The sequence below is a fragment of the Caretta caretta genome, chromosome 2 (genome assembly GCF_965140235.1).
Source record: "Caretta caretta isolate rCarCar2 chromosome 2, rCarCar1.hap1, whole genome shotgun sequence".
Classification (NCBI taxonomy): domain Eukaryota; kingdom Metazoa; phylum Chordata; order Testudines; family Cheloniidae; genus Caretta; species Caretta caretta.
Genome location: NC_134207.1, coordinates 208866223 through 209117793, shown reverse-complemented (window position 1 = coordinate 209117793; position 251571 = coordinate 208866223). Strand labels below are relative to the sequence as shown.

General features: G+C 42.6%; 2 protein-coding genes across 13 annotated transcripts; both read right to left on the bottom strand.

Moving 5' to 3' along the window:
- Nucleotides 1–18119: 18119 nt before the first annotated feature.
- Nucleotides 18120–49608, bottom strand: GSDME (gasdermin E). 4 transcript variants are annotated; one of them, XM_048838419.2, is made up of 10 exons: nt 49418–49608; nt 44012–44242; nt 42209–42488; nt 30945–31116; nt 29590–29710; nt 25470–25658; nt 23449–23576; nt 23066–23258; nt 20433–20506; nt 18120–18943 (listed from the first exon to the last, which is right to left on the bottom strand). In XM_048838419.2, the coding sequence occupies exons 2-10, from the start codon at nt 44220–44222 to the stop codon at nt 18713–18715; spliced, it is 1599 nt and encodes a 532-aa protein (XP_048694376.1). In that variant the 5' UTR covers nt 44223–44242; nt 49418–49608; the 3' UTR covers nt 18120–18712. The 4 variants fall into 4 exon arrangements, with proteins under 4 accessions (XP_048694376.1, XP_048694375.1, XP_048694377.1 ...); XM_048838418.2 differs by lacking the exon at nt 49418–49608 and adding an exon at nt 49195–49388; XM_048838420.2 differs by lacking the exon at nt 49418–49608 and adding an exon at nt 49195–49387 and having other exon boundaries at nt 42209–42401.
- Nucleotides 49609–72953: 23345 nt separating this feature from the next.
- Nucleotides 72954–209840, bottom strand: OSBPL3 (oxysterol binding protein like 3). Of its 9 annotated transcripts, none has more exons than XM_048838396.2 (24): nt 209709–209840; nt 159234–159372; nt 141831–141947; nt 141612–141665; nt 141296–141409; nt 140007–140177; nt 131294–131420; nt 129545–129648; nt 129335–129427; nt 128593–128746; nt 123065–123163; nt 122146–122276; nt 115650–115757; nt 108128–108262; nt 107262–107355; nt 101289–101539; nt 96276–96413; nt 93419–93482; nt 90699–90777; nt 82065–82209; nt 80067–80211; nt 79280–79406; nt 76561–76683; nt 72954–74688 (listed from the first exon to the last, which is right to left on the bottom strand). In XM_048838396.2, exons 2-24 carry the CDS (start codon nt 159324–159326, stop codon nt 74592–74594), a joined length of 2763 nt encoding a protein of 920 aa, XP_048694353.1. In that variant the 5' UTR covers nt 159327–159372; nt 209709–209840; the 3' UTR covers nt 72954–74591. The 9 variants fall into 9 exon arrangements, with proteins under 9 accessions (XP_048694353.1, XP_048694354.1, XP_048694356.1 ...); XM_048838397.2 differs by lacking the exon at nt 209709–209840 and adding an exon at nt 208438–208651; XM_048838399.2 differs by lacking the exon at nt 115650–115757.
- Between the last annotated feature and the right edge of the window lie 41731 nt (nt 209841–251571).

Sequence of the window (251571 nt, the reverse complement as noted above, 5' to 3'; positions counted from 1 at the left end):
AGTTGAGAGAAAATTTCCTCAGCCATTTCTTCAGTTCTACGACAGTGTCATGTGATAAGGGTACTTTCTTGAGAGTATCAACTGCTTTTTTTATCAGATCTTTTGAAATAGTGTACGGCTCCTTTGATCTTTGCTATAAGAAAGAGAGACAGCATATAAAGCTTCATGTGCTTTTGTAGAAATAGTTGACGCTTTTTTCATTTTAAGCTGGCAAGTCTGGAACTCAGAAACCTTTCTTTGAAAAAATTCTTCCAGTTTACCCACATGCACAGGGTGTTTCGTCTTCAAATGTTGTTGCAAATATGCCAGCTTCATGCTGTTATTTAATAGACTTCTCCGCAAAGGAACCACAAAGTTTGAGGTGGATCACTATTTGTAGTTGTGAATCCAAAAGCAATATATTCCTCACAAAACTGATCGAGTGTTTTCAGTCCTTTTCAATTTCTTACAAATTTCACTGTCGCCACTACCATCGCTTCTAGCACCTTGTTTTAAAAAACTGTCAATTTTTACATTTCAGAGGAACAGCCGTGTTAGTCTGTATTCGCAAAAAGAAAAGGAGTACTTGTGGCACCTTAGAGACTAACCAATTTATTTGAGCATGAGCTTTCGTGAGCTACAGCTCACTTCATCAGATGTATACCGTGGAAACTGCAGCAGACTTTATATACACACAGAGAATATGAAACAATACCTCCTCCCACTCCACTGTCCTGCTGGTAATAGCTTATCTAAAGTGATCAACAGGTGGGCCATTTCCAGCACAAATCCAGGTTTTCTCACCCTCCACCTCCCCACACAAATTCACTCTCCTGCTGGTGCTAGCCCATCCAAAGTGACAACTCTTTACATAATCAAGTCGGGCTATTTCCTGCATAGATCCAGGTTTTCTCACATTGAGGGGGATGTGATCACTTTAGATAAGCTATTACCAGCAGGACAGTGGGGTGGGAGGAGGTATTGTTTCATATTCTCTGTGTGTATATAAAGTCTGCTGCAGTTTCCACGGTATACATCTGATGAAGTGAGCTGTAGCTCACGAAAGCTCATGCTCAAATAAATTGGTTAGTCTCTAAGGTGCCACAAGTACTCCTTTTCTTTTTGCAAATTTTTACATTGGAACTGCATACACACTGACAACTTCAACCTCATTAACGTGCTTGCATGCATCAGTATATGACATAAAACGCATGTTTAATTCAGTGTGTATATGCACGTTGTTACTGTATAATATAGTATATAGAGCAGAATAAACAAGTCGTATGAAATTTTAGTTTGTACAGACTTCGCTAGTGCTTTTTATGTAGCCTGTTGTAAAACTGGCAGATATCTAGATGAGCTGACATACCCCCTGAAAGACCTCTGCATACCCCTGATTGAGAACCACTGGGCTAGAAGATCCACAAGTTAGACTGAACTGCATAATATACAAGTAATGAAGAGATGCTATGAATGCATTAAGCTTGAACAAATAAAAATATTTCTCATAGCATGTACTATATTGTTGTTAATAGTATTTTGGGGGTTTAAAGTTATAACATTTCCTATTGTCCAGAAATCACTTTTGTGTTTGGTTCATCTTCTGAGTATTAAGCACTTGCTCACTTTTTCCTGGACACTGAAAAGTAAAGTAGCTAAACTTTATGCTGACTAACCATAGGGATATATGTTAGAGATGCTGCTAAATTTGTAAGGTACATGAATATATTAGTTTACTTTTATCTTCATAATGGTCAAATAGCTGGGAAGTGAATGTGTGCATGCGTGGATAGTAAAACAAAAAATGTTCATGTACCAAGACTTAATCCAAAGGAAATATTCCTGCATATGAGAGAGATTGAAAACTGGCACATATATCTCTACCTGGATGGTGGTGATTATTAATATACGTTTGCTCACTCTAAACATTTATTCTGTATCTGTAACTTCTATCTATATTAAGCAGTTCATGAGGTACCATAAAATGTTGTGTGTGTATCTATAGAGTTACAGAGGAAATATTGGGTTCATCCTGTGAACGCTAGCTTTTTGCTAGAATGCAATCAGAATGTCATGAACCACAAATTATTCCATGGCAGGATGGAAAAAAATTGATGCTTTCTTTTAAAAGATTAAAAAGAAAAAATTGGATTTTTTAATTTAAATTAAATGCAGGTTTATTTTTAAAATATCTATTTAAATTTGAAATAGACCTTAGCATAGGTTGTCAAACTTATCTATTAAAATAATTTAAATTAAATACAAAAATAATAAACGATCAATTTTTGCTGCCAACTTTTAAAGAAAATCAAACTACTGAGCTGGTAGTAATCACTGGTGAAGCACCTGGAATCAAAGTCTGTTTAAGGGCTAACACAGCAGTTTTGACAGCAGTAGCCTCTTCTGCAGGTGCAGAAGCAATATTTTATTTTATTTCAGTTTATTCAACTAGTTCAATTCAGTTACTAGTTCATTCATAATTAAGAAACCAGGTGGAAAGGTTGTTTTCCTCTTCCAACCTAGGAATAAAGACTCGGTGTCAGGATGAGATCTACTAGTTCTAAAATCTTGAACAAAGTGACCAGAAACTATCAGTTCAATTTTAATTTTAAATGCAAAACATATTTTGATCAACTTTTTTCTTAGGCGTGTAGCACATTTAAGGTAGTTTAATATTTTTAAAAAGCTGGTTTTGTGCATCTTTAATTGAATTAGAATATCCATCCAAATACATCTTGAAACAAATCATAAGTAAAATAATCATCTAGTAAATAAGAAATGCATCATTCACCGTTTTCTAACATAATAAAAGATTTTAAAATTAAGTATCTGAATAAATGTATGTTAAGCTACATAATTGCTTAAATAAATATGTATAGATATAATGTATCCTCCTGATTAGCAAAACAAACACACCAGTTTAGTGTAAAGGCTATATTTAGTTGCAAATCAACATGTTTTCATGGTTACCAACGAATAAGAATCAACCTTTCTTTAGAGAAAATAACTAAAAAGTACACATGCAAAACACAATTAAAATTGATTTTTTAAATAAAGGGTTCCTGATTGCTGATTTAAATCACTTCGATATAAATCAATCCTCCCTGTTTCGTAAACTAATTTAAGTAAACACCAAACTAAACTTTAATGCAAATTCTTTGGGTGCATAACTGATTAGTTCATAATAGCTCTATTCTTTAAAAGTTACGTTATTGATTCAACTTAAGTTTCTAAATATTGTGACAAGCCCACAATAGTCTGTTTAAGGTTCAGTGTGGTAAACCATAATAGAACCTGTCAACTTATATATATTTTATGAAGGGCTTTTAAAATGTTTAGTAAATATAAAATAAAAAATGTGAAATTAGAGCAGTATCATAAATTGACACCGGCAAGGAAACTCAGCCTTGTGGGCAATACAGTATTATTTTTTGCCTTGTGCAGTGTTCTCAGATCAGAATTTCTGTGTGTATTGAGGTGCAAGAATTGAGAGGAACAGGATGGCAAGTCAACCTTAACTTTGAATGTCTGTGCTTAAAAAGACTGTCAAGGATTGTGAAGGCTCAAAATTTGACCTACTTTACCGGCTCCTTACATGCTATCCTAATTATGTCTTTTAAAATCAAACTTCAGTGCTTTCATTTTACAAAATGCCTGATGCTCAGCACTCAAGAGCTGTCCTAGGTTTCCAGATGATGCAAATATGAAATAGAAAAATGTTTTATGAAATATGAAAAATGCCTGGCTGGGTGTCCTTTTTAAAGTTTGTGTGTCCATACCCTTCCTTATTTTAGCTACAGCAAAGACAATGTGGATCTGGTGGGTTGGGCACTAGATTGGCAATCAGGAGACCTGGGTTCTTTTTCCAGCTCTGCCCTTGATCTGATGTATAACCTTGCCTATGTCAGATCCACTCTCTGTGCCTCTGTTTCCCCTCCACACTTTGTCTTGCTTATTTAGGCTGTAAGCTTTTAGAAACAAGACTGTTTCTCACTGTGTCTACATAATGCCTACTGCAATACAGTCCCCAGCTCAGGTGGTGCCTCTAGGCACTACTGTGATACAGATATGAGGCTAGATTCTAAACTTAGTGTGGTCCATAGGGGTTTTTGCCTCAAAATGCACCAGTTGAGAAACCCAGTGGGGAACATACATGCATGTGTTCAAAGGCAGGTTCATGCTTCTGCAATTAGAACTCTGCCCCATTCATTAAATCCTGGAGAGATTAAGTATAATTTATATCTCCAAATTCAGTGTAGAAAAAGTCAGGTCCTACTTGTTTTTAAAAGGGATATTTTGGTACATTAGTTCATAACAGGAGTAGTGGTTAACATGTCCATCACCATTTTTCAGCATAGAGAATTCCCAAGTAAGTCAGTGGGTGTTGTCTGTAAGAAATTATTTGCAATATGTTGTCTTTTATGTCGTTCGTAGTATGTTGTATTTCTATTCAAGTTCTAGTTTAACTGTATAAAATATGAAAAGCATCTTGACTAAAGGCATTCTGTGGAGTAAGTAGTTCCATTTCTGTTAAGTAAACCCACCTATAAACAGTTAATTACTTTTATAGTTGGCAGTATTTCTATTCTATGGGGTAAATTCTACTCTGAAATAAATGTGAAATCATACATGTACATTAGAAGGAAAGACTTTTGGTACTCATAATTTTCAACTTTCATGCTCATGGGCGTGGATTCCCCTTCCTTTGCTGCTAAGATAAGATTGGGTCCTCAAGCATGAAAGAGTTACATTGGCTATGGGGACACTTTCGCCTGTACTCCTTTCTTTTTAATGAGACTCTGCAGCTGTTATCCAAACTCAAGGACAAGATAGTTGGGCACCTGTAAGGCTGACCTAAATATTGCTCCATAAGATACCCTTCTCTAGAACATGAAGAATAATAAAGCTTTCTCCAGAACCCAAGTGGCTTTTCTGTACTATCTGACCTCTCAAATAAGGGGTCACAAGATTCCTCTTAACACTGGGTTTCGTTGGATGGCAGTATATTGGCCGGTACAGTGCAGTTTTGAACAGGTTTCAAAACACAGTCCAGGACATCACACTGTGTTCATGATGTACAAAATATTACTTCCATAGACTTTTTCTTGACTTTTAAAAATGCATGTTGAGTATGCCCTTCTCCCACAAATCTTACACTTCCTATGTATAATGTTTCTATATATTGTGGTACAGTAAGGGTACCCACTATTACTGAAGGAGTCTAAACTCTGGAGTTTTTGTCAGGGATTGTGCTAAGAAATTCAAGATTTTGGTCAAATTAAACTCTGATTTACATTTATATTAAATATGTCTCTGTTCCCTTGAATTAAGATTTGACTTACCTTGCGTGTTTTCACAAGTGGCTTTTTCTTTTGGATGTTAACATGCATGCTTTTTGTGTAGCTTATTAAATTTTAAAACTAGACTTGGTACTTGTGAGTTTTAAAAATTGTTCTCTTCTGATGTATACAGGTCTCAGCAGTGCAAAAAACAAAACTAAGAAAACCTTGTCGTTACCACATTAACTGTTGAGTGATATTTTCTAAAGTAAGACTGTGAAAATAACTTAGCAACTAAACTTTTGCCTAAGAAACACGATATATGGAACAGGTCCAACAAATGGGACCTGTTAGTATTATATCTTTACATGGATAAAATCAGCTGACATGTCGGACTACGTTTTTAATCATTTTGTATTCTAAGATCTCCTCTCATTATCATGTTGTCTTTTACACAGTCATCTTTTTCATGTCATGCATAGTCCAGCATAAAAATAATGTACAAATATGTGAAATTCTGTTAATTCGCAACAAAATATTTTTGTATATAATAAAATAAAGATTTAATATTGGGGAAAATGTAGTCTTTTTTTTCATGTTTGCTATACTGTGACTCTTAACCAAATAGTAAAGTTGACAAGATTAGACCACACTACACATTAGATCAGGAGTGGGCAAACTTTTTGGCCCGAGGGCCACAACAGGGTGCGAAATGGAGGGCTGGATAGGGAAGGCTGTGCCTCCCCAAATGGCCTGGCTCCCGCCCCCTATCCAACTGCTCCCACTTCCAACCCCCTTAGTAGTATTATTACTCCGGATCCCCTGCTCCCTGTCCCCTGACTGCCCCCTGGGATCCCCTGCCCCTTATCCAACCCCCCATCCCTGGCCCCATTACCATGCTGCTCTGAGCAGCATGTCTGGCAGCTGTGCCACCTGGCTGGAGCCAGACATGCTGTCGCGCTGCCCTGCATGAGCACGCTGCCCAGAGTGCTGCCCGCATGGCTGCTGGGGAGGGGCTGGGGGCTAGCCTCCCAGGCCAGGAGCTATGGGGCTGGGTAGGACAGTCCCGCGGCCCGGATGTGGCCCACGGGCCATAGTTTGCCAATCTCTGTATTAGATCCTACCTCAATAAATCCCTAACTAGAGCCATCTTATTCTCTTAAGTGCAAAAATTCCTCTGGTATTGCAAGTGGACTGTCTGTCAACCAAGGCACTTAATCAGTATACCTAGAAATTCCGCTACAGTCTTCTGGCAGACATCATACAAAACCAAGGCTCTGTGATCTGATCAGCACCAGTTAATCTTTCTGCCAGGGCTGAATCCCATTAAAGTCAAAGGGGTTACACATGGACTCAGGTCTATCCTCAAGGATCAGATTGCCAGTTTGAGCCCGAAGCACATAAATGTACTAAAAATCATGTATTTTTAGTTACTAAAAATCAGTTTTAACATTCACTCCATGTGAAGTATGGTACTGTTCTCAGAAGTGGACAAGGAAAAAGGCCAGATGTAAAAACGAAATGAAAGTCTTATGTTCTACAGAAATGGCTTGAACCTCTTTCATCAAACAGATATTTTAAAGTTTCTCTGTTTGTGTCTAAAATAGTAGCAGTGGTCCTAAAGTTTGCCTCTTAACACTTCCACTGAAAATTTATATGAGAAACTAGTTTAGACATGGCCTATCCAAAACTCTCTCTGGGAGGCCAACAGGCAACTTTCCAATAAGGTAATTAACTTGAAAGAGTCATAAAGTGGAGACTATATTGGTGGGATGTATGCTTTAAGTTTAAAAATATCTAGGGGGGAAATACCCTGGATCTTTGGATATCCAGAAGCACTTTGGTGCTTGTGTAACACCACAATCTATTCTAAATTTTTTGGGAAAACCATTCTATTCCTTCCATATATGCCAATGGAAACATTTTTTTTCCGCTCTAGAGATTGTGTTTTGGCAGGTCTTCTGGCTGTTGTGCTCTTACAGCACAAAAACACCCTATCACCTGCGGGTGAACACTTTTTTCACAAAATGATCACTATATCTGACTTCTCAGTCCTCGTGCTCAAAGGAAACCTACACACTTAAATTCTTGTGCTCTTTACAGCACAAAGAAAGGTAGAACTTTGCAAGTGACCCTCATCCTTTCCCTGCTACTAGTGGTTGCGTGCACCACTCAGGGCTCTAACCACTGTTCTTAGGCAACAAAACTATTGGAAGTTTCTTCCTTAGTGAAGGAACTCGTCTCATCTTCCACCAGGAGCAGTCTCTGGTCAAGATTTTTTAGGCACTTTTCTCAGTTTGCCTTGGCCTGGCCTTGCCAGCGCCTGGATTTGCAGTACTCTGTTGTTCCATCTCCTGTCAGGGTTTTGGTGAGTTGTCACCTTGCCTTGGTGCTTCAGTGTCTGTGTTTTGGGAACACTGGTGCCTTAGTGCCTGTAGTTGGGCTCCTCCATGAAACATTTAATAAAGCCTCAGTTTTCTCTGTGGCTCCAGAGTTTTGGGCTTCAAAACTGCCTGCCTCAAGTATAGTTTATTTTTTAGGATTATACAGAGACAAGGTGGGTGAGATAATTTCTTTTATTGGATCAACTTCTGTTGGTGAGAGAGACTAGCTTTCCAGCTACTCAGAGCTCTTCCTCAGGACTGGGAAAGGTACTCGGAGTGCCACTACTAAATACCGGGTCAAACAGATAGTTTAGTACAAGTACTTAGCACATACTCTAAGGAACCATTCAAGGTGAAGTGGCCTGTTAACACTCCTGTAGTGATAGGACAAAAATGGGGAACGGGGGCAATAGTAGGTTACAGATTGTTGTATTAAGCCATAAATCTAGTTCTTTAAGAGTATGATTTTCAGTGTCTAGCAAAGTTATGAATTTAAGTTCCCAGGCTCGTCTTTTGAAAGCATTGAGTAGGTTTCCTTTGGGAATGAGGACCAATATAGAGTGATCACTTTGTGAAAAGTGTTCACCCACAGGTGATAGGGTGGTTTTGTCTCTTATCATTTTTCTTCATCCCTTCTAAGCCTGGAACTTCTTGCTGTTTATTGAGGTATTGAGGCATCCGATGAAGTGGGCTGTAGCCCACGAAAGCTGATGCTCTAATAAATTGGTTAGTCTCTAAGGTGCCACAAGTCTTCCTGATCTTTTTGTATAAGCCTTGACTCTTGAAATTGATGGTACTAAGCTCTGCCTTATCCAATGAGGTATTTTGTCCTTAGAAGAAATGATGGGTAATGGTGCATGGAGGAGACTAAACTGGGAATATTCAGTAGCAGTGCAAGTTCAGGGACCTGGCCAAGTCAGACCTGGTCATCCCTGAAGCTGGCTGAAAGGTTCCAGTGCTGCCCTGGAGCTTTCCCCTAGCCCTATGACGTAAGTTGCCAGATCTCTGGGTGCCACTGGACTTTCTTTCGTGTGTGCCCACATCAGTGGCCAAGCCCTTGAAGTTTGCTCTCTTGATGTGCAGAAATTGGCCCCAACACCAGTATTCCCAGCACCAAGGGTCTTTGACAAAGGAGTAGTCAGTACTGACTGTGCTTATCAAGGATACAGCCTTATGGATCACCTTTTCAGATCCACTCACTTGTGTGCTCAAAATAAATTAACCAGAATGATACTTTTGATGCCATTGTAAAGGCAACTTTTCTGGAGTTTGTCAGCCAGATTTTTGAGTCCACACCAGTCCAGGAATTTACAAGAGCCGTAGATAAAATACCTGGGCCAGGAAACACCTTCCAGTAGGGTGGCTGTACCCTTGCATCCTACTTTGGACTAGCTGCTGAAGGCATTGTGGCAGACAGCTTTATTCTACAGCCCTGTCTCAAAGGCAAGAAGGTGTATTCTTCCTAGAAAAATGCTACCACCGCTATCTAAAGGGGAAAGGATGGTCTAGTGCATTGGCTCTCAACCAGGGGTGCAGTGAGCAGGTTTCAGGGGGTCTGCCACAATAAACCAGAGAGCAGAGCTAGTGTTAGACTCACTGGGGCCCAGGGTAGAAAGCCAAAGCCTGAGCAACTCAGCGTTGCAGGGCCCTGGGCAATTGCTCTGCTTGCTACCCCTCTAATGCTGGCCCTGGCATTTAATCTACTGAAAAACAGTTGTGGCGCAGCTGGGCCCTGGAATTTGTATAGCATGTGTGGGGCGAGGCCTCAGGAAAAGATTGAGAACCCCTGGTTCTAGTGATTAGGGTACTAGCCTACAACTCAGGAGACCCATGTTTAATTCCTGACACTGCCACAGACTGACGTGGGGCATTAGTCTCTTTGCCTCACTTCTCTATCTGTAAAATGGGGTAATAGCATCCCTTCACAGGGATATTGTGAGGATAAATGTATTCAAAGACTGAGGCACATTGACAGCATAGTGATGGGAGCATAGAAGTACCGTAGATATTTCCCACACCCTCCTCTGCTATCAGAGCTTGGTGCCTAACTCACTGTGATTAGAGGGGGGAAATAAGCCAAACCCATTAAATTGTGTCCCAAATTCCTGAACTTTGGTAGTCGGAGTCATTTGAAGGGTTTACCCATCTATGGTTTAAATCCTCTAAGCTGTGAATACTAACACCTTCTAGTTCCTTACTCAGAACTAACACAAGGTGTCAGATTTTAAATTTACATAGGCAGTTAAAGATGCAAATAGGGGGATTTTCAAAAGGCCCTAGGTGCATAAAAAGCATTGGGAGTTCGGCACCTACTCAGCTTTTCAAAATGCCCTATCTGAATCTTTAGGTTCCTAAATACCACTAGAAATCTGGCCGTAGGAGCTTACCAATTTGCTACACAAGGCCACAAATCTGGCTCAGCATCAGTTCTGGGTTAGCTATTAGTACAGGAAAGTGTGTGTGGGGGGGGGGGGGGGGGACCAGGGGCAGGAAGCTGCTGCCTCAGCCGTTGGTATAACCAAAGAAAACTTGGGAAGAACATGCCCTCAACCTCTAGTTATACCTGTAGCCTCAGCCCTGGAGGCCTGCAGGCCACCAGTAGCTTCAGAAACCGCTTTAGTAGCCATGATCTATGAAAGAGTCCTATACCTAATCTCTAAAAAGGGTCTATCTGCAGAACAGAAAAGATGAAAGCTGGCTTGCATTCTCTTAGGTCTGTGTCTTGAAGAGTTGGAGGAGGCAGGAAGACGGTGACAGCAGCAGCTGTATGTTCTCCAGTGACTACAGCTGTTGGGAGGTTCGTCTGAGCTGTTAGCTATTCTTGTGAGACTTCTTCAATGCCAGATCCCACCCTCTCTTCTTGTACCTTCCATCTCCCTTGTTAGGGTGAAAGGGAAAGGAAGAGAGCTACTAACTACAGCTCTGTTAAGAGTGCAAGATAGGCTCAATTACAATGGCCTCCATTAACACCTAGAAATGAATCCTACATGTGTCCAGAGTAAACCTTATCCTTGTGTGAACTGAAGTCCCTGCAAGGTTCTACTGACCTTAGTCAGCTTTGTTCAGGACTTAAGGAGTGTTTCAGAAAGATCCAAAGTGACCCAAACATGATGTGAAAGGGTGGCAGATACATTGGCCTACTTCAGGTCATTCATCCGTAGGCAGGAAGGCTTTGGAACAGTGGGGCTGCATCTCTTGGTGTGGCCAGAGCAAGAGGTGGCACAAAGGATAGAGAAAGTGGTTTGCTAAGTCTGTGTTCTGTAATCCTTGAAGAAAAGATGTGGAACGCTTTGCTTCTGCTGTGGAGGGCAAGCACCCAGTGCAATGAAATGCTGCTCCCACTGAAACCCGGGGCTGCCATGAAAGCCAGCTTTCCAAATGGAACCCCACCCAAAGGACAGCACAGGGGGAGAGTAGCAGCTGGAGCACAGCAAACTCCTCCTGGAATGCTCCCCTCCCTCCTCCTCTGCAGCAACTCATAAGCCAGTCTTTTGATTGGTTGCCAGGTGATGACTGCCCTGTCTGTTCCTTCACCTTCCCGTGCTTCCTGCAGCATCCCTCACACAACCTCCCCAGCTACTCCCTTCATATGCAACGGGAGGAGCTGTTATCTATGCTTTTCCTGGGTCACAGAGCTCCCAGCCTGCTGCAAGCAGAGTGGGTCAAAGCTGCACTCAGTTAACAGCTTTCTCCCCAACTTCTCCAAACCTAACCGAGAACATTGAAGGGCCCTGAGAGCGGTTGTTGGCTAAGGGAGATCCTCTCAGTCCTGCTCTGCCTACCGCTCCTTCAGCTGGGGAGTGGGAAGAAACCTCGGCAGAGGAACACCGCTCCTTTCTACCCGCCCCCCCAAACAGAGCAGGGGACCTGGAGGAGGAGGAGGAAGAGAGACAGAACTGCAGGCTTCTTAGGACAACTCCCAGTCCAACCACTCTTTCAGCAACCCCTCCCTCTCAGCTACTCCCTTCCTTCTGATTCCCCACACGGGTGCAGGAAGGAGCAGTTTACAGGTGGGCATTGGACTTCTGCCTCCAATCCAATCCAAGGGGCTGCAGCCTTGTCTAGACTAGAATTTAAGGTGTGATATTTGCACCTGTTCACTAATGTGCTGATGTGTTTTGAAAGCATAGTCTAGACAAGCACATTGCCTGTAGCATGCTAAATTGCTTGAGTTACAGCCAAGGTGAGTGCCAAATCTATTTTAGCTACCACAAACACATTATACCTTACCTACTAATCTAGACAAATCCTAAAACTTTGGCTCGGGAGCCAGCCCTGCTGTTTGGGAGCTGCTACAGAACACCCCAGCTTCATTCTGCTGCTCCTGTCTCCGTCCGTCCAACCTTCCTTCAACCCTCTTTACTAGCACTTGTAAAAGGAAACAGCTGGCAGCAGAAGGGACTTCAAAATCCCACTGCTGCTGCTTCTCCTGGAGCTGCTTCCCTCAGAATGATCCCTGACAAGGGAAGGGGCTCTAGGCTCCCCATCACTCAAGTGGGTGGCTGTGCCTGCTGAAGAGGGGGAGTCAATAGGGGGGCGGGCACATTTCCACCTTTCCTTGAGGCATATCCTAGCAGAGCTACAGGGAAGATCCCGACCTTTTCCCCTTGGAGCTCTTCTTTGCAACTGATGGAGGGCTTCACAGAAGAAGCCAAGTTCAGTGCATGAGTTTTGTTCCTCGGTTTTGCACAGGACTAAATGAGCGCCAGCCACTGGCACCTGTTACCCATTTACCTATAGGCACATGTCATGTGTATTAAGGCAGGGAGCAGTCGCCCCTTTGTCACTAGTTGTCAAGAGACAGTTGGAAAAGCAGGAGCAGTTATGGTAGCCATGAGCTGCACAGCTCTTCTCCTGCTTCCTTAGCTTTCACCTCGGGGGTCCTAGTCATCCCATGGCTGCTGCTTCCCCTCCCTTCCACTGCTCTAGCAGCTCTTGTCTCCTCTTGGCGGTAGGATAGTTACAAGGGGAGGGGCCCTGCTGCAGTGACACAGCAGTATTTCCAACCTTAGGGGAGGGGGGGGAATTAGATCTCTCCCTCTGAAGCGTTATGAAATTAGCCTCAAAATCTTTTTTTTTTTTTTTTAAAAGATGCTAGACCGAAACACACTATCCTCTTGAGCTCCTAGTGCCCATCCCCAGTGTGGGTGGGACAATTACAGTGCTACTACATCTCTCAAATTCACAGTGAAAAATGTGTTTTGCCCCCAGTGCAGGAGCTCTTATGGCGGGGTGGGCAAACTATGGCCCAGGGGGCACATCCTGCCCTTCAGATGTTTTAAACCAGCCCTTGAGCTCCTGCTTGGGAGTGGGGTCGGGGGCTTGCTGTGTGCAGCTCCCAGAAGCAGTGGCACATCCTCCCTCTAGCTCCTACATGTAGGGGCTGCTAAGGGGCTCCATATGCTGCCCCTGCCTGCGGATGGGGCAGCACACAGAGCCACCTGGCCGCGCTTCTGCGTAAGAGCTGGAGGGGGGACATGCTGCTACTTCCCGGAGATGCTTGAGGTAAGTGCCACCCAAAGCCTGCACTCTCTGACCCCCTCCTGTGCCCCAACTCCTTGCCCCAGCCCTGATCCCCCTCCCACCCTTCTTAACCCCAGAGCCCACACCCCTGCTGGAGCCTTTGTCCCCCCAACCCCTTGCCCCAGCCCTGATCCTCCTCCTGCACCCTGAATTCATTCCTGGCCCTACCCCAGAGCCCACAACCCTAGCTGGAGCCCTCACCCCCTCAACCCCCAATTTCATGAGCATTCATGGCCAACCATACAATTTGCATATCCAGATGTGGCCCTTGGGCCAAAAGGTTTGCCTACCCCTGTCTTACGGGAAGACCCAGCTGAGGTCAAATGACACAAATTTGTAGATGGTGTCCCCAAAATTCCCATGAAGGCCATGGCCCTCCTCCCCCACTGCCACTGCATCTGCCCATTTCCTTGCCTAGCAATTAATTACAAAGCCCCATGTAAATCTGTGCCCCTCATGAATGGTGTCCAAGCCCTTACATGTGCCCCAGTCTTCAGCCCATCAACTTTGCCTCCTCATGACTGCACCAGTTCTAACCACCACACCACACCCCGCCCACACTCTCAAATAACCCATGTGTGCCCCCAGCAGCCCCACCTCTACTCCTCCTGCACTTGTGGAGCCTCTTCACACAAATCTTCCCAGCTGGAGCCCTCACCCCCCCCCTCGCATCCCAACCCCCTACTCCAGTCTTGAGTCAGGGTGGGGGAGAGTGAGTGATTGGGGGGGGGGGGGCTTCAGGGAAGTGGCGGTGGTGCGGCAAGGGCTTCTGACTGTGACCAGTGTTTCACCCATGTCCATCTTTGACATTCAGGGGGCTGCTGGCTTGGGGACCTGTGCAGGAAAATAGGCCTGGCAGTGGCAACACTGTGGGCACCACCATCCCCGAACCGGCACCCTCAGAGCCAGCTCCTTGGCATTTCCCCCCTCACCCATGGCACTGCCCACCCAGCACCTCCCTGCCCCATGGCACACCCCCCCCCCACTCAAAGCCAGCACCTCCTACCTCCTACCTCCATGGCACTGCCCACACTCAGAGCCAATGCCCCCCCCACCCCCCGAGCACCTCCCTCTCAACATCCCTCCCAGTGCCATCAGGGGGTGCCACTGAGCGGGGTGGGGAGGTGCTGGCTCTGGAGAAGGGTACCATAGGGGATGGTGGTGCCTGGGCAGTGTTGCCACTGCCAGGCCTTCTTTCCTGCACAGCCCCCCCCCCACCCTGAGCCAGCAGAGCACGCCCTGCCCCCCCTCTCCCCCCATGGCACCCTTCAACTGAGCCAGCACTGCCTTCCCCCGCCTCATGGCGCCCCTAGGAGGCAAGGCCACTATTGTTCCTTCTGCCAGAGGAAGCCTGGCACCATCCTTCCAGCTCAAGCTGGGCCTGTGGAAATCTCACACCCCAGCAGCAGGCCCCCTGGGTGGGAGCCTCAACATGCATGTGTAGCAAGCTGGCCTACCACTGGGATGCCTGCATCTAGGTAGCAGGGTGTCTAGCGCCATCTTGTTATAGGGGAGATGGTATCGTAGTTTGGGAAGGTGGGCCATTGGCCCTCCTGGGTGGTGTCCTGAAGAACAAGCAGGGGAAGGACATTGGCCATGTCAAGTTTGGGGGTGGGGTGGGGGGATGTGCCTGATGTTCCCAACCCTAGGGGAGCGGAGCAGGCCCCATGGAAGGAGGAAGGTACACATGAGGGTTGGGTGGCACAGGGGCAGGATGGTGGCTCGGGGTGGGGGTGGGGAGAGCAGAGCAGGGTGGGGGAAGAGGTGGTGCGTGGGGTAGTTGGCAGGTGTCACACACAGCTGGAGAGTGGTGCCCCCTCCCCCAACTCACTCAGTAAAAGTTGATCCCCCAGCTGCTCGTGCTGCTGCCACCTCAGAGGCTGTACGGCGCCTAGCTGGTGGGGCTCCTCCTAGACCCCATAGCACATGACAGAGGAGCTTGGGCAGCTGCTGGCTGGCAGGGGTGGGGCTGCCCACATGCTGCTTGTTAGGGCAGGAGGTGCCCATGGGCGGCATGTATCGTAGGCTGGAAGAGGCTGTGCCTTCCCAAACAGCCCAGTGTGACCCTGCCCATGCTCTGCCCGGAAGCCGCCCTTCCCCCTTGGCCCCAGCCCAGGCAGGCTGGTTGCTTGTCTTCATGGAAGCGTGATGGGGCTGGGACTAGGGTGGCAGGGGCCACGCCCAGCCCCTTGGGGGGGCTGCCAGTGCTGAGGCTGCCCACCCTATGCTTGGGGGGGGGGAAGGAGGGCCAGGGCTGACAGCCCTAGGGCTGTGTGTGGCTCTGGACTCTGGGAGGGGAAGGAGGGGCAGGGCTGGACCAGGGCTAGCCTCCCTGAGCCAGCAGCTCACCTGCCGCCCATGGATGTGCTGGGTAGCTGCCTCGGGGGGGGGGGGCAATGGAGGAGGGGGTGCTGGCTGTGGGTGGAGAAGACAGGTGCTGCATCTGGGGAGGGTGCCATGGGGCAAGGAGGAGCTGTCACTGTGGGGGAGGGACACTACTGAGGAGCTGGTGCCCTGGGAATAGTGTTTTCTCTACCAGGCTTTTTCCCTGTGCAGGCCCCACCCAGGAGCCCAAACTGCACCACTCTCTCCCAGTAGTGCCCAAGGCAGAGTAAAGCCAGGATGGCTTGATCCCAAGCATTGAGCCATAGCAAAGGGCCCAGTCCACCCTGCTAGTGAGGAGGGAGCAAGGTGGTGCACAGAAGCAGGTCATGGTTTTGTTGCAGGATCACAACTTGTAAGGCCTCCCACACCCAGACTCCAGCCCACCACTTGATTTGTCACAACATCCTAGGTTATAGGGGCCCTAGCTCATGGAGCTGATCCAACTGTTCCAGGAGCAAGGAACTGCATGGTGTGGCCTTCACCCCTGCTTGAGGCCTCAAGTGGCACTACTGGTAGTTGAGGGGTAAATAGGGGGAAATATCAAAAGACCACTGCTGGGGGGTTTGGGAGGAGGGAGTCAAAGCAGTGCAGAGGGGCTGTTGGAAGGGAGGGCAATTGGAGGTAGGTAGGGTTGCAGGCATCTGGTTTTTGTCCAGAAAGGGACCCTGGGGGGTCTGGACAGCACAGCTGACTGGGCCATTAAAAGTCTGATCAGCAGCATAGTGGGGCTAAGGGAGGCTCCCTGCCTGCCCTTGCTTTGTGCAGCTCCCAGAAGCAGCTGTCCAAAGTCCTGAGATGAATGTGGGCATGCCTGCCTCCAGCCCTTTGGGAATTTGTGCTTGGTCCTGTCAGAAGATGGCACCCGCTACCCTAGCTATATTGACTTGAGCTTTATTTATGGGCTGTATGGGAGGAGCCTCACACAAGTTCATTCAACTGTGCTGTTGTCCCGTTTCATCTTCCTTTGAAGAGTCTTCCCAAAGAAGGCACACGCCGGCAGTGGCAGGTAATCAGTACCATACAGGACCCTTAAAACAGAAATAGTCCTTGCTCCAAGGTAAAAGCCCTTTCCTACTCTCCTTTCTGTTCCATTAGCCCAGCAATTCTGAGTTTGTGTACTAGTATGGTGGCTCCTGACACATCAATGGAAGAATTCTGGGTAGAAAGTTTATGCAAGTCTCTAACCATATTTCCCTCTGTTCACCAACAGACAGGGGTAGAAAGCTCCTTCCGCTCTGGAGCAGATCTGTGGCCATTCTACTCTGGGTATGCCTACACAGCATTTTGGACCCAGCCGGGTCAACAAGCCTTGCACTAAAAGTAGCTGTGTCGACAGGGCATTGAATCCACTGCTCAGAGTGCAGCTCAGCCTCTGAAGCCTAGGGAAGGGGGATTCAGCCCTCATAAAAATCCATTAGTCTAACCCTGTCACCGAAGTCCTTGAGCAAAATACTGTATGCAGGCTTATCCCAAAATTATTTCAGTCAAATGTGCCATGGACTCTAATTTGCTCATGTGTGGGGTGATGTATTATGCCTAAGAGACTGACTATGTCCATAATGTATAAACACAATGGAACAAAATGAGAAGTAAGTTACGGTTCTGTTTTCAGATCAAATGTTAAATTCAAACAGTTGATAATTTACACTGTTACAATGAAAATGCTTTCAAAGAGTTAGTGGTTGGCAGTTAAACAGCAAAGTAGGTTAATTATTATTAGACAAAGGGACTCCACTTTCCCCACTTACAAATTAACAAATGACGACAGTAAACGATAGACAGTGTCAGGTTTCAGAGTAGCAGCTGTGTTAGTCTGTATTTGGAAAAAGAAAAAGGAGTACTTGGGGCACCTTAGAGACTAACAAATTTGAGCATAAGCTTAAGTGAGCTGACTTCATCGGACAGACAGTGAGTGTCTAGTAAAGGAATTATGTGGCCTTTGCCACCATAGAAGTTGAGCACCTCACAATCTTTATGTATGTATCCTCCCTGCATCCTGTGAGGTAAGGCAGTGCTATTATCTCCTGTTTTACAGATGGGGAATGGAGGCTTAGAGCCCGGGGACCAGATTTTAAAGGTATTTAGGTGCCCAAAGATGCAGATAGGCACCTAATGGGATTTCCAAAAGCTCCAAAGCAGTTTAGGCACCCTAACGGCCATTGCAATCTTAGCTTGTAAATCCCTTGGTGTCAATCTGTACTTTTAGTCACCTAAATATCTTTGATAATCTGGCCCTAAATGACATGTTTAAAATCACAGAGGAAGGGAGCAGGGAATTGAACCCCAATCTCCTTAATCCCAGGTTAGCACCCTAGATACTGAACCATTCTTCCCGCCTAGGCACACTTCCACAATGCTGCCTTTGTTCACTTTACGATCCACTACATGCAGTATAAGAACATGACCCTCAGTCTTTTAACTGAAATCTTCCCAAACCAACATTTACAATTATTTGCACTGTATTTTTAGAGCAGTGATATTTTATTTTTAGAGCAGTGATATTTTATCACCATTCATACGAGGAAGAAAACACCCCAATTAGGATTAAAGAGGACAGATAGCAAAGTAATGCACTGAGAACAAATACTTTACTTTTATTAAAAAATCACCACACTGAAGAGGTCAGAAGGGTAGAACAAGTGTTTGTCTGGACTGAACCAGAGTGAAGTACATACATACACCTCCAAAGGAATCATTACATTTTTAAGCGACAGTTTAGGGTGTAACAAACATCGCATGCTGCTGAAACTTGCACAAAAAAGTGATCGGTAAAGATGCTGTAGTGAGGTCTAATCACTAATTTGATTAGTTTTAGGAAAGTAAATGAGAGACATGAAGTATTTGCTATACTGTGGAGTATTGCCATAAATCAATCTAAACTACTACTGACAAAATAAACGCCTGATTTTGCAAGGTGCCGAGTTGAGTAGCACTTGAGGGCACTCTGCAGGCCCAGGCCCTAAATGAACAATGACCATGCTGGGATGCAGTGCCCTTGTATTTTTCATGTTCATTTACTCACCCACTTGGTTACAAAATTCAGTGATTTGCAGTTGTCTCCCAGGCACATGAGTGCAAAATTTGCAGGGTTCTATAGCACGGCAGATCTGGCATTTATTAGTGCAGTATGTTCAGCTATTATTCTAGGTTTTTCTTTTTTCCTCAGATGGTCCCACCTAAGGCATAAAATCCATACAAGGCAATATAAAGAATGAATGGGAAAAAGCTAGGTTCTTTCATGGTTACAGCTTTCATTGAAGACTCCATCATTTCAAGGTTGATGTTTGACAGGGCAAACAGCCTTTGCACTATGTGAAATCTTCCTGTGTCAGTCAGGGGGGCCAGGGCAGGATCTCTCAGTGTCAAAGTGCCATCAGCTGAAGCGACATTAGGCTGTGTTTATATAGACAGAAAGAGGTTAAAGCTATTTTCATAGAGTACAGTTTCTGACATCATAGATCTTTGCTCTCTGCAGTAAAACTCAGGGGACTCAGGTTCTGGAAAAACGAGAAAATATATTGTCTTGCTGCCAAAAGATACATTTAGGTAGAGTAAAGATTAACAAGTGTGATTCCATTCAGACTGAATCGAGACTTAAGCTCACACAGACATTCTCAAAAGCGTCCACTAATTTTAGATGCCTCCGTTTTTGGTGTCCCATTTGAGACAACATGAGCCTGGCTTTCAAAGGAGCTGACACCCTGCTGCTCCTGGTGACTTCCTTGGGAGTTTGGGGTGCTTGGCAAATCTAAAAAAATCAGGCCCAAGATATCTCAGACTGGCACCGACAATGGAGGCGCTCGTTTTGCCCCAACACTCACTTAAAGTAGGGGCTTGGTGTCAAAGGAAAGTGATGCTTTAACTGCAATCCTTTTCCTCAAAGCAGCTGAGTGAAGCCTCTTGCTCAGGTCCTCACTGTGGGGGCTACTATTTCCATATGTAATCCTTAGCCCCCAGTGCCCTATAGAGACTGCCATTGCTCCGATAGATAGAAAGGATGAGACCCACATCTTTTCTGGCCACTATCAACGTAAGCCCCTGGACCAGCAATCGAGGGGGCGTTGTGACAGTTTCAGCTAGCCAGAGGACTTCCAAAGAAGTTCAAAGCTCAGGGTTCCTACATGCATGGTTGTGTAGTGGGACAGAGTGGTCCATGGCCAAGAGCACTCCAGCCTATCCTACAACCTCAGCTACCTATCCTTCCTCTGCAGGCCTCTGATCCCTCCCCGACACCAGTCATTCTGCTTCCAGATGGCAAGTTCAGCTCCTCTTCCCTTAGCTGACTTTCCACTCTGATCCTTGTTCTTCACAAGCCTGCCTATAGCTCCCTACCAAAGTTTGGTCACTGAACCCAACAGAACCTAGAGCAACTGAGAACTCCCACCCCTCTCCTCACAACCTCTAACAAAGTATTGTAACAGGCAGGCTCAGAGTTTCTGCACTTCAAACCTATCACTGCCTACATATTACTGTTTTCACAATGCAATTCCTACCTCACCTGCCTCTGATGCCCACTGCAGGTTTTTGGTTTATGAAGTGGTCTAATTAGATGTTTAGTAAAATAAAATTGTGACCTTTGACACTTGAACCAAAGTTCCTATTTTCTCTTGCTTCACATTTCATTTAGTTTTCTACATGCCACAACATGTCAGAAGGAAGAAATCCAGTTTTGGTTTAAACTAGCTGCACTGTTTGTCATTTTAAAACACTGGACCAGATGGTGACTAGGCTTAATCAATGCCTACTGATGTAACTTGAAGCATATTCTGACCTCTCCTTTATTTAATGACAGATACAATCAGCCAGAGCCTACAGACTCCTTACAGTCACTAGGACTGACCTCTGAACACTAAGGCAGTCCACTCCCTTTTGGATTACTTACCAAACAACACAGGATAGGGACTATTTGTATATCACAGCAAGCACGCAGCAGAGCCAGTGTGTAGTCAGACAATTCTGTGGAAGGAGATAGAAGAAGAAGAGTTAAGTTTCCATGATCTCTGAAGCAGGCTGGTTGCTAAAAAATAGCCTGTAGGGATGTATATGAACAAGCTAAGCCTACACACACACACAGTTATGAAATTCCATTGCTGGGCAGTGACAGCCCCACTGCTTCTCTTCAGTGCTGTCCTGATTAGTATAAAGTGCTCTGGAGACCAACACAAACCCACCACTGAAGACTATTGTGTGTTTTATTGAGCACTGTCAGTGTGCTTTGTGCTGCACATCCATAAGAGCCAAATCTAGCCCCTTCCTTGTGTGTGTACAAGCTCTCCAGGCAGCAGAAGCCGCCTTCCAAGCGGAGCAATGGGGGCAAAAAACCTAACTGGCTTCAAGACTGAGCTTGATAAGTTTACGAAGGGGTTGTTATGATGGGACTGCCTACAGTGGCATGTAGCTGATCTGCGACTGCTAGCAGCAAATATCTCCAATGGCCAGTGATGGGACACTAGATGGGGAGGGCTTGGACTTACTACATAAAATTCTTGCTAACATACGCAGGGTCTAACTGATCGCCATATTTGGGGTCAGGAAGGAATTTTTCCCCAGGTCCAATTGGCAGAGACCCTGGGTTTTTTGCCCCCCCCCCCCACCTTCCTCTGCAGCATGGGTCACAGGTCACTTGCAGGTCTCAACTAGTGCAAATGGTGGATTCTCTGTAACTTGAAGTCTTGAAATCATAATTTGAGGATTTCAGTAACTCAGAGGTTATGATTCTATTATAGGAGCGGGTGGGCAGGCGAGGTTCTAGTCTGACCCCCTGCACGTTCCAGGCCATAGATCAGAGGTGGGCAAACTATGGCCTGCGGGATCCTCCAGCCCAGCCCCTGAGCTCCTGGCCTGGGAGGCTAGCCCCCAGCCCTTCCCCCACTGTTCCCCCTCCCCTGCAGCCCCAGCTCACTGCACCGCCAGCACAGTGCTCTGGGCAGTGGGGGGGGCTATGAGCTCCTGGGGCAGTGCAGCTGCAGAGCCCGGCCTGACCCGGTGCTCTGTGGTGCATGGGAGTGCAGCTGTAGCATTCCCAGCCACCAGTGCTCCAGGCAGCATGGTTGGGGGGGGGGGGGGAGGGAGGGGTTTGGATAAAGGTCAGGGGAGTTGTGGGGGGGGCAGGGCGTGTGCTGTTTGGGGACACGCCGCCTCCCCTAAAACAGCCCTCCGTACAATTTTGGAAACCCGATGCGGCCCTCAGGCCAAAAAGTTTGCCAGCCCCTGGACTAGATGATCGTGATGGCCCCTTCTGGCCTTACAGCCTTTAAGTCTACGTGGGGGAGGAAACGGATGCTAGGAGCTGCACTAAGCGTGTATACTCTCCGTGTGTTGCGGAGTCCTGCTCTGCGTGAACCTAGCAGCAGCATATCGGGCGGTGCAAGTAGGTTGGCAGGGGGTGGAGCTAGGAGGGCCATGTAAGCCTTTGGGTGGTAAAGGCAGCTTTCCAGCATGGGTGGGAGAATTTCTCTCTCCTTGTCTCCTGCCTATCCTAGTGCCAGGCATGGTATTAGGTCCGGGTGCTGGACAGAGGATTTGGGCTTAAAGGAAGACAGGGTCTTTGCCCCAACATTAATATGAGAGACACGCTGTATAATCCATATCGTTATAATTCCCAGTGGAAAACAGCTACAAAGCAGCTTTCTGGTTACGGATACTGCTTCAGGTATACATGAATGTCAGATCTAGATATTATGTCCAGAGCCAGGTTACATCCGATGAACTGTACATTACTTGTCAGACTATAAAAAGTATCAGTACATCAACAGGTCTGTTTTGTTCAATTGCTTTTGAATCTCTGCACTGGGTCATGCTTTCAAAAGGTCTCTTATCTTTCATAAACTGGTGCTATGTATTTGCATATAAACTGACCTTCCACTGTACAGTGCTACATGGTTACCCAATATCACAATTCACTTCCTCTCAACACCTGACTTAATGGAACGAAGATTTTTATGAGAAAGAAAGTTGGATTTGCAGGTGGCTTTTAATTAACACTGTAGTGCCAATTTCATTGTGAGGGTGGCATTCATTTACATTTATGTTTAATTTCCTTTTTCTGTGGCAGCATAAAAACCCTCTAATTACAGATCTACATATTAAAGTATTTTTGCTAAATATGGTTTGTACTTCAACATAAGCCACATATTCAGCAAATACAAGGAAGCCAGCACCTATAGTGCAACCCTGAGACACTAGATATGAAGGATTCGGATGCACAAGAACAGTAAATCATTTACAAAACTGAGTGAAAAGGTCTGGCTTCAATGGAAGCTCAAATCAAATGATTTCCAGGGAACGTTAAATTTTACTTGTAAAATATGTAGTGAAAAGGGTTTGAATTTAATTCTTAGCCTGAACCACAAAGTGCTTTCTTCTCTATCCACCCTAGCCCCATAAAACTGAAACAGAAATCACTACATGTACTGAAGCTACCCAGCTGTTGCAATTTACCTACAAAATAAAAATTCATGCTGTACACAAAAGAGGAGTTTTTCAGTGGGAAAGCTGCAGTTATCTCCATTGTACCTGCCACTGCACTGATCAGGATGTGAGCAGCTGAGAAGAGGCCCTTATAATGAAACTGGTCTTTCTGCAACAGCTCATTCTGTAAACTGTACCCGACCAGCTGCAAGAAGTCGGTTATGTTTTGCTGCTGTGGAGGTTTCAACTCCTTCAGATCTGTAAAATCCGGCTCTTCTCCTGTGAAAATACTATCTAACTGGAAAGAGGAAAAAAAAAGATACATTATTAGGTTCTCACATTTTAAACTAGACAGAGAAACAAACCCTGATCTTCCTCCCACTGAAGTCAACAAAACTTGTTAAAGAATACTTATAAAAGTAGTGTTTGAATAGAGGGACGTGTTAGCTCTATTATTTTTAGAAAAAAAAAAAGTTCCATCATCTTACCACCTCCTCCAGTGCAATCACAATTTCTTCATGATGCAAGAGCTCATAAAATATTTTATTTAAAGCTCCTTGCTTGTCTTCTGGAAGCTTCACAAAGGGTTGGAACTGCATCTTTAACAGCAACAGATCTTTCCAAGAAAGAAATACAATGTTAAACTCATGACTCTTACAAATGCCAGTATATGCAACTAAAATTCTGTAATCACTAATCTCTAGAATTCACAATGAAATGTAGAACACATTTGGTTACAGGTGTGTTTTACTAGTGACCTTTGCAAATTAATGAAGTGTCAGTGCAAACTGAGAGAAAATAAATACTGTTATAGGCATCAATATTCAGTTTTAAGATTTCAATATATTAATACTGTTTTTCACATGAAAGCTGTTCATGATTCCCAGTAGGATGTTCATTTTTAGAACCAGGTAGTCTTACTTCTCAACCAGAATATTTTATTCCTGAACTGCTTCATATTATGGTAAAACATCATGAATAACTAAGGCTGATGATATTGTTCATACTTCAAATTAAAAACTCAGACAGTAACACTATTTTACTGTCCTCATATATTTCATCATCACCAGCTTTACACCTCTCTCCTTTGACCAAAAAAAACATATGTTTTATGTTTTACATAATATTTAACCTATTACAGTATGTAGTTTAAAAACTCAACTACAGTTTATTAGATTCCTTTTCCTGCAGTGCAAACGTGGTATTAAGCCAAGATGTTTTATGAGTAGGAAATCAATATTCCAGCAGTGAGTTCCAGTCAACAACAGAAATATAGGGTTTGGGGTTTTTTTTTTATTTAATCCCTGAAGATGCCGGATGTTACTTTTAAAGCCTACTGTAACACTTGTCAAACAAACACATGATCTTTAAAGATGCCTGTTTCACATCAATAATTATAAGACATTGAAAAACAATAATTTTACTCTAGGTAGTGTCTCTCCATATGGGTCAACCAAATAATTATACCAATACTAGAACATCATGATGGGAGAAAAAGGGGGAAGGAGGTCAAACACCTTCCCCAAATTATTCCAATATAAAAGCATTTCAATAAATAGGGTAGGTTAATCAAAGAAACAGAATGACAATTCTTTAAGTAAGACAGGCACAGAGGGTATTAAGAAATAACAGTGCAACACAGAGTCCTTCCCACACAAAAAAACAAACCTGTTATCCCTACAAAGAGAAGTTCTCTTAAGCAAGTCTACACTAGAGAAGAATAGGATTTATTCTAGTGCAATAAAATGGCTATTTTGGTCATAAATTATCGACTAAACTGAACTCAGGGCCAAATTCAGAGGTGACATAACTGGTAAATTACACCTTGGTATGTGGAAGTGGGTGTAAAGGCAGGACTACTGGAGGCAATATAAAAGAGGGATGGGGCCTCCTTTATTTTAGACCTTCTTACTCCTTCCTGTTTGTTGTTTTGGTACAACTGTACCATTCCACTCCCTAGCCACTTAATTTACCAACATGTAATTTGCACTGCCATTTAGCTCACATCTGAGTTTAGTCCTAGTGTTCAACTCTGATTTTTTCAAGGTTTCTCATAACTCAGAGAGGTTCATGAAGAAAAAACTGCTTTGTATTTCTGGAGATGTCAAATAACCTTCCCCGAGAAGCTTTACTAAGAGAATGTTTTCACATCATGTGTCAAATATTCTCAATGAACATTTTTCAGTGCCAACATAAATTATTAATCTTGTGCAGTTTAGCAGGGATATAATAAAATGGATGTAAAACCAAAACTGTACAAGGTTATATTTATGACAAAGGGTAACAATATGTTCCTAGGAGAGAAACAACTTACTCCCATTCCCTTCATACATTCATTCCAGAAGTACAATATCTTCCAATTTTTTCTAAGTGATCACCAAGGAGTTATTGCTAGAGGCTATTAAAACAGGACAGCATAATTTCTGTGTACTATTCTGCAAGAATACCTCCTTCTGTTATCTTGCTTAAGACTCTGTAGTGTAATCAAATAAAGCGTTTCTGGTAATACCTTGTTTCAGTACACTTAAGGACGCATCGCTGGGAATGATGTTTCTATCTCCAGAGTGCCTGTCACTATCCACAGCGTCTGGCTGATATAGAAAGGAAGAGTCTCTAAATGGTAAAGAATATGGATAAGATGAGCCTTCTGTGTTTTCTCTTTCAAAACCTCCTTCTTGCTCATTTAGCAGACAGAATTCTGTAATTAGAAACACAAGTGAATAAATAAATAAAACCACATGAGTGGACAGAAGCAAATATTAATGCTAGAACTTTCAATGTAGACATTAGAAACATGCACTCAGGAAGGCTATGTAACTGATTTCTTGTAGATGGAAAAAAATGGCTAACTACTGTACATTATATGTTGTTGCTTATTTAGAACAGTACTGTGCACAGATCTGCCTTGATGTAAATGGAAACAGGTACTAACTACAGAACGCGAGACAAGATTTTGTGGATGCATTTAATAATCCGTTCAGCAAATACCAAGAAAAGAAGCAATCTGCTAAATTAGAACAATGCTCCTCGTGGACAATTAAAACCTGCATATTATATATGAGGGAAGGATCTATATATTTCTCACATTATCTATAAACTACTAGATGTTCTATACAGTGGGCCAGATCACCCCTTCCTGCAGGAAACCCCTGGGAAAGAGCTACAAGTCAGAAAACTCCATGAGCATCCCTCAGAGCTTTGCCCTGGTTCTTCTATGGGGCTGCCTGGCTTTTGGAAGGCTGAAGGTCCATCCCTAAGCCCCATAGATCAGTGAGAGGCCAGGTCCATGCTAGCTCAGTAGCAGCCTGGCTCCCACAGAGTCGCATCACTAGGGTCTTCCTCTGGCCATGGATGCCTCCAGGACTACCCTTCAAGGGAGACACCCACTGTGGAGGAGACTCCATGGGAAAGGAAATACAGCTTCGAGCTGCATTACATTTCCAGTCTAGTCTCGGTCAGTTCACGATGGGCTAATGTACATCCTCTACCCCAGCCAATGTGGGGCTGCCACTTCCTTGCCCCCAGCCAGATTTCTATGTGGGCTACTGGAAAGGAGGTGGGAGCAATGCCACAGAAGGCACTGATCCACCCTTCTGTGAAAGAGAGGGGACATTTGTGTGTGGAGGATCCCTTCTCTACTCAATTCAGAGGGCACAATCTGGCTCATCATATGGAAGACTATCACTAGTAACAGAGTACTGTCTACCCAACAATGTCCAGCTTTACAGTTCTTCACAAACAGTAACTACCCTGAGAGTTAGGCAAGTTTAATTTTACAGATGGGGAAACCAAGGCAGAAATTAAGGACACAAAGGGAGCCACTGTCAGAGCCAGGATTAGAATGTACAAGTTTGTAACTTCCAGACCTATGCTCAGACCACTAGGCCATGCCCAAAAGAATAATATATGTGAAATAATCCAAGACCCTGTATGTTATTACAAAATTTAATGGCCCAAAAAGATATTGAACCATATACCATCCATGGCATTTTGTAGCAAAACAAATGGGTAGACTAAAAAAAGTAAGTCAGTTTTAAAGTAGTATGTGACAAAGAAGAAAGTCCAAAAGTAAACAGGTATTTCAAAGGGTGAGGGGGAAAAAAATCTCTGCTACAGAAGGAAGGGGAAAAAAAGCAATCTTTCAGAAAGCTGCTGTCACCTGTAAAACAACTTAAAGAGGAACAGAAAGAGATTAAAACAAATAAAAGCCTTTCCCAGCAAGGGCAGCAGCCAAGGCATTACTGACTAAGGAGTATAGTCTTGTCTCAGTATGCTTGTGTTACTCCCATTACTGTTAGAGTGATTTACATACGCACACCTGAAGGGAGAAGCTATCACTAAAAAAAGAAAAACAAAAACCCAACAAAAAACCCAACTGCCCTTTATGGGAGAATGAGGCCAGTGACTGAAATACATACACAGCATCATGTGAAAATAAATGAGGCAGTTACAACTGTCAAATCCCATAACAGATCTGGATTCAAAAGCAAACAAGTTATGAAAGTTTGTATTGTTACTATCGTTCATTATTTTTATAGCACATTAAGTTTGTATGACTCTTTATAGAGGTGGGGGTGAGGGCAGAGAGGATTGGAAAGTCAAAATATCGTAATGCCACTATATAAAATCATTGGTGCACCCTCTCCTAGAACACAGTCATCAGTTTCTGCCAGCATGTTTGAGATAAGGTGACAAGAACTGAAGAGATCCAGAGATGGGCAATGAAAATGATGAGACGCAGAGACACTAAGATGATTAAGGGGAGACACGTCAAAGGTATATAAAACAATGAATGGTACAAAGCAAAATCAGCCAGGTGCTACTATTTATCCGCTGTCGTAACACAAAACGAAGGGGACAAAATGAAATCAAAAGGGAAAAAAATTCAACCCTTTAAAAGGGAGTGTTTTTATATTCAGTGCATAATTAACCTGTAGAACACAGACACACAAAAATCACTGTGCTAAAGGGTTCAGCAGGATTCAAAAAAGGATTAGACATTTTTATAGCTAAGACCCTCCCTAGCCATGTTAGAGAGTGTATATACAGAGAGGAGGAGAGATAGAGAGAGACTAAACTCTCATGCCTTAGGGCATAAGCCAACCACTGACAGAAATGAGAACAAACAAGACTCATGTGAAGGTTATTCGATAATTATCCATTATGGAGATTCTTCCATCTTCCTCCGAAGCAGCTGGAGCTGGCCACTATCAGAGGCAGGACACTGGACTAGATGGACCTCTGATCTTATCCAGTATGGCAATTCTTATATTCTTAAGCAGATATTAATTCCACTCTTACTCTTGCTGAAGAGTACCTTACTCTGCAGTTAGTCCCACTGGTTTCCCTGCCCACTGAAAGGAAGGGAAGGGATGGATGATTGTTGCAACAAACTAAAATTAAAAAAAAAAAAAAAGACACTAGACATATGTTGTTTATGAAGTCCAACAAATAAAGTCAACATGAGACATATGTTGTTTATGAAGAGGGAAAGACTAGATAATTAAAATGAAAATAGGGTCAGGCAGCAGTGAAGAAACACATGAGAATACGGATCAATGAATGCATTCACACACTAACTAGCTGACAGAACACAGGATATTCCCAGGGAGAGATTCCCAGCCACAAACTTTTACTAAATAATATTTCAATACACATCGTTGGCCTGATGTCTTATTAAGACCTGATTCAGCGTAGTGTAGTTAACTGGGAAATGCAGTTCAGTTCTGAAAAGCGACTATAAAATGCACGGCCTTATGGAATTTTCCTGTTCATCGTGTCTCGATGACTTTAGGTCAAATACATTTTGTTTAGAATTTTTTTTTTATTATTATTATTCCTGCCAGTCCTACAAACTCATCATCAGGAGATTAAAAAGTCAGTCCAGATTCCAGCTGGCCATCATCTCCTGTAACAGACCCAAATGAGATGCATTGTAGGTTTACATCTCAATTGCACGTTAAGGACACCTACAGTTCATCTCGGATGCGTTAACTTTTCTAACTGCCTGCACTGCACACTCAACCTGGGTTCTTTCCTTCTTGCACATTATCCTCTGTAACCTCACATGGGTCTGGGATTTGTAGTTATGATACACAAGGAAGAGCCCAGATGGACTGTCCAGAGCAGGGAGTTACAAAACAAACCAAAAAACTCAGCAAAACAAACCAAAATCTCCAACCCCAATGTATTTTTACTTGTAATCTGAGTGAATCTGATCTGAAGTAACCAAGAGACAAAGACTGAACATGGCAAGGAAATTTTTACAGTCTTTTTCTGAGCTAATCTATATTCATTTGAATGTAAAATCAGTAAAGCTCATGAACTACCAGCCTCACACTTTATTTCTTCATTTTTTCTAATAAAATGTTGTACAGACAGGCAATACTGTGACTGTTGCCCTGCATCTTATGCAGTTATTTATACTAATGAAAAGTGAGCATGAAGAGTGTATAAAATGCTACTAAATAAAAATGGTAGCAACATTTTATGCCCATTTCGCACTGGTGTAAACGACTATGCAAGAACCAGGTGCTGTAAGCCTGCAGGTGAATGAAAGGCTTTACTTGAGGAGGTAGCTCTTTTCCATAGCAGAGCTACATGCAAAAGAAAACGGGCATTGTACTTACCGAACTGACCATCACGCTTTATATACAGTTCAGTTATGCCATAGGCAATAGTGGTGGGAGCAGGAATCTCTAAGACCACATTGGAATCCTTTCTCACATTCCCATTTTCGCTCACTGAAACCTGGGGGACAGATTCATCCACTGTTTATTTGATTCAACTACAGAGCAGCTTGCACACAAAATGAACTTCAGGGTAACAAAAATTAGATTAGGAAAAGCATTAGCTCAATTCTCCACTGTGCCCAAATCAAGATCACATGTGATATTAGAGGTCTGAACATTTATCTTAACAAAGCTCTCTGGGCCTGAGCTCAGCCCAGTGGTAAGAGACAAGAGCAGCACCTCAACCCTCAGCTTCCAGCCCCAGTGTGTGCAGGGGGTAGCTTTCACTTATGCTCCTGGTGTAAAGTCCCATGAAGTCAGGGGAAAAAACTGGTCCTCGCTTTGTCATACTGCTGCTCTGCCCTCCCATCCTGACACCCCTCCTGCTCATCCCCGACCTCTTTACAACCAGGTGCACAAGAACTGGTAAAGCAGGTACCTTTGCCAGCTTTACGTCAGTGGAAGTGCCCCTACAGTGGGGATTTGTTGGTAGTTCTGATGATTTTGCCTCAGTTTGTTACAGTTATTTCAGAAGCACCTTGAACGCACCTGAAGAAAACGGTCAAACAATGAGGATCCTCGTACTCTGTGGAGCTGGGCGACAGGGCAAAATCTGGTTTCTAAATAGTCACTTGAATTTTTACATGAATTGGCTTCAGCTGTGCTCTTGCCCCTTTAAAGTGTCGTTTCTTTAACATTTGTGTTATCATATGTCATGGGCATGAATGTTCACAAAAACTGAATCACATGCCAAGAGTATTCATGGAAACCAGGTTCTAGATTCACCCCAAAAGAGCTTGCACACTCATCCAACTAGGGAACTCTACCAATCAGTGACAACTAAACAATGTATCGAATACTTGTGGAGAACCATTTGCAACGGATACAGTTTAAAATAGACAAAAATTGCCAAATACTTAAAAATAATGAATACATATGAAGAAAGTGATCTGTTCTCAGAAAATTCATATGGAGGAGAAAGGGCTAAATTAATTAGATAACATGCTCATTGCCAGTTATGTGCTTAGCTCTAGCAGTAAGAGAAGAAACAGATCTATTCAATCAATTAATAAATCAAGGGCAGGATATGGTCAGTTATAATATGGTTTGTCCAAAATCAGGAGGAAAAAAAAGTGGAAATTTTCTCAGTTATTGTTTTTTTAATACCATAACTGAGGTTTTTAAGGCATCTAATGACGTTGAAGAAATATTTGTGCGCGCTGCATGGTTGGTGGGTTGTTTTGTTACGTTACCTTTACAATTTTTGTACGGAGTCCCACCACGCCACCATATTTTTCTTCCGTCTGAATATGTTCAGACACCAAACACTTTTGAGTTGTTACGATCTTTTCTGTCAAGATACATAGTACCTCATGTTTTCTTCCTAGCACTTGTTGCAGTAAATTATTGTTTAGATTTATTGTTCTGAAATTTTAAAAAAAAGGGTATTAACAGCATAAACACTGCAGCTGATAAAACATTCTTCTTAATTGTATGCCCAGCAATCTTTGTAAGAAGCTTTTATTGTAAAGTATAAATGGTTTCAGTATGAGTATCCTCCTCAAATTATTATGTTCTCTTTTGTTATCTGGTAGCAGCAAGACTCTAATGATCTGTTTGGAACAATTTAAATCCCACCATATTTAGTGAATTCTTGGTTCATTTCCAGCAAAAAGGCTATTTAGTTATTTTTATTTGTTTAAATAAAAGCCAAATAACTTCAGACAAATTTAAGACTCCTTTGTGATTTCAAAATAAATAAACCGATCTTGCAAACATAAGGGCATATCCTCAGCTGGTGGGTCAGTTGTCATGGACTTCAACAGAGCTATGACAATTTACACCAGATGAGACTCTGCCCCACTAGCTTCAGTCTATTGCTGACTAACAAGCATAGCCCCATTGAAGTCACTGAGCCACATAATAGCCAATTCCCAAATAAGGACTGCAGTAAGTACCAATATATATATATATATATATATATATATATATATATATATATATATATATATTTGTGGTCCATCCAGTGGCATACCTAAGGATGCCTATCTCACACCCTTGTCTACTAGCCAATGTTTTTTGGGTGTAATTTGAAATTATTAGAAGAAAATTAAGGCTGCAAAGTCAAGCACTCAAATGCTAGAAAATACCAGAATTAATTTGCCTCCCAGTCCCAGCTCCCAGTTCCAAAAATCTCCTTGTCCCAATCTACTCCTTTTCCTTCCTCCCTGCTCTGTTTTTTGTCCCCTCTGCATTTGATCAGACGGCTTTCTCTGTCTGGGTGCCAGCAGGGGTGAGGTATCATTGAGAGCATAGGAGAGACTGGCTCCACTGTGGCACGGAGCAGCCATGATAGGGGAAGTCCAGCTTTGGCCTCTGTAGCCCTGGGCTGGACCATGTTCTGTCATTCTATGGGGACAGTACATGTACAGTCTGGTCAACACCAGTAGCTGCAAGAGGTTCAAGCATGCTCAGTGAGGACAGAATCTTCCACGATTTTAGCTGGAATGCTCTAGCAAGTCTTGACTGACCATGTGTGAACTGCAATTTTTCAAAAGCTTGTAACTTGGGTAGTTTTATCAGGGGATAGCAAAAGGCACATCCCTGACACAAAGATCACCCTCCTGCAAATTTCAAGTCCCTGCTCCAAAGCATGGGGCCAACTACAGTTTTCAAAGAAAAGGACACCAGAATTTTTTTAAAATGGGCAAAACAAGATTTTTTTTCCTAGCGTTGTTCTCAGAAACAATGCAACTGTTTTGGCTAAAAAATGTTAAAAAAAATTCTGCTTGAGACAGATCTTCAAAGTGGAAAATTTCAGACGAATCAGCTAAAGTTTGGCAATGTTATAAACAACTGAAAACAGGTCTTATAATAGGACATATCAGGCAACCTTAATAAGACGACATTTTCCCAACCCCACCTATAATAATTACCTCCGTTTTCTAATCTTGCTATTAATAAATCCATTTTAGTGTCTAGTCAGACTCATGGCTGGTAAACTGGGGTCACAACTAACCAAGTACTTTACATGGTAGAAGTAGATAGCATTTAATAGATTTTAAGGACAGAAGAGACTGTTAAAATCATCCAGTCTGACCTCCTGCATAACACAAGTCATAGACCTTCACCCAATAAACTATTTAGTCCATACATTTATTTCAGTGATAGCATCCATCTTTTAGAAAGAAATCCAGTCTTGACTTAAAGAAGTTCAAGAAATGGAGAATCCCCCCTATCCCTAGGAAGTTGTTTCAATCGTTAATTACCCCTCATGGTTAAAAATGCAGACTTTATTTCTAGCATGAATTTGTTTAGCTTAAAGCCCTTGCATGGACTAAAACGTTACCTCAGTGTTATTCCCTGTGTCAGTTCCAATGCACCTGCAAAGGTCAAGGATACATTTAAAAAAAAAAAAAAAATCAGTTACCAGAACTGTCACATTCAAAAGATGGCGGGGTGGGGAAATGAAGAGGGGGGAGCGATTCTGCCCCCTTTACTTATGTTGAGTAGCACCTTATTATGTCCCCAATTTAGCAAATCATCCCAACTCAACAAAGCACTTAAGCATGTCCTTAAGTCCCACTGAAGTCACTCCTGAAGTAAGATGCTATTCAACATGAGAAAGGGTACCAGAATCATGCCCTAAAAATGTCAAGAAACCACAAAATTTTTCTAAGAAATGGATTACATACTTCATTACCACATCTTCTGGGGTCTATGATTGACAGGATTCAATCCTGTCAGTGAAGTTAAAGGAACTTTTAACTGTATTCCATCAACTAAAATGTGTTAATTATACCAACCTTTTTCAAAATACTCATCTGAGGTTCCTAAAAGAGGGGTCATACCTTCTATTAACAGACAGTTCTAGCTAGCAAGATAGCTAGAAGATTAAAAGATTGCCATCCTTGGCAGGAGTTATTTAATCTTTTCTTCTCCATTCTACTGTAAATGGGGTATTCAGACGGGTTAAACTATCATTCCCAGAAAATAGAATACAAGAGACACGTTCTGCATCAGATTCATTTAAATCCATACATCTCTAGCTCTTTTTTTTTAGGAATTAAAAAAGTTTAGACACCCCAGTTTCTGGAGCTTCAGACGTTACACAGACAGCACAACATCAGATTTAAGTCAGGTTGGTTCTTTAAAAACAAAAAACTAACCCACCCCCACCCTCAAAAAAAAACGAAACACACCATACTGTCAGACAATTTTTGATCAGTGTGGAATTTAGAAACCTCTGTTTCTGTGAAAGCTCAGTCATTCAGAAAGAATGGTCTAAAAACCCTAAAAATTGTGCAGATGAGGAACAAAATATATCAAAGCAATGTAATAATCGTTATAACAATATACCCAAACATTCCTGAGATTTTTTTTTTGTAAAGCTTAGTTTTATATCTGAAAGGTCAGGCTCTTTGAAATCCAAGAATTTTCAAATGGTCACAAACAACAGTGTTCTTGGAAACTCCCACCGACATGCAAAACTGGGGCTACTGAGCAGCATAGTAACTAACAGAGATTACACTTTCCATATTATTACTATAATTAAGCTTTATGCAGTATTCAGAAGTGTGCTAGGCATCTTGAAGATATACAGCAAGATGGGTCCATGCTTCAAAGAACTTGCAATAGGCAACATACGGACCAACAGGGATGCAACACCAGAACCTTTCCCCCATGCTCTCTTGTTTTCATTCCACCTATTTTGTGCCTATTTTAGGTGGTTACAAAGTTATAGGACATCCTCCATTCTATCCAGTTATAGGAAAAGAAATGAGAATGTAGAAAAATACAACCAGATTAATTTGGTACCAGAAATAGTACTAACTCAAGAAGTACTTCAAAACCTGCTTAAATTTTGTTAAAAGTAAATGGCCCTTCAGAGTTCAGTTTCATCTATTGCAATGGAGTTAATCTGGCCTAAACCCTCTTATACCTTTTGACTCTGGAGTACAGCTAATCATCTAAGAGTCCTGTGTCAAAACTGAAGCCTCCTATTCTCAAGTCTCAATTCCATTGACTCCAACAGGACATACACTAAATGCCTTCCTGAATATGGTCCCTGTACACTAGCGGCCTCCCTCCTGTCCTCACTGACTTTAATGTGAACATATATATAATGGCAATAATCAATCCTGAAATGAGTCTTTTAAGGACAACACAGTGACTGAAGAGGGGAAGTGTGTGTGGGGGGCAGGGGGGCGGAGAGAGAGAGAGAGAGAAAAAAAAAAAGAGAGCCAAGGCTCTCTGTTCCACACAGCTCCCCGCTAGGAGCCTCTTGCCTTAGACTGTGAGATCTGCACCTGGAGTCCCAGGACCCTGGGGGGCAGCAGGGCTCCTGGTGTGGAGCCTGAGTGGCAGCCCAAGCCTTGGAGTGGAGACCTGACAGCAGCTAGCTTTCTTGTCAATTTCAGGGCTGGGGAGCCATGAAATTGACAAGATAGCCACCAGCTGATGTAAGAAACACAGGTTCATATCACCCTAACTACACAGAGGTAAGCCCTACACCTCTCATGGAGGTGGAGTTATGTCAGTGTAGCACAGCACTTACATCGGTGGGAGCAAGGCTGAAGGCTGTAGTGTAGACACTGACACAGGTCAACATAAGCTGCCTATGTCAACCTAACTCTGTAGTATAGGCCAAGCCTAAGACACCTCATTCACTCAGTTTTCCTTAGCCTTGTACTATGAGCATAGTTACCACGAGATGCAGGAAGGGCTACATTAAAATGACTGAGGATGCACACAAATGGAGCTGCAGTTTTTATTTCAACAGGTTTCAGAGTAGCAGCTGTGTTAGTCTGTATCTGCAAAAAGAAAAGGAGGACTTGTGGCACCTTAGAGACTAACCAATTTATTTGAGCATAAACTTTCGTGACCTACAGCTCACTTCATCCGATGAAGTGAGCTGTAGCTCATGAAAGCTTATGCTCAAATAAATTTGTTAGTCTCTATTTCAAAAGTCATATTTTAAATGCTCTTATTTATGGTAAGCAACATATCACTCTAATCTTTCACATTCTATTTTACAGCATCATCATCGATCTGGGTTAACTTCCTATCTCTCCACTGCATTCCTTTCAAACTCTTTAAAGGTGAGCCTGTTTCCTCTTGTTTTTTTCTACTCCCCCCCCCCAGATGTTCTGGTTTAACTTGGATTTAAACTTGGAGAGTGGTCAGTTTAGATGAGCTATTACCAGCAGGAGAGTGAGTTTGTGTGTGTATGGGGGTGGGGGGGATGTGAGAAAACCTGGATCTATGCAGGAAATAGCCCGACTTGATTATGTAAAGAGTTGTCACTTTGGATGGGCTAGCACCAGCAGGAGAGTGAATTTGTGTGGGGGGGTGGAGGGTGAGAAAACCTGGATTTGTGCTGGAAATGGCCCACCTGTTGATCACTTTAGATAAGCTATTACCAGCAGGACAGTGGGGTGGGAGGAGGTATTGTTTCATATTCTCTGTGTGTATATAAAGTCTGCTGCAGTTTCCATGGTATGCATCTGATGAAGTGAGCTGTAGCTCACGAAAGCTCATGCTCAAATAAATTGGTTAGTCTCTAAGGTGCCACAAGTACTCCTTTTCTTAAAGGTGAGCTGAAATGCTTTACAAAGGAAACATTATAAAACATTTGAAATGCTGGATACCTCAAATCACAGATATATTTACTTTTAATTCTGTATGTGTTTTTGTAAGTTACAAGATGAAATGAAAGCTTTTATGATTTAGTTATACATTGTGTAATAAAAGCTTCCTTTTATCAATTTTAAACTCACTTGGGCTGATCCTGCCCCCAATGAAGTCAACAGCAAAACTCCGATTGACTTACCATGGGAGCAGGATTATGCCCACTGTCTTTCAATTTTATTGGAAGTTCTCTTCTTGTATTATAAGAAAGGGTAAATAGGTGCACTGAGTACTCTCTCTCTCTGCTGCAGAACAGAGGCAGCAAAGAGAAAAAGAGAGGAGCCAATAAAAGGAAGGAGCACGACAGGCGGATACAAACAGCCCAGCATCTGGCACTACTGCATTCTAATAGGTAAAGGATCACAAATCTAGAGAAACAAACCTTGAGCCACCAGCTGAGTGGCCTCCTCAGGTCCCCAGCAGCCAGAGTTTCCTCAGGCGGGCTAGGACCACTCTTCCATCCAATCCTACCTAGATTTTCCAGGGGAAAAAGATGAAAGGCCTTAACCTGCAAACCTTTATGCTAAGTACTCAGCTATTTGCTGGGCGTTCTAAACAAAGAGAGGGCGTGCAATGTTGGGCCCTTAGGACGTTGCCCATCGGTGAGTGTGCCTATCTCCTAGCACCACATATTTCTGCTCACCATTTTAAAAATCAACTACGCTGCTGAAGAACCATTTCCACATGTGAACTGGTTTCTAGCTGCACCAATCAAATGTATGTGACATTCCCCCTGAAAAGAAATGCACCTACTTCTTCACATTGTAAAATGCATTTCTCGGACCTACTCAACAGAAACGTGCTAGTCGGTTCAATCTTCTCTACCTCACTTATAAAACACAACAGCCTATTTCTTCTATTCAGATACTACCTCCTACTTTACAAGGTCAACTCTTGTAAAGCTTATTCCTTCTCAGAACAAAAGTCTGTAGCCGGGTCTCAGACAGCAGAGAACACCAGTCTAATCCACTGTCACATTCCACTAAACAGTTCCATATTATTTCCTTTATTAAGCCATTTAAAATATCAGTTTTCTGACTGATTACTTACCATCACACCATAACACAATACTTACTATAATATCCTTCAATTTATTTGAGCATAAGTTTCTGTGAGCTACAGCTCACTTTGCGATGAAGTGAGCTGTAGCTGATGGAAGCTTATGCTCAAATAAATTGGTTAGTCTCTAAGGTGCCACAAGTCCGCCTTTTCTTTTTGCGAATACAGACTAACACTGCTGCTACTCTGAAACCTGTCCTTAAATACAGTATTTCACAGTTCCCTTACAGAGACACCAGACAATTACTCTATGCCACATCTTCCCTGAGAGTACTAAAAGACTTATGACTGAGTTCAAAAGGGGGACACTGCTCCAGAATTTTCTTTCCAACTTCCTGTACTCTATTCCCCCTCACCTGATTGTATGCAATTCTGAGTGGTGACGTTTTATGAGTTCACTTAAGCCATATAATACTACTGATTGAAATCTACATTGAACAGATAACCGGTGGAGGTATCTTACCAGTCTAAGTATTTCCAACAGTGCTCAAAAACCCCTTAGGTGCTTTAAAGAACAAATACAAACACATGGTCCCTGCCTTGATGAGATTACAATTTAATTTCATGCATTACTTGACAAATGAGGGGAACAAATAATAGGGAGGGGAAAGAAGGACAAGATTAACAGCAATAAAACTCCCACCATTACTCAGTTTAGGCATATATAAATAAATCTGGCTAATTAACTCACTGCATAAGCAATAATAACGTGAATTTTAAGTTGGAATATACCAGAACATATTTCAATTTGGGCCCGGTTCTGTTCAATATCTTCATAAATGATTTAGAGCAGGGATCAGAAACCTTTGGCATGTGGCCTGTCAGGGAAATCTGCTGACGGGCCGGGCCAGTGTGTTTACCTGCAGCGTCTGCAGGTTCGGCCAATCACAGCTCCCACTGGCTCCATTTTAAAGAACTTTGCTGTGCCAGGCCAAAAGGGGCTGTGGGAAGTGGCGCAGGCCGAGGGAAGTGCTGGCTGCCACTTCCCACAGCCCCTATTGGCCTGGCATGGCAAACTGCCGCCAGTGGGAGCTGCGATCGGCTGAACCGTTGGACGCTGCAGATAAACAAACCATCTTGGCCCACCAGCGGATTTCCCTGAAGAGCTGCATGCCAAAGGTTACTGGTCCCTGATTTAGATAATGACATGGAGAGAACATATATAAAGTTTGCGGACAATACCACACTAGGAGTGGTTGTGAGTGCTTTGAAGGATAGGGTTAAAATTCAAAATCAGACCATTTCTCCAGTTTGTCCAAAAGTAAATAGGATGAAATGCAAAGTACTCCACTTAGGAAGGAATTGCATATATACAAAATGGGAAATGATTGCATAGAGAGGAGTACTGCAGAAAGGGATCTGCAGGTTATAGTGGGTCACAAGCTAAATATGAGTCAACAGTGTAACACTATTGGAAAAAAAAAAAGCAGACATCATTCTGGGATGTATTAGGAGAAGAGCTGGAAGCAAGTAATTCTTCCACTCTACTCCACACCGATTAGGCCTCAGCTGGAGTATTGTGTCCAGTTCTGGGTGCCACATTTCAGGAAAGATGTGGACAAATTGGAGAAAGTCCAGAGAAAAGCAACAAAAATGATTAAAAGTCTAGAAAACATGACCTATGAGGAAAGATGGGGGCAGGGAGGGAGGTTTGTTTAGCCTGGAGAAGAGAAGACAGAGGGCACATGATAACAGTTTTCAAGTACATAAAAGGTTGTTACAAAGAGGAGGGTGAAAAATTGTTCTTGTTAGTCTCTGAGGATCGGACAAGAAGCAGTGGGCTTGAATTGCAGAGGGGGGGGTTAGGTTGGACATTAGGAAAAACTTCCTGTCAGGGCAATTAATCACTGGGGCAATCTCCCTCATTGTCTAATCTGTTCTTAAAAACCTCCAAACACCTGTCAGAGACTGTCTAGCACTATTTAGTCCTGTCTTGAGTGCAGGAGATTGGACTAGATGACCTACTGAGGTCCCTTCCACTCCTACACTTCTATGATGGTATAAAACAAAACAATTATTCTTGAGCTTATTTTCTAACAAATTGATTAGTAGTAGAGCCTCATTTATTCACTCTAAGCAGCTGCAAGACAGTGAATTACTGCATTTTGTGAAATAGCAACTTAGTTCAGCAAACACAGCAAAAAAGAGCAAGGATAATGTATCACAAAATGCACTTTGTTCATGTATTTGACAAGAGTGTTTTAATTTTAATTATTTTTGATACTTCATATTAGGTTAACAGATGTTGTAGGGCATATTTTGTAAAAAAGTAATGAAATTTTATTTATGCAGGACCTTACATCACACCATTCAGTTGTTAAATCCTTGCTAAAAAAGGGGATACACCATAGGTTTTTTGTAATTTAATTCTGAGCTTTACTATGGTTCTCCTTTAGAAGGTACGTATAAGTGGAGGGAAGCTGATTTTACACCACGCAGGACAGTATCATGTATTATGTACATGGAGGACAAATTCTTTTTTAAACTTTATTTAAACTTCTGAATTATATCACAATTCAAGTAATGCAAAATAAGCACTGCATTTTTGCAAAGGAACAGTTAGGACACACATTAAAAATGAACAGAATAATTATAGATCCAACAAACCCTGGATAAGTCATTTCATTAGGTGAAATCAAGTAATTACGCTCCCTTGATAATATATTGCTTAAAATCAAACCCTCAGTTTCAAGCTCACCAGTGTTTAATATTATCACATAATGTTCTATGAGTAAGATAATAGGTAGATGCTGGAGAAAAATTTGTGGCACATCATGAAACAACTAAGATACAAATACAGGAAATTTCAATTTTAAAGAACTGCCTCAGCATGGTAAATTCTAAGGGCCATACTGCTTATGACCAGGGACACAGAAAAACTGCAAATTAATCTTGTTCTGTAATCTCCCAACTCCCAGTGAAACTAGGACTGGCTGGAATATTGGCAATATATTTTGTATCATAAGCATTAAGTTATGAAGTGTCATTTCTAGAGAAAATGAGCCAGATGCTTGGGTGCAATGCAGGCATATTGTGCTGGCATACTTCCAGTGCAAAATCTGCATAAACAATCCAGTGAGACTCATATACAGTGCATATTACCTTCAGAAAATTAAGGGCCTCAATAATTGGTTTGAGTCTAACAAACCAAGGATTCTGCAGTCCCATGTGCGTTCCCACACTTCAGAAGCCAAATATATTTTTGCTAGATTAGGGCTTGTATGAATTTAATACACTACAGTTACAAACATGATACAAATCATTGGGATCTTAATTTTCATTTTAGGTATTCATAGATTGGTGTATACCTTATGACCATCCCGAGTGGAATACAGATAATGTTTGTAAATGCGGTTTAATTACTGTGAAGATTGTGAGCCCACAGACATTGGATTAACTTCAGTACATTTCCATTTGCTATGGCAGACTTGCCTATTCTAATGGAGCAGCTAACTAGCTTTTTCAAAACTCATCTTTTCCAGGGGATACTAGGCATGACTTAGTGTGTCGCTGTCATGACAACTACTCTAGATCTTGAGATTTTTTCCCCCCTTTATACTACATATAAATTCATTTTTGACTCATGGCACACACATTTGCTAGGATATTTATGTTTTTAATCAGGAAATTTACTAAGAAAGTAACAAGGTGCCTTTCAATGGCTGTTTGTAAAGGCTTTGACAAGCAGAACAGCAGGCAATCCTTACTGTGAGAAATTGATTACTTTTAGAGGATCTGTTTAAAGGAAATTTACACTGCTTTGGACAACTATCATGCAGCTAGCGAAAAAACTAATTCCTCCATCTCATTTCTACACCTGCCACCTCTCATCATCAAAGCATTAGCAACGGTTGTTAAAGTATGTTGCATTGAATCCAAACAGATTAAGGGCTTGATTCTACCAAATGCTGAGTACCTTTGACTCCCATATGATTCATGCCCCAATCCTATAAGGCAAAAGTGCACAAAATTCCCACTGAAGTAAGTTGGGTTCCACAAAGGGGGTCTGTCCATGGGCAACTCATTGTAGTATGATGCCCTTATATGGGATTTAGGGGCACGCAGAGATTGTCAGGAGGTGCTCCGTATCTTATGGAACTAAGCCCCTGACTTCAGAAGTCTATTTTTCCTCAGGTTATAAGTGATAGTTTGTATTAGTGATAGGAAAGTGCTGTAAAATGTTTTCTTTGATTATTCATTTAATATTTAAATGAATTTTCACTGACATATTGCTCCCCTTTTGTATTTCACTCCTATTAAATTTGAGCAATCAAGTTTTACTAGCTTGAACACTCAGAGAGCAGATTTTAAAGCTTGCTTACTAGAATACTGGGTATTTGAAGTTTGGTTTCCATGAGTATTTGCCCTAGACGTCTGATGAAGAAAATCCTCAAAACGTTCTAGCTTGTAAACAACCAATATACATTAAAAGTATTCTTACTGGATCCATCAAGACCTACACAATCCTTACACAAGACTTAAAATCCAAGAAACTGCCTGATTCTAGTCCATATCTTTGGCATTCCCTTTTCCTCTCCCGTGGTTTGTTACTCCCACTGGTTACAACCTGTCTAAACTCAGGCTCCAGTCCTGCACTAACCACCAAAACAAACAGATCCCTGCACCCACACAGAGCCCCACAGAGGGAGGATTTGGCTCCAAGTTCAACGTGTAAATTCAGCATAAAAATAAGCCACTTGAAGATATATTTCACATGTTCATTATTCCTTTTTAAGCTTTACATGGATGGCAAAATTAAAACTCATACCTTCCCTTGAGGTCTTTCATAAGCTGCTGCAAATCAGCCTCCTGCTTTTTTAGGTTTCCAAACGAAGACTGGCTTTCTACAAAGCCTTTTCCTCCAGCACCCAGGTTGATCTTTCCAAATGAAGTTTCAATACTTCCTCTGACAAAGTCTTCAAACTTCCCCTCATATTTCACAAAGTCAGACTCAACAACAACTTGGAAAAGAAAAAAAAAACAAAAACAAGCCCACAATAAAAAATGACTAATGCAGACTTGAAAACAATAGATCCTGAAACAGAAGCCTGTGGAAAATATGAACAGATAAATAAAGTCACACAGAAGAGTTAACTGGCCTACAATCCTTATTTTTGTTTGTTTCCATCTTTTCTCCCCCAATTTACACTATTTTTCATTTTGGCATTTTAAGGAAATGTATGATGTTTACAGTACTGAGTTCAAATCCTATGAGAGTTTTATAAAGTACCCTAGAGATTTTTTCCTGCCATACACAGAATACATACACAACTCAACTACCTATATTTTCAGCTTTTTATTTTCCATTATCTTGGTTTGTCTCATCATGGGCCTGAGTCAAGGTCCACTGAAGCCAATGGAAAGACTCCCATTGATCTAATGGGCTTTGGATCATGGCCTTTAATGCCAAAAATATAACACACTTTAGGCACAGAACTCAAAATTGGGAACTGTAATGTGCAAGTTATAAACATAGATCACTTCAGATTACTTGTTTATGTTGGATAGTCATGTCTGCCGAGAGATACTGATCTTGGCCATGCTATTACCTTTCGAATGTTGGCCTAGCAGTGGTTCCCACCATTGAGTAACACAACTTGAGGAAACACAAGTACAGACACTCCACACAGGAGACGACAACATGGGGATAAAAATGCCTGAGCCCTGTCTACACAAATGCTTCCACTGTTGCTACCACCAGTAGATTTTCATTGGTACACATTAGTATAAACCAGTATAACCAGTATCAGAATCAGGCCCAGACTCCTTCACTTGCTGGTCACTCAATCAAATCTAGGTTTAGTCACCTGTGACCAAATGTCTTCAATTTTGGCAGAGATGACAAGGAATAAACAGGCAGGAAGACTGAGCTCTCCTCTGTATGCAACTGGAGCTGGACTTTCCAAGTCAGGGTTGATAAATATTGGTGGGGACCTGTGGGAAAGCTTGCATTCCTGCTACCTGCGCTGTTTCTGTTTTGGGGATCAATATAAAACCTTTTTTCCACATCAGCTGATTAAGCATCGGAAACAAACAGTTTTTAAATATGTATTATAAAAGGTCAGACAGCCGTCAAGACTGATTTGCCCCAGATTCATCATTTGCCCCAGGGCTTGAGGATTATGAGATGCAGCTCACCTCACCTGTGGAATGGCAAGGGGTAACTGCTGAGCATATCACAGTGCGCTCTCATCTAGAGTGCGCTATGACAGCACAGTATTACCACACACTGGAGCCTGACACTGACTCTGAAAGAGCTCTTCAGAATGTCAAGCCATAAAACAACAACATTTTACAACACTGTCATTTGGAGTCTCCAGCATTCAATCACACTACTCCCACTGGGCAAGACATTTCACTTTTTAACTAACATTTTATTAGTATTGTTATTAGCTAAATGACAAGTCAAGCATAGAAAAGATCAAACCATCTCATATTTAAAAGTGCTGAATATTTCAGAGCCAAAAGAAACCCTACAGCAACATGCTATAAGAACTTTATTTAATAATGGTTAGAACAGATTGTACTTTGCATTCTTATCTACTGTAATGTCATACAAGTATAGTTTTACCTGGTTTTATAGGTTTGTCTTCAGTAAGCACATCATTCAGCGTGACTGTCAAGAAATGGTACTTTGGTTTCTGCCAGCACCACAATTTCTTCTTCTTTGTTACTAAGTTGAGAAGCTGTAATTTATCTGAGTCATTCAAGCGGGATACAGGAATCAAGTCACCGCCACAGTCAGTCTCTCTCACAAAATTTTTTGTTGCTTTCGCAAACATCTTGTGGAATCGTTTAATATCTGAAAGAACAAATCCGCTTTAAAAGTACAATTGGAAAGTATCAGTGCTTAGTTGTCCCCTTTAAAGAAGCTTAGAGTTTTAGAGAGTTAACATGAGAATGTCCGTATTAGTATCACTTTTTGTTTAATGGCCTTCCTCTACCTAAGTCAGTGTATTTCACAAAGATTCTTCTAAAAGAGGAACGATATAGAGGAAACAGTGAAAATGACTACATAAAGTTCATAAACTGAGGAAAATATTTTTCTCCCATCTCTGATTTTATATGCCTACGTGTTACTTGTACCAACAATTAAGAGAAATATTTTCAGAATGAAATATTTTTAACTTGACAGTGTTCTTTTAAATCTGACTGCGAAGACTGAAGAGTTCAAGTTGAAATATAAAATGTCTTATCTGTCCATTTCTTTTCTTTGAAGCTGTATATTCATACATTCTTCGTTAATTATCTGTTCTGTTCCACACAGATATTAGATCTGTCAATTAGAGGTGCAAACCACGATAGGGGAGGACAGACTTCAAAGCAAGGACAGACACTCAGTGAACATTGGTGCATATTGACAGAAGAGACAGAAAAAAAAAATACTGAGGGGAGCTTGGCCATAGAGCTGGTTTCATTATTAAATAGAGGGAAAGAAGAAAATATCTTTAAAGACAGAAACTTGCCGTTCCGTTAACTCCCAAAATTCCATTTCGGATAATACTTCACACAATGTTAACCAATTGACGTTCAGGTATTTTCTCATGAGACCCCTGTTGCCTACTCTTAGTTCTGTATTTAAGCAAGTTTAGTAAAAGGTACTTCCTGACTACACAAAAAATGGAAGGAATTTTACAATGTTTTACAGTCAAACAACATTGTACCTAAAGGTCTCTCAGCACTTTCATTATAATCTGCTATTGCAATGTACTTGGGGCACAGTCCAGTGTCCAATGGGAATACTTCCACTAACTTCAGTGGCTGGTGGATCAATTCCTTAGCTCTAAATTTGTTCAGATTCTTGCATTTTCAAACTCCCACTCGCATCATTTAGGCTCAATGACATGCATATGTACAAGTATGGAACGCATTTCCAGAACATTGTAAAATACAATCGTTCAACTCCATTTATATTTGGAAGGGAAGAACCTCAACCACCAACAGGCAGGGTTTCCCCCACAGAATTCTACTACGGTGAAGTTGACTTCTGGAACTAACCTGACAAATTATTTGCAGTGGAGGAGGAATACCAGAGAAATTCTCACTCCCTGCTAAAGTATCTGTTACCGGTTTCTAAATATCCAATGGCTTCTTATCCCCAAGGAACATATTCTTCTTCTCCTCCCCCCTCTCAGTACACGCATACACCTGTGGTTTGCATATCCTTTGACTCCATTTCAGAATAACGAGTAATCAGGTCTGCATGGGCAGACCCTTCTACATAGGAAGAGGGCCACTGACTTCAAAGAGGTTAATGCAGAAAGGAGGTTCACCACTCACACATATACAATTGCAGAAATGGAGCCTAAAAATGACACATCATTTACCTCAGTCTACTCTACAGCAGCCTCATCTTCTAGGAATGTCAGAAGTCTCTAGAAAGAAAAGGAGTACTTGTGGCACCTTAGAGACTAACCAATTTATTTGAGCATGAGCTTTCGTGAGCTACAGCTCACTTCATCGGATGAAGTGAGCTGTAGCTCACGAAAGCTCATGCTCAAATAAATTGGTTAGTCTCTAAGGTGCCACAAGTACTCCTTTTCTTTTTGCGAATACAGACTAACACGGCTGTTACTCTGAAAGAAGTCTCTAGATTAACCTGAATCTCAAAGGAAGAATCTAGAACAGCTTTCGGTTAAGATTAGTTTCTGCTACATGAAGGAGTTACCTTGTTTTTTCAATTCAAATTTTAAACCTATTGCTCATAGAAATATTATTGTCTCCTTGAACTTGATGCCAACTAATCCTATATACCTTTTCACAGACTTCCATTCAGATAGAATTGTTTCAAAGGGACACTTCTAGTCTCAATGGTAAAACAATGTTGGACCGGGTTTCCTAAAAAACTTCAGGTGTGCTGGCGGATGGGCAGGGCGCTAAGTGTTGTTGAGAGGACATTACCTTTGAATTTTCTTGCTTTGGAGGTTTATGTTAGACCAGGGCTTGGATTGACAGAACTAGAGGGAAAGCTATTCCCCCCATGCCTAAATGAAACAAATTATTGCAAACTGATGAAAGAAACCAGCAGAGAAGAGGAGGGGTGTTTTGTTTGCTTGACTGGAGACTTGAGCTAAGCCTTTAAAATGAGTTTGCATGTGGGACGGGGAGGGGACAGTGTTTAATAAGAACATCACTAAAAAGATGCAGAGGAAAAACATGTCAGCTAAACTCACTCCCACCCCCACCCCCCCATGATGGACACCTCATTATTCTTTGGAGTAGAGATTGTCTTTTTTTCCCCCTGTATTTGTGCAGTGCCTATCATAGTGGGGTTCTGGTCCATATCTAGGGCTTGTAGGTGCCATAATAGTACAAATAAATAAAAAACAAACAAACGATCTAGTTCAGTGTTCTCAAACTTTTGTACTGTGACCCCTTTCACATAGCAAGCCTCTGAGTGCGACACCCCTCACCCCAAATATATCAAAAAGTGTTTCTAATGTAACACCATTATAACTGCTGGATGCAAAGCAGGGTTTGGGCTGCAGGCTGACAGCTTGCGACCCCGCATATAATAATCTCCCAACCCCCTGAAGGGTCCCAACTCCCAGCTTGAGAGCCCCTGATCTAGTTAAATAAACATCTCCCTGTGCTTCATAATATTTGCATACATTTATTGCAATTCCATAGCTATATGTTTAGGAACATTACTCCAGTAATCTGTATTTAGGAATATTAATTCTACAGGAACATTTTTACAAGGGGAAAAGAGGATTGTGAAAGTGAGTACATTTTACTCTGGACAGCAAAACAGGAAGTTTCATGAAAGTTAGTCAGTATTTCCCATTTGTCAGTATATTAAAATGTAATTTAAAAAAAAATCAGTTTTGACTAAAGAACAAAATTGCTCAAAGCCTTAGGCAATATGAGGAGGAAGGCAGATGTGGAGGATGAGAGCAATACTACAGAATGTTAGAACATTGATTACAAATTCAAGTTGTACATAAATACTTCATAGGAGGGTCCTTGTGTACCAAACAAGTCTGAACAAGTAGCTTGACAGTCCAAAGAGCTATTAGACTTTATATTTAGTGAAGAACTGCACCAGAGGAGATATCCTTTGAATTCTAATGAGGCCTGAGTCTATACTGAGAGACATGTTGCCGCCTACTCTCTTTACAAGTAGCATGTAAATTTTATTACCCTGTTTAGCAAAATTTGGAACTTATTTTCATTGCCTTATTTTTCTGGACAACTTAAATGTTTAAAAACCATAAAAGCAAACGCCAAAAGGTTAGTGTGGGAATTATTTTAGGGAAGTTCTAGGGCAGGGGTGGGCAAATTACAGCCCGCGGGCCACATGCGGCCCACAGGACTGTCCTGCCTGGCTCCTGAGCTCCCAGCCAGGGAAGCTCACCCCTGGCCCCTCCCCCGCTGTCTCCCCTCTGCTACAGCAATGCCGCCATGCGGGTAGCACGGCTTGCGCCCGCCCACCTCCCAGGCTTTCAAATAAGCCTGTCCTGCCACTCTGAGTGGCATGGTAAGGGTAAGGGGGCTTGGATAAGGGGCAGGAGGCCCCAGGGGACAGTTGGATAGGGCAGAGGTTCGGGGGGGGGGGCAGCAGTCAGGAGATGGGGGGGTTGTATAGGGGGTGGGGTTCCAGGGCAGGCAGTTAAGTACAGCATTCCCGGGGGACAGGGAGCAGGGGGGGAGGTTGGATAGGCATGGGAGCGGGGAGAGGGTTGGATAGGCCTGTCAGGGGTGTGGACAGGGGTCGGGACAGTCAGGGGAGAGGGAGGGTTGGATAGGGGTTGCCTGGGGGGGCAGTTAGGGGCAGGGGGTCCCCGGAAGGGGGTAGTCAGGGGACAAGGAGCAGGGGGGGTTGGAGGCTATGGGGGGGCAGTCAGGGGGCAGGGGCCAGGCTGTTTGCAGAGGCACAGCCTTCCCTACCTAGTCCTCCATACTGTTTCGCAACCCTGATGTGTCCCTCGGGCCAAAAAGTTTGCCCACCCCTGTTCTAGAGCCTGTGTTACACAGGTCAGACTGGGTCATCACAATAGTCCATCCAGGTTTCGGAAAAAGTTCATGCAGTTATTCAGTCCTCAAACGAGTTAATTTCAGGCCCTCCTCCCTGCAATCACATGCACATTATTTAGCAGCACTGAAAAGATGATTGTTTCCAATTCTGATGAACTACAGCCTTTGCCTCTAAGGGCTAGTCTACAGAGTTGTACTGCATTCCTACAGCAATATAATTAAAGCAGTAAAAAAGAAATCCTAGCAGGGACCCAGTTTGCACTGGATTAAATTGCTTATGCTAGTACAGTTCATCCCTGTAGGGGCAGAGGAATCTGTGGTGTAAGGTCTCTTTATAACTATTTCAGTTAAAAAAAAAACAACACAAAACACACACCCCTAAGCCCCCCCCAAGCCATACTTAGGCCTTAGGGTGTGTCTACACAGCAGCTTGCAGTTGTAACCCTGGGGCGTGGATACACACACCCGTGGTTAGCCAGACTGACCCAAGCCCGCCTGCAATCACCCTCAGGGCATCCAGGCACGACATGGCACCGATGTCACTAAAGCCCCGCTAAAAGCAGCCAGCGCTTGGCGCGCACGGGGACGCCGACGGGGACCGGGGCGAGGAGAACAAAGGGAGAGAGCGGGAGGGCGAGTGCCCCTGGGGCGGGCGCCCGCAGCGGGAGGAGGAAGGGAGGACGCGGGGCAGCGGCTCCCCTCCCCAGAGCTGGCGTCTCCCCTTCGCCTTCCCGGCGTGCCGGGGCCGCCGCCGCGGCGCGCTCGGCTCGTACTCACCAGCACGCCCGTGGCTCACCCCGCCGCAGCCTGCCCCGCGGGGGACGGATGCTCGCCGCGCTCTCTAGCCCATTGACTGGCGCCCGCAGCCGCACACCGCCCAGCACCGCCTCACTCCTGAGCTGAGTTTGCCGGGCCTCGGCAGCGCGGCTGGAAAGTAGTAACTAGGCTGGCCGCGGAGGGGGGGGGGGGAGGGTATTATCAGCTGCGAGCACGCACACACCTGGGACGGGGGTGGCTCCCTGGCTGCGGGGGGGTGTGCGAAGAGACCCGCGGCAGGCAGCACGCTCTGTGGGAGAGGAAGGGCGGGCACACAAGGACGCTTCTCGCCGGGGTCAGTGGCAAAGCGAGCAGCTGAAGCTGGAGGGGAAACACCAGCTGCAGAAGAGGCTGAAACTGCCCTTCCCATCATGGTTTCTTTCCGCGCAGCTGGGAAGCCCTTGGGAGTCTAGAGTCTGAGTGCCCAGAACATGCAAAACCAGCGACTTTGGCTGCCACGCTGGGGTGGAGGTTTCCTATGACACGTGCCTCAGCGGCCCACAATTCCACAGCTGTGGTGACAGTCTGCAGAGGCACTGAGAAGAAGGCACCCTGTGAACTAGTGTTGCCAAGCCAGCTCCAGGATTGAAAGATTAATCTTTAATGAAAGATTATGTCATGTGATGAATCCTCCAGGAATACCTCCAACCAGAATTGACAGCCCTAGTGTGAACACCCAGGCAATGGAGCGAAGGTAGCAGTTCCACCAGATCAGTAAGGCCCCAGTCCTGCAAACATGCTCATGTGAAACTTTATTATTGGCGTAACCCCTAGAGTTAAGCGCAGGAGGAAGTGTTTGCAGGTTCGGGCTTAAGGCCTGGTCTAAAAATTACATTAACCTACCTGAAACCTGTCATTAACCTACCTACAATTCTCAAGGCTCTGAAAGATTTCAGGCCTTGTTTGACAAAGTTAGATTGACCTAACCACCCACTGTAGATGCAGTTAGGGACTTGTCTTCACTGTGGGGAGATCCATGCAGCAGCAATCGATGCAGTGGGTGTTGATTTAGCGGGTCTAGTGAAGACCCAGAGGGCAATGAAAATTATGAGGGGGCTGGGGCACATGATTTCTTAGGAGAGGCTGAGGGAACTGGGCTTATTTAGTCTGCTGAAGAGAAGAGTGAGGGGGGATTTGATAGCCTTCAACTACTTGAAGGGGGGTTCCAAAGAGGATAGAGCTCGGCTGTTTGTCAGATGACAGACCAAGGAGCAATGGTCTCAAGTTGCAGTGGGGGAGGATATTAGGAAAAACGGTTTCACTGGGAGGCTGGTGAAGCACTGGAATTGGTTCCCTAGGGGGGTGGTGGAATCTCCATCCTTAGAGGTTTTTAAGGCCTGGCTTGACAAAGCCCTGGCTGGGATGATTTAGTTGGGGTTGGTCCTGCTTTGAGCAGGGGGTTGGAAAAGATGATTTCCTGAGGTCTCTTCCAACCTTAATCTTCTATGATTCTATCATGCTATGAAATGAATGGTATTCTATTATTGTTTAACAGTGCGATTAATCACAATTAATTTTTTAATTGCTCGACAGCCCTATTATTTTCATTCCTTGCCATTCAGGAAACAATATAACTGTGTTTGTAACTTAAATTAACATGAAAGGTGCTTCCACCAAATTAAAAAAGTGCCATGTTAACATGAGGCTTTACACACGTACACAGAATGTAATGTTTTGCACTTTAGTGCTTTTTGTCTATAACTCTTAGTGTTCTTTAATAAGGATGGTAAACATAATTATTCACATAGTATAGATAATTGTATTGGATAATTCTGGGGACTAGAATTGCCTCTAAGGCTTTATCTTCACTGACACAAAGGTGGTGTTTTTACAGCAAGTTAATTAGTATCTCGCTGTAAAATCCAAAGTGGATACAAGGCACTTGTAGGTGTGTTTTTGTTTAGGGATAATAACTAATGTGTATGAGCTATCCCACTGTGAAACCACAGCGGAGACAAGGCACTTTAATGTTATTATTAAGTAGATGAAGCAAGGTCTGCCAAAGGCAGGGTGCATAATACTGACGTCACCTAGCTACCTCCTGATAAACACTATAAGTCCTTGTCTCCACTGAAGATTTTACAGTGAGATAACTATTATGTGTTAGCAAAAAGAAAAGGAGTACTTGTGGCACCTTAGAGACTAACGAATTTATTTGAGCATGAGCTTTCGTGAGCTACAGCTCACTTCATCAGATGTTGATGAATTAACAACTATTAATTATAAATAATTATAAATAATTAACAACTATTATGTGTTAGTTACCTTGCCGTAAAAATAAACAGACAAACAAAAAACACACCACCTTTGTGTCATCAGTGAGGACAAAGCCTAAGTCACCTATTCAAATCTGGCTCATGTCACTAGTGACCAAAAATCTGCTGGAGGTTCAGTTGCCCATATAAAATGAATTTGTTGGCATCTACCCCAGTTCTCCAGGTTGTCTACAACTCAAAAGATGTTATCACAAATACAATTGGCATTTTTGTCAGACTTAGCAGAGTCCAAGGACTGAATGACTCATGGGGACTGAATTACCCTCCTATTCTGAGATGTAGTCCTTCCATAACATGCTGGAGGCACGTTTTGTCAGGATGGCTTGGGGAAGCCTGTTCTGCTACTTACTTTCCTGGTTCAGTCTCCAGTGCAATCCAACTGATACCTTTCATAAGAATTAAGAGAAACATTAATTTCCTAACATAAATGTAGGTCCAATCCCCAATCTAGTCCCATATCTGAAGCCACATGGTATAAAACAAGATGCAAGTGAATAAAAAAACATATAAAATGGAGCGGGGGGATTTATGAAATACACTGTGAAACTATTTGTATGACACCATACACATATACTTATCCACATATACATATACTTATAAGATCTTTAAATGATCTTTAAATGTAGCTCTGTTCCTAACTTTGCTCTTAAAGACATCAAAGGTCTGATTCAAAAGAAATATATTTGGCTTTTACACCGGGCTGCAGAAACAGAAGGAAGTCATTTTTTCAAGGAATGTGCACCTTTGCATAGAAATCAGAGCTGCCTTTTTCACATGAATCACACCACACAACAGGTAGCTTCCTTGAGAGTCTGGGGGCAGGAGTTCTAGGCTGCAGTGAAATGGGCCCAGATCCAGGTATTTAGGCTCCCATTGAAATCAATAGGAGTTAGGTACCTAATTCCTAATACCTAATTCCTTTGAGGATCTCGGCCATAATGACAAAAATGTCAAATCACTAGGTGTTAATAGGCCCAAGATTGGGCTTTGGAACAAAAAGAAGCTCAAAGTCAGATGACCTTAAATTAACTAACAGACCCTGGTAACAGTTCCTTTTTTTTTTTTTTTTAAAGCAGGCCTATTACCAGTTTTTCATTCCATCCTACCAAATGTCTCAGCTTCTCCTATGCATTTTAGTGAGGTTTAGATCTGACATTCCATCCCTTAATAGCCCTCATTAATACCCTTAATGACTCAATAATACTTACTTTTTAGTTAGTTACAGTTAAAAAAAAAACAGTGTGAAAAGTTACAAAACAAAAACTAATGACAAACTTTTATAAAGGCAACACGGCCTAATAATATAAAAACAAAGACAGAAAAAACAAAAATCCCTACCATAACCTACCCCTTAAAATAGAGCCTAATCCTCAGCACCCACAGCTCTCTCTTACTTCAGTGCAAGTGCTCAAAGTCTTTCAGGATCAGGCCACAGCTGCAGAGTCACCAAGTCTTGCAGATGACAGTAAGAATCTCCCCCACTAGCCACCCACAGGTGTCATCCGTTCTCATAGTTTGGACTCTTTGCAGTTACAACCTCTGAGTCATTGTACATGGAAGTGCCTAGTGAAGCTCATTTGAGAAATCCAGCCAAGATGTCAGTGAAATGGATCACTGTGGAAACGTCAATAGGGAAAAAAAAAGTATCCACAAATTGTGACTCTTGTCAGCCAGCTTGGGGTGTCTCTTATTGATAGTCAGGCGCTCTACTGAACAAGTGAAATTCTCCTCACTCCCCCAGTGATATTTCCATCTTACCAATGTTTAAGTTTAGCCAGCTGTCATTTATCCAATTTGCAGCATGGCAGGAATCCTGACAGTTTTGAGATACACTCACTGGTTGGAAGAGACAGTTATTTAGGTCGAGGTATCAGAATGATGATACCTCAAAACCATACAATTCTATTAGTTTTCACACATTATACACTGGTGGCAAACCTGACCCCTGGAACACTGAATATGGAAGGATGCCTGTGGCAGATGAGTAATCACTCGTACTTCAGTCAGAATATAAATAGGTGATGTTCAGACATGTAGGGCAGTTGAAACTGATAGAAGGAAGAGAGAGATCTTGGAATCATTGTGGATAGTTCTCTGAACACATCTGCTTGATATGCAGCAGCAGACAAAAAGCTAACCGTGTTAGGAACCATTACCAGAGGGAAATATAAGAAGACAGAAAATATGATGACACTACAGAAATCCATGCTATACCCACACCTTGAATACTGCATGCAATTTGGTCACCCCATCTCAAAAAACAATATATTAGAATTGGAAAAAGTATGGAGAAGGATAACAAAAATGATTGGGGCATGGAACAGCTTCCATACAAAGAGGGATTAAAAATACTGGGACTGTTCATCTCAGACAAGAGAGGACTAAACAGAGATGTGATAGAGCTCTACACAATCATGACTGGTATGTAGGAAGTAAATAAGGAAGTGTTATTTTACCCCTTTCCATAACACAAGAACCACAGGTCACCTAATGAAATTAATAGGCAGCAGGGTTAAAACAAACATAAGGAAGTATTTCTTCACACAATGCACAGTCAACCTGTGGAACTCCTTGCCAGCGGATGTTGTGAAGGCCAAAAGTATGAATGGGTTAAAAAAAAATTAGACAAGTTCATGGGGAGTAAGTCTATCAATGGCTATTACCCAAGATGGTCAGGGATGCAACCAGGGATGCTTTGGGTGTTACTAAGCCTCTGAGTGCCAGAAGCTGGGGCTGAACGACAGGGGATGGATAATTCAATAAATGCCTTGTTCTTTTCATGCCTTCTGAAGCACCTGGCACAGGCCACTGTCGGAAAACAAGATACTGTGCTAGATGGATCATTAGTCTGACCCAGTGTGGTCATTCTTATGAAATTACTTCACTGGTGAACAAGAAGCCAACACAGTGGCCAAGGCGCTGAGGAAATACAGACTATCAGAGTAGCCTGTGTAAGAATCTCCTTGCCACATTCTGAACTTCTTGAAGGTGCTGGACACCAACAGCAGACGCTTGAAGTCCATTGTATAGAGCTGCATGAAAGAAAGGCACTACTAGCTGAACCAGAACAAAACTGTAAACGTGTGGTCAGTGTGGCACAGGATAGAACAACATTCAGCAAAGGACAGGGATGTAACCCAATCGGTTACATCACCCAAATGAAAAACAAAAATCAAACAAACAAAAAAAGGAGACAAAATGAAGCAAGCTGATCAAGAACTGAAAAAGTTACATCACAAAATTTCACCAATGGAAAGTACACTTCACCTGTAAATAGTGACCCATACAATATGCAGGCAGAGAAGTCTGAAGTGAAAAATTCAAAAATGTTAAGATGTTCCTCAAATGCCTTGGTGTGAGAATCCTCTCACATTGTGTCTGAACTATGGTAAGAGAGTAAATAAGATTTAAAAGCCACCAGGTGTCAGTATTGTAGAAAGATTATTTCCTTGAACTGATTAATGCTACAGCTTATATTTTTATTTTATATAATAGTATCACACTGATTTATTTTTCAATCACTGATGTAAGGACAAAATTTTCTGCAAAGGGAAATTGCTTAGACAGAAAATAGTCAGTACTGTAGATCTATGGCCTGACTTGTACTTCTCTTCAATCCTTTAATTATGTTCATGTATTAATATGTACTGAATAAAAGTCCTATTAATGGTCATTCAGAGGTATTTCCATCTGCATCTGTGCCTATTAGAGAATAATTAATATATATATGCTGCATGATTTCTTTCTAATAAGAGTTTAAAAAATCTTGCAAAGCTCTTTGTGGTTCCATTTCAGGCCTCTTCAGCCATCAAAGTGGCTGGAGAAGGCTCCACTGGTCTAGATTCCTTCTGGGAAGTGGGATGAAGTAGAAAGACGGGGGACCTTTTGGGTTTTTATTTAGAATTTAAGGCTGTTTTGTGGAGCAAATTTCCTGTTTAAAGATAACCAACAAAGAAATGAGCAATTGGGTGCCCCTCCCTCCCCCGATTTGGCTTTTTCATTTCATATGAAAAATATCAGAATAGTTTTTCATTAAAAAACAAAGAACCCCCAAACCTTGCTTGTTTTGTTTACTAGGAAGAATCTAAGATTTTTTTGAAAAAATTTCCCACCATTGCTGTTAGTTGTAGTGTATGTCTCACAGACACAGTGGTTAAAAAGCCAATGAAGGAGGTTAGAGGCAGAAGACATTTAGGAGCTATTTTGACAAATTTGCTTATGTGCTTATTGGTTCCCTTACAGGAGGAGGAGAAGGGAAAGAGAATTGTTTACAAATCTTTTCAAGCGGAAGGCACTTGGATACTATGGTGATGATGGACATAAAGGAGCCTAGATAGACAGATGAATGTACTTCAGTATAGTTTTGTTAGTTGATTTCAATGTAATGCAGAAGTCACCGCTTGTGTCTGAGGTGTTGAACTTGGCTTTGAGAAAGAAGTTACAATATTTAGTTATAGCTGAGAAGTACATTATATTGTTGGACTCCCACATATCATTGCTAAAACTTTTTTTCCTCTTCCTCAAGGAAAGGTTGGAGAGGATTAGAGATGGGATTTTGAGATTGCCAGACCTTTTTAAAGATCTACTCTTGAAGACCCAAAAATATGATGGTTCTTAGATCAGATGATTGAAGGAGATTGATCAAATGTGGCAGAAAGAAGATGGTTCCTTCCTAGTAAGTGGCATAGTGTTTTGCTTGCGGGTTGCTTTAGGAACCATCCAGCTGTGCCTCTCATATAATATAATGGAAAGCATATGTGATAATAGGTCTGGTAAACTCAATCCTTCAGTAGCTAAGTGATACTAAAACCATAAAACATGGACTAAATATAAAACATAGAAATGTCCTCTTTATTTCCTGTGTAACAGTGGTAAATTAAGGGTTAGGTATGGATAATGTTTCTTGCCTACTTCCAAGGTTGCTTAAATAATACCTTATTAAGAACCATCTGGTCTTTTTAATGTTTATTAAGGACCACCTGAAAGCTGCATTGTCCAAGATATAGGATTTTAACATAAATAAAGCAAAAGGAATAGCTATGAAGACAATAGAAAAGAGCACAAAACATTTTTATGTAGGTCCTACATAAATGTAAAAAAAAATCCAAAGTATTTAAATATTCCACACCAGAAGATAAGAATTTTTGCAAATATACTAGATTAAAATTTGGAACCAAACTTCTTGACAGTATCTCTAAAGATTATAAGCAATTACTTTTTCCTTTCTTCTTCTGTCTTATATATTTAGGAGATTGCCTTCACATAGTTTATGAAGTAAATGACAGACTATACTAGAATAAGAAATATTAGGGTTTGATTTCCAAAAGTGCTGAGAATCCAAGCTGTTAACTCCAACTGGAGTTGTGGGTGCTCAGCATGTATGAAAATCAGGCCATTCATATTTATATTTCACCACCAATATATCTTTGGGACTCTGTGTTCTTTGGTGCAATGACTGTTACAATTATGTATTTGTATAATATCTAGCACAATGGGGCGGAACCTGGTTGTGGCCTTTAGGTGCTCCTGCACTATAATTGTTTAATAATATGATTATAACAACACAGAGTAGGTTATTACATAATTATTTTGTTATAACATTTATGTTACTCGATTCTTTTCTCTCCCTTTCCCTTCCCCATTTTCATTCTTTGTGTCATGTTTTCTCCTTCTCCCATTTTCTTCAATAAAATCCTTTCTTTCGCTCTCTCTCATCTTCCTCAGTCTCTTTTCTACACAGACCACAACCAATTCTTCCTTGTCACTGCAGAATTGGCATGTGCTCTGATGACACCTAGTGTCTAAAGTGTAAAAGTTCATAAGCTGATAATGTTTGCAGCACAGAGATATGGGACACAGACTTACCAACCTCAAATGTTTGAAAATCAAGCATCATCCTAAAAAAATCATGGGATTTGAAATAAATGTCATCTGGTTCTGAGGCTTTAGGGGGCACTTGGATCAAGTTTAAGCTTTTCTTCTCAACAATAACTCACTTATTGTTTCCTTTTATATCAAAGTTGAGATTCTTGCATAATTACAAAAAGAAAAGGAGTACTTGTGGCACCTTAGAGACTAACCAATTTATTTGAGCATGAGCTTTCGTGAGCTACAGCTCACTTCATCAGATGCATACCGTGGAAACTGCAGCAGACTTTATATACACACAGAGAATATGAAACAATACCTCCTCCCACCCCACTGTCCTGCTGGTAATAGCTTATCTAAAGTGATCAACAGGTGGGCCATTTTGACCTGTTGATCACTTTAGATAAGCTATTACCAGCAGGACAGTGGGGTGGGAGGAGGTATTGTTTCATATTCTCTGTGTGTATATAAAGTCTGCTGCAGTTTCCACGGTATGCATCTGATGAAGTGAGCTGTAGCTCACGAAAGCTCATGCTCAAATAAATTGGTTAGTCTCTAAGGTGCCACAAGTACTCCTTTTCTTTTTGCGAATACAGACTAACACGGCTGTTCCTCTGAAACTTGCATAATTACATGATTCCAAGAGCTGGGGCTTCACACACCAAATATTGTGAGACTTGCTATAAAGTAAGAAGAGCTGGCAACACTGGGGGCATATTGCTGAAAATTACAGGGGTTGCCAATTGTGTGGGAAATTAGATACCAGGTATGATGAACAAATACACAGGGCCTAAATTGGAAACCAAAGAGGCTACCTGTGAGGAAGCAGATGGGGGGAGATTTAACAACCACCTCAGTATGCCAGTGGAATAGTGGAAATGGCCAAAACTGCCCCATTCCAGATAATTATTACTATTTATATTAGGTTTGAACAGATAACATTTTTATTGGTAAATGTCAGTAATCTCAATTTTACCCTACACAGAAGCCAGGAAAAAATACTGCCATTGCTAATCGAAATGTATAGATAAGCAAAGTAAGAAAAATGCTTCCTGAGCACTTATTAGAGTTTGATGCAAATCTATTTACTTTGTGTATTTTCACGTGATGTTGACAGTTTGTTTAATGGTTATACAGCTTTAACTTTACTGTCATTAAACAATTGTCTTACTCCCCTCATAGTCGGATAAACCCACCCCCCACATAATTTCCTCAAACAGTGAAAATTTAAATAAATAAAAATAAAAAATCCTTAAAACCCAGCATTTTGCACGACTGTGAAAATTTAAATTGATAAGAATGTGCTTAAAAACAGTCAATTATAAAAAAAAATCTAATTCTGCCTAGCCTATTTCTATTGCAGTAGTACCTAGACACTATACAAGCCTAGAGCAAAGAGAGAGTCCCTCCTCAAAGAGTTTACAGTGTAAGCTGGGCGTTCAGTCACAGGATTCAAACAAATGCTCCCCAGCTCCTCTCTCCTTTTGAGCTTTCTGCAGAGCTGAATGGAGGGGTAGGTTGGAAGGTAAGCAGATGAATGGCTGCTGAAGAAGGTGATGAAAGTAGCCTCCATCAATGGCTTTCTTATGGGTGGCTGTGGCCTTTTCACTTTGCAGTGGTTGGAGACATACTACCTTCCATGGAACAGGTCTAAGCCTGGACTGATGAGGCAGAGCCACGGCCCTCCAGGAATTACTGGATGTGCATCAGGAGAGGAGTGACGCAGCCTTTGACTGAGGGGGAAGACAAGTTGTGTCCTGCTAGCCAGTGTTAAGCTAACAGGAACAAATGGTTAACTAGTACAGGCAAAGTGAGTGCTCCCTTGTTCTCTTTACCAGCACTTCCTGCCCACATACTTAATTTCCATGAATTTTATATGTCCTTTTTTTTCTTGTCATTTCAAAGTCGTGGGTAAACACTGTCATTTGTGTGCACCCTCGTCAGCCCAGTATTAATGAAAAAGTAATAACATAGCATTTCTGGAGTACTTTACATATTCAAAGAGCTGTGCAAAACTGATTAATTACTATCAGGGCCTCTTTTACCAGCTGCAAATTTGGTTGGAAGGAGGTGTAACAGAGCTCTCCTGGCTCCTGCCTCTGCTAGGCTCAGATAAAGTCACTTAGAGACCCTTGGATTCTGAAACCACTGGTGCTTCTATTTACAAGTTTATGCTCCCACCACCTTCATCACCATACAGCGTTCATAGCTCTGGGTTCCTGGTGTCTGAACCTGGGCGGGCACGCCCACCAGCCAGCTAGACAAGCATCCTTCTTCCCAGCCTCTTATATAGCCCTGGGCTAATTGGGCTGGCAGCTGGCTCTCATTCCCCAATTAGGGCAATGTTCCTTCCAGCCAGCTCCACTTTATTCACCTAAATGGGGCTGGCGTGGCAGGGGGCTGATTCTGCAGTCTTTCTGCTCAGCACCCTGTCACGGAAGGTTTAAATTATTTTCTGAATAAAGATAGTTGAACTCCTTTCAAGTATCCCTGAACAAAAGACCCTCACTGTACAATAGGACAAACAGAATGAGTTTGTTTGAGGCAGAGTTTCTATCGCTTAAACACACTGAAGCAGTCAACTTTTTTTGGACAAGCACTGCAGTGGCTAACTAGGAAATGAGCATCCATCTTCTGCTAGCCTCCTTTTGTCCTCCCTGCCCCAACATTTAATCTGGCAGGCACAAAAGTCTGGATTTTGTTTATTTTCTGAAAGAAGGCTAGGTAGCAGTTTAGGACAGAGAAGGGAGTGGGTTTGCCATGTTTTGATATATACAGAACTAAATCAGATCACTATATAATTTTATTTTCCTTTAAAAATAAATTACACTTGTTGTTATTGGCCTCCTCAGATAGTCCTTACTTGGCCAAAGCCTCCGTTGGAATCTGTGGGGGCTTTGCCTGAGGAAGGATTGCAGGATTAAGATCAGAATTTTAAAACCTTTAAGAAAATGCTGTCTTTTTCAAAGCTATTTAGCAATTCTGTCTTTAGCTGCTTCCAGAAGATTTATTTGTTTGACTAATGGGTAAGTAGCATACATTGAATACAAGAAGGATGATCTCTTGACTTCACTCCATCTTCAGGTTGACCACCACTGTTTACTTTTGTGTCTGGCACCATTTCACAATGGTAAATCACTTCTCTCTGTTAGCTGTTAGACAGAATCCTGTCTAGTGATAAATCTATGTAATCCTTCCAAAATTCCAGACATTGCAGTGATGTTCTGACAAGAAACAAAGAGAAAAATAAGTTTCAAGCCACCTATTGGTAATACTTCTTTTTAAACTAGTTTCTAGTGCAGTCTTTTGCTCAAGATCAAATCTTTTCATGCCATTTTTAAATATTCCAGTAATGATATGTTTGGTGATACCTCTAACTCAATTTTTGGTAAAAGAAAAGTATTGTTAATTATGCAAATATAATTCTTTTCTGAGGACTCTCGTTGGCCTTGGGGCAACAGAAGTTAAGATGGAATTACAGGAAGCATTTCAAATAAGGCTTAATAAGAGAAAGTAATGTCTCAACAAGTTACAAGAAGTTGAATCACTGTTGAAGTCTGTGGAGGTACAGACCAGAACTTCATCTGGTGTAAATTACTCTATGTACAAGTTCTTCTATTCTAGGTATTAACTGTTTTGTTTTTCCAAAAATTGTAAAAATTACATTGACAAATTCAAGGGGCCAAATCCTCAGGTGTAAATCAGCACAGTTCCATTGAGTTCAATGCAGCTATGCTGTTTTATATAATTTGAGAATCTGACCCACAATATTGGGAACTAGTTCTTCTCAGTAACAAATAAAGAGTCGTGTTGCAGATACCTGGGAAAAAGTCAGAAGCATACACCAAATAGTGATATATTACAGCATCCAGGCTTTCTACTTGACCTGATTTACAGACAGGCCCTGGTCCTAACAATTCTTGTGCACATGCATAACCCAATGGAACTAAGTCATGTGTTTTAAATTAAGCATGGACATAAGCATTTGCAAGATGGGAAACTTAAAATTATTTTATTAAAAACTTAACATTTGCAAAGAGCTCCTATACAGAGCTAGGTTTCAGAGTAACAGCCGTGTTAGTCTGTATTTGCAAAAAGAAAAGGAGTACTTGTGGCACCTTAGAGACTAACCAATTTATTTGAGCATAAGCTTTCGTGAGCTACAGCTCACTTCATCGTGTAGCTCACGAAAGCTTATGCTCAAATAAATTGGTTAGTCTCTAAGGTGCCACAAGTACTCCTTTTCTTTATACAGAGCTAGAGTATCTCGAATGTCAAAATGTATCCTTCTATTTAGCAGCAGTAATAGGAGCATCTCAAGTCATCGTGTAGCAAAAGCTGACTTTTAAAATGGAGACTACTGTAGGACACTTGGAGAATATAGCGTAAGTACAGCAAATGTGGCTCATGAAAGTGTTGTGTCCAGTTTAGACTGGAAGCTCCTAAGAAGTAGGAACTGTGTATTGTGTTGTTTATGTACACTGCTGATGCTTGGTCTATTATGATGGCCATTGGCAATCTGTAGAAACTATACCACAAGCTGCAGAATTTAATCCTATAGGCTATGTGGAAATGTTTTGTGAAGTCTGACATTTTTAATGCCCATTAACTCAACACACATACAACACATTAATACATTGTCTAGTCTAGTAAGTTATCTGCATGTTTGTCTTTTGTATTCTTAAAAAAAAACCCCACTTTCATCTTCCTCCTCAAATTGTCACATTTCTCTACTCCCTCCCCTCATCTCTTCTCCCACATCTTCCTTTCCCCTTAGGTCTTCAGTCTCTGCTCCCTATTCCTCTTTAGCTTTGAAGATCCTGCTGCTCTCACCCCCCAATCAAATATTTTATAAAAAAACATTTGCTTCTGTGAAATGTTCTTTACAATTCCTCCAGCCACACTGGCTCAAGTACATTAGCTGATGTTTCTATCAACATAATCAGCAATGAAATAGCTACCATTTAAATGATCATGAAGATGTTAACACCTCACTGATATGAACCAGGGGTAGTTCACTGACATAAGGCCAAATCCTCAATCCAGCATGTGGCCAAAGTGGCTGGATTTCCCTAAGGGAACTAGCAGGAAAGAATTCTCACTCACTGTAGCCATACTTACCTTGGGCTCCTATGCTTGTTCTGCAGAGTGAAATCACTGTAATGTTATGGTAGTGAATTCAGTGATCACACTCTCCCAGCTCTACCATGGCATGCCCCCAAAGCCCTCTCTACAAGCAGGTGTAGGAAATGGAGCAGAGCTGTGCTCCGGGCTGATCAGAGTATATTCCATCTGTATGGGCTCACCACATCCCATTCCACCCATCCCCTGTGCAACCAAACTACATCTCAGGACCCCTGCACCCATAAAAGGAAGGGCAAGATTTCCACCATAGTGCTATTGATTCAGTATCTGTGTGTGGACTCAAGAAGAAAGCACTGGACTGGTTCACATTCATGTTCTCTCTGCAGCCATAAGTACTAGTTTTATGTTTAAAGGTTTTGTTGCCGATAGAATGTGAAGACTGTGGTCTCTCTAGCTGTGTTATAGCATATTTCTGGGCTGTGCATTTTTCTATTGATCATTCTCATTAAGATTAAGTTTCTCTTTGGTGTAAATGTATGTATTCTGCGATTTTTCTTCCATCCCCTCCTCAGCATAATATCCATGATGTCGTGTTTTATAATGTATGCAGATAAGGGTAAACAGTCAACGTAGATCTTGCTGGGGAATGGCAAAGTTAAGTCCTAGGGGGATTGTGGAAGGGATGCATCAGCTCCACCAGACGAGAGTACTTCCAGCCTGTCGATTTTGGAAAGTATAAAATCATAAGGCATTACAGCAGATAGAATTGTTGGCGTCTGTATAAATGACAGCTGAAATAAATCTGAACAAAAATGAGGATGTTCTGTGACCTTTCATATGTAATATTTATTAACATCTAGCTAATCTGGTTAGAGAGAGAAAACAAGCCATAAATTACACAGTAGGATGATCCAGTATTTTTACAGCAAATGAAGAGGACAGAAATGATTCTGACTATGGAAGTAGTGTCTTCAAAATAGACAGTCGTGATAACTGTAATGAATAAAATACCTTCCTTGAATAGTGTCCAGTCTCTAGTGCCCCACTGAAAATCAAATACATCTTTTAATTTTTTTAACAGTATAATATTTGTAATAGCTCAGACATACACAATACACTTTTCGAAACATAGGAACTAGCAAAAAAAACCAAGGAAGGACATGATCCTGAGAGATTCCGAGTATGCTCAACTTCCACTGAACTCAGCAGAACTGAGAAAGCTCCCCCTCTCTTGTAGATCAACTCCCAAAAGTTCTCATGTAAAACAAAATTGTACAAAGCTCAAAACAGTAACAAGTATGGAAAGAATTTGTATAAAAATAACCATTTGAAATAAGCTTTAATACATGACAACTGTTTACATCTGGGTTCAACGAAACTTGTTTTATTGTTCTCAAAATTAGAAGCTGCAGGAATTGTTTATAACAGCTGCAACATACAATAATGCAATTGGTGATACGTTTAGGCATTTATTAAGTTTTAACAGGAAAGCTAGTTAACATTTTGGCTCAGATCCGCAAAGGTTTCAATGGAAGAGGGAGCCTACTTACTTTTGATGATCTGGGACTTTGTAACCGCTTGTTAGCTTAAGACCTTACTCAGTGGAGGATTGCCCTCAGTAGCAGCCTGGACGGTACTGAGAATAGCAGAGTTATTGATGGCTGAGAAATCTATTTACATTCCATTTTAACTTCACTCATCTTTCCAATAGTACCACTAGCCCCTAGTGATTGCAATAGGAGCCAAATTCTGTCGAGGAGCTGGCTTTCATCAGTTTGTATTATGGGCCAAATTCTGCTTTCATTTATATGGTTGTGAATCCCAGATAACTTCAGTTGACTTCAGTAAGGTTAATCTGGAGATACTGGATGTACTTCTCAAAGCGGGATTTGGCACTGTGTATTGATTATTTGTTAAGCATGAGCAACATAGCCCAAGCTGTACAAAACTAGGGCCATGTCTACACTTACCAGGGATTGAGGCTGCTGCGATTGATAAAGCAGGTCTAGTGAAGACCCGCTAAATCAATGGCAGAGCACTCTAAATGTGATTTCGATTTTAAATTTAGATTCGGTCAACTCCGGTACTCCACCAGAGCAAGAGGAGTAAGGTAAGTCAATGGGAGCGCGTCTCCCATCGACGCAGCACAGTGAAGACACTGCAGTAAGTCGACCTAAGCTATGTTGACTCCAGCTAAGTTATTCACGTAGCTGGAGTAGCATAATTTAGGTCCACTTATACCGGTAGTACAGACAAGGCCTAAGGTGTAGAGAGAATTTTTAAAAATCATCATTTTGTTTACATTGTGGTTTGTCCACCATCTTGGTACCACTTCTTGTTGGGCCAGTTGGTGCCCTTTTCAGTTAAGGTGGGAAAGATGGTGCCATGTGACCTAGGTAATCTGCCCAGTAACAAGAGGGCTTAAAAAATTTGTGCATCCAGTGCCAGAGACTGTCAGTCCTGTTGGCAGTCCAGTGTTTAGGGTGTCCTAGCCAAGACTACTTGTCAACAAAAGAAGATCTGCCTGCCATTCCTGTTTCTGATCCTGAGTGTGTCCGCTCCTGAATCCTGTGTCATGTGGTCTTTGGTTCCTGATGTTGTTGGTGACCTGCTGTGGCCCTGGATCTGTGTGTGTGTTCCCTGTCCATGATAGCCTGTGATCCAGTGATGTACTGACTTACCTGAATTAGTTGTATACCTACCTTATGTTTGTTTGGGGACCTTGGTTTAAGGCCAATCTGTTGAATTAACAACCGAGTGCTTTGTGTTACCCGTCAATGTGAACTGTTATTTAGTTGGGAGTCCTGTTTAATAAATTTTTCCTTGTTTGTATTTTATATCCTGTTTGCTTTGTGTTATTCCCATGAATATCACCCCCAGTGACAGATGCAGGAGAAGTATGAGTCTGTAGGATGGGGGCTGGTAGCTAAATTCGGTAGCTCCCTGTTGAATACCCTTTCTGGGTTAACAAAAGAAGGTAGAGTCCCTGCCCTGAGGAGCTTATCCCCTGAACAGATAACACAAGAATGCAGATCAGAGGATGGTGCTAATTTAGGATCGATTTCTGCCACCCTTACTCACCCTGAACAATACCTTACTCATTTCTGGATAGTACATTGATTTTGCAACTACTCTAGAAGTAAGGAAATACTCAAAGTAAGGGAGAGGGTCAGAAGCAGGCCTTTAAACATAGCTTACTTGGTTTAAAATAGTACAGTGGGCTTAGCATTTACTAACGTGACAGCATTTGTGGGCCTTTGAGCAGTGAGTTTTGGGGAGGATTTTGAATGGAGAGAGCGAGAGAGAGAGTTTTCCACTGGTACACTGGGAGAGGCATGGGTGTCCAGGCAGAAGAGGCGGCAGAGAGAAACTAAATTGTGTAACAGACAATTGTATTTTTTGTCTCTTTGGCCATGTCTACACTACCAACTAAATTGACGCAAGGGCCATCCTTACCCATATACAAACTACGCAGCTGCATTGGGCACCAGGAAATTTGGGGCACCAAATTGCTCCAAATTTCCTGGTGCCCTATGCAGCTGCGTGCTGCTCCAGTGGCCAGCCCGATCCCCCAGCCAACTGAGCTAGCCAGGAAAGCTAGCCAGGAAAGCTACCCCTGCCCCGCCTCTTCCCACCCCTGCAAACGTGGTGCCCAGAACTGGACACAATACTCCAGTTGAGGCCTAATCAGCATGGAGTAGAGCAGAAGAATGACTTCTCGGGCCTTGCTTACAACACTCCTGCTAATACATCCCAGAATGATGTTTGCTTTTTTTCGCAACCGTGTTACACTGTTGACTCATTTAGCTTGTGGTCCACTATGACTCCCAGATCCCTTTCCGCAGTACTCCTTCCTAGGCAGTCATTTCCCATTTTGTATGTGTGCAACTGATTGTTCCTTCCTAAGTAGAGTACTTTGCATTTGTCCTTATTGAATTTCATCCTGTTTACTTAAGACTTTCTCTAGTTTGTCCAAATCATTTTTAATTTTAATCCTACCCTCCAAAGCACTTGCAACCCCTCGCAGCTTGGTATTGTCCACAAACTTTATAAGTGTACTCTCTATGCCATTATCTAAATCATTGATGAAAATATTGAACAGAACCAGACCCAGAACCGATCCCTAGGGGACCCCACTCGTTATACCCTTCGAGCATGACTGAACAACTGATAACTACTCTCTGGGAACTGTTTTCCAACCAGTTTTGCATCCACCTTATAGTAGCTCCATCGAGGTTGCATTTTCCTAGTTTGTTCACAAGAAGGTCATACGAGACAGTTTCAAAAGCTTTACTGAAGTCAAGATAGACCACATCTACCGCTTCCCCCCATCCACAAGTCGATGACGGGCGAGCACTCTCCCGTTGACGTCTGCAGTCCACCTCCTCGAAGGGCGGAAGCTGTGTCGATGAGAGAGCGCTCTCCTGTCGACATAGGTTGACTTACAGCAGTGTCTACACTGCCCTAAGTAATGTCGACTTCGGTTACATAATGTACATAACTGAACTAGCATAACTTAGATAGACTTACAGTGTTAGTATAGACCAGCCCTTTCTTAGATCACAATACGAGTGAGACATAAGTACGAGCCCATCAACATTATAATACAGCATATAAAGCAGGGTGGTGCTACTTAGTCTTTATGGAAGATATGGAGAAACCCAAACAGGCTGGATGTATTGTGACATGCTGAAGTTGCACATCTTGTGACGTGCCTATAGAGAAACCGAGCTGGCAGAGTCTTAGTTCACAAACTTGTTAGAATAACCCTAAACAAAATGGTTGGTTTACATGTGCCATTTGTTTGCCAAGTTTTTCACTCCCCTCAAAACCAGACTGATTTATAAGAGTACCTGTAAATAAATATAAACCTATACTACATCGATGCTGCTGTTATGCTGCTGATTTACAGGTTTTGTTTAAAAAATAAAAATTTAACTCAGAAAACCAGCAAAAATGACATTGATTGTTTGCTTCCAGGAAGATTGTTTTTCCAGTTCAGTTCTTGTTGCTCTATTGTCCAACCTGAAGGTATTTGCTGGGTAACAATCAAGGAACAACATGCTACGTGACAAAGGCTATTCCGATGAAAAATAAGCTGTTGAAATTCTAGGGTGCCACATACAAGTGTGAATGAAGTCCAGCTGATAGCTTATCAAGAGCCATAAACAAATTAAAGGTGTCTATTTTGTTGGGGGATGTTGAAAGCACTGCCTGAACATTTTTTATGTAGTTAACACTGTTAAATCAATACAGGGCTATGCACCTGCCTCCAGTGGATCATTCTTTAATCTTACTCCCGTCCAGCACTACATCTCAGCTTAAATAGTCATCCTTAAAAAGTCAGCATTTGCTTGCACAGTAGTATTTGAGATACTGAGACTAGAAACCTATGGCCACAGTTGGCAAGTGTCTTTTTATAATGGCAATCACGCTATACCCACTATATATACACATAAAGTGTGTGTTAATGTATATGGCTGTAAATTGTGAAATTAACATTCAATAATTTAGGACTATACCAGTGTTTATCTGGTCTTTATTTGCACTCATTAAAATAAAAACATGAATCACAATTTAAACATTAAAAGGGGACAGAAGGGTGGACTGGGGTGTAGCATTGTTGAAAAATCCTGCTGCACGTTGGAACAACTCCAGGAGCAGAAAAACTGGCCGGGGGTGCAATGAGAAGGCTTCTCAAACACTGTAGCAATACTCTATTAGGTAAAAACTAGAGAAGAGCTTTAGGACTTGTGAAACCCTGCAGCCACTCCCTCGCCTCTGTCCCAATATGGGAAACAAAATAGTTTCTAACTCTAGTTTCAAAATAGTTTCAGCAAAAAGTTTAACAGATGCTTTTGCAGTCTGGTCTGAAGTTGGAAGTTTTCCAACTGGCGGTAAGACAGCCATGCTAAATTCCAGTAGAAGAGACACAACATCTTTCAGGAGCTGAGGAACCTAGCAGTCCTCTGGTCCCGAATTCATTTGGATGATTGCCTCTGGCAACCTTTTTTTGTTTTGTTTTTTTTTTTAAAGTGTTGGCAGCTCTAGCTCCAGCTGCACTAGGCATTAGGGATGTGACTACCCTGCGTGTGTACCTATGCTTGCACAGTGCTCATCGAGATGGCACCAGGGTACACAGTTGCGTGGCCACGGTAGCACAGACAGCAGCAGCGGAGGCTTAGCCATACCGAGTACAAACCTGCCTCAAACTGGTAGCTCGGTACTTGCTCCCCTGCCGCCACCTGTGCTGCCGTGGCTACACTGCTGTGTACACACATGCTAGTTCGGTAAGAGCTAGTGCAAGTATGTGTACACAAGCCGGGGAATCACACCCCCCGTGTGTAGTGCAGTGCCCATAAACAGAGGTCCAACACGAGCAGCCGGGAGCCACTTCCGCAGCAGAAAGCCACGTTTAGAGGAACGGAAAGTGTTCCTCCCCACTACCAACCCTTTTAATGTAAGTTAGTCCATTAAGTCCGGTATATATCTCCCAAAGAACCATCTTAGCAACCTTCTCCCACATCTTCAGGTCAGTTCAGATGGGAGTTGGTTACATCTTGAGAAGCAACCAGGTGTTTCACAGGCCCACCCAAAAAAATGCTAAGATCTGCTCTGGTCAAAATTTCAACAGATTTTAATGAGATTCTGCTTACCAAGAATAGTAGGGTGGATTGATTTAGATTGAAGTAATCGAAATCGCCAATTTTAAATCACACTTTCAAATAAATTTTTATTATTTAAATAGATAATCCATTTTAATCTTGTTTGCATTTGTACTTTTTATTTTCCTAAAGAAAGGTGGATTCTCATGGTTTAATAACCATTAAAATGTGTTCATCTGCAACTAAATATAGACTCACATTAAATCTAGAGCTCTACTATAGTTATGCTATATCTATACACATTTAAGCAATTACATAGCTTAACTCACATTTATTCCAATTCTTAACTTGTACATTTTTGTATTATGCATATTTTACTTACTAGATTTTTTTACTTGTGATTTGTGCCAAGGTCTATTTGCATACAAATTAAAATTCAATTTAAAATGCACCAAAAGAGCATTTTTAAATTTTTTTTTTTTACACAAAATAGTTAAACAACACTCTTATCTGCTAGATACAAACTTTCTTATCAAGAAGGTTATCAAATCATCTTTTGCATTTTAAACCAACTGAATTATTAAACAGAAGTAGCAGTAGCTAATGAATTGAATGGATTGTTTCAGTTCACGAGGCCCTTCAAGATTTTAGAACTAATAGTTCTCATCCTCTCACACCCAGTCTTTTATTCAGAGCTTGGAAGAGGAACACAAGCTTTCTGCTTTTTCAACTCCCTCTTGGTTTCGTAACTGTGAATGACCTAGTCATTGAACTGAACTAGTTGAATAAACTGAAATGAAGAAATATTCTCTCTGCAGAAGAGGCTATAGATGTCAAAACTGGTTTACCCTTCAACAAACTCTGATTGCAAATGCTTGGACATGTCAGTGATTTGACTTTCTGTAAAGATTGGCAGCGTATGTGAATTGCTTCTTAAAAAAATAATTCAAATTTTACACTTCCAAAAAGGTTGTCCTATATAGGCTATACTACTGTTTAATTCCCCTAAAATAATTACATACCGAAAGGTGTGCGTGTGAAGAAAAACTATTTAAAGTCTAATAAACCAACAACAGCAAAATGGACAGAGTTAAAACCTCACTCCTGAAATTCTGCAAGTATTATAATTAGAGATTTTGGCTTTACGTTTACCACGTTTCTGAAATTCAGTGTTTGTTTTGCACAAATTGACTCATTTCAAAATGTCTGTTACTACAATTTTTTAGAAAATCCAAAGGCATGCTTCCCTATGTTCACTCAAATTTTCCTCCCAGTTACAGTGTTTTAGTTCAGGAGTCTACTCTTATCTATTAACACTGAAAAGTCGGTAAAATTGAAGTCATGACAGCTCCTAATTTCTCATGAACAAATTAGGCGACTGAATCAGTTCTTTTCAGCATTCATGTTTAAAATAACACCACCAGAAGAGGTAGCTTCAGATAGTTGCATGAGTTAAAACAGAAAGCCAGAATCCCTGGCTATAGCTCATAAGATGCGCAAGACCAGCTAATGCCCCAGAATAGAGGATGGTAGCAATGATACTTGCTCTTCATTTATTTTAAAGATGCATGTCTATTTTAACAGCTTCCTTGGTTTTGTGGGCGGATGTCAGGGCCTTTTTATTTCAATGCAGTTTTTTTGAAAAATGGACAATATGAAAGGAAAACACAATATTTTGTTCTCAGTATGCAGGGAGGAAGTGTGACTACACAGAAATCTAAATTAAACAAAATGTTATTTATTTAGTCATTAAAAAGAAAAGCTACACTATACTTCAGCAGGCTGGTGTGAACTGCATGTTCATCTTGCCATGAGTAATTGCTTACACATATGGGCTATGAATGGGTTTGTGTGCACACACACAGAATGTTTTCAAGGCATTTTTCTTCCACATCTGAACCTATTTGTAATTAACTAAAGGATCAACAACTAGAGTCAGCTAGCAGTGGAAATGTGGTGTAAGAGAAACACCACAGCTCTAACTTTCTCAGTAGCTTTACCTTTCCCAATAGTTAATATTCATGCTGCAAACCTGGGAAGCATACAATGAGAAGGGACTGCCAGGTGCAATTGTTTTACTTCGATATACAAGAAATATTCTGGATTCCTTTGGTACCACAGTATAAGAACTGGAGTAGTACAAAATTAACCCATCTTCCTGATCTAGGAGTTTTGCCTGAAAGAGGAGTGAAGGATTAGGCCTGTGTACCGAGTCATTGGTAAAAATGCATTTTTGCATTAGCTTAGGTCCTAAATTATCCAGGGGGTCCCAAACTGTAGTAGGCTTACCCCTGGGGTACATGAAACATCTCTGGGGGGTGGTACATGGGAGAAATTGGTGGATTTTCTTATTTTATTGCATTTTCATAACAGGCTAGTCAGACAAAGCTTTAAAACTCTGTGGGAATTTGTTATATATAATACGGTAGTTAATTTACTTCAAGATGTACCAGTGAGAACAGAGATACACAGAACCCTCACCTCTAATCACTGTACAGCATGGGTTCAGTTGTCTAGCAACTGTCCAGTCTAACTGAGCTCAGAATTTAGGGTTCCCCTCACCCCCCCTTGGTTGTATACGTTGCACTATATCTGTACGCAACAGTGAAATAGGGACAAATGGCTAAAGACAGGTTGTTTTAAGAAGAACACACAAAGTATCAGTGATGAGAAGGGTAGGGGTATGCAGGCAGCTGGTATATCTGGAAGGGGGTATGTAATAAGAAAAGTTTTAAAGATTTTAAATGGTCACAAATATCCCAAAACAGTATTGCCAACTCACAGTGCTCAAAAATAATGAGTCAAACTCCCCCTCCCCCAATCATGAGATTATCTTAGAAAATCATGAGATACACATTTGGGTTTAATTTGCCTTCTGGAGTCTGAGTTTTTAGGAGCTCGTGTTTGCAAGCTTTTCTCACAATCATGAGAGCTAGAAATATTCCTAAACCGACTCATGATAAAATTGTGAGAGTTGGCAACAGCCTGCTGCTTTGGACTCCATTAACTTACAGTTCTTGAGCCAGCTTCTGATTATTAATGAATTAAGCATATTACACAGATTTGGAGAAAAAAAAAAAAAGCCAGACAGCATGCAGAAGGTATAATAATGGTCACATCTGACAGCAATGGTGACACTTGCTAATTGTGACACAAACACTTAAATACCACCTTAGTCCCTTCCTCAAATTTTCCTTGAGAATTTTCTTTTTTAAAGTTAATTTTGTGGGAAAATAATAGTGATGGAAAGATTCTATTTAGAATGCCTGGTAACTACTGACGGCAGGGACAACTAGAACATAGAGATGACCTGGGCCTGCTGAGAGTGGGGGAAGGGGGGCAAAGTGAGGGCCGCAGACTTCAGCAGTGTTACTGAGCATGCTCATTCCATGTGAGCAAGCTCAGTACAAGCCAAGTAACCAATCTGGGGGGCACGTGACCCCCCTCCCACATCCCCCCTCTGATCTTGAAGTAGCAATTAATTCTTCAGACAGCTTTTGATTGTTAATGAGAAAATAAACTAAGATGGAGATGCAACAACGGATCGGACTGTGCAATTCCCACAACTCTCTCTCAAAACACTCCAACTATGCCCAGTGGATCAGTTTTCCTGTTGAGTCAGAAAGTCCAGATTTCACCTGTCTCACGCTGAGCATGTATTATTTAAAATTGCTGACTTTAAACAATTAGTGTGTCCTGCATCTTTAAAGGCCAGATTAAATAAAAGAGAACAATGCTTAAGTAACATTGTGCAAATGAGAGAAAGGCTGATTTGCAAAGTGAGTTAAACTCCTAAGGTAGCAGCTGTGGCTACGAAATCAGTGAAGTGGAATTGTAAAGGTGCTACCGGGCAAAATTAAATAATAAATTTAACTGACATCACAGAACAGTTTTAAAATGCAACTTTTATAGCACTTGTTTAATGTTATACATGATACAATAAACTTGCAGTAAAGAGATCTAATATTTAAAGGGTTTTCTTTAAGACCGCATCAGCACACAGTAAATTGGAAGTTTTTCAAAGCTTTTGATCTCTCTTAAGTCTTCATCTCCCCTAGCTGCAACTTGCACCAATAATAAACTGGTTAAACATAGCAACAACTTTTGACTCACTTGTGTTTTAATTTGTACAATCTCAAAACCTCCACTAATAATTTACTTTTTCTTTTTTTTCTTTTTTTGCACAGTGGAAACCTTTCAGTGTTGTTACCACAGAGAGTCTCACAAAAGGTTTGCATGCAACAGACCTAGAAAATGTGGATCAGGCTTGGGTTCTAGTATGGCCAGGAATGTAAATTGCTTTGAGAGTACAATTTGTTTTGCTACATGTGCTACTGTATTACTTTGATTTTGAGGGAAGAGGGAACACCCCACCACCTCCACTCAAATGTGCAATTTTACATCTATTTTCTGCTGTGGTTTGATGGACATACTTTTGATCTGCATGAAAATACTACCTATATGTACAAAGAGTACAGAAAAGAGATAAAACCAATTTAGTGCAAGACACTTAAATATTTATCTGAACACAACAAGCAGTTAAAGGAAGATCAAAGATTCCATACATATAATTATAAGGCAGATGGTCTTTTTTTTTTTAATACAAGATCTTAAATACGCTGCTTATAATAAGAGGTAGAATATATCAAAAATGTATTTAAGAAAACGTCTGTTACTTTAACACAATAATTTACTTTACTAAGTTTTTAAAAAGTATCCCTGTTTGATTTTTTCAGGTAAATAAAAGAAGTCCAGCTACGGAAGCAGAAAATTTTGTGCTCTATGTCTATTTTACTTACTGGAAAAGAGAGAAAAATCTTCTTTCATCCCGTCAGTGCTCAAGCATTAACCAAACCCTTTTTGGGGCTGTAAATTTGAAGATTCTGGGTGAGAAGATTTGGTGGCGATTCCTGATCTTCTAGTGTTACATGTAGCAGGGTACAATTGTCTAAGTAAGGCAGTAGAACCACAAATACAAGCTCACTATTACCTTTTTAAATAGGCTAGTGACAAGCAAATAAAAACAGGAATTTATTTAATCTCTACAGAAAAAAATAAAAAGGTTACTCAGACTCCAGCACCAGCAGACTCGCTTTGTTTCAGTAATTAAAAGCTGTCTTTCCAACCTTGGTAGCCCACTTAAAGTTCATGTAACCATGGCTTCCATTCATGTTTCTTAGCACAGCCAGGAGAGGCTGATATTTTCTCCTTTGTAATTCAATAAGGCATACATTAAATCTGAATTTGCATTATTAACTTTTGGAAAAGTAGTGTTAAAGCTTCTTTTTCTCCCCTCCCCAGCCATTAACATTCAATAATGTTTATTTTATTAAATAGTTTATAAAACCAGTTTTTTTATACATTCAGACAATCATGGTAACAATCAAATAGTAAAGAAATCAAATGAAGAAAATATATATGTCAAATTCTAAATGAAGCACAATTCTAGAAGGTACACTTAATGTATGAAGCTGTACACACACATAAATCAGAGAAACACAGATGAGCATCTTCTAAGGTCCTCTCACCAGAGAACAGGATTGTCCAGTTTGGAAAAACCAGGGTCTTTTCTAAGATCCATGTATGTTCCATTGCTCACCCAGGAGTCATCTGTGGATTTCCTGTCAAAAGATTAAATGATTTCCTGAATATATAGCTGAACTTTGTACTTTTGCTGCCCTTTGGTTTCTTGGTCCTGCCACCCCCGTTTAGGTCTTGAGTTGTCCGATTTTCAGAGGTGGTAAGCACCCACAGTTTGCTTTGACTTCTGCTGGAATGGTGAGTGCTCAGTACTTTTTAAAATCAGGCTCTAGGCTTCTCCCTTGCCTCAAGGTTCACAGCCAACTTCCTGGAAACCCTTGTGAGAATGGTTTTCCTAAATGATCCACGATATTACTTTTGTCCACACTATGACTGTCTGAATCTGGACCTGTCTAACTTCACTCCAGGAATGGCTTATGGCAGTTATTTTTACGGTGGCAGTGCATAGAGGCCTCAATCAAGGGTCAGGGCCCATGGAGTTAGGCACTGTACGTATAGACAGGTCCTGCTTTGAGAAGATTACAATCGAACTTTAATCTAATGTAGAGCATTTATGCAATGGCAACAGCCATTTACTCTAAAATTATTTTAAATAAAGCCAGGTTTACTCATTTTAGAAGAGAGAAAATCCAAGTAATCAAAGGTAAACCCTGTATAATCCATATCTGAACTAAGGTTTGGGTAACAGCCTTGCTAGAGATTTTACCCTATTAATTTAAACCAAAGCACATGCCCCACATACTCTTAGAGTAACTCTACCTTCATGTTGACCTGCCCTGGCTCTCTGTTAGAGCTCACTACCCTCATAATTACACTTCTACCAATATACATTTTACATATGTTCCATCTTACCCAATATTTAACCAAATTTTGTTTCTCCAAATCAAGGGGCATTCCCTCCTGCAATCTGCCTTTGGGGAATATTGAATAGATCAACAATTTCTTCATAATAAAGGATCTGGGGGAATGCACAATTAAACAGTACTTGGGTCTCTTACCTGCTACACTGACTGGTTAGCCCGCTGGAGGCAAAGCTTGCTTCCCTTTCGTCAAAATCATCAAGTTACCATCCGAGTTTACCCAATATCAGTTATAACTACTAATCAGGGGTTAACTCATCCCCACTCCTCATACACACAAGGAATGTATTTTAGTCACCTCTTTATACGTACATTGGAAATGTTCCTACATTTCTCTCACAAATTCTCCCTCTAAAAGTAAGACACCTACCTCCACTGCAAAGAATTAATTCCTCATGAATCCCCAGGCCTTTTGTCTCAATAGATATCTGTTCTACTCTGAATCTGGCCCCAACCTTCTTACTAGATCCTGAACCAAGGACATGGCAGGTAAGTGCAATGTTCTCTCCAACATTCACTTTTAAACTTGTAGTCGCCAAAGCCTGTGTTAGCCATTTTATGTTATGAATGCAAGGTTTCTCTCTCCCCCCTTATATAGACAAAACACATTCAAATGATGGAAGTGACTTCATTGCTTGCGTAAAGTGTCAGATTGCTAGCCCAGGAAACAAACCTGCTGCACATGGAATTCCTGTCGACTTCATTGGGAGGGCTATGCAGACCAGGTGCCAAGCTTAATCCTTCCACTTCAACTGTGTGTCTTAACTCTTACTCGAAGGGATGAAAAGACAAGTTCATTCCCCAGGCAAATTCAATCTGCAGCCTTGGTATGGAGGCTGCCAACTGAGATTTGTTTTCCGGGATTACAAATACAAACAAAAAAAGTTTAGGGATGTCATGGGGAAGGGTATGTTTGTTCCTTGGCTACTAATCTAAGTCTGAAGCAAGTTTATATGGCCAGGTTCCAAAAAAACATGGTTGTAAAAGTTGACTTATGGAAATACTCACCCTCTGCCCCATGGTGGTACAAAGCCAGTGCTGTGACGCAAAAACTTCACTAAATTACAGTATTTGCCATTGTTTACATAGTACCTGAAAAATCTAGGTTGATGCTCCAGGTTGTTTTCTTCTAGAATCTTTCGCCGTTCTCTCTGCAACTGTTCAATCCTTTGCTTTTGCATTTCAGCTCCTTCAATATTCCCTTCCTCTAGAAACCTATAGTACAGCAATGGTATAAGAGCCAAAGATTATTGGTGCTTCCGCTCTTTGTTTTTGCAATGCCCTCTCATTGACTCAAAGTTTCAGAATCTGAACTCTAAGATCCTGCAGTTTGTAGTTCAGCTATTGTGAACAATTAAAATCAGCAGAGCAAGATTTTTCATTCACATAAAAAGAAAGTGATGCATCAAACCGGGAGAGGTTGCAAGCACTTTGGAGGACAGGATTAGAATTTAGATTACATTCAATAAAGACAAGTGCAAAGGACCATAGTTAGGGACGAAAAATCCAATGCATAAATAAAAAAAAATGAAATAAATGGGTAGACAGCAGTATTGCGGAAAAGGATCAGGGGGTTATAGGGATCACAAATTGAATATGGATTTCCACCACATCTTCAACAATCACCGCCCGTCCATCAAACACTCTCTAGAACATTCCCACACCAGCATCATCTTCAACAACAGAATCCTAAGAACAACTACATACAAGAAACCCACTGATCACCACACTTACCTCCACAGATCCAGCAACACCAAGAAATTGGTTTCTACAGCCAGGCTCAAAGATACCACAGAATATGCTCCAGAGAGAAAGTCCAGGATACACACCTAAACACACTTAAAACTGCTTTCACCAAACAAGGACACTCTGCCAGAGAAGTAAATCGCATCATGGAATGGGCCACCCAAATACACTAGGAGCATCTGCTTCAATACAGAAAAAAACACCTCACTGAGAACACAGCCCTAGCTGTCACCTACCCCATAGGGGTTCCATTGTGGGGTGGTGTCAAAGAATTACAATCCATACTTGATGGGGACCACATACTGAAAGAAATCTTTCCTGATCCCCATATTCCATCCTTCAAACCACCACCTAATCTTGCCAAGATCATCATCAGAAGCAAGCTCCCCACAGGCCAGGACACATTAACTGGAAGTGGCACCAGATCCTGCCAGAACAATAGATGCAAAACCTGCAAACATATCTCCACTGCTACGATGATTAAGGCTGCGAGCCTTTCATGGAAGTCTCGGAATGCACTTGGGGTAGCCCTGGGGCCAGCCGTATCGGCCACTGCTCTGGCAGCCCCAGGCAACTGGTCCCAGGCACTGTCCCGGGGCATCAGTCCAGGAGCCCCCTCCCATAGCACCTAAGGTTTAGTTAGGGGTATTTTTAGTAAAAGTCATAGACAAGTCACTGGCTGTGACATTTTGGTTATTGTTCATGACTTTTACTGAAAATACACATGACTAAATCGTAGCCTTAATGATGATCAGTATCCCCCTCCCCAACACTCTGTTCAATAACCATGGGTCCTACACATGCTTATCACAACACGTGGTGTAACTCATCCAGTGCATCAAATGCCCCAACAACTGTGTGGGTGAAACCAGACACTCATACAGAAACGTGATAAAAGACAAAACACCATAACACCCGGGGGTGAATACTTTTCACAAAGTGATCACTCCATATCTGATCTGTCAATTCTCATCCTAGAGAACACCTTCAAAAGACAAGCCTGGGAGTTTAAATTCCTAACTCCACTAGACTCTAAAAATCATGGACTTAGAGATACTGTCTCCTTACAACAAATGTATAACACCCTGACTGCTAACCCTTAATTGCCTACTTCATTTTAAGTGGTCTCCCACAGCATGTGTGAACCCCTTACACTTAACAATCTGTCAACTTGTTATATTTAGCTCAGGCACTCTGGTTACCTTCCCCAGACCTGAAGGAAAACTCTGAGAAGCTCAAAAGTTTGTCCCTTCCACCAACAGAAGTTGGTCCAATAAGAGATTACCTCACCTATCTTGTCTCTCTCAAACTGAATATGAGTGAACAATGTGATACTGTTGTGAAAAGGCAAATGTCATTCTGGATTTATTACTGGGAGTGTCATATCTAAGATGCGGGAGGTAATTTCCCCTCCCCACCCCACTCTCCTCAATGGTGAGGCCTTTGCTGAGGTACTGTGTCCAGTTTTAGCACCATACTTTAAGGAGGATGTGAATAAACTGGAGAGAGTCCAGAGGAGAGTAACAAAAATGATAAAAGGTTTAGAAATCACAGTTGTCTGAGGAAAGGTTGAAAAAATTGGGCATGTTTAGTCTAGATAAGAGAAGACTGAAGAGGAACATGATAATTCAAATATGTAAAAGGTTGTTCTAAAACAGATAGTGATCAACTGTTCTCCATGGCCACAGAATAGCTGTAGTAATCAGCTTAGTTTGCAGCTAGAGCAATTTAAGTTAGGTATTAGGAAAAACTTTCGAACTATAAGGGTAGTTAAGCTCTGGAATAGGTTACCTAAGGAGGTTGTGGGATCCCCAACACTGGAGGTTTTTAAAAATAGGTTAGGAAAACACCTGTGAAAGATGGTGTAGGTATACTTAATCCTGCCTGAGCTCTGGAGGATGAACTAGACCAGTGGCTCTCAACCTTTCCAAACTACTGTACCCCTTTCAGGAGTCTGATTTGTCTTGCGTACCCCCAAGTTTCACCTCACTTAAAAACTACTTACTTACAAAATCAGACATAAAAATACATAAAGAATAAGGAATATATATGCAGAACATGTTACCTTTGGTCTGGCCTAAATCGTGTGTCAGTAGGTGGTAGGAATGGCCTAGTCTGTGGGTCCAGTTCATTTAACTCTAATGCAAACTGTGTAAATCCATAACACTGTTCATAATCTTTAGGCATGGGATCTAAAAAGAAACACGTATAAAGAGTGCAAATTAGGCTTTTATCTTTTTTTTTTTATGAAGTTCTGCTATTTTAATATGTTAAGGCTTTAAAGCTCATACCACCCCAAATAGCTTCTTGGAATCTCAGTCAAAATAAATAAAAAATGAATACATTACATATTGCAGAAGGGCATGACTTCACAGCTTGATACCATTTTGGAGAGAGATGGGTGCAAACCACCTAACTTTGTGGGAGTTCATATTTGAATCAGATTGCAGTACTGAACTTTTTGGGCCCATCTTTAATTTCTAAGAACAGGCATCCACTAAACATCTTCAGAAACTTAAAAACATCCCTTTTATTTTTTAGAAATAAACCCCTAACACCTACACTTGCCCAAATGTGGAATTGAGACCCAAAATAAGGGGAATATAGTGCAGAAAGAAAAAAAAAATCCATGATTAGTTTCTTTACCAGAAGTAATATTTGAGAAATCTAATTATACAATTTAGCTTTTCAGATTTAAGTTTTACACATTACAAGCAGAAGAGCAAATCTGTGTACAATAATAATAAACCTGGACCTAACATGTAGCGTGAGATGAGGTATGAACATAGGGGTAAATTCATTCTCAAGCAAACTTAAATTCTGCACAAGTGTTGATTATACTGGTTACTAACTTGCTCGCCATATGCAGGTTGGTGAAGACGGGGTTCCACAATATATACTCTCGTGCCATTTCCCAAAAAGCCGATGCACTACTTTCCCATCTCTGTCCATGACACTGCCTTCAATCTCATGCATATTAGGATTCCAATATTTTGCCTATAGTTAAAATGAACAGAAACAACATTGCTGCAAATTTGGAAGTATGAACTATTTTGCCATTTAGATATGTTATTGTTGTAGGACTCATCTGAGGGTGCTTTTTCTTAAAGAATAGCTATATGTAAGATCTGGGACACACATCCATTCATTTTCATCTACACTACACAGTGTTACAGACATCAAGCAACCCCCAGTAATTTTAACTAGTTGACTTGCAAAACCCCTTTAAATGTTTATAAAAATCTCTGAAAGTTCCATTTTTTTAAAGGGCAAAGTTAAGCAGAGAAAGGTAAAGCAGGGACTGGACTTTGATTTTACAAATCCCAAGGCAGAACCAGAGATGGGTCAGATCCATGGCCTGTTTATCTAAACTCCTTCACTTCTGCAAATTTGAGAGATTGATGCTCAGAGAAACAGTTCCACTTTTAGCCAGTTTACAATGCAGAATACTTAAGATTTGCAATACATCTCAAACTTTAAAATCTCAGTTCCAAACACGGACTGTATACAATGTCTTTGTAATTTTGAAGTTAAAAATAAGCATTTGAAAATCATTTCAGTGTTACCTAGAAAGTGACATAATAATCATGAAAAAAGAAAAGGAGTACTAGTGGCACCTTAGAGACTAAGGCATCCGATGAAGTGAGCTGTAGCTCATGAAAGCTTATGCTCAAATAAATTGGTTAGTCTCTAAAAAGAAAAGGGGGACTTGTGGCACCTTAGAGACTAACCAATTTATTTGAGCATAAGCTTTCGTGAGCTACAGCTCACTTCATCGGATGCATACTGAGAATACTTTCCACAGTATGCATCCAATGAAGTGAGCTGTAGCTCACGAAAGCTTATGCTCAAATAAATTGGTTAGTCTCTAAGGTGCCACAAGTCCTCCTTTTCTTTTTGCGAACACAGACTAACACGGCTGCTACTCTGAAACCTGTCATAATACTCATGGGAACAAATGAACACAAAAATGAAATTTCAAAGGATGTTTTACAGTAGTTTATTTTCTCCTGTTGCAGATGCATGGTGCATGCAACAGCACTTACCATGTGGATGGAAGGGATGAAACAAATACTTGCGCCAAGAAACTTAGATAAGGAGAACCAGGATTTAGGCAAGTATCTCAATATGATATGCAAAAGTCTCAGTCAGGTAGCAACCAGCCTAGTCAACAGATGCCTTGCTGGGTTTCTAGTTGCCATGTGCTTCCAAGAAGCCATTTTAACCCACTGCTGATATAACTTTAAATTGCATGGTCAGGAGTACTTCATGCCTCCTACTGAAGCACACGCCTTACACAACAGCCCAGCTAAGCTAGTGCTTTGGGTACACAAAAGGGAGAAGCAGAGTGCTGGCTGCTCAGCTGGAGTCTTGTTAGGCACTTGGCCTGTAAGTGCCAGATCTACAGCTGCTGGTAAAAGACAACTTGAAAGCAAACAGAACAGACTGCCCCACAGGGGCTTAGTGAGAGGCATGTGGGGAGTCACCACTAGTGGATACCTAGTGCCTGTCTTTAGTCAGAGGCAGCTGGAAAGTGCCCACTCTTCCCCGACCCTGGTGGTTTCTTTCCATACATCAGGAGTCTCCTCACACCAAGCAGCAACTTTTACTTTCTGCCTGGCCCTCCCGAATGAAATGCAATTCTTTTAGAGTTCGGTTCTCCCCCTGATGGACAAAAATCTCCAACGCACCTGTGTCAATTACAATTAGATCAAAGGGAAAATGTGATTCATAAGCAGCCCAAGGAACAAGAGTACCCTGCTGGGCATGGCTCTACTATATAGCATCCTCCTTACAGCAGTGCTCATCAGAAAAAGTATTAACACCACTGCGGTGAGTGAAAGTCACACCTTTATGAAAGTCAGTTTGCAGAGACAAGTGTCGTCATTCAGGTTTTTGATGATGATCTCGCCGTAGTGTTCAATCCATCTTTGCCCACTTAAGATGTTATGGATACAAGAAGTCACCTTATTCCACTCAAAATGGTCTCTGAAACTTGAACCAAGATAAAGAGGTGAATGATGCCATCCCTAAAATAACCAATGAACTCATAACAATGACTAATGGAGGAATTTTCTTATTCAAAAATGTTAAATGAGTCTTCTCTCCCTTTCCCCTTTCCCTCCCTGCGGGGCAAGCACAATGACCCAGCAAGAAAATCAATTTCCCTGAAAAACCTTTGCACTTCTGGTGTAAACCATAGCACTGAATTCAGTTAGTTCTCTTAGCTCATCCAAAGTTAAAAAAACAGTGCTCGTATTGCATATAACAATTGATTAAGGGAAGAAGCATTAACGGCACAGAAGCTAGCAAACAGAGCTGTAAACAGGGGAGTTTCAGTGGGAGTTTGTATTGTGGTGCTTGTTTGGGGTTTGTTTTTGCTGCGGGTGGTGGTGTTTTGGTGTGGTTTGTGTTTCCCAGATTAACAGGATTTAGGTGGGAAGGCTATGACAGATACAGAGGCAGCAGTGGGAGTGACTCATGTAGAGGAAGACACAATGAAGATGACTGGATGTGGAAGCTGCGGTATGTACTTGATCCTGGAGGGGGTACGTTGTAAGAGTTTTGTCTGCATGAAATGCTGTCTGATAGAGCTGATGGAGGAAAAGATCCGAGGTCTGGAGATGCAGGTGGAAAGTTTGGTTGAGTTTAGAAAGGGGTTCGAGCAGATTATGGAGCAAAGACATGAGGTACCTGAAGGGAAAAGCTCAGACTTGCAGATGGAAGCAGGACTAAGGAATTCTGAGGGGAGACTGGGTGAGGAAAGTGGTCAGTGGAAGCATGTGACTAAAAGAACCAGGCAGAGGAAAAGACAGGCTAGTGAAGGAGAAATAGAGCTCAAGAACAGGTTTGCACAGTTGGAAAACGAAGAAGGGACTCAGCAGGTAGTCACTGAAGGTGGAAGGGCAAGGAAGAAGAGAAGAGCGGCTAGTCCTATCAGAAAAGGGGACGAGTCAATGGAGATTACACCAAATATGAGCCCCAGGAGGATACAGGATGGGTTGAAGAGGATTACAAGGGAGAATAGGAATGGAAAGAACTTGCAGCCAGAGGGAACAGGGGATAGACTGGAGAATAGCACCGTCACCAGGAAAAGGCAGGTCTATGTGAATGGGGACTCCTTATTGAGAAGAATAGACAGGCCTGTAACCAGAGCTGATCCAGAGAATAGAAGGGTGTGCTGTCTTCCAGGTGCTAAAATACGGCATGTAGACCTGAAGTTGAAAAGGATCCTAAAGGGAGCAGGAAAGAATCCCCTAATTATCCTTCATGTGTGAACAAATGATACAGCTAGATTCTCGCTGGAAAGTATTAAGGGAGACTATGCTAGGCTGGGGAAGACGCTTAAGGAAATTGAGGCTCAGGTAATCTTTAGTGGGATTCTGCCTGTTCCTAGAGAGAAGGGCAACAAAGGTGTGACAAGATTATGACTATCAACAGATGGCTTAGGCAGTGGTGCTATAAGGAGGGCTTTGGGATGTATGGCCACTGGGAGGCATTCATGGACAGAGGACAGTTCTCTCGGAATGGACTTCATCTGAGTAGGGAAGGAAATAGACTTCTAGGATGGAGGATGTCACAACTGATTAAGAGAGCTTTAAAACTAGGAATTTGGGGGAGATGGTTGGGAGATGTCCAGGTAATTGCCACACTGGATTTTAGCATTGAGAGGGAAGAAAATAAAGTAAGAAAGGATACAGCCGTGGGTAGGAGAATGTATATAAGGAGGAAGGGCAGTGTGGATACCAGTCTAATAGGTCATACTGGGTGTAGAATGTCCATGCCTAATCAGGTACAGAATGTGAGCGAGGCCAAACAGCAAAAATGAAGATGTTTGTACACCAATGCGAGGAGCCTAGGTAACAGAATGGAGGAACTAGAGCTACTGGTGCAGGAAGTGAAACCAGATATTATAGGGATAACAGAAACATGGTGGAATAGTAGTCATGACTGGACTACAGGTATTGAAGGGTATGTGCTGCTTAGAAAAGACAGAAATAAAGGTAAAGGTGGTGGAGTTGGATTGTATATCAATGATGAGGTAGAATGTAAAGAAATAAGAAGCGATGGAATGGATAAGACAGAGTCCGTCTGGGCAAAAATCACATTGGGGAAGAAAACTATTAGAGGCTCCCCTAGGATAGTGCTTGGGGTGTGCTATAGACCGCCGGGATCTAATTTGGATATGGATAGAGCCCTCTTCAATGTTTTTAATGAAGTAAATACTAATGGAAACTGTGTGATCATGGGAGACTAACTTCCCAGGTATAGACTGGAGGACGAGTGCTAGTAATAATAATAGGGCTCAGATCTTCCTAGATGCGATAGCTGATGGATTCCTTCATCAAGTAGTTGCTGAACCGACAAGAGGGGATGCCATTTTAGATTTGGTTTTGGTGAGTAGTGAGGACCTCATAGAAGAAATGGTTGTAGGGGACAATCTTGGTTCAAGTGATCATGAGCTAATTCAGTTCAAATTAAATGGAAGGATTAACAAAAATAAATCTGTAACTAGGGTTTTTGATTTCAAAAGGGCTGACTTTCAAAAATTAAGGAAATTAGTTAGGGAAGTGGATTGGACTGAAGAATTTATGGATCTAAAGACAGAGGAGGCCTGGGATTACTTTAAATCAAAACTGCAGATGCTATCGGAAGCCTGCATCCCAAGAAAGGGGAAAAAATTCATAGGTAGGAGTTGTAGACCAAGCTGGATGAGCAAGCATCTCAGAGAGGTGATTAAGAAAAAGCAGAAAGCATACAGGGAGTGGAAGATGGGAGGGATCTGCAAGGAAAGCTACCTTATTGAGGTCAGAACACGTAGGGATAAAGTGAGACAGGCTAAAAGTCAAGTAGAGTTGGACCTTGCAAAGGGAATTAAAACCAATAGTAAAAGGTTCTATAGCCGTATAAATAAGAAGAAAACAAAGAAAGAAGATGTGGGACCACTAACCACTGAGGATGGAGTGGAGGGCAAGAATAATCTAGGCATGGCCCAATATCTAAACAAATACTTTGCCTCAGTCTTTAATAAAGCTAAAGAGGATCTTAAGGAAAATGGTAGCATGACAAATAGGAATGAGGATATGGAGGTAGATATTACCATATCTGAGGTACAAGTGAAACTCGAACAGCTTAATGGGACTGAATTGGAGGGCCCAGATAATCTTCATCCAAGAATATTAAAGGAATTGGCACATGAAATTGCAAGGCCATTAGCAAGAATTTTTAATGAATCTGTAAACTCAGGGGTCGTACCATATGACTGGAGAATTGCTAACATAGTTCCTATTTTTAAGAAAGGGAAAAAAAGTGATCCGGGTAACTACATGCCTGTTAGCTTGACATCTGTAGTATGCAAGGTCTTGGAAAAATTTTTGAAGGAGAAAGTAGTTAAGGACATTGAGGTCAATGGTAAATGGGACAAAATACAACATGGTTTTACAAAAGGTAGACCGTGCCAAACCAACCTGATCTCCTCCTTTGAGAAAGTAACAGATTTTTTTAGACAAAGGAAACGCAGTGGATCTAATTTACCTAGATTTCAGTAAGGTGTTTGATACCGTGCCACATGTGGAATTACTAGTTAAATTGGAAAGATGGGGATCAATATGAAAATTGAAAGGTGGATAAGGAATTGGTTAACGGGGAGACTACAGCGGGTCCTACTGAAAGGTGAACTGTCAGGCTGGAGGGAGGGAGGTTACCAGTGGAGTTCCTCAGGGATCAGTTTTGGGACCAATCTTATTTAGTCTTTTTATTACTGACCTCGGCACAAAAGGTAGGAGTGTGCTAATAAAGTTTGCAGATGATACAAAGCTGGGAGGTATTGCGAATTTAGAGAAGGACCAGGAAATCATACAGGAAGATTTGGATGACCTTGTAAACTGGAGTAATAGTAATAGAATGAAATTTAATAGTGAGAAGTGTAAGCTCATGCATTTAGGGATTAACAACAAGAATTTTAGTTATAAGCTGGGGACGCATCAATTACAAGTAACGGAGGAGGAGAAGGACCTTGGAGTATTAGTTGATCATAGGATGACTATGAGTCACCAATGTGATTTGGCCGTGAAAAAAGCTAATGCGGTCTTGGGATGCATCAGACGAGGTATTTCCAGTAGAGATAAGGAGGTTTTAGTACCGTTATACAAGGCACCGGTGAGACCTCACCTGGAATAGTGTGTGCAGTTCTGGTCTCCCATGTTTAAGAACTGGACATTTAAACATTCAAACTGGAACAGGTACAGAGAAGGGCTACTAGGATGATCCGAGAAATAGAAAACCTGTCTTATGAAAGGAGACTCAAGGAGCTTGGCTTGTGTAGCCTAACTAAAAGAAGGCTAAAGGGAGATATGATTGCTCTCTATAAATATATCAGAGAGATAAATACCAGGGAGGGAGAAGAATTATTTAAGCTCAGTACCAATGTGGACACAAGAACAAATGGATATACACTGGTCATTGGGAAGTTTAGACTTGAAATTAGATGAAGGTTTCTAACCATCAGAGGAGTGAAGTTTTGGAATAGCCTTCCAAGAGAAGCAGTGGGGGCAAAAGACCTACCTGGCTTTAAGATTAAACTCGATAAGTTTATGGAGGAGATGGTATGATGGGATAACATGATTTTGGTAGTTAATTGATCTTTAAATATTCATGGTAAATAGGCCCAATAGCCTGTGATGGGATGTTAGATGGGGTGGGATCCGAGTTACTACTTTCTTTCCTGGGTATCTGGCTGGTGAATCTTGCCCATATGCTCAGGGTTTAGCTGATCACCATATTTGGGGTCAGGAAGGAATTTTCCTCCAGGGCAGATTGGAAGAGGCCCTGGAGGTTTTTCGCCTTCTTCTGTAGCATGGGACACGGGTCACGTGCTGGAGGATTCTCTGCTCCTTGAAGTCTTTAAACCACGATTTGAGGACTTCAATAGCTCAGACATAGGTGAGAGGTTTTTCGCAGGAGTGGGTGGGTGAGATTCTGTGGCCTGCGTTGTGCAGGAGGTCGGACTAGATGATCATAATGGTCCCTTCTGACCTTAGTATCTATGAATCTATGCCCATTTTGTTAAGTGTCCACTGTTCACAGTCCCTCACGAACATCTAGGGCCTGACTGAAAGTCCGCTGAAGTCAAGGGGAGTCTATTGACTTCAATGCACTTCACTGCACAAGTGAGTTTGTGCTCTAGGTAAGAGCATAACAACACAGACTTAATTAGTTCCTGAAGAGGCAGTTGCATACTAGAGCAAGAGCAAAAGGAAAAAATATTAATAAAATAAACTAACAAGGTAATTATATAACATTAACATCTATATTCCAAGCAAATTGTCCATTTTTAAAAACAATGAACATTTAACAATGTCTGAAAATGAACAATTAAAGGAAGGTTGATAAGTGTTCAAATATCCTCTCAGTTCTTATGGTCTCCAATATATATGCATATTAAAAATACCACATTGCACATTCCAAAACCAACTTTAATTCTGCCAATCTTCTACCTATAGAAACCTTCCTGCACCCAACACTACATTGAACACTGTTTTCATAGGGATCATTGCCTGCAAACTGCACAGGGCCCGCAGACCATCTTCCAGTTCACCAGCCCCAAACCACTGATATCTTGCCTCTTACCCTCCATCTACAGATTTCTCCCTCCCCAATTCAGACTTTCTACAAGAGACCACAATATATCATCCCCTATTTTTCATGTACAGTCCAGAAACACCAGCATTTCCAAATCCACGATTCCACTATGAGGCAGAAAGTCTAATTTATTTCACAAAAAGAAAAGGAGTACTTGTGGCACCTTACAGACTAACAAATTTATTTGAGCTGTAGCTCACAAAAGGTTATGCTCAAATAAATTTGTTAGTCTCTAAGGTGCCACAAGTACTCCTTTTCTTTTTGCAGATACAGACTAACACGGCTGCTACTCTGAAACCTAATTTATTTCACTTATCCTCCCTCTGTGGAATGGAACACCATGTACGCTCTCTATTTACCCTCAAAAATGTGAGGAGAATCCCAGCCTTCTACTATTACAGAGTGACATATCTTTACCCAATCCAGTGTACACAAACCTTCATGTACTCCATTCATTACAGCAAGCTAGTACACTGATAATCAAGGAGCGGAGAAAGGAGTTGACACACCTGTATCCGTAGAACAGATTTTCAGTTTTAGTCAATGACTGCAAAGAATTTGGAAGTTCCAATTAAGATGTAAACTTACTCCAGATCTGCAAACACAACCTGAGATCTGAAAGTCAAGCTGAATTATCTTGTTCTTTCATGTACCAGTATCATCACTGGTAATAAAAGTATCTGAGGGCCATATCATGATCTCAATAGCATCAATGAAGACTTAACCGCAACTGGGCTCTCAGATACCAGGCTGAGTTTACAGCTGGTAAAAATGTTTTAAAAATTCTGCACTGAGTAAATTTGAGACAGAACCATTGAGACTCAAACCTAGAACTCCAGAGTACCATTTTATGCAATCGCTTTTCAGACTAGAAATGCATTTTAAGTGACGTGCCTCAAATCATTCAAAGTGGATAGAAGAACTAGGATTACTACCCAGTTATCTTGATTTCCAATCCTGTGCTTTAACCATTACACTATGCTTCTTTATCTAATATTTGCCCAAACTCCTTCCCTTTCCTCCAAATCTCTCTATAAACCCACCTATTCCATTAATCATTTCAGTGAGTGTGATGCATGGTCGTGAGTTTGCTTTACATGACATTATACAGGATTGTCTTTAGAACCGAAGTTTTTGGGACAGGGACCCATGCGGCACAGTGTACCTGCATCATGAACATTTACTGATATAGATATAGATAAAATTGTGTTCACAGATTTTACAAGTTGTGTTGCAAAGAAAATCTAGGACATCAAAAGACAAAGAAGACATGAAGAAGAGGAAAGAAAGTACACAGAGACAGGGTGTAGAGAGGCAGAGTGGAGAGAGGAAGTTGGTAGGAGTACACTTGTGAATATTTCTCAAGGAATAGTGTTGGGGCAAGTGTGAGGAACCCCACCTTTAAGTCTTACAGTAGATATCCAGATAGAAAAAAGGCTATTGCTGCTTCTATAGAAACCAGAGAAAGTGGGAATGGTGCTTGGCGGATCAATTCCTTCCTTTTTGCCCCAGTCTTTTCAACTCCTCCTCTGTTCTCTCTCACCTTGAAAATCTTAGTCTGAAGAAGTATTTTATTTCTAAAGGTCTTAGAGTCCAGTTCTCTACTGAGTCAATAATTCTAGGACTCAGAAAAGAGTCACTGCTTCCAAAAGGTGCCAATTCAGCAAAACAGGGGACAAGCAGACTAGCCGGGACAGCAAAGTTAAAGGACCTTCAGTATCAAGGATACCTTTTAAATTACAACAAGAACAAAGGAGGAGGCAGCCACTCAAATGACCCTTCACTGGGGCTGTTTTGCACCAACAAAGCAAAATATATGGAACGAGGGTAGGGAGCAACATAATTTTGCTCATGAATTCAGGTAATGAAGAACAATTAGTGAGAATGATTTTAGCCTTTAACTTTTGTGGGTTGTATTTCACAGATCTATGTATGTTCTTCTTGGTGTACCACACAGTGCAGAGTCAACTTTAACAGGAATAAACTAATAAATGTGGACTCAATCATCTCTTCATGATAAAGCTCCTCTTCTTACTTCACCACCCCCTGAGCCCAGAAAGGAACCTGATGTAGTGTTAGCATTGCCAGCTAATGAATACATGTTTTGTTTAATCTGTAGATGCATACAAGTTTTGTCTGTCTAGCCAGAGCTTTTAAATGGCAGGTTAATTCAATTTTATTGTTTAGGAAATAGCAGATTTAAATGGAACGCTGCTCAAACTTTAGACCTGTGTTTTGCAACAAAAGATTGAAATAGGCCAGATTCTACCATGGAGTTTTAATCTTTCGATCTAGTAATGAATACTCCGTGCCACAGCAGCACAGGAACACCTTGTTTATTTCTTTTCTTTTTAATCAAAGGATATTTATTAAGCACTGAAGTTGTGTAATTCATCACGTTAGCTGTTGATTTCACACAAAAGAATATGCTGCTTTTGCTATTTATTATTAATAGTAATTACTTATATTGCAGTAGGGCCCAGTAAGGACCAGGATCATTGTGTTAGGCACTGTAGAAAACACAGAACAGAGTCCCTGACCCAAGGAGCGCTCTCATTATTAAGGGCAGTTAATGTAGCCAAAGAAAGAAAAGAGTCCATGACCCCCATATACCACAAGTATGAAGCCTGCAGCCTTCTCTTAAAAAAAGGATAAATTAATTTTCTAAGTATTTGTAAAACAATTCTAACTGTGTATGGACAGAAGAACTGCTAAAGGATTTTAGACTTTAAACCAATAGCAAAGGCTCTGAGAGGTATACTACCATACTGTAGTTGTGGTTCTATTTTGTAAATGCAGCCCTGCTTTGTCTGTGGATAGTAATATGTTGATGCAGCACTCACGCTGGCAGAGTTACATGTGTTGTACCAATTGGAACGATTTCCATGGACTTTCCCCAGAATTTGTTTTTCCATCTCACATCTGAAACAGAAAAACATGGACACATTTAGTAGTAAACACAGGTCAATAAAACAATTTCTGAGAGGAATTATTTTGAAAAAGCCTTATGTAATAAAGTGTTTGAGATCCTAAGCAAAGTTTCAGCTATTGACCTGCAAAGCTCCATATAGTTTCTCATTTTTCCAAGGGATGCATGTCTAACATGTCAACCAGAAAGTCAAAGCCAGAAGCAGAAGAAAATGATAATATTCTTTATCCGATTTTGTTCAAATGAATGGAATTGGAATGAACAATTCCTAGATAACATATACTTCATTCACACTCAATATTTTATTAGAACGAGGCCATCTCCAAAAGCAAAGCTCATATTTCAAGGAAATTGAAATTGGGGACTCCAGTCAAAAACTAGGCACCTGGCAACCCTAGCGATACCTCAGGTTGGTGGGACAGAGGGCTCAGCAGTCCACAGTCTAGATTGCACCCCGGGAACCCTGTCACAACTTCATATCACATAATAAGTAGAAGATCAACGTTACCTGAAGTGCTGCCATATAACAGACATGTCAATGGTACACAGACCTCTCACAAAGTTTAAGTGTTAAGGTACTGTACAGATAGTTATGAGATGCTTTATGGTCTCTTATGTAGTTAGGCTGTCATATTTAAAGATCAGTATATTGGAAACATCTCAAGAAAAATGTAGCATGAAAATCCAGAAAGTTTGGATAACATTTGTACCAAATGAGGAATTAACTGGAAGTCAAAGCACAGATGCTGCGATGGTAGGTGCTTTAGAAGAATAGAGAGACCAGTGTTTATCAAAGTCTCCTTAACATGTGACAGTGGAATAGGCAACCAAAAGTTTCAGTTTCACAATGTGGAAAAAAATGGTTACCAGAATAAACAGCACCGTCAGAACCCACTCTCCTGCCTCACAGAGTTTTAATGACCTCATGAATGAGAAAGACGCATCAGAGCCAGCTTAGAGGACAGAGTCACAATAGAAAAGGCAAGGTAGGGTTGGTTGGGGACGGAGGAGCAGAAAGAGGAATATTCTTCAGAAGACCCCCACAAAAACTGTCACTCAGCATCCAGTTCCTCCAAAACACACGAATGATCGAATTCCAGGAACCACAGCTCTCTCAAGAGGAAAGGAGCCTCTTAAATTTAGAGAGCCTAAAATACTCCATCCTGACAGCCTTGCCAGGCTCAGCAAACCCTGGACTAGACCAAAGTTCCCACCTTTTAACAAAGGAGGATGTAGGATTGGGAAACATTCACATCATACGAAGAACTTTCCTCACACACTAGCTGCTTTAGGATTAAATTTCTTGATGCTTAGAGTTGCACAAATGATGGGGACTGTCCTGTGGGAAGAGGTGGCAGCCTTAGCCCCAGCATTCTCCTAGCAAAAATCAAAGCGTTGTCAGAGTTCTCTAACAGCTCATCCGACCACTTTTTAATGAACTACGTGTGCCCTGATTCTGTCTCCTCAGGCACCCAAAAGGAAACTTTAGATTCTCACTTACAAGGCCAGATTCTTTCTGGAGGAGCATTTTGTTCTCACAATGCACAAGATGTTATCATAGCCAGAGATGGTATTTTAAAAAAACAAACACAAAACCAGCCATGTGTATCAGTGTCTTCAATTTTATTAGACAGTTTCTTCCTTGCCATGATGATACTATCCAGTCTTCCCTGTACATTGACTGGCTCTTTTGCCTGAACTTTTAACCATTAGCTATTTCAGGTCAAGAATAAAGGACTCTTGTCTTGTATTTATTTGCAAGGAAGAGGAATACATTGGAAAGAGGAAAGAAGAAAACACAGACTAGTAAGAGCCCCAATTATTTTAAATATGGCCACAGGTGTAATAACTATACTGAAGTCAGACAATACAATTAAAAGACAGACTTAAAGTAGCCCAGATATGTCATGCATTGTCAAACCTCTCAAGTTCAAAGGGTTTAACTCAGTTATGGGGACATGGTTAGGTTCCATCTACTCTATTTCTTAGACTAAGTATATTGGTCAAGGGAAAACCCTGTTGTAACTAGGTCCCATGACTTTGCCATAGCTGTGAAGCAGGCAAGGTCTTTGCACCCATGTTTTTTTGGAAAAATTGGGAATCCCAAGACAGGGGCTAAAGAGTCAAACCACACAAATGCCTGTCATGTTGTAATGATTTCCTTTTCTCCTTATGGTTTCAGTTTTAAAAAATGGTACATAGGTTTCTCCATTGTCTTGTCCAAATCTCTTGGGTGGGGGTCGAGGTGGGAGTGGAATTAAAATGTGGTAAATCCTGCAAATGAATCAGACCAGGCCCTAGTTTTCTAGTTCTAATCACGTTTTTAATTTTTTTCTAAACTTGAGATGCAACTTTTCCAGTGCTTTATTTAAGCTACAGAACAACATTTCCAGGTTGTTTTAGAAATGCAGACGTTTGTACTGGTGAAATACCATTCATTATTATTCAGGAATGATTTCACAAACGTTATAACAGGCATGCCATAGTCTAGGGGCTGAGATTGCCTAGAGCAGTTCTAATATTACTGAACAGCTGGGGAGGCCTGCCTTTATTGTTCGTCTGGATGTTTAATGTTAGACATAAAATGAAGCTACTATGAAAATGACAGCAGTTAATGATAAACTAAAGAATTACCTTGCCAAAAAGCAAAATTCACAGATTCAGCATGACATGCAGATATTGGTGGGTGATGACTGACCTAGTTGGAAGAAGGGAAAAAATGCATTAACATTAACAAGTTCATTAGAATCTGCTTACATTTTTTCATGTTTGAATTTTACAGTTTAAATGCCTCATTTTCCTTTCATAATTTTGTCCTCAAGGGGAGCTAGTAGAATAAACCGATAACCACTGATGATTAAAAAGGGTTGTGGAAAGTGGGATTTCAAGCAAATATTACAAAGAAAAGACCTGTGACTTTTGTGGGTTGGGTGAACGATTAACTGCATATGTTGCACAGTGTCACTCATGTGGTAATTACATATGGCCTGAGGACCCATGAATGTATTAACAGTAGCCACAAACAGATGTGCAAAAACAAAGGATCAAGTTCACCTCTGGTGTAAGCAGAGTAAAGGGAAAGTTGGCCTCATTTTTAAAGCTGCGGATACCCAAAAATCCCATTAACTTCATTGGAAACTGGTGCTGCTCAGCACCTCTGGGAAAAATCAGACCACATAACCCCATCTTCTGACAATAGCTGCTACAATATGCGGTCTTCTGCACTTGTTCTTCCCAGCAGAAAACCTCAACCACAGCATTTCCTCATAATTGGGCTTGTGTAGTTGCGTAGATCTGAATTAGGGCAACCGCCAAATAAAGCCAGGGTTGTAAAATAAATAAATAAATAAATAAATTTGACGTTGCAGAGAAAGAAAGAAGAGGAGTGTGGTAAAGCAACCACACAGGGTAGAAGCAGCAGCAATCACATTCACATTCATTTCTTGATAGCTGTGAGCAGGAACTGTGTTAAATGACAGACATTCAATGCCAGGCAAGTAACAGGAATGAGACAAAGAAATTTATTTTCTGTCAAGAGTAAATGCATGCTACTTGGAGTCACATTTCTGTTTTAGCTGGACATGTAAATAATGCAATTTATTTTCTCCTCCGTTATAATTTCTCTTATTCCTTATTAAATCCTTCTGTTTTTTCTGTAAAGGCATTCATGTCCTTATTGAATATCCTTTAATGTATTGTGGTGAGTCTAATATACAGCTAACCTTTAGCACTGTCCTAACCCACATTGGGGTGATAGTCTCCTTCTCAGATGGCACTGCATTCACCCTAGTTTCTAAAATATACTCTATGGGCTAAATATTTACACTGGTAACAGAGCAGAATTATTCTAATTTATTATCTGTATTATAGTAACACTTAGAGGCCACAATTAGGTGCTGGCAGATGCTTGGTAAACGACAATCCCTGCCCCAAAGAACTTTCAATCTAAATAGATCTGACAAGAAGTTGGCTGCCCTGCTTGCTGCATGTTGTGTTCTTTCTGTATTTCTCTGTACCTGCCAACAGCTCCCTCACCCTCTTGCCAGTAAATTCACTGTATTACCTTTCATTTTTATTGAACATATGCACATAGTGGAGTGTGTCTGTAGGATAATAGAAGCCTCCATGATGGTTCTTAGATTCCTAACAAGTTAGAACAAACAAGTTAGTGTTTTTATTATTTGCTTTATTAGGGTTGCCAGTTTTGGTTGGATGTATTCTGGAGGTTTCATCACATGACAATCTTTAATTCCTGCGGACTCCAGGACAATCCTGGAGAGTTGGCAACCATATGCTTTATACAGGGTAGCAGGGCAAATCTTTCCACATTAACTGAAATTATTGTGATACTGCAACAGCGGGCCTGATTCACCACTTCCTTACTCTAGGTCGGTTTTATGCCAGTGCAATTTTCACGAATCAATGGTTTTCATCACCATAAAACTGGAGAACCAGGAACACTAATGGAATTTTAAACCTGATACTTGCCCTACCCATTCCCATATTTCCATCTCAGTAATGCCTGTGACTCATTTCCTGGGGCTAGGTTAAGATTACATAGCACTTTTTTGGGTCACCTGCTTAAGATCTATTGTTCCAGGTTCTGCCTTTACAGTTTAAGAAAAAACTTGTTTCTTAATGGATTCTAATTTAGGGTTACCTGTGACCAAAGTCCTACAATAGGCACAGTTTTTCCCCCATGCCTTTTTATCATGTCTAGATGAGCTGAAACAGTTTTTAACCTGTTACTTCAGTGAATACCATAGTAACCAAAATTCCCCCCCCCCTTTTAATTTAGTGCTTCAATAACCCCACCTGCTTTTGGTAGAGCCCTGTTTTTAACCTGGTATTATATTTCCTATACTTTAGTCATCTTCCTGTCTGGAGATTATTTGCAGAAATACTCAGACTCTTTGCCTAGCTGTATATGGCCTACAACTACATGAGGGGAGATCCCTGATCTTATAGAGTAAGGACCCAGCCAGTATCTGAAGACAACCCAGGGTGCTACAGAAAGTTGCTGGTTGGACAGTTGGTTTATTGCAGTATGCGGGGGCACCATGCTGAAATGCAATAACAAGGTCTGGACTATTACTGATTGTTAAAGATCACATGAAACTTTTCACAGGAATATGAATACGTGCCCTAGTCCAGGCCAGTTTTCAATATAGGCAATTGGCTTTTGCCCAGGGAAGTTCTTCTGTTACTTCAAGTAGATAAGCTGTTATTCTTTGCTTTGTGGCCGTAAACTGGTGTGTAATGTTAGCACTTCTATAATGGCTGCTACCATGTTCCACCCCAGAGGTAGCTACATTTTAGCAGATAGTGCAGTGATCTCTATAGCTTATAATTCTGCAATGTCTTCTGAAGATGCTATATATGACTTATGCCCACATTCTGTGGGGAGCCCCAGAGGACTGCTGCCATGTATACAGAATTAAACAGTCTATTAAGTGACTAGTGGGACAGTTAAAGGCACAATATACAGTACCTGTTCTGAAAAAAATTGGAAGCCCTTATCTTCCCGGACACATTCATAGGTTTCTCCAAGCACCGGATTAAATGGCTTACTCCCAGCCCTGTAGTAACTGGATGCATATGCCGATACTGCAAAAGCAGCCACGTACACCTGAGAATAAACAGGATTTTGCTTAATTGGTCATTAACTGTTTTCATTATATAGACAAAAGAGAGGCCTCATACAGATGCCAGATACTACATTCTTCTGCAGTTTGCAAATGTGTGGCTTATTGCAAGCCAACCTTTAACATGAGCATTGAGGTGTGACTCAGTTTGCAGAGTCATTTCAAGGCCTTTATTAAAAATAGGAAGGATCCAAATTCATAAAAGATTAAAACGTACTTCAATTTCTCCTTTCACAACTATGCAGGAAAAAATGAAATCAGAGGCACACCCCAAAAATGGACAGAGAGAGAGAGAGACACACACACACACAGTCTGTGAACTCCAAATGCTGGATCAAAGAATACTTGAGCTGTTAGTCTGCAGTGTTGCAGCCCTGTTGGTCCCAGACTATGAGACACACAAAGGCTATGTCTATACCAGCACTTTTGTCAGCAAAACTTTGGTTGGTCAGGGGTGTGAAAAAATACCCCAACTGACAAAAGCGCCGCTGTAGACTGAGCTATGTCAGTGAAAGAGTATCCCACCGCTGACATATATACCACCACTCGTTGGAGGTGGTTTAATTATGCCGGTGTGAGAGATTTCTCCCACTGGCATAGAGCAGCTACACAGGAGACCTTACAGCGACGCAACTGCAAGAACATGTGTAAGAACATAAGAACGGCCGTACGGGGTCAGACCAAAACTCCATCTAGCCCAGTATCCTGTCTTCTGACAGTGGCCAATACCAGGTGGCCTTGAGGGAATGAACAGAACAGGTCATCATCAAGTGATCCATTCCCTGTCTTCTATTCCCAGCTTCTGGCAAACAGAGGTTAGGGACACCATCCCTGCCCATCCTGGCTAATAGTCATTGATGGATCCATGAATTTATCTAGTTCTTTTTTGAACCTTGTCATAGTCTTGGCCTTCACAACATCCTCTGATTATGTCTACACAGACCATGTTACCAAAGTGGGTAAGGTAATATCTTTTACTGGACCAACTTCTGTCGGTGGAAGGGACAAGATTTCGAGGATTGAGAGGTCAGATATGGAGTGATCGCTTTGTGAAAAGTATTAGTCTATGGGTGATAGGGTGTTTTTGTCTTATTTTGCTGTACACGTTCTTTTGAAAGCATAGTGATTATCTGGTTTCACCCATATAGTAGTTGGGGCATTTGATGCACTGGTTGTGGTACACCGTATATCTGACCTCTCAATTCTCATCTTCAAAAGGAAACCTAAATGACATCTTCAAAAGACAAGCCTGGGAAATTAATTTAATAACTATGCTAGACATTAAAAATCATGGGCTTAACAGAGACACTGCTTTTATGGCTCATTTTATGGCCTAGGACTGCAGATGTGCTACATACCCACTTCATTTTAAGGAGTCTTCTACAACATGTGGACCCTTAATTCTTAACAATCTGTCTCACCTTGTCATCTTCTCCAGAGCAGAGAAAGAGCTCTGAAGTTCAAAAGCTTGTCCCCTCCACCAACAGAAGTTGGTCCAGTAAAAAAAAAGCTGTTAAAGCAACTCAGAATTTGACACCAATTTAAAATGTACATAAAAACGGTACTTCTAAAAAAATTACTTTAAACAAAATGCCATTCCAAAGAACAGAAACCAGTAAACGAGAAACTGCTTAAAAAGCAATTTCAAATTTTATATTAGAAAATGTCTCAAAACATTAACTGTACACCTGTGGTCCCTAGACTTATGAAACCATATCCTTTGTCCCCCACCCCTAAAACATGGGGAAGGGGCTCATATCTCTAAGGCAACAGTTTACTGGTCTACTTAGGTTTCTGTGTGGGGTCATTAAGGCTATGTCTATACTAGAGAGCTGACAGTAGCAAAGCTTGTGTAGTCACTCTATGCCAATGGGAGAGAGGTCTCCAGTAAACATAATTAAACCACTCCCAACGAGCAGCAATAGCTATGTTGGCGGGAGAAGTGCACATTACCACTTACGCCGCTCGGGTGTGTGTGTGTGTGGAATATTCACACCCCATAGCAACATACATTTTGCCGACATAAGTGACGCAGCCAGTTTGCCCTGCCATTTGTCTATTGTGTGCTAATCTTTATCTTGCCAGTTTCCTTTACAATAGGTGGCAGATACAAATTCCCCCCCCCCCCCCCCCGATAGTTATTAGCACCTCTGCAGAACTGAAAAGTCCGAGGAATGAAAATTTGGAAGTTATTCTGTGGACCTTGATTCATCTCTCCTTTCCTTCACTGCCTTCTTCCAAGGAAACTCCCTCCCCTTTTCCTTTCCTTGGGAAAGCCCTAGACTGTGGCTCACGAAAGCTCATGCTCAAATAAATTGGTTAGTCTCTAAGGTGCCACAAGTACTCCTTTTCTTTTTGCGAATACAGACTAACACGGCTGTTCCTCTGAAACCTCTCAAATCTCAGTACCTTAATCCGTAAATGAAACACTCAGAAGTAGACTACAAGGTAGTGGGATTTCAGGACATTCATTAACATTAACCCTGGTTTGGGGGTTCTCATGCTGGAGAATTCCCTATTTCTGTTCCCGAATGTAATTTCCCTGACAACTAAGGATCAAAAAAAAATTGTCTTGTTTTTATTTCCTTCTAAAAAGGCAATTACTTATTTCCTTTTTTAATACACATTCTCGAGCAAAAAGAAGAGAGAAAATAATGTCTATTGATAATTGACCTTAAGACATTACTTACTTTGACCCAGACTCAAGTATACCTCTAGCAGAATCAGCAGAAATGAGGTAGGATCTTAAAAGTGGGATTAAGTTTTTGTTATACAGAATTTAAAACTTTCTGTTCAGGATTGTTTGAATACAGAAGAGAACAGTGACACTTCATCATGAAAGCCATTGAGCTGAAGTGTTTATTCACTTCAAGGGAAACTGCAAAGCATTAGTTCCAAAACATTAAAAATGCTAATAAGGGATTTTAAACCAATTAGAATATAATTATAGACTTAAAATATTAATATGAGATTACACTTAGAAACAAGGTATGATTGAAATCCATTTCTCCCTCCCTTACCTGCCAAGTTCTGAATTCAAAGTTCTGTCTTTCCGATAGCAAATGCACACCCTAGCCAGCCCGCCCAGCAGTGCTGAGTTAGGTGGTTAGCCCAGGAAATGAAGAAACGTGAAGTCCCGTCTTGGCGATAAGTAAAGGAGAAATGGCTCTTCAAAAATTTCACTTCAAAAGGGCATTTGTGTTTTGACCAAATACACATCTCTTGCCCAGTTTGAGATTGCAAATATTTGATGGTGACTCAAAAAGCTTTACACAAAAAATCTGATTTAAAAAAAGGTAGCTCATTCTGTTAATACTGTTGTAGTTAACATTTTGTTGGAAGACCCAGGACGTGTTCTCCCCCCCCTCCAGGGGACGCATGTGTGTGTGGGCGGGAATATGCGGGATCACAGGCCCGCCTCCTGATTTGCAGCTGGACTTGTACTGCTGAAGCTGGCTGCCCTTACTCTGCCCCTCTCCCCCACTAATTGGCAGGCACAGGTCATCTCTGTGTCCCCCCCATGCACTTACAAAATGTTGTGAAAGCAGAATAGATATTGTACCATTTGTGTTAATCAGTGAAGCATGTTAGGATATAGATATTCAGGCCTGTCTGTAAAGGCTCTAAGAATTTAGGTGTATTCTTATCACTTGGCTAGTTAGAGGTATAAAAGAAAGAATCAAAATCACTGTCTGCCAGTGTAAGGTCCTTCTCTTACTGTGACAGTCTGAGGCCCTGTTCTTAGGCGAAGGCCTTTGGCTAAGCAACAGAGGCAGCCATAAGCCGGGAAGCGAACGGTCACCTCCTCACATTCCAAACTAGTCACATTGAAAGAAGGTGCTATTGGGCTGTTAGGAATACAATCCTGTCCTGATAGTGCCTATCGCCTCCAGAGAAAGGGAAGTGCGTAGAAAATGTAAAAGGAAACTTAGTTTGATAGCATCCTGTCTGGCAAGAACTCACTTATCCATAGCTGGGATATAAAACCCTCACTTCTGTATTGTTTTGTCATTATAGTTCCCACTTTGCTATTGTTTGTCTGTATAATCTCTGTCTGGTTCTGTGATTGTTCCTGTCTGCTGTATAATTAATTTTGCTGGGTGTAAACTAATTAAGGTGGTGGGATATAATTGGTTATATAATCATGTTACAATATGTTAGGATTGGTTAGTTAAATTTCAGTAAAATGATTGGTTAAGGTATAGCTAAGCAGAACTCAAGTTTTACTATATAGTCTACAGTCAATCAGGAAGTGGGTGGGAATTGGGAACAGGCAATAGGGGTGGGGAAATTGAAATCATGTTTAGCTAAAGGTGGAAATGGGAACAGGGACACACATAAGGTTCTGTAGTGTCAGAGCTGGGAAGGGGGACACTAAGGAAGGAAACTGGAATCATGCTTGCTGGAAGTTCACCCCAATAAACATCGAATTGTTTGCACCTTTGGACTTTGGGTATTGTTGCTCTCTGTTCATGTGAGAAGACCAGGGAAGTAAGTGGGTGAAGGAATAAGCCCCCTAACAAGACATATTAGTTCCACAACAAAACAAAAAAAATCACATTTTAAACCTTTGAGAGAGAAGACAGGCAATACAGACCAGAACTAAGCTTCTCCCTTAACTAAATCTGCAGGAGAATCAGATACCTAAGAATGGCTACTCTGTTAGGACAATGGAAATTATGTCAAACACAGATCACAGGAGCTAGTTATGTTTTCTTTTAAAAACCTGCCCCTCTGTGCTGTAAGCACAAGAAATGAAAAAGTACTTTCTGCTCTCTTAGGCTTAAGAAAATCCATTGTGTTCTGTTTCGGTTACATCTCATGTTGCTCAGTATTGGAAAGGTATGTTTTTTTTTTACCATCCTTTCAAATGAATTCGGGGTACGTGCTGCTTTATCCAGTAGTTCGCTGTATTCCAGTTCTTCACAAAGTCGCTGAAGAGTGTTAAGTGGCTCATTTAACTCAACAGGCATGGCCACCTTGGAGAGATCCTTCCCTATATTGTTTCTCAGGATATTCCACAGGCTGATGTTACTGGTATTAGGACACGGAGCCGGCAAACACGTTCTCCGCTTGGAATGGCTTTCCATCCCACTTTCAGCAATGCAATCTGGAAGGAAATGCCAGAAGCACATTAAGCAATTCATTGTTTTCTTACAGTATCATCTCTTTTGAAAACATTATGGATGTATTAAAGCACCAGCAATTTCCTTATCCTTCAGACAAAGCTTCGCTCCCCATGTGACTCAAATATTGACTTGTGGTTTGAAGATATCTGCTGTACACTGATCATTTAAAACAAGATTTTAAACCAAGCAAGTTTTATGGAGATATATATGAAGCATAAATGCTTGAAAAGAATCCCTTGAAATGCTCTGTAAAAGCCTAAAAGAGTAGGTCTACACTGCAATAAAACACTTGCAGCTGGCCCATGTCAGCTGACTTGGGTCATGGGGCTCGGCCTGCAGGGCTATAAAATTACAATGTAGACATTTGGGCTCAGGCTGGATCCCAGACTATGGGACCCCAGGAGAAGGGAGAATCCCTGAGTCTGAATGTCTATACTGCAATTTTATAGCCCCGCAACTCAAGCCCTGCAAGTCCGAGTCACTTGGTATAGCCCAGACACGGGTGTTTTAGTGCAGTGCAGACATATCCACAGGCTCTTAGAAGTTACACCTCTAAAGAGCACATATGATATCTATCTTGTTTTACAAGAGACTGATTCATGTACATTTAAGTAACAAAAAAACGCCTTCCTGACAGATCTTCAATTAAGCGGACATTCTTTTTAGAAGACAAAAATGTGCTTTCCAGAACCCAAGTGTGAAAACACCTCCTCCTTCATCTCTTTATACTGAATTAATAGACTCCTCATATCAGGAAAAATCTGTTGCTGGAGGCAAACACCAGATATTTGTTGGCAGGCTTTTCCATGATGCTCATCCAAGTACCCAAATACCTCACAAACATTACTGAATTTAGCTTCACGACACACCTATGTGCTGGAGAAGGCCACAGGAGGACTATGAGTTTACTTGACATTCAAAAGGATAACTCACACATCCAAGAGAACGGCTGAGCTCTGTGTTGGGGTGTCAGAGCAATCTGGGCACGATAAATAGTTCCAAGTTTTATAGTAAATGACTTGAGATAGATTTTAAATAAAAACCACACCACAGGGATAAGCCTTAGCCCAGAGAGTGTGTCACAACATGAACTGGCCTGAGTAGAATACTTGGATTAGCTATATCCTCACCCTATTTGTCTAAACCATCATCAGGTATATTCTCCTCTCACCCCTCCCACTATCTCACCAGCTTATTTTCAATCAATCACCCTGAACAGCGTCTATTTGTTTCTACAGCGCCCATCTCTGATCCTGGTACATTTGGGTGCTGCCTCAGTACATCATTTCCTCCTTTTCCATGTTGTCTTTCCCACATGAGTCTTCAAGGCCACGTCTCACTCAGAGGGATGGATACGACTGCCTCCATAGTCTGTCTACACTTTCCTGCAAAGCATTGCCCATGAAGATAGAGTTTGTCCATTTTTAAAAAAGTTCCCCACTTTGTACTAACACCAGTAAAACTCCACTGGTGCCTGCAATGGTGAGAGGGTGGTAAAAATATAGTGGCCATCTACATTACATTGTCTAACTCTGCTTAGACCATGCCAAAATGACACTGTAGAAAAGTGGCACCTGGCTGGGCTACGCTATTGCTGCCAACTTTGCCAGCACTGTTTTAAGGGCACCAGTGAACTTCCAGAAAGTTGCCAATGCACACAGTCACAGCGCTGCCCAGAGCGCTCTGCCTCTGCGGTTCTCCCAGACACTGATTACCCAAGAATGAAGGACTAAGAGTTTGAACTCTCATCCCTGCATGGTAGCTATGACAAACAACACAGAATAGGTGAATTATAATTTATTGCACATTATTTTCCTGCCTACATGCAATCTGTCATAATGCTAGTTTGCGTAAAAGACTGCAAGCATCCTGAACTTGAGAGCCCACCTGGGGTAAGAAAACAATTAACATACTTGAATGACTTCCCTTTCAGAAAGAGGTTGACTCAGACCTTCCCATGGGGGAGGAAGACAATTAACATCCAAAAAAAAAAAAAGAAAGAAAGAAAGAAAGAAAAAGACTCAGCCCAAAAGGAAGCTGTTTTCCTAGACCCCAGCAGGGAGGAGATCTCCTTTGAAAAGGCAACAAAAGTGATAAAAATGTATTCTGGTTCAAAACAGCTCTTTGAAATGGGGTGCAGTCACACCCTTTGAAACCCTCAGATTGCATAGCAAGGACTAAGCAACTGAACTAAATAGTTTGGGCTACATCCTCAGCTGGTGTAAGCTGTTGTAGCTCCATGGAAGTCACCAAAGATGTGGCCTATTAAAAGCAATATCAACAGCTGTAAATACATCAGGGCATACATAATCCGAGATAAACAGCAGATGTCTAGTCTAACCATGCTAATGGAGGCTTGACACCAAGGCTAGCTTTTTCAGTTAGGCACTTACATCCATACTTTGGGTGCCTACATACAATGTTCTATTTCCAGAAGTGCAGATTTCTCAGTGGCCGCTGGTTTCATTTAGAGTTGTGGGTGTTGAGCACCTGTAATAATCAGGAAGCTTCTTTCAGTGTCTAACTTTAGGAGTGTACATTTGAAAAATTTGGTGATGGTTTCCTAGAGCTGTAACAGATGGTCTTGCTACACAGTGCGGAAGATCACGGACATGCTGAGCTGTCTTGAGAGCTAGATTTTAAGAGCAGATGGGACAATTATGATCAGCTAGTCTGAGCTCCTGCAGAACATAGGCCACTGAATTTCACCAAATGATTCTTGTATCAATCCTATAACTTCTGGTTCAGCTAAAAGCGTATCTTCTAGAAAGACATCCAATCTTGATTTAAGCTGAAGTGGCAGAGGGAGAACAGGGAACCAGGAACTCGGCATGCACAGAACTTCTAATACGAAAGTTATAGTTCCAGCCTCTAACCCTTGTAACCAAATAACTCCTTAGTGCAGCTTTCCATAGTCCAGGAAAAGAGAAAAGCATATTTATATGATGTTGGTTTTATGTATTTCTTCCCATTCTCTTTTTTAAAAAGAATCATTATTTTGAATGAAAAATGCAAGGTCCCCATGCAATCAGCAAGATATTTAAATGAACACAATTAGGGCTGTCAAGTGATTAAAAAAATTAAATCACAATTAATCGCACTGTTAATCACAATTAATTTCACGATTAATCACACTGTTAAACAATAGAATACCATTTATTTCAATATTTTTGGATGTTTTCTGTTTTCAAATGTAATTGAAATCAATATAACAGAATACAAAGTGTACAGTGCTCACTTTATATTTATTTTTGATTACAAGTATTTGCACTGTAAAAAACAAATAGTATTTTTCAATTCACCTAATATGAGTACTGAAGTGCTATCTCTTTATCATGAAAGTTGAGCTTACAAATGTAGAATTATGTATAAAAAACACTCAGAATCCAAAAATAAAACAATGCAAAATTTTAGAGCTTGCAAATCCACTCAGTCCTACTTCTTGTTCAGCCAATCGCTCAGACAAACAAGCTTGTTTACATTTGCAGGAGATAATGATACCCGCCTTTTGTTTACAATGTTACCTGAAAATGACAACAGGCATTCTCATGGTACTGTTGCAGCCGTCGTCGCAAGATATTTACGTGCCAGATGCGCTAAAGATTCCTATGTCCTTTCATGCTTCAACCACCATTCCAGTGGACATGCGTCCATGCTGATGACGGATTCTGCTCGATAACCATCCAAAGCAGTGCAGACTGATGCATGCTCATTTTCATTATCTCAGTCAGATGCCACCAGCAAAAGGTTGATTTTCTTTTTTGGTGGTTCAGATTCTGTAGTTTTCACATTGGAGTGTTGTTCTTTTAAGACTTCTGAAAGCATGCTTCACACCTCATCCCTCTCCGATTTTTGATGGCACTTCAGATTTTTAAGTCTTGAGTCGAGTGCTGTAGCTATCTTTAGAAATCTCACATTGATACCTTCTTTGCGTTTTGTGAAATCTGTAGTGAAAGTGTCCTTAAAATGAACAGCATGTGCTGGGTCATCATCTGAGACTGCTAGAACACGAAATATATGGCTGAATGTGGGTAAAACAGAGCAAGGGACATACAATTCTCTCCCAAGGAATTCAGTCACAAATTTAATTAACACATTTTTTTTAATGAGCCTCATCAGCATGGAAGCATATCCTCTGGAATGGAGGTCGAAACATGAAGGGGCATACAAATGTTTAGCATATCTGGTACATAAGTACCTTGCAATGCCGGCTACAAAAGTGCCATGCAAATGGCATTTCTCACTTTCTGGTGACATTGTAAATAAGAAGAGGACAGCATTATCTCCTACAAATGCAAACAAACTTGTTTCTCTTAGTAACTGCCTGAACAAGAAGTAGGACTGAGCGGACTTGTAGGCTCTGAAGTTTTACATTGTTTTGTTTTGAGTGCAGTTATGTAACCAAAAAACAAAACAAAACAAATCTATATTTGTAAATTGCACTTTCACAACAAAGATTGCACTACAGTACTTGTATGAGGTGAATTGAAAAATACCATTTCTTTTGTTTATCATTTTTACAGTGCAAATATTTGTAATAAAAAATATACAATTTGATTACTACACAGAATAAAATATATGTGAAAATGTAGAAAAACATCAAGATATTTAATAAATTTCAATTGTATTCTATTGTTTAACAAAAAGAAAAGGAGTACTTGTGGCACCTTAGAGACTAACCAATTTATTTGAGCATGAGCTTTCGTGAGCTACAGCTCACTTCATCAGATGAAGTGAGCTGTAGCTCACGAAAGCTCATGCTCAAATAAATTGGTTAGTCTCTAAGGTGCCACAAGTACTCCTTTTCTTTTTGCGAATACAGACTAACACGGCTGTTCCTCTGAAACCTATTGTTTAACAGTGCGATTAAAACTGCGATTAATCACAATTAAATTTTTTTTTAGTTAATAGTGTGGGTTAACTGCGATTAATCGACAGCCCTAAACACAAAGACTACATCTGCACTACAGACCTTAGAGCGGCACATCTGTACCGCTGCAGCTGCGTTGGTGTAAGGTCTGTGTAGCCACTCTATGCCGGGAGTAGAAAGCTCTCCTGCTGGCCTAATTAAACCACCCCCAAAGAGGGGCGGTAGCTACGTTGGCAGGAGATGCTCATGTCAGTCAGGGTTGTGTTTTTTCACACCACTTTCTGACAAAGGTTTTGCTGACAAGTGCTAGTGTAGACAAAACCAAGAAGAGGAAAGTACTATGGTCATACACCAGGCCTATCAGTGTAGAGTTATTCTTACATTTCTTTAAATAAGCTGCATTTTGTTAACCGTAACTATTCTGTGGATTTGAATGGTATCTAAGGGTACAAGTTTGTATTGAAGATCCAGAGTGATGAGAAAATATCTACCTTTTAGTGAAGAGATAGGACCTGGGGTTAGCTACTCCATAGGGTCCCAAGGTCATGGAAAGAAGCTTAGGAGCAGCTGCAGGTCTCTGCAGAGAGGTGACAGACAGCAGACAAGTGTCTATGCTGATACACAGCAACTCTCCCACCTTAAAATGATCAGAGCACAATTGACTGCACTAAGAGTATCCAAACAACAAAAACACCACTCCAAAAACAGTTCAAATCTTAAAAGGAAAGCAAAAACTAGCCAATGTCTACGTCTTGAAATCTGTGATACCAGAGAGATTTCTGGTAAGAAAATGCCTCTTCTCAGAATAGGATACAACAAAACACCAATCTTACCCAAAGTTTGCCTTCCATTCTCAATGTCGTTACTTAGGTTATCCTCTGAGATGTTATCACTTATATCACTGGCATATGAGTCATCATCGGATACCTGGTGGGCAGGGGAAGGAAATAATATAAATAAGTTTGCATTATGCTACTCCTGACAACTGTTATGATGCTTTGTGAAATTAACAGAAAAAAGATCCGTCATTTAAAGAGATCTGTATTGTTTTCTCTGTGTTTCTGTGCTGCATAGAAGCAACAGGTAAGCCTAACAATACAAATAGGTGTACAGATCACAGATCCATCACTAAAAGGATTTCATAAATCATTACTAAATTATTATTTTATTGAATATAAAACTTGTTTTCTTTGATCCTGAAAAATTAGAGAGAGGCCTTTCATGAAATTCCAAAAAGCTTATAAAACTTAAAGACTTATAAGACTTTCTTATATTTCAAGAAATAGAAAACAAAGTTTAAAATTGCATGCTGCAGTAGCATCTGCCATAGGTCAACCTACAGGTGCCACAAGAAAAAAAACGTACAAATACACAATAGTTTGATAAAATTTCTTGCAGCTCCTGTAGGATGACTCAGGACAGATGCTGCAAAAATACATTCCTTATATTTATTTTAAAATCAGGTGTGCAAGCTACGTTGCCTGTTCTCCCTCTTCAGCCACCTCCCGTACATACTTTTTAACTGTTTTATTTTTTTAAGAGAGTAGCAAACAATTAAGTGTATGTGACGTTGAAATCCTCCAAAATATTTCATTTGTAGTAGATCAGCAAGTTTGCAATTACCACGCAAAAAAGATAAAAGGTTAAATATGTTGAAATACGGTACATCAGAGAGATATTCTGATATTTGTGCTCAGACCTCGTTTTCTGAAGAACTTGCAGACAGCAGGACTTCTTGAGCATCAAAAAACTCTGAGAGAGAGTCCGTGACAGACAGCCTACTTTCACTGGAGAGCTGGTGAACCAGGTTTCTGCTTCTTTCTCTTGAATTTTCCTGTTTAAAATAAATAAAAGGCTTTTAGGGAAAAGTATGGTAAGAGCAAAGTGCACATGTACGTACAAACCAACAGATATACGACTCAGAGAGAGGGCTTAAACGTTGCCACAGATGAACGCATGCGCCCTGCACAGTTTACTGTAGCAAGCATGCATTTCAAAGAGGGGACAAGCAGCAAAGTGCAGAAGAATCAGACACACAAATGACAAAGTGAAGCTCAGTAATGTGTATTTTGCAGAATTAGTTACTGCTCTTGCATATGCATCTTTTTTTCAAGAACAGCTCTTAAAATGTTGTAACAGTCAAGTGATCCGTTGAGCTAAATGCATGCGTGTACATAGTTTCCCCATGAAAGGAAAGCAACTACAAAAACTCCGTTTATTGATGTGGACACAACAGCAAAATGGGAACAGACATATGCATGGAATTAAGCGGCAGGCCACAACTTTTATTAAACTTTAACACAGGGGAGGGGCATCAGCCACACATCACACAGACTCTTCTATAGCAGGCACTTAATTGGTTCCAGTGCAGGGTTACAGGGCTCCTTACCATATAACCCACAACATGGGGCAGCTCTCTCCTCAGCCTCCCCTCTCCTCCCTCCCACCAAGGAGGCGGCTCTCTTAGAGTCCTAGCAGCCTCCCCACCACAAGGGGGAGGGACTTTGCAGCAAGGTGGGGACCTCAGCCCACAAGGTCTCACCCTATTACATGAGCCCAAGGTCTATCACCAAAATCCCAAGACTTTTACTTCTGGGAACGCCTCATTTGATTCTCTTAACTGCACTAGAAAAGCCACAGGGGGTGCCAGCAACTAGCCCCACCCAGTCATGCAGGTCAGTATCACAACCCCTGCCCAATCCACGCCTGAATGTATTGTAGCCATATGTCAGCATCTCCATCTGTAGGATGTAGGCCATCATTCCCCAAAACTCCTGGCTGATTGTAATGGATATGGCACTAAATGTAAGACTCTCCCCTAGCCTCTGCAAATTTGTCATTTATTTCCTCCCAAGCCTTGTTTAAAACACAAGATGTTCAGTGAATTGGCATACAAAGATTTACGGGAGCCAAAGAGTATTCTAAATGAAGGTCTTTCTTTCCTAGCTATCTTCCTGCTGCTAGGCCACTTATGCAGCAGTAGTACTGCACCCAGTCCTCATGTGCAGCACCCCCTGTTAATGTAGAATATCATATTACCAAGGTTACTTAAAGGAAATAGCCTTTGCTGTGGGATTCATAGCAGAGTTTATACATTATAATGGGGATTTAAGACCACAACAAGTCTTAAACAGTCTTTGTGTACTTGGCACAGTGACGCTGTTGGCAGGCTAGTGATGGCAGGAGAAGCACCAAGAGATTCATTATTTTGGACTATCTACTGGGTATAGAGAGGGAAAAGAAGTGGATAGGAACAAGCGTCCTTGTTCTTTAACACCTCCACAGCTCCTGGGGAGAAGGACAAGGTGGCTTGCTGAGCACGTTACTGCCCTCCAGTTTCATTCTGCATATGCCTATGTTAACTGTAAGATCCAATATAGTAGAACCTACTTAACTAACTGGTAGCCTAATAAATGGCTGCCCCTGCTTAGGTAACTGTCAGGGAACACACTCAGTGCAATGAGTTTTAGTGACTGAGCACACAGTAAATAGCTCACATCTTCCCCTTATTCCATCATCCGGGGCAGCGTTGTGTTGCAAGCATCTACCACCTTCGTCTGACCAAGGCAACACCAATGTCCACTTGCTTACCACCTTCTTTGATGCAATTCAACCATTGCTTCCTCAGGGTCTCTTTTCCTACTTCCCTCTCCTGCTATGTTATCTTCCCCAGGCCCTCTTCATTCACCATCTATATGTATCCAAACCAGCAAAGTTGTGCTTCCTGGATTTTGCCAGCCACATCACAGACTTTGCAAAATGAAAGCATTAGAATGGAAGTCAATCTCCTCTTTGTGTGACTCTTTATTGCGTACTTGTGACACCTTAGAGACTAACCAATTTATTTGAGCATAAGCTTTCGTGAGCTACAGCTCACTTCATTGGATGCATATTGTGGAAAGTATAGAAGATTTTTTTATACACACAAAGCATGAAAAAATGGGTGTTTTACCACTACAAAAGGTTTTCTCTCCCCCCACCCCACTCTCCTGCTGGTAATAGCTTATCTAAAGTGATCACTCTCCTTACAATGTGTATGATAATCAAGGTGGGCCATTTCCAGCACAAATCCAGGGTTTAACAAGAACGTCTGGGGGGGTGGGGGGTGGGAGAGGGTAGGAAAAAACAAGGGGAAATAGGTTACCTTGCATAATGACTTAGCCACTCCCAGTCTCTATTCAAGCCTAAGTTAATTGTATCCAATTTGCAAATGAATTCCAATTCAACAGTCTCTCGCTGGAGTCTGGTTTTGAAGTTTTTGTGGTAATATCGCAACTTTCATGTCTGTAATCACGTGACCAGAGAGATTGAAGTGTTCTCCGACTGGTTTATGAATCTTATAATTCTTGACATCTGATTTGTGTCCATTTATTCTTTTATATAGAGACCATCCAGTTTGACAAATGTACATGGTAGAGGGGCATTGCTGGCACATGATGGCATATATCACATTGGTGGACGTGTGGCTGATGTTATTAGGCCCTGTGATGGTGTCCCCTGAATAGATATGTGGGCACAGTTGGCAACGGGCTTTGTTGCAAGGATAGGTTCCTGGGTTAGTGGTTTTGTTGTGTGGTATGTGGGTGCTGGTGAGTATTTGCTTCAGGTTGGGGGGCTGTCTGTAAGTAAGGACTGGCCTGTCTCCCAAGATTTGTGAGAGTGTTGGGCCATCCTTCAGGATAGGTTGTAGATCCTTAATAATGTGTTGGAGGGGTTTTAGTTGGGGGCTGAAGGTGACGGCTAGTGGCGTTCTGTTATTTTCTTTGTTAGGCCTGTCCTGTAGTAGGTGATGAAGTGAGCTGTAGCTCACGAAAGCTTATGCTCAAATAAATTGGTTAGTCTCTATAGTGCCACAAGTACTCCTTTTCTTTTTGCGAATACAGACTAACACGGCTGTTATTCTGAAACCTGTCTTTATTGCGTGAAAACATCTCATTTCAAACACCTGTAGATATTGGCCCTGAACCCATGCTTCTGAATCACGTAGCACTGCACGGCACACCATAGTTTTATACAATTAGGCTTTTAGTCTCAGTGGCATGTGCTTGTCATTCACGACCCCTGAGATGTTATTTCACATACTCCCAGCACTCTCCAGTCTGGATTGTATCTCACGTTCAGGCTTGCCATCTCCTTAACACAGCCGCCAAGCTACTTGAATTGGCCAGACTGGTTTAATGGTACTCCATTAAACTTTATATCCAGTTTCCCTGTGGCACTTTACTGACCCAAGTGACTTCAGTCTTAGGCATGGGATGGAAACTAGTATGACCGCTTAGCTGGTCATACCATGCATAAAGTAGCTTCTCACTTTTTCCCACTGGGATGTTTTTGCTGATGTCGTCCATCAATATGGTAAACAGGAGAGGACTGAGGGTCAACCCCCGATGCAGTCCAACTTTCACTTCAAAAGGAGCTCGCTCCAAAACATGTTTGGATCATGTTGGGTAATCTACACAGTGCACGCACCATAGATATTAAATTATGAGAAACTCCATATTTCCTCAGCACTGGTATGAGTATCCTTCTGTCCACTTTATAAGGTGCCTTTTCTAGGTCTATAGAAGCCCAGGAGCGATCCTGTTGGTACTCTAGCCCCTTCTCTATCAATTGCGGAATGACAAACATCTGTGGTATCTGTGGTTACTCATCCTTTCCTGAAGCTGAACTGTTCTTATATGGGGATGGCTTCCACCATCTTCTAATCCTAGCATCTAAGATATGTTTCAGTACCATCATCCCAGGCAACAGTAACTTTAATTCTTAATAGTTTCCACATTCACAGATGCTTCCCTTCTTATATACTGGGATCAAGATAGACTTGCACCAATCTTGGGGGAATCTCTTGTCTTACCAGTCCGTTTTAGTCACTCTGCTCATCTATTTTATGCCTCTCTCTAACCCAAGACTTTCACCAGGTCCACGGTCACCTCATCACGTCCCACTGCTTTACCATTCTTCATTTTCCAGACTGCATTTCTCACCTCTCCCTCCGTTATGTCAGGCTCAAGCACCACATTAGGCTCAGATGCGGGCAACTCCACCTGAAAGGGGTTCGCCTCATTTCAGAAAGACTCAGAGTATTGTTTCCACCTCTCCTTTGCTTGTTCGGGTGTTACTAGCAGTCTCCTCTAGTCATCATTTACAAATGGTGTTGCAGCACCATCTTCCTTCCCTCTGAGTCTCATTTTTGTAATGCTATAGTAGTCTTTTTGCCAGCCAACTGTGGGTCGTTTACAAGCTCATTTTACAGGGAGCAACAGACGGAGGGAGGCATAGCTCAATGGTTTGCTCATTGGCCTGCTAAACCCAGGGTTGTGAGTTCAATCCTTGAGGGGGCCCATTTAGGGATCTGGGGCAAAAATTGGGGATTGGTCCTGCTTTGAGCAGGGGGTTGGACTAGATGACCTCCTGCTGTCCCTTCCAACCCTGATATTCTATGTTTTGTTTCTCTTTCTTTATGCACCACTTCCTTATTTTGGATTGCCACCTGCACTTCAGGGGTCCACCACCACTTCTCTTTCTCCCTTCTTCCCTTCCTGCACCCCATCTTCCTTGTCCACAAACCTCTTCCACCCCCACAATCCATGATCTTTTGAGGTGGTTCCACTCCTCTTCATATGATGCCAAATCTGTTTCCAGCTACAAACCCTGTCCTGCTTACCCAAACTTCCCTGCCATAGTTCATTAATCCCCATTCTTCGTTTGTTTCTTTTGAGCTGATCCTCCTTTTGAGGATAAAAAGCACTAGCTAGCCCAGTGTTATCTGCAGACATATTTGCAATAGTTTCTAGGTGTTTAACAGCATAACGTTTTCATTCTGCAGCTTCCCTATTTTGTTCTAATAATCAAATCTCTTACATTTAATAGACTGTTTTAGTGCTTTATATTTTAAAGCAATGCTTTAAGGAAGTGAAGTGCACTAGTGCCACATATCCGTGATGCTCTGATGAATTTGGAGGATTGCTTAATTGAGGTGCATTTCCAAGGGAGCTTATGCCAGTCAATAAGATTCTCCTGTGCTATGAAATTCTGTACAAGATCAGTGAACTAACATACCAAAAACAGCACTGATTTTTCTTATACAAATTGTGATAAAACAGAAGAAGAAGAAGAAAAAAAAAGGTATGACTTCACAATATTTAAAGCTTCATAATCTTCTTCTTTGTCAGGAGGAGGAAGGTATCTAATAATCTAAATCTTACAGGAGAACTCTTGTTCCTGGGATTGCGTATATGACGGACAACAATATTAAAAAGCAACAAGATGAACTAATTAGTCCCATCTGAGAATCTGGTAGTTTCTTACAATTTACTATGTGGGAGTTTTATTTTCTCTTCTTTACTTCATAAGACTCCAAGATGAGCAATAAAGTAAAGTCATGAGCTGCTATACGGACAAACTAAACTTTTACCCTAAATCTTGAACTAGGTTTGCCCCTTCCCACACACTGGTTTGATGTCTACAGGATCTATCATCATAATTTGTTACCAAAGTGCCATGATTACACCGGAGAGTGTAGAGAGCAGAGAGAAGCTGTCGCTGAGTCAAAGCCCTGTGACATCATACAGTCAAAGTAAAAATAAGTAGTATATTTGTGGAGTATAACCATGGCCAGAGTGCAACCGGAGCTTAAGAAAGACATCCTGCCAATTTCTGGCATCAAGAGAGTTAGGATGAATAAAGTTGCCCATCCTGTGAAAATTCAATACTTTTCAACATGATAAAATCAATTAGCACCCTCCAAATAAATTAGATTTACCCTGAAAAATGACACAGGAAGCTTGGAATGGCAAAGTAATAGTATCCTTGAGTGCACTTAAATCAAATTTTGTATAGTGGCCCTTTCTCTTTCTCACCACTCCCACTGCTCTAGAGTACACTGCTCTAACAGTCTTCCAGAACACATTTAACTAGAATGAAACAGGTCCAGTGTAAGTGCCTTGGTCCTTGAGCTAACGAAGATAAATCCTGAGCCAAGTTATGGACAGTTTGTGAATGAAACATTAAAGGTTTTTTTCTTTATGAATTTAGGCATGTACTGCATGGTATATACATTGCTTCAGCACTGACCCATTGTCATGGCAAGGCCTTTTATGTATTAATAAGAAAATCTTTTCAAGACTAGGAGTTGGTCTGAGATAAGCTAACATCCAGAAGATCTGTTATACATTTTTGAAACACTGTTCAAATTCTCAAGGGGATAAAAAGCAAAGACCACTAGCACAATCAATTACACTTTAAAATCTACAAGTGTGACCAAAATCTAGCTCAAATGGTACACAAGACAGTTGAATTAACTGAATAAATGAATAATTTATTTTTTTTAAATAAAGGAAATTAACTAATACTTTACAGAGGACATGAAACAAAATGAAATCTCCCATTCAACTTCTAATGAAACGTTTACTATACAATTGCTACAGAAGTTTCTTTGATTTAACGTTTAGGAAATCCACCAGAAACAGAATATGAACACACACGCACACTCTCTCTCTCTCTTTCCTTCAAGGGGTAACTTTTTTATTTATAAGTGACATTTGAGACATGTAGGGGACATCCTAGCTACATACAAGGAAAACTGAATTGCTAAAACTGCTCATATATCTCATTTTTCCATTGCTTTTTTTTTTTTAAACTAGAAGAATGACCTATTTTTGCAAGTTATTAGCACTTATCTAAAAATATAACTAGCCCTGAGTGAAACACTCTGGCAGCTGATGTTCTGTACTAACAAGGAGTCAAACCAAATTCAATAGAACAAAATACACCCAAAGTACAATACTTAATGTATTTTACAGTAAAGTTACCCTTCCCCTTCTGCAATTACTTGGGTTCTGTGTTAAAGCTGCTATACGGGTGACAGTAGCAACTAGGGAACACAAGAATGATCAAGGAGAACAGACAGCGTTGAGAGAAAATAATGCCAGATAGAATGATGGGGTGACTTTGCTCATGCCTAAGGCAAGGGGCAAGTAACAGAAGGAGAACAAAGGACCTGCCAGCAAAAAGCAATGGAAGTGTTTAGAAAAACTGTTCTAAATTAATACTGCACAATGCAACATCATGTGAGCCACACACATGAGGGAAGAGGAGCTCCTTTTGCTAATACAACTCACTGCATGGGGAACAGAGGAACAAGACAGTACGCAGCTATGCAACAGTCAAAGTGTAAGGGTTTGTAGCAACAGACACCACTGAAACAGGAAATCCATACCCACCTTCACCAAACTGGGACTTGATTTTGCATTAGTTGCTGAATCAAGGAGCATAGACTCGGCATGTATTCTGCGTAACCGGTCTTTAAGATCTGTGTTTTGTGCTATGGCCTGGAACATTTAACAAAAAGTATTGTGGCTATAAAGTTTTCTTAGCTAATGTAGACAGTGGCTTCATTGTGCAAAAGGAGCAGAAGAAAACTTTGAATGAAGCAGAAAAAAGAAAAAAAGGTCACTAGATACATGACCTGTTATTGGTCCTGCATTTAGTATATCACAAATGCTTCAGACATTGCTCCTCTCTCAAACATGAGTATTTGGGGGCGGGGGGCAGGGAAGAGGGAAGGGAGACTTCAAATAAACACAATGGGGAGATGGGAGGGATAGCTCAGTGGTTTGAGCATTGGCCTGCTAAACCCAGGGCTGTGAGTTCAATCCTTGAGTGGGCCATTTAGGAATCTGGGGCAAAAATTAGGGATTGGTCCTGCTTTGAGCAGAGGGTTGGACTAGATGACCTCCTGAGGTCCCTTCCAACCCTGATATTCTATGATTCTATGGGAAATCTTAGGCCACCAGAGGCTATACGCTGGTTTTTTAAAGTTTATGGGTCTTTTCCTCTATCCCCTTCTACAACTTATCCTGTCTAATCATGCCTGTTAATTCAAACTATTTCCCCCAGAACTATAAAGCTGTGCAATTAGAAACATGCATTTTCCTTTCAGCCCGACATAAAACACTTCCCTTCGCTTGCCACTGCATCACTGACAGCACATCCAGACTACTGGCACTTTCCCTAAAAGTAATCCCCAGAGCAGCCATACGATTGGCTTTGCTACTCTAAAACTGCCCCAAATCCACTTCTTTCTGCTGCATCAGAACCTGTGGGTTATAAACACTATGCTACTTGGGCAAGGATGGAGCAAGCAGTGTTAGAGAGCACAGGACAGCCCTTATGCACCAGAGGCCAAGCGTGTTTCTCCAAGAACTCTAGTGATGGCAGAGGGACAGTTCCATTGGCAGAGTGGCTGGAACACTGGGGAACAGAAGTGAAAGTGAGGAAAGGCACTTTTCATATTTTAACACCTAAATTCAACAACATTAGGTTTTGTTCATGTAGTTTGCACAAGATCAAACAGGATTATGAAGTTAATGGGACTAGCTCTGTCTCCCTCAAACTGAGAAAGATATTGTGAGACTTTGTTTAGTGCAAATATTTTATTACTAAACATTTTGAAATTATATATATTTTTAATTTTTGAAATTAGTTTTCACTAACAGTTAAAACACAAATTTCTCCATACCAGTGATAATGGAATGCCCCATTCTATACTCCATTTCAGAAGCAGATATCTCTTCAAATAATAATAATAAAAAAAAATAATACAAAGGTGATCTATTATGAAAAGAAACCACTTATATATAGCATAATGACACTGTACCAAATGGGAATGTTTTCTTTACATTTAAACATGAGTGGGTAGTTTTTAAATACTGAAGTAAGACAGACGGGGAGGTGAGTTCACTTGTTTCAGTCAGGATGAAACAAAAAACAAACAAACAAACCCCTTATATCAGGTGCCTAAGACCCTGACAAATATTCCCTCATCATTTCATAAACAAGATGAGTTGTTAATTTTAGGAAGGAAACATTAAACATTAGAAGATTTGCAGAGGCACTATGAAACGTTTCCTTCCCGATATTTACCCTTCTGGTAATAGAGCCTTCATTAAGTCCTGACTTTTGAGTGTGTGCTTTCACTGCAGAAACTGCATGCCATTGAAACTCAATACCCGGAAGCCACAACTTTTTGGCCAAGGCCCTGTTTAGTTCCCAAATAAGTGCTTCTGAAGCTGAATTTACAACACAAAAATCTTTAAACAACTTCACTAATAAACTTGATAACTTGGAAATAAACTTTCCCTTAAACTGCATATAGAACATATTTAAATAACTATATAAAATTAGTTTTGAGAGGTTACAAAGGCAGCATTGATGCTGGATAAAATGTGAAGTCTACAGTGTAATCTAAGTGGGCGTGACGGACTAGTGGACACACCATTCCCCACAAAGGAAGTTTTCAGCTAAGAATGTTCAATTCTAGCTCTTAGCATTTCCACTAGCCCTGAAATGTCTAGGGAATAACAAACTATAAGTAATAAGATAGGGCAGGCTCAAATAAAAGCATATAGTCTAAATAATAGTGCAACCCAAAAACTAAAGTCATTTTAAGGAGCGTATGTATGGACTGCCTCTTGGACACTCTTGCTTTCATATGTGGAAGACTGTACATCAGCTGCATAATGTATGGTGAATGTAGACATGGATAGCTAGGTGGCCTCTGCATATATGTGCCGTTGCCTGAGACCTCTCAACCCTGGTGGCTGATACTCACCTGGTTGAACAGGCTGTGATCCATCTGAGAACCGGATGCACAGAGATGATTGCAATGGTGTATAAAAGAAGCTTGCGTCATCACAGATCCCAAAATTTTGAGACATGTCTGAATGTCCGAGAACTGGTCTTTTGGGGAATCTGCATGATCTATTCTGGAGTCTGATTATCCCTTGCTCTCTTGGTTTGTAAGTATTATGAAGCCTCCTGTGGTGTCTATTTCCATTCTGAGGCTGGACAGTCTCTTTTAGTGTCCCTTCTTCAGGTTTGGGTGGATACAGTACTCCTAGAGAACAATTAAGGCTTTGGCTGTTGGTTCCCTGGATTCTTGAAGAGATTTGGTTCATCCTGGAATTGATAGAGCAGGGGGCCTGACAACCTAGCTTAATAATGACTGCCACTAGTGCTTAATTTGTAATGGAAGAGGTGCTGGGGCTCAAACAATTTTTTTATATTCATAACTGATGCAGCAAACAGAGGTACAGGAGCTCTGCTCTGGCAAAAATTCATTACTGTCTGCCCCTCAGTAGCTTCATGAAGCCTTTCGGGGTTTGTCCAGGTATAGGTCTAATCTGTATGAGAAACACAATCTCATAATGACCGCCCCTGAGAACCGGAAATGCTTCTGCCAGTTATAGTCTCTGGAGATTTTGCAGTTACTGCTGATCTTGCAGTTTCCTATTTTGAATGTGGATTTCTTTATCCATTTAATAAGGTACTGGGGGTTTAGTATAACCATCACTCTCCTGGGTCTCTTCCCATATGAAGAAGGTGGAGCAGTGCCAGGAGATTCTTCTAGTCAGATAGGTTCTATGGCCCTGAGTGAAGTATAGGCCATCTATCTTTTGGAAGGTCTGATGCTTGTCAGGGCTAAGTGAAGTCTGGAGAGGGAGCTAGGAGGAGGACTATCACATATCCTTGCCACAAAATTTCTCAGACCCAGGTGTTTATTGTTGAAGCTGACCAGCTGGATCACAAAGAAGAGAAATACCCTCAATTCTGTGTTCAGCCTCAGTCATCTTCTCCGGTTACTGTGCAGGATTTTTTAGTCAGGAGGAGGAGGAGGGGGAAAGACAGGGTCAGCCTCCGGTGTTCTTGTTCCAGAATTTTCATTATTGGATACCATATATCTTCTGGGGGAAATCTCTGCTAGGAATACAGCCAAAGGACTGCTTACTGTAACTGGGTTTGAAATATTTCCTCTGGCTCTTAGAATAATTTGACAAAAGGTCATTTGCATGTTTCTATATTCCCTGCCAACACTTTCTCCAGTGTTTCCTGGAGATATACTGAAAAGAGCCAGCTCTCAGCCAGGAAGAGGTGCAGATGGATTCCTGACAACCCTATTATGGAAATGCCCACCAGACAAACCACCTTTCATCTGCAAGCTTACAGGAATAATTATTGGCTTTTTGAGTGAGTCCCTCCGATTTCCATGGTCTCAGCCACGGTAGCCTCCCCTAACCACTGTTTTGCAGACCACAGCCCTGGGGGTGAAAAACATTGCATATATATTTAGTGTCTTATGAAAAATGTGGACACTGACACTATCCATAAAAGGACAAAAAAATCCTCTGGGTTGATGAGAGGTCTGTATTTTTTAAATGATTGCACCAGTACAACACCACTCTCATGAAGCAAGTAGGTGTCAATATTTGATGATGAAGGCCTCAGAGTCCTTAAACATATTTTCAGTTTTTCTTTGAGTGTGTTTACTAGAAAGAAAAATCACCTTCTGATGGGAGCACCATGGTCCCAGCTACAGAAGCCATCACTGAGTCTTCTTTCAGGACCTGAACCAGATTTTTTTTTCTTGATCTTGTTTACTCATCTCCCCCCTCTCCCAAAGAAATGCCTCCTCTGATCTATTCATGATTATATTGGGGCGGGGGGGGGGGGGAGAGGAAATGATGGAGGAGGGAAAAACAACACACACACCACCAAGAATCAATGAGTTTGAATTCAGAAGGTAGGTATTTATCTTTCCCCTTCAACTAGCTAGATGAACAGCACTAGTTATTACTAATCTACAGTGCCACATAAGCAATGGACAGGAAGAAAAAACCGACACCTTTCCTATGTATCCTGTTCCTGATTTTTATGGTCTGCTGCAGAATGTTCTCTTTCCTGTAGCGTTCAGCCTAAGGAGAGGGATTTTTCTTTGATTATTTGCTGCTCTTGGTTTGTTTGTGAAGGACAGGATTATTGCCTTCTCAGCAAGAGAGAGTACCTTTTGTTTGTGAGCGGAGTGCCTTTTACAGGATAAGATAGGAATGAGTTTGTCTTTCAGCCTCCCTCTCTCCAGAGCCAGGAAGAAAGTAGTAGAATGATTTCTCTGTCTTTAAAATCTTCCTGATCACCTTCACAGCCTGCTACTCTGAGCACTTAACTCAGGCTGCCCAGAAATCCTTTAAACATCTTGGTAAGGACTGTGGGGATTTTGACTGGAGCTCTATTTAAAAAGAAGCAGATCTTAGCCAGGAAGAGTTTTGGTACTTGGATCATAACTGCTCCACTCTTGATGTACATCCACCCTTCCAAATGCCAGCAAAGAAAGCTCCTGGCTTCTTCCTGAACATTCCCTGCTGCATGGGATGATCAGGTTACTGCTTCACTATCACTTTCTCTAGCTTTACAGGCTGAGAACAGGTCTCACAGTGGATTCTGAGCTGAGGAGTGTAAAGCTTCACAGACGGAGCACTCTTTTCAGTGTGGCGTTCCCTTTTTTTAGTCCTATTATGCAACAGATGGGGATGGGAGCTGGCAGAGAGTTTTTCACGGGGAATCCAAGAGGAAGCATCTGAAGATCAATATTTAGCCATTTGGGAAAAGGTTACACACTCAACTAACTGACTGTCCACTCTGTGCAGAGAGCCTAAACTAAGCATTTTTTTCCCCTTACTGATTTAAAAGTAGTAAGAAAATAACTTTGGAAAATGACAGCTTGTACAGCTGTGACCTATCTAGTTCTCAGAAGCAGGCCTCATGGAAAGCAAACAGAAAGGTGTGGTCAAATGAACACAGCTGGCATGCAAGAAGCTTCAGCTGCCTCTGATTTCTGTGGAGAGAGGAGGCAGCTAGAAGTTGGACTAGTAGAGATGCTATGAGCTAGAAACTCTTTACCATTCGCTTTCCAGAATCTCTGCTTATGGAGTTACCACCTATGCTAACTCTAGCTGTGCACCAAGTTATATCAGTTCACCCACAGCAGAGTCCCCACCGCCTCCAACCAGAAGATTGCAAGATAAGTTACAATCTAAGAGAGAGGCAATGACAACTCTCCCCTCTCTGAAGATCAACCAATGTGAATCTTGGGAGTTTGATCACCAACAGTCTTGGGAGTGGGAATCTCAAAATCAATCTCAAATTGACTGCTGAGACTAAGCTGGTGCCAGACCAGGGATTGTATTTTATAGCAGTCTTTTCTTCACCAGAATCCAGTGAAAAAAGTTGATCAATGCAAAACTATGAACAAGCATTAGCGAAAGCAGAACTACTGTTTTTAGTTGCATTTCGATTCGTTTAGCAGGGGCAGCCAAAGGTTTCAGCCGCCCAAGAAATGACTTTAGGCCAAAGCATGTTGTGCAATGCCTGACTGCTGTAATACAAACCTCCCCACACCTTGGTGGTAAAAATAAAATAGAAATTTTAAAATTAGAATCTGCTCTCTGACTGTTCTGTTTATAATGCCACACGGCTTCATAATTTCACAGCTAGGATTATGAATAATTTCACAGCTATGATCCATCGGGTTATGCAGTTTCCAACAGCCATTTGTACTGTTAGTATAGTACGAAGCACCAAATTAGAGAAAATAGTAACTCTGGATCACTGTCAAACAGCAGCTCTGATTCAACAGAGTATTTCCAATACTTAATAAAATACATGATTGATAGATTAACTCTGCACAGTAATGTCCTGTTAATTTGAGGGGCACATCCACACCTCCAAGGTTTGGAATAAGCAGATTATATGAAACACCATATACATAGTCTGTTTGCTTTAGTATTAATAAGATATATAACCCAAGATACTGAAGAATGAGAGATCTTATGAACTGTTATAACCAATCCCTCTGAATTTCACTGAACTCGACATATTACTTACGGATGATAAGGCATTCTTCAACCCAGCTATTTGTGCAGATGGAGATGAGGCTGCATCATGTTCCAGCAGCTGCTTCAGTTTCTCTCTTTCAACGGAGATTGTACTAAAAGCCGACTTTAAGGTGACGTAAGCTAAAATAATTTTTTTTAAAAGTAGACAGTTAGAAAAATGCCACCAGTTGTATAGCCAGTTGTGAAACAACATTTCAATGCAGCTTAATATACAGTGACAGAAATAAGACTTGTGGGGACAGAGCACTAAAGATAGGCAAGGTTAACCAATGGTTAAGACCTGGATTTTTACTAGGAAAAAATGCTCCTTATAAAGGCCCTACTTGGATCGCGGATGATTGTCAAATAATTGCTGCTGAGTTACGGACAAGACATAGAAAAAGTAAAGTAATAATGGATCTTTATTAATTGTGGTAATTTGGAAAAGCCAGAGAAGACACTTTTTTTTTTAAAAGACAAATTTGCTGGAACAATATAAACCCTCAAGTGTTATGTTATGTCTGCTAAATTTTTTGATAACCAGACATTTTGCTGAAACTATATTACAGTCACTGTATGGGGTTGACAATGGGAGCCCTGGCCGCCAGCTGTCTGGGATGTCCAGGGTTCCCGCCATCAGCCAGAGGGCTGGCAAAATTGCCTGGGTAGAAGCCGAATATTGAGGGATCTGCAATTTCCACAATATTGCAAATTAAGTATTTATTATATGACAAATGCTCTGTGCTCCTGTATTTTCAGAGTCAAAGTATTTTGATTCTTTATTATAAATGGTAGCATTATAACTGCACGTGCTACATTAACTTGCTTCCCTTCCTCAGTATGGTTTTAGCCTCCAAACACTTGAGGATCTATCCTGCATTCCTTGAATAAGTAACATTTCCAGTGAAAAATCAAGGAGACATGCTAACCTGTGCTAACTGATTCACAGGGGAAGCAATCCAACTGTGCACAGGCTAATAGGTTGCTCATGAACAGGGCTCTGTGGTTTTGGGCCATGCTGTTTCTATCTGTGTGGGGATATTTACATTTAAGTTACAAGAACTAAATGGAACAAACAACAAGATATTGAATTTGTTTAGTAGGTAACTTGCATACTATGCAAACTTCACACTTCTATTTCCATTCCTACCTCTGTGTTGCTAACCTCAAGTGTTCACAAATCATGAGTCAGGCCCCAAAAATTTCATGAGATCAGCTTAAAAAGCATAAGACTTCAAGTAGTAATACATTCTGGAATCCTTTCATTTTCTTTCTGGTTTTTGAGATTTTGGGGGTACATGGGTTCATTTTTTTTCAAGCTTTTCTTCAACCATGTTGGCTAGAAACTTTGCTGAAATTCTCATACAGTACTTTTTTATTCACTTGATTCCAGGAGCTGCAGATTTAGGGGTAGGACCAAATATCATGAGACTTGCACATAACTGAGAGTTGGCAACACTACATTCACATGCTCACAGAGTAGATGAGGGCTTAAGATCTGTGAGAAGTGAGGATGACAGAGCCAAATGAAAAGGTAAATGGAGAGGAAAGCAACTAGTTCTATCAAGAGTATGTCTTCACTGCAGAGTTATCTTGGGCAGTCGGCACCCGGGTCAGCCTAGCTCAGGTGTGAGTGATCGTATTGCAAAGTTACTGAGTCAAGACTGGTGCTGCACTCACCTGTATGTATCACTGGGACTTCTGGGCACACATCCCATGGTTCTGAGCGCTGCAGTAAGTTGAACTGCTCAGTGAATCGCGGGAAAATTTGTCTGTCCTTCTGGGTATATGGGGGAAATTGTGGGAGGCACTGGAGAAAAATCAGTCCCTGACTGGCTTAGCCTGTGTCCTCACTGAAAAGTGGACAGGTTACCATCCCAAGTGAAAGCTTAACCCAGGCTTTAGCCTATACCACTGGATGGACCAGTTAGCCGGGGTGTAAAACACCAACTCAGATTAGAGGTTTGTATGTGTGGATGGGAGAGATGTTGGGGCAACACACGAGTAAGAGCCCAGGTTTACTCTGCAGTGAAGAAAAGCCCTAAAGGGGCTTGATCATAAAAGGGAATGAACATTCACAATTCCCAGTAACCATCAAAAGGGAATGCTGTACGCTCAGCCCCTACTGGGAGGAAACCTATAGTGCTGTACAGCCAGCTCTGTCTATGCTGTCAGTGAGTCTTCTGAGTTAAAACCAAGGGATCAGACTCAGGTACTGGGTCCCAGAGACTTGCACTCAAGATTTACAAAAGAAACCAGTGATTTTAGGTGCCCAACTTGAAAATCTTTGTCTATAGTTACGATGTAGAGAAGATACTCTAGTCATACTCCTAATTACTTTTTGTGCCATATGCAGTGCAAAGCTTACGGAAGCCATTTATGAAATCCCACTCACAATTTTACAGTGGTTACTAAGAGCAGAGGAATAATTTATCACATGTCTAAAAGAAATGGACTGTAGTGTTCTAACAGCACTGTGCAAAATCTGATTTCCAACCCTCATGAGATTACCAGAGCAATCTTCTTAGCGTATGCGCAGTGTGCCTCAGATGGTGCATCGGATTTTAACATCAAACAGCAAGTTGTAGTCAACCTAATAGGATACAACAACTACAAGACTCATGGGTGATGAGCCTTCTTCAATACTGCATTAAGTTGTACGTAGCCATTCTGCATTTCCTAATGGAAGTATTACAATGTGTGCCGCACAGCCTCCATGTGGGCAGTCGTTGCCTGGCTGTCAAGAAAAGGGGTGCTGGCCCTTTTAAGACCCCCGCCCTACAATGGGGTGATTTATACCCCATGCAGCCTCAGAAAAGCCCTTTTACCAGGATCAAGCTGGAAGCAACAGCACCAATTCCAGACGCAGCAGCATGGCGAGATTGGGCGGGTGGGGAATCCTCCCCACCCAGCACATGGGGGACCTCAGATTGGCCTGGGAGGGGGGAGGATCCCTAAACATATGAGACAGGATGCAGAGCTAGGGTACCCCAGGCAGTGGAGGGTGCAGAGGCACAGGAGGAAGGGGACCTCCCCCTCCTAGTCAGTAAGGAGGACACCACAAGGCTCTCAATCACCCATCAGTAGCAGCTGCAACAAGGAGGCGGCAGAGGAGCCTGCCAGGGCCCCACCATGTGGCGTTGGGGGTCCAGAGGAGCCTCAGGGTGACCAGCAGGGTCCCAGTGGAGGACTGGCTGAAGTCACCTCAGGATCACACCACAGTCGGACAGGGCAGTAGCAGCAGTGACAGGCAGCTGCAGGACCCAGAGAAGGGCAGCTGTTTTCCTTTGGCGGAGGGTTTTCCTCATCCATACATGAGAGCGTGTGCAGCGGGGGAGGGCAGGCTGAGCGAGAGTAGGAAAGGTGAGTGGCCTCTTGCAGTGGTGGGTACTGACCAAGGTCCCCATACCACAGAGTGGGCAATGGGTGTGCCACTGAGTGGCTCCCCATACCGCAGAGGGGACCGGTTGGGTGGCTGCCTGGGCTCTCCCCCCACTGCAGAGTTAATGCCTGGAGGGTGGGGTGGTCTCCCCAGCAGGCAGAATACTACAGATCAAAAACACTTTTGATCCAACTCAGAGAAGGAGCTTAGGGACAGGGCCAAAGGACACAGTGCTTCCCCTGCAAGGAGGGGGCATGCAGTATGGTGAGCATCTCTGCCAGTGACAAAAACTGGGGAAACTGAGGTACAGCTCAGTGTGGCAGTGGCCAAAGACTCCACCCATAACTGACACCACTCTTGGGGAAATGGAGGCACATCTCAGGGCGGCTGTGGCTTAGATTACAGCCATAACTGAGGACCACCTTTGGAGGGAACTGAGGGACAGGTCAAAGTTGGCTGCATCCAAGGCACCACCTGAAGTTGAAGCCCAAGTTTAGGAAAACTGAGGCTTAGCTCAGGGTGGCTGTGACCAAGACTACAGATGAAATGGACGGATCAAACCTGGGGAAACTGAGGCACAGTTCAGGGTGGCTGCCAGTAGACATTTGGAACCAGATATGTGAAAGCAAGACAGGCAGGGCAGACCGAGAAGTGTACTAGCTCTTTGGCCACATTCCAGACCTTGACTGGTAAGCTGAGATTACCTCTGGCAGATGGAAAAATAGATGGGCCCTCTACCGACCCACCTGGGGATTGAGTTAAATATGTGAGCTGGTGTATCTAAACTCCCCGAGGAGTAGGAACTATTCTTGAGCTCTTATGCTAAAATGCCGCATTGTAAGTCATCATCATGCTCTGGTTCTCAGCTTTTATTCATTATACCATTCTCAAATGTTTTAGAGAAATGCACCAGAAAGACAAGTATATCAGCTGTAGCTAGTTTTACAAGTGCAGTTCCCACAGGAACTCTTCTCTCCTCAAATATTATTTGAGAATATACTCAGAGTCAGAGGGGCAGAACCATTTTAGATAACATTCTAGAATGTGTATTCGTGTAATCTCTCAAAAAATATTACTTCAGATGTGAAACTAAAGGCTGATTTTACTCTCACTGCCCAAATTCTTAATTTTGAAATGACGACATGTCTGATCTCCAACTACATAATATATGCCTTAAAAAAAAAGTCTCTCTCTACTCTCCAGGAGATGTATCAGCACATATTTAGACTTATTAAAGAGACTATGCCTTTTAAATGCTACATTTTGTTTAATTCACAAAAGATAAAACAAACCTCTCCTCCATTCAAAATATTATTTTCCTATTTCAGAAGTATAGATGAGGCAGCGCGAAATAAAGCAGCATTAAGAAATTATTATATACCCTTCACAAAAGGGCATTAAATGACACTGAGCCAACAATCACCCCAGCAAAAAATAGGTATTGCACTTGGGTTTCGAGCATAAAGCCTATAGCCATGATGTATATTTTCATTTCTAAGAGAGCAATATTTCTGCCACGATTATCTCAAGGAAGAAGATTCTTAAAACATCTTATTTGGTGCTACTGCATTTAAAAAAAAAAAAACATATCTAATTTTGACCACATGTGATTTTGCAAAGCTCAATGGTAAGAGAGTTCACTTATGTAAGTACAGTATCTAAAACATACCTCCACCACAGGGGAAAAACAAATGAGGAATGTTTATGATAACATTGCTGCATAGCCAGCGAAAATGGGTTTTCTGTGAGATGTCCTTATTAATCACAGAATCATAGAATATCAGGGTTGGAAGGGACCTCAGGAGGTCATCTAGTCCAACCCCCTGCTCAAAGCAGGACCAATCCCCAATTTTTCACCCAAATGGCCACCTCAAGGATTGAACTCACAACCCTGGCTTTAGCAAGCCAATGTTCAAACCACTGAGAATGGTGGAATGCTTCAAAAAAAAGTCATTTAATTTCCTGTTCATAACAGCCTTATTTACTAGGACTCTCCTTACTCCCCCCACCGTCCAAATAAAAAGATACTGCTAGGGTGTGACAGTAGATGGTGGGGTGGGGATGTGGGGGGAGAAAAGAGAGAGAGAGAAAGACTGGCTGGCTATTTCATGTTAGCAAAGCATAGCTATGGAAAAAAGAGCTTTTGCAGAGACGGCTGTTCAGTGGCAGCTTGAACTAGTGGTTGCTTACCATGAGATTTTACTCTTTGGTATTCACTAAAAATAGGTTACTACCATAGCAACCCTTGCATCACAAACAAATGTTAGCTCTGAAATACTGAAACCATCCTGAATGCCTACTGTGTGTGCACACGCAAGCGAGAGAAAACACGCACATGAGCGAGAGAGTTAGTACTCTCTCGCTCACACACACAGGAGCAATATACTGCTGCATTTATAGAAACTGATTTTAGAACAACTGCTTCTTCCCAGGATAACAGAGTCTTGAGTGATTACACACAAAACTGGGTGGAAAGGCAGGCCGCCATCATTCAACGGGGAGTGGAAATTCCAACAATTCCATTCAAACTGGCTTATTACTCTGAGGTCTCTGGGTTTGATGGGGTTCTGCCCTTGAAAAGAGACCACTGGAGTGTACTATGAACTGAGAAGCAGCTAAAGGAAAACTGAAGTCTATTTTAAAAGAATCAACTTTTAAAAAAAGTATACACAAAATGAGTTTCAATTTATGTATTACATGTAGAGCCCTGCAAATCTGCAGATATTCACTTTATAGCCACGGATTGCAGATCAGATGTGGGATCCACATTTTGCATTGCACAGGGCTCTAACTGTGAAACCACAACATTTTCTGGACTTGGACAGGGCTCAGACTGTACTCTGGCTCCAAATCTAAAATTCTGAAGAAAAGAAAATAATTCAACAGTTAAGCTACTATTTTGATGACCTGAGCCCAGCGCATTTCAGTGCCTGTCACATCCTGGGAAGCAGGGGGATGGGAAGTGACGTTATCCAGGACTTTCAAATTTTCACATAAGCCACGCTCAGGTATCACATTATTATTTTAGCTGACACTTCACATAGCCATACAAGAAACACACAGAATCTCACTCACCTTTATGTGCAACGTGACACAAGTCTTCTTGCATTTTAGAAAATTCTGATGTTTCAGAGCCATCAGAGTAATTTTTCTCTTCCCCAAAATCTATTGTAGATAAATTAGGATTGGAAGCATGCAGTCGCATGGGGGCAGAAAATACTGTAGGTACCTAAATGGAGGACATTTACAATTGGTAAAATATGACAAGACAAAGTTTTACATTTACATTGCAGACAATGTACAATCAGGCCTTAGACAACAGCATGGGAAGAACTGCTGTTGATCAGCAATAGTTTTTTGCATGGATAGTACATTTGGCAAACCAAAGAATAGGAAAGAACATGCTCAAAGGTTTCAAACTTGGAGATTTGGCAAAAATTTAGTGGAAACATTATTTTTGGTCTGGGGAGTGCTGGAGAGAATATTGTTGTACCATGGTTTAAACTTATTACTCCCCAACAACATGATTTCTGGAAGCAATTAGGTAAACAGATAGTTAAACAGCACTGTAAGATTTGCAATGGCTTCTGGGCCCAGAAACAGAGGGTCAGTTGAGACCGTGTGTGAAATCTTGGCCACTTTTAAATCAATGGGATTTTTGCTATGGATGTCAGTCACTGTGAAATCCAATCTTACATATTACTTGATTTAGAAGGATTCAAATGTCCTTAAAAGCGATAGAGCAAGAAAGGATCAATAAGCAGGTTAGTATTTTGAGAAAGTTGGGTTAGGGCAGGAAAGAGGCTGTTCCAGTTACCTGCAACATTCCTTTAGCATCTTTCCCAATAACTCTAGGCCGCCACCTCCTGTGAATTCTTTTTTCCTTTTTTGGACTTTCAAAAGGTCCCCCCTTTTAACAACACAGGGAACAAGAATAATGGTAGGTGTCATAAAACAATACTGCTAAGAAGAAACAACACCTTGACACCCCTCCCACTTCACTGACGTAATAATTTTCACAACTGACCTGCATGGCATTTATAGCAGGTGCTGAACATGTCCTGTGGAGAACTTCCATGCTCTGTAACAGCTGGCTCATTTCCATTAAATATGTGTGACAATACGAGAGATCTGTTTTGAAAGAGAAAATACTTCCAGTTTCTCCCAAGAAATGGAGACATGGGATGTAATTTTTTACATGCAGTTAAAGTAGGGGTGGGCAAACTTTTTGGCCCCAGGGCCACATTGGGGTTCCAAAACTGTATGGCGGGCCGGGTAGGGAAGGCTGTGCCTCCCCAAACAGCCTGGCCCCCACCCCCATCTGCCCCCCTCAGAACCTCCAACCCATCCAACCCTCCCTGACTGCCCCCTCCTGGGACCCCCCAGCCCTATCCAACCCCTCCTGCTCCCTGACTGCCTCGACCCCATCCACACCCCTGTCCCCTGACTGCCCCCCGGGAACCCCTGCCCCTCATCCAACCACCCCCTGCTCCCTGTCCCCTGACTGCCCCCCGGGAATCCCTGCCCCTCATCCAACCCCCCCACACGCCCCACCCCCTTACCATGCCACTCAGAATGGGGATTTGATAGCTGCTTTCAACTACCTGAGAGGGGGTTCCAAAGAGGATGGATCTAGACTGTTCTCAGTGGTAGCAGATGACAGAACAAGGAGTAATGGTCTCAAGTTGCAGTGAGGGAGATTTAGGTTGGATATTAGGAAAAACTTTTTCACTAGGAGGGTGGTGAAACACTGGAATGCGTTACCTAGGGAGGTGGTAGAATCTCCTTCCTTAGAAGTTTTTAAGGTCAGGCTTGACAAAGCCCTGGCTGGGATGATTTAGTTGGGGACTGGTCCTGCTTTGAGCAGGGGGTTGGACTAGATGACCTCCTGAGGTCCCTTCCAACCCCAATATTCTATGATTCTATGAGGACTGGCAGCCGCACTGCCTGGCAGGAGCTTGCAGCCCAGAGCGCTGGTGACACGGTGAGCTGAGGCTGCGGGGGAAGGGGGACAGCAGGGGAGGGACTGGGGGCTAGCCTCCCCGGCTGGGAGCTCAAGGGCCGGGCAGGACGGTCCTGTGGGCCAGATGTGGCCTGTGGGCCGTTGTTTGCCCACCTCAGAGTTAAAGTCTTACTTTGATTCACCTTGTCTTTGCAGTCTAGTTTGTAACAGATTGGTGTCAGCAGCACAAAGATTGTTACCACAGTTTGGCATTAGTCAGCCCCGTTAGTGGAGAGGGCAATGATGCCACAGGCTTAGAGACTGTACTATCTTCTCACCCCTAGATGTGGGTCCTTCTAGGTCAGGATAGAGGCATATTGATTGGGCAAGCTTAAACTGCTCCTGATGTATTTTTGTTCTACAGGGAAATAACTTCAAAAGAACCTCAAGCTCTTGGACTGTAAATATGGCTGGCACTTGTGACGTCCACGAAGGCCCAGATTTTCAAAAATGGCTAGTAATTTTGGATGCTTCAATTTCTGGATGCCTCGTTTGAGACACCTCAAAGCCTGATCATCAGAAGATTGATGCCCAAAACTTTCTGAAAAAGTCAGGCCTCTTTAAGAGGTCTCATGTTGGCTGCCCAGAAATGGAAGTACTCGAAAATGACTATTCCTATAAAATGTGGACATCATTCACTTAAAAAAAAGCTACCACCATCATTTTCAGACGTAAACACTACACGAGGACAGCCCTTACAGAGTCAGTCAATTCCAGGTACAGTCAGGAAATCTGAAATAACCTAATAGTTTGAAGTTCCTTAAATAACATTACCTTTTGAGCATTTTTCCATATCCTCAGAAGACTGCAGCCAAGGTGGAATCTTGGACTCACTACTTGGACAGGAAAACTGTAAGCTACTTCCAATTCGCAATGAGTTCTGGTTTGTCATGCTGTCTGCCTGTTCCAAAGAAACAGAAATGAATGATTAATACAAAGACAATCTATTATTGTGGTGAAGATACATTATGGCATCCAGATGCAAAGGACCAGGTTCAGAAGCTGGTGAAGATTATATGCACCAAAGGTGTCACAAATATATGAGTCAACAAAGATATGCACATTTTTTTATTTAATACCACCCCTTATAGATATGTGAAAATCTGAATAAGGGAGTGAGCTGACTAGCAGCTACTAGCAACAGAAAGCCAAATACAGGAAAAAAAACCCAACAAGAACTGGGTTTGCTAAAAAGTAGATTTAAAAAGGTTTAAAACACTTGAAACCAGTTATGTCAGAGTAGTAAATTGAATAGCACATCATCTGCCTTTAATGTTCTCCCCATTTCCGACTCAGCAAAACAAGGAACAAACCACAAATAGTTTAAATGTTAGGAAGATTTTAAAGAAAGGGGCAAGTTTCACCAGATGTTATCTGAAGAACTGACTAATGTTCATATTCCTATGATTAAAGGTATTGAACAACTTCCATATGTGGAGAGATTATAAAGACTTGGACTTTTCAGCTTGGAAAAGAGATGACTAAGTGTGGATGTCATAAAGGTCTATAAAATTGTAACTGGCGTGGAGAAATTGAATAAGGAAAGAACCAGGGGTCACCCAATGAAATTGATAAGCAGCAGGTTTAAAAACCGAAGTAGTACTTCTTCACACCACACAGTCAACCTGTGGAATTTATTGCCAGGGGATGCTGAGAAGGCCAAAAACTATAATGTGGTTCAAAAAAGAATTCGATAAGTTCATGGAAGATAGGTCCATCGATAGCTATTAGCCAAGACGGTCAGGGATGCAGCCCCATGCTCTGGGCGTCTCTAACCTCTGAACAGGGAGGATTACTCAATGATTGCCTGTTCTGTTCATTACCTTTGAAGCACCTGGCATTGGCCACTGTCAGAAGACAGGATACTGGCCTAGATGGACCATTGGTCTGACTCAATTATGAGGATCTTGAATGATAGTCCTTAGTATCCTTTTGACTATATGCCTCTGCTGCATAAGAATTACCATGCTATATCCACCAATAGCTGATGTAGTCTGCTATTCTATTACTGGTCTCCAACGGCAACCAGTATCACATGCCTCAGAACATGTAAATCCCCCATAAAGGCCAATTATGCAGTAACACGCTTATGGGGGAAGTTTCTTCCTAACACTAAAATGAGTTGGTGGTTGGTTGATAATACTCTTATCCTATCTAGAATAACTACAGAGGAACTTCTTATTTATACAAGTGCCTAAGCCTTTTTTGGGTCCCAGTAAGCTTTTTACCCTCAGTAGACTCTTGCAGGAGCAAGTTCCCCAGGCTAATTTAGAAGTTTCATAAAACATTTCTTTTAAAATCCATTTTAAATTGCTTCCTTTGCAATTTCATTGTGTGTCCCCTTTATTCTAGTATTATGAGAAAGGTTAATTGGAAGGGCCTAGATAATCTCTATCACCTATTTTATACTCTTCTTTCATGTTTCCTCTTGCTCAGCTCCTCTCTAAACTAAGCAATACAAGCCTTAAATCCATCTTCATATGAAAGTCTCTTCTATCCCTCTATAGTAATAAGCTTGTTGCCTTTCTTTAGTCCTTTTTACTTATGGGGTGGGAAGAAAACTGAATACACTATATCTATTGATACTATTGGTTTTATATAGTGACATTAGAATAACTGTATTAAATACAGCTTGTTTAGTCAGAACCAAGACAGTAAATATCAATTAGTAACTTTATCATTAATTAATGTATGGTTGCTCAGCCATACAGCTGCTCTAGTTCGTTAAAATCACTGCAGAAAGTTGTAACCATCCATATGTATTAAACATGTTACCCACCTTCTGGAATGTACAGATGGAGTTTATAAAGATGTACAATTTAGAACAACTTCGTACACACATTCCACATTTACTTCTCCAAAATTCATAATGTGAAACTTACTTTTGCCCTACAATTCATATACAAATTGGGGGAGTGAGGGGGGGGGGAGAAGTTGCCAAAAAAGAGGCAGGAAAGGAAGCAAACGCCTTTATAGCTCCATCTAGCTGGACACACTGACTCGCAAAGAGAACGTTAACTCTTAGAATGCAAACATTCTACAAGTTGTTACAATGTGTAGCATAGAACATTGCCCATGGGCCAAATCTTCAGCTGGTGTAAACTGGCATGCCTCCACTGACTTCAAAGCTGGGTTAATAAATTGGCAGTACACTAAAGTATTTCATATTAAAAATAAAGTTACATTACTGTACCTCTGGTTCTTCAAGTAGCGTTATTCACACAGGTTCCACTCTTGCTATGCATGTGATCAGATTCTTTCAGGCAGCAGTGTCCGTTGGGGGAGCCTCCATGCCTTAGATATCCTTGCATTTTCCCCACCCGTGGGCATAAAGGGTGGAGTGGATCCAACCATCCTTCAGTTTCTTTGCCAATACAGAATCCCAGAGGAGTAGGTTTCTGTAGCAGTGTGGAAGGAGGGCAGTTCGTGGAATCCATACAGACAACACATCTCAAAGGCCCACAGGTACTCTAAGGTAAGTAACCATTCTTTTGAGTGATTGTCCATAGGAAGCAGTTGTCTCTGCTCAGAGGTGGGTAGTAGGAGTGCTACCTAAACAAGTGAGTGCAAGATATCCCTACCAAAGCAGGAATTCCATCTGGACACAGCTACAAAAGAATAGCGTCTTTTAAAGATGTGGACTGCATTCCCTGTAGCTGCCTTATAGATTTCAGAAATAGGGATATTCTTCAAGCAGGCAGCAGAGTCTGCACGAGCTCTAGTGAAATGACCTCTAATGTGCTTAGGGGGCTGGCTCTAGCCTGGCTAACTCATAACACGGCCTTATGCAGTTGGAGACCCACTTACCTAGCCTGAAAGGACCCTCTCCACAAAGGCTACAAACAGTCTAGGTATGTTTCTGTATGGCTTTGTCCCATCATTGTAAAGAAACAGTGCCCTTCACTCCATCAAGTGGGTGAAGTTTTGCTTCCCTGGAGGTGGAGCGAGGCCTGGGGAAGAATACTGGGAGATGAGTGAATAGGTTCACCCAGAATTCTGAAATAGCTTTGGCTCAAGGGGGAAGGGGAGGGGAGAATCCAACAAGCCTGCTAATAGTATATTGAGGACCCAAGGGGGAGGGAGCTCCTGAACTGGGAGAAATACATGAATGAGGGTTCTTAAGGAACCCTACCACTGTAGGGTGGGAATATACACTCCTATTCAGGGTCATATTGTAAGTGCAGCTATTGCTGCTGCATGGAGCTGATAGAAAGTCAAACTTGTTTCAAGGCTAATAGATGGTCCATAATTGCTGAAATGGGTGTTGTCAGGGGAGAAAGCGGGTGCTGAAATGTCCAACTGGAATACCTCCTCCACTTTGCTTTAAATAAGTCCAGCGGAGGCTTTTCTGCTGTGGATCAGATTGTTCTGAACTCCAGCTGGGCAGCTTCTTTCGAGGCTGCCAGATGTAAGGAGGCTGGGTCTGGATGCCGGATCTGACTATTGTTCGGTGAGACCATGTCAGCCACAGCAAGTCATGTGCTTGGTGGCTATGTTGAGAGATTCATCAGATCCAAATACCAGAACTGCCTGGCTCATGCCAGGGCTATCCTAATCCTCAGTCCTGCCTTTTGCCTCAGTTCCGAAGAATCCTCTGTATCGTGGGGATCAGCAGAAAAGCACAGATCGGTCCCAGTGTCCAGGGGTGAAAAAAGCATCTGTCACGGGCCATTGAGCTGAAGCCCCCGCTCTGAAACAGAATGCCTAACACTTGTCATGGTCTGGGCAAACATCTACTTCTGGGAATCCCTACTTGTGAAAGATGTACTATACCACTAGTTGTCTGAGAACTGTCTGCCGAGTTGATCTGCCAAGCTGTTCTGAAGGCTGGGAAGGTACACAGCCAGTGGTGCAATTTGATTCAAAATGCACCAACTCCAGAGCTGCATGCCCTCCTTACTGAGCAAAGACATTCTTGCTTCCCCTTGTCTGTTGTCATAATTAGGGCCCTATCAAATTCACAGTCCATTTTGATCAATTTCATGGTCATAGGATTTTTAAAATAGTAAATTTCATGATTTCAGCTATTTAAATCTGAAATTTCAGTGTTGTAACTGTAGGGGTCCTGACCTAAAGAGGGGTGTGTGTGTGTGTGGAGGGGAGGTTGCAAGGTTATTGTAGTGGGGGATTGGTGATCTAGATAAGCTCCCCAGGGTGTCCATCCTCACAGTCTCAGTGGGTAGAGATGCAAAGGGGTTGCACACATGAAGAGGGTCTTTCCACCAGTTTAATGAGAAGAGGGCTTCTTGTGGGACCATGACCATTATGTCTATGTGATGCCTGCTGTAGATACATTGATTTCAGCCACTCTTGTATGGAGTGGAGGTGAAGTCTGGCAAACTATATCATTTAGGTTCATGAGGCCATAAATCCCAGGTAAGTTCTCATGGATGCTCATGTGTGCGCTTGAAGCTGGGAAGGTAAGCTCATTGACCTGGAATCTCACACTGCTCCTATGAATGCTAAGCTTGGAGTCTGAGTCAGTGTGGATTTCGCTCTGTTGACTTTGAGACCCAATAAGGTAAAGAGCTTTAAGGTTACTTGGATTCAAGTTGGTCACCTGTTGGTGTGATCTTTCTTGGATCAGACAGTTAAGATGTGGGCAAACCTGGATTCCTTGTCTCCTTAGATGAGCAGCCACAACTGCCAAGCATTTGGGTAATGCCCTTGGTGTTGTGGAAAGACCAAAGGGCAGGATACTCTACTGTGTTCCTACCAAGACTCTGAGCAATTACCTGTGGGCTGGATGATTAGGTGTCTTGCTGGTCAAGAGCTGCAAACCAGTCTTGAGGCTCTGATGAGGGAAGTCACCATTCTGAACTTGAAACAAAATTACTTCGTTCAGACATTAAAGGTCTGAGACACCCCCTTTCTTCTTTGGGAAGAAAAAATAATAGAAATAGACCCCCTGCCCCTGAAGGCACCTCCTTCACTGCTCCCAGTTGTAGAAGGCAGTCCACTTCTTGCTTTAACAGTATCTTGCGAGACAGGTCCCTGAAAATTGATGGGGTGGGGATAAAGGATAGGAAGGGTTTGGAACTGGAAAGATCCCTTTCTCGCAATCTCTAGGAGCCACCAGCCCAAGGTGATCCCAGTCCAGGCTTTCCAAAAATAAGATGCAATTTCCTTTTTTACCCCCCTTTGGCAAAGATTCCAGATAATTCTGTTGGGCTCTTGAAGTTGGCATCAGACCTGCTGCCTGGTGGACATCACAGCATGTGCAGCAGCAGAGAGAAGGGCAGAGAGTCATCTCTAGTGGAACTTCTACTTCTCCTGCTTCAGCTACATCTTTCTTGTGTTTTTGAGGTCCTCTGGGGCTGACAACAGCACTAGGCAGAGAAGCACTGCTTGAAGGACAATTGTTGACATGTTTGCTTCCTTCTTTGGGCTGCTGTGTTCCAGTCTCAAGAACAGAGTTGTCCTCAAGTCTCAGGGAACGGAGGGCCTCATCCATCCTAGAATTAAGAGGTTCACTACCCGCCAATGCAAGGTCGTCAATTGTTGTTTAGGCCTTCCAGGGGATCCCTACAGACTACAGCCAGGAAGACCTACTCATTGCCACCAATGTGGCCATATTACATATGTTAAATGTGTTCAGCACAGTCTGTCAATTAGTCCTTCAGCAAAAGGACCTTCATCTTCTCTTGATGTGCTTTTGGAAGCTTATCTATAAGCTAGATCCCATACTTGGAGAGGAGGGCCTGATAATTTATCCCATACTTGGAGAGGAGGGCCTGATAATTAGTTATATGCATCTGGAAGCTGACTGAGGAGTATACCTGACACCTAAAGAGGTCCAATTTATTTGGGTCTTCTCTCAGGGTATTCATTTGGGAGGTCCCTGTTTTTATGTTTCCTGGACAGTGGCCACTACAAGCAAACCCAGTACTGGCTATGAACAGAAATATCTAAATTCCCTGGAAAGGAGCTAGTATCTGAAAATGATCTATTGGCTCACTTGGGTGTGTTTCAGGCTCCAATAGTCCCTCATTTTGTGGGCCTGGTGAGCCTGCCAGGTGTGGAAAGGTATTAGATGTCCATGAGTTGATATCGTTTCTCCTGTACCACTTCCAGTAGTATACCCAGGGTCTTTGCCATATTCCTGGAACACCCTGAAGTCATCCACTGAGGAAGACATTGCAGAATTCACTGCCCCATCTGGGGAGGATGCGAAGATGGCACGGAGGACGAGATGATTTTCCTCCTTGCAGCTAATGCTCTTCCTCACTTTCCAACTCTTGCCTTACCAATATTTGAGACCGCACTAGATGGCACGGCTGGAACGACCTATATTACCTCTTTGGGGAGGAGGATCTAGCTCTGGAGACAGTAAAAGATGCAGGCTTTCTAGAGTATGGCTGCCCACCCCACTGCAAATACTTTCTTAACCTGATAAACTGATACTCAGAAGCTGGTGGCTTGAACATCACCACCTTCAATCTTTTAAGGAGGGGTGACTCGGGTATTGAGCTCACAGTTAAGTCACTTGGGTACAGTGTATGCTTTGGGTACCAAGATAGCTAGTACTGGGGAACACTCTTTTGAGATGAGTATGGAGGCAATAGTTACCAGGACTCAGGGTACTGAGACACACTGTGCCAAGGCTCTGGATACCAAGATACCCAGTGTTGAGATTGATTCCGAAGGACTGGTAGAGAGAGAGAGAGAGGTCCATAGACTCTGGGACTACTGCTGATGCTGTCTTGGTAATTGGTACTAGGGTACTTCAAGAGGCCTGGTTATGCTTTTGGGCTTTGGGAGATTGAGCCTAAACTTGAGCCTAAACCAAGCCAAGCCAGAAGTTTGATGGTTCTTCTGTCTCTGCTTGCTAGGGTGAAGGTGACCTGCACCTATCTTGGCCCCGCAGTGGTGCTCTTTTCTGCCCATCAGAAGTTGTTAACGCTGGAATAGCAAACAAAGCCTTTAAGAAGTAGTGGTCTGGGAGCGCAGATTAGAATCTTGGCTCACCGGTGCACTAATAGAAAGGGGCCGCCCAGATGACTATGGTCCAGTTCCGAACTTCCTTCAGTGTCCCAGGAGGAGAGCATCAGGCTCTCAAGGTGGAACAGCTCAGATGGACTTTTCTAGTTTTCCGAGTGTAGCTAGAGAAAGAGTGACATACTCCCCCAAAATGCTCTACATGTCCCTATCCTAGGCAGATTAGGCACCAGAAGTACCCAGCATTTACAGGTCTTAAAGCTTCTGCTATATTGGTAGGATGGGTGCATCTAGCCTAAACTGATATTTGTTTAAAAAAAAAAAAAAAAAAAAGTGGGCAATAACCAACTAGTAAATAATTAGCGAGAGTACTAGCTAATTAACGCTAGCACAGTATACAGAAAAGCAGGCAAACACTGCAGGAGTTTTGACTTGCTGCCACAGTCGGTAAAAAAGGAACCAAAAGACCCATTCTGCCCTTTATTCCCTCAGGAGCGTGCGCGTATGGGGTGGTTAGCACAAGGATATCTATGGTGCAGGCGTGGCCCCAATTGCTGCGGCTGGCCAAAAGAATCCAAACTCGTGCACATGGGGTGCATGCATGGTAAGAGTAGAATCTGTGTGAACAAGTCATCTTGAAGAAAATTTCATGTCAATTAAACACATTGGCAAATTTATGATTTACAGTTTTATCATCACTGCACCTTTTTAAAGGAAGCCTAATTACTTATAATATTGGATTGCTAATGTTTTGTAGTTCTTATAGCAAATAATTTCATAAAGTATCTAAGTTTTAATGTTAAACCCACACATTTTCACCACTTTAGCATGAATGGACAAAGCTTAAATTTAAGTAAAAATCTAGAGTTACTTCTCCCATTCTGACAGCAAAACTCATGTGTAACAAAGATATTTATTATGCAACCATAAAAAGATTATAACTTTTCCGATACTGGCCTTGTTACTGTTTAAATGAAGCAAAATAAAATTAAATTTTAATACAACTTTAAACAACGATATTTTAAAAACACAGGATAACTGTACAGTATTCTATAGCAGTGGTTCTCAACCAAGGCTCCGGGGCCCCTTGAGCAGGCTCCAGGGGGTCCATCAAGCATGGCCAGTCACTTGGGCCCACGGCAGAAAGCCAAAGCCCCACTACATGGGGCTGAAGCCTGGGGCCCTGAGCCCCGCCATCTGGGGCTGAAGCCAAAGCCTGACCAACTTAGCTTCGCAGGGGCCCTTGTGGCATGGGGGCCACAGGCAATTGCCTTGCTTGCTACCCCCTAAAACCAGCCCTGGCTTTTATATGCAGAAAGCCAGTTGTTGTGGGACAGGTGGGCTGTGGAGTTTTTATAGTGTGTTGATGGGGGGTGGCAGGGGGGGGAAGAGCCTCAGAAAGAAAAAGGTTGAGACCACCTGCCTTAGACCATTTTACTGTTTACATCTTACACCAAATCTTTATCAGTTTGTGAAAGACCGTAATTAAGTTTTTGGTTTGGTAGAGGAACTCAAGCTACATTAATCCTTGATGAAAGCTCATCATTACCTTTCTACCTGAGACAGAGTCGAACACACCAGGTACAGAGTCTGCGGTAGAGGACGCGGGGAAGAAATGATTATTGATATCATGTGGAAACATGGCAATTTCATTTTGACGATACAGTCTGTGGTGACGCAGTTTTGCTACCCATTCGTCAAACAGTTCCTGAGATTTCACCTACAGAAAATAGTTAAGTTATATGATAGGGAGTCATGGTTCAACCTTAAATTACTAGACAAAACTAGATCTTATTTTTTCTTATTTCTTATAAGTTGGCCACAAAGGGTTCTGAATTCTTGACAAAGCGTCAATAAAGTGTGCCTGTTAAATAGTACTCATCACTTGCCTGAATACAACATAGAAAAAAAATTCATGGAGCAGTTTAAGAGGAAAACTATGTTAGCTGAAGTCTCTCTGTAAGGCCCCAATTCAGGAAAGCACAAACAAATGTTTGAGTCCATCCCTATTCAGGGCAACTCTGACACACATGCTTAAGTCTCACTGACTTCAATAGGACTTAAGCGCTATCCTAAAAAGGTGTACCTTACTAAATAGGGCCTGATAGTGTGAACTTAAATACAAGTCTTGTAAGCCTGTCATCTAGAAGACAGGCTCAACTTAGACTCACAGAAGCATGGCAGCATTAAATCTTTGCACATGCCATAGTTGTGTGTGTATATGTATATATGTTTTCAGTTTTACTTCCAAACTTATTTGCTTTTAAGGTTTAAAAAAAAAAAAAAGATAAACTTACAACTTTAAAACTACAGAATATAGTCCACAGATAAAATAAATACATTCCTTCTTAATTATGTCCTATTAATAGATTAGATAAGTGCAAGTACGCTCACATAATGGAAAAGATGCCAAAGGGCACAACAGCAGCATCTAATTACTCTGGTCCATTTCTCCCCCCCTCACCCCCCCCAACATATTCATCTCACAAAAAGGAGTACCTAATTTAAGTATAAAAAATTGCTGCCAACAATGAGACTTTGTGTTTGACAAAATTTAAAGTTAGAGAGATTTTAAAGAAATTACAAATTCCAGAAACTGAACTACAGCAAAATAAAGGAGATCAACTGCTTCTCAGCAAACTATAAAGTTTTGCCAAATTTGACAACCGCTGCAGAATTTAAAACGTTTTTCCTTCAAGTTAACCAACATTTCCAGCCCCCTTTATTAAGAGGCCAACAACACACACATACACAGAGATCACTAGGTACATCACAATGTTTTAATATTTTTACAATTTGATTGGTAAGATACAGAATACGATTGCCTTGAAGAATTACCTTTAGATGGTATATGTATTCTTCTGTATCCAAATCTATACATTTTGTTGATTTCTTTACAGACATCACTGAAAGTCCAACATCAATGCAGCCATGCAGCTTCTCTCTTTCTACCTGCAAAGAAAGATTTTATATAGAAAATTAGCATTAATGCCTGAGGCAGGGTAGGAGAAGAGATGCACTGATTGGCAGGACCAATATTTTTAATTCATCTTGTAGTTTAGAAATTCAAAATCTATCTTTCCTTTTCACAACATGACCCAAGTCCTGGTATTCATATGAAATACAACAAAATCGAGGGAGACACACAACTTACATCAGCTTGACACTTGGCATACTTCAAAATTCCTCTGTCCAAGAAGAAGTATCTCTGTAATCAGAAGTGCAAAGAAACCTTTTATAGCAGAGCAGGAAATGATACAATATATTCCACTAAAAGGGCATCTTCTGCTGTTAACTTTTCAACAAAGGACAACACACCAAGTGTGTTAAGTTTAAATAGCAACTAACCCTAAGATACACACTTCTTTCCTACCTTGTGCCAGCCTTTCAGAGGCCATTTCCTCTTTTTCAGCAGGTAGCCTTCCTGTTTCTGTGGTTCCTGAGTATAATTCATGACTCCTCGCAGTCCTTCTACAACTTCCCAGCTGTCCTATTAAAACACAAAATCCAAACCTGCTTTTTTTTTTTTTTTAAATAAAGGAACAGAATGAAAACATTTCTCTGAATAAAACCCAGTGAGACCAGAGTCTCACCTTGAGAGAGACAACACAAAGTAAAAGAAGTGCAATTTTTCTGACACCATGTCTCATTGAATGTATGTGCCTACCAGGATTATTTACATATAGTACATAGCCACAGGAGACACCACAGTTTAGTATAAAACCTTTATATTAATATGGGTAAAAACAACTCTTACTGAAAAAGATCTCCTTAGTGCATCATTGCCTGTAAAGCAGACTATAAAAACCTAGATTTCTGGCATGTTTTTCAGCACACGTGAGCAACTCAAGGTCCTCCCCTCCCCCGCCCAAAAAAACCAACCAACCAACCAACAAACCCAAAGCTTAGATGAGCAACTCAAGTACTGAGACATGCTGCAGAAAGAGGCAGGAGCAAAGGAGGAAAACCTAAATGAAAATGCCAACAGAAAACGTTTTCTTCTTCTGCATGACAGTCCTAAAGGAGTGACCTTGAAGTAATCTGACATACAGGTAGGAACAGAGCTGCTGCTGATTCTACGATTTTTGTTCATGATTTTTTATTTGTAGAAAAATGTTAATGAAAGTATAACAACTTCCCAGATTTCTGACCAGAGGTATCCTCCAATAAAAGTAGTGACTTTGGTTCAACTATCATTGGACCAGACAATTTATTTTATTTTATTGGTTAGGTGTTGATGTGAAAAATATTCTATATATAGGGGGAAATTTATTTTTCACAGTAGTACATACATGATCTTTGTGTCATAGCCACATATTTGGCAGGAGTGGAGGGGGAGGATGAGGGAGGAAAAGAGGGAGGGAAAAAATCTAGATAATCTTACCTTTACCTTCTGGCTTTTAATGATTTGGAACACTACTGTAATGGAATACACTGGCCCTACCAAATGACAGCAGGAAGAGGAATATTTTAGGTACCTGGCTTCCCTACTTAAATTATACAAAGCAGTAACATGCAGAGGGGTCACACAGCACTTCCTTGACCCAAGAAATCTTTACAAAAAAATTCTAAAATTCCTCTATTTATTCGGTGTTCAAACAATTCTGGTTTGCAAAAGATTTTTATATCTAGAACACCCAACAAGAGTTTAGTCTGAAACATCACACTGCCCCTTCGGTAGAGCCAAACTAGACCAGCACATAGAGACAAGAGGTCAACAAATATAGAGGCACATCAATCCTTCATTTTGTGCAACATTAGTTGACATGGGAGCTACAGTAAATACAAGTGTCTAGGTACAATAATCCACTCCCCACAATCCTAGGTAAAGCAATATATTCATTAATAAAGTAATGATGTAGAATAGCAAGATACCACAAAGCAGGCATTCCATAAACAGTTTAAGCAAAATTATTCCCCCATTTACTTGTGTCCCTGGTGAGGATTCCTCAATTTGTTCCTCTATTTTCCCTGCCTTGCACTTCAGAACAGTTTCCTGCACTGAGAATCAATATTCCCCAGCACTAAACAACAGTCCACAAGAGTTAGAAGGGTGGCACTAATCAGGTCTCATAACACAACACAATATTTAACTCACAATGGGATTCCACAAACCAAAGATGAGCTAAATGTCCAGTTTCCCTAATTTAAATTCCTATTATAGGAAAAGTTTTGCATGTTGCCCTTTGTTGGTTATGCCTCCTTTTTTGGCTGTGTTATAGAAGAATATTTTCCTCACCCCTTCCAATCTGCAATATTTTTAAGTGATCACTTAAGTATTATTTATAATAAGACTTATAAAAACATGGTTTTCCTTACTAGAAATCAGAAGTTATGCTCCATGTTCTATCCTTTTAATCTTTCCTCATTTGGGCTAGATTGTAGCTTGAACTATACATCCACAGGAGGCTCTCTGCCCCCTTACACTTCTAAGTAAGTTACCTGGACCTTTGATCACTACACACAGAGCAGGTGGACATGGAGTAAGTGGTGAATTGATGAACTCTTGGCTCTGTCCTCCAATGAACCAGCCAAAAGTGAGCCAGAGTAGTGGGCATTGTAGTTTGCTTCTGGTTGAGGATCACAGCAAATTACTACCCTCCTCCCCTGGAGCAAGGATCCAAGCAGAGAGGTAACTAGGCCTTAGATGGGTACCCCTGAGGCATAGGGCCTCCCATCAATCAATCAAGCTAGCCCCTAGTTCAGTGGTTCTAAACCTTTCCAGACTACTGTACCGCTTTCAGGAGTCTGATTGGTCTTGCATACCCCAAGTTTCACCTCACTTACAAAGTACTTGCTTACAAAATCAGACATAAAAATACAAAAAAGTGTCTCAGCACATTATGACTGAAAAATTGCTTACTTTCTCATTTTTACTGTATAATTATAAAATAAATCAATTGGAATATAAATACTGTACTTACATTTCAGTGTCTAGAATATAGAGCAGTATAAACAATTCATTGTATGTATGAAATTTGAGTTTGTACTGACTTAGTTAGTGCTTTTTATGTAGCCTGTTGTAAAACTAGGCAAATATCTAGAGGAGTTGATGTATGCATATGCAGAGGTCTTCCAGGGGGTACCCTTGGTTGAGAACCATGGCCTTAGTTGACTATTTACTGCTAGAGATATATGCAAAAACTAAAGCAGGCTATAATTTCATAAATAAAGGTGTTGTGGGTTTTTCGCGGTGTGTGTAGGTAGGTCTCCGAGGGAATCCCAACAACATGTATTAATGTATACTCTTTAAAGCCAAAGAAAGTGTATGTTCCACCATCCTTTCTATACTAAAGGTGATTGAGTCTATAATGAAACTGCCTCCATGGTGACGCAGGATGGAATACTCCAACCTCTAAGGGGTTGGAGTCTATTGGGGTCATTGACTCCCACATAATCCCAGCCATTTTAAATCATTGAAGAAGCATGATATTAGGAAGCAGCTCCCAGGAAACTCAGCAAATGCTGTATGAGGCTATGAAGCTGGAGACTATGCTTTAACATAGACTACGCCTTCCCTACTTAGTCTTGAAGGTTCTTTTGCCCAGTGAAGTGCTGCTACACTTGGTTTGGAAAAAAGTCAAGGCTTCTTTCATGTCGTCATCATTCTGCCCAAAAACGTTCTGACCTCATCCAGGATTTTTCAGTAAGTTTCTCAGGCTAAAAACAGAAAGTGACTCACAGAGACGTTGTCAAAGAGCCCCAGGTGCCACCCCAGAAGAAAGCAGTGCTATGTAATCCTGGCGCCATCTGGATGCTAGTCTGGCCTGAAAAGGCTGTTCTGGCAGCTGGGCATAAGGAAGTCCAGCCTCACACTGCACCACCCAAGTTTTAGAGACTAGTCCTAAACCTAAACAACATCTTTGCACCACTGGAGTAGCTCCAAGCTGTCCACATCATATATCAGAGAAGTGGACATGCTTTACAGAAGTGTTCAATCTTTTAATTTCATTCTAGCTTCAGCACTGTAATCTGACTAAAGCATACAGTTATGCAGTGTAAACTGAAACACTGCACACAACAGAATGCAAGTACAGTAGTTGACAGCAAGTGCTGTTTTCAACAGGAAACCAGTGATTTTCAATTACATTAGTTAAGTAACGGGAATACGTTAAAATGTCACAATTATACTAACCGTTGCAAAAGGTTAATGGATAAATTTCCTTGTTAAGGAAGAATTTTCCACTAAGCTCAGCTTGACAAGGGTTGCTTTCGAATTTGGTGCTCAAGAAAAAAAACCTAGAGAAAAGCTGCTGGATTTAACTGAAGTCTTCCTTGGCTGGAGAGCCTACCAATGTAGCTAAAAGACTGAAAATGTACTTGGTATTTCTACAGATTTTTATCCTTGGAATGAGCCAACTGCTTAAGAGTTGTATTGGCTTCCCCATCAATTAAATTACTCCCTTCAGAGAAAAAAATTCCCAAGCAAGCATTATACATAGCAACTGTCGCCCACTGCTTTAGCCCAAACATACTTGATAGCAGCACCCAACATCATAGCCTATAATGAAAAAGAATAAATCCAATAAGAACTGAACTACTGAACATGGAGCCTTCTTAGTGCACTACAGATCATTTGTTTTTTTGACAAGTTTGAGGAAGTCCTTGATCATCTGGGTTCAGTCCTTGTGCATTTTTGTTAAGCATTAGCAGAGAATAGATCTGATAGAAAGATCTTCAATCTTTTGGAAGGCAAATAATTTCCTAAGTGCAGGAGATTTACAGTACTTTCTACTGATCTAATGGTCATAGAAGAAAACAAACCAAGCATGTTCACATAAGCTCTTTAGCAAACCACAAACACCTTCACTTGGGATGGGTGGGAGAGAAGCTGAACCTTATAATTTCAAATTAGTTATTCATAGTTAAATCTGCACTCCTCTCAACCAACAAGAACATATTGAAAAGGATCAGAGCATAATAGAGCTCATGCCTAATCTTTTCCTCAGAATACTATCCAATTTCCAGGTTGGAAAACACCTGAGCACAGGGGAATCAGGACACTGGTATAGGGGGAAGGTTACAAAGAAGTGGAGTCCACAGGTGATGAGAGGGTCATAGCAGATGGGGGCACATGAGGTGATGAGGAAAGACTAGAAAGAAGGCTCATCAAAATGCATCAATTTGGAGGCATAAACTTGTTTGCAATAGCTCAAGTAAATGCATTGAGGAATAGCACATGCTTCTTGCCATGCTCTTCGGGGTCAGGGTGATTGAAAAGCTGAGATCAGGAGAGGGGTCTTCTCAGATCTCATATTTCTCCAAATCTGAACAACAGTCGGAGCTGGCATCAGCTCCAATAGGAATCTGGATTGGCAAAACACAAGAAAATGCTTTTAAGGTCACAAGACTTCTTGTTTGAACTTTCAGAGATATGTAGGATGACTGGATGTCTGGTTTTTAAAGGGACAGTCCCGTATTTAAGCCCTTTTGCAGGTGTCCCGACTTTTTCTTAAAAACAGACAAATTGTCCCGTACTTGCTGTCTCCCCCTCATCAGGACTGGCGGGTCCTGCCGCTAGCCGGATCCCTGCTCGCCAACCACTCGCCCACCAGCAGCAAGTGGCTGGGGGAGGAGGGCATGTCCAGTGGCCGACAATGGGGGTGGGTATGCAAGGCTGGTGGTGGTGTGAAGATGCAGCACGTGGAGCCAGCCGCTCCCTCTGCCAGTCTGCGCAGCCCCCACTGTGTACCGGCTCTCAGCCAGCAGGGCCCTGCCCCTGTCCTGTTTCTGGCTGGCACTGGCTGCAAGCTCCAGTGGCTGGCGAGTGTGGGCAGGTGGCAGCTGCTGCCCACCCATCAACCCTTTACATGCTCCCCCTCTTGCTCTTCTCTCCCTGCTTTACCTCCAGCACTGCTGCTCCTCCATATCCCCTACAATGGGACGCTTCTCGCTCCCAGCACTGTGCAGAGAACCAGCCCCTGGTCGGAGCATCCAGCTTACTAACAGCCTGGCCTGCAGCCCTCTTCCTTCCCCCACTGCCTTTGGCTGGGCCTGGGGCACTGGCCAGGAGGAGGCAAGCCCTGCACATGCCAAAGCCCCGCACAGTGCTGGCACGGAGAAGCCTCTCCGCCCCTCAGCTAAGCTCTGGCATGGTCGGGGGCGGGGAGCGATTTCCAGCCTGTTCACACCCTGAACCTGCAGGCTCCACAGCAGCTCCCAAGCCAGGGGCTTAGCACCCTCTTCACCACCCACCTGCCCCGCCCCTCCCCCGGGTCCTGTCTCCATGGAACACGGGGCTGCTCCATCCCCTAGGCAGCCTCCCCTGCTGAGTCACCTCTCTGGCTGGGTTCGCTGACGCCCCTGCAGCAGTAATGTAGCTCGGGGGGGCGGAGGGGGAAGCAGCCGCTCCCACTGAGCACATTCTCCAAAAGTGGCACCTTAGGCGCCGACTCCAGGGCTGGAGCACCCATGAGGAAAAACTGGTGGGTGCTGAGCACCCACCGGCAGCTCCCCAGTCCCTGCTCTGCCCCCTCACCCAGCTCACCTCCGTCTCCGCTCCACCTCCTCCCCTGAGTGCGCCGCCGCCGCCGCCTTCTGCTTCTCCCCCTGACTCCCAGCGCTTACGATTCGTGCGGCAAGCCAGAGGTGGGGGAGGAGGGGGAATGAGGCAGGGCCAGGGCAGGGATTTGGGGAGGGGTCCAATAGGGGCAGGGAGGGGGCGGAGTCAGGGTAGGGCAGGGGCACGAGCACCCACCGGCACCAAGGAAAGTTGGCGCCTGTGTGACGCAGGACAAAAAAGGTGCTGACAAAAGAACGCCGACGAAAGAGCACATTCCGATACAGGTACCTCCAAGTAATTTTTGAGCGATCTCATTTTCTTCTGGACAAGCTTCCATCCCATAATCAAATGCGGTAGAAATGTTGTCTGTATATCTGTAACACTTTACCACTCCAGCATCAGTCTTTTAACACGTGAATCCCTTGCAAGAGCCAAGAGGCCCACAATTTTTTTTTTTAAACATTTTGTCTTTGCCCTTTTGTCAGTGCTTTTTTAAATCGGTTGACATGTACACTCACTCACCCAGGCACCCACACAACTGTGCATACTCCTAAGAATTGTTTCCTGCAGTGTAAAGAAATGCTGAACCCTTTGGATAATTTCAAATAGTTCAGTCTGTTTGATTACTTCTTAGTGTGTGGATTGTTTTCGCTTCTCCTCTAGTTTTGAATGAAGTGGTGCCTTTTCAACTTTGCTGACCCAATTTGACGGGCGTCCATTTCATAGAGCTGTGAAATTGACCTGGCTGCTGTGTGGACAGTTTTTTAAATAAATCACATTTTAAAACAATCGTATATTGTTTGTATTTATTTTATTTGTTTCTGATAAGGGATGGATAAGCGCACTAAGAAGAAACTATCCGGGTGGGACAGAAAGAAGATGAAGGAAGATGCAAATCGAGTAAAAGAATCATCAAAATATGTGAGGTTGGAGGCCTACTTTTCATTCGACACACCCACGACGTCTTTTGCACCAGAGGTGGAACATTCTGAAGACTTGCTACCTACCTTCAGCCCAGGAGCTGGAGACAGTGCCCTGGCCATTGCGGCTTCACCAGAGGTAAAACCCTCTGAAGACTTGTTAGTACCTACCTTCAACCTAGGAGCTGCTTACAGCATCCGGGCTGCTGCGGCTGCACAGGTGGTGGAAGTAGAGTCCTCAGAAGACCTGATTACTTCAGCAGACTATCATGCAGAGGACAAGAATGACACAATAAGACTCCGTGCTATCGTTGACACACATAGGGAATACCCAACAGATCCACACTTGTTTTGTGACACACCTGTAACACCTGATCTAGTACGTGCTCTGCTTGAGTTAGGCCCTTGTCAGCCAGGACTTAAAGATAATTTTGACAATTTTCCAAAAGATGAAGCTGGACGTCATTTCAGTGCAACTTAGTACAAACAAAAACAAGTGTTCGTACAATTGACCGGCACTGGCTGGTTTATTCACCAAGAGCAAACACTATGATTTGTTTTGCTTGTTGGCTTTTTGCAAATCGGTCAGATGCTTGAAGTGATCCAAAAACTGGTTGCAAGAATTTTGCTAAAGGTATGCACAAAACTGAAAATCATGAAAAAAGTGAAAGAAAGTCATAAAAAAGCAGAGAAAGAACTTTTCCTTACCAAATTCCATTTGTTCAATGATAGAACAGTCTTGGCTGGTCTTCTAACAGCGGAAAGGAAAGAGATAGAAAAAATAGGATGATTTTATGACGTATTATAGATGCAGTTCTCTTTTTGGGAATTCAGGGATTGGCATTCCGCAGTCATCGCGAGTATCGAGATTTAGGTTCCCCAAGTACAAATGACGGCAATTTTTTGGAACTTATTAAGCTGTTGGCTAAAAATGATACATTACTGGAACAACATTTATTACTGAGTGATCGAAATGCAACATCTCAGTCCTGACACATAAAATGATCTGATACAGTCCTTATCAGCCGAACTTCTATCAAAGATAGTAGCTGAAATCAAAGTACTTTGCCTTAATTGTTGACTCTACTGATCAATTTTCTTTATCCTTATGATATGGAACAGTAAACGGTGATGCAGTGGAATGATTTATACAATTCAGCGAATTACCTGGAGCAAGTGCTGAAGATTTTTTCAACATTCTTCTTTCAGCAATCAAAAACTTGGAGCTATCAATAACTATGTGTTACAGTCAGTCTTACAATGGAGCAAGCACATGTCGGGTGAAATATCAGGTCTCCAAACTAGCATATGGGAAATTGCTCCAAATGCACTCTTTACACAGTGCTGTGCGCATACTTTTAATTTAATTCTGATTGATGCATTAAGCTCCAATATTCAAACTCGGTTGTTTTTTGGAACTCTAGAAAGTCTGTATATTTCTTTTTCCTGGCAGTTTACTAAAAGAAGAACAATGCAATCTTATCAAATCTTTTGCATTAACTCTAAAGAAACTTTGTGATACCAAATGGGCGTCTAGAAAGTCAGCAGTAGAGGCAGTCTTGCAAAATTTTCCAGCACTAGTAATTGCCCTGCAAAGAATTGTGGATGGTGAGATAAACTGTACGCCTAAACAGCTCACTGAGGCAAAGGGTATTCTGGCAACAGTCGAAACTTACGAATTCTTAGTTGTTCTTATATTCTGGAGTAAAGTGCTAGAGAAGGCTTTCCATTTATCCACATATTTACAGAAAAGTAGTCTAGATCTGGTAACAGCTTCTCATTTGCTTCAGATTTTTTAAAATGATATGCAAAACATTCAAAGTGAATTTGAATCTGAATTCAAGCAGATTGAGAATGAAGCCACTGAGTTGGCTCAAAAATGTGATATTACTACGGAATATAAGCAGCACAGAATATGTAAGAGAGAAAAAGATTCCATGAGGAAATTGCAGAGGATGAAGAAGGAATATCTGATGCCCGGGAGAAATTCAGAATCCTACTTAGTGTCCTTAGATTCTATTATAAATAGCACGAGTAAAAGATTCAAGCAGTTTAAAAATGTGGCTGCCAAATTTAGTGGTTTAGATCCAAAGCATTTTGACAAAGAGGATAATGTGAACAAATTAGAATTTTTGGCAGACATACTCAGATGTGATCGACAGTCAAACCAAAATTGTGGAAGAGTTTCTTTCATTTAAAGACATGTACAAAGAGATAATGAGCACTAGCAGTAGGGTAAAGTCAAGCGTCGACGAGAAACTCACCATCAACAGGTTTCAGAGGAACAGCCGTGTTAGTCTGTATTCGCAAAAAGAAAAGGAGTACTTGTGGCACCTTAGAGACTAACCAATTTATTTGAGCTTGAGCTTTCGTGAGCTACACTCTGATGAAGTGAGCTGTAGCTCACGAAAGCTCATGCTCAAATAAATTGGTTAGTCTCTAAGGTGCCACAAGTACTCCTTTTCTTTTCACCATCAACAGTGTACTGAAATTCATGATCGCCAATGATGTGTTCCATTTATCCTAACCTTTCGAGATTGTCCCACATTTTTCTGACCTTGCCAATAAGTAGAGCAGTTGGCGGAATGATCCTTTAGCCGACAAACTTATAAAGTCCTACCTGCGCTCTACAATGGGTGAAGATAGATTGTCTGGGTTTGCTTTGCTCTCCATTGAAAGACAATTGGCTACTGAAATAGATTATTATAAAGTAATAGATAACTTTGCTAGAATGAAGCTTAGATGAAAGAGGCTGTTGTAGTTGCTTCATAGATCATATTGTTTTGATCTTATCTTTGAAATATAAAATAAGTAAACAACACGTTTTTATTATGTTTTGATTTTATATACAATATAAATAGATGTCATACTGTAAAACTGTTTTTATACTTTAAATGCAAAACATGTACTTCTAAAACAATATTATTCTTGTGTTTTTATTTTAAGTACAAAATAAATATGTATAATGAATTTAAAAGTATGTAATTAGTAATTTGATATGTTGGATGGTGCCTTTTTTTGTGTGTTCGTTCCCCGATATTAGAACCTGGCTACGGCACTGCCCTGCAGTGAGGCTCCCTGGGCCCTGGTGCACCATGCATCCTGAGGGCTTAACCCCTTCCTGCCTGCACGGTAACCAGGGGACAGGAGGTGGCTGGATTATGTTGGTGGCCAGCAACCACCTGAAGGTGTTAACTGCCCTTTGACACTATGCAGGCAGGAAGGGACAAGCTGTTTCCAGCCACACTGGAGCAGTGGGAGAGAGATGAGCTCTGCAAACACACAGGCCAGGTCATCCCTTCCCCCCACCCCCACTTTTCCTCCCCTGCGGTTGGAAGCAGCTCCTATCCCTTCCCTCCTGCACAGTGCCGAAAGGCTGCTGCTGGCCACATTCTGGCAGAAATCAGGCAGGGGGGCATGTGACCCTGCATGCCCCCCATGTGTTACCTCAGGAAGACGTGATGCCAGGTACCAGAAGAGGCAGCTCTGTCCGGGGGCTCAGCCAGGCATGGAGGGTCAGGTTGGTCGGTCACTCCCATATTCCTCTCTCACACAGCGGGAGTATGTGTGTGTCACCCCTCCCTGTGTGTGTGTGCGGGGGGGTTGGGGTGTGTGTCAACCCTTCCCATGTAAAAAGGTAAATAAAAAGAAGCCAACTACCCAGTATTTCTTTTTAACAGAGGCTCAGTCAACTTAATGTTAATTTGAATGTTTGTACGATTGTCGTTGAACTCGCTTGAAGGAGTAATTTTACCAGGTGTCCCGTATTCAGCATAGGGAAATATGGTCACTCTAGAGATATGTGGCAATAGGAAAAGGCAGTTTCTATAGTTCCCAAATGGTTAGGGTGAGAGGTGGGTGATCACACAGCCACTAGCAGGTTCTTGTCCTGCAGTAATAATCAACACTTGAGCAACGATGAAAGACCTCAGACATGTAGAAGGTCCAGGAATCAAATAACTCCCAGATGAACCCTTGATTTCCTTGGTCTCTCCTTTTCTTTTGGAAGATGCAATTTTCCCTTGATCTGAATCTTATGCCCCTTAAAGAGTACACCACGCTGAACAGAACGGAGCTGATGCGGCCTGCAATTTATCCACAACTTGTCTCATCTTGAGAAAAAAAAAAAAGAAAAAGAGAAAAAGGATCTATGGTTGTATGCTGCTCGAAGGAACTACTGCAGTTAGACAGGTCTGCTCAGCCAATGATCTTAAAATGAAGTCAAATAAATCAGTCTGGCTGTCTCTCTGTTCTAATCTGTCTGAAATATCAGAGCGGGAATGTAAGATTTCTTCACAGTTGCAGGCAGCATTTATAGCATGTTCTCTTGCTGATTCTTACCCCTGCTGGGGACTCAAAACCAAGGTTAAGTTTGGAGAAGCTCAATTACATTAAAAAAAAGTAAATAGCAGCAGCACAGTCCGGGTCCAGACTGGCGGGGATGCAAAAATGCAATGCTGCGGCAGAAAGCGACTTCAGTTAGAACAAAAATTGACTTCCTTGTGGACCAACATCAACACAGAATGAGCAAAACCATTACCTCTGACAGCAGTGACAACAAAGGCCAAGGGCTGAGGCAGGTCAGCAGAAGAAATTTGCACTGCTGCGGTCTGGGTCAGCCATGGAACAGTTCTGAAGGACTTTGGTCTCAAGGTCTGGTAACCTGGCATTAAATTAACTCATCAAATAAAACCCCCCTGATTTTCTACCACACAGCACATCAGAAACTCCTCAAGGCTATATTTTGTTTCTGGAGAAAAGAATGAAGTAACGAGTTTGAGTGGCTCTCAGATCGATGCCTGAATATAGTTGAAGCCAGACTTCCTTCTAGTATAAAATGCAGCCAGATGTACTGCATGTTTTAAAGTGCCAAAAATAGAAAGCGGCTTCGTGGAGGATAAGGTTTTGCATCAGCAGCAACTAAAGCATTTGTTATGGTTCATAACTTTGGCAAAAGTTACTGAATTTTCTTTTTAGTACAAGATTTTAATATAGCTCTCAGTGCCTTTCCTTACTGTATCTGCTTATTTCACAAATGTATTGCTTTCCCATCCACACTATTTATTTTGTACATGTCAATTTTAAACTTTGAAAAAGATAATGATGTTTTTCCCTCCCTCAAATATATTTAAAATTATGGCCTAATATTATATTGCATTACGGGGGTGGGGGTGGGAGGTGTGGAAATGGAAATCATTTCACACCAACTACTGAGGCTTAAAGGTGAAGGTCAGTCCCATTTCCTGGGAAGGGATTAAATTGTCAGTGTTTTCAGGGTCATGCTGCAAATGTATTCAGGCTGCCAGAAACAGGGCACTAGGATTAGCGACGGAAGGAAGACTGTCCTAAAATGAAAGTTCCGCAACCCCACTCGAACCAATCTCTCAAGCCATAACGATTTCTGGTCTGCATCACGGGGATCTTTACATAAGTGTCACCAGTGCCATATGCTGCTTTGTGGGAAGGAGCAGTCACATCACATCAGACTAAAATACTCTGATCCCAGGAGGTGCCCTTATTCCATCAGTAGCACAATACCACAGTCCCAAATAAATTTCCCTTTCTCTGGGGCCTGAGTGCACTTGTGGTAGCACTCCCTGCTTGCTTGAGTTTGAGAAACTGGTAACGCGTACCCCACTACTCCACAAAACGTCTGCCAAGATCCCTTTCGCCCCTGGGCTTTGTAACAGTTTCTTTTCACTTAATCTGATTAAAGGACTGTCCTGTCCTATGAGATCAGCTGCAGAGACCCTGAGGCAAAGGGGAAAGAGGTGGCCGGCCAACACTGTCTCGATATAGCAGAAAATAAAGAGGACAGTTCTGACTGAAGCGGATCAGGAAGGGGCATATGGGTGTGCGTGCAGGGAGGAGGGGGAATAAATTCCTCACTGGAATGGAAGAAGGGGAGAATACTAGATGATTAGAAACAATATTCTTCACCTTCCCACAGAGGATCTGAAATTGTAAGCTGTAGTTTTGGGGCTCCTTCTCATAAAAATAGTGGAGTGTACTCTATTTGTCCCTCTGGAGCACTGCTGGACCTTTTCTCTCAGCTTGTGTGGTTTTAGTTCCTATAGTTTCATAAAACTACCCTAGTAAAAAAAAAAGTTGTTTTAGAAAAACAAACAATGTAAATGCTGTAATTTAAGCAAATTAAATTCTGCAGTGATGGAGAAGAAACCTAAATACCTAGTAAAAATAACCAGTCTCTTTCATTTAAGGATTGGTGTTGTCTCTAGGGATGGGGAAGGAGGGAAATGTCTGTCTGATGTCTGGACAGTGGCAGGGATGGGAACGCAGCAATTATTCACCAGTTAGAAGGGTTTGGGGAGAAGAGGGCAATTAATTAACAATGCGATGTGTATTCTGTCAAATCCAATTGACAGTACCAAACAGAAACTCCCCATATAATCCAGCCTCACAAATTTCTGCTCCCCCACAAGTTACCAGAAAAACCCACCAGATAACTTTCAGCGTGGCTATCATCAGCATCAGTATCAGTATCATGTTAAAGGGTGAATGAGCAGATTTTGTGAAGACTCATAACTCCTTTTCTTTTCTGGGCTCCCTCCCTCTCTTTGGGAGAATCAACTTCAGAACCCATTTAAATTGAGCTACATAGAGATTACTCTCTCCTCACTAGCACCGAAACAGTTAGAGAACAGAATACATTTCTATTTAAACATGAACAGCAAGTCATCTAGCAGCATGCCTCCTCCTTCTTAGTTGATCTACAATGTGTAGAATACTGCACTATTTGGTCCAAAGTGTCTGTCTTTTTCATATGCAACAGAAAGAAAAGAAATATTTTCTATAACATTGCATTATTTTTTGAATTTCATGAACACTTGACAGTCATACTTAACATATTAACTTTTAAAAGTTACATGTGATCAAGCCATCTTTCTTAGTCAAATTTTATATTTCTTGTATTTCCCACCTACTGGTTATTAGCAGGTAAATATCCAAACGGGAAAGACCGTGTTTGTGTAGAATCAAAACAATATTTAAAATATTCCACAAAACAGATCTTGATTTGTACAGTCTAGTGTAGAATCAGTCATTTATGGCACACCAACATCATTGTGGAGTTAAACAATGAGCACCAGTAACGTAGTAGTCAAGACAAGCTCACTTCCGGGAACTCTGACAACTGATGCTGAAAGTCCACCAATTCAATTCAAAGTACTACATTTCTGATAGGAATAGACTGTACTGAGAGAAGGCCTCCTGATCTCCTGCTTGTATTGGGCAGTTGGGTAGAGCTTGTACTCTAAGTGTCAAGCCTACTAAGTTATTATATTTGCCCCGCCAAAAAGGGGAGAAAAATATTAAAAATATCTGGCAATAAGTAATTACAAATCCACATTTAAAAAAAAAATCCTTCAGAAAAGATTTCACTGCCACCCACACTTGATAACATATGCTCTTCAGCAATACATTTCTAAGAAATAAGCATTCTGCATTTCAACTGTATAATGCAGTATTGGCCCCAGCTTTCAGCATTCCTCCTCCATATCTCAGCCTGATAGCATGCTTTAATGGTCACATGTTCTACCAATTACCAATGTTCTCCTCTACCAAAGAAACCTGCTGAATTCTGTTTTTGACTCGGACATTAACTTTCTCTGAGGTCTTGGGCAAGTCACTCAACTTTCATGCTCCAGTTTCCCATATGTGAAATTGGGATAATATCCATTTAGAGTGTTGTGATGATTGACTACATTTATCAGACTCTTTAGAAGAGGAAAGGTCTAAGTATTAATTAAATCAGGAAGATGGTATATCACTAGGTCTCATACTCTTATGAGGGGGAGATATGAATTGTGGTGCCTCCTGGATACAACTGGCATCCAGCTTTATACCTCCATCTCACCTGACCTGGTTGGTGCGGTTGAGCAATTTAGCCAGTGCCTAACAGACAACATGGCTTGGTTGAAGGCTAGATGTCTAAGACAACCCAGACAAAGGTTTGTAGGGTGAAGGTATGCTCCATGTGCTAGACTTGTAATCTTTTCACACTCAGGGCTAGATTATAGTTTGGATTATATGCCCATATAAGAAACACTCCCTTCCCTAAATCCCTGTGTGAAGGCTACCCAGACCGTGAGTAAGAATACACAGCACCAACTCCCTCGCAACCCCCCCCCCATCCTCATAGAGAAGGTAGGCATGGAGTGGGTGGATAGTGAGTTCTACCCCAATGCTCTGGCCAGCAAAGCTGAGCCATGCCAGTGGGTATTTATTTTGAAGTCTTATTGTGCATGTTCTTACAGAAATTGTGCCTGCAAATGTACGAATGCTTTTACTATGCAATATACTTTTAGTAGGATTTAGCCATGCTCATGTAAATCTTATTAAGTTATAACTGAAATCCTGTGTGCTAATAATGCTTGCTTGACATTATCTCTAAGAACAAACTTCATTTATATCTTGTAATTTTTTAAAGTTAACCTTATAATGAAAAAAAAAAGAATGCTTGAAAGAAAAAAGTATCTTAAAAGCAAATGACAGATTTCAGAGTAGCAGCCATGTTAGTCTGTATTCGCAAAAAGAAAAGGCGTACTTGTGGTATCTTATAGACTAACAAATTTATTCGAGCATAAACTTTCGTGAGCTACAGCTCACTTCATCGGATGCATTCAGTGGAAAATACAGTGGGGAGATTTATATACATAGAGAACATGAAACAATGGGTGTTACCATACACTCTGTAACCAGAGTGATCACTTAAGGTGAGCTATTACCAGCAGGAGAGCGGGGGGATGGGGGGTGGGTGGGAACCTTTTGTAGTGATAATCAAGGTGGGCCACTTCCAGCAGTTGACAAGAACGTCTGAGGAACAGTGGGGGGGTGGGTAGGGGGGATAAACATGGGGAAATAGTTTTACTTTGTGTAATGACCCATCCACTCCCAGTCTCTATTCAAGCCTAAGTTAATTGTATCCAGTTTGCAAATTAATTCCAATTCAGCAGTCTCTCGTTGGAGTCTGTTTTTGAAGTTTTTTTTGTTGAAGTATTGCCACTTTTAGGTCCCCCCAACCCCCTGCCCCATAAAAGTAAGTGAGGGTGGGGGACAGCAAGCGACAGAGGGAGGGAGGATGAAGTGCATGGGGTGGGACCTCGGAGAAGAGGCACGGGTGTTTGGGTTTGTGTATTAGACAGTTGGCCACCCTAGTGCCACTGCAGCAATCTGCACTCATGGGCAGATTTTCAGTATCAATATTGGCAACATAGGCAGATAAAGAATGTTCCTAACTGAAATACACACACACACACACACACACACTCCCTCTCCACACACACAAGCCACTGAAGGCTTGAGTAGGCAGCTATCACTGGGGTGACCTTTTCTACAGGAGATTTAGGGGTTCTAAGCACCAAACCACAGAAGCCAAGCATTCAGCAGCAGACTATAGGTTGGGATGGGCAAACTACGGCCTGGGGGCTGCATCTGGCCCTTCAGATGTTTTATTCCAGCCCTCAAGCTCCTGCTGGGGAGCAGGGTCTGGGGCTTGCTTTGTGTGGCTCCCGGAAGCAGCATGTCCCCCGTCTGGCTCCTATGCATAGGGGCAACCAGGGGGCTCCACACACCCCCGCCCGCAGCTCCCATTGGCCAGCAAATGGGGCCAATGGGAGCTGCAGGGGCGTCATCTGTGGAAGGGGCAGTGTGCAGAGCTTCCTGGCCATGCCTCCACGTAGGAGCTGGAGGGAGGACATGCTGCTGCTTCCGGGAGCTGCTTCAGGTAAGTGCCACATGGAGCCTGCACCCTGACCCCCTCCTGTGCCCCATTCCCTTGCCCCAGCCCTGATCCCCCTCCCACCCTCCAAACCCCTTGGTCCCACCCTCCTGCACCCCAGAGCCCATACCCCCAGCCAGAGTTCCCTCCCGCACCCTGAACTCCTCATTTCTGGCCCCACCCTAGAGCCTGCACCCCCAGTAGGAACCCTCTCTCGCATCCCAACCCCCAATTTCACAAGCATTCATGGCCCACCATACAATTTCCATACCCAGATGTGGCCCTCGGGCCAAAAAGTTTGCCCACCCCTGCTATAGGCACACTGCATCTAGAGAGCGAGAGCATGGCATTAACTGAATTCCCGGTTGCCCTTTCCAATGTTATAGGTATCTGCTACTCAGTAATATCTGTTTATTTCACTGGACTGAAGACAAGATGCTGCCACTGGCAAAAAAAAGAAAAATGGAAAAAGAAAGGAAAAAAGATCAAACAACTGCACAACAGACCCATAAACACATAATTTTGTTCATCAAGGTTACTAGAACGGACCATTTCTCCTAATACTTTGAATTCCCACCCCCCCAAACAAATAGGAGTGAGTGAAGTTTACTTTACCTGTCGACTTCCCTGTTTGGAGGAGCAGCTGCTGGTACTTCTTGAAGGTGACAACACTTTCTGGGACATACCCAAGCTCTTTTCTTCACTCATGATCCCAGAGACAGTTTGTTTTGTGTCTATTCAGTTAGAACACCATCTGAAGGGAATTAAGCAAGTGTATTGGAAGACATGGGAGAGACATGGGCAAGAGTCATTGTTTACCCATATGCATTCCAATGGCATCCTTGGAGCCCCAAGAGAAACAAACCAAAAACACATGAGCCGCAGATATAGTCCACGTTACTTGGAAACATGAGAATTCATAAGAAAGTCTTTGGTTATGTAGTTGGACTGCACTACTATTTGTTATTAGAAATTAACTGAACAACTGCTTTAGGATAATTTTAAAACAAGTAGTTAGAGCCCACTGTCTTGTTGTTTCTCTCTGACATTTGAAAGTCATGATACCATCTGACTGCTTGTAAAGAACACAGTTCAAATGCAGCATCAAGCGTCTCTTTAAAGATTAAATTATCCCAAACCATGAGCAAGTTTATATTGCATTATTTATTTATATATAAATGTAGTGGAGTGGCTGCCCCATTCCTATCCTAGACGGGGCTTCAGCAGGCCAGGGAGGCGGTGCAGGTGGGCGGCCAATCAGAGAAGGCCTGCTAGGGAGCCAAATAGAGGCTGAGTTAGAGACAGCCAATCAGAGCCAGACTTAGCCATATATAAAGGCTGCTCAGGAAGGGAGTGGGTAGTCTCTCTTTGGTGGTCAAGGGAGGAGGACTGGCTCCTAGGCTGAAAGGTAGCATCTTGGACAGAGCAGTGCTGGGGAGCTCTGACCAAGGAAAACCTGAGGCTGCCGGCCTAGGCCAGGCAGGGGCATAGGGTTGAAGGGAAAGTGGCCCAGGGACAATAGCAGGGCAAAGGGAAAGAAGGAGGGCAGAGAGGCTGCTGCTATGGGTCCCGACCCAAGGACCCTCAGTAGCGTGGGGCCTGGGTCCCCCTCTTCCCCTTGTGCTACACCTGGCTGAAGAGGAGCGTGGCCTGATCCAGGCTGTGGCTGGTCCCTGCGATAAGGGGCTAGACTTCCAGGCTGCAGCCGGCCACTACAACAGGTACAGATTGTGGAGTGCTAGTAACACCAAATTCCTGGGAGGAGGTGGGACCGGAGCAGTGGGCATGGGCGGAGGGCAGTGTCCTGAAGAGGACCCTGCTGAGCAGGGAGCAACGAGTATCCCCGAAGCAACAGAGTGGATGAAGGGCAAGGCACCATGTGAAAAAGGTGCTCAATGACTGGACAGAGCTAATTCCCGGAGCAACCAGTGGGAGGCGCCAGCGGTGGTGAGTCCTAACCCCATCACAAGAAATATAAAAAAATACCTGAACAAGGCGATTACATAAAAACAAGAAATTCAGAAAGTTAGAAAAGAACAGAACCTTTGTGAATGGTGTGGAGAAACTAAATATCCCACAAAAAGGGAAAAACCAGAACACAATTAACTTCCCAGGTTCCTTGAGAATTTTGATACAGTGCACATTTGCAGCTCCAGAAGTTGCTTTCATTTTTAGTGAAGAATTGTGCAAACTTAGCTACTTACAGGTGGGCATGACTAACTGTACCTGGAGTTAGAAATTGGTAACTATATCACTTCTGTGACTGAGTGGCAGAAAGATTAATTAATAACTTGTCTAATAACAGCGGTGGTTGCAGTGTGAGTAAAAAAAACTTGATGGAAACCCCAAATGACGGATTTGCAGTGTTGGCAATGGTTGCCATGGCAATGGTTTTTCACCCAACAAAGGAGACAGTCATATATTTCAAAACCTGGGGAAAAAAAGTATTGTGCAAGTTGTGTATCACTTCATACTTGACAGCTCATGGACAAAGCAGCCTAAGAATTTCCAGGATAGGAGGAAGGGCTTAGAAAAGTAAGGAAGTTTCTACACAGTGGAGGAAGATTTATTGCTGATGTAAGTGCATGTGACTCCATTGCCTTAAATAAATCACTACCTTAAATAAATAGTTGTGCCAGCTTACACTCCAGTAGTACATTCGTCTCAGTGTGCACTGAGCAGGGGTTTTTTATTTTGTTTAATTTGGTTTTTTGAAATACATTCAGAGGCCAGATGAATTAGAGCAACCCTACTAAATGGAGAGGCCTAAGGCACACATTTTTAAAGAATCCAAGCTTCCTTTTTGAAAAAGCTAGTTTAAAATAAGGTCCAAACGTAACCTAATACAGTGCTGTCTTCCCCAGATCTTCAGACAATACCTCTGTGCTGCTATAAACCAGAATTTAGATATCAGAGGATCTTTTTGAAAATCAAAAACTTATTTTCCTCTAAGGAAACTTAATGGAAGACTTACTATAAAGTTTCTACCAAAATACCCCTTTTTCATCTAAACCACAGTATTTTTCTTACCTAATTCACCTTATATTTAAATGAGATACTTAGCCCTACCATTCTTTAAAGTCAAATTAAAACAAAGTCCTCACAAGACTGGATGGCTCAGGCATCTGATAATAGTCCGGGGGGAGGGGAAGGTTGGTTGTTTTTCATCTCCAATATAACATTTATCCAACAAAATAACTTGAGAGTTTTGTTTGCCAGCTAAATGTATTATTTTAAAATAATACCACACAGAAGACTGCTGACTTAATGTGCAAAGGTTAGTGCACTAGGAGTGCTGCAATGACTTCCATTGGTTATTTTTTTATTTTCCCCTGCCTTCCCTGTTCCTCCATTCATAAAGTGGATTTCAGTGACAGAAAACTTGCATCTTACTCTGTCTCCACATTTAAATGCTCACTATAGCACTTTTTACCCTAATTAACTCTGAGCCAGCTGCAATTAGGGTAAAAAGTGCTATAGTGAGCATTTAAATGTGGAGACAGAGTAAGATGCAAGTTTTCTGTCATTGAAATCCACTTTATGAATGGAGGAACAGGGAAGGCAGGGGAAAATAAAAAAATAACCAATGGAAGTCATTGTAGCACTCCTAGTGCACTAACCTTTGCACATTAAGTCAGCAGTCTTCTGTGTGGTATTATTTTAAAATAATACATTTAGCTGGCAAACAAAACTCTCAAATTATTTTGTTGGATAAATGTTATATTGGAGATGAAAAACAACCAACAAACCAGATTTTTGCCCTGAAAGTTAGTGTTAATCCAATTAAAGTGCTTTCATATCTACCTAGTCTATGTGCTGGAAAATAAGTCACTTAGTTTAAACATCTTTTCCACCATATAAAAATTTAAATTGTAAAGTGTCACAGAAAACTATGAAAACATCAGCTTTAATCTGACAGTCTAACATAGTTCCCCAAAGGTAAAAGTCATCTATATAGAAAAGAATTGAATACAAACATGAGAAATATTGGTAGTGTCTTTTTGGAAGAAGATACCTGTATTTCCAAGGGATTACAAGATTCAGTCTTGAAGGAGAAAAGACAAATCGTAGTATTATGTATATACTGTTAAGTTTCTAGGTTGCCTTTTGAAGAAAATGCTTGTAGAAGCAGTTCTGATGGTTAAAGTACCAGTTTATTAAACTCCACTGGAAACAAAAAAAACCCATAATTAAAAAAATAAACAGGCTGTATTCATCAAAACAGGTTTCAGCTAGAGCCTGACTGGAGCTTACTTAGACTGTAACCTCTATGAGGCAGAGACTTCTTTAGTTAGGTGTTTGTACAGTATCTAGAGCAAGGAGGTTCTGGTCCATGACTGGGGCTCCTGAGAGCTACTGCAATATAAATTTATTCCCCTTACCTAAACCCTTCCTTGAGTCCTGGGTCAGGCTTTCATAGTACCTAGGCACCACTATTTTAATGAAGAAAGTTAAGTAGGTTATTTACAAACTAGCTTCAAAAAGCATAAACCATTTAAAGACCATTTGGTAGCTGATGGATAATGCTTGTAGTTAATCACCCATGAGAAAAGACAGTACCTATTCTAATCCAAAAGGAAACAGGAGAATTAGAACTTAAGGAACATTGCACTAGAATAAGTCTGAGGCATATTTTTCTTTGATATTTTCCTTAATGTCAAGCTTCTCGTGGAGCCAGACAAGCATGTCTGCTGTTTCCTTAACCCTTGGGTTGATTCAGTCTTTCATATTAGCAAGATGTTACATACATTCGGAAGTCAGTCAATGTGCACTCCCTAAAAATATTTAAATTACCTCCTTCCTGCCCACCCCAGAAATTGAGTATTTGATGTATGGTGTGACAAGGATAATTGTGAATGTACTATACAGGCATTAATTTTTATCCAAGGAGCTATCCAACAGATGTGAAACATATTGCATATATAGTTTGCACTAATCTGTAAATAAAGAAAAAAACCTGTCAGACAAAATTGCAAGTTGTAATGACTGTATCATACATCTAATCAACTCACTCATACTAGCCATATGATCCAATTGATAACGTGTTTTCATTTTCAGCTACATTTAAGTAATATGACCAAAGTTACCTCCAGCCAGTCTTAAGCCTTAAGAGTTTAAAATATCCTTTTTAAGACTCTTGGCTAGTGGTAGGCAGCACATTGCACTATAACGTGGAAGGCCACCAGAACACAAGAGAAGCCTCCAGACCATCACTTGACAGCTGATACACAAGATACATACAGCACTCAAGGCTGTTACATAAATAGGGAACCCAGACAGAATTATTCTGAAGCACTCCCTTGCAACCAATTAATGCAGAGGTACCAAAGACAGCCGCAGCAGCAAGTGCATTTCTTACCCTCAGCTAGAGGCAGTGCCTTACTAGCAGCAAGAAACAGAAGATAAGGGAGCATACAGGAGAACAATGTGTAGTTTTCAGTGAGGAAAGCACATTTGAAAATGATGTAACTCTTTAGGGCATACACCCACCTCATCTACAGTAAGAACGCTCTGAAGCAATCACTTATGATACTTAATTATTAGAACCCAGAGATGGGTTACAAATGTAAAATGTTTACCACTAAGCTTCCAGATTTCAGAAGTGGCTGGCTGCTTTTTTTGGGGGGGTGGGGTGGGGAGTCATCGCCTACTGTTTAAAAAGGAGTAGGCCTTGGGAAATAATGGAAGTAGTGTATCTAATGAACAGAACTAAGTTTTAAAGCAGCAATCTCTCCCTCATCCCAGATTTCTAAAAATGAGTTCTCGCCCTGTTTCTACAGAGTTATTTCAATACCCACAGCCTGATGAAAACATACCTAAACTTTGATGTTCAGTGGCATGCCTTCCCGTGGCCACGTAACATGGCAGATGCCAGCAAAATAAATCAGCATCTTAAGCTGGTAGTGTCTGTGAACTGAGACAAAGTCACTTCTGCTGCTAGAACTCTGGAAGCATCAATGTCTCTTTATCAATGGACAATGGAATAGACTGCCTAGGGAGGTTATGGAAGCTCCTTTACTGGAGGCTTACAAAAGCTGGATAGCCATTTGTCTTGGATGGTTTAGACACAACAGATCCTGCATCTTGGCAGCATTAGACTAGATGATCCTTGTGGTCCCTTCTAACCCTATGATTCTATCATTTCATATCAGAACCCACTGGAGAGCCTTAAAAAAAGGGGGTGGGGAATTCTCTGAAATTCCAAGTCTACATCCTGACGTGCAATGAGAAAAGGGAGAAGGGGGAAAAAAAGCAACAGGGTGTGATTATGACACAGATAGTTCCGGGTTTATTAAAGGTAAGCCAAGCGCAGAGATGCTTCAGCCACTTTAGGGAAGTGCACATACTTACGAAAGGGTGCTGGACCCTACAGTAACTTGCCTAATGAACCCCTCTCAAGCAGTAATATTGGGTATCACTCAGGAGCATTGGTTACTTTTTCCAGCATGTCTTCTGGAGGCAATAATTTGGAAATAGTGAAGGAACACGAAGGTTTGAGAGGACTGGGCTATCTATCCTAGGAATTAAATACTGTCAAGCAGAATGTATTTTCTTCCAATTCCTGCTGGAACTCTGCTACATACCTGTCTAGTGGACATCACAGGAAATTTTTGAAAATGGAGGTTCAATTAAAATAAATTAGGAAAAAAACTGCACTTTTTGCAGATTTTTAATTTTTCCATTCTTTGAGAAGTTCTATCACCACCTAGGGTTTTAAAGCTCACCACCAATGAGCATGGTAACAAGACACAGGTCTTCCTTTGATCTACAGAAGATAATTTAATCCTCCACAACTCAATATGCCATGGCTTCACTTCTCTCTTTGCTCTGCTCACAGAGTGAGGGAGTTACTGGAGGATCTCACCACTTCAATCAACTGCACTCGTATGTGAAAAGTTCCACAGCTATTCCCTTAATGCCAGGAAAGTTTAAAAAAAACAAAACACAACCTCTAAGAACTCTAGTTCATATACAATAACGAGATAAACATGACAAAAAATGGTCTGAAAGAGCTCTTGAACTTGTATCTGAAAATTCTTTCCCCCCTCCCCCATAAATTAGTGGGCCATGGGAAAATTGCAACAATACTGTGTTTACAAAATCATTTGCCCCAGAGAAATGAGCCAGCATGCAAACAAAAAACAAACACTCTTTGCAATGGCCCCAATCACACAAAGCACATGCTTAAATTTAAGCATGAGAGTAGTCCCATTAAACTCAATGCAACTGTACTCCAAGGGACTTCTCATATGCTTAACGTTAAGCATATGCTTAGGCTTTTGTGGGATTGAGGTCTCATGTTTTTGGTATAGTTATGCATGGAGGGAAGTTGCCCAGAAGCATACTTCAGAATAAATATAGGATTCTCCATTCAACAGCACTCAGGCAACTACAAATGGCGACAGGAAAACATTTTCCCCTCCTCCTATCTAATTATGGTCCTTCCTTCCAGCCACCACACGCACACACTATCAATTTTCCCACTCATCAGTTTTATTTTAGTGTGCTTACATCTCTCAAATTCTGTTTCATAAACTGAAATAACATAATTATACCCATTACATAGCTTTGACTGATTCTTTGTCATTGTAACCATGAAGAACCCTCTTGCTGGATTGTAGGATTACTAGATTCTGTACTATTAAATTAATGTGCTATGAATATAGTAATTTATTAGATAAAGGAACTAAGTGCCCTGGTCACCATCTCATCTTTATTTTGTAAGAACACTGGAAAATCTGCAAAACAAAACAGCCACAAGATATAGAACTGCATATATACATGTTCAATTTACAAATATTGCCTGATGGAGCAAATATGATCTTAAACATAGAGTTGGACATTAAAGGGAAGGGAAAGGTCACAATGGCTGTTTTTATGCAGTAGAACACAGAACCTGTTCCAGCTAGATTATAAACACGTTCCTGCACACCAAATTGCCTAATGACAAGCAGGATGTAAAACAAAGGGAAAATGGTTTCACGGTCTCAAAAAATCTTCTAAACAGCTGTTGCGACCTCACCTAGGATTGAAATTCACTTTTCTAAAATAGGCAAGGAGATGGATGGCAATTCCATTTTATTGATCCAACAGATCTTTCACTCTTTTCTTCATGGTTTGTGACAAGATTACCCACTGATACAGTTACAGTAATGTACAAGTCTGAAGTCTTGGTTATAAAGTTTCTAGTTTAAGCAAAGGTTATATTAAGTGATACTGTACTGTTCTTAAAAAATAAACTGTTCAAAAGTATGTAAGTGACTTGGGAGCCTAAAGTTACTTTTGAAAATGGGAATTAGCTGCCTTTGAAAATTTTACTCAGAATTTTGTCTGTTAGTGAAGGACCTGCCTTTCCTGAATTTGGGAAAATGTTAGTGTAATTTAAAGAGATTCACTTAAAAGAAAAAGGACCCTTCGCTTCCACTGCCCTTTCCAGGATGCCTTGGAGTCCCACTAAGGGGATGCACTATTTGAAAAGATGGGCATTATTAGAATTTAAATTTAAGTCTGATACTCCTTTTTATATTGAAGGTAGTAAATTCCATGATTTTGAGAAGCTAAATTTTTTTTACCTAGGTCAATTTAATATCTATGATGTCTGTAAATTGTAAATAGGAAATTGGCCAACAAGGAAGGATTTGAGTTCATAATGAATTTAGCACTATTGCAGACAGACCAGAATATGAAAGATGTACATGAGTCTTAATGGACAGTATCAAGTGGAGTGCCCCAAGGGTCGGTCCTGGGGCCGGTTTTGTTCAATATCTTCATAAATGATCTGGAGGATGGTGTGGATTGCACTCTCAGCAAATTTGCGGATGATACTAAACTGGGAGGAGTGGTAGATACGCTGGAGGGGAGGGATAGGATACAGAAGGACCTAGACAAATTGGAGGATTGGGCCAAAAGAAATCTGATGAGGTTCAATAAGGATAAGTGCAGGGTCCTGCACTTAGGACGGAAGAACCCAATGCACAGCTACAGACTAGGGACCGAATGGCTAGGCAGCAGTTCTGCGGAAAAGGACCTAGGGGTGACAGTGGACGAGAAGCTGGATATGAGTCAGCAGTGTGCCCTTGTTGCCAAGAAGGCCAATGGCATTTTGGGATGTATAAGTAGGGGCATAGCGAGCAGATCGAGGGACGTGATCGTTCCCCTCTATTCGACATTGGTGAGGCCTCATCTGGAGTACTGTGTCCAGTTTTGGGCCCCACACTTCAAGAAGGATGTGGATAAATTGGAGAGAGTCCAGCGAAGGGCAACAAAAATGATTAGGGGTCTGGAACACATGAGTTATGAGGAGAGGCTGAGGGAGCTGGGATTGTTTAGCCTGCAGAAGAGAAGAATGAGGGGGGATTTGATAGCTGCTTTCAACTACCTGAAAGGGGGTTCCAAAGAGGATGGCTCTAGACTGTTCTCAATGGTAGCAGATGACAGAACGAGGAGTAATGGTCTCAAGTTGCAGTGGGGGAGGTTTAGATTGGATATTAGGAAAAACTTTTTCACTAAGAGGGTGGTGAAACACTGGAATGCGTTACCTAGGGAGGTGGTAGAATCTCCTTCCTTAGAGGTTTTTAAGGTCAGGCTTGACAAAGCCCTGGCTGGGATGATTTAACTGGGATTTGGTCCTGCTTCGAGCAGGGGGTTGGACTAGATGACCTTCTGGGGTCCCTTCCAACCCTTATATTCTATGATTCTATGACTTATCTTATTCCCAAAGAGTCAATCCTTCCAACTACGGTATAGCACTCAAATGCAAACCATGGTGCCACTCCAGGAAGAGGAGCCAGTGGTACAAATCCTTATTCCTATGGAAACTTTTATGGGTTTCCATGAGGGCCTACGGTCTGCACTGGTGGCTCGCTTTGCAGAATCAAGATCTGTATAGGTTATTGCAGCCTACTGGATAACTGCCTTTTCTTTAAGTAATTGAAGAAGCTGCAGATGCATTCCTCATTTCCTGGTATTTCTAGAAGTTAAGATTGAAGTTGCTCTAAAATGAGTCACCAGCACTGTGTTTAAAACAGAATTCACAATGCACCTCAACTGAGTCGGGCGTGTCAGTACTATAATTTAACAATCTGTCTGATTACTGCTAGGGAGTGCTCTATCACTTCAATTCTAGCTCCAGTCACCGCTGAATGGAAATACTGAGAAGACTAGCAACAGAGTTGTCATGGACACTTTATAATTCATTCACCATTTACTATTTTTCCTCGCTGCTTAGCATTTCCATTGCTGTTTTAAAATGATGGTTCTATTATAACTCAGTTATCTGGGGTTTATTTTTAGATTATACAGAAGAGCAAATGCAACCTTCCTCCATAATTTGTTCAATTCCTGTTTTAAACTTGCTCCTGAACACCGCCAAAAAAATGGAAGTCCCACCATTTTCTTTTTCTTCCTCCCTCCCTTCTATTTTTCCAAGTGTGTGGGGGGGGAAATAAGCAAGATGGCTTTCTAGATAATCAATATGGTTGCCACAAAGATAGTTACACCTATGGTTTTAGACTTTTCCGAAGCTTTAATCCTGACCAATTTAAAGATTCCTTTATTTGTACTAATCCATCTGACTAAATTCATTAAAATGTGCTTTGGCAAAAAGACCTATTTAGTAGAAGCAAAGAGCTAAAAGCACAAAAATAATTCCACACATGACAAGACTAGGGTGTAAAGTTGAGGAAACATCAACATTGAAAGTAAATTTCTAAGCCGGTGCTGATTGTGTCCATTCTAGGAAGAACTTTTTTTTTATTAGAGACAATGTTCTGAAACATTCATGTTCGGTGATTGTTTTCTATGCTTGGTCTTTAGCTGAAGAGATATTTATGTAATTAAAAACAAAAAACCCAAAACCAAAGTGAGAGAGAGAGAGAGAGACAGAGCGCGTGCATGCAATTTTTGTTTTGTTAAATCTCTCTGGCATTATATATATATGGAAGTGTGTGTAGAAGGAAAGGGGGGGAAATGTTTAAACACAGACACAAGTTTTTCAGACAAACATGAAGTTTGAAACCTGTTGCATACATAGTTTCCGCGGAAGGTTATTGCCTTTGCTTGATTTAAGGGGGGGGGGGGGAAATAAGGTTCCTCTCCAGCAAACACTTAAGTTTATGCATAACTCGAGCACTGACTTTGTCAGGAATAGATATTATACACATGCAATGCAGACAATTTAACAGTGCCGTTGGAACCTTAGCTTTGCATTTCTTGAGATTGTTATTTTAAACAATATGATATTAACATTAAAATATAATGTATATTCAATTCAAAAAATCCTTAATTGTGAAAAGGAAAAATGAAACTTCATTTGCAGCAAAACAAAGATACGGAAGAGTAAAGGTAAAGAGAAAATTACTTTGAATAGTAACATAAGTAAACAGAACTCAAAACACCAGTGTTAAAGCCACTCGGCTCCCTAAGCTCTCCTTTAAAAGAAAAGGAGTACTTGTGGCACCTTAGAGACTAACCAATTTATTTGAGCATGAGCTTTCGTGAGCTACAGCTCACTTCATCAGATGTATACCGTGGAAACTGCAGCAGACTTTATATACACACAGAGAATATGAAACAATACCTCCTCCCACCCCACTGTCCTGCTGGTAATATTACCAGCAGGACAGTGGGGTGGGAGGAGGTATTGTTTCATATTCTCTGTGTGTATATAAAGTCTGCTGCAGTTTCCACGGTATACATCTGATGAAGTGAGCTGTAGCTCACGAAAGCTCATGCTCAAATAAATTGGTTAGTCTCTAAGGTGCCACAAGTACTCCTTTTCTTTTTGCGAATACAGACTAACACGGCTGTTACTCTGAAACCTTTGAAAAGACAAGTTCAGTTTCTGCTTAACAACATCTTATTGTACTGTGTTGGGAAGATATCACAAAATATGTCAAAAAATGGCTGAGCTTTTATTTTTATCATCCCAAAATGACAAGCATTGCTGCAGGAAGCTTGTTTAAATATAAATGTTGAGAGATGAGCAATAGCTGAAAAGATTACATTAGAAGACGTTACATGAATCAGCATTTGTAGTTTCAGTAGATCTTCCCACCTCCGCTCAAACTGAAGAAAGCAAGTCATATGCTTGTCGCTGCAGCAAAGGAAAGAGTGGGGAGTCCCACTGAATTCAGATTTCCGATTTCCAACTCCCGCACTACTACTTGCCACCACCCACTAAGATCAGCAAAACTGGAAGGAGTTTGAGCAGATTTCACTTCCTTCATTTGCAAGATAAGGGTTGCTCTGAAAAGAAGCTTTATTGTTGTGAATGAGGGAAAAGAATCCCTGGTTCATCTCTCTAGGCTTTCCTTAAAGATGAGGAAAAAGGTTCACTTTGACAGATTTCTGTAGCTGACATACACCAAACAAGTTTTGCTGTTAGCAGCTTGCGGCTGTTGAAAGGGCACAGTATGCATAGCAAAGAACGCACAATGTATCTGTGTACTTCAATGTGAAGGAGGAGAGGGTCTTAAATTAGACTAGAATTACAGCCCAAGCAGTTCTGCTGATAACTAAAGGCCATGTACGTCCAGAACTTTGTCAGAATGACATTTTGTGCTTTAAAGCTGGCCCTAATCTGGAGAATTAACAGACAGGCTGCTGTTGCTACTACTAAATTGGTCAGCGATTTAGAGCCTGAGAAGGGAGGGTGCTCCTAAGGGAGGGTTTACAATACCAACTGCTGAGGGTGGAGAGATTAAGTAATGAGACAACTCCTGCCAAATCATTCAGTGGCCAGGAGGCTGGACCATAAAACTGATGAAAAGCACAAGCACCAGGCCTCCTGCATCAATCCGGCTCAGCATTTCTCAAATGCGGCCACTGTGACCGCATGCAGCCAGCAGCAGAGTTTACTGCGGCCATGACAGACTTCAAAGGATGGCGGAGATTAGGGAGAGGGGAGGCAAAGCTGCGGCCCCACCCTGAATCACTCAGGTGTTGCTCTTGGATACACTGCCTTGGTGTTTGCACTGGTGCAGCCAGCAAGGATCTGCACCCTGCACCACACAGTCTCCTAGGTGGCTCTGGACAGCGCCTCTGGAGACACATGGGGCCAGTGTGTGTGGCACAGCAGAGGCAGCTGCAGCTTGGCTGGGGCACAGGGCACCTGGAACTCTGCAGGCAGCCAGTGAGCTCCTAACCCAGCTTTCCTGGGGTGGGGCGGCTCAGGCTGGTGGGGGCCCCACTTCTCAGGGTCAGAGTGCCCACCAGCAAGAGTTGATGGCTGCATTCTGAGGCCACCCAAATTTTGTTGCAAGAACCTCTACTCTAGTTCCATCTGTGACTTCTGGAAGAAGACAGTTAAGATATAGGACATTTCATCATGTTAACAGGTTATCATTGCTTTCAGCAGTTTACAAAAGCTAATAATAAAAAAAAGACAGACTGCGGCAGGAGACAATTCGGTACCTTTGATTTGGATCCATCTTAGTAAACTGAGTTCTGTCAATAATATGTAAGGGACTGTTGCCCCCTTACTCACATTCAGTGGGGGTGTTTTAGTTGCTAGCTCCCAGTACTCAAAGGGGGAAGGGTCGATGGGGAATCAGGACCCTGAGATTGCCAGTCCCCAGGAACAATGGGGAGAGGCTAATGCTCCAGGTCAGCCTGAATGACAGGGTGGGCAGGCTAATCAGGGAGTCAGGAGGCCAGGGAGGTCCCGTCCTCCGTGTGTGCTGGAATTGCCTGGGTCAGACAGAGTGGGGCCGAGCTAAGGAGAAAGCAGGGGCCCATGCTGAGCTGGGAAGCAGAACTGTGCCAGATCCAGAGAAACCAGAAAAGCAGCCCAGAGAGAGCAGACCCTGTCCTGGGAGCAGAGCTGCAGCAACCAGAGCCAGAGGGACCAGAAAAGCAGCCCAGGGAGCTGGAGGCAGAGCAGCTGAGATGCCTCAGCCAGGGAGATGCCTCAGCCAGGAGGCTCTGCAGGCCAGACTCGAAGAGGGATTGGTAACCCCGACAGGGCGGGGGCAACACTGGGAAGAAGGGCCCTGCCCCCTAGAGCCTGTGGCCACCACCAGAGCAAGTGTCCAACCCGCAGCATCCCTGCAGCACAGCCAGGGCCTGAGAAGAAGGCCTGGGACTTACAAGGAACAGACTGAACTGCCCTGACATTCCAGAGACACTGTTTGTGATGTTCCCTGCCACAGAGCGGGTTGATGTGTTTCCTTTAACCTTTCCCATTTCCCCTTTTTCTTTTTAAAATTAATTGTGGATTAGATAACTTGCATTTGCTTCAAATTGCATGTAATAATCAGTGGGTCAGAAGTGCCCAGTGCAGAGAGAGTATCCTGGAGTGGGGACACCCTAGCCCCTGTCCTAGGTGACCACAACAGGGTTGGGGGTCGAGTGCCCCCAGGAATCCTGGGCCCAGCCTTGTTGGAGTTACGAGGACTCTGCCAGACAGGAGAGTGGAAGGGGAGTCCTCAAGGGCAGGGAGGCCACTGTGTAAAGGAAGTGGGAGTGAGGACTCAGATCCTTTTGCTAGCCCACTTCACCGGGGTAGTGCAGAAGCCAGGAAAGTTCCCCCCAATAGTGGGACCATTGCCCCCGCTTACATAATAGTAACCTGGCTCACCCTGAACACCTGCGATTCAGGAGCAGGGAAAAATAGTTGTATTCTGCCAAATACCTAGACTGAGAGATTCTGGTATTTCACACTGAACTTTTATCTTTGTAGAATTAGGTTTTAGCTTGGGTGTTTGTTTTTTTTTGGGGGGGGGGGGTTCAAAGGCATGAATGGGAGGGAGTTGAGTGCCCAACTCCTGGTGACTTTCCATGAGAGCTGGGCACCTGTCTGCCTTCTGTACGTTTTGAGAATCTCCCCTTAATTCTAGCTCAGTTTTCAGTTTGTGTTTAAAACACTCTTCTGACCCAAGAACTGCATTCTCTATCCCACTTTGGATTTTTAATATGCTGTAAATGATACCATGTTCGTAGGCACCCAAATTCCCATCCATCTCTGAATTTCTTTCTTGCTTCCAAACACTAGAAATAAAGTTGCATTTATTCTTCGTGGTATTTAACAAGCTGATTTTTAGAGAGCCTAAGTCAGGTCTTGCACTTCAGTTACCCTGAAGGGCCGTGTACTGGAATTGCATAAACAGCGTCCAATAAGTGCTGTAACTTACTGCCTGTGCCTCATTCCACAAATTGGTCCGTCTTCCTGTTTGCCTGGGGACTCCACACATGGTTTTAATAGTCTCTCAACTGTTACGGCCAATCTGTCTACTATCAGCCTCATTTTTCCTCCCTGCCAAATACCTAATTTTTGAAATTCTTTTCTACAGGTAGCCCAGAACACTGGATACAGAAGCGTTTCAGGTGGGTGTTACAGCTAGCTACATTCCCCACATGGGAGAGGTCATACCGCTTTCCCCATACTTCCCAGGCAAATCTAAGAAGCTAGCAGCACTTGCACAAACGAGCACACGAGAATTGTCATTAGTTGGATGCCACACAACATGCATAGGAAAGTAAATCAAGCACAGTAATCCAGTTACTGTTCATTTAAAAACCAAGCATTCCTCCTTCTCTCTCTCAGTAAATGAAACTGAATGCACACAGATTGGCTATGTCTACACCAGGAGAGCGATAACATTTGTTAGTATGTTTAGATTTTGGACATTGCAAAATCAATTCTAGAAATGCTATGGGCCTGGTTTTCCTTCCTTCAACACTGATCTAAGTATGGAGTTACCCTGATGTAAATGAAAAAGGACAATCAGGCCTCACGTCCTTATGCAAGAACATAGGTTTCTCCCCTAGATAGTGAGTTAAATATTAAGGTCTCGAAGTTGTCTACCATACAGTCCAAATACAATGAACAAATGACATTGTATCTGAGCTTTTGTAGAGCTATCTTGCACAGGCTAGTGTTGGATCATATTAAAGAAGTTCTGTATTAAAATCACAAATGAATTTGATTCCCCATAGTTTATATTCCAGGGTATTACTAATTAAGAGGTCTCTTGGTTTTTGGTACTGTTTCTCTCCCTCTGTGTGAAACTTGCAAGCTGCTAATTGCATTAGTACATTCTAAGACAGAGTCTGTTCTCAAAGCAATTCTTTGTAACAACAACTACTCACAAAGAGAGAGACTCAAAGCAGTACTCTAACAGAAACAGCACCCAGAGACTCCCCGCCCTTTTGTTGTATTAACAATTGTGATTAAAATAGAGATAGAGGATGTATGTGGATGGATGCTTGGTGTGGATAATAACTGAATGATCAGGGAGGCGGCTGAAGAAGGTGTCAAGTGGAAATAACCCAAGGACCCCCGGAGGGCAGACTGGAATCCACCCAACAGCCTCAAGAATGGGAGAACCAAAGAACAAGATAACATCTGGCAGCACGGAGCCATCAGGAATGTGCCATCTGCTGATTGATTCAGCAACAGCATGATGAAGCAATTCCCACAGACTGGCATAGGAAGAAATTCCTATAAAAATGGACTCTAGAAAGTGAGAACTTTGGGGTCTGATTCTGCAAACCAACTTCCAGGAGCATCAGATGAGCATCTGACAAGGCCCTGTTCCCTCCTCATGTCCAGGCCATCTGGCCAGTGGCTTGGCATGAGCAACTCTAAGGCTGGTAACTATGATAACAACCTTGTAGAATCTGTGTGTGTGTGTGTGTGAATGGTGTGAATAAATGAGATTGAATGGAATGTTATAGCTATAACTGCTTACTATGATTCTTTCTGTATTCACAATAAATGTGGTATTTTGCCTTTTCCTCTTTAATAAGATCCTGCTGGTTGTTATTTTATTGGTATAACACTAGGTCTTACTCACATATTTCAGAGGCAAAATCAACATCCTGTATCTCAAAATTTCAAGGGTGTACTTCATAGTCTAGGTGCAGAAGTGTTAACGTTTGCTTTGTTGGCAGGTATGAAATATTCCCTACAAGGAAAGAGGGGCAGGGAATCCTTAAATGGCATTCATTAGCACTGTAGGATAAATATGAAATTAAAGAATTAGGATTATCTTAACTTTGGTTAAGGAAAGCGTGTGTGTGTTGTAAAGGTCCTGTTTAGCAAGCAGAAGGAAGGCCTTGAAAATAATCAGTTACAAGGTCAGAAGGAATGAAGCAGGGGGAAGGTCTGGTTCAAAGAATGAATAACGAAACATGGGGAGGTTTCTAAAAAGAAGTCCTCTGATCAACAGGGGTAACTGCAGATTATTTTAAATAAAACAAAAAATCATCTTAAAATGAGCCAACATGGTCCTGCCCATCCCACATAGCAGTGTTATCTCAAAAATTAGGGCCTCTGAACCCAGGTGCAAAGGAAAAATTGTTGCTCAGCGAGGAGGAGGAGGAGGAGGAGAAGAGATAGGGAGGAAAGGAGGTTGCAAATCTTATCTGGGATTAAGTCTGGAAAAAAGGGGTCAACAGGCTCAAACAGGTTTTTAGCGGAGGTCAGTACTTGGCAATGACATCACTTGTTTGTTGAAAGGTATATAAAAAGTAAACTCTTAACGCATTCATTGCCAATACCTGACTGACCACACTGGAGCAAGCCAATATGGGTCTAAGCACCCCTGGGTTTCACCCATTTGTAAAGATCTTGATCAAATGCAAATAAGTGTTTTGTTACTGTTTGGATGTAGTAAATTGATTTAGGCTTTTTATGCATGTTTACAGCAATTGCATAAATATCATTTGGCCTTTGGGTTTAATAAAGGAATTTATGGTTAAATGAGTGTTGCAGCAATACCCTGCATAAATAATAATTCCAGCAAGCATCTTGTCCCCTGTTATAACAGTCACATCCTAACTGGAGACCATGTTAAGGCTCCTAGCTGGATCACAAATAAAGCCAACCTTCGAAATGAAAAATTAAAAACATTATGTTCTCCGTCTCTAGGTCAAAGACTAGAATTTCATTTAACTAAGCAATACTGAAGTCTTGCACTCAATCCCATTCCTCAGGGCCTAAAGACAATTAAATGTCACCGTACATTAGATGATGCTGGTCAGAGAAAGTAGCACATATTTCAAGTGCTTAACTAAAAGGCAACTAACTTATGAATTAAGACTTTGTCATTGAAGAGTCTGAACATCTTTGAACATTTCACTGAACATCTATCAAGTCTGTTCCAATGTTGGACTCAGTCCTAGCGTCTGCGCAGGAACAGACCAAATGGCAAAGGAACGCTACAGCTGACTGATTAGCTTAGTGTGGAAGATGACAACAACGACTGAACATCTGTATCAATTTTTCACATTTTTATGGCCCTGGCCATTGTTCTTGCAGATCTGCCACACTCTTACCCCAGCCTACAAGAGAGAGACAAGCTGACACTACTGTTCCTCTAGGTCAGCTTTTGGTTACCAGATGACTTTTGATGGTGCTATGTTCTACCCAATCAACAAGAGAACTTTTGTAGTAGCACCTGGATGAAGTCAGAGGGTCAGGATAACTCATACTGGCAATAAAGAAACTAGGTGTGAATTAACATTGACAATGTTTGATTCAAAGTGCAGTTAACCCTTTCCAAATCAACAGTAACTATCCTACACTATGGGGTGGCACCCTACCAGAGGAGCATGGAGTAACTTTTGGGGGTGGGGGGGAGAAGGGGTGCCCAGGACAGACCCTACAGAGGGTGGGGAGGGAGCACCACACTTCCAGCCCTGCTCTGCCCCCAACCCCGCTCAGCCCCCCAGTCCTGGTCCGTTTCCAGGCCCAGCTTCACCCCCAATCCCACTCCATCCCAGCTCTGCTCTGCCCCCAATCCAGCTCTGCCTTCATTCCCTCCCTGCCTCTAGCCCCAGCTCCTCCTGCAGCTCTGCTGTGGAGGAAGCCTTGGCTGTGCACAACTGGGAAAGTTTGCACACCACTGACTTAGACTGTACGCGGTTAGTGGCAGGGACAATCTTCTCTTACATGTGTGTACAGTGCCTAGCACAATGCGACACTGTTACTAACTGGGGCCTCTAGATGCTGCCACAATATTTATAATATTGTATATTACAATATATAATATTATATAGTCAGCCTCCACCTAAGGAGGGTTAGGAAGAAACTTTTCCTAAGGACAGGTTATTCCGTAACTGTCCAGTATAGGGATTCTTCTGAAGCATCTGTTATTGGCCACTGCTAGAGACAGGATCATGAAATAGATGGGCCACTGGGCTGATCCAGTATGATAATTTCTATGTTCCTGTGTCACCGCCCTTCCATTAAGAAGTTCATAACCTAGGCTAGGCAGAAATTTTCACAAAAGATGACAATGTGCATGCTGGTTAGAGAGGGAAAGGGAGACTGCACAATAGAAAGGAGATACATGCTCAGGAGCGATCACCTGTTGTCTCTGCAGTTATTTACAATTATTTATGTTCATTTTTATTATTTCATTTTAAATGGTCTGACCAGGCACTAGATCAAGAACAGAGCCAGAGAGTTTTATGGAGTGAAATGTAAATTAATGAAGTTGAAGGAAGAAAGCAAAGATGATCCAGGTGTAAGGTACAGCACAAAGAAGGTGGGAGGGAGCGGAGGGAGTACACCGTTTTCACATTTTATAGATTAGAAGCTCAAAAAAAGTTTCAAAATTACTGATTGAAAGGACTTTGCTCATTTTCATGCAAAGCCATGCACTAACCACTCCCATAAAAATAAGTGCAGCATCCACTACTACTGATTGGATGTGTCAAATTTAAAGAAAAAAAATATTACTTTGCAGATGTAGTCCATGGTTCAGAAACAAAAACGAGGAATAGAGAGACAATGCATTTCTAGGAGATATAATAAATAAAACATGTAGACTTGGTCACACAAAAGAAACAACTGGTCTCCTTTCCACTTGCTAATTTTCTAAAGCAACACACCATGCTATAGCCCCACATTTCAAATTAAGACAAACATTTTCATTCACTCATTGTGCAGAGCATTTACATACATACCCTGTACATGTCTGAGAAAGCATGCCACAAATCATTCTTGTGCCCATTAGACTGCTGTAAGAGAAACTTCCCCATAATCTACATTTCCATTGTTCTAGAAGGCTTTACTCATGACCATTCTGTAAGGAAACTCATTGTACTCATCAGATCTCTCAAAAAGCAACAATGCCAGTTTATATCACTGAGATCTAACTAGCTCCTATGTAAGAGCCTTCTATAGTTTCCACCATTATAATATACTCTTGGAAACCAAGTAACTGGCTCATTCTTTTATTTGTGTGACACTGTTAGAGCTTTTGCATATTTAATGACCTGTTGTTTTCCCCTGTCTGTTATTTTAACAGAAGAGACGCAGGAGAGCTTCCATACCATACGTCTCAAATCCGAATAGATGCTGGCACCCCAATCTCCTCCCTCAAATGCCTCTCGAGTCCTGTTACTGTGACCCTCCATCTGGAAGCGGAGCTGGATATGACAGTTCCTAAAGGGAGACAACAGTACTTATGACATTTACCTGGAGGATGAAAGGGAGAGAGAATGGGAGTCACTAGAGAACAGCCAAATATATTTCCTTCACCAACTAAATTCCCATACCAGGACCACAATTTCAGTTCCTTGTCTCCACACTGCAGTACTTACATCACTACAAAACTGAAAGGGGAAATCTAGCAATTGCACTTGTTTCTAAATCTAAGCCACGTTTGCTTTACTCCTTTAAATATCTTATACAGTCCAATAAGAGGTCTCGTTTTTCTGAAAATTCCAGTGTGACAATTATTCATTGTTGATATTTTTCTCAGACCTACACACCTAGAAAGTGGCAAATCTCTTCTTTGCTAATCCATCCATTCTTGGTAGACAAATAAGGCCAGGTCTACACTATAAAAACTTACATCAGTAGAACTACCTCGCTCAGAGGTGTGAAAAAGGCCACACCCCTGAGCGACACAGTTATACCGACCTAACCCCCGGAATAGACCGTGCTAGTTGATGGGAGGGCTTCTCCTGGCAGCACCGCTACTGCGTCTCACAGCGGTTGATTGATTACGCAGACGAGGGAAGCTCTCCCACAGATGTAGTTGCGTCTGCATTGAAGCACTACAGTGGCACTGCTGTGGCGTTTTAAGTGTAGACCTGCTGTAAGCAGCTCCTCAGAATCTCGGCAGATTTAAAAGAACATGGAAGGGTTGGGTAAATATTCATTCTAATAAAACAAGATAGAATGTACACCTCTACCCCAATATAATGTGATGACATAACGCAGGTTCGCATACAACACGGTAAAGCTCCCAAACGCTGCTCTGAGCAGCATGTTAAGGGGGCCGAGGGGTTGGATAAGGGGCAGAGGGTCTTGGGAACGGTCAGGGACTCTCTCCCCCCACCCCGGGTCTGGGAGGCAGAAGCTGGGGCGGGGGGGGGGCACTTTTGGTGGCCGGGAGATTAGCTGGGGGGCTGGGAGCAGCCCGCTCCACTTCCCTCACCCCAGCCCCAGCCGTGTCACTCGGGGGAGGAGGCTTGGGGGAAGGGATGCCCCCGCACCCACCGGCAGCGGTGGAAGCGGAGCAGCCCGGTCCCAGCCCGCTCCACTCTGCCAGCTCCCAGGCGCGGCGCTCTGCTTCCCACCACAGGCGAGTACGGGGGGCATCTTTTCCCCAACCTCCCTGCACTCACCAGCGGCGGGAAGTGGAGCGCCGCGGCGGGGAGGCAGAGTGGAGCGGGCTGGGGCTGCGTCGCTCTGCTTCCTGCCGCTGCCGGTGAGTGCCTGTCAGGGGGCGGGGGGTGTGGATAGGGATTTATAATGGAAAGTATTAGGTAATTTAACTATAGCGGTTTTCTACCAGCTCCCTCTATAATTATGTGTATATACACACACACACACTATAGACATGCGTACATCATAGAATATCAGGGTTAGAAGGGACCTTAGGAGATCTTCTAGTCGGAGCAGTCAGGGGACAGGGGGGTTGGGTTGGGGGGATGTCCTGGGAGTGATTAGGGATGAGAGTCTCTGGAGGGGGCGGTCAGGGAATGCGGAACAGGGGGGGTGGGGGCGCAAAGCAAGTTCGATATAATGTGGTGAGATTTTTTGTCTCCCGAGGACTGCGTTATATCGGGGTAGAGTCTACTATGTTTACTAGGATGTGAACTTATTGAAGACTGGGGTTCAACCACATGCAAATAAGGACATCTTTGCATTACCAGAGGTACAAGGAACATAAGTTGCTGCTATTTGTATTATCACAGTGCCTAGGTTACTACTGGCTTCTTTAACCACAAAGTCTATCTAATCATGGGGCTGAATTAGTGGATAAGCTCTAGATAAAAGGGTATACACAACTTCAGTGAGAGGTGGAAGAATTTTGAGTGGAAAGAACTTTGGCTTCCTCCAAAGCCTTTAGGAAAGGTGGTGAAGAATCCCATGTTGCACAAGTCCTACTGTAATGCTTCCAGAAGTTAACTTACTCCTGTTCCTAAAGTGCAGGCCAGCCAAGAAAACTTCCTTCTAAAATGATCAGACACTACTTTTCCATAGTTTTCCTTGCACGCAAACTTTACTGCAAGAGTTTGCAATGCAGTACACAGGGCTCATATTCTTTATAGATCTATTGTGTTTAGTTATGTTAATTACTGCTTCTGTTACAATGACTCTGTTACAAGCTCTTTGTTCTTCTCTACCTTGTGAGTATGAACAATTGGTAAGGCATTGAAAGGGGAGGGTTTAGACCAATTGCAATCCATCCTGAATCTAGGCACTAGTTTGTTATAGCCTAATACAGAAGGATCAAGAAAAAAATGTCATGGCCTTGATTAATTACACAGGATTATGGGCATTGAGAGCAGCAGTAAACACATTTAAAACTACCCACTAGACAAAAACCTTAGCCATTTGTTCTAGTTAGTACCAGTCAAGAGAAATAAGTGTTGATGGAAGAGTTGCAGCCATTTATTTACAAATTCAGGAATTAAAATATTTAGACCTTTTTTTGTTTTGTTTTTAAACAGGCTAAAGGTAGGATATTAGTGACCCTACCGTAACAGACCTCTTCCAGTCTATTTTTTTTCTTTAAGGTAAAGAACTGGGGGCAGAAGACTTAGGGATGGCCCTGGCTCTGTCACAGACTTCTTGTGTGACCTTGGGTACAAACCACTCACTCTGTTCATTCCCCCCCAGTCTGTGAAATGAGTCCATTTACTTGCCTCATAGTGGGGGGAAGCTTTTTTATTAAATGATGTTCATTGAAATTCTTGATTAAAAGGCATTAGACCAATGCAACTTTCTGTCAGGGTAAAGAGCTCATGCAGCACCCAGACATTTCCCTCAACAGAATCCAGGTGTGTCATTCTCACTACATGACTATGCTTTATTGGACCAAGAGTCAGAGAGTGCCTTGGCCTTTAAAGTAGGTCTCCAATTGCACAAGGCAGTGGGCCCATGTAGTCAACTGATTTGATTTTACACTATAATTTTATCTTAATATAGTTGCTATGAAAATTTGCTGAACCAGTGTTTTTAAAACAGCATGTGTGTGTGTATGCATGCATTTATACCAGACTGAGTCCTGTGCTTTCCAGTCTTACTAAAAACCACTGTGCACTTCTTGGGATGAGAATTCTCAGTGTAAAAAGAAGAGAATTGTCCTTGCTTTAGAGGTTGAAAGTCTGATACTGTGCATCAAACTTGGAGAGTCTGAGATACTAAAAGTGTCCTGTTTGCTGTAGTCCTGGAGAAGAGTTCTTAATATGAGGAATACCTGATACTTAATCAGATAAAAGTTCCAGGCTACCTGATGCTACGAGCGCATTGGAGAGAGAGCCAAGCCTTAAGGGAGTCAATAGCTCAAGGCAGCCATTTCTAGCTAAAAGAAAAGGAGTACTTGTGGCACCTTAGAGACTAACCAATTTATTTGAGCATAAGCTTTCGTGAGCTACAGCTCATGCTCAAATAAATTGGTTAGTCTCTAAGGTGCCACAAGTACTCCTTTTCTTTTTGCGAATACAGACTAACATGGCTGTTACTCTGAAACCTGTCATTTCTAGCTAATTAGATCCTCCTTAGAAAATAATGTGTAGCTATAGAACATCACAGTAGGGAAGCATGGAGAACAAAAAACCAGCACCTACTCATCAATTTCCCTTAGGCCAGACAGCTGAGAATGAGGCAGTCCTCACAAATTCCTGAAGAAAATGGGGATAATGATACCAACCTTCTTTGTAAAGTGCTTTGAGATCTATGGATGAAAATGCTATAGGAAAGTTAAGTATTAATTCTTAGTATTATAAGAAATAATATTTGCAATCCTCACATGCCTTTCCTACAACTAGCAATAAAATTATTGAAAATTTCTGGCTACTTCTAGAAACAAAATATATGCACAATTTAGGTTTCCTCCCCCCCCCCACTTCAGCTATTCTTTGTCTTGTGAGTCTGTTTTCAATTCTCAGACATTACAAGTCATATTTTCTTTAGATGGGCAGTTTCCAGGAAAGATGCAATATCACTGGCATAGCTGGGGGCCTGCTACATATTTATGTTTTTCATTACTCTTATCTGAAACTATTGAGGACAGAATGTGAAATAAGCTCTGCCAGATCAAGTAGGGGCTAACAATCCTGCACATGCTCACAACTCAAAACACACATTAAAATTACAGGTTTAGCATACCACAGAAAAGTTTGTCTGTTATTCTTTCATTTGCCGAGCTTCAGAACTGTTGGTTAATACGACAAACACTGCAATAAACTAGCGAAGCAAGACAGAAGTATATACATTTTTATGAGAAGATGATACATGGAGCTATTGTTCTCAAAGATTCCAGAACACTATCTATATGCACAATATCTTCCTAGTCATCTCTGGGAAGTAATGAACCTTAGACAATACCTTCATGGGTGGGAATTGAACAATTTCCCTCCCACTGGCAGACCATAAAATACACCCAGTGTGCCCCAAGGTTATGAACAAGCTCATTCCTCCTCTCCACTCCAGGCCTCCATTTTAGGCAGCACCAATAAGTATAATGCATCATCCCAAAAGAAAATGAAAGTTCTCCCCATGTCTAAGATTTTCCTCCCCTCGCCTATTTTTGATGGTGGAGAAAATTTAAAGCCTAGTTGTCTCCAGCTCTGTATGTCTGAGGAAGTTTCTTTCTTTATGAAAGCTTGTCAGAGCAACAAAGTCCATCCTCTGGGCTGAAATTAGGCTCCCTAATAACTTGGTTTCTACTTGAAGTCTGGAGAGAATTCACAACCATAACAAAGAACTTACACTGGATCACTCCTCTACTTGCACAAATGCAATGAATCTAAACATCTACTTTCTCTAGCCATTCTGAGTTCAAGCAATCCCGTCAGGAAAGTCTGACAACCTCACACATTAAACTGATTTTAGACTAGAAAGAGACATAACATATGAGGAGAAAAGGAAAGTTGATTCTCACATCTGGCCTTTGGGGTCCCATGAAGCCTGTGACCCACTATGACTGGTGGAGGAGGAAGGGGAAAATCTACAAATATCAGTGTCAGTTCTAATTTAAAAAAAAAAAAAATGTAACTAGCTTCTAGCTCTTTTCCTTATGAAGATCGGTTTGCATTTTCAAGGCTATTACCAAGGCTGAAAGTACATTACTGACTTTTCTTAACATATTCTGAATCTTTAAGATCCCCTCTCCAATCATAACGCATCAAAGGTCCAAATTAGCAGAGCGCTGCCATGGAAGACCGTGAAATTTTAGCCTGGAGTGAGATTAAAGTCAATAAAATAAATAAGTAGTGGATTTCTTAATGGAAGCCATCCCTACCCACAAGGCTCCAGGACACTGTACAATGGCTTCAGAGTTATATTAGCAAACAGAGGAAAGAAGGAAAAGGAAAAAAAGTGACCTATGTTGACCTCCTCCACCTATTATTAAATTGGTTACCTTAAAATATACCCAAGGTTTTCAGTTCTGACCTTTAGTTAAAGCTACCCCCTGTTGATAAGACAATCACATTTTGTAGCTTTAGGGGCTTGAAGAGTGGCACCATTGGGTACGTCTACAAAGGGATAAAAGACCCACGGCATGGCCATGGCTGGCCTGGGTCAGCTGACTTGGGCTGGTGGGGCGAAAAATATCTGTGAAGACATTCAGTCTTGAGCCTGAGCTCTGGGACGCTGCACCCTCTCAGGGTTCCAGAGCTTGGGCTCCAGCCTGAGCCCAAACATCTACACAGATTTTTCACCCCAAAAGCCTGAGTCAGCTGACTCAGGTCAGTCATGGACTTTTTATTCCTGTGTAGACATACCCAGAGATACACCTATAGAGTAATGAAAGCCCTGTGCCAGGAGGCTGTTTCTGACAAGGTCTTGGGTAGATGATAAATAATTTTAGGTTACAACTATATTCATAGATTTTAAGGCCAGAAGGGACCATTATCATCTAGTCTAACCATAGAACTTAAAAGTGCTTCCTGCATGAAGAAAATAACGTTGCCATCCTATATCAGCCTTTTACCCAGGATCAAATCAAGCTAGCCAATTTATCTGAGTCATCCCATTTACCCTTTGTAACTCTTAGAGCAACATTCGCTTTTATCCTGTCCTCTGGGACTTCCCTAGTATTCCAAGATGTATTAAATATTAACATCAATGGCTCAGAGATCTTTTCATTTCTCTAGTCCAGCAGACTTGAAAATATTTAGCTTTAGCAGTTGCTGTTTCTATTTTGACAGAAACTAAAGAAGATATTAAAGTACTTCATTTTCTTCCCAAATACACAATGGAAGTATTTATTAAGCACTTTTGCCTTTTAGGAATCATTATTGATATTACCATCCCTGTCTAGTAATTGGCTTACATCATTGCTGATGGCTAAGAGTTCTTTTAAAAAAAATCCGTATTGTCATCAACCCATAGACTTTAGGTTTTCGTACCAGTTGTCTACATTTCATAACTGCTAACGTATAGCCATTGCTATCAAACTTCTCCCTTTTCCCATTTGTTATATTATATTCCTGAAATTACCACTACCGAGTCATAAGCTGCCTGTGAAGCTAGACTCCTTGGTATTTTTATACTAGCTGTTTCACTTTATTAGTTCTTAATATATTTTTGATAAAAAGCAGCAGTTAAATACCAGGGCTGGACGTTTTAAAAAGGTAGATTAAAAAAAAAGTGATGTATGACAGAATCATAGTTACAAAATGTTATCAATCCAAACTTTTTTTTTCATTGTTTTGTGTTGCCTTACAAGATTAAATAATTAAAATAGCTAACAAAGCAAAAGACCACCAGCATTTTTCACTTGCAGGAACTTGCAATGTGTAGGGGTGGCTGAAATAGTGTGACATAGAAGTTTTATTAGTCAGACACTTCTAAATCCATTGGTTAGCATTTTTTCCAAATGACACACAAATTAGACTATCCTATGTTAAATACCCTCACTGTTTAGGTAATAAAATTCCTTCTTGAGAAACTAAGAAGCTTGTAGCTTCAACTCCTTGTACCATTTATATCTGTAAAAATTAAAACAAAAATATTCTGATTAGAAACAGGCTATTTATCAAACTATAATTGAGATATATTTTGTATACATTCCATTAGAGACTCTAATATGGATCTCAGCAAAGTGACATATGCAGAAGAGTACCTTTTAATGCACTTCTACCACAGAAGTGTTTGATGAATTAACATGTATAGCAAAAGTGTTCAAATTTCCAAAAAGTAAAATATGTAGACTTTGGCCTGATTATTTTAAAACAAAACAAATGAGCAATTAGGTTTTGGCAGGAAAGATTTCCCACCTACCCTGCCATTAATAAGTCATCCCCAAACCAAACCAGGAAAAAAAAATGGGAGAGGCTTAAGCTTAAAGAAAACCAAAAACAATTGCAGTTTTAGCATGGCCTACAAGGCCCAGGCCTTAGACAGTAATTTCATGGGTCAAGGGAATAGAAGGGAGTTGCAGGTAGAAAGCATCACTATTTTGCTCTCCAAAAATCTGCTTTTCTGCCTAAAAACCAAAAATCCCACTTCACTAAAAGCCACAGAAAACAAAATTGGAGAATTTTCCACAGCCCTACAGCGGTGGCTTTCTGAGCAGACCTATCTGCGTAGGAAGGACTGTTCAACCTTGTCTTTATTGCAAAGTTAACTTGAGTTATAACTAGAGCTTTGCTCCTAATTTGAGTCTTCCCCACACCCAACAACCCAGAACTTGGATGTGGTGGTTCTTTTTTTTACTGGCTCATCGGGGGCATAGCCTTACTCAAGCATTAGCCTATGTCTACACTAAAGACCTTACAGTGGCACAGCTGTACCGCTGCTCTGTGCCGACAGGAGAGAGCTCTCCTGTCAGCATAACTAAACTACCCGCAACAAGTGGCAGTAGTTATGTCGGCAGGAGAGCTATGTTCACACCAGCACTTCTGTCGGTGAAATTTATGTCTGTCAGGAGTGTGGTTTTTTCCACACCCTTGACCAACAAAAGTTTTACCGACAAAAGTGCTAGTGTAGACATAGCCTTATTCAGCTGCTAGCATGCTACAACCGCTCTGTAGCATGGATGCTGGCTAGCATCACTTGAGTGCAACTAGTTCTCCGATCCACCCCTACCCCTCGCCAATATACCCAGAAAGAACAGACAAGTTCTCCCACAATTCACTGGGAAAGAATTTATAGAACAGCCCAGCTTACTGCAGCACAAAGAACCATGGGACACGCCCCAGAAGTCCTAGCAACACACACAAATAGTGCAGCACCAGTGTGGATACAACAACTTGAGGGTTGCCCTGCAGTGGAGTGATTCTCATTTGAGCGACACTAACGGGAGAGGAGTAACTGAAGTCTGCATCACTGCAGTTAACTCCATAGTGAAGATATACCCTTGGTCAGATACCTCAGCACACAGCGCATTTCCTCCATTCAGCCAACCTCTGCTCTCTTCTTGGCATTGTAAGCAAGACCCCAAAACTTCAGCCTGTAACACAGAACATGCCTGTGTGACATACAAGTTATCTGTTGATATATCAACCAGCCTGATAAGACTATAGAGCTTGCTCTTCATCTCCTGAATACCTCAGCAAGTTCTTTCCACAAATCACTTTGCTTGTTTTTTGTTGGACCAATTGATAATCCACGTTTACACAAACTGAATTCTTGAATACCGTTGCAATGCAGTGCACTTCTGAATCTCCACTGAAATATACAAACTAATTTGACCGCATCCACCTCCAAACATTTTGTAACTCTGAATGGCAGACAATTTTTCACCTTTTTATTTAGTTTTAGGAAGAAAGAATTCCACACAAGTAGCCACTTAAGTCCTGTATCTCACCTCCCAAAACAAGCCCTCTACTCTCAGCTCACCTATGGTCTGAGATCCTATGGTGGTCAGAAGAAATGCTACAAAGACACACAAAGTGTATCACAAGCTGGGAGGAGCAAGCCACCAACTGACCTCAATGGCACCACATCCTCCATCAGGCAGTGGCCTGCTTCAAGGAGAAGAGCCTGGCCCTAGAAGCTGAAAAGACAGAGAGAAGGAAGGAAGGAAGAAATTTTCTCCCAGCAGGCAGCTGCCTTGCCAGAAAATGTCTGTGCCTACTACGGACAGATCTGTGGATCCAGGATCGGACTCCTGAGTCATCTCAAGACCCATATGTAAATCTGTGGTAAAGGTCATCTTCGAATTGAGGGGTCGCCGACAGATTAAACACATCTGTATGCCAAGTTCAAAAGTTTCCAAAGAGAGATTTCAGAAGAATTTAATATATGAGTCATTGAAGAAGAAGTTAAGAAATAAAGTATGTTTGCCCATGGGTGACCACAGCCAAGGAAAGAGATACAAAAGAATTGTTTGGTACCAAAGAAAGAGGAACCAGCAACACAATTGCCCATTTCACAACCACAAAGCAATCAAGCTTTTATCTACAGTGCCAGTTTCACAGAAACTGCACATTCCTGAAAGTATTTCTGGGGCAAAAAAGTCCACCACGGAGCCCAACAAAACTAAGTCAACATTAAAAATTAAACACTGCGCAGTAATAAAGGCAGACATTCTTCAACAGGTACCTGGAGTGATCTAAGTGCATTCTAAAAATCACACTAAGGCTTATGTATCAAAGCCATCAGTGGACTTGATTTTTAAGAGAAACTGCACATTAAAGTAGTTTGCATGAACTGCACAGCAGATAAGCTATTTACAAGAAGTCAGTATTTAGTGCTACCCATGCCACCCTTATTTCTGCACTGCCTTCAGAGCTGGGTGCCCAGCCGCTGCTCTCTGCCAGCCCAGCTCTGAAGGCAGCGCGGAAGGAAGGGTGGCAATATCGCAACCCCTACAACAGGCTTGGGATCCCCTTTTGGGGCAGGATCCACAGTTTGAAAAATGCTGGTCTACAGGTTGCACTGCAATGTGCACACCTGTCCTCCTTCAAACCTAGTCAGCCATTCGTCCTCTCTATGACTTAATGCAAAAGCACTAAAGAGACTCTTGCCTCACGGCACGGAACAAAGATATCTGCGAATCCCAGTTTTAATGATAAATCTCAAGAATTCATAACCAGTACCTACCTCTGAAGATTTATTTCTCCCTGTCAGCTAACAATATATGGGTTCAGCATTTCTCATGTAATTAAAAAAAAGCAAATTATAAAAGTTGAAGTGAGACAGCAAGATACCCTACCAACACCTCTTCTGTTTTTCAAGATGCACTGGCATCCAATGTTTTTCTTAAGGAGACCCCTAATAACTGACAGTTAGGTACTCCATTTCCTCTCATGCATGCATGTTGCTGCACAGTTGTCACCAACTTCTCCCCACTGCCTATTCTCTCTCCCATTTCACCAACCCACCTCTTTTTCTTTCATATGTTGAACTTATTTTTGTTCTTTTGCTCTTGTTTTGGGGTTTCCCCTCTTTGTTCCCCACTCACAGAAGGTGGAAAGCTACCTAAGGTGGGCATGGGCATTCATTGGGGGCTCCATAAGCTTAGTTGCATACAGTTTTAGCTGAGTGCCACGGGAGCAGAGAAAAAACATGGATCTGTGCCTAAGAGTGCAGCCTTGCCAACGTCATAGGGTTGTGATCATCTGCCTTAAGGACTACTGTGGGAGTTGCAAAGGAAGGAAGGTGGCTTTCAAAGAGCTGTCACCTGCATTACACATAGTTACAGCAGCATGTTTGCATTAAGAAGAGGTGGATCCAAGGTGCTACAACTTACTCTGTTCACTGCCCTGGCCCTTCCCCCACCCACAAACTGGACTGGCAAAACACTCAGAGGAATGTTGTTTATTCTTTAATTTCCCTTTAAAAGGAAGCCAAGGAGGCACACTGAGAACTTAAGCAAAGTTCTGCATTAGAGCATAAAAAGGCTACTAAAGTTGTTTAGATCAGTGGCTCTCAACCTTTCCAGACTACTGTACCCCCTTCAGGAGTCTGATTTGTCTTGCAGATCCTCAAGTTTCACCTCACTTAAAAACTACTTGCTTACAAAATCAAACATAAAAATACGGAAGTGTCACAGCACATTACTGAAAAATTTCTTCCTCTCTCATTTTACCATATAATTATAAAATAAATCAATTGGAATATAAATATAGTACTTACATTTCAGTGTATACTATACTAGAGCAGTACAGATAAGTCATTGTCCGTATGAAATTTTAGTTTCTACTGACTTCACTAGTGATTTTTATGTAGCCTGTTGTAAAACTAGGCAAATATCTAGAGGAGTTGATGTACCCCCTGGAAGGCCTCTGAGAACCCATGGTTGAGAAGCACTGGTTTAGATGGACTTTGTTACCTCAATTTACTCTCTGAATAAGGAAATTACTACAAGTAGCTAGGACAGCGACCTAATAGTTTACTTAAAATATTTAAACAGTTTCATAAAATAAGGATCAGTATATAGTTCATGGGCTCTGTAGGTGCCTTCTACACCAGTGGTTCTCAACCGAGGGGTCCTTAGCCCTGTGTCGGCCCCCATGGGGCTAAAGCCAGAAGTTATGGGGCTGAATCCCACAGCCCTGATGCTCTTCCCAGGGCAGAAGCCTTGAGCACATGGGTGGAGTTGGAGGGCACGGGGAGCATTGCCACCCCAAACCACAGTGCCTTACCCAGAGCAAGGCAGTCCCAAGAGCAGCTCCACCCCTCTCCTCCTCTCTCCCACCCCTGAGGCCCTGCTCCCTGGCCAGGTTGGAGGCGGGAAGCCAGAGCCAGGCAATGCACTTCCTGGTGCCATGGAGCAGGAAGCCGTAGCATTCCCCGTCTCCTGCTGCTGCCCAGGGTTGTGGCTGCTCCTCAGCTCCCAGTCCTCTTTGACTGCTTGGGAAGCTGGTAAGAGTCTCCCAGGAGGAAGGACCTGCTCCAGGACCGGCAGAGCCCTTGGGAAACAGCAGCCGCAAGAGGGGACCCTCCCGGGACACAGCCCCTAGCTACCCCCCTCTCTGCATCATGAGCTACCCTCCTGTCTGCACACAGCTCCTAGCTACCCTTCTCCCTGTACCCGGAGGTACACCCTTCCTGCACAGCCCCTAGCTATCCCTTTCCCTGTATCCTGAGCTACGCCCCAGCTCGCACACAGCCCCTAGCAACCCTCTCCCTGCGCTGTTTTCAAACTTTTTGAACTGCACCCCCGCACCCCACTTTGAGTTATAATTTTTGGTTGCACCATCCCCTACACACACACACAACCCAGACAGGCTGGGTGGCCTGCTGAAGTGAGTCGGGGGTAGAGGTGGCACTCCCTCCCCAGACCCTGGCATGCAGAGCTTGCTCGAGCCCCTCTGTCCCCTGCCCTCCAAAAATACAAGTCAAACTATACCTATGCCCAAGCACTGCTCCCAGCCTGGAGCACCAAGTCCCCGTCCCCCCCCCCCCACCCTGGAGATTTTGTAGCGGGTTGCGGGAGCCTCAGAAAGGAAAAGGTTGAGAACCCCTGTTCTACACTGTAATTTCTTGCCTCACACTCTTACAAACTGCTCTGTTTTGGTAGGAGTCATTCTGGTTTTAAAACCAGCCCCAGCCAAGGCGGAGTGGCCTTTTCAGCGTATTCATATATATTTTAAAATAATACACTGAACATCTATTATAAGGAAACACACTTTTAAAGTGTGCCTATAATGCTGCCAAGGAGTGAATGCGAGGCTGGTGACAAGGGCTTTCCACTCTCCTCCCTGCCTTACATTCTCTGATAGCAGAGACCAATCAGATATGAGCAGAGCAGCTAAGTAAGGAGTGGATGGAGAAGAGTCAGACAGTGGCATGCTTTGTATAGTGACTTGAGTTCCCAAGCACCTTACATCCTCCCCATACCTAGTACCAGAGTGGGAGCTTCAGACTCCCTGCCTCCTATCTAAGGGTATGTCTACACTACGAAATTAGGTCGAATTTATAGAAGTCAGTTTTTTAGAAATCGGTTTTATATATTCAAGTGTGTGTCCCCACAGAAAATGCTCTAAGTGCATTAACTCGGCGGAGTGCTTCCACAGTACCGAGGCTAGAGTCGACTTCCGGAGCGTTGCACTGTGGGTAGCTATCCCACAGTTCCCGCAGTCTCCGCTGCCCATTAGAGTTTTGGGTTGAGATCCCAATGCCTGATGGGGCTAAAACATTGTCGCGGGTGGTTCTGGGTACATATCGTCAGGCCCCCGTTCCCTCCCTCCGTGAAAGCAAGGGCAGACAATCGTTTCGTGCCTTTTTTCCTGAGTTACCTGTGCAGACACCATACCACGGCAAGCATGGAGCCCGCTCAGCTCACTGTCACCGTATGTCTCCTGGGTGCTGGCAAACACGGTACTGCATTACTACACAGTAGCAGCAACCCATCGCCTTGTGGCAGCAGATGGTGCAATAGGACTGGTAGCCGTCATCGTCATGTCTGAAGTGCTCCTGGTCGCCTGTGTGAGGTCGATCAGGAGCGCCTGGGCAGACATGGGTGCAGGGACTAAATTTGGAGTGACTTGATCAAGTCATTCTCTTTAGTCCTGCAGTCAGTCCTATTGAACCATCTTATGGTGAGCAGGCAGGCGATATGGATTGCTAGAAGTCCTATTGCATCATCTTCTGCCGGGCAGGCAAGAGATGAGGATGGCTAGCAGTTGTATTGTACCATCTTCTGCCGAGCAGCCCTGAGATGTAGATGGCATGCAGTACTTCTGCACCGTCTGCTGCCAGCCAAAGATGTAAAAGATAGATGGAGTGTATCAAAACAAGAAATAGACCAGATTTGTTTTGTACTCATTTGCTTTTCCCCCTTCCCCTGTCTAGGGGACTCATTCCTCTAGGTCACACTGCAGTCACTCAGAGAAGGTGCAGCGAGGTAAATCTAGCCATGTACCAATCAGAGGCCAGACTAACCTCCTTGTTCCAATAAGAACAATAACTTAGGTGCACCATTTCTTATTGGAACCCTCCGTGAAGTCCTGCCTGAAATACTCCTTGATGTAAAGCCACCCCCTTTGTTGATTTTAGCTCCCTGAAGCCAACCCTGTAAGCTATGTCGTCAGTCACCCCTCCCTCCGTCAGAGCAACGGCAGACAATCGTTCCGTGCCTTTTTTCTGTGCGGACACCATACCAAGGCAAGCATGGAGGCCGCTTAGCTCACTTTGGCAATTAGGAGCACATTAAACACCACACGCATTATCCAGCAGTATATGCAGCAGCACCAGAACCTGGCAGAGCGATACCGGGCGAGGAGGCGACGTCAGCGCGGTCACGTGAGTGATCAGGACATGGACACAGATTTCTCTGAAAGCATGGGCCCTGCCAATGCATGCATCATGGTGCTAATGGGGCAGGTTCATGCTGTGGGACGCCGATTCTGGGCTCGGGAAACAAGCACAGACTGGTGGGACCGCATAGTGTTGCGGGTCTGGGACGATTCCCAGTGGCTGCGTAAACTTTCGCATGCGTAAGTGCACTTCCAAGGAACTTTGTGACTTGCTTTCCACTGCCCTGAAGCGTATGAATACCAAGATGAGAGCAGCCCTCACAGTTGAGAAGCGAGTGGTGATAGCCCTGTGGAAGCTTGCAACGCCAGACAGCTACCTGTCAGTTGGGAATCAATTTGGAGTGGGCAAATCTACTGTGGGGGCTGCTGTGATGCAAGTAGCCCACGCAATCAAAGATCTGCTGATATCAAGGGTAGTGACCCTGGAAAACATGCAGGTCATAGTGGATGGCTTTGCTGCAATGGGATTCCCTAACTGTGGTGGGGCCATAGAGGGAACCCATATCCCTATCTTGGCACCGGAGCACCAAGCCGGCAAGTACATAAACCGCAAGGGAAACTTTTCAATAGTGCTGCAAGCACTGGTGGATCACAAGGGGTGTTTCACCAACATGGGATGGCCGGGAAAGGTACATGATGCTCGCATCTTCAGGAACTCTGGTCTGTTTCAAAAGCTGCAGGAAGGGACTTTATTCCTAGACCAGAAAATAACTGTTGGGGATGTTGAAATGCCTATCCTTGGGGACCCAGCCTACACCTTAATGCCATGGCTCATGAAGCCATACACAGGCAGCCTGGACAGTAGTCAGGAGCTGTTCAACTACAGGCTGAGCAAGTGCAGAATGGTGGTAGAACATGCATTTGGACGTTTACAGGTGCGCTGGCGCAGTTTACTGACTCGCTTAGACCTCAGCGAAACCAATATTCTCACTGTTCTTGCTGCTTGCTGTGCACTCCACAATGTCTGTGAGAGTAAGGGGGAGACGTTTATGGTGGGGTGGGAGGTTGAGGCAAAATCGCCTGGCTGCTGGTTACGCGCAGCCAGACACCAGGGTGGTTAGAAGAGCACAGGAGGGCGCGGTACGCATCAGAGAAGCTTTGAAAACCAGTTTCATGACTGGCCAGGCTACGGTGTGAAAGTTCTGTTTGTTTCTCCTTGATGAAACCCCCCGCCCCTTGGTTCACTCTACTTCCCTGTAAGCTAACCACCCTCCCCTCCTCCCTTCGATCACCGCTTGCAGAGGCAATAAAGTCATTGTTGCTTCACATTCATGCATTCTTTATTCATTCATCACACAAATAGGGGGATAACTACCAAGGTAGCCCAGGAGGGGTGGTGGAGGAGGGAAGGAAAATGCCACACAGCACTTTAAAAGTTTACAACTTTAAAATTTATTGAATTCCAGCCTTCTGTTTTTTGGGCAATCCTCTGTGGTGGAGTGGCTGGCTGGCTGGCTGGAGGCCCCCCCACCGCGTTCTTGGGCGTCTGGGTGTGGAGGCTATAGATCTTGGGGAGGAGGGCGGTTGGTTACAGAGGGGCAGCAGTGGCAGTCTGTGCTCCAGCTGCCTTTGCTGCAGCTCAACCATACACTGGAGCATACTGGTTTGGTCCTGCAGCAGCCTCAGCATTGAATCCTGCCTCCTCTCATCACGCTGCCGCCACATTTGAGCTTCAGCCCTGTCTTCAGCCCGCCACTTACTCTCTTCAGCCCACCGCCTCTCCTCCTGGTCATTTTGTGCTTTCCTGCACTCTGACATTGTCTGCCTCCACGCATTCGTCTGTGCTCTGTCAGTGTGGGAGGACAGCATGAGCTCAGAGAACATTTCATCACGAGTGCGTTTTTTTTTCTTTCTGATCTTCACTAGCCTCTGGGAAGGAGAAGATCCTGTGATCATTGAAACACATGCAGCTGGTGGAGAAAAAAAAAGGGACAGCGGTATTTAAAAAGACACATTTTATAAAACAGTGGCTACACTCTTTCGGGTAAACCTTGCTGTTAACATTACATACATAGCACATGTGCTTTCATTACAAGGTCGCATTTTGCCTCCCCCCACCGCGTGGCTACCCCCTCAACCCTACCCCCTCCCCGTGGCTAACGGCGGGGAACATTTCTGTTCAGCCATAGGCAAACAGCCCAGCAGGAACAGGCTCCTCCGAGTGTCCCCTGAAGAAAAGCACCCTATTTCAACCAGGTGACTATGAATGATATCTCACTCTCCTGAGGATAACACAGAGACAAAGAACGGATGTTGTTTGAACGCCAGCAAACATACACTGCAATGCTTTGTTGTACAATGATTCCCGAGTACGTGTTACTGGCCTGGAGTGGTAAAGTGTCCTAGCATGGAGGAAGCAATAAGGCTGCCCTCCCAGAAACCTTTTGCAAAGGCTTTGGGAGTACATGCAGGAGAGCCGCGAATGCCAGGGCAAATTAATCCTTTCACATGCTTGCTTTTAAACCATGTACAGTATTTTAAAAGGTACACTCACCAGAGGTCCCTTCTCCGCCTGCCGGGTCCAGGAGGCAGCCTTGGGTGGGTTCAGGAGGTACTGGCTCCAGGTCCAGGGTGAGAAACAGTTCCTGGCTGTCGGGAAAACCGGTTTCTCTGCTTGCTTGCTGTGAGCTATCTACAACCTCATCATCTTCTTCGTCCCCAAACCCTGCTTCCGTGTTGCCTCCATCTCCATTGAAGGAGTCAAACAACACGGCTGGGGTAGTGGTAGCTGAACCCCCTAAAATGGCATGCAGCTCATCATAGAAGCGGCATGTTTGGGGCTCTGACCCGGAGCGGCCGTTCGCCTTTCTGGTAGGCTTGCCTCAGCTCCTTAAGTTTCACGTGGCACTGCTTCAGGTCCCTGTTACGGCCTTCATGCCCTGGGAGATTTTGACAAAGGTTTTGGCATTTCGAAAACTGGAACAGAGTTCTGATAGCACGGATTCCTCTCCCCAAACAGCGATCAGATCCCGTACCTCCCGTTCGGTCCATGCTGGAGCTCTTTTGCAATTCTGGGACTCCATCATGGTCACCTCTGCTGATGAGCTCTGCATGGTCACCTGCAGCTTGCCACGCTGGCCAAACAGGAAATGAGATTCAGAAGTTCGCAGTTCTTTTCCTGTCTACCTGGCCAGTGCATCTGAGTTGAGAGTGCTGTCCAGAGCGGTCACAATGGAGCACTCTGGGATAGCTCCCAGAGGCCAGTACTGTCTAATTGTGTCCACAGTATCCCAAATTCGACCCGGCAAGGCCGATTTAAGCGTTAATCCACTTGTCAGGGGTGGAGTAAGGAAATCGATTTTAAGAGCCCTTTAAGTCGAAATAAAGGGCTTCATCGTGTGGACGGGTGCAGGTTTACTTCGATTTAACACTGCTAAATTTGACCTAAAGTTCTAGTGTAGACCAGGGCTAAGCGAGAAAAGAGAGGACAGATTTTTGGGATTGGGGGGGGGGAAGAGTACGCATTGAGGAAGGAAACGGGTGGATCTCAGCAGGCGAGAAAGAAGAGTAGAGACCTGCAAATCTGCGGATTTCAGCTTTATATCCATGGACCATGTTTGCGGATCGCAGATCAGCTGAAGATACAAATTTTGTACCCACCAGGGCTCTAAAGATGAGGAACCCCCACCAGGAAAGAAGAAACTGATCTGCTGTCCTGCCTCTGAACACACCAGAAAGGATTTATCTTCCTCCTCCAAGTATGAGTCTGAGGGTGGGGGAAATGAATCTCATGAGTCCAAGCTCCATAGGCTTTGATAAGCATCTGGAAATCTGGATGATTCTCAAGACTTTATAGAAGCCCCCTCATTTTTTTACAATGTTAAAATAACCTAAATTTCACCCGTATGTACAAGTCACCCTCCAGTAGCTGAGGCCTACTGATATTAAGCTTATTCAGAAAATTGTTCCTGGAAAAAACAAAACAAATGTATCTAATGTTTCCAGCAATAATACATACACATCCCAGAAGTTGTTCACTGTCCAGTTCCTTTTCTTAATATTCTTACAAGAATGACTAAATTGTAGCCCCAGCAGCACCTATTACTACATTTTGAGGCCATTGTGGAAAATTTATAGGTCATTTTTAAGAAGAAAAAAAAAAAAACACAACTTACCATTGAATTGAATAGCTTGCATTTACTGTAGTTCAGAAAACCCACATATTAAAATAGTCCCTCTAACTAGGTGTACAGTTATTTCCACCTTGCCCCCAATCATCTGGGTGTCTTGTTTAGTTGATAGTTTGGGCCAATTAATTCTACATCCCTGTTCACGTACATGGTCATAGCTACACCATGTTCATTAGGTCACTGCTCTAGAAATCACATGAGTTCTTCCTTCCACTCCTAATGGAACAGTTTGATATACTAGAAGGTCATATCCATATACGATCTTCTGTGCACCTCCATACAGTCCATTTCTCTTGACAATATACAGTAGGATGAATGCAATGTCCCTTGATTCATTGGTCATATGCTTTCCATACAGTCACCGGATATTTTCTGTCATAAATTTAGATTGTAAAGTCTCAAATCTAAAACTGCTGTTCTGTCCTAAAGTTATTTTTATTTGTAGTTCCATATTAGTTTTTTTAACCTCATACATATTATAATTAGGGCTTGTTTTGGGGGGGGTTATTAATTTCATTTTTTAGGCACTGAGTTTTATGTAGATGTAAAACAATTGGGGGCTTTCAGAGCTCATCTAATATATTGTAATGATTTACGTATATTATATACGTTACTGTAGTCCATATTGTAATGTGTAATCTTGTTGTAAGGTTCCCTAGTGTGCTTTAACATACTATTGTTTCAAACAGCACTATGTTCAAGTGCACTAGTGAACCTTTAGTGCACACCAGCAGGGTCTTCATGGACCAATCAATGCACAACATGTTAGTGTGCTTTAAAAAAATAATAATAAAAAAAAATCACACCCCAGTAGTCCACATTACTACTGTGTAGACAAACCCTTAAATACAAGTAACCATTTCCAGGGTTTATTGGATAAACACCGATTTCATTGTGTGTGTGTGTGTGTGTGTGTGTGTGTGTATGTGTTTTGTGGGTGTTTTATATGTTAAAACCAAAAATCAGAAGCCTTAATCGTAATACACATTTCTTTACATCCACTCATATACCCTAGGGCAATTTTAGCACTGGCATCAGGGAAATACTTGATTTTTCTCACAATCACTAGCACTGTTTTTTAATCCCTGTCTCGTGATTTGTATCTGTTGTCTATAATGTGCTCCCTAGTACCACAAACATTGTCATTTTCATGTTGTTGCTCCTGGAAGGGCTATGTGCAGGAGCAGCTGAGGCACCCACATAGTGGGAAAGAGAACCATACAGTTATCTAGATAGGCCAGAACACGTGAATGCTTACAGAGAGGGAGGCAGAGCCGTGGGGGTAAGTGGAAAGAAGGCACTCAGTCAAGCAATATGAAAAGTACATTTTAACAGAAGACAACTGTTCTAAAAATATTCCATTTTGATTCCTAGCTCCTGCCTTCCCCATCTCCCTCATTTCAGGAATATCAGTCTGCAAATACAGAAGCTAATTAGTCTCTAGTTACGTAGGCACAAGTGAAGCATAGTGCTCAACATATGCCCACATGTTCCCTCCTGCAGTTCAGAAACATTATCTCATAGTTGGGCAAGTGGCAACAAGTTTTGCCACTGTTGAGCAATGACACTAGGAAAGAAATTCCCTTCAGAGTTCAACCTTAGTGATAAAGTCAGCAGATAACAGACCATGCTAAAACAGCACTATATCCTTGCCAACATGCAAGATACAAACAGAAAAGCTTTCAGCCAAAGCTCTAATGAAACAGGCATTCTATTCTGCAGTGAGTTGAGATTAATCTGAATAGCCATTCCATATGCAACAACTATTTAATAAGTACTTGTGGCACCTTAGAGACTAACCCATTTATTTGAGCATAAGCTTTCGTGAGCTACAGCTCACTTCATCGGAAGCAGCTCACGAAAGCTCATGCTCAAATAAATGGGTTAGTCTCTAAGGTGCCACAAGTCCTCCTGTTCTTTTTGCAGATACAGACTAACACGGCTACTACTCTGAAACCTACCATTTAATAGTTCAGCTTGAGAGTACCAAAGGTAAACATTTGTCTTTCTGCATTAAACAAAGGACTATTTTATGCTTCCCCCATAACCTAATCATGGGAAAATAAATAATGCAAGGTCATTTTGCAAGATATGGTTGGCAACATAATATGAATGGTCATTATTGTAGTGATGTTATATCAAAGTTATCAAGGCTGTGAAGTGGAACCATTAGTTAAGAATCTTCACAGAAGATCTTCCATCACAGACCCACTTTATCCTTCTTGTAGCTTTGCAGTGGAGAGTAGCTGTTGTCTTAGGCAAGTGGCCTACTACTTCCAAATATGGGAAAATTCAACTCATGACGACACCAGGATATTAACAATACCTTACAATTCAACTGCAATGAAACATTAATGAGCTGTTTGTTTGAAAATAAAAGATAGCTGAACCCACAGCTAGATCTTAAATAGGAAGTTGTACTTCTTTCCTGTTACAGCTAATCAAGCTAATCAACTCAGATTGAAAGCAGCTTTTGTAAAGCCTGACCATTTTTTTTTTGATGCATAAGAAAACATCAAATGATGTCCTAGTACTTGAAATTTGATCTTTTAGAAGGGAAGATCATCAATAAGGGTTCTTCAGTGCACAAGGAGTTACATACAGAAGTCATGGTAGCAGGCAGCCAGCTTGTACACGTTATTGTTACTTAGTACAGGGGGAAATGTTTCAGACGTTTCCCTTAACATACTGTATTCTGCAAAAGAAAAAGGAGACTGCTACTAGATTTTTTATTTTCAAGAAGTTTCATGCGAGGGTGCAATCCTGGCACCACTAAAATCAATGGAAGTTTTACCATTAACTTCAACGGAACCAGGATTTCAATTTAGAACTTTAAGGTGTCATTCAAATATATAGAAATGTTAGCTGTGAAATGCAGTGAACACAGGCACAGATATCACACATGTAAAGTTCTAACGCCTTATCTAGGAGTTTGAAATTAAGTTATTTTTACTCCGTTAGTATATTTCAGCTCAAAATTTTCTTCTCAGACTTGGCCGTTCCTTGTGTTCTCTAGTAGGTCTGGTCTGCCCACAGCTGGATCTACCCCTCCCTTAGAGAGTCACACCTACCTCTCTGATATCTAAGCGGGGTAATAAGGGACCTGCATCAGTGAGCCAGCAAAACCCACTTCAGTTTTCCACAAGGATAAACATCTGGTTTCAGGCAAACACCCCCTGCTACCCTGCCACTATCTACAGCGGTACGCAGGGCATGCACTTTGGTTTCTTCTTCCCTGTGCAGTCCAGCTCCTAGATTTATTTAGATTGAAATACTAATTACATATAAGGATGCCTCAAGCCTTGTAATACAATAAAATCTCAGTAGCACTAAAAATAAGTCATTTCAAGGAGGAACTCAGCCAGCCAGCCACCTACAATAAAATGCTTCCATCTTTCTGGGAAGAATAGTCCCAGGGGCCTGATTCACATTTACATGAAGGCCCTGGTAGCAAAAATTACATTTACATTCACTCTATGGTTTCTTTATACTGCCAAGACAGTGTAAAAGGGCTTTTGGGTAAATGAGAATCCAGTCCCATCTGTGCAACAGACAAGTGATGGGGAAGCAGAAGATAAAATCCACAGCACTTTAAAAAGACGGATTATTAAACAAGCTTTCTTGTAGCAAGATATGAGCCTCCTGCTTTTCTTTGCTATTCTCAACCCTTTGTAACATAATGGCTCATGGGACGTTTCATTCAGGAAGCTAGCAGGGGAGAGAAGAAAGAGGGAAAGGAAACTCAAAGGTTCCCACTTCATGGGAATGACACATGGGATGTGTGCACAAGCAGAGATGAGCGAAGTCTCATGCATACATGTGGCTCCACTTGTGGCTGATGTGATGTTAAGAGTCTGTGTTTGCATTGGATGCCTCTATTGTTTGAGCAAAGCGTGTACAAATGTACGTCAAGGGAGAAGTGACAGTGTGGGTGTGCTTTGTGTGTGGTCTGTTGTACGGCTTGCATGACGGAAAGCATATAATTAACTGTAACGTCCTGGAACTTAACACAACTCTACCAGCAATTAAACAAATACAGGCAAAAAAAAAAAAAAGTAATTTTAATTTTTTTTTTTAAATGACAGACCAGATTGAGGTCAGAACACCACCACATTTATAGAAACTGGGATGAGGAAAAGCTCCAGAACAATGGGGAAACTGCATTATAATAAGTCACCAAAGAAAGGTACCTAAGCAATTGCAACAACTGGCAAAGCATAACAGTCCTTTCAGGTGACAGGTAAAATTTCTGGTAGTATCATCTTAGGCAGAATAAAGCAAGTAGGTGAGACAAAGCAAAGGGATGATCAGACTGGATTGCAACCCAGAAGATCGTTGTTGACCAGATTTTCACCCTAAGAACAATCCTTGAAGAGCGCATTGAATGGCAAAAACTACACCAACTTCATAGATTTCAGGAAAATGTTCGACAGCCTCCATCAGGATTCACTCAGCAACATCTTGCAGTGTTATGGTATGCCAACAAAACCCACCACCAGCTAGGCTTTTTAACTGCGTGTGGCATGTTGATAAGGTAAACAGACTTGAACGAATGGTTCAAAATAAACACTGATGTCAGAGATGCTCTCTCTTGCCTCTACTGTCAATAGCAACGTCATACTTCATTACGAGAAAAGTGTAGACAGATGCAACAGTCTTTGAATGGCTCATCAACAGCACACTAAGATCTAGATTTTACTGATTACATAGGTGTTGAGCCATTCTTGAAAGCACAAGGATTTTGAGATGATACTGAAATGAGTGAACATGAGATTTACTTTGAAATCCAGAAATTCACAGTGGGGCTAGCTGCTCCATTTCAAGTGATGCCTTAGATCTCAATGAAAGTTAGCTTCCAGACTTATTCTAGTTTCCATCTGTACACACCACAGATATACAATTGACGGGAATATGAATTTCTTTAGAAATGACTTAGGATTGAGTAGTAGGGGTTTTGTATCTGAAGAGAACTAGCAGAATTGCACAGTAAAGCTTGCACAGTACCTGCAATACTAAAACTGGATCAAGTCACTAGCTCTTTACTTTCATTATTAGTATTATGGTAGCACTCAGAAGCTGCAAAAAGTATAACATTGACTCATGTCTCAACCTTAAGTACATCACAAGTAAGAGATTTTATATAAAGAGAGGTTTCAGAGTAGCCTGTAAGCGTGTTTTACAGAGTAGCCTGTAAGCATGTTAGTCTGTATTCGCAAAAAGAAAAGGAGTACTTATGGCACCTTAGATACTAACCAATTTATTTGAGCATAAGCATCTGTAGTGAGCTGTAGCTCACGAAAACTTACGCTCAAATAAATTGATTAGTCTCTAAGGTGCCACAAGTACTCCTTTTCTTTATATAAAGAGAGATGAGCAGCTTCAAGAACTCTTCAAGAGTAGCAGACTACGAACTGAAGCTGAATGAATAGGAGTTAAGGAAATGCAGCATCTCTCAGGATCAGGCCAATGGTAAGAGGCATATTTTCTGTTCTGTACAGGTACTTATAGCACACTCATCACCATAATATCCCAGTTTTTACTTTTGTTGATTTGTATGTCAGTCTAGGTGCTCAGGGTTAATTTAACCAAATTTCTCTTAGTTGTTTCTATATTAACTCACACACACCCTTCCTCCACTCCCAGAGAGCCTATCGTTTCATTATTTTAGCTTCCTCTTTACTTCCAGGCACCTTTGTGGTATGTTGGGATTTAAATGCCTCCACCACAAATGATTAGCTTGCACAAGTCTAAATCCACACAACCTGAAGAATGTACCCCTTCCAAATACCAGTAGGGGTTGATGTATATAAAAACAAACCATATACATTATATCCCACTCACTTTCAGCCAGTTATATATGTAACTGACTGAAAGTGCCAAACCAGCAAAGTTTTGGTCCGGTAACATTTTGTAAGAGACAAATTAGCTCCAATGCCAAGTTACAGACTCTGAAGCTAGATATGGAAGTGACCTCATTTTCTTTGTCAATACAGGATTGTTCTCTGTGGTCAAGGCCCTGTGAACTCCATATCAAACTGGCCCTAGATTCTGTGCCACTCTGGTGCAGGTTTCAGAGTAACAGCCGTGTTAGTCTGTATTCACAAAAAGAAAAGGAGTACTTGTGGCACCTTAGAGACTAACCAATTTATTTGAGCATAAGCTTTCGTGAGCTACAGCTCACTTATGCTCAAATAAATTGGTTAGTCTCTAAGGTGCCACAAGTACTCCTTTACTCTGGTGCAGGAGATTGGAAGTTTTGTAGCTGCTTTTTAATATAAATGAAGCTAAGTATTTTGTTGAATTACATATGAAACAATCAGTACTGTAGCCCCAAGTTATTTTTATGTTACATTTAACAAGCTATCACCAAATCTTTAATTTTCCAAAACCACCACAAGAATATATTTCACAACATATAAACTGCATCCTAGAATCCATCAGGGGGAAGCTGAAGCTTTTGGCAGGTGCATAGGAGACACCCATGAGTTGTTGGTACCGGAGAAGGCATGAGAAGCAGCATGGAATTCTGGGATAAGTACATTAATAGGAAACTAAAATGATCAACATTGAAATAGTTAAATGACATTCAGTTTGTCCTCTTTAGATTTCAGAGTTAACACCACTTTGAAATGCATTTCACATTTCTGAGCTACCATTTCATGCTATCTGCAGATTACAGAAGAGGACAAATTAAAGCATGAACAAAATGTGATAAAAAATTGTTGCAAAGAGAACCTTTTAATTTAAAAATGAATGTTTATTACAGAGCACAATCTGTGATACAGGCATGGATTCTGGGCCCCTGCACAACAGAATATGTGCTACTGTTTTATCCAATCTAATTCTGCATTAATCACATGATGGGGCACCTTCCCTAAAGCCCTGAATAAAGAAGGTGTATGAATGGAAAAGAGGATCTAATCAGAAGGCCCTTTATGCTAACAGTCCATATGTAGTATGAGTGTTGTTGCTGCATGACTATACTGCAAAGTTTCCAGGCCTTTACCACTAAGATGTTCACCAACATCAGATCCTAATGCCATTGAAACCATGGCAAAAGTTTCCACTGGCTTCAGTGTCCCCAGGTGAAGTAAATAAGCCTCTTCTAAGAGAAAAGCTAGCCATAATTTTATAACCTACTGCAGCCGTATTCATCATAGCATTCCTTTGAACTGACCACCACAGCAAGATGAAATTTAGCTAAAAGGTTAATTGCTACAAACCAACAGAAACCTTGATACTCAAAACGCTAATTAATATATAAACTCCTTTTTTGCCATTAGAATACATGAAATCTAAGCATGCCAGAATAATGCAACTTTTCATCTGTTCTCTAGATGGTATGTGACAAAAGTACATATAATACAGCAAATGTATGCAGGGGAGGCCCATTACTGAATGAAATGTACTCTATTTATAGTCGTGCTTTTAACTGCTCAAGCTGTAGTGAGAAGACAAATATCAAATATTTAGCATTTATATACAGTGTTTGCATTTGCAAAGTGCACCACAAAAACTATATGTTAATCATTGTACTAAATAAACCCCACCTGAAGTCTCACCAGCGTTTCCTGTCTTTGGTACGTAAGCTCATAATTCTCAGCTGCGACCTCCTTGTTCTGAGCCTGATTCTGCACCAGCCCCTAGCACGCACATGCACCACTGAGTAATAGTTTATTCCATGAATAGGCCCTCCTTCCCTGTGGAGTAGCGTGTGACATCAGCAGACCCGGTGCCAGCTCATGCCAAGGCCCCCCCCCAGGCCTCACTGAACACTGTCAAATGCATAGCTGGAAACTAGTCTGGCTTATCAGCACATTAGCATTGTTAGAATTGATGTTAAATTGATAAGAATGTGTTTAGTGTTATAGGATGCCACATTACTGATCTCACTTATAACCTCGGTAGCCCATGGTATAAGGTTACATTGAGTGTTTGCATTGTAAACCTCTGTAACTGTGGAACTCAAACAGAAGAGAAGCCTTCTCTAATGCAAATGCTGGCTTCCTCCAGAAAACTTTAGGGCCCGGCCAACAAGAAGGCCTTTGAAACCAAATGAGCAGATGTGAGGGTCAAAGAACAAAGACTTTGTTAATTGCATTCTTCAGCCCCTCCAGGAAGAGAGTGGTTCACAAACTCATCACACCAGCTTGGACTATGGGGAGAAATGGATAAACATCTCTGACAAGGAGAAACTGGGTTCTTTTTGGCTGCTTGGACTACAAGTGTATGTCCACACTGCAATTAGACACCTGCAGCTGGCTCATGCCATCTGACTCAGGCTAAGGGACTATTTAATTGCAGTGTAGATACGCAGACTTGGGTTGCAGCCTGAGCTCTGGGACCCTCCCACCTTGCAAGGTCCCACAGCCTTGGTTCCAGCAAGCCCAAATGTCTACACCATAATTAAACAGCCCATTAGCCCAAGTCAGCTGGCATGGGCCAGCCACAGGTGTCTAATTGAAGTGTAGACATATCCTAAAGGGGAAAAATTACTAAGCACAAAAAAACACCACCCCACGCTACCCAGTTTAGCCCTAGAGAATATATGGAGTTTGCTTATTATAGAAGTTATTATCTTTTGGAATTTAAGATTGTAACTCATTTGTCACCCGCTTTAACCTTGTAAATAACGCATTTCTTTTCTCAGTTAATAAATCTTTAGTTAATTACAGTATTGGCTACAAGAGTTGTCTCTGGTGAGAGATTTGGGGCACAATTGACCTGAGATAAGTGACTCATCCTTTGGGACTTGGAGTAGCCTGAATATTATTGTGATTTTTGGTGCAAGGGATCAGCTACCACGAAGGCAGGCTTACCTGGGTGGCAAGATAGACTGAAGTGCCCCAAGGGCCTGTCTGTGATTCCATGGTAAGGCTGTGATAGGGCTTGTGGAGTTTACTCTTGCTACTTGGTTGGTGAAATCTAATTACAGAACATTCAACCAATTCATTTAACAAGAACTACATTAATTTATTTCCTATTCTAGGAAGAACTTTAAAAAAAGGTTAAAGTGTATTTGTTAATTATTGTTACATTTTTCAACTAGGAGATGGTCCCAATAATTACATTAAAGATCATGGAAATTAGAATTGTTTCCTGTTTGCCTGAGTATTTCTTATGCTTTAAATACTTAATTACACCTGCATACTCTTCTGAAATTCAGTAGGGTCAAAATTACATTACATTACATTCGTTTTAGCCCATGAAAGCTTATGCCCAAATAAATTTGTCAGTCTCTAAGGTGCCACAAGTACTCCTTGTTGTTTTTGCTGATACAGACTAACACAGCTACTACTCTGAAACCTGTCATTATAAAATATGTGGTTAATCAATGAAAATGAAAAGATAAAACAAACAAACAAAACAGCCACCCACATCCTTTCTTCTCAAGGAAGTCAAGGCTGAACAGCACTCTCACAATCATTAGGGGAATGGGGGAGGAGGGAGAGACAGGGAAGCCAGACACATTACCTCCCAAGGAAGAGATGGATGTAGTTAAATAGTCTTTTCTATACCCATTCCAAATGGTGCACAATATTAAACTACTGAAAGTCAGCAAGTGAGAGCTGAGAGTACCAGATGGATTTCATGCAGTAGAATACTTAAATGCTCATTTACTAATTTGGACTCAAAGTCCTGATGGAAATTACACAGGTTTGGAAATTGTACTGAAGTGATTGGATTTAATTAACCTATTTTTCCTTAAAGAGGTGGACAAGGAGAGAAGAAAAATCATGGCAACTTTTGTTTTTTTACTACTAAAGAGAATCACAGAATCAGCTGAGAGTGAGTAACTTGGAAATATCCTCAAGATCTCTGAAGTTACATTTAGCAGCCAGCTGGCTTCCAGTTATATTTTCCAAAGCACACAGCAAGAGGGGAAAATCTGCAGTGGCTCCCTGCTGAATGACTCCCGGGAAATTCACCTCTCAACCCTGAAGACTTAGTAATTGATACAGGATTATGTTTTAGAAACAGATGCTTAATATATCAATTAATCTAGAATTAGGTCTATTTCAATGCCACAAAGAAAACACAATGAACCCAACAAATAATGAAAATCTTGAATGGTGCACAATTCAAAGCTGGTCAAGATTTGTTTTTAAAATTGTGTGATCAAAACAAAATAAATACTCTGTACTGTAACAGCACATCTAAGGATCTCAATGAATTTCAAGAGATGACTAGACTGATATATAAATCCTATTTCTTTTTAGGACACGTTAGTAGAGGGGCCAGAATATACAGCAACTGACATGGTAATGTGTTTTGTTTATATCTCAAGTCAAGATTCCCCATACATTAGAGGAAGAAAGGAACTATTCTCCCCGACTGGCTGTATTTCACAAGAGGGAACAGTCTCTAAACCCTCTTCAGACATCTGCACTGAAACTTACAGGACAGCTGATAGCTCTGGCAATGCGAAGGTTTCCAAGCAGCGACATGAAGGCTGAGCATAAGTAGCTCGCCCCCAAGCCAGTTCTTTTCTCCCAAGTCTCCAGCTAACCTTAATTCCCAACGGCCACGTACTGAAAAGTGTGTGTGTGGTTGTTTTTAAAAGCCACTTCGTTGTTACGAAGTTTCCTTGGTGCCTCTTCAATTTTCGCAGCCTCTTCACTCTCTCTCCGGGCTGGCAGGGGACACCCCAAAAGGCACAGCTCCTCTTTTCCCAGTAAGCCAAGCCAGCTCTTCAGCTTTGGGGGAGGTGGGGGGGTGTCACGGAGCAAGGGGGAAAATCTAACCAGACCCATTTACCTGTACCGTACGACTGATCCCCCGCGCGTTGGGCTCCTCGGGAGTTAGCAGCAACATCCCACGCCCCTTGGAAGCCCCCCAGTTCACATCCCCGGGAGAAGATGCAACAAGCCCCCACCCCAGGAAGACCCCCCTCAGGGGCAGCAATGCACCCACCCCAGGGACACCAACCGGCTGGGGAGGGGAACAAGGTCCCTTCACTCCCAGGGCGCCGAGCCCCAAGGGCAGGCAGGGGTCGGGGGTGCCAAACCCCAGCCGGGTCCCTGACCCCCCGCAGGGTCACAGCGGGGTGGGAGCCGGGCACCTACCTGAGCGCGTGCCCGCAGCCGGGCTAATGGAAGCTCCCAGGCAGACACCAGCAGCTCAGCCCTTCTCCCCAAACGGCCGCTACAGGCGCCAGCAAAAAGGGAGGTGGGCGGGGGATGGCAACCAGAATCATAAACTCAGAGGCTCCACCTGGGTGCCTGCTGGCGCGGGGAGCAGTGGGACCGGCTCTTCGGGTCTCTTGACTCCAAGGGAGGTTCCAGAGCTGGCGGGCTTCATCTCATTGATTGACAGCTGGACTGACCAACGAGAACCTCTACTCTGGGCCAAGCAAAGGAGGCGCTAGCGCCCGCCTTCCCGGCCAGTCTGAGGAGGGCGGGTGTTTCCATGATGTCAGCGAGAGGCGCCTCTCGGACAGGTGGAGAAAGAGGATGGCGTGCGGGCGGTCGATACGCTGCTGCCAGCGGCGTGGGGAGCCGTCACTCAGGGGGCCAACCGGAGGGACAGGTTCCCAGCCCCTCTCTGAGCAGCAGCTGGCACTTCAGTGGAAACAAGTGCGGGGTGGGCCGGCTCCCCCGGCAGCACAGCAAAGCCCGGTGCTCAGCAGAGGTGCTGGATCAGTTTCTACGCCCGGGGTGCTGAGCGCCATTGAACCAAACCCGCAAGCCCTGTGTATAACAGAAACCTCTTCAAGCCAGGGGGTGCGGCGGCACCCCTCGTTCCAGCACTTCTGGTGCTCAGCACCCAGCTGGCTGGCTCTGGGCCCCCAGCAGCCTGGCGCCGAAGGCTGCACAGCCTGGATTTCAGTGGACCAAACTGACTCCGAACTTTGTCGCACCTTTGTCGGAGCCAAGAGACGGCGGTTTCCACAACCACTGGGGCGGTCTGTCCGTGGCCGGAGCATGCCTGCTGCCCATGGGGTAACAGGCAGATCTGAGCACCCCTGGCACGTGGGTGGTGCCCTTCCTCCCGCGCAGCCCCCGCTGGAGGCCGGTCACCGTGCCCCCAGCAGGCGGCACACTCGCGGGGACGGGGCTCTCCCGCAAGGGCGCGGACAAGAAGTGTCACGCGAGCTGCCAGGGCTCCGGTCCCAGCCACGGAGCGGACAGGACCGGGCTGTCCAGACGCTGCCAGGCAGATCCATTTACAAACACGCCCCGGAACGTTCAAAGGACACCAGGAAGGTCCATGCGCTGAATTACCCATGTCCGTTCACACGTGCAAGGATCGCACCCCCGCCTTACTGCGCACACCAACAAGTACAATGCAGAGCTAGAAAAGAAGAGCAACGTAAGGGAAGGAGTCAAGATTATACCTTAATTCTTAAAAGGAGGCAGGAATGGTCCCCAGCCCCTGTTAAACTGTTTCAGGCAGAGATCTAACTTCTGTCTGCCTTTCTCCGAACAGGCTCCGTCCTTGCCCATCCTGTGGTTTCGCTCGGTACACTAACAAAGAACAGCCTTAGCCAGTCCCGCCTCCGCTGGGGCGGCTGCCGCTACTGGCTCCTCGGAAGGAGGGGGAGTTGCTTGCACATTGCATTTTTCTAGTCCTCGCATTAAATACTTGGAGTCTTTAGTGACAGGACATAAATATTCCATCAGCCAACAAGAACATGTTGGATGCTAAGGTTAAGATCTGCTCCGTCAACTTCCAGATTGAGAACGGCTGGGTCAACAAGGAATCTGAGTTGTAGGGCTCTCTCTAAAAGGCAGTAGACTCAATTAAGAAAAAAATCCAACCTCCCCCGCACAGAAAAAAAAGCCATTAACACCCTAAAATTAACATGCTTGGCTGAGTTGTATTGAAAAAGAAGCAAGCCGAATCACTAATGAGTTTTTTTGTTTTTGTTTTTTGGTGCTTCAAACGTGCTTAGAAGTGCTAGGCGGATTCTATGTACTCTTTAATGGGTGCTCTAAATCTTTCCCAAATTGTTAGCTCAAGGCTTCCAGGGATGTAGGCAGGTGTGTGCCATGGCACACAATTTTTATTTTCAAAGTAAATACTTGCTACGCCCGGGCTTGGAAGAGAGAACTGGGGGTTTGTACTCAGTTTTCTTTGACTAAGAAATCAGTTACTTTCAACTTATGTTCTGAGCTTTGCATTTTCCTTAATTGGGATGATTGTGGTAAGTGGACAAAGTTCCTGCTCAGATGTGCTACTATACCGGGTTCCAGGGCTGCATGCGGGGGAAAGCAAAAGGCCCATTTGAGAGGGCCCTACTGGCATTGCGATGTAGCACATGGTGGTCCTGATGCCACTCACTCAAATTTGCTGCACTGTCCTCTGTGATGATGGAGGAGCAGCTGGGCCAAACCCCAGAGGCCCTGTGACCCCATATGCCAGGTCACACCACCCAGAGTGAGAAGGCAGGCCCAACCCCACAGGACAGGAGCCGCCCCTATGGGGTGAGTGAGTGGCAGGCTTGCTCTCCAAGCCCCTCAGTGTTAATTTTTTTTTTTTTGGAAGGGTGTGGGTGGGCTCAGTTTCAGATTTTGCCTGGGGCCCTCAAACACCTCTGTGCAGCCCTGCAGGGTTCAGTGCCAAGATGTTAGGGAAGAGTAAAGGCAGGCTGACAAAATGGGCTTAATGTGCCCCATCGCAGTGGGGTTTAAGTTAAAGAGGGATAGAGGGAGAGGAGAGGTTTTCAGGGACAGGAATCAATGCAGGCAAAAAAAAATGAGAGCGTGGCAGTGCCCCTAGTTTTGGGGGGAACTCTGTCGACCACATGAATGTGTGGGACCCAACTCAGTATCATATTTATGTCAAATAATACAGCTTAACTATTTGGCTGCAGTTTAATGGAAAACTCGTGCAGCGCTGTGCTATGTACCTTATGAATTTGTTCGAAGTACATACATCAGAGAATGCTGGCACTTAAAAAAAAGACAGGCAGCGGAAAAACTATATTGTAACACAATATAGATTTTACCTATGCTACTAAAATCACCGTAGACTATAATTCATAATGCTTTACAGGAGACAAATAATTTGTCACTTTTTATGGCCAATTTTTACATTTCTTGGCCAATGAAAAGCACTGACGTCAGTTTCACTTTCATTTATATTTTTCTACTTTTAGGTTGCAAGTGCTGCGGTGTATGGGTTTCAAACATTGCAAGGAAATGTATATTGGTCTGAAAACAATTGGAATTTTAAAGTAATGAGTAAAGATTTCTATTGGTTTTAGGTCATATAAAAGCTTGTTTTTCCCCCAAATATAAGTTTTGGGGCATATTAAAGTTGGCAATACCCCTTTAAAGATTGCCATTACTGCACTGAAGTTATGATGACCTCCAGCTGCAAAGTGATTAAGTGCCCATGATATCTACAGAGCTCTACAATAAGAAATAAATCAAAGCCAAACGCTAAACAAAGACAAACTGAATTCCAGTCTAAAATATTGATTTTCAGCCTGTCTTAAAGGCAGGGATATTTAGAGTTCCATATATTCTTACCAAGATTTAGTGTTCTCTTATTCATCATGGACCAAACACATCTCTGGGGTTCATGTCACTGCAGTTCTACCAGGAAGGAATGTGGCCTACGTGTGTAAATCGGTCCCTCTGGACAGCAATAACCTTGGACAAGACAAAGCTCTTTGAGGGCTCAGATGTCTGCCTCTTTTTCACAGAGTCATAGAATATCAGGGTTGGAAGGGACCTCAGGAGGTCATCTAGTCCAACCGCCTGCTCAAAGCATAACCAATCCCAAATTTTTGCCCTAGATCCCTAAATGGCCCTCAAGGATTGAACTCACAACCCTGGGTTTAGCACGCCAATGCTCAAACCACTGAGCTATCCCTCCCTTTTCTTTTGTTCTACTCTACAGTTTGACAAATAATGAACAGCTATTTTAGGTGATCCCTTTTGTGGGACTAACTAAAATAAACATTAAATGGACACACTTTCAAGAATCACATTGTTATCTCCACCAGATATGGGAAGACGGAGATATAATGGCAGTATGTAAATTCAGACCACAAAATTAAAGTTAGATGTATCTATCGTTCATCAGAGGAAACTGTGTGGACACACAAAAATCAGGTACACATATAGACTGGTGTTTTTCTTCTTAAATAGATCTGTTACCACAAAACCATCCCATTTACAATAATGAAAGGAAAGCTGGGGAGATATTCCTCGGTCTTGTGCACTCAACCTTCACTTTATCCTCATGCTTTGATTTTCCTCTTCTGGTTGATAGAGCTGTATGCCACTGTAATTCTTCCCGAGCTATTAAGAAGAGGAACTTCATTCTACATATTCCTTGTTCACTTTCCCTTTGATCTAATGTAATTCCGAATTAAATTATATGGTCTGAATTAAGACCCTGACACTACCTGTGTGTATCTATCTTGCTCTTTCCCAGGTTTTGATTCTCAAAAGTACACAGTTAAAGTCCAGTTAGTCCAATGAAAGAGTCTGCCTTTTGATTTCCAGCCTTTCCAACCCTAACACAATTACCTCTCCTGTATCCTACTCAATGAGATGTTAAGATTTTTCATTTTTGTCAGACTTGTGTGTTACTAAGTGGGCCAAAGACAGAAAAAGGCATGGTGTGCCAGGTGCACGTTACGCTGCCAAGTGTAAGTTAGGCAACCGAGAGAAAGAAAAATGCACCTGTGCAAAGCATCTACACTCAGTGCAGTGTCCTGGTGGCTTAGGCAGTTTGAATAGTGGCAGAGGTGTGTGAGCAGTGAAGTGACCAGCTTCATCACTGCTTATTGTCTGAGCATTTTGCGTGTTACCCTTTTTTATAGCCTCCCTCCAGGCTCACTGTCAGAAATCTGTTCATCCTCCCCTAGTAGTACTCCTTTTCCTCCTCCTCCTCCCTGGGGAGTCTCATCTTAACCACCTAGTGGTAGCCTTACTTTCCAGTATGTGTTGGTGACCATTGAGAACCAGGAAGGATAACATCTCATCCACACTGTTGTGTTAAATGGCTGGACACAGTAAGGTGTCTAGTCACTCTGCTGTGTTTACAGACTAAGTAGCTCCATGATCTTGTGTAAAACTAGTTTGCATCTCCCCCTCAGTTATGTTTCCAGCCATTTGCACTACTGCTGAATGTGGCTATCTTCCTAATCTGTCTGTCCCTCCTTTCACCTGGCCATGGCCTCCTTCACTTATTCCCCCTGCTCTCTAGCAAGTCAATGTGCAATTATACTCCTGTTACATTCCTGCTGAATGTCTCTGGGGTGCAAGTTATCCCTCTCGAGCACTTATGCCACAGTGTCGATGCCTTTGGCCCTGCTGCTTACCCATGTTGTTCCAAGAACAATGAACTTTGCCTAATATTTCATACCAGTTTAAAAAAAAGAAAAAGAGGACTCTGTCTTTGCCTTACTAAGTTTGCAATGGACGTTTCAGCTTGTCTATAGCTGTGGAGGCAAGCAACCAGATCATCTGCTGCACCAACCCTTACCCGCATGCAAATCACCTGATTGGCCCCCAGCTTTCTAACACAAAATGGGAGGGAAACCTGGAAATTTCCATTTTGGCAAGGGAGGGGCAGGGGAAGGGAACTTGGCCAGAAGCGATCACATGAAGAGGAAGGAGGTGAATGAAAGAGAAAAATCACTTTCTGCTGGATTGGCTTTTTCCCATAGGTTAGACCTGTGGATTCCTCCACAAAGGAGGCAGCCTAGGATTTTTTCCCTCTTCAAGTTCAGACTCCCTCTGCTGGAGTCCCGCAGAACTATACTCTGACCCCAGGAACTCCCTTCCAAAGCGGGAACTATATAAACTGGGTAGAAAAGTTGTTAACCCCACCGAAGAGAAGATTTAATTTTTATCACATATGTTTTGATATATAGAGGGTCTGTCCAGACCAGTGGATGCCTCCATTATTTTAAATTATTTTTCACATTCATGGTCTGGACATTACCCCTGGAAAATAGGAAGCAATAAGAGCCAATTCCTAAGGAAGGAGTCTCAAATAAAATGCAATATCAATTCCTTTAAAAGACATGAGAAATGGAAAATGTACTTGTAAGCTCTTTGGGGCCAGGACTATTTTTGTGTTCTGTGAATGGACAGGGCCTAGCACCATGGGGTCCTGTTCCTTGACTGGGGCTCAGAGGCACAACCACAATGAGATGGTTTACTGATTGCCTGGGACCGATTCATCCCTGATGTGTGCCCAGTGAAAGCAATGGTGTTACACCAGGGGTACATTTGATCTGCAGTGGTCTAAAGAATGCTGAAAAAAATCACATGTACAAGCACTGTAAATTAAGCTAATTAATCCTTTTCTCCTATACCAGTGTAACCTTGTAGACTTTAATAGACTTATTTCTGATTAACACTGAATGGGGGAGAGCAAAGAATCAAACCCCCACTATATAAAGTAGATACTCTGGAGCATGTAAAACTGGAAATGGGATGCTGCTATGGTGTCTTAGTAGCCCAAATCAGTGGGTGTGGTTCACTACCAGGACTGTCAGGGAAGATGCTGCGCAGGTTGATAAAACCCACAAGAATGACATTTTCACACACAAGCCGGGGGCATCTGCAAAGGCAGCAAGTGGGAAAGCGGTGTTGAAAGAGGGTGGTGAAACACTAGAATGCATTACCTACGGAGGTGGTGGAATCTCCTTCCTTTGAGGTTTTTAAGGTCAGGCTTGACAAAGCCCTGGCTGGGATGATTTAGTTGGGGATTGGTCCTGCTTTGAGCAGGGGGTTGGACTAGATGACCTCCTGAGGTCCCTTCCAACCCTGATATTCTATTATATGCTTGGGCTTCACGGGTGCTGTGGAGAAGTCACTGGTGCTAGCTCTTGTGATTTTAATCAGGTAAGTCACAAGATGACTTTTCTTCAGAGCCTAGCACCTGGATGAAGTGATTTTGTGGGAGTCACAGCTTTCGTTTTAAGGAGTTTTTAACCCTCAGAGTTAAAGAGAAGAGCCAGCAAACATGAACTAAGAGTATCCTGAAGCCTCAAAACTGAGAAGAAAGATACCTTCCCTTGCCCCCGTTTATTATTTTTAAAATCCAGTTATTTAAGCCATCTCATGATTTTGGGGTCTAAAGCCTGGTTTTTGTACGCATGGCGTTGGCAACACTGAAAATGGTTGGTTGGCTAATGCTGTCAGTGCCTAGGCTGCATGTTGTGTGTTGGTGAGGGCTGCTCATATGTCTCACATCTACTCCTGGCTTGCCCTTTGTGTTGGTCAGTGCACCGTGATGTTGTTCAGCCTGGAGACCTCCTATGGTTACCCTTCGTCCTGAAGAAGTGCTGGGACCCTGAATGCTTGCTTACCTCTGCCCTGCGCGGTGTATAGCCAGTCCCTATAAGGAAGCAGCTGAAGGCTCTGTACTTGGCATTTGTTTCAGGCTCGTGCACATGCAAAGTCTGATCCTTTCTGGTAAACAGTGAACTGCTGCAATAGCCACAGCTCAGTACATAGTAACTGGGTGGGTATTTGTACTGGATCAGTCCTCACGGTTTCCCTGATTTTTGTTGGTTAGTTGTGGTGGTTACTGACTGGTTGGGTCTGTTGAATTCATGCCTGTGCTGATGACTTCTATGATGGCAATGTAGCTACACCCCTACTTCGACACTCCTTTCCTTCCTCCACCCACACTAGCTCACCATTTTATTTTTTTAAATAAAAGATGCACTCTGACTTACATTTTCCCCCTTTCTCTTTATACCAGGGCTGCATTACAGGGAGTCTCAGCATGCATAGGCCACACCACCTACACCATAACACCTGAATAAAAGATAATACATCTTTCCACCACCCCCACATTTGTACCCAGCCCTCATAGAGCACCATGTAAGAACCAAACTAGAACAAACTGGAAAGGTTGCCCACAGCTTAAGTAAATGAGTGGAGTGTTCTGGTAGGAAACACTTTCAGTCCAGCCTGAACCTTGCTGCATTAATAGAAAGCTGCAGTTAGTTTTTCATTGGTGGAAAGGTGAAGTTAGATAGACAGAATTCTGCTATTGTCCAGTAGAAACATCACCAATAAGTCTTCCATTAGCTTCAGGGGCTGAGTTTTAAAAAGATTCAGAAGTGAGCTAGAATGGCATATTTCCCATTTTAACACCTGGCTGTAGACCTTAGAGGATAGGAAAAGTACAAATCTTTCTTGACCCTGACTGCACAGAACAGGTCAGTTACCCCAGGCAAAGTTTTTTGCCAAAGGCAAGATACAGCAAAAGGGAGGAAAAACTAGCATTACAATTCCAGGCAGTTACTTAGGCCCAGCTCCTAAAAGGCAAGAGGGGAGAAGATAGCTCAGTGGTTTGAGTGTTGGCCTGCTAAACCCAGGGTTCTGAGTTCAATCCTTGAGGGGGCTATTTAGGGATCTGGGGCAAAAATTGGGGATTGGTGTTGCTTTGAGCAGGGGGTTGGACTAGATGACCTCTTTAGATCCCTTCCAACCCTGATATTCTATGAATATCAATAGCAGTTATGAGCTTAAATACCTTTGAGGATCTGGGCCTTAGAGGCTGGTCCAAAAGTCACTAAAGATAATGGGGAAAACCCTCTACCATATGACATCAATGAATCATACAATTGTAGGACTGAAGGGACCTCAAGAGGTCACCTAGTCTAGTCCCCTGCACTCATGGCAGGACTAAGTATTATCTAGACCATCCCTATCAGGAATTTGTCTAACCTACTCCTGAAAGTCTCTAATGACGGCGATTCCACAACCTGCCAGGGCGATTTATTCCAGTGCTTAGCCACCCTGACAGTTAAGAAGTTTTTCCTAATGTCCAACCTGACCACCCTTGCTGCAACTTAAGCCCATTGCTTCTTGTCCTATCGCCACAGGTTAAGAACAATTTTTTCTCCCTCCTCCTTTTAACAACCTTTTATGTACTTGAAAACTGTTATGTCCCCACTCAGTCTTCTCTTCTCCAGCTGAAACAAACCCACTTTTTCCAATCTTCCCTCATAGGTGGTGTTTTCTAGACCTTTAATCATTTTTCTTGCTCTCCAACTTTCTCCAATATGTCCACATCTTTCCTGAAATGTGGCACCCAGAACAGGACACAAATATTCCAGCCGAGGCCTAATCAGTGCAGAGTAGAGCAGAAGAATTAATTCTTATGTCTTGCTTACAACACTCCTGCTAAAATGATCCCCAAACATCCCAAAATGGGAGTGTTTCACTGACTCATATTTAGCTTGTGATCCACTATGACCCCCAAGTCCCTTTCTGCAGTACTACCAGTCATTTTCCAGTTTGTACCTTCCTAAGTGCATTTGCATTTGTCCTTATTGAATTTCATCCTATTTATTTCAGACCATTTCTCCAGTTTGTCCAGATCATTTTGCATTTTAATCCTGTCCTCCAAAGCACTTGCAACCCTTCCCAGCTTGGTATCATCCACACACTTTATAAGTGTACTCTTTATGCCATTATCTAAATCATTGATGAAGATATTTAACAGAAACAGACCCCAGAATTGATCCCTGCAGACCCCAGTTGATATGCCCTTCCACCTTATCAGTGGTTCACAGTCAACTACTCTCTGGGAATGTTTTCCAACCAGTTATGCACCCACCTTATAGTAGCTCCATCTAGGTTAGATTTTCCTAGTTTAGATATGAGACGGTCAGGTAAAACAGGTTTCAGAGGAACAGCCGTGTTAGTCTGTATTCGCAAAAAGAAAAGGAGTACTTGTGGCACCTTAGAGACTAACCAATTTATTTGAGCTCATGCTCAAATAAATTGGTTAGTCTCTAAGGTGCCACAAGTACTCCTTTTCTTTTTTCAGGTAAAACAGTAATAAAACCCTTACTAAAGTCAAGATATACCACATCTACCTCTTCCCTCTCCATCCACATGGCTTGTTACCCTATCAAAGAAAGGTATTAGGTTGGTCTGACATGATTTGTTCTTGACAAATCCATGCTGACTGTTATGTATTATTTTTTAGGTGTCTGCACATTGATTGCTTAATTATTTGCTCCATTATCTTTCCAGGTATTGAAGTTAAGCTGATTGGTCTGTAATTCCCTGGGTTGTCCTTATTTCCCTTTTTATAGATATAGTTACTCTATTTGCCCTTTTCTAGTCCTCTGGAATCTCACCTATCTTCCATAACTTTTTAAAGATAATTGCTAATGGCTCAGATATTTCCTCAGTCAGCTTCTTGATTATTCTAGGATGTATTTCATCAGGCCCTGGTGACTTGAAGACATCTAACTTGTCTAAAGTAATTTAAAAACTTGTTCTTTCCCTATTTTAGATCTGATCCTACCTCATTTTCACTAGCATGAATATTGGATTAGGCACTTCATGCTAAAGGATCAAAATAGTTAACAGCTGAAACTTCACCAGTACTCCTTGTGTCCCCAACTCTCAACCATCTCTACAGTCAGGAACTGGAAGCTGGACCTCCCATTGGTGATAATTCAGCCAAGCCCTTCCCTGGCCCAATACCATATAAAACAGGGCCATTGTACAGGCACACCTCCATCCATGCTTTACTCTGCAGATGCCATTTGTGCAGCAGTGTTGGCTGCTGAGGGATGGGCCTCCGAGTCCCTCCATGGAGGAAAGCTGTAGCAGCAGAGCCGCAAACACCACCAATTGTATAGAAACACATTTATCGGTGGGGAGGAGAGAAAAAGTATACATGGTACTGTGAAGGGAATACTCACTGCTGGCACTGCCCAGGGGTCAGGCAAGGGCATGGCAGACGTTTCTCTTCCCAGGCACTCCCCTTTTTATGGCTGCTCTGGCTCTGCAAAGATCTGCTCCTTCATCCAGGTCCTGTGTTCAAGTCCACCTCTTTCAGAGTACATGTAAAGAGCCCAGCAATGGGATAGCCTTCTGGGTTAGGCAAGGGACCCTGGGCTTCACCTTGGGTCAGTCTCATGATCTGCGCTCTTCTAGCTTCAGGGCCTTCCCTCAACTATATTCCCCACACCAAATCTTAGGCTTCCATAGTCAACCATTCCTGAGGGTTTGGTAGGGAACCCAGTTCCAGTCCAGGGACCACTGGTAAGCAAATAAGTCCCACACCCTAGAGTGCAATGCAGCTGCCTCTCTGGATCACTTCCTCCCAACCTTCTCTCTTTCCAGTGGGTAAAGATCTTACAGAACTGAACACAAAGATAAACCTTCAGACAGCCACAGGACCCTTCTTTGTTGGCTTGGCAAAGTCACTACCACCAGGCTTCATGCAGCAAGAGCTCCTGTGGGACTCCTTCCCAGGAGTTCAGAGTGCAGGTCATCCCACCTCCATTCTTTACCATTACTGAACTCCTCGAGTCTGTGCAAGCTTTGCATGTGGAACAGGGTGGAGTCACCTGGAGCTGCTCTTTAATCCCTTCCTTTCCATAACAGGCACATTTTACTAGAATTTGACACAAGTGACTGACAAGGCTAACACAGGAGTAAAGCAAGCAAAACAAAAAAAAAAAAGCATCCCTCCCACTGGTCCAGTATGTGAGCAAGCAAAGATAAAGGTCACTGCTTACAGGTTTGAAAGGGACTCATTCACCTGCAGCCCATATGTAGTCAGGTCAATGTGGTCACCCCAATCCAGCCAAATCATGGACCTGGCAAATGGTTGCTTGGAATGTGTGCAGCCACACCTCCCTACAGGCATAATAGTATATACAGTGGCCTCACCATTCTGCAACCTCCTAGACAAAGGGTGGAAAGCTTTTGAAACCCGATCATTACTTGGTAATCTCAAATGATACCATTTGAAACCACATGAGCATTTAAAAAAAAAAAAAACTACCCGCAGGAAAGTCTTTAACTATGGGAAATGTAATCTTCCCCTAGCATTAAACCTCCTCAATCCCATTGTGCAGCTATACTAAATCCCAGGGCAAACATTTGCAATGCATTGCTTTGTACATATTTAAAGAATGCAGAAAACAACAAGTGCATTTTTAAAATCTTAAAAATAGTGAAGTTCTTCAAAACACCTCCATTTACAGTCAAAGAGGAAAAATAAACAGAAGGAAAGCCAAATGATTTATTTGCACTGTTCTTCACCCCAGTCAAAGGTAGGGGAGAGGGAGGCCATATCTACACACAGGTTACTTTTTTACAGGTAAAGAAGGGGACACACCGTCAGAGGTGTGTGTTTAAAAAGGTAATGCTAACGTTAGCGAGATTAAATTCCATTACATCACCGGGAGCAGGTTATAGGAGAGAGTTCTCTGAGAACTAAAGAATGAAGTAACTAAATTTCTCACTACAGTCCTGATCCAGAACCAAGTTAAAACAGTGGAAAAGGGTTTTGGATCAGGCCCTTTACTATGTAATTTAGAAGGACTCAGAGGAAGGTGAAAATATAAGTGCTCACTTTTAAAAGAGGAGCCAAGGTGAATTGTTGAATCATATAGACTTGTGAGCCTGACCTCAGCATTGGGAGAAATAATGCATTTCTAAGGCAGGTAGATGAGTATATTAGAATAGAGAGGTTTCAGAGTAACAGCCGTGTTAGTCTGTATTCGCAAAAAGAAAAGGAGTACTTGTGGCACCTTAGAGACTAACCAATTTATTTGAGCATGAGCTTTCGTGAGCTACAGCTCATGCTCAAATAAATTGGTTAGTCTAAGGTGCCACAAGTACTCCTTTTCTTTTTAGAATAGAGAAACAACCATAACATTTATGATGGCAAATCAAGTCTAAGCTATTAAAATTATTTTTAAAATAAATTAAAATAATGGATAAAGGAGAAATGCGAATATAATTTATTTAGACCTTCAAACTTTTGATAAAGTCCCTCTCAAGAGACTACATAGGAAACTTGATAACCAGGGGTGAGAGGTAAAGTCCTGTCATGAATTAAAAACTAGTTTGGAGAAAGAAGGAATAGATTACTAGTTCTCAGTATAGAAAGAGGTTATTAACCAAATGCCCCAATGATCAGTGTTGGAACCAATGTTCAGTATATTATTTCTGGTCTGCAAGTGATGATAAAGAGTGAGGTAATACAATTTGCTCAAGATACAGAATTATTTTGGTTTGTCAAAACTAGGCAGGATGACTAAGAGCACCAGAAGGATCTAAGAAAACTATTGTAAGTAGTTGGAAGACATAACTGTAAATGAAATTGTGGAGAAAGAGGTGATGCTCATTGGAAGGAACTTACTTGAACTACAGCACACTGACACACTGAGTTCTGAATTAGCTGTACCTCTCAAGAAAGAGCTAAGTGTTACCATTTTCAATGAGCAGTCAACATCTGGCTCAGCAGATATCAAAGAAAGAGTGAGTGAAATGTGGAAATGTATAAAGAAGGGAATCATGAGTAAAAACCCCACATAGCACAATGTCATTCAATGCTCCCCTCTATTCTCCTCCTAGGAGAGAAACAGAGAACTGCTACAGAAAGAGTTTGAAACTAAAAGGCAATTCAGGAAAACATCCCTATTCATGAAAGCATTCAAGCACAGGCTTAAGTGCTTTCCTGAATCAAGGCCTATGAGTGCAGTTTCCCCCACTCCTTTCATTCCATCAACCCCTGCAATCACTTATTCCCTCCCTCCCAACCCCCATTCATTCCATAACCACATTCACTGTCTCCTCTCTACCATTCCTCTCCTTCTCACCCATTCTTCCTTTCCAGACACTCTCCCTCACTTCTGAGAGAGACTTCACTTTGAAAGACACCTTGATTTAAACAGGCATGTAAAAAAATCCTAAAATTTTAAAAGCAGTTAAATTTCTACACAGAACAGATCTACAAATCAGACATTGTTGAATATAGTCAATTGACAATATGTCTAATCAGGAAGGTCATCTGAAGTGTTTCTAAATTATATACACTTATAAAGTGACAGGTTTCAGAGGAACAGCCATGTTAGTCTGTATTCGCAAAAAGAAAAGGAGTACTTGTGGCACCTTAGAGACTAACCAATTTATTTGAGCATGAGCTCATGCTCAGATAAATTGGTTAGTCTCTAAGGTGCCACAAGTACTCCTTTTCTTTTTACTTATAAAGTGCATACTCTGTGTTCATTCTAGTTATGATTTACATATGAAATATACCCTGTATGCCTTAGCTCCTGCTTAAATTTTTCTTTTGCCATTGCAAAAAACTGCCAATTTATCCTAAATGCAGAATTGGCTAAGCACAAAGTATGTGTGTGTATCTGCGCACACACACACACAACTTCCAGAATGAAGGAAGAAAGAGGCATGGACAATCAGAAAAAAACAAAAAACAAACACACCTGAAATATTCTGGTTGAGATTCTGTGTGGTCTCCCCCAGTGCAGTTCAGGGAGAGGGTGCAGATAAAGGTGGCTTTAAACAGCTTTCTGCAGACAGGAGATGGAATCATACAGGGACAAATAAGTCCGCCAAACGGTAGTAAGGAAATCTTTAAGCAATGGATATAATGCTGCAACATTATACAGCCACAAAACTGTTTCTTCCCCTTCTATGATGGGTGTACAGTCCCGGTTACCATCTTTATATATTTATCCTCATAACCCCACTGTGAGGTCAGGAAGTGCTTTTGTCCCATTTTACAGGTGGGGAACTGAGCCACAGAGAGACTAAACCCCAGATCCTCAAAGATATTTAGATGGCTAACTCCCACTGCAATCAATGAGAGTTAGGCGCCTCTCTCATTGAGGATCTGGGCCACAGTGACTTGCTCAAGGGCACACAGGGAGTCTGTGGCAGAGCAAGAAATTGAACCCAGGTCTCTGTAGTCCCTGGCTAGTGCCCTAGACAATTCCACTCCATTGTTGCACATTAATCTCGTCCACTGAGGAAGAGTGAACCAATGAAGGAAAAACAGCATCCTCTCTCTGCTAAAATATTCTCCTTGAAAATGTGCTGGAAGAACTGAGTAGCCTGTGGAGGATTTTATCCAGAAAACAAAGATCTAATCCCTGTCTGAACAGCAATGATTTCCTCCAGCCTTCCAACCTAAAAGATCAAAGTCATTCACATGAGATAGCTTTGCTAACCCAGCATTAGTAAAAATAGCAACAAACTTTAAGGGAAGAAACCACAGAAGGCAAGAGAAAAGTAAAAAACAATGCTCCTCTGAATGCCATGGGCCGTTGTGTTGTAGGGTCTCTTTTCAACCTGAGTACATGACATTGTAATGGTTTCCAGGCATTTAGAAGATTCTATTTTACAGGGTGCAAATTCCTGCTATACAACCCACTGTGATCCCACTGAAATAAGTGTTTAAATCAGCACCCAGCAGGACAGAGGAAAGAAAAAGCAAAAGGAGAGTGTAAATGCAACAGAGCAGACTGCAGGTGAAATGCTGCCACCCTAGCAACCTGATCAATCAACTCCTGTCTTCCTTTAGCCAATGTCAAACACAGTGAAGTGGGTTTTAACCAGTAATAAACATTACAAAAAGAGTAATGTCCCAGCAGCCTCCCCGAGGACAGCCTACATACACTCAACTGTGCCCCAACATGGAAGTTGTCAAACTATTACTAGCTAAAAGGTTTTCCTCTGAAAGAGCCAAAGCAACAGTTCTGCAATGAGATCTTCATTTCATGGCTTCTCCCAGTTTTCAGTCATAATCTGATCGCATCCAAAGAACACCCCAAGCAATTGCCATGAGGAGTAGCTAGCGAGCTGCTGCCCTGCCAAGAACTTGCTAAAAGGTATTCTTTTTAGCCCAGTTTGGGCAGACAGAATAGACTACTTCTGTGCCTGTTTGCAAAGAGCCTGCATATCAGTCTGTGGACACTTTTTTTAAAAAAAGTGACATGATTACCCTGACAAGCAGATGTGCCTATTGACCTACCTGGCACAGAAAATTCACCCGAGAGGCTTATCAACAAATGCCTTAGAGACAGTGGACACTGGCTGAGACCTTTATTAATCTTTAAAGCTACCTACATTGTGCTACAGCACAATGAAGAGAGCTGTAGCTCACGAAAGCTCATGCTCAAATAAATTGGTTAGTCTCTAAGGTGCCACAAGTACTCTTTTTCTTTTTGTGAATACAGACTAACACGGCTGTTACTCTGAAACAAGAGGTAAAAACTGGTACCGTTCCAAGAGTTCCGATCAACCCCAAGAAGCGCTTTTTCCAGATGTACTGAAAGGAGCTTAATATTATGAAGTCTGCAAACAGTTAAATCATGTCGGATTAAAAACAATTTCTCAAAAATTGGATTTACAATGCAATAAGATGGATCACCTGGTGCTGCTGAGCGTGTACTTTTTCTGCTTTAACAATTTGCTAGAGTTTAACAATAGCTTGTAATTGGAGCAGGGTAAAGAGTTAGGTCTCCAGTTCCTTAAATTACAGATCTCCTTTCTCTGGCAGCAGTGGAGAGGCAGCTCATTCTCCTAAATACATAATAAGTCATTACCAATTATGTGCAAAGCTGTTTAGAGAACATACTGGACCAATCTTTGCTGTCAGAAGCTCTCTCGTTGCACAGATGAGGAAAAACCAACTGATAATTCAGACGGGAATTACAAACCAGGGCCGGATAATTCTGGGTGCAGCAGCTCCTCCATTGCCAGTGCTTCACAGTCTTGAATCAGCATGGGCAGCTTTTGTAAATTCTGCAGCACCCGCTCTCTCTCTCGACCACTGGCCAGCTTGCCATGCTTTGTGTTCCAGGCTTTCCAAACCAGTCAAGAACCCTGCTGCAGCCCATCTTTCAATTTGGTAAAATGGGCCCTACATGGAGCCTTTGGTACCTCTCCAGCAACAGGCTTCCCCAAAGTGGTTTCCTCTCTTATAAGGTCTGGTATAGCCTCATACTAGTCTCCCTGCTTAGGGTCTTGTCAAGTTCCAGGATACCCCATTCCAGACCTTGCATGGCCTGAGTCAAGTAGATTTGTGAATAGTACATCCAGTTTACCACAAACAGTTGCATTTGTGGTTTCCCTACATCCCACCACTGTCTCAGAGACGCAAAGAAATGTTTCTGCTGTTGACAGTTCTCCCTCAAAGTGTGAACACTTCTGTGAAGCTGAAGTCCTTAATCATAACACTGACCTGCCAAGAGGGAGAAAGACCACTGACCTCTTATTTTCAGAAATACAGAACTGATCCAGTCTAGCCCCTGATATCTGACTGGAATTAGCTTTGAGCCACGAGTACTGCCAGGTGAGAGAACCACCACACATCCATCAGATAGGAAACAATTCTGTGCTGGACTACCGGTGTAGGGCTTCAGCATTTCTGCCTTAACTGCACTGATGCTCATGTTTTTAGTCTCCTGGAGAACAACAGTATTCTCAAGGTCACTGCTAGATAAGACCTGTATATTGTGTGGGTTTTTTGCAAATTTGCACACCATCCCAACCCAGAGTACACTACTGGTCTCAATTTCTACCTGTAGGAGGCAGCTCTGTACAGCCTGCTGTAAGAAAAGGAACTATGATGAACAGAACCACCACCTGAGCACTCCCCTTAGAGTTGTGGCTCAATAATACCCTCTCTTTCCATTCTCTTACCTCATTACTCTGGTTTTCAGGATGCAAAGCTGTTTTCTTGCAAGAAAACACTGGCTCTTATTATGTTAAAAATTCAAACAGCTTTGCCCTTTTGCATCTGTCCCTCCAGCCACTGCTGTTAAAGAAGCCAATATAACAGAGAATGGAAATCAGGATTTGTGGAGGGGGGAAGACAAGAAAGGAGAAGTGAAAGAGACCAAGTCATTAACAGGTGCATTAATATACTGTTTAGCATGCAATCCAGCTTCTTTAAAAGAGAAGTATTTTGGGCATTCAGGACTGTCAGATGAAACCTCTTTTAGAATAAAAACACACATCACTATAAATTTGGGAAATAAAGCCTCAATCTCACTGTTTCTTCTTACCAAAGGCTGCAGACTGTCTCAAGGGCCTCAAATATCATAGCTTTATTAATGTTAGCGGTACTGATCAATTCTACTCACCAGGGTCCATCTCTGCTTGATCTACCAAGTACAAGTAATTGGTGTATACTAGGGAGCCCCTCCAGAAGAATTAATCCCAGAGTTAGTCCCACCAGATAATATTAAGAGAAACATTTTAAGGTTAAGAGAAACATTAGACATTTATAGGAGTGAGTGAATCACCTCCAGTCACCCTAGCGAAGACCAAATGTACAAGAGCTCTCAGTCTTTACGCTTCACAATGAATCCTTATAGGATTAGCACCACCACATCCACAGTTCTTTGGAGCTCTGCTTGCACAGTGAGGTCTGTCCATACAGGACATTGGACAGGGTTGGGGTCAAAGCTTGAAATTCATATGCCAACACTAAGAAATGAACCTTTGCTCCAACATGGGTAGTCAGATATACTCCAAAAATGCAGAGGCAAAGAACAAATCGATGAGACCTTGCTGCTGGCAGAGATATAAGTCAGGGCTGGTCTACACTACCGCTTAAGTGGATGTAACTTACGTCACTCAGGGTGTGTGAAAAAGACCCCTCCCGAGCAACGCAAGTTACATCGACCTAAGTACTGTCCACACAGGCACTAGTCGTCAGCAGATGCTCTCCCATCGGCATAGCACATCTTTACCAGACATGCTTCAGCGGTGCCGATGTAGCACCATAGTGTTGACTTGCCCTGAGTGCTCGGAACAAGAATAGGCAAGGATCATAGTGTATGTTTAGAATACACTACAGATAAGCACATAGCAGTGCTGTCAGGTTTTTAATAAAAAACAAACAATCAGTGAACTAATTTCCTATGTGCATCCTTTGTTTTCGCAACTTTTTAATTGAGTCTGTAAAATTGGTGACCAGTCTGATTACTGGATAGCTCTCATCTGGTGCTCCAATTTCTATAAATTCATGAGGTTTACACGTGGATTATAATATGCAATATGCAGAGCTGTGATAAGCCAAAGGCAGTAATAAACTAAAGATGAAAAGAACAATATGTGTTATGGTACTGCTGAGTAATAAATACTGAAGTGCAGTGACAAGAGCATCCTCTAGATGCAACAGCTGTCACAAAATCTTGACTTTTAGAAAAATGGGAAAGACAACACATACCTGGAAAGGCCAGTGTAAATAACCATATTTAACAATGTTTTACTTTCTCAAATGGCAAAACAAGTGGCTATGGATTTCTTTTCAAGAAAGATGTCTAAATTTTAGAAACATGTACTACACTTTGAAGTAAGCCCCCACAGATCTGCTTTGGTCCGGTTAGTGCAAACAAAATGAGAACTGACGTGGATTTGAAAGGTTTCATTTTAACTCCCACTCTCCACATAGGCTCCTAGCAGCTCCTAATGGAGCCCTCACCAATTTGCACCAGCTGAGGATCCGTCTGTCAGATGCCATAAACAAATGCTACAGCATGGGAGAATTTGGATATGCAGTGGATAATAGTAAAAGTTTCAGAGTTCCTAAGTGATTTAAGAGGCCCCCCCCAATTTTCAAAAGTGGCTTATCTGCTTTTTGAATTTTTTACTCCAAAACTTAATCCAGGAAAGGCAGAGAAGAGATGTTAGTAGGAAGAGAAAAAAAACATTTGGGAAATATGTCAATATTCTTACCTCAAAAGTGATTAAGGGCATACGACTAAAAATCATGATGCCTCAGGCCATGCTTGAATCATCACTGTTCCTGGATGTACAGATTAGTACAGTAGCAAGGCATTCCTTTATGCATCTTCAGTGTAGCCCACTCTAGTGATTGTATTGCGAGTCGTGTAGTGATTAAGGAAAAAAACAAAAGTCCCAACTCCTGGATTCCTGTGATTATGTGAGAATCATCATTAATTAGAAAAATGTTTCTAGTTCTTGTGATTGTGAACAAAACAATGAAGTTGTGACCCAAGACTGCCCAAAAGGCTCAAAAACTACAAGTAAAATGAAACCAAAAATGTGCTTTTTGTTGTTGTGGTTTTATCTCAATTTTTAAGTTGATCTCATGAGTGTGTATCTCCTGACTCACGATTTGTGAATGTTTAGGGTTGGTAATGCTGCATCTTCCAGGGGTCTGGAAGCTGCACTCCTGTTTAAGGAGGAGAAGGGCCTAGCCACTGTGGTGATGCTTTTGTCCTTCATGTTAGACTCCAGGTACTGCAACTGTTCCTACCTGATATTGAAGGAAACACAACAATGAGGCCGATACCTGAGGAGAGTAGCCAATGAGAATACACCACACCTAAGTTTAGAAAATCCCATTGCCTCCTTATCCGTTTCAAGAGATATTTCAGTGACCTAGTCTTAGGCCTTGCCTACACTAGAAAGGGCTTGCCAGAATAGCTGTGCCAGTATATCTATACTGGGGGGCAGGGGGGAAGAGTGCTTTTACCAGTGTAGCGTATACCAGTTCCCTGAGAAAAATAAGCTATATCAGCAAAAGCACTTTTTTGCCAGTATAACTGTGTCTACACCAGGGCTTTTGCCATTATAAAGATGTTGTCAAAAATGACATTATACCAGCAAAAATTACTCGTGAAAACTAGGCCTAACTCTATGCAGCCATTAATGCAGATTTTCAGCATGGACCGCATTTTAATATAGAGCTGGTCTCATTGATGCATTGTCTCTGAATTGTGATCACCTAGGCATGTACATGAAGAAGTAACATCAGGAAAGTATTTGGCTGTATTAAAAGAAGCTAAAAATACATCAATCTCCTGAAAATGAGGAGAACAGTATCTTGTGACCAGTCAGCTCCCCGTGGGGCCTCAGTAAATGCTCCAAGGGCATCATTTGTAAATCTCTGCTTTAATGGATTGGGACCTAGTTACCTCAGACGTCATTATCAGCCATGACTGCCCAAAGCAGTCCCAAAGCTATTCATGGACAGTGCAACAAGAGACCCAAAGTTCAGATGATCAGGCTGGCAGGCAGCATTTGCATTGGCGGGACTCCAGGTGTAGAACTCCTTGCCAGAAGAGGCTTCCACTGATATTATCATTATCATTTTTACGCCCTTATCACAACTGCACCACAGATGCACAGCTGATGTCAGCTGGTGTAGCTCCCCTGAAACCAATGGAGTTATGCGGATTTACACCACTTGCAGCTCTGGCCCCATAGCCACAGTTCTGTCTGACTGTCCACCCACTTGTTTTGTAACATACCACAAAAATAAAATAAAGCCACCATCTCTTGGCCATTTATTTTCAGAGGTGTTCCTTTTCTGTCTAATTATAGGGAACAAGTTAATTGAGTCTTCAGTTCTACATGAAATATGCTAACTATAGCATCCTCTGAATAATTTCAGAGAAAATGATCAAGACTGAATAAGGGAACGAATGAATGCAGGAGAAAGACATTTGGCGCATACAGCTGTCTCAAGCCATTACGTAATCCCTCTAAGTCACCAGCATGAGTCAGTCTTTTCAGAAAGTTTGAAGGGTTTGGTAAATTGTTCTTAATGCTGAACTAAAGAACCAAAATAAAACAACAATCAAACAAACAGCCTGTTTGCCAATACACTTCAGTAGGACTGGTTTCCTTATATTGCATCCAGCATGTAAAACTAGTCAGTGAAAGTCAATGGCTGAAGAGAAGGAAGAGTTAGTGCCTTAGAAGATGGGAGAGAATTTCAGACAGATGGGGAAGGAGAAGTAACACAGGAGTCCTTAACTGTGCATGTGACACGAAGAGCCCCTCTATTCACACCCTACTGCAGTAATATTTGTAAAAAAAATATGCCAGGGTTGGGCTTATGGGCTGCTGGTGGGGTCAGAGCGCTGGACCAAAGCTGCACAGCCACAAGACACCCTGGGTTACAAGGCAGATGGTGACTGAACCCTTTACCGGCTTGGGTAAACCCCAAAATGTCACACTGCAGCACAGGGAGGCAAAGGAGATTCAGGGTATATCTGCACACCAGACTATACCTGACTCACACGAAGGCAGACATGTATTAGCCAAGGCCGCCTCAGAGCATCCACACTGCAGAGCGGCATGTGCCTCATATCCTACATCCTCACATGCATTTAAGGGCTTTGAGTGTGGATGGTAAGGGGGTTTGGGCAAAAACACATGGCAAGCCTGCAGTGTAGATATACCCTAAGTTTGAACAGGATGTATAGATGTGGTAGTCAGAATGATAGGGTAGAGAAAGTCTCTGGTAAATTACACATGTGCCTTTTCACCCAGTGCTAGAGTAAGGAATCCTGGATACAGCTTAATATTAAATATTCATTCATAGAACAGGTACAACATGGGCAGCAATCATGTTAGCTTCCCCACACTGCCTCCTGCTGATGTGTCACAATCCTGACCTGAGACCACCACCCCTGGGGAGGACAGGGCACTTGAGTCCTCGGGCACATCCAGTTTGTGGGCCTCACAGCTGAGACTGTAGATGAGGGTGCCAATGAGTGCGAGCTATGTTGATTTCTGCATATGAGCACCTGTCCACTAGGAACTGGACTGAGAACACATGTTAATTTCACATAGGCCAAACAGCTGTATCAAAGGACTGTATCATGAGCAGCCAGCAAATTGAAATGGATTGAAACCAAAAGGTGAGAATTCCAGTCCCTTCTCAGCCACCAAGGGCAGAGGCAGCAGGGAACTGTACCTTACACACAAACATCCCCCTCCCTCTCAGAACAAACTCAGCCTCCTGCATTTGTTTTGGGTAGAGTGCACAGTCTAAGAGTTGCCACTTTAAAGACTTCAGTACTGGGCCCTCAGGGGTGATTGTTTCAAAACATCCCAGTGATAAGAAATTAACACATTATTTTCTAATGAGGAGAGATCCAAAGTTGGGGCCTGTCAGCCGTGACATTACAAGAGTTACAAAGGCCCAGATCTTTACTTGTGGCTAGGCAATTTCACAGAGAAACTTCGGAGGGGGTTGGGATGCAGACTGGCATTAAATCATCTCTGCACTATCCAGATTTGGGCTTGCTGTGCACCAGGCTAGTTACCAAGGGGCTGTTTCAGCAATCAGGGATTGCTGAGGTACAGCAAAGCCCTGCTGAGGTGCCCGTTTCCCCATATCATGTCCCCAGTGCTAGCCACTGATCAATAGTGGGGGTGTGTGAATGTGGAATACTCCTGGGGCTAGCCATGTCAATTTAGTGTGCCTTTAGTGCAAAGGAGCCCTAAGGCAGGGGAGAATCTGGGTCAAAAATCTCTCAACAACTGATTCCAGCTGCAAATCACAACCATTCTCATTTCATTATATTCTGCTCATCACTGTAGAGGAGAATGTCTGGAACATTTGGTTTAAGTTTCACAGTGGAGGTTGTGGAAAGTCAGGCAGGACTGTATATGTTCTGGACATTGGGTTTAGGAGATACAGATAGACATATTGCTCCCTTTTGAAACTGGCCATTACCTTATGTCTAAACATTAATTGTGGTTGTCCAGGAGAAACTGAATCATAAATCTAATTCGGTGCTTAGGAAAACTAGTATGGCCTGCAGGCTGCTACCCACTGTTAAATTAGATTTTCAAGTTGTTTATTTCTGCATTGCAGAACTTGCATGGTCACTATCCTATTGCCAAAATAGAATTTCTATGTGTTTGGGTGTATGAAAGTAAGTATTCCTCAGAAATGAGTTTCTACGTTGAATCTCCATATGGTAGGTGTCAAACATGGCCCTCATATGCCCCAGAATTTATAGGGTACATAGCAATGCACAGAAGGCAGGAATATCTTGCTAAGTTAGACCTGCCTCAGACCTTGATCTAGCCAAATAATTATGCCACTTGCACCACTGTACACACTTACAAAATTTGGCATGATATTCAATCTCTCTCAGAAGATGCTCTGACTGGAATAGAAGAGTGATTCAAGCAAAATGGAGGGGAAGGAGAAAGATTGTACATGCTTTCCCTGCATTAGGCCTGGCAAAAGGCATTCTTATCAGTTTGATGAGTACGGCACTAATTTCACTTTGTTGAGCCTAGACTGGAGCAGATCTGATATTTTCTCTAATGTGTCTTTTTGAGGAAACTTGACTTGGATTTGTGATGCCTCTGAACAAAAAGAGCGAAAGCTTTTCTTAAAATTCCTAATAGGAAAAAAAAGTTGACAAAGAAGGTACAACAGTTTTTAGAAGAATTTAAATATTCCCCTGTAGCAACATGACCTCAGACACCACGAACATTGTGTCAGTGCCTTGGAACTCACTCATGGGCAAGATACTGCTACCCTTATGCTGACTAATGCTTTACTCCATAAGTTGGCCCCAAATCAATGAGGCTACTCATAGAGTAAGGTACTCCTCATTAGGAATGAGGATGGCCAAATCTCACCTTATAGATTCGCAAACCACTTGAAACAGCCACAGGTTGCTTGTGCCTCCTTCAGAGCCAGTAAAGGAGAGCATACCCCACCTCTGCTCAGTCTAAGTTCACATAAACAGTGCCCAGATTAAGGCTGCCAATTTTCACACCCTCTAGCCCCTCTTCCCCCAAGATAGTCAGATGGGGCACACAGGAGTTGCCAAGGTCTCCCTACAGGCCCCACTCCCTTTGAGCACAGCTAGGGCCATATACACTTGCATAATGGTGGAGAAAGCCACCTTTTGAACATGGGTTGCTAACATATGCACTGACCTGATGACTCAGAGGGAAGACTATGGAAGCAGTCAGGAGTGTTTTCCCTCCCAGAGCAATATTTGGTACCAAAAAACCCAAACCAAAACCGTAAGTTAAAAGCAGACAAGATCTCCCATCTAGGGCTTAAGCCAGAGCCTGGAGCCCTATCGTCCCGGGGTATTTTCCCTGTTTCCCAAGCAACAATTCTTAAATACCTTCCTTTAAGCACTTGTGCCAGGGCAGGGGGTGAAGCTGAGCTGGTATTAACCCACTGTTCACCAGAAACTTAGTAATGGCCCTGCATTGTGTAATACCCAAGAGTTTCTTAAATAATTTTAGATGAGAATAAAAATAATGTCCACCAAGATCACCTCAGACATTACACATTATCAGGAGATATACCGCATCATACAAACTTTACACACACATTTGTACTTAATGTCTCATTACTTACCACACTATAGGCCAGTATTATTAAACAGGGATAATGAGACAATACATCGTGTCATTTCCCCCTTCCCCCATGTTTTTCTCAAATCTTTCTAATGAGACTTTAATTACAGTAGACAATTGCTAATTTGTACCAATGGTTGGAAGATCCATTGACAATTACTAGATTTCTACAGGTTTCAGAGTGGTAGCCGTGTTAGTCTGTATCAGCAAAAACAACGAGGAGTCCTTGTGGCACCTTAGAGACTAACAAATTTATTTGGGCATAAGCTTTCGTGGGCTAGAACCCACTTCATCAGATGCATGAAAGGCTTTAATCCTATAGGGCAGTGGCTCTCAAACTGAGAGTCGTGACCCCATTTTAATGGGGTCACCAGGGCTGGCATTAGACTTGCTTGGTTCTGGGGCCAAAGCCCAAGTCCATGGGCTTCAGCCCTGGGTATGGGGATCAGGTTACAGGCCCCCTGCATGGGACTGAAGCCCTTGGGCTTTGGCTTTTGTCCCCCCACCTGGGGCGGTGAGGCCCAGGATTCAGTCCCCGCTCCTGGGGGGTGTAGTAATTTTTGTTGTCAGAAGGGGGTTGTGGTGCAATGAAGTTTGAGAAACCCTGCTGTAGGGTGTTGTACACCTCAAGATACCCAGCATGCTCAATTTCCAGTGGAGAAAATGGAGTCAGGAGTGATCATCCCCTCCAAGGAGTGATGAGGCAACTTAAGGATTAAACATGATACAAAAACAAACTGTATCAGCAAAATGTAAATTGTTCATTCATTTTAAGTGAATTATTTACTCTTGCAGTTCAGTGTGCCAGGAAGTATTCTCCTGTAGTATATTTTGCAGGAGTAGTGAAGCTTTAGTAATATTAGACTTCTCCATAGTAGTCAGCTATTTCATCTTTGCTGGCAGGCAAGGTGAGGCCACACGCATCTGAGAATGATCATATTGTCAGATGAGCAAAGTGAGAATTAGGCTCCAATCCTACAATTCATTGCCTGGGGGCATGAACTGTGCTGTGCCCATGCAGAATCCCTTTTCCTTCTATGGGGCTCTGTGAGGGTGTGGCAGGCCACCTGCCCACAGCAAACTGCAGGATCAGGGCCTCAGCGGAGAGCTGGTGCCTGTTGTTGCCACCACAATAAGAGGTCTCATACTGCAAGGAGCATCTCAAAAGCCCTTTACAACAGAAAAGAACAAGTACAATTCAAAAGCTCTATTTCAGTTTGATTTTCCTCTGTAAGCAGTGGGGGGATCTGTCAACTTTTCAGAATGAAAAATGAGGCTGATCTATATGGGGTTTAAAGCAGGTTGAATCAAGGGAAGAAAACAACCAATCAGCCATTAAGTCAGAGGTGTAGAATGCTGAATAAAACAAACGTTCAATAAAACAGAAATAGCTTACTGAGGCATTGTGGGATCTTCCTTCTTTGTGATTGTCAGCCTTAAATTCTTCATTCCCTTTGAACATTTATTCTTTTTTTCTCTCTATTTCTTCAGGGAAAAAGCCTTACCCTTTCTTTAAAGCTTTATTCTCTTTGACGTGACATTCCTTCAGTGCTGTCCCCCATTAACAGCACCATTCACTGCTCTGATTTCTTAACTAATTCCCTTGTGGTTTCTTTTCTGCTCTATGTCCCTTCTCCACACCTTCCACAACCTCTGGTCCTTTCCTTCCCTTGGATCCCCTTCCTCCTCATGTAGGTCCCTAGCCTTTCCCCCCATCCTTAAGCCTGCCTTTGCTTCTGTGTCCCCTTGGTCCTGAACACCCCCTCCTCTGCCAGCCAGTCTGTTTCCCCTACCCCCTGTTCCTCCTGCCACGGTCACAACTCCTAGCATCCCTCTCCTCCATGCTTGCCCGCTGCCCCTAAGAACAGCCAAGATTTTTCTGAGGCTGTCTCGATGGTGTCACTGCTATGGATGTCACAGGGGCCATAATCTAAAGACATTCATTAACATACAGAAGTAACAGAGAAAGGGAATGTGACCTGGTAAGCTGCAAAGACAATTCTTCAACAGATCCCGATAGTGCTTCAGCCCCATTATTGCCCCTATCCACTTAAAGGACGGGAGATATTTCCACAGTAAGTGACATTTTAAAAATGTATTTTGTCCATTTTTATTAATAGCAGCAAGAAATTGGATGTGAGAGGGAGGTGAGCACTGAAAACACAAAGTGGAGGCATTTCAATTTCCCATTGGAGATGCTCTTCTCCTTCCACGGATCTGTCTTCCTACCACTGTCAATCCCACCTCATTGTAACTAGCCTGCAAGAAAAAACTTACTTGTACCTTTCATGTATTTACATTTCAGCCTTTTTTGCTTTACTTCTGTTTTACATATGTTTTCACTCCTGTCTGGTGACAATTGCAGAACCCAACTCTGCAAAGTGCTCCAGATGGGACTGTCACTCCCTGCTATGGTCCCCATAAGTTGCTGTGGCAGCAGACAAGGGCCATCCAAGTCTGTTAGCTGAAATAGGGGGAAGAGTGCTCTCTGCACAACCCCTCACAAACCCCAGCATAAAGGGTGTGTTGGGGAGGGCAGGACGTGTGCAGCATTATGGGGATGGTCCAGAAGGCGGCGTGCCAGAACAGACAATAGCCCCTAGGGAACCATCTTGGCCTCAAGAGCAGCCCAGAATCAGAGAGGGCACAAAAGGTTCAAGTTCTGAGCTGCAACTCCTGGACACACATCACAAACTCTCAAGTTATTGCTCTACTCCATTTCCCTCTGTTAAGTGCTTTTATAAATAGCTGGTCTGATGGCAGAGGCTGACTTGGATCATCAGATCAACACTCACCCCAGCCTAATTTGAGAGGCTTTGAATTCAAATTCCTGCATCAAAATCCTCCTTATTGTTCTGATTCTGGACCCAACCTAGGAAGCAGAAGTGGTCCTCGTTCCACCTCCTGTTCGGATCTAAAAAAAGCTCATAAGGTCTTACAATATTTCATCAGCTTCAGGCCAAGATCTTCCAAAACTGGCTTGCCCCAACCCTAGGTCTGGCTTGGCATCGACCATATTTTAATCTAAACCCAATACTGATTCAGTACGGCCTCCTTGACTCCTCTCGGGGGCAGATTCTTTTCAGACTTGACACTGGTTTTACACCTGTGTCATTAAAATTATGCCTGATTTACAGCAGTGAGAGAAGAATCGAGCCCTACAATTGTAAACAAGAAATCCCCCGAGATACGATACAGCGCTTATTAGCTTTTTTTCATTCACAGGCAAAAGTGGAAAAGGTTAACTGAAATGGATGCCAATTTTCTCAAACATTTTCTTGCTATCTTAAATCAAAGTTGTTAAAACTACCAGTGTATAAATTATACCGAACTGAAAGAAAAAAAAAATCACTTGGCAAACAAAGAGACGGTCGCAAAACCACTGCTACACTGGCTGGAGACGGTGGCAGCGTCTATGGGCACTAGAGTGGCACAACTATAGGGCAGCAGCGGTGCCCCTCTAGTGCCACAATGTAGACACTTCCTAGAGTGATGGAAGGGTCTTTTTCATCACTATAGCTAATCTACACCTCCAAGCAGCGGTAGCTTGGTTGACGGAAGAATTCTTCCATCTACTTAGCCACGTCTACATTGGGAGTTAGGTTGGCTTAACTCTGGCACTCAGGGGTGTACATTTTCACCCCCGCCTACCCCAGAGCAATGTAGGTAGGTTCATCTAATATTTAAGTGCAGACCAGCCCTGAATTGCGGTGTGAAATATCCAAGTGGTGGAGTAACACTAACTCCTAACTTTTGGTGCAGAGTAGAGGGGCTGCAGACATACAAGCAGTTTGTCCCCAGAAGGGGGGACAATGCCATGACAGCTAAACTTCAAAGCAGCAGTGAGAACAGCCTTGGAGAAGGTTCTCAGCTAGCTACAAGTGAGAGTTCATAACCAACGTCAGCTAGCACTGCAGGAAGCAGATAGGAAGATTATGTAAGTATTGTGTGTAGAGCTGGGGACAGAGGAGAAACAGAAAGTAATAAAAATTGAGAGATGACTAGTACCCTGTGGTCACAAACTTGAGTCAACCCACAGTAAAACTAGAAGAGTTAGAGAGCAGCAAACCATGCGTGTCCTTTTAATAGTGTTCTCACTGAGCATCATTTTAAAATAATATTGAGCATCTGTGACAGGGTTGGGACTCACCACCGCAGCACCTCCTGCCATTCACTCTGGAAATTAGCTCAGTTCATATGGAGCACCCTCTGCTGGTGGGTGTCCCATCTGTCTCTCACCCTAGATTGGTGTCTCGACCCGTGTTGCTCCTGGCGTCCTCTTCAGAGGGCAGTGTCCACTGCTCTGGTCTCATCCCCTTCTGGGGGTTTGGTGTTATCAGCAGTCCTTTTCTTCGCCCCAGCCACAATGGCCAACCACGCCCCAAAGTCTAACCCCTTTTGGCAGGGGTCTGGTGCAGTCCGTGATGGCCACTCCAAATGGCCAGGTGGAAGTGCAAGGGGGAGGGACCCAGGCCCGCCCTCTACTCCGGGTCCCGACCCAGGTACCCTTTGGTGGCAGCCTTCCTGCCTACCCTCCTTCTCTCCCTTTGTCTGTCTCTCTCCCTGGGCCATTTCCCCTTTGGTCCCTTTGCACTGGCTAGGCCCTTTTTCTCAGGGCCCGCAGCCCGGCAGGTACTGGGCAGGAGCTCCCTTCTGCTCCCCCTGCCTGCTCAGCACTGCGCTGTCCCTGGTGCTAGTCTCCTCACACAGGAGGCAGACCTTCACCCTCTGAAGGCCTGGGAGAGACTGCCTGCTCCCTTCCTGGGCAGCCTTTATATAGGGCCTAGCCTAGCCCTGATTGGCTGGCTGTAATACTGGCCCTGATTGGCTGCTGCCTTGCACAGCCGCTCTGGCCTGTTGTAGCCCAATCTGGTATGGGGGTGGGGCACTGCCCCACCACAGCATCATTTTAAATAATCTTTTAAAGAACTATGACACTTGGCAATATGATTAATGAGGATGCTTATGTTCTTGCCTATGGTTTAATTATAGACCAACATTAGTGATATATAATTAAAGCCACAGGAAAGAACATAGATCTCCTTCTGTGGTTTTAATTATACATCAACATTAGTAGATAACACACTAGATGCAGAGACATCCTCGTCAGATACGACGGACAGCCGTGATAGACATTAGTAATACCGAATACTCTGCAATGCCTCCTTTAAGTAAAAAATGAAAATGATAATGGTCCCTCACATCATTTAGAGATGAATGTTATAGATTTACAACTTGGCTTTTAGAAGAGATGCTTGGAGCTCGATTCTGCTAGAACATTTCATTTGACTTTCATAAATAACTAAAAGGTGTTCATTACAGAGACAAGGTGGGTGAGGTAATACCACAGTGCCACAGCTAAATGTAAGGTGGAACAGATTAATCTTCTTTTTAATTGTGAGTACCTTTCCCAGACCTGAAGAAGAACTCCGTGCAAGTGCAAAAGCTTGTCTCTCTCACCAACAAGTTGGTCCAAGGAGAGGTATTACCTCACCCACTCTGTCCCTCCAACATCCTGGGCCCAACACAGCTACAACACTGCAAACATAAAAGTTGTTCATTTTCACTGACACATTTGCCAATCTAATGCTTGTCTTCCTGTAAATACTAACTAATGCTTTTGATGAAGTCATGATTTGCTAATGCACTTTCAATTTGATACTTGGAACTAATGCCACAGCTTTTCTGTATTTCAGTCTATACTTTTGGTGCCATACCTTTCTATTCTAACAGCTGTGCCTAAGTTTTATATTAGTCATGAAACTTGAATACCAACGACTGCCCTAAGAGAACAGTCATACTACATATTGTATAGGATTTCCAAAACCTTTATTGCTCAAATGTTTAGAAAAGGGAGTGGGGTGTAATGATTAAATCCCAGAAAAGCAGATTTATTTTTCCCTTGAGCGTCAGAGACAGATCAAGAAAATGGAAAGGAGTAATTATGAACTGAGTGACACAAACAGGGGAGCTGATTAACAATCCCATTGTATGGATATTTTTACTTGAATAAATACCCTACACTATTTACATATAGGCATTCGGAATTAGTAGGGGCAATTTTTAAAATTTTTAAATATGAGAGAATTTTAAGTAGAATAAGATTTCAGTGTATATCCATATTTTTGCAGACATTTACTCTAATACCACTTATATGTATGCTGTAAAGCACCTCTAATGTAGCCATATCTGGGGTAGCAATCACTGAGCATACAGCATAGCAGTGCACACCCAACACATTCGTGCCACCTTACTAAACACACATGCACAAGTGTGCATGTAAAGATATGCTAACAAAATGGATATACTTGCCTTTGAAAATCTGGTCCTAGGATAACAAAAAAAGGATAGTGATACTTCTGTGAAGTGGACAGATTTTATTTATCAGTAAATCAAAGACAAAAATTCCCAACCGGAAAAAAGCCCGAAGGAGGAAGTGGTTAGAATTAGGTAGTGGGGTGGGGGGGTCAAGACTCCCACACCTCCCCATCCCAGTACCACTAACTTTAGGTTCATAGAAACAGATCTGGCATATACAGGAATGTTCTCAACAAAATATGTAAGTTTTAACCTCTGTAAACTGAATACAATGTTTGCAGGTTCTACAGCAAATATTTCAGTATATTAACAGCTCTAGAGCAGTGGTTCCCAAACTTGTTTCGCTGCTTGTGCTGGTGGGCCGGGCCAGTTTGTTTACCTGCTGTGTCTACAGGTTTGGCAGCCAGTGGGAACCACGATCAGCCAAACCTGTGGACGCGGCAGGTAAACAAAGCCTGCCATGGGCTTTCCCTGCACAAGTGACGGAACAAGTTTGGGAACCACTGCTTTAAAGAAAGGGACCTGTAGAAGCAAGAGGCAGAGAAAGAGTTGAGAGGGGCACTGCAGGTTCCAGGTGCTTGGAATTGAATGAATATTTTCTTATTTTTAGATTAAAAAAATAATCAGAGCTGTGGGTCTCTCTTCTGTGGCCCAAAGGTTTTGTTTATACTGATGCATCTTCTCCACTGAAACTATTGCGAGTTTTCTCCCTTTCAGTCCTACTAAACAAGTTCTAGCTGTATGTCTGTTGGCAGCAACTTGGCCAGTCTGACTTCAGGCCTGGTTGTTGCCTCAGTTTACCTTTCTTCCCCAGTTAATCAGATTTCACACTGCAAGTGTTTTCTCAATAATCCTTCCATTTTAGAGGCTTGGCTCAAAACAGCCCAAATCTTCCACTCAGCCTTCCTGGCTGACTCACTCTCTCTCTCAGGGATCTTAGACCTGTCCCTGCTGAGGTTTTTCTTCTGAAAACATACCAGCTCCTTGAAGTCTCTCTCCTAAATGACTTCAGGATGCATCCACACCCCTCAGCAGGCCTGGATTTTAGTCACATGCTTCCTATCACATGAAGCTTGAATTAATTCCTCTTTCTGGTGAAGGGGGCTAAGCCTACCACAGGTGAAGCTGAACCCCAATCCCCTTGAAGGGCTAGCTTACCCTGTGACAGTTTGCCTCCAGACATTAGCTAGTGCCAGAGGTGAAACTCATGCAGGGCCAAATCCTATTCTTCCATACAAGGCCAAACCAAGCAACGACCTCAATTTGGCCCTCAGCATTTGCATATATCATTAGAAACCATATGACTTACTAGGCCGTATTGTGTGTTCAGGAAAAGTTCTCAAGCTGATATGTAAATCTCAGCACAGTAACAAACATCTAAGTCTTGAAGGACCATCCAAAAATAGCTGGCAGAATGACAGATAAAAGGAAAGGAATTTGAGAAAATTCTCTCATTGAAATCCCTTTATCTTGAATGCTATAGAGAGAGATTTATAATTAGCTTTAGTGAAATTAAGAGCTTCAGGAGTTGTATTAGAAGATAAATTTCTTTCAATTAAGCTATCATATCACGCTCACTGCCAAAATGAAATCCTGCAAATTGAGGAATGGCAATTTCTTACCTGATAATTTGGTTTCTTCACGTCCCTCTTTGCCAATCCTGATCAAGAGGGTTCTCCTACCAGCACAAAGAAAAAGTCTTTACAATATAATTCCTTTTTATAGGGAGGTTTGGCTGAACCAGATCATGAGTATGTCTGCACTGAAATTTTTTTTTTAAAAAGTGCTTTTAACTTGGGATAGCTAACCTGAATTAGCTAACCTCCCCAAACAGCCTGGCCCCCGCCCCCTATCCGCCCCCTCCCACTTTCCACCCTCTGACTGCCCCCCCCAGAACCCCCAACCCATTCAACCCTCCCTGCTACTTGTCCCCTGACCGCCCCCCTCCCAGGAACCCCCACCCTTAACCGCCCCCCCCCCAGGACCCCATCCCCATCCAACCCCCCTCTGCTCCCTGTCCCCGACCCCTATCTATACCCCGCCCCCTGACAGGCCCCCCAGAACTCCCATACCTGTCCAACCCCCCTGTTCCCTATCCCCTGACCGCCACCCCCAGAACCTCCACCCCATCCAACCACCCCGCTCCCCACCCCCTTACCATGCCACTCAGAGCTCCAGGACTGGCAGCCATAAGTAGTACACCATAAGTAGCACATTCCTATGGGGAGCAATTGAATACACTACATGTGGCCTGCAGACCGTAATTTGCCCACCTGTGCTCTAACCCAAGTTAAAAACCAAGTTGCCATATCTTCTCTGCTATTTTAACCTGGGTTAGCTAACTCAAGCTAAGTGCATACTTTTTTGTAGTCTAGACATACCCTTAGAGACTGCCCAAGCAAAACAAATTCCATTAATGTTAATTCAATATTTCAGGAAAAGATGGGCCGAAGTCTACCACCATGTGACAGGGTTCACTCACCAGAGCAGTGCCTCCTGCTGGTTGTCTCAGGGATTAGATCTCTGTCATCAGCATGCCCTCTCCTGGGTGGTGCCTTTCCCGCTGCCTTCACCTGCAGATCCATTTCAGCCCAGGAACTACAATGTCTTTTTCATGACTCAGCCCTCCAGCCATGCCACCATCCATGTTTCCCCGCTGGTGGGGGAAGGGGAGAGGGAGTGTCTCCTGGTTCTATAGTCCAGACACTTCCCCACTGGCAAGAGGAGGGGACATCCCACCCACCACTCTGGGTCCAACCCAGGCACTTTGTAGATAGTAGCCTCCTGCTTCCTCTCCTTAACTTCTCCACCAGTGCTGCTTCAATTCTCTGGGCTACTTCACCGCAGCCCCAGCACCTTCTTTCCCCCCTTCTCAAGGCCTCCAGCCCACAAGTCCCAGCAACCAGCCAGGAGCTCCCTCCTACTCCCCCAGTCCATGCCAGCAACTGCTCTGTCAAAGATGTTACCTTCCTGCAGCCCCCTAGGAACACAGTCCTTGCTCCTTAGACTCGCTGAAGCAACTCCCAGTCTCTGGCCCTGCAGTCTCTTTTATGTAAGCCCACTGGGCCCTGATTGTCTGCCCCTCGCAGCCCTTCCCTGATTGCCTGTGGCTCATGCAGCCTCTCTAGGCTGCTTGGAGGACTCACCTCCACTCTGGGGCTAGGACAGGGTTAATCCCTTCCACACCTGTGTGGGGCAAACATCCTATCACACAACAAAACAAAAAGCAGATGGGATAACTTGGCTTGCCTAGAAGGACATAAAGAAAACAAATGAATAGAAAAGAAATTGGTATTCTCCAACATCCTACTGTGCCAGTCCACCAGGTGAGAACGAAAACAGCAGTGGCTAAGGCCAGAACAGGCGCAGGCTATCCGGAATAGCCAAATGAGTACAGCATACAGGACCCAACTTTCAATTGGGGCACCAGCAGAAACTGCCACCACAAGTCTTTAATGGAAATTATATGGAATTATGCTTTATACTACTTTAGGTGGGAAGCACCCCCTTTCTCATCCTGAGAGACAGGATGCTTTCATGGAATTGGCCTTGAAAGAAAGTGAAGCATTTGAATCCTGAACAGAATAAAGTTTTGAACCCAGTGAGGCTCAGAAATCTTTGTTGAAGCCCGTATTATCAGATTAATATGCAGTCCCCTCTTCACATAAAGGTTGTTTCTCATTTCAAGATGACAAACAGTCAGGAAAGAGGCTTTGGGGAGGAAATGAAAACAGGCTCAATTTCAAAGTTTGTTCTGACGACAAGACCGATGGCCCTGCACCCCCTAGTAACCTACATGGATTCCTCTTCCAAAAGGTTCATTTCCATCATAGTGGACCAGAGAGATCGAAGGACAAATCCTGGTGAATATTCTCATTGTGTAACCCACAGATTAGAGCAGGCTTCATTTCTAGAGGCAAGGAAAGGTGAGCCAGTGGAGCTTGGTTGAAGAGAAACAATGGCTGAGATGCCAAAGCAGGACTGGTTGCATATACCCAGGGCAGTCGCACCAGAGACCTCCCCATGTAGCCCAGCACTTGAAGACCCAGCCAGGCTTTCAGACTCATTGAATCAAGGAGATGACTTCAATCTTCAGTTTCATGATGAGATGCTCTGGAAGGAACCCCTTGTTGACCTGAATATTGGACTTGGCTCCTGAGACAGAGAGAGTTCTTGGCTTGATTTATCACCCTGCTCTAAGATTCCAGAAAAAATGGCATCCTGCTAACTGCCAGAGTTGCCTTTCTTCTTGATTTTAGCTGCCCCAACCAATCATCCAGGGCTCTCCTGGAGAGCAGTGACCAGTGCCACCTAGTTGATTGTATGGGATATTGTGGCCATGAAGAGAAAGCAGGGTCACAAATGGAGGCTGCTTGCTCACTAGTTGATCTTGGACAGCTGGAAGAGGTGGGACATTTAGGCCAACTGTCTCCATTTAGAAGATATAGCTTCTATTTGCCAGTAAAACACTGACCATTTTCCTACTCTTCCCCTCCAGGATGCTCATTAGTCCAAATGATTGTGATGGAGTTAAAGAGGTATGTGCCTATTTCCCCCCATACCAAAGTGGCCCTATATTTACAGTGTTCAAATGTAAAAAGGCCTTAAACGTCTTAAACTACTCTGAGCAGAATTAAAAAATAACAACAACCTCTTCACTACAAGAGTAACCTATTCAAAACCTAAAAATAAAGGAAAGAGTTAGGGAAAACATTTATTAGAGAGAAGGGTAACACCCCACAATCTAACCTGATTAGCCAAAAGAGCTGCCTTAATTTCCTGGAAATGGAATAACAACTAAGCCGAGTCAATCGGGGAGTGAGCCAGACTCTGCTGTTTTGGGAGTGAATTCACAAGAGTGCTGGTGGTTTTTGTCTTCACTTATCAGTAGGACTTGTATCCAATACCTGGAATTGGCACAGAAGGACATTGAAGGATTGGTATTATAAAAATTGCACTCTGTAATAAAAAGGTATCCTTTATCAAAAACATGGAAAATATTTTTGATAGGAACCAGAGGTTGTTTTTCATATTAATAATAATGTACGACTCCTTTTTTCTGAGTTCTGTTCCCTCTTCTATCAACTATTTCCTATAAACTAATGACAGCCAATGGTATCACTGTCTGTACCACACAGAAAGATCTGATCTAGAAGAGAAATCTAAAGTTATACCATCAGCTGTAATGTAACTCAATCATGTGGTGTAAATGGGGACATTAGACTCTAGCATTACAGAGGAAGGATCAAAGTCTAAGGCTCTGCAAAACGTCATTTGATACACATAGCAAGTAATCCTCGTACTCTCTCTAAACCAGCTGATTTACTAATGTGGGATATATATCACCAAAAGGTGGGATAAAAGGGAGTAAAATATGGAACATTGAGCCCAGATGGCTGATTTCAGAGGGAAATCTGAACATAACAGGCAACTGATAGAAGGAAGATGTAGGAATAGAACAGACTCCCCAAACTATGGGGCGCGCCCCTGGGTGGGGAGGGAGGTTGGAGGAACATCCATGGGGGCAGAACAGGGCCCAGGCCAGCCCCCATGGGGGGGGAGGTGAGGAGGGAGTGCCACCCAGCCCCTCTCCATCCCCAGCTGTGCTCTGGTTCTGCCCACAGCTGTGTCCCTGGCTCCTGGCCCTGTTCCTAGCCCCATGCCAGCCCCTGCCCACAGCTCTGTCGCCAGCCTGGGGCTGAGGCTGGGGGCAAGCCTGGGACTGAAACCACACTTGGCTGCCTGGCTGCCAGCCCACACTGCAGCCTGGCTGCGGCTCCATTCCTGCCCCCAGCCTCAGCCCCTGGCCATGACCCCACTCCCAGCCCCAGCCCCACCTCTGGCTGCAGCCCCAGCCCCTTTACCCTGTCCATTTCCCCCTGACCCCAAAGCTGTAGCCCCAATCTCAGCTCTGGCTCTGGGGGGACAGGGGGGCATGGACAGGGGTAAGGGGGGGCCATGACCAATGTTCCCTCTAATTTTTGACAGGCCGTGTGCGCAAAAATTTCTTCTGTGCAAATTGTTGTGTGTGCAGTGTTTTGCCGTGTGCATGGAGTTTAGGATCTGTGTGCGTGTGCACATGCGCACAGCTTAGAGGGAACAGTGGCGATGACCCTCAAAAGTTTGGGGACTGCTGGAATAGAAGAACGGGGGAGAGGGGGACAGAATTAAAGAATTCCACCTAACGGGACCTTCATTTAACACATGCTGAGATACCAGAACCCTCAGTGAGAAGAGTGATGTGTGTTACTGCTATGAGTGCTTCCACGGGTTCTCATATTAGGTTGTGATATTTGGCACCTTCCCAATGAGCTAAAGCACAAGCATGGTGCTAATCTTTACAGCAGCAGGGCACGAAATGTGATGGAATATTTCATCCTGCACCAAACTTTATTTTTCATTCTCTTCTGAGCATGCATTTTACCTTGATTTCAATCTTTTGATCCCATTCATGTGCAGAGAACCCACCTCCTCTTCTTGATTGGCTTTCTGACTTAGCACTACATTTTACTGCAAAACTTTCCTTCTGCATTTTTTCTTTCTTGGGTGGAGGGGAGGAAGGTGGTTTTGTGTGTGTCATAATATTATACTGAGATGTCATATCACTTTCATGAGGGCTCAGGTTGACGCAAACACGTTAGGGCTTGATCTTTCAAAGTGTGGAGCACATTGGCCCTGATCTAGTAAGGCACTGAAGCACGTGATTAACTTTAAACAAGTGAAAAGTCCCAAAATATGCTGAGTACTCCTTCCCAGATCCATCAAAACACTCAGAGTGCTCAGAATATTGTCAGATTGAGTCCTTAAACATTGCAAAAGGTGTCCATAATACAGTTTAATAGAGAACATGCCTCCTTAGCATACTTACATTCAGAACCTTATTTCTATTTATTGCACTCTCAGCAAATTTGCGGATGATACTGGGAGGAGTGGTAGATACGCTGGAGGGGAGGGATAGGATACAGAAGGACCTAGACAAATTGGAGGATTGGGCCAAAAGAAATCTGATGAGGTTCAATAAGGATAAGTGCAGGGTCCTGCACTTAGGACGGAAGAATCCAATGCACCGCTACAGACTAGGGGCCGAATGGCTAGGCAGCAGTTCTGCGGAAAAGGACCTAGGGGTGACAGTGGATGAGAAGCTGGATATGAGTCAGCAGTGTGCCCTTGTTGCCAAGAAGGCCAATGGCATTTTGGGATGTATAAGTTGGGGCATAGCGAGCAGATCGAGGGATGTGATCGTTCCTCTCTATTCGACATTGGTGAGGCCTCATCTGGAGTACTGTGTCCAGTTTTGGGCCCCACACTACAAGAAGGATGTGGATAAATTGGAGAGAGTCCAGCGAAGGGCAACAAAAATGATTAGGGGTCTGGAACACATGACTTATGAGGAGAGGCTGAGGGAGCTGGGATTGTTTAGTCTGCAGAAGAGAAGAATGAGGGGGGATTTGATAGCTGCTTTCAACTACCTGAAAGGGGGTTCCAAAGAGGATGGCTCTAGACTGTTCTCAATGGTAGCAGATGACAGAACGAGGAGTAATGGTCTCAAGTTGCAGTGGGGGAGGTTTAGACTGGATATTAGGAAAAACTTTTTCACTAGGAGGGTGGTGAAACACTGGAATGCGTTACCTAGGGAGGTGGTAGAATCTCCTTCCTTAGAGGTTTTTAAGGTCAGGCTTGACAAAGCCCTGGCTGGGATGATTTAACTGGGAATTGGTCCTGCTTCGAGCAGGGGGTTGGACTAGATGACCTTCTGGGGTCCCTTCCAACCCTGATATTCTATGATTCTAGTTTCAGTTGTGTATTAACTGATTGAAGGAATGGTGCTATGGTCTTCTAAATAGAGCAGAATGTGTTATACTTTGCCTTATGCTAGAATATCCATAAACAGAGTGAGATAATATAGCAGTAAGCAAATTGGACATACCTAAAATAAAAGGCTGACCCACAATTGCAACTATTACATATTCTAACTTCTTACTTTGTTCTGTCAGAGTTTAAGGCCAGAAAGGATCGTGAGGTCATCTAGTCTGACATCCTGCATCATAGGTCACCAACACTACCCAGCACCCGCACACTAAACCTAGCAACTGAAACTAGACCAAAGTATTACAGCCCACAGTAGATCAGACTGTCATGTACCACTGAAAGAGAATAGGAAGAATCAAGGTGCCTGAGGCCTCTGCAATGGCAGGGAAATGATTAAGTGAGAGATAACCAGGTAATCCTTGCAACTGACCTGCATCGAAATGCTGCAGAGGAAGGGTTGCCAGGCATCTGGTTTTGACTGGAACGGCTGGTCGAAAAGGGACCCTGGCGGCTATGGTCAGCACTGCTGACCGGGTGGTTAAAAGTCTGGTTGGCGGCGCAGGGGGGCTAAGGCAGGCTCCCTGCTTGCCCTAGCTCTGCACAGCTCCCCGGAAGCGGACGGCATGTCCGGCCCCTAGGTGCAGGGGTGATGAGGGAAGCTCCACATGCTACCCCCGCCCCCAGCGCTGGTTCCACATCTCTCATTGGCTGGAAACCACAGCCAATGGGAGCTGCGAGACCGGATCCGGCGAGTGTGGGCAGTGCACATCTCACAGAGCCCCCTGGTCTCTCCGCCTAGCGGCCGGACATGCCATCCGCTTCTGGGAGCGGTGCAGAGCCAGGGAGCCTGCCTTATCCCCGCTGCACCACCAACTGGGAGCCGCTTGAGGTAAGCGCCACCCAGTCAGACCCTGCACCTCGAACCCTCTGCTCCAGATCGGAACCTCCTCCCACACCACAACTCCCTCCCAGACCCCGCATCCCCTCCTGCACTTCAAACACCTTGGCTCCAGCCCAGAGCCCACACCCTCCTAAACCCCAAACCCCCCATCCCTGGCCACACCCCCAGAGCCCACACCCTCAGCCAGAGCCTGCACCCCCTCCCACACCTCAACCCCCTGCCCCAGCCCTGAGCCCACTCCTGCACTCCAAACCCCTTGGCTCCAGCCCGGAGGCAGAGCCCCCTTCTGCATCTCAAACCCCTCATCCCCAGTCCCACCCCAGAGCCTGCACCCTGCAGCTGGAGCCCTCACCCCCTCTCCACACTTCAACCCCTTGCCTCAGCCTGGAGCCTGCTCCTGCACCCTGAACCCCTCATTTCTGGCCCCACCCCAGAGCCCACGCCCCCTCCCACATCCCAACTCAGTGAAAGTGAGGGTGGGAGAGAGCAAGCGACAGCAGGAGCAGGGCTTGAGTGAGTGGGGGACGGGGCCTCAGAGAAGGAGCAGGGCAAGGGTGTTCTGTTTCGTGCAATTAGAAAGTTGGCTATCCTAACCTCCCACCCAAGGCCATTCCCAGTCTGACCTGCTGGAAATTCCTTCTTGACCTCGCATCTGGCAATCAGTTAGGCCATGAGCATGTGAGCAAAAGAACCAGCCAGCCAAGCAACACACAGAGAAAGAATACTCACTGCAACCTCAGAGAGGGGCAGCGACTTATATGGGCCCCTGGTGCCCGGGCTCCAGCAATATTCAGGGCCCGGCTCCACCAATGTTTGGGGTCGGGTCTCTCCCCCAACCCCACCTGCAGCCCACAAGTGCCTCCCCTGAGTGTCTCCGAGTCCCCACTTGCTGCCCCCCCACCCCCCTGTGCGTCTCCCCAGGGCCCTGGAGCATCCCTGCCTCAAGTAGGTGGCTGCCCCCATGCAGCTCCCCCTCTGCTCTGATCTGCTGGCTCCCGGCATCAACCGCCGCCACAGGGTCCTAGTACCCCCCATCCACTAGTGCCATAGGCCACCTTCCTCCCCTCCACTAGGCAGGCTGACCCCGACTCTGCCCTTTCGCCTCTGACCCTTCCCTTTTCCAGTGGGACCCTCCACCAGCACAGGGGCCCTCCCGCTTGCAGCCACTGCTCCTGCCCCACGCTGGGCAAGGGGAAGCCCCATCCCCCACCGCCAGTGAGGCTACAGTGATGGGCAGCAGCAGGGGAGGAGGCGGACATGTGATGGCAGCCTCTGCCCATCACCCACCACAGGGGAGGCAAGGGGGCTTCCTGGATCTGAGAGGGGCCCTAGGAGCATGTGCAGTGACAGTGGGGTGAGCTAAGTGTGCAGCCAGGAGGGGCAAGGGGGGCCCAGGGGCTGCCTGCACCCCAAACTCCTCAGCCCCAGCCCTGCCCCACCCCAGAGCCCACACCCCCAGCCAAAGCCCTCACTCCCCTGCACCCCAACCCTCTGCCCTAGCCCTGAGTCCCTCCCACCCCCAAACCCCTCATCCCCAGCCCCAGAGAGAGCCGTCATCCCCCCACACCATAATCCTCTGCCCCAGCCCTGAGCCCCCTCCTGCATCATGAACCCCTCATCACCAGAACCCTCACATTTTTACATTATTTTAAAAAATATATATCGGCTAACAAGGCAGGAGGGCGGGGTGGAACCTGGACCTGTTCTGGGCACCAGCAAAAATTACACAAAACTGCTGCCCTGGACCTCAGAGCACTGGACCACCTTATGCAGTGTCCCACCTGTAGCCATGCCCACCTCTGTTGCTTCTGAGGAAGGAGATTATTGCTGTTATATACTAGCATTTTATTACAGTACATTACCATAAGCCCTAATGCATTTTCCAAAAGAATTGGAGCCTATCATCAGATACTACTCACAAGATATTATTAAAAACCAATATCAAAGTGCATTTTTAGCTAGAAAAGGCAACATTCTTCTATCTAATCTGCAGTTTGGCTAAACTACATTACAATCTCTGCATTGTTCCAGGCACAAAACTTCAACTGACGACATCAATGTAAGTTCTACGAGGGGAACAAAAGCAGAGTGTGCATTAGAGATATGCTGTTTAGATAAGAGACCCACAGTGTAGTTCAGATAGATGAGTGTTGCTTTACAATTAAATTACATTAGCTCCCAATGCTCAAATACTTTTAGGTTTATATAAGATTGTATAAGATGTTTAGTCTTCAGAAGAGAAGAATGAAGGGGGATTTGATAGCTGCTTTCAACCACCTGAAAGGGGGTTCCAAAGAGGATGGCTCTAGACTGTTCTCAGTGGTAGCAGATGACAGAACAAGGAGTAATGGTCTCAAGTTGCAGTGGGGGAGATTTAGGTTGGATATTAGGAAAAACTTTTTCACTAGGAGGGTGGTGAAACACTGGAATGCGTTACCTAGGGAGGTGGTGGAATCTCCTTCCTTAGAAGTTTTTAAGGTCAGGCTTGACAAAGCCCTGGCTGGGATGATTTAGTCGGGGATCAGTCCTGTTTTGAGCAGGGGGTTGGATTAGATGACCTCCTGAGGTCCCTTCCAACCCTGATATTCTATGATTCTATGTTTAACACTATGAAATGTGAAACACTGATCAGTTCAAGGGTCCAGAACATTCCAGACTATCCACACTATATGAATGCACTTTTCTATTAGTCTAGTGACGATATAACATTTTTTTTCTTGTGCATTTTGTAAAATTGTCACTTGGTAAAAATCAGCTTTGCTCTACTCCACTTTAAACATTCAAAGGTTGATTAAAAATGGTGGCCAAAGACAGTTATAACTAAAAAGAAAAGGAGTACTACAGCTCGCTTCATTGGATGCTGTAGCTCACGAAAGCTTATGCTCAAATAAATTGGTTAGTCTCACAAGTACTCCTTTTTGCGGATACAGACTAACAGGCTGCTGCTCTGAAACAGTTATAACTGTCACATGTAGCTTTTTCAGTACTTTGGCTCCCCCTTGTGGTCACTATGTGCAAACAAACTGATCAAATGTAACTTTTGGTCAAATTAGAGAAGCAATTTATTGACATATTAAACAATTGCATTTTAGAACAGCTAGTTCTAAAGCCCACAAGGAGAGAGGGCTATTCCCAATGTAGTCCTATGCAACATACAATAGTTGGTTCAAGATGTAATTATAATAGGGCCACAAAATAGTAGAGACCATGATATAAGTAACTTCAACACTCCAGCCAAGGGTGTTGATAGTACCAAAACACAGGAACATAAGAATGGCCATCCTGGGTCAGAA

What these genes read in the sequence shown, in the direction of transcription:
- GSDME (XM_048838419.2), bottom strand. Translation starts at nt 44,222, where the DNA reads ATGTTTGCGAAAGCAACAAAAAATTTTGTGAGAGAGACTGACTGTGGC. An exon ending in AGACAAACCTATAAAACCAG is followed by an intron (nt 42,489 to 44,011) that starts GTAAAACTATAC and finishes TATTTTCCACAG; the next exon opens with GCTTCTGTTTCAGGATCTAT. An exon ending in ATGAAAGACCTCAAGGGAAG is followed by an intron (nt 31,117 to 42,208) that starts GTATGAGTTTTA and finishes TTAAAATTTCAG; the next exon opens with AACAATAAATCTAAACAATA.
- OSBPL3 (XM_048838396.2), bottom strand. Translation starts at nt 159,326, where the DNA reads ATGAGTGAAGAAAAGAGCTTGGGTATGTCCCAGAAAGTGTTGTCACCT. An exon ending in CTGCTATAAATGCCATGCAG is followed by an intron (nt 129,428 to 129,544) that starts GTCAGTTGTGAA and finishes TGTTGTTAAAAG; the next exon opens with GGGGGACCTTTTGAAAGTCC. An exon ending in CATCAACCTAGATTTTTCAG is followed by an intron (nt 74,689 to 76,560) that starts GTACTATGTAAA and finishes ATCTTTTGACAG; the next exon opens with GAAATCCACAGATGACTCCT.